The sequence below is a fragment of the Bicyclus anynana genome, chromosome 5 (assembly GCF_947172395.1).
Source record: "Bicyclus anynana chromosome 5, ilBicAnyn1.1, whole genome shotgun sequence".
Lineage (NCBI taxonomy): Eukaryota > Metazoa > Arthropoda > Insecta > Lepidoptera > Nymphalidae > Bicyclus > Bicyclus anynana.
The window spans coordinates 10,572,949-10,861,306 of record NC_069087.1 but is presented as its reverse complement, the minus strand read 5'-3'; the positions used below and the strand labels follow the sequence as shown (position 1 = coordinate 10,861,306).

General features: G+C 35.3%; 16 protein-coding genes and 1 long non-coding RNA gene across 26 annotated transcripts in view; 9 read left to right on the top strand and 8 right to left on the bottom strand.

The window, feature by feature from the left end:
* Window positions 1–70,494: 70,494 nt before the first annotated feature.
* Window positions 70,495–126,975, bottom strand: LOC112053055 (G-protein coupled receptor dmsr-1). Its single transcript, XM_024092326.2, has 4 exons — window positions 126,746–126,975; window positions 103,509–104,384; window positions 92,292–92,475; window positions 70,495–78,511 (listed from the first exon to the last, which is right to left on the bottom strand). Exons 2-4 carry the CDS (start codon window positions 104,307–104,309, stop codon window positions 78,333–78,335), a joined length of 1,164 nt encoding a protein of 387 aa, XP_023948094.1. The 5' UTR covers window positions 104,310–104,384; window positions 126,746–126,975; the 3' UTR covers window positions 70,495–78,332.
* Window positions 126,976–141,171: 14,196 nt separating this feature from the next.
* Window positions 141,172–143,659, top strand: LOC112053044 (malectin-A). The gene has a single exon (XM_024092316.2). It carries the CDS (start codon window positions 141,390–141,392, stop codon window positions 142,197–142,199), a length of 810 nt encoding a protein of 269 aa, XP_023948084.1. The 5' UTR covers window positions 141,172–141,389; the 3' UTR covers window positions 142,200–143,659.
* Window positions 143,660–144,487: 828 nt separating this feature from the next.
* LOC112053392 (uncharacterized) lies at window positions 144,488–153,154 on the bottom strand. The gene is made up of 3 exons (XM_024092796.2): window positions 152,876–153,154; window positions 151,042–151,430; window positions 144,488–144,640 (listed from the first exon to the last, which is right to left on the bottom strand). The coding sequence occupies exons 1-3, from the start codon at window positions 153,026–153,028 to the stop codon at window positions 144,571–144,573; spliced, it is 612 nt and encodes a 203-aa protein (XP_023948564.2). The 5' UTR covers window positions 153,029–153,154; the 3' UTR covers window positions 144,488–144,570.
* Window positions 153,155–155,374: 2,220 nt separating this feature from the next.
* LOC112053375 (A-kinase anchor protein 10, mitochondrial) lies at window positions 155,375–157,434 on the top strand. 2 transcript variants are annotated; one of them, XM_024092780.2, is made up of 3 exons: window positions 155,375–155,578; window positions 155,679–155,774; window positions 155,835–157,434. In XM_024092780.2, the coding sequence occupies exons 1-3, from the start codon at window positions 155,554–155,556 to the stop codon at window positions 157,313–157,315; spliced, it is 1,602 nt and encodes a 533-aa protein (XP_023948548.2). In that variant the 5' UTR covers window positions 155,375–155,553; the 3' UTR covers window positions 157,316–157,434. The 2 variants fall into 2 exon arrangements, with proteins under 2 accessions (XP_023948548.2, XP_023948554.2); XM_024092786.2 differs by having other exon boundaries at window positions 155,376–155,578; window positions 155,847–157,434.
* A 359-nt stretch (window positions 157,435–157,793) lies between these two features.
* Window positions 157,794–161,715, bottom strand: LOC112053365 (G-protein coupled receptor 143). Its single transcript, XM_024092769.2, has 7 exons — window positions 161,202–161,715; window positions 160,423–160,534; window positions 159,691–159,785; window positions 159,421–159,599; window positions 159,153–159,312; window positions 158,678–158,845; window positions 157,794–158,107 (listed from the first exon to the last, which is right to left on the bottom strand). The coding sequence occupies exons 1-7, from the start codon at window positions 161,352–161,354 to the stop codon at window positions 157,901–157,903; spliced, it is 1,074 nt and encodes a 357-aa protein (XP_023948537.1). The 5' UTR covers window positions 161,355–161,715; the 3' UTR covers window positions 157,794–157,900.
* Window positions 161,716–164,115: 2,400 nt separating this feature from the next.
* On the bottom strand, window positions 164,116–166,306 carry LOC112053357 (uncharacterized). Its single transcript, XM_024092757.2, has one exon. It carries the CDS (start codon window positions 166,179–166,181, stop codon window positions 164,538–164,540), a length of 1,644 nt encoding a protein of 547 aa, XP_023948525.2. The 5' UTR covers window positions 166,182–166,306; the 3' UTR covers window positions 164,116–164,537.
* An 8,256-nt stretch (window positions 166,307–174,562) lies between these two features.
* Window positions 174,563–178,858, top strand: LOC112053350 (histidine-rich glycoprotein-like). Its single transcript, XM_052881629.1, has 4 exons — window positions 174,563–174,805; window positions 176,655–176,756; window positions 176,903–177,058; window positions 178,437–178,858. The coding sequence occupies exons 1-4, from the start codon at window positions 174,675–174,677 to the stop codon at window positions 178,720–178,722; spliced, it is 675 nt and encodes a 224-aa protein (XP_052737589.1). The 5' UTR covers window positions 174,563–174,674; the 3' UTR covers window positions 178,723–178,858.
* A 7,829-nt stretch (window positions 178,859–186,687) lies between these two features.
* On the top strand, window positions 186,688–193,233 carry LOC112053031 (uncharacterized). 2 transcript variants are annotated; one of them, XM_052881547.1, is made up of 5 exons: window positions 186,688–186,927; window positions 189,920–190,027; window positions 191,131–191,238; window positions 192,109–192,389; window positions 192,980–193,117. In XM_052881547.1, the coding sequence occupies exons 1-4, from the start codon at window positions 186,761–186,763 to the stop codon at window positions 192,317–192,319; spliced, it is 594 nt and encodes a 197-aa protein (XP_052737507.1). In that variant the 5' UTR covers window positions 186,688–186,760; the 3' UTR covers window positions 192,320–192,389; window positions 192,980–193,117. The 2 variants fall into 2 exon arrangements, with proteins under 2 accessions (XP_052737507.1, XP_023948072.2); XM_024092304.2 differs by lacking the exon at window positions 192,109–192,389 and having other exon boundaries at window positions 192,980–193,233.
* Window positions 193,234–196,646: 3,413 nt separating this feature from the next.
* On the top strand, window positions 196,647–211,795 carry LOC112053016 (MICAL-like protein 1). Of its 4 annotated transcripts, none has more exons than XM_052881544.1 (14): window positions 196,647–197,105; window positions 197,193–197,377; window positions 197,961–198,022; window positions 198,156–198,498; window positions 198,795–199,528; window positions 199,719–199,849; window positions 199,932–200,012; window positions 201,215–201,407; window positions 202,792–202,933; window positions 203,835–204,005; window positions 205,852–205,966; window positions 207,312–207,411; window positions 208,122–208,260; window positions 209,251–211,795. In XM_052881544.1, exons 1-14 carry the CDS (start codon window positions 196,954–196,956, stop codon window positions 209,466–209,468), a joined length of 2,766 nt encoding a protein of 921 aa, XP_052737504.1. In that variant the 5' UTR covers window positions 196,647–196,953; the 3' UTR covers window positions 209,469–211,795. The 4 variants fall into 4 exon arrangements, with proteins under 4 accessions (XP_052737504.1, XP_023948055.2, XP_052737505.1 ...); XM_024092287.2 differs by having other exon boundaries at window positions 203,835–204,011; XM_052881545.1 differs by lacking the exons at window positions 197,961–198,022; window positions 198,156–198,498 and having other exon boundaries at window positions 203,835–204,011.
* Window positions 211,796–212,733: 938 nt separating this feature from the next.
* On the bottom strand, window positions 212,734–215,223 carry LOC112053342 (nuclear cap-binding protein subunit 3). The gene is made up of 3 exons (XM_024092737.2): window positions 214,975–215,223; window positions 214,595–214,889; window positions 212,734–213,752 (listed from the first exon to the last, which is right to left on the bottom strand). The coding sequence occupies exons 1-3, from the start codon at window positions 215,074–215,076 to the stop codon at window positions 212,752–212,754; spliced, it is 1,398 nt and encodes a 465-aa protein (XP_023948505.2). The 5' UTR covers window positions 215,077–215,223; the 3' UTR covers window positions 212,734–212,751.
* Window positions 215,224–216,357: 1,134 nt separating this feature from the next.
* On the top strand, window positions 216,358–225,583 carry LOC112053002 (polymerase delta-interacting protein 3). 2 transcript variants are annotated; one of them, XM_024092266.2, is made up of 8 exons: window positions 216,358–216,668; window positions 217,073–217,256; window positions 219,840–219,930; window positions 220,659–220,778; window positions 221,111–221,267; window positions 221,808–221,982; window positions 224,227–224,411; window positions 224,920–225,583. In XM_024092266.2, exons 1-8 carry the CDS (start codon window positions 216,604–216,606, stop codon window positions 225,014–225,016), a joined length of 1,074 nt encoding a protein of 357 aa, XP_023948034.1. In that variant the 5' UTR covers window positions 216,358–216,603; the 3' UTR covers window positions 225,017–225,583. The 2 variants fall into 2 exon arrangements, with proteins under 2 accessions (XP_023948034.1, XP_023948028.1); XM_024092260.2 differs by having other exon boundaries at window positions 216,359–216,668; window positions 219,837–219,930.
* On the bottom strand, window positions 225,043–227,453 carry LOC128198087 (uncharacterized). Its single transcript, XR_008250828.1, has 2 exons — window positions 227,316–227,453; window positions 225,043–226,191 (listed from the first exon to the last, which is right to left on the bottom strand). It is a non-coding gene; the product is annotated as an uncharacterized LOC128198087 (long non-coding RNA).
* Window positions 227,082–236,016, top strand: LOC112052988 (RNA-binding protein cabeza). 2 transcript variants are annotated; one of them, XM_024092242.2, is made up of 7 exons: window positions 227,082–227,254; window positions 227,341–227,520; window positions 227,866–228,247; window positions 229,966–229,997; window positions 233,117–233,256; window positions 233,748–234,409; window positions 235,367–236,016. In XM_024092242.2, exons 1-7 carry the CDS (start codon window positions 227,245–227,247, stop codon window positions 235,392–235,394), a joined length of 1,434 nt encoding a protein of 477 aa, XP_023948010.1. In that variant the 5' UTR covers window positions 227,082–227,244; the 3' UTR covers window positions 235,395–236,016. The 2 variants fall into 2 exon arrangements, with proteins under 2 accessions (XP_023948010.1, XP_023948018.2); XM_024092250.2 differs by lacking the exons at window positions 227,082–227,254; window positions 229,966–229,997 and having other exon boundaries at window positions 227,377–227,520.
* A 660-nt stretch (window positions 236,017–236,676) lies between these two features.
* LOC112052970 (mitochondrial Rho GTPase) lies at window positions 236,677–253,472 on the bottom strand. 2 transcript variants are annotated; one of them, XM_024092232.2, is made up of 12 exons: window positions 253,272–253,472; window positions 252,626–252,834; window positions 252,104–252,256; window positions 251,882–252,013; window positions 250,989–251,185; window positions 250,358–250,547; window positions 249,783–249,918; window positions 248,246–248,376; window positions 244,823–245,053; window positions 244,075–244,268; window positions 240,196–240,234; window positions 236,677–238,678 (listed from the first exon to the last, which is right to left on the bottom strand). In XM_024092232.2, the coding sequence occupies exons 1-12, from the start codon at window positions 253,462–253,464 to the stop codon at window positions 238,552–238,554; spliced, it is 1,932 nt and encodes a 643-aa protein (XP_023948000.2). In that variant the 5' UTR covers window positions 253,465–253,472; the 3' UTR covers window positions 236,677–238,551. The 2 variants fall into 2 exon arrangements, with proteins under 2 accessions (XP_023948000.2, XP_023947993.2); XM_024092225.2 differs by lacking the exon at window positions 240,196–240,234.
* Window positions 253,473–259,349: 5,877 nt separating this feature from the next.
* Window positions 259,350–270,930, top strand: LOC112052960 (DNA-directed RNA polymerase III subunit RPC2). Its single transcript, XM_024092214.2, has 11 exons — window positions 259,350–259,624; window positions 260,232–260,563; window positions 261,202–261,314; window positions 261,667–261,842; window positions 262,683–262,870; window positions 263,428–263,812; window positions 264,462–264,825; window positions 265,586–266,044; window positions 266,268–267,062; window positions 269,096–269,396; window positions 270,110–270,930. The coding sequence occupies exons 1-11, from the start codon at window positions 259,559–259,561 to the stop codon at window positions 270,330–270,332; spliced, it is 3,402 nt and encodes a 1,133-aa protein (XP_023947982.1). The 5' UTR covers window positions 259,350–259,558; the 3' UTR covers window positions 270,333–270,930.
* Window positions 270,931–271,620: 690 nt separating this feature from the next.
* Window positions 271,621–283,024, bottom strand: LOC112052949 (sphingomyelin phosphodiesterase 4). Its single transcript, XM_024092203.2, has 13 exons — window positions 282,515–283,024; window positions 282,123–282,425; window positions 281,202–281,304; window positions 280,282–280,495; window positions 278,666–278,834; window positions 277,143–277,432; window positions 276,429–276,612; window positions 275,544–275,656; window positions 274,370–274,587; window positions 273,742–273,872; window positions 273,381–273,488; window positions 273,081–273,203; window positions 271,621–271,995 (listed from the first exon to the last, which is right to left on the bottom strand). The coding sequence occupies exons 1-13, from the start codon at window positions 282,530–282,532 to the stop codon at window positions 271,669–271,671; spliced, it is 2,301 nt and encodes a 766-aa protein (XP_023947971.2). The 5' UTR covers window positions 282,533–283,024; the 3' UTR covers window positions 271,621–271,668.
* A 1,058-nt stretch (window positions 283,025–284,082) lies between these two features.
* The window catches only part of LOC112052932 (tRNA-dihydrouridine(16/17) synthase [NAD(P)(+)]-like), a 5,229-nt gene continuing 953 nt past the window's right edge, over window positions 284,083–288,358 (top strand). Inside the window, exons 1-6 of one of the 2 annotated variants that reach the window (XM_052881489.1) lie at window positions 284,083–284,448; window positions 284,528–284,687; window positions 285,114–285,309; window positions 285,950–286,198; window positions 287,114–287,369; window positions 287,845–288,012. In XM_052881489.1, coding sequence (XP_052737449.1) covers window positions 284,233–284,448; window positions 284,528–284,687; window positions 285,114–285,309; window positions 285,950–286,198; window positions 287,114–287,369; window positions 287,845–288,012 — 1,245 coding nt within the window. In that variant the 5' untranslated portion in view covers window positions 284,083–284,232. The remainder of the gene's footprint in view (window positions 284,449–284,527; window positions 284,688–285,113; window positions 285,310–285,949; window positions 286,199–287,113; window positions 287,370–287,844; window positions 288,013–288,358) is intronic. The other variant, XM_024092183.2, reaches the window with a different exon arrangement.

Sequence of the window (288,358 nt, the reverse complement as noted above, 5' to 3'; positions counted from 1 at the left end):
CCACCCTACCGACAAAGACGTACCGCCAAGCGATTTAGCGTTCCGGTACGATGTCGTGTAGAAACCGAAAGGGGTGTGGATTTTCATCCTCCTCCTAACAAGTTAGCCCGCTTCCATCTTAGACTCCATCATCACTTACCATCAGGTGTGATTGTAGTCAAGGGCTAACTTGTAAAGAATAAAAAACAAAAAAAAAAACAAACTACGGATACTTAAATGTACTCGTGTAATCTAAGTAAACGCAAAATTGTCCATTTGTGCGCTCCGCTCAATTCGGATTCACTTTATGGGGTAATTTTATAAACACGTAACATGTCTATAGTATAAAATGTCGTTGGTTTTCTTTATTAATTTGAAACACCGATGGTTTTTAGATAAATAATTATTTATATTTACTGCTATGTTTATACACACAAGTAGCAAGTACTCGTACATACGATACGAACTCTACCTACGATATCCCATATTTAATTTGTAAATCAAAAGAAAATTCGGATTCACATTTTGGGGTAATTTTGTAGGCACGTAACATGTATATAGTATAAAATGTCGTTGGTTTTCTTTAATAATTTGAAACAATTTGGTTTTTAGATAAATAATTATTTATATTTTATGTTTTTACACACAAGTAGCAAGTACCTACTCGTACATACGATACGAACTCTACCTACGATATATAATTTGTAAATTTATATATTAAATTTGTAAATTAAAAGAAAACATTTTGCAGAGCTCAAAAGCAATTTTTCACGTTACCAATAAAAAAAAATCCCGTATAAAAAAAGTTCATCCGCTCCACTCAATTTATTCGCGTGAAAATAAATTCCCGTTTACATTCAATCATCTGAAAGGGAAATTTTCTTCCTTTTCTCCTATGGAACGATGACACAGTTAAACCGCCGCAATCAAAGTTCTTTACTATCAGACGCCCCGCGGATTCACCCGCGTAAGTTCTCGTTCTCGTAAGAATCTATACTAACATTATAAGGCTGAAGAGTTTGTTGGCTTGAACGCACTAATCTCAGGTCAAAACTACTGGTCCGATTTTAAAAATTCTTGCAGTGTTAGATAGCCCATTTATCGAGCTAAATATTATCCCTATCCTAGAGGAATGGAACCACGCGGGTGAAACCGCGCTGCGTCAGCTAGTACGAGGATAAATTGTAACAGAATGTAGTAATGTATGACTGATTCTGTGATGTCTTTGTGATTATAAATAACGTGGCTTTAAAATATTAGCTTATACAACTTTTTAAATTTTACCTCTTTATAATATTATCAACCCATATTAGGCTCATTGCTGAGCTCAAGTCTCCTCTCAGGATGAGAGGGGTCAGGTCAATAGTCCACCACGCTGGCCCAATACGGATTAGCAGACTTCACACACGCAGAGAATTAAGAAAATTCTCTGATATACAGGTTGCCTCACGATGTTTTCCTTCACCGTCTGAGATACGTCATATTAATTTCTTAAAATGCACACAACTGAAAAGTTGGAGGTGCATTCCCCCAGACCGGATTCGAACCCACACCCTGATCAATGACCTATAAGTTCAACCATCCATTCATAGCTTTATATAGATACCAACTTTCAGCCAAACTTAATTATACTACACTAACACTAATATAAATTCTTAATCATAGAACGAATGGATTAGAGTAGGACTGCAATTGATGCAAAAGTTATCTTTTAACCATTTGTACAATTCCTATCGCATTATCGGATACTGGTAATAACAGCATACTATTGTAATAATCTAGGCGCAGAATTAGAAACTATATATAGCCTATCGCCTTCCTCGATAAATGGGCTATCTAAATTTTTGAGATCGGACCAATAATTCCTGAGATTAGCGCGTTTAATAAAACAAACAAACAAACTCTGCAGTTTTATAATATTAGTATAGATTAATATTTTAACCTACATTTTGAATATATAAAACCTCTTTTTATTGCTATATAAAGGCAGCACAGCGGTCATTAAAGCTAAGAAATAAGAAAGTAAGAAATTTTAAACATTAAAAATAAACTAGCAGGTAGTAAAATATTATGCAACCGCTTATACGTGCTGGTTCATAATGTATGTATTACGTCCGGCCTTTCTTTCATGATATTCATGCATTAACTTTTAAATTAGAATTTTACCAACAAGAGTAAGTAAAGCTTTCATAAAAATATACCCGCCTTTCAAAGTAATACCACCTAGAGTAGGTACCTAGGTACCTGTCAGAAATGCATATAAGCTCTTGACTTCGAGCGACAGTTCATATTGAAATACTAGTTGTTACACGCGATGTTACGCGATATGTGACACCTTGACTGACCAGCTTGACTGCGACCCCACCTGATGTTAAAAAATTATGCATTAACCAATGATGTTAGAAGAACAAAGAGGTTAATAGGTTACATAAACCACATTCGATGTTTACAAATAACACACAAAATACACTACAATTATGACAACAGTGCGGCGACTGAGCTCAGGTTTGCTAATTAGCATAGTTTTAACGTGCCACTTGCGGTCCGCGTACTACCTATTAACTCATACGTCTTTTTTCTTTAACATCATTGATATTAACTCGCAAAAAGTTATAATATGTTTTAGTTAGATCTACAGTTTTATGCCCTAGACAGGTACAGGTTGGTGTATAAAATTTATACGACGTGACGTGTGTTATGTCTGCAGTGATAAGGCTCCCTCAGTTTATGTTGTTTGTGAAAATTGAAGCACTGTGCTTGGTCTGTCATCTTACCACTAAGTACCAAATGGACCTCCCGGAATAGATTGATAATAATCACAGAATAATAACTTATAACCTATAGACACGCAACACCCAAAAATTTTTCAATCCAAACATAGTAGGTAAGTCATTTCTGTGTCTGTGTTATCGTAAGAGCTAATATAATTTCACTCGCTGACACGCACACAAGCGTCCTTAACGTAGCATAGCGATGCGTCAAGGGCTCCCATTTCGGGGCACATAAAATGGCTAACGAATTCTTTGCGACACTTTCCATGTGTTATAAATCTATGCACACAACAAAAAACACCAAAGCTGCGCTTTTGATAAATCATACATCTTTGCCAATAGGGTAAGTACCAGACCATTGAACCAATAGTTTACTAAATAACCATTCTAGTCATCTTCAAAACATTTTTATTTAAATTAAGTATTAATATTTATTGCGTCCGCCATGTTGAATTTGTCATGAGGTTATTTTGCTAGGACACGCGAAACGTAATAGCGTACAGACAGGGAGACTGAATGGTGAAACCTTTCCCGGGTAACAAGCTTAGCTCTAAGTTTTCAAAGGTTCGTACGTAAGTATCGGGATACCTTGTAGGAACCCATTTGCTATGTGACTTAGGTACATCGAACGGCTTCATTATATCAGCTTTAGGTAGTCTATTGTACATTTTCTTGAATTCAATGAAGTCGATTTCGCTGTTCGTTTTCCTAGATCTTTTAAACTACTTATAGGATTTTAATACAGTTTTCAGCAATAGATAGAGCAGAGGCGTAGCTACCGCCGTATCAGCCGTATCAATGATACGGGGGCCCTGAACTAACAGCCCCTTACGTTTAAATGCAACATTAACACAATGCAATCCACAATCTCAATGAACCTTCCCAGAAAACAAAAACATGTAAAAATACTGCTTATAGAGGCATTTTGGTATAATTTTCTTTACCAGTTCCAAAACTGCCAAAGCAAAATTGGCCAGTTTTCTACATAATTGTGCGTCCTTTTATTATAAGAGGTTAATGAAAAAATAATTTTTATTTCTTTTGTTTGAAATGTTTACCCTTTATTTAGGCCCTCCAAGTGAATTTGATACAGGGCCCCTTCAAGGCACGCTACGCCACTGAGATAGAGTTAATACAAGACGAAGGTTATTTAGACATATATTATAGTAAAGAAGCCGTTAAATTCAGAGATTTTAAAGCAGAGCGACTGGCGGACCGTACATTTCGCCCCATAGGGCGGCAATTGGTAAGATTGTTCCTTGCATGCCCTGCAAATAGTTAATTTGTTTATAAGCGATGGTTTTCAACTTAACCTCAGTAGGGCCATCTGCTTAGTCCATTAAAAAAATAAAAAAATAATCTATTAACTAATATACCTACTATTGTAGGAAATAGTAGTCGGGGGACGGATATGACATCGCTCGATCGCGTGTCGGCTCGTGCCGACGCTAGGTGGCGCGACTTGTTTCGTAAAGTGTAGGGATTTAGAGAGGGGTAACGATAAATTGGCGGGAACGACTTGCGATATAAGATGCTCGTCGTCCGGTCGGCTTTAGTATTTTCGTGGCGTTCGAGCCGTCCACATTTCTTGTTGTGTAATTCTTTATGGGTTACTTGGGATAGACGGGGAGAGTGACTTGAGTGGAAAAGGGGAGTGTTAGATAACCGTCAATGGCCCCTTTAACCCTACACACAACGTTCGCGTAATCGTGCTATGAACTTACTAAGCCTGTCTTTCTTTTAATCTAGACCATCAATTAGTATTTATCATGTTCAACCAGAAAAAGTTATTAGAACTTTCTTCCTTAGAAATTTATTTTATACTCATAAAAGTAGATTAGAGTTGAGAAATGGGTGATGTTGTTACAGCCCGGCCTACCAGAGCACGTAAAGCTAACGGTCGAAAGCTTGGTCTCTCCCAGTTCTTGTCGATGGCTTGTCCCAACGGACAGAGAGTTAAAGTATTATAGAGATTGCACAAATTTTATTATAACATAACAGAGCACAGAACAATAATTTATTTGTATTTTGCTCTTTCCCGTAAATTGTCGACATACTTGTAAACGCTGTATGTTGTGTGCCTAATAGAAGGTACCTACGTACCTATCCAATATTGGATAGGTACAAGCTGGTCACCCGATTCGACTAATAGCTTCAACTGCACAGTGTGAGTCTCGAATTCATCTTGGTATGTCTCTTTTTAATACGATCGAGAGAGATAAACACAAATTCGAAACTAACACTGTCGATTTATCGTTACCGAATAGCGCTACAGATTCTAAAATATTGGTTATGAGATAATAAGTATCAAAATAAGCCGCTGTAATCTGAATTCAGTCAAAAGGAAATCATCATGATGGAGTAAGCGAGTTTCTGAGATCGTTTCAATAATAAATCAATTAGGGATATACCTAAGTTCAATAAACCATACCACCTCCAGAATATCACTCCATCTAAAATTGTATCATCTTATTAAAGTTACCGAAGATCGCATTCAAGCGTTAAATTGTCGTGAACACTTTGCGTCTAAGATAATAATTATGTTTTTAAAATACGTATATTTAAGATCGTGTGCTTTCACCATAAGCCACATATTGTATCTGTCCACAGCTAGACATAATATTTGGCCTGAGCGCACCACCACACTCCTCTATCCTGATCATCCAGACACTTCCCGATACCTTCTTTAGTACCATCGAACTGGGCGTGATTCTTATACACAGTTTTCTAGTACGGTTTCTATTACAGGACACGTCTGCCCCAGTGGCTATCTGTTTTGCGAAAAATACACTTACTGCCGTTAAAGTGAATTCAATTTAAATGTTTCTCAGTGTTTGAGTAAAGGTCATCAATTCAAATATTTGTTGAGAGAGGGTAGTAGGAGAAAATGTGTTCGGCTGGGCGGGAAGAATGAAGTGGAGTTACTAGTTTTAAAAAATACCTATCCTTAACCCTACATCCATCGGTTACAAGTCCGGGATTTCACTTTTTGTTATTCTCTGCCACTTTAGATTGGTGGAAATTGTCAGACCTGATAGGCTTTCATTCAATAATTGTGTTCTGCCCTTTAAATTCGCTTCCGTTTGTACATATTAACTTTATTTTTTTTCACATAATATAGAGCTATAGCAATATTTTGTTCGCTTATTGTAGTGTATTGCAATTAACACTTCATTCTTAAAACAGTTTGAGCAAAACAAATTGGCTTAACTAGCTACAAACGAGAGCATTTGTTTTTGAGAACGCGCTGGAATGCATCTTACGTCTACTCCATTTTCTGAACATAAACATTTATGTTTATAACCGTTTCGTGTATTTTTCTCGGTGTAAATCAGAGTGCTCCTATTCTTAGAGAGCATATTAGTTACTTCTAAATAATAGTTATTGTTTTGTTGAAACAGTTTGTGTAGTAATAAGGTTAGATTTACTCTAACGTGGAACTAAAATTGTTAGCGTGCTACTTCATTGCTGTTATTTGAATTAACTAAAATAATTATTAAGAAAGTATGATATCACCTGCAGGCTAATTCACTATCTTTGGCATAAGCTAATTGACATAATACGAAATTGAGATTTTAAGTAACAAATGTGGTTGTGGATGTCTTATGTAGGTAGATGACATTTTGTCAATTGATTTGATGTTTATTTTAATAGGTTGAATCCAGGTGATGTGAAGTAAAGATAGAAGATTCTAAGATGGTAATGCGCTAGAATCATATGTATTTATCTTTAATTTTATTTTTATATCCGACTCTGTCCGTTATTTCAGTTAAATAAGTAAATAAACATATATATTTTTTTTTTTTGAAATTCTAAAGATTTTACGCTTTTTTGACGACCGTTAAAAAAAATCTCGTGCGAATGAGGGCTTAGAATTTCTGTCCTTGAATATATTATGTATATTCATAGCAGAGATTATGTCTGTCTACTCCAGTAATATAATGTGATTGCAATATTAATTCCCGCGTGATTGGGAGACTCAGCTTGATTTACATTAATAATTGGCAACTGTAGAATTATGCGACATGATATAATTACTTAATAAAAATTAAATCATTCGTTGGCAATTTTAATAATCATCAAATTTTGCAATCACTGACTACACACGTATGAATAATTTAACTAATTTGAACGAGTTCATGTTTAATTTTATTTATTTCGAGTTATGGAAGCAATAAAGATAAAATAACGCCATCCGGTTATTAAACATTTTTAAGCCCACTTTGGTTTTCTAAACTAATTCATTATCATCATCAGAATAATATAGCATACAGGTTTGCTATAAATAGAGGGGGATTTTGATCCTAAACCCATCAATCATGCTTCTCTTCTTTGCGGATGCATTCTTTCAAAGCGGATTGTCAGGCTTATAGTGACAATGTCAGAGGTTTGTGACATTTTTAGGAATAGTGAAGTTTTTGAAGTCTCCGAGGTTCAAGCGTTTAACACTATCAACGACCCAAGGGTGCTACAAAAATTCCATATTATGTAAAGAAGAAAAACCCAATAACATTTTTATAGCCCGATCTAGAACTCAAAATCTACCCTTGTTTCTGTATCTAGATCAGTGCGCCTAACATGGGACCAAACGAAGTATCTCTTGAAGAGAAATAGACAAATGTCAACCAATAGCAGCGCAACCAGAAAAATCCCTATCTACTAGTATTTCTTTGCGTTGAGACTATTAAACCGATTTGAAAAATTACTACAGTAGTAGCTACAATATCCCTGGGTGCTATAGTCTATATCTTATCCAAGTATTCCTACAGGAACGAGAACTATGCGTTTAAAACCGCGTGTCGTCTGCTAGTATAATATAAACGGATTAAAGGTACCTATAGGTACACAGTGTATACAACTATATCTAACTATATACAACTATATCTAACCACAGCATTGAAAAATATATGAATATATTCATAACCAGTAATGAATATATTTATAACTTTACTCGAATTACCGCCCAAATGTGCTGAGGACACGGAAAATTAGTGTCATCTACAAGCCAGCCAATAAAACAATGCTTATAATTTCAGCGCCATCTCTCGTAAATGTCGTAAACTAGAAGTTCATCGCTGAAACACGAGCTAAGATTCTACACTTATGGGTCATAAATTTTCTCATTTCCTGAAAGTGTGAACAAATGGCGCTAGTTTGCGCCATAATATTATATTTCTACACAATGGAAAATATTTTGTAAGTTCTTACTGTTATAATGTGATTTAGTACTTTATCAAATGAATAAAACTCACTAATAATACAATAATAATAATAATAAGAGGTAAAGTTTGTGGTGTTGTAGGGGGTTATCTCTCAATCTACTGAAATGATTTAAAAATTATTTTATCACTGGAAAGTTACGTTATTTGTGGGTGTATATTTTATCCCCGTATTCTTACGGGAACGGGAACTACGACGGTAAAACCGACGTCTGCTAGTGTATCACGTATCAACATCTACACAAAATTATGCCAAGTTAAGTAGATTGGGTGAAAATGTGAAATGTCGTTAGAAATCCAATATGGCTGATGCTTCAACATCACACTTCACTTCGAGCAAAAAAGTTATTCACTTAGTAGCAGCGCCCCGCAGTTTCAGTTGTACGCAGGGTTGGTGATAGGAGTGAGAGCGCGGTTGCCTGGAGTTTGTTCGCGTGGAATTTAGTTTTCACAAATACCGCGGGAACCATGGGGTTTTCCAGGATGAAAAGTAGCCTATGTGTTAATCCAGAGTAAAATATATTACCATTCCAAATTGCTTCAGCAGCGCGAAGGAGAAATAATTATACACACACACGCACACACATACGCAAAAGATTAACTTACGACTTTTTATTAATAGTGTGATTTATTTATAATTCATTCTAATTTATGATATCAGTTATGTTTAGAGGTAATTTATGTCTTTAGATAGGCCTATGTTCAGCAGTGCACGTCCATCAGCTGATAATGAAAATTATGTCAAGGTCTAAGATTTTATACTGTTAGATATGTCACGAGGGAGGTAATTGTCTTAATTTCATTTAGTTAAATCATGTAAACATCAATAATTATGTTACAAATAATACCTAAATACTGTCTACAATGTTGAGTTGTGTATTCAGGAAGTGTAAAAAATATATAAACGAGTACCTAAATAAACATAAAATATTATACAAGTAGCTAAATGCGGATCACTTTTAGACACGTAACATATTTAAGAGTAGAAAATCTTTGGTCTAGTTACTATAAATTATTATTAAGGACTATACTTAATATTTATTTATTTAAATATTTTGTAGGTACATCGTTAAAATTTAATATATTTTTAATAGTTGTATGGATGTTCAATAATTGATAAAGGAAAATGGAAAACCAATTCGTATTTCGGGGTAGCCAATACGAGTATTAAACATATAGAATTCATAGGCGCTTCCTATTATTTAAATCGGATTAAAAAAAATGTTTTTAGCACAGAGTTAGTAATATTTTAAATGGATAGACGAAGTGAAAAGCTTCAGTATTTCCACTGTTCAAAAAATTGTCATAATTTTTTTACTTTTTTGTTGTAAGCAATTCAATCTTTTCTTAATGAAGTATCCTTAAAACAAATTAAATTAAAAGGAAATATGATCCGGTATTTAATTACGTTTTCTTTTACGCCACCTAATCCTCGGCCCACTCTTCAGATTTGTCTTTTTAATGACTTGTTGTAATTAATCACTCAACGTTGTTTCTCAAGGTTTTAAATAAAAAAATATCTACTACTGAATATTTTGTTTATAAAATGATCTATCTATATCTATTATCTTTACTGTTTGGGGTATGGATTAGGTAATGGGTTATTTTCCCGTCCGTTAGACTATTGTCGTACTCATTTCTATCACAGTCTTTACGAATAGTAGGAGGGGAAGTCCTTCAATTGACGATCTCCGTGGCGCAGTGGTATGCGCGGTGGATTTACAAAACGGAGGTCTTGGGTTCGATCCCCGGTTGAGTCGATTGAGGTTTTCTTAATTGGTCCAGGTCTGGCTGGTGGGAGGCTTCAGTCGTGGTTAGTTACCACCCTACCGACAAAGACGTATCGCCAAGCGATTTAGCGTTCCGGTAGAAACCGAAAGGGGTGTGGATTTTCATCCTCCTCCTAACACGTTAGCCCGCTGCCATCTTAGATTGCATCATCACTTACCATCAGGTGAGATTGTAGTTAAGGGCTAACTTGTAAAGAATGAAAAAAAAATTAGTCGCTTAAAATATATGGTTAATTTTGGTATGGTAACTCTCTAACAACAACAACAACAACTCTCTAACAACTCTACCACCAGTTGGGGAAGCCGATTTCTGAGCACCAAACCCAGCAGAGCTTGGTGCTCAGAAACCAAACGAGCAAGCAAATCATTTTCAACTGCGCTTGTTTTAAAAAAATCGCGAGGTATAATGGTATATGCAGCGGTGTTAAAACAACTCTACTCTACTCCACCTAGTTTACACTTTAGTCTTCAGTGGATCCTCGAGTACTTCGGTCACATTGCCAGGAGAGAAGGAGATAGCTTAGAAAAACTTGTTAACACTGGCAATGTGGAAAAAAGAGACCTCGAGGACGTAGCCCGATGGTCAGATCAAATCCGCACTACAAAAGTACACGAAGCTCTACAAGTCGCGAAAAGCCGAACCGCATGACGCAACATCGTGCCATAGGGGTCACGACCCTCAGTAATAAGGAAAAAGACGCGAAGAGAGAGGTTTAAAATAAAATTGTGATCAAAGCTTTTTAAGCTTAATCATGAAGTCGCGAGCAAAAGCTATTGTACAATTTAAGACATTGTCTGTTAAACAATTTAAAACCGAAGTAACCAAAGCTTGAAAGCTTAATACTTTAAAACTTTGGAATATTTATGGACCTTTTGGAATATTTTCAGATTTTACAGTTTAAAAATAACGGTGGAGGACGTGTTTTTCCCTCGTATTGGCTTTTCACAAATTGATTAATAGATACTACTAATATTATATTATATTATATTAATAACCAATGATAGCCCAGTAGATATGACCTCTGCCTCCGATTCCGGAGGATGTGGGTTCGAATCCGGTCCGAGGCATGCACCTCCAACTTTCCAGTTGTATGCATTCTAAGAAATTAAATATCACGTGTCTTAAACTATGAAGGAAAACATCATGACGAAACCTGCATAACAGAAAATTTTGTTAATTCTCTGAGTGTGTGAAGTCTGCCAATCCGTATTGGGCCAACGGCCTAATAGTGCCCTAACCCCTCTCGTTCTGAGAGGAGACTCGAGCTCAACAGTGAGCCGAATAGGTATGGGTTGATAACGAACGAACTAATATAATAAATTTATAGTAGTTAAAATAGAATTCAAGCTATCGCGGGTGTAATCATATAATTTTAGCTGTTTTTCTATATCAAATATTACTGCTGCTAATGTTAGTTTGTTTAATAAACTTTCACGCTTTCACGCAAAATTCTGTTTAGTTTCAGGAAAGTAAACAGAATTTTAAATTATTTGTATGCAAATCAACATTACTAGATAATGTTGCTGCAAATCAACAATACCAGATAATGTAGCTTCCCCATCTGTAGCTTATCACGTAAACGCGTACTATACGCGTGAAATCGAGGGGCGTCCACTAGTATTTAATATTGAAATGTCATACGAAATTCAAAAGACTTTTAATTTATTTTGAATACGCCCTTGTATTCATAATCTTAATTCAATATCAGAACTTCAGCGAGTTTGTACAGGCGCCACGCCGGATTAATTTTAGAAACACTTCATTTAAATCACGGCGTAGGCACGCACTTGTGCATTGTTAAAAATGAACAGTAAATCATGGAAAACGACTTTTTTTTATGAAAGATAGGCTTAGGCTTGACTAAAATCACGCCTGATATATAGATTATGCGGTTTAAGTCGGAGCGCGTTTGCCTAGAAGATGCCTATTTATTCTTGCCTTGAAAGTGTTCAATCATACCTGTTGGAAAGCATATATGCGGTCTTAGTCGAAGCGCACTTCCCTAGAAGATGCCTATTTATTCTTGCCTTGAAAGTATTCAATCACGCCTGATGGAAAGAATTTATGCGATCTTAGTCGGAGCGCGCTTGCCTAAGAGATGCCTATTCCATCTTGCCTTATAGGTTTGCGATCACGCCTGAAATAAAGCATTTATGCGGTCTTACTCGAGGCGTACTTCCCTAGAAGATGCCTATTTATTCTTGACTTATAGGTGTGCGATCACGCTAGAAGGAAAGCATTTATGCGGTCTTCGTCGGAGCACGCTTGCCTAGAAGATGCCTATTCATTCTTGCCTTGAAAGTGTCCAATCACGCCTGATGGAAAGAATTTATGCGATCTTAGTGGAAGCGTGCTCGCAGAGAAGATGCCTATTTATTCTTGCCTTGTAGGTGATAAGAAACATACCCGCCGGAACAGCATACCACACTGTTTTACCATACGAATTAGAAACGTCGGATGAAAAACTATTAAGTAGTATAAGTTGCCTGCATTTTCACCAAACTTGTCGTTTGGTGAAAGTTGTCTTTCTGTTTTGTGATAGAAAGGGGAAGGAGGAACAAGACGGCGACGAAACTGCAATGTTTGCATTTTTGTCTGCGTCACCGGTTAATTACAAATATTTTATTCGTTGACAAGTTAGCTCTTGACTGCGATCTCACCTAATGTTAAGTGACGTTGCAGTATTAAATGGAAGCGGAGTTTACTTGGAAAAGGAACACTTTATTCTACCCGGAGAACATAAAGCATTTTTCAACGCGGCATCGTACCGGAATGCTTAATCGATGGCGGTACGTCTTTGACGTTACAGTGGTAACTCGCTTCGGTCGATTACTGATACCAGACTAAATCTGAGCCAATGGGTATGATTACTGGGTTTGAATATATTAATTTTTATGAAACATTCGGGTAAATAAGGTCAATTTTAACTAATTTATACAGTTTTACAACATAAACACACATATAACAAAAATATTACTAATTTTCTTTGATCTAACGATTATGTACCTGCGACGTCATTAATTCGTACCATTTTCTACGGGGTGTTTTTCAGGGACCTGCGGCAGCGCGGCAAATCTGACCCTTTAAATCCTTGTAGCTCCGAAAGTAATGATCGCAGATACTCTATTACTTTTACAAAATTGCTTTACTATTAGCATATTCTTAATTTATATTCAACTTAAAAAGCTGTCATCATCCCTACTCAGAAATTATAAAATCTTAAGCTGACCCATACTAAAAATTGTACCCAAAGACTCTCTTTTGAGAACCAACATGGGCTGTAGCCACGTGGCACGTCGATTCTCTTTTTACAAACGGTAATGCTTCGAAAATTAAAAAAATGTGTGGAAATGACACTTGCTATCTAAAAAAATTATATGGCTATAAACAACAAGTTATTCGCCTCACCTTGGAGCCGTTAACAACAATGAGGGTAGTGTGAAAACGTCCCCTCATATCCACCCGGGTCCGATGGGCATTCAACATCGTTATTACAGTAACACCTGACGATATTTCAACTGAATTACTTCACTTAAACCTCTATATTCGAATATATACGATATGTAAAAATCTCATGTCACTGTGTTTGTGGTCTCCTACGATCTACCAATTTTAATGAATTGTTTGTAGCTATCTACCAAATATGTCCTATCTATGAGACTACGTCATAAAGTATTTTTCACACTCAACTTAACACCGAGAGGTAATGGGTTTGATATAGAACATTAGCTTTAGCGTTCTATTTCCGTGGATTTTAAACCCGCCCGCTGGACGTTTCATTCTTTCTTCTCTCCTTTTTTTATTGTTTACAAGTTAGCCCTTGACTACAATCACACCTGACTAGAAACCGAACCGAAAGGGGTGTCCTTTCGGTTTCTACACGACATCGTACCGGAACGCTAAATAGCTTGGCGATACGGCTTTGCCGGTAGTATCGTACCTAACTAGCCACGGCCAAAGCCACCCAACAAGACCTGGACCTTCTTTCTTTCAGTATTTTCGATTCGTTGCAACTGAGCGGAAATATTGGTCATATTGAAAAAAAAAATAAAATAAAATAGTCATACATAAATTAGATAAATTTCATTGAGATTGGATGGATAAAAACTCTAAATTTAGAGTCATAAAACTGAAAAATCTGAATTTGACGTGGACGAAGTTTAGTAACTCGGCCAGTATATTTATGATTAGCATTACACTTCACGACGATTGTTTTTGTGAAATTCATAAACAACTTTCGTTCGTCGGCTCCGATATTTCTTTTTGTTTGTTTATGGCTTCAGGATTGATGAAGGTCAAGCATTACAGTTCAGTACCACAGATACCATATAATTTCTATAATTTTAATTCTCTAGAATCCAACAACAGCAACTAGGTTGCTAAAAATTATTACATACTAGCGGAAGTCTGCGACATCGTCTGCGAGAAAACGATGTACCTACCTACCTAAACTTTAATTGACAATAGCAAGAAGTTAGTTACTTAAAATAGATACTTGATATTGCGGACTTTTTTGTAGAAAAGAGATTCATGCATGTTACATTATTGCTCCGAAAGATAAGCAGAATTTTCGATGAATAATAATTCGATGAATAAGCGGCTTTAATTTTTTTCAACAATTATTATTATATATCGTCAAATTTTAGCCAATTTTCGCTAAATTTTGGCAAATTACATTCTGTAACCTTCTCCAAACAACTCTATCTATGCACCAAACCTGTAACCCGATTTATTTAAGGGAACAATTGGAAATACAATAAAAGAACTTGTTCTCTTTATTTGTTTTTGTATATTACTGCGATTGTCTTACATTTTCCTCTTTTGTTTTTCTCATGGTTTATTATTCGCCTTGATTCCAATTACCGTGTGCACAAAAATATTTGCACCTTGTTTTTTATCCGACTGCAAGAAGGGTTATGTTTTTAGCGCGTATCTTCTATGTAAAGTATGTATGTATGTAATATTCTTTACCACCTCATATCTTCCAAACCGCTGAACGGATTTACGTAATTAAGATATCGTTATATTTGTCTTAATAACCCAAGTGTTCTTAGATAGGTGAAATTAAAACACGACGACTGTAAGACGCTATAGACTCGAGGTGAATTTTTTTTTAGAATATTGCGATATGGCTACCAAAACCGCATTTACACAATTTTATCATACAATTTATTTATATATTAGATAGTTGGATACTTACATATAATGTTTAAACATAATATATTATAAGTAATATGTTTATACAATATATTATTTAGTATGAAATGTTTCGTTAAGAGCTTTTAAGTTTTCCTGAAAAAAAAACGGATTCATTGATTGATAGAAAAACATTAATTATAAAGATGATTGGACCGAGTAACTTATTCACTTATCTGCAGAATTCGTAAGAATTTATAATAATATTATATAATAAATGAAAATTAATTTAAATAAAACACGACAAAAACTCATGTGGTTATTGTCGGACTGGTTTACAAACATACAAAAATACAAATTAAATTAAATTAGTCTAAGAACAAATAACATTTACATTAGTATAAAAAAAAAGTTTCGAATCTATAGTCATTAGTCATGAGCCTGTTCATACATAGCGGCGTCCCACATTCATTATAATTTAAATTCAACATAATAATTTATTCATATACTTGGCAATTTCATCTATGTTTTACTTTGTTTCGTCAACAGAAATACAGAGTAAGCAAAATTAGACTTGGAAGACGAGTTTTGAATTGAATTACTTATTCAGTTTCTTTCGAAGACAAGCAATAAGAAAGCGAATTAGAAAAACATTTTCCAATTAAAAACACAATACGTTATACCATCTCCAGTTGATAAAAGTTTTGGAGTCAAACGAAATTGAACACTAAAAATTTGAACTCTCTTCGAAACTTTCAGACATCCTTTAAACGTCTTTTAAGTATTTCCATATTGTGCCACTGTTAGAAAACTTATTTAATTGCTTTTGGAAAACAAAACTTTGTTATGAAATCACAAGTAAAGTATTCTTTAATTTCTTAAGCAATTTTTCATCTCACACATCACATGATGTTATTGTTTTTCCTGCTAAGTTCTTCTTCGTTTTCACCCATATTCGGCTCACTGCTAAACTCGAGTCTCCTCTCAGAATGAGAGGGGTTAGGCCAATAGTCCACCACGCTGGCCCAATGCGAACTTCAGACTTCACACACGCAGAGAATTAAGAAAATTCTCTGATATGCAGGTTTCTTCACGACGTTTTCCTTCACCGTTTGAGACACGTGATATCTAATTTCTTAAAATGCACACAACTGAAAATTGAAGGTGCATGCCTCGGACCGGATTCGAACCCACTCCCTCCGGAATCAGAAGCAGGGGTCATATCCACTGAACTATCACAGCTCTAAGTTCTTCTTAAGTTTCTGAAAATGTATGAATGTTATTGTATAGGTCTTTTACTACTTTTTCAGTTAAAAAATTAATATTTTTTTATTGTTTGGCCGCAATACAACAACCTATGTGCAATGAGTCAATTGTGAATAATATCCATGAAGAAGTCGGAAGTAAAAACAAATAATCACTAAGTAATCCACTCTGAACTAAAATCGACACTGGAACGTGAACATACAAAAACATTAATTAAGATGGATGTTTCCAATTAACGATTCCGAGTAACGGCTAAAAGAGAAATGGTGTTCCTCAAACTTTCATTTGCTGAACTATATCAACATTACTACTGGGTGCCAAGTCTTTCAGTGAAGTTAGAACTATATATAAAAATGTATGCCTTGTTTTATTTTATGAGAAATAAATACTTTACTTCCATTTTACTGACTTTTAATTTTATTTAGCTATTTTTTTGATGTATACATAATACTACGAGTTGCAAAGCTAAAGTGGCAATGGGCGGGGCACATAGTTCGAAGAGCCGATGGACGTTGGGGTTCTAAAGTGCTGGAATGGCGACCCCGCATTAGTACTAGTGGACTGACGACATCAAGCGAGTCGCAGGGATTCGCTGGATGCAGGCGGCTCAGTATCGTGATGTTTGGAAGTCCCTACAAAATGCCTATGTCCTGCAGTGGACGTCCATCGGCTGATATGATGATGATGATGATGACACATAATACAATACATACCTATATGAAAATAGTCATAGCTTGTGATTTTTTTTTAATATACTATTTATTTATTTACACTTTATTTGTACACCAAAATTAAACAAACAAAAGAAATAGAGACATTTAATATGAAGAAAGTAGATGCGAAAGGCGGATTATCGCTAAGTAGCGATTTTTCTAGATTTTAAGTCCGTCGATTTGTTGATGAATTCTGATCGGCGGCTTCATTATCAAAGATTTCACATCTCTATTAATATGTTTTTTTTTCATTCTTTGGAAAAACCAGTCGAGCTAAAAACTATTTTTATTTGACTTATCCCAAGCTATACAAGAGACATTTTCTGTAAAGGCGTGTATCTGATAATGTCACTATGGCGATAAGGTTTTCGCTAAAGAAAATGTCGCTCACATTTGCTTAACATTCTTTGCTCAAGTTAGATTATACTCGTATGTTATTCATTTATTTATAATTAAACGGTAATTATAAAAAAATTTAGTTAATTTTTGTTTGTAACCACACGAATAAAGTGTAGAATAGAATAAATGATAGAAATTATACAAAAAAAAGACATCATTGGAGATTTTTTTTCATACAGTTTCTAATTCAATTAGGAAGTAATCATTTGTAAATTTTCCAATTCCAATCAGTAGTTAGAGTACAAAGTTAGAGATAAATGCCCGCTCCGAATCAAAGGCAGAGGTCATGTCCACTGAGCTATCACGGCTATCCAATACACTGGTAGGTACTCGTATACCTAATAATCGTATGTAGCACGCCTATGATTGATAAGATCATTAGGGCTCAACAGACCATCATCACATGTCGCACGCACCGGGTCACAGCTGTTCTGGAACAATAACATAATTAAAGCAATTATAAAACGGCTACGGAGGCAATAATAATAATTCGATACTGGTATAAACACTTTGATAAGTATAAAGTGTATTTTGTAACGAATGCCCGACCTCCAACTCCTATGCAAATTTTATGTAAATTTTTGTAGTGTGTTATGAAATTTTAATAAAAAAAATTCAACCGACTTCAAAAACATAAATTGTACCGACTAAACTAAAAAGCGAAAAATAAGATTGTATTATGTTCTACCTACTAATCAGTTTGAAGGTGATGATACTAAGCCGGTGATATATTAATTCAAGCCATGACATAATATAAAAAAAAAATAATAAAGATAAAGGTTTTTCAGCTTGTGTTCTTTCATGTAGCTCTTGAAACGACTTATAAAATATTTTGTTATATTAAAAAAAGTATAAATATATAGACAATAAATATACAAAAATTGTATACATAAAATTTAAAGATCGCTTTTTAAGAATTAAACTTCAAATATAATTTGAAACATGAGTCTCAGAATAGCATAATATATAACATAACTTCTAACACGTGTCAGGATATCTAGTAGGTTATACGTCAGTTGTACAAGTAAATCTTTATATAAATAATATGCTCAATGGTAACGCTTATACGAATTTAAGCTTTGATAAAATATTTATATCGGGCGCCATACATGAAAGCACCGTGTATTTTAATGTATTTAAAATATATTCACAGCAATGTTCAGAGCGGTTATAACCGTGGTCATAATAATGCCACTTTACCTAAAGCTCAGGGATCCGTTGCGTAGGTGTCATACGACCACGTCCTCTGAAGATCACTATGAATATGTAAACTGGATAGTGTTCTCTACTTCATTTATTTAAGTGGAATATTCTGACCCTAAGTACTATAATAACGAGTAGTACGTACTTACTGGTGATAGACTAGTGGATATGACCTCTGCCTCTGATTCCGGAGGGTGCGGGTTCAATTTCGGGCCGGGGCAACCTCCAACTTTCAGCTGTGTGCATTTTAAGAAATTAAATATCACGTGTCTCAAACGGTGAAGGAAAACATCGTGAGGAAACCTGCAACCAGAGAATTTTCTTAATTCTGTGTGTGTGATGTCTGCCAATCCGCATTGGGCCAGCGTGGTGGACAATTGGCCTAACCCCTGTCATTCTGAGGGGAGACTCGAGCTCAGCGGTGACCCGAATATGGGTTGCTAATACATACTTACCCTAAAGTACTATTAAAATGAGTAGGTAGTACCTACTCAATGTCTTTTCTCTGCCTCATGTTAGCCTATATGGTTACGGAACAAGGTATTGCATTCTTATACTTGGTCGGGCTATATGAGATAAAGAGTTTTGCTTTCTTCTAAGTAAATAAATTCCGTTAAAATTCTCAGCCTGGAGTTGGCAAAGTAGTAGACGTCAAACGCTCGGTCATTATCATAGATATCTGATGGTGGCAGCGTGGAGGGTCTGAGCCCCATATTCTCTCTCTCAGACTTCATTTACACGAGCAGCACGCTGCCAACGGTAGAGACAACTGCTACCGCCGACTGCCAATCGAACCCTTATAAGGAGGTTATGACCTTGTAAAATGGCTAAAATTGATTGATAAAGATGGTAGCTATTAATATTGTAAACATAAATATATCTACAGGATAGAGACGATTTTGACCGAAGCCTATTAGGTACTTATATTAATTGAATTAATTAACTCTGAACCAATATAACGCTAGTACACGTTGGGCTTCGTTCCCATTATATCTGAGCGACAGTTTACCGTCCACACCCATATAGGTCGGCACGGCCAACTGTCGTTCACGACACCATTTTTACTGTGACGACAGATTATCCTGGTAACGTGAACGGCTAGCACGGCAGTCGTGAAACGCTAAAAGATCGTCACTATAAATAGAGATGGTAATCCGACACAGTAAAATATCGCCACGGTAAACCGACTTATTAAAAACCAAAACAACGCAGAACCGTGAATACAATCATGAGAATACAGCCTGATCCAATCATGAGGCTCAGAAAAATCCATGTTGGTTAAACCACTTGTTTATTAAATTAAGTAAATTGTTAAAAGTGCATTTGCGCAACTTGATCGGATCTTGATCTTTCTAGGTATTCGACATTAAATTGACACATTTTGTCAAAACATCTATGAGAATCTCTCTATCTCTATCTCCGACAGTTTGAGAAAGATAATAAATATTTGACAGTAAATGAATTTACTGTCAGACGTCTCCGATGACATTCAAGTTTTGGTACACTTTTCATTTCTGTATCGTTCTGAAGAGTGTGCCTAATTTCCTTCTCCCTTACTGCTCCGTTATAATGGGAACGCACCCTTAGGAAACGGAACATCCAAGCAATGTTTACGGAATATTAATCTTGAAAGCTTACACCGAACTTCCAACGAACGGAATTTCATAACAGTTGCATAATGCGCCAGGCAATCAGTATTATTTGGTGCGGCTTTGCATACGATAGCCAAACATGATTTTACTCGTAAATATAATAGACTAGCGAAAGCTCGTGACTCCGTTCGCGTCTGTTTCAGTTTTAATAATACCGATTTTCCAGAATAAATAGCCTGTGTTCTAATTTTGTGTCGAACATAATCTACTTTATAAAAAGTAACTCTCTACAGCCTACGACACCTGTATAATCAAAATATCACTGTACCAAAATTCATTCAAATCGGTTCAGTAATTTAACCATGCAAAGGTTACAGACATGACAGACAAACTTACTTTCGCATTTATAAAAAATATTAGTATGGAAGTATGATGGCAGTTGAGCACAAACGTCCAACATTAATCAATTCAGCCGATGGACGTCCACTGCAAGACATAGGCCTTTTGTAGGGACTTCAAAACATCACCATACTGAGCCACCTGCGTCCAGCGAATCCCTGCGACTCGCTTGATGTCGTCAGTCCTCCTGGTGGACCAACACTGCGCTTACTAGTGCGAACCCCGAGACCCCAACGTCCTCGGCTCTTCGAACTATGTAGCCTGCTCTTTGCCACTTTACCTTCCCGACTTGCTGAGCTATGTTAGTGACTTTGGTACGTCTGCGGATCTCCTAATTTCTGATTCGATCACGAAGGGAAATTCAAAGCATAGCTCACTCCATCGCCCGTGACTTTGAGCCTTCTGATAAGGCCCATAGTTAGCAAGTTAGTTACTTTTTTATATATCGAGTATCGACTATATCGAGTAGTTTTTTATAACGACTATATCGAGCTATTATTATAAATAAAATTTAAAGTTTTAGTGAGTAGGTATAATGCCGAATAAATGCTTTAACCACTTGGCTAAATAATTTACGATATATACTTATTAAGCCCTGTTACAATTCTGGATCTCAAAGAAAAGCTGTGAAGTCAACTGAAGCAGAGACTTGCGAAGAATTAAACAAAACAAGTAGGCAAATTCTCAAACCCGCACTCAACATGCAAAACTTTTTGTTATCTCACAGGAAGCTTCGTTTCCGAAGATACGAAACTTCTCCCTAAACTTTTATCAGATAATTAAAATTCTTCTTCAAAACATTATATCTTTGTACATGTCGGAATATTTATTTATTTACTAGTGAACGCCCGAGACTTCGTCCGCCTGAATTCGGTTTTCCGGAACGATGGATTTTCCGCGATAAAAAGTGGCCTATATTTTGTTCATCAACTTCCTGTACCCTTCAGTGGAAGTTCCAATGAAATCGGTTCCGCCGTAGCAGAGATTAGTTTGGACAAACAGACAGAAAGACAGACAGACAAAGCTTTATAAAAGGTCGTTTGTTTTTTGTATCGTGTAAATAACTATAAGCACTTGATAAAACAGTTATTTTTATTTACCACTTGACTAAAATCTCACCTGATGGTAAGTGATGATACAATCTAAGATGGAAGCCGGCTTACTTGTTAGGAAGAGGGTGAAAATCCACGCCCTTTTCGGCTTCTACACGACATTGTACCGGAACGCTAAATTGCTTGGCGGTACGTCTTTGTCGGTAGGGTGGTAGTAGCCACGACCGGAAGCATCCCACCAGCCAGAGCTGGACCAATTAAGAAAAAAAAACACATCTGGTGAGTAACAACATTTGATAAACTACCCTCCTCCCAACGTGTATCAATAACGAGGTTATTAAAAGCTGTTATTTTTACTGTTGCTAACTAATAGTTATACAACTTAACAGCCACAATGTCCTACGAATTTCGTGGTACATTATCTCGTCCCGGCGCTCAGAATTTTTATTTCCTGGTAACTCAGCTACCAGAATTTTTGTAAATAAAAAAGTTGATCGTCTCAACGAGATGAAGCTATTCACAAAAAAATACTTGATAGTAATCTACGGATCCCGGACTATGTCATTTAACTTCATTTATACGTACTATCCGACGTCCCGCGTTTACGTCGGCGTACTTCTTGTTTTCATATGAATAGGAATACGGAGATAAAATAGCATACGTCACTCGCAAATAACCTGGCTTTCTATTGGTAAAAAAATTTCAAAATTGTTTCAGTAGATCCAGAGATTACCCCTTTACTTAACTTTACCTCTTTATAATATAGTATAGATATTACGGTAATTGTCATACATACCTACACAATAACAATTCCTGTCCATCATTGATTTGACGATATGGAGTGGATATGACCTCTGCCTCCGATAAAAAGGCGTGATAGCCCAGTGGATATGACCTCTGCCTCCGATTTCGGAGGGTGTGGGTTTGAATTCTCTGCGTGTGTGAAGTCTGCCAATCCGCATTGGGCCACCGTTGTGGACTATTGGTCTAACCCCTCTCATTCTGAGAGGAGACTCGAGCTTAGCAGTGAGCCGAATATGGGTAGATAATGTATTAATTTGACGACTGTACGTCCGTTCTCATTTCCTGCTATGAAGCAAACAGTGAGCGCTTTAATAAGCCTTGTATCCGTTTTAGCCAATTGTTCATTATTTAGAGTGCTTCGAAGAATCTCCATGCGTGTGGACAGTGGGAAATTGCAAAATGATACATTCATTAATCTCTATTAGCTTGTAGCAAAATAATTAAGTTACTTACAAGTATGCTGTGAATTACTGTTATATTTCAGTATTTTTAGTGTGAGAAGAACAAAAGAACAAAATATAGTGTCATTATACATTTTTAAACTTTACTTTACTTTGAATTTTTTTGAAACAAAACTGACATGAGTTTCAGGACGCCAATAATGTATCGTAAAAATATTTTAATACAAAAAAAATAAATAAAGTTTATGAAAGGTATATAAAAATGAATAAATGAAAATAGAATATCATTGAATTTAATATTTTAGAATTCAATTTAAAAAATATCAAAATATGCTAATACTTGTTTTATAACTACAAAAATATAGTTATTATATCATAATTGAAAGTCTAGGTAAACTTGGGTAGGTAGGTACTTGCTTTACTTTTTTTTTAATTTAAATACTACCAATATGCAATTTGACCCTTTTGAAATACCTTCTTTATAAATATGTATTATTTTATTCAAGTTAAATACTTTTTACAGATCAATCAACATTTTGATAAATAATTCCAAATACTTATATCTTTGCTAAAAATATTTGAGCACGTGGCAATATTAATACACGGGGCTCTAAGAAAATATTCCACATTCTTAGCCTCTGAGGTCCTTAATAAATATAAATTAGATTGATCAAAGACAGAATCTCAAAGCGTGGGACGTGAGCACACAAAAACCTAATTAAAAAGGCTTTATCAATTAATTACCCAGAACAACGAGCAAAGGAAGTTGGAGCCTCAAAAACTCGAACTTTTTACGTGACATTATTGACTTTAATGTGAATATTATAATTGTGTACTTATGGCTGTTTATAAATCCAACGACCTTAAACAATAATTTGGCTACAATTTGTCAGGAATCGTCGATCGCGAGTTTCTTCTTGTAGGGCATTATGTATTCAACAATTTAAATTTAACTTTGTTGTAAAACTTTTGAGCGTAGGAGAAATTAATTGCAATTAAGAAAATGATGTTTATACAGAGATTGTCTGTGTTCAATTAATAATAAAGCATACATTACATACATGTTTTGATATATTAAAACAGTTACATTAATATAGTTTACAAATATAATATGCTTGCAATTACTATTATTACTCAAAATGTTTCTGCCAATTTTAAACAAAATTTTGGTTGAATTTCGTAGCTATTACATATTATAGACAAAATAATAGCATATAGCAATTCTGTAATATGTCCTACACGATGTCTTATTAAGATTGGCCGCCACTAACCGTATTAAGTGCGCCATGAACTGGTGTGGGGTGCGCCGCTATTTGCTGTCCCAATTTCATTTCGATTCATTAGACTCTACGCCCTTGACGACTTCACTATTTACTTATTACTCACCACACAAAAAGGCGTACGTTGCCTGACTAAAATCTAACTAATAGAACAAATAGGAAAGTGGGTTTGTTTGTAATTGTTTTCAGCTTTGCTAACTTAGATTAGATAAATACGAATAGAAAATAGCAATATTTTTTTTATTGTTTACTAGTTAGCCCTTGACTACAATCTCACCTGATTGTAAGTGATGATGCAATCTACGATGGAAGCGGTCGAACTTGGTAGAAGGAGGATATCACACATCTTTCAGTTTCTACACGACATTGTACCAGAACGCTAAATCGCTTGGCAGTACGTCTTTGCCGGTAGGGTGGTAACTAACCAAGGCTGAAGCCTCCCACCAGTTTGGATACAGGTTTGTATCGAAAGAAAGTTATGGTTAAAGAATATTCCTTCTGTTTTACACACCAATACGCTATATCGAAAGCCAAACAAACATCCAAATTAGACTTTACTACACTATTGAACATTCACAAGAAGGATATCGGCTATCCCGGGGCACTTGTTTGAGTAATTCTCTTAGTGCCGCGACAGGATATTGTAGAATTCTAATTACATTTTACGTATTCTGTCTGTGGGGTTACTTTACATAACTCCGCAAGCGATGTGTAGCAAACTTTCACATTATAATGGTCTGCTACACATGCATACATATTACCTATTTATAAACAACTATTGGGTACCTACAGTACCTTTTGCTGGAGCTTCAATTATTTCTAACCTACAAGTCTTTTCTTTAACCTGATTTTAATTTTGTTTTTTTTTATTTTGTTTTATTACTTAGCTACTACATACCTACATTAAAGAATTCACCACCATTTTAATCTGGTTTACACACAATTTGAAACGTCAAGTTTAGACTACCACCGGTTTGAAATGCAGGTCTTGAGAGTATTTATAGACAACAAGAAATTCAACAGTTGCTCATAAATCTTTTATTTCAATGTTTATTTTTATTTCTGTTATAATATTATTAATTCTACTTCTTGTGCAAAGTCGAAAACCGATCCAATTGCCTACAAGAATCTCGATTATTCATAAGTTCACCAATTTTATAGCTTGGTGTCATCATCATTATCAACTGATGAACGTCCGTTGCTAGACATAGGCCTCTTGCATGGGCTTCCAAACACAACGATCTAGCTTCCAGCGGCTCTCTGCAACCCGCTTGATGTCTCCGGTTCAGCTAATGGGGAGTATTGTATATGTATTGTCAGATATGAGATGAGACTTGTACTCAGTAGTAAGCCGAATAAGGGTGTATAACGATGATGATGCATTGGCAGATCCAAAGCTATCTATGATGAGAGCAACGCATTTATACTAGCCATTTAGAAAACATGAAATAGACCCCAACGATCGAATCCAATACCTCCTTGCTATAAAGCGAGATAATTCCATGCACTACACATACTTTGCTATTCACTTTGCACTCAAACATTAACAAGTGTCTCCAGAGGATGCTTAGATTTCGAAGTAAAATGTTGAGTGCTGTTGGATTATTCGGGTTTTACACCCGACAGAAAAAGAAATGTCTTATGTTAATTGACGTTTCACGCCTGTGTGTCCATGATAGGCTTAATGCCCATAGAATGACCACAGCGTGGCTTGCGGGTTGGTCATTCGCAGGGCTGGATTTTTCCGCACCGGTGTCGCTGCTGCCCACAGACTTGTGCCAGTTATAAAAATCCAGCCAGCTGAGAATGGTTATACCGCCATTAGTCGGTCGCCAGCGTCTTGTCGGTCAGTCTGCAGGGTGCACCAAAAGCAGGTGAGGTTGGCAGTTGGGGAGGCTGACTGCTACTAGCCTCCCCCTTACACTCCATGATGGATGGAAGCCCCAGATACTGGCGGCTCGAGACCGTTGTGCTTGGAGGTGCATGCAAGAGCCTATGTCCAGCAGTGGACGTCTGATAAGGTAAGGTAAGGTAAGGCCTGTGTGACTGTCTGCGGCATCATAAGACCGCTTAGATGTATTTTTTTGTTTAAAAGCTGGCAAGATCAAAATGGTTTGAGCTTTATATTGAAGTCCGATAAACCAATACAAAGATTTTGGTGTATTTCTATTATAGCCAAATTTCAGACAAAGCCAAAATTCATTCATTTCAATTAAGCTTACTGTACAAACACTTTTGAAACGTCATTATTGTTATTAGTTAATTGGTGATAATTAGTCGAAAACTTAAAATTAAAGTACCAAACGCGCCTTGGTCGACTGTTTATCTAACTTTCGAGACAATTTCAAAATTATTAATTACTGCTTACCCTTAAGTCGGGCATAGACCATCATTATGGTTCACAAGCATTGAAATTGAAATGAATTTATTTATTCAATAGGTTGCGTTAAAAATCCATTTTTATAAATCCCACGGGTACCAGACTCCCAGATTTTTTTTGGCAAGAAGTTAACCCAAGGATTAATCTATCTACATTCTATATTTCTACCAAATCGCTTCAGTAAGTATTTGCTGCGAGAAGAAATAACAAACATTTACACGAGTAGAGGTGGTAGAATCATTACAAATAGTCAACTGACGTATCAAAAGTGCTTATAAACTGAGCCTACTTGAAATAGATGAATTTTGAATTTTGACATAAACTTACACCTTTGAAATTTTAGTGTTAGAACTGCGTCAGGAAAACGAATGAAAGACGAAGAACTGAAATTTTGTGCTTACTATTTACAATAAATCCCTTTCTCCCATAATCATAAACATGAATAAGGATTTAGACTTCAGTTTTCTTCAAAATAAAGTGACCCTAATTACTACGGTTTAAAGTTCATTATACTTTGAAGAAAGACGTTCAAATGCTAATCCATGTTTATAAGTAAGGTTACGTTTAAATTTAGTGTCGGTATAACACCTGTGCGTGAACACTGAACACGTCCAGATGATTAATATCCTCGTTAGTGTATGACAGGCCGTCGTTACAGGCCCACGCGTAGCTTACTCATCACAAAGGGTTAAATGAATACAAATAAAAGTAATGGCTCAATTTACAAAGCGCTCGCTAATCTGCATTTCAGTAGCGTGGTCTAATTAACCTTTGACACGTATGACGGTGACATACGGTGTTCAGACAGAAAGGAAAACTCCCTATTCGAAAATAATAGGTAAATTACACTCCTACTTACAAGTTTGAAACGTCTTGATGAGTCTCATAGTTTTGTTGACTACAATCTCACCTGATGGTAAATGATGATGCAGTCTAAGATGGAAGCGGGCTAACTCGTTAGAAGGAGGTTGAAAATCTACACCCCTTTTCAGTTTCTTCACGACATCGTACCGGAAGGCTAAATCGCTTGGCGGTAAGTCTTTGCCGGTAGGGTGCTAACTAGTCATGGCTGAAGCCTTACCTGGACCGATTAAGAAAATCTCAATCGGCCCAGCCGAGGATCGAACCCAGGACCTCCCTCTTGTAAATCCACCGCGCATACCGTACACGGAGGCAATTACAGTTTTAGGTAGTTAATTTAGTTAAATATTATTGTTAGTGTAAATAATTATAAATACATTTGCTGACCTATTTCCTATTTTGGTTTTTATTATCGACCCATGAAAATAAAAAACAAATCAATTGACAAAATGTCATTCACATACTATGATAAAAATTACAAATGTCATCCGATACTTGGCGGTGTATATCATTAGTATGTAGATGACACTTTGTTGTCCACTTCAATAAGTTTATATTAAAGACCGAAATAGTGAATTAGGCCACTGCTCTCTTCTGTCTGTTGGTTGTAATCTTTACTATTATAAACTAAAAGTCAAATTATTAAAACATAGGAATTTTACTTTCACATTCGGTATAAAATATTAGCTGTGACAGAGACAAAGCCACCTGCGAAAGCTATTTATACAATAATTTTAAAAGGTTTCCTTTGTAATGTTCGTAATCGTACATGCCTACGGCGTTCACTAACGTTTTCATGGGAAATCGCCTGTTGCTTAAAAAGCTTTTTAGCATTGAAAGGCTTGGTTTTCTTTTTCATTCATTGTATTAAAATAAACGAAGAAAACGAAATTTCCTTTTTAATACCAAAAAGGGTTTTGTACATCTGTCTGTATCGATGGCACCTTTATTCTCTAAATGAAAACAAGAACACTCACACGTATCTATATTAATTAATATTATCATAAGTATTTAATATGTGGACATCACAAATTATCAATTCTTTTCGATATCTACTCGAAGGTACTCAATTATTTAATTTAAAAAAATCTCGTATTGCGTTTGTAACCAAACTCCGCCGAATTGACGGGACTGGTTTTCATGAAATTTCGTGTCCATATCGGGTAGATCTGAGAATCAAAAACATAAAAGATATTGTCCGATTCTCAGATCTGCCATCATCGTTATCGTCTCCTCTCAAAATGAGAGGGGTTAGGCCAATAGTCCACCACGCTGGCCCAATGCGGATTGGCAGACTTCACACACGCAGAGAATTAAGAAAATTCTCTGGTGTGCAGGTTTCCTCACGATATTTATCCTTCACCGTTTGAGACACGTGATATTTAATTTCTTAAAATGCACACAACTGAAAAGATATAGGTGCATGCCCCGGACCGGATTCGAACCTACACCCTCCGCAATCGAAGGCAGATATCATATCCACTGGGCTATCACGGCTCTTTATGAACTATAATCATTGTAAATTACAAATAATTCTCGGCTTTTCTCGATACTCAAACGTACTATTTTAAACAAGCACACTTGAAATAATAATTATGTGATATGGTAACATCTGTGGTATGTGATAAGTTCTGTTTTTTTACCATTAATCAAATACAAGATATAAAACATGAGACCCTCTTGTTTGCATTATTCACAGAGATAGGTACTAAGAACAAAGTGATACCAAAGAGGAATAAAGTGATAAAAAACAGTGGAGTAATTACTGTCCATTAAAATCAACAATTATATGAGATATCTAACGCAGAACCGACCACTTTGTTTAAGATAATTTTATAAACTGTAAACAACGCGTACATTTTCATAATAACCTTTGATCGTAAATCTTTTTTAAAACTTAATAATATACCTATAAATATAAAAAACAGCGATGTAAAAATTTATGATTAAATCAAAGATACAAGCTAATTCACAAACGTTTTATTCTATTTTAGGATTTCATTTATTATATAAAAATATCCTCAGTGCTTAAAGACGAAAGTCTTCGATCAGTGCGTGTTGCCAGTGAAGACATACGGATCCAAGAATTGGTCGCTGACTATAAGCCTTATTAGAAGGCTCAAAGTCACTCAGCGGGCGATGGAGAGAGCTATGCTTGGAGTTTCTCTGCGTGATCGAATCAGGAATGAGGAAATCCGCAGACGAACCAAAGTCACTGACATAGCTCAGCGAGTCGCGAAGCTGAAGTGGCAATGGGCGGGCCACATAGTTCGAAGAGCCGATGGACGTTGGGGTCCCAAGGTGCTGGAATGGCGACCGGCACCGGAAAGCGCAGTGTTGGGCAACCCCCCACTAGGTGGACCGATGATATCAAGCGGGTTGCAGGGAGCCGCTGGATGCTGGCGGCTCGAGATCGTTGTGCTTGGAGGTCCATGCAAGAGGCCTATGTCCAGCAGTGGACGTCTATCGGCTGATAAGGTAAGGTAAGGTATATAAAAATTTCAACCTATTTAGTGATGACATAACCTGAAGACGACATATTGTATTAATAATTCAAAACACGAGAGTTGCACTTATTTAAATTGCCTAAATGTAACCAGTTGAACTGGATTGAAAATTTATTTGGAAAACGACCGTATCATTTTTGTAATTTCAAAGTCATCGAAATCAAGTGAAAGTCTGTCTGTCTGTTACCTTCTCATGGCTAAATCGCTGAACTAAATTCAGTTAATTTTAGATAGAGAAGTTAGATAAACGGGTTTTACGAAAATAGATTTTCAAGGGAATAGATCTTGTCTGTCAAATACAGGGATTTTCCATTTAAATAAAATATGTATTCAGATTTAATAAAGTATTATCGCATACTAATTTCTACCGATACCCACATCAAATTTTCGACGGAGCGTCAAATTGTTCTATGATTAATTATTGCTTTTATGAATCGCTTATCATATTAAACACTAGTAAACGCCCGCGACTTTGTCCACGAGAAATTCAGTTTTGTACAAATACCACAGGAAACATGGATTTTTCCCGGATATAAAGTATATGTTGCTCCATAATCTCCTCTATCTTCCCGGACAAACAGAAATACAGTCAGACAAAAATTTTAAAAAAGGTTGTCTATGGTTTGGTATCGTTTAAATAAATATATGCGGTGCTATATCTGCTAAAATATAGAAGATAGATATATGGTGTTGCGGACTTTTTTGTAGAACTTTTAAAGGTACATAACGCCCCCATACATTGATTTCAGTTTTACACAATGGATAAGGCAGCGCATGCGAATAAGTCTGTTTACGATGAATTTCGGTCCGACCTGTATTACAAAACTATGATAACTCTGCTAATATATACCTTTATTCCTCGATAACGTAGCATTCTACTGGTGAAAGATTTTTTTAAATCGGATCAGTAGTTCCGAAGATTACCCCATTTAAAGAATGTTACAAACTTACAAACTTTAGTATAGAAGTATAGATGATATCGTCCTGATAATATGATATCATCTGATAGTGATCGTTAACCAGTTAACTTTATCACTCAACTCGCATTGGAGCGTGGTGGGTCATAACTCCATACTTCTATATACAAAATACCTGACCCCGCAATTGGGAAAAATAGACGGAATAGTCGGAAAATAATTTGGATTTTCCAGATAACGAAGAATATCACCATAAAACTTGAATACATTTTAATTTTTTACTCGAAAAATACAACCTATGTAGGAGTATAAATTAATCTCAAATTAAAGCTTGACCCAAATTACTTTTCAGCGAAGTCGAGGAAAAACCCAAGGAATGACATCAAAGTGAAGAAAAAACCGGTCAAGTACGACCCACTCTCACGCAACCGCCACGGCTTTTCTTTTCACGATCGGAAAACTGGTAGCTACCTACTTCTTTTACATGTTTCAGAAACAAGGACAAAGAGACGAATAAAAAACGATACTCATAGTAATTATATCAATTAATAATAATAATAAAAATGATCAAAATACTCGCACCCTGCCCACGAGATTAGCGCCATGTGGAATGTTGAGTCAACTATTATAGTTCCGATAGTCGTTTCAATGGTCTTATAGCAAAAATCTTCGACCAACGCCTTAAGAAATTTTCGCTAACTGCTGGATCAAGAAACGGATACAGAAGGCAGTTATTCTTGAGACGGCGCGTATTGTGAGGAGGTTCCTCACTCTGGAACCCTGACCACCGGTTGCTTCCCGCAGCGGGAGGGTTGAGGGTTTTTGTATAATCTCAGGAACTTTACAAATCGGACCAGTAGGTCCGATTTGTAAAATTCTTTTAGTGTTAGATAGCCCATTTATCGAGAAAGGCTACCCCCGTATTCCTACGGGAACGTGAACCACGCGGCTAAAACCGCGCGGCGTCAGCTAGTAGGTAACTAATATATTTAAAAAATGTGGGAAAATTTTTTATACTGAAAAATGTTTCCGTAAAAGTTTTATCTCGGTAACATTTTACAATGCTGAATTGCACAATCTCAGAATATCTTCTCTTTGAAAATGGACTAGACAGAAATAGTGGCACGAAGTAGATAGATAGGGATGGTACGAGTAAATACACCGTCCAACAACTAATTGAAATGTTGAAGAACGAAGACGGGAGGGTTTTCTGCGTATTTTTAAAACTGATTAAAGTGATATAAGATCTGCGTCATCCCAGTAAAGTTAATAGCACCACTTTGCTACAATAGACGCCTCGTTGGTACAGTGGTTAACTTATACGACATCAGATCATGATTCGAATCCTAGGTTGGTTGGGGTTATGAAATAGAAATTCTCGGTAAATATTCTTAGCCAAAATTTGGGAAGTTAATGGTGTTACACCGCCGTGCCTCTTTAAGCCGTCGATCCTGGTCATCATCATTACTAAAAACCTGACAGTGAGCGTTAAAAACATAATCGCCCTTAACTAAGCCCGCCAATCCGTATAGGAACAGGGGACTAAGTTCCATACTTATAATACGTTCTACAAGCTATATCGAACCCAGGACCTCCGTCTTGTAAATCCACCGCGCACACCACTGCGCCACGGAGGCCTTCAAAAAATGTCCTTAAGGGGAAAAAGTGTTCTATGACAAAACATAACCTAGCAGGAATACTGCTATGATAGGCTAGATTTTTCAGAAACCAGTAATTACATCAGGCGAGTCGATCTTTGACCGGAAGCCTGTAACTCAATTTCAACATGAATTTCAGCTTTTGTACAATGTTTTCATTAAGCTGTAATGATCGTAGCAGTATTTTGTTATCTTACATTAGCAGATTCTGAGTGCGTATTAAGAGTTTGAGAACTTTGCCAAAGGAGCATTAGAGTTGCGTAATCGAATTGAAGGACAATGTAGGCCGGAGGCCGGAGCTTTTGAGCCGCGATCTGGGGACACATGGGCGGAGGCTGGAGCAGATGCTTTGAGATCAGTTATAAATAAACAACGTTTGGGAGGTAATATCAGTCACTCACGTAAAGTATATATTCATAAAAAATATCAAAGGAGAGGAAAATATTTGCTCTGGTCATGTTTTATGTATTGATTTAATCCTCAGGTGTATCCCACTTTTGATGTTCAGGTTTTGGAGTTACATAAAAGGTTTTTATATTTGGTCGAAGAGATGTTTGAATGAAAACATTTCCAAGAAATAATTTCATTAGACACATGATAAGGGAGTGCCCAAAGAGTATATAATCACTACGTTTTAAGAGGTTGAACACAGAACATTGAGATTAAATGATTTTCTTTCCATAAACAGCCAACCTTGAAAGAAAAAGCAGTGTTACCAATATGACCACAGATATAAAATGTCAAACATAGGGCTGTACATATCGATATTTATTAGATACAGAATATCGTTATATTAAAAAGCTCAACACTATGGTTTAATATGCTTCCTAATTGAAATTTAGAGATTAATATCAATGGGGAGGTATCTTTTTATTATTGACAAATAATCAACGGAAATAACACAATTCACTAAAGCTGGGGTCAATATCTCACTTTTCAACAACATAACCTAATTTATTTATAATCATTATCACGTATTACTTGGAACGAGCGAACGTAGCCCAATTTGACGTAACACTATCACATAAAGGGTCAATATCACGTATATATAATAATATGAGACGAGGAACAGTATTTTAACAAGAAACATTAATAAAATAACACAAAGTTACTAAAGGAAATAGCAGACATGTTTGTTTTTCTTTTGAGTTTGACATTGACATGAATTTATGTTGGTAAACGACAATGTCAGTTTCAGTATACTTTTTGAATGTTAGCTATATATGAAAACGAAATCCATACAAACGAATTTTGTTCGGAATTTTTACAAGACTGGGAGTGCCTGACTTTCGACAGTTTATGAAAATTTAAAGCTACGGTATAAGTGCGATGAGTTTGGGCCATAGAGGATTTGAGAATCAATCAAGTAGTCATAATAAATATCGAATAAATGAGGATGATAAAAGATTAATTTGTGTAAGATGAGTTAAAAATTCCCATTTTACATCATTTTCGTAGATACCTGATGGACCCACAATCCACCATCTACAAAATATTCATTTAATTATAGATCCATTTTATTTGTTGGACTACGTATCTCCTCGTATACAATATTCACTAATAAAATGGTATGCAGCAACATGTGCTTTTGTAAACATGTTATATATACATTTAATAATTTCTGCAAACCACGTAAAATGCCCCAGATGCCTGAGTATCATACGTTGATTTTGCAGAGCATAATTCTAAATCATAATAATTATTAATGTTATTTTGTATCTCTTCTTGTATTTTTAAACTATCCCGCATTTTTCCCCGCCTGTGCACATGCATTTATACTATGGTTTCTATTATTTTCTTTGTAATTGTTTTTATGAAAAAAAAAAATTAAGAATGGATATACCGCCATTTGTCGGTCGCCAGAGCCTCGTCGGTCCATCTGCAGGGTGCGCCACGAGCAGGTGAGGTTGGCAGTTGGGAAGACTGACTGGTACTAGCCTCCGCCGATACACCCCATATAAAAAATATCATACATATAACTTTGCAAAGAATTATGACGTATAACTAGGCAGTCTGCGCTCGTTGTATAACGATTTGTCTTACTGCTTTCGGATGTAGGATTTTGGAATTATTTATCAGATTGTAGATTTATGTGCTACCGGCGATAAATCTTTCGCCGGCCGGTTAGACAGACAACAAATGAACTCTGAAGAAATATTGACAGCATGGCTTTAACTATAATGGTACTTCAAATGAATCTAAAGATATAATAAATATTACTCTCTTTTAAGTACACTCTCTACAATGTAATATAAATCATGTGGTAATGTTGTATCATGTGAAATTCGCCGTCTATCTTTTTGCGTGATCGAATCAGAAATGAGAAGATCCGCAGACGAAGCAAAGTCACTGACATAGCTCAGTGAGTCACAAAGCCGAAATGGCAATGGGCAGGCCACATAGTTCGAAAAACCGATGGACGTTGGGGTTGCAAGGTGCTGGAATGGTGACCCCGTACCGGAAAGCGCAGTGTTAGCTGACTCCCCACTATGTGAACCGAGGATATCAAGCGGGTAGCAGGGAGCCGCTGTATGCTGGCGGTTCGAGACCGTTGTGCCTTGAAGTCCATGCAAGAGGCCTTTGTCCAACAGTGGACGTTTATCGGCTATAATGATGATGATCTTCAAAGAGGCTTCAATGATGTAGTATGAGATTGGACACCTAGAAATGTACTTGATATTAAACTAGAAGGACTCATGAAAAGAAAAAGTGCCGGCTTGCAGTCAATCTGAACTCCATCATAAATATTTTCAGTCAGCGGCGTTGGTAGTCAGCGGACAATAGTGTATAGTATGCACATTATCATCTGAGTCGTCCGGTCATAAAAGTCAAAAAAGATAGGAATGTGCAGCGCGCCTACCTGCGCACCCTAATTATCGATAAACGGCTACCTGCGCACGTGCTAATGATGAGTCAATAATGATTTGGACGATTCTGATTGGTCGGTTTCTAATGTAATTGCATTGCGTATTTTTTTTGCTATAAATGTGTTTACTGCAATTAAATAAATACATTCATGTGTTACTCGTTGCGCACTATGGATACTAATATATAATAAATTTGGCAGAAGACGAAGATTCTGATGATGAAGACTCAGATGAAGATTAATTTTATTTAGTTAATAATTATATAATATGAAATATGTATTATATTAAATCAAATATTGTTAATTTTTTTAATTTTGTGAACAAGATACGATAATAAACTTTACTTATCGATAATATGTCTTTCATTGTTACACCCTTCACTAGACGGCTCCATAAGACCCATAAGTGCAAGCGAGATAGATATAGAGAAATGATTTATGGCCCTAAGACTCAGTTGTTAATGCTATTAGTATAGTCATTGATTATTTTATACTTTAGATATTTTACGTGCCTACAAAATTACCGCAAAAAGTGAACCGAATTAAGCGACTCCACTGTGCGCACACATGTACAATTATGTATTCACTTACATTTTAAATTTATGTATATATATAGTTTTTACACCTCCTCGACATTGTTTCGTTGTTAAATAAGCGACTAAATTAAATTAAAACAATTATGCACATTTGTCCGCCTCAGTTTTGATGCATTAGTGCCCTATCTCTAGTGTATTGATAAAAACCGGTGATTTCTTTAATCAGGAACGTATGGGACATACAATTAATAATTTACGGGTATATAATTTGAAAAAGAGCAGACGAACGATGACGAACGAATGACGAACTGCTTACCATTTAATCAATGTAGGTACTTGACCAAAATTACCCGCAATATCAGGAGTACAAATTAAGAAAGTTTATTTTTTACCGACAAGTTAGCTTACTGCTATCTCACTAGAGTAATGGTCCCCAAGCCAGGGACAAATTCGGTAAGTCATTCCTTTTTGAACGAAACTTGTATAAACCTTGATTTCTTTGCGCTATGTCACATGGTGAATGTCACCTGCGATTCTGTACCTGGTCACAGATTATTAATTATATAGTCGTAGTATCCACGATACACTAATCTGTAAAGTACGGCCCTCCCAAACGCGTCAAAAAATGATATTTCATTTCAGTCGAGAGCCGTGGTAGTCAGCGAACAACGATCAGTGTAGTGACAAATAATCGGTGATTTATTCTCGATTTCTTAACTCAAAAAGGTACCGGCCATGAAAATGTTCAGGAAACACAAGGGCGATCCATCGACGATCCCATCATTAGTTATAGGCATGACAAGGTCATTATTGGGTAAAAACTAGTTTAAATAGTGCTCAGTGAATCCTCCGAGTAAGTATTATTTATAACCCCATATTATAGATTTTGATCTATATTATTTATAAAAGATCCATAAGATAAAGATTCATAGATACTCGTAAACTGTATATTATACGTATTTAAGTAAAGACTACTGAATATTAATTGATAATAATATAATTAATCTGTGATAAGAACCTGAACCCATAAAATCAAAACCATTAAAAAAAGTTTGAAGTTTGATATTTTCAATTTGATTATTAGTTCTTTAAAATTTTAATAAAATATTCCATGTCTGGTTATCTTTGGGGTATAGCGCAGCTTGTGAACGATCCATCAAATGACTTACTAAATGCAATACGTAGCCGGGTCTTAGGACGAGCACAGACGTCACAAAATGATAATACTCGTGAAGCTGCAAGAAGTGAAGATACGAAAGCAAAAAACAATCAGGAAAACAAATCTCCTCCTGTTTTACTAGATACCTCAGGTATAAAAATCCAAGAAACATCAAAGAAGTTCAAATCAAAAGGTGTTCAAGTAGAACCACATCCAAGTAAATATCGCCAAATAGCGATACAAAGTCATAACTTTAGTTGCCCTTGTGTAAATAAAACTACAAGTGTCCAACTTAGTATGCAACCACCTCTTCTACATCGAGGAGTAAGTACACTTCAAACAACGACCGTAGATGATTACACTGAACCCATGGAAAAAGAACTATGTGAAGATCATAAAAACGTGATAGCCATGCTTGAAAATTGGTCAAACGATCCAAATCTTTGTAGCACTGATTCTTTTGTTAAGCGAATAAAAAACAAGATCGTTGACATAATAAATTTATTGAAAATAGAAAAAATTCAAAACATTCCCGAGTATCGCGGGCCTGAGAAACAAATTATGAAATTATATCGAAGAGCAAGCTGTTATAAATTAGATAAACAGAAGATATGAGACATTTTTGCCCCGAATATGTTTTTATTAAAGTCTCCTCATGCGTTAGTCTTGATTCAAAGCAGCTCCTTAATTAACGTACACATACCTAATATAAACTCTACTCACAACATCGTGCTTAGAATATAACATAATATAGTGCTCTGGTGATTTTAGAAGTGACATAAAATGGTATTTATAGCTTTCAAATTACTCGTAAATGATGTTTTTATGGTTTCTCTCATTTATTTATTAGTCGTATTTTAAAATTTATAACAATGTTAATAAAAAATGTAAAATACAAAACACTATTAAAATTTATATAATCAACCCTCTCGCTGCCAGACATTTGAGTGCCCAAGCAACCGGTGGTCAGGGCTCCAGAGTGAGGAACCTCCTCACAATAGACACTGTCTCAAGATTCACTGCCTTATGTATCCGACTCTTGATCCAACAGTTAAGTGAAAGCTTCTTAATTTATTTTCGCTATATTGACTGAAACAACTATCGGAACAATAATTGGCAACAATATACCTGTCAGTGATAATCGTTCGGTCCCAGTAGAGCAATGCACTGCTATTTTTAAGAAGTAAGGCCGAGTCGTAGCATCTCAGAATCGATAAGGCGATACTGAGGAGAATGCTGTTGGTGGATTATCTTGGCTACATGATTATATTTATGCAAGTATTCGCCGTTAACAAGGTGAGAACACCTGGACACAATATGCCGGAGGGATTCCCCAGGACGTTGACATGCTCGACAGATGTCTAGTGTGCCATCTTTCATAACATGCTTTTCGTCTTTATAACTTCAACCATAATTGCACAGACAAAACCTTCGGTTTCCCCAAAAAGGTCACCGAATTGCAACCAAGACACAGATGTTATTTAATTGTTATAAAACAAGTAGCTTGTTATATACTCATAAGTCTTAACAAAATGTAAGTATATGTGTATGCTATGTACAACGTATATTTTAATATAATATTATGTAAGTACGAGTATAAGGAAATCTTTCCTTTCGGGTTATTTGGCAGTAAATGTGTTGTCAAAAGCGTTACGCTTTTACGGATTATTAGATTACAATATGATATATCACAGTCGTTTAACAAGTGCTTTTTCCTCGAATATTTAAAGATATACAAGTGAAATCAGGCCCTCGTACACTTAGTTATCCCATTTGGTATAATATCCTTTTATGTAACTCAGAAAGCTTACCTAAAATGTATTTTTATTTATCGTCAAGTTGGTGCTTAATTGCAATCTCCACTGACAGTAAGTAAGTGACGATACAATCTAAAATTACAGCACATTTTTAAACGAGGTGAATTATAATGTTTAATCAAACTATACTTGGCCTAGTCACTTAGTCAAGTTTTAACAAGGTAATAAATAGTACTGCGACCAAAGTAAAATGGAGTTATCATTCATTTTACTTTGGTCGAAGCTGGTAGGTGATGTACCTACCAGCTTCACTTACCTCCAACTTTTCAGTTATGAGCATTTTAAGAAATTAAATATCACGTGTCTCAATATAAATTCATACTAACCAGTAGGTCGCACGACCCGGTCGCAGTCGCGAAAATAAGATTTAACATAACAGGCTAATCTAACAACAAAGAAGGCACTCAAAAATTAGTTTTACTGCAAATCCTTTTATCAAACTTAATTACTCATTGATTTTCTCGTTGATTCATTCAAACCCTTGTTGTTTATATAAATATATTTATATAAACAACTTCAGTGGTCCCGTGATTAGCTAGTTTAGCTAGTTTAGCTTTATAAGGTAAAGGGTTTGAGTTCCAGATCAGGCTTACAATGTCATCTGTTCCGTGCCTGATCGAGCTCCTGTCGACTATAAGAGTGCGAGTAAGTAATAGTTTGCAAGGCATATTGTAACTTCAGCCTTCACTAGTAAATTATTATTTATTTAAAATTCACTTCACTAAATTATTATAGCACCTAACTATTAGTTAAGCGAAGCGAATATTTTAATTGATCACTTAAAGTATGTCAATTGTCAACCTTAACGTTTCGCAAATAAGTTGTATAAACGAATCGCTGTCTCGATTGGCTGAGGCGTTTGCGTGCCATTTTGACCTCGTTATTTCTGAAAAATAATTTTCTTAATAATACATTTCTTACTATAATTGTTTTTTTATACTTAATTGTACACACTATTAAATAAACAAAAGGTAAGAACAAAAGAGACTAATTACAGGACCGGTACTGAAAGTTAATTTAGCAGTCACTTTCAAAGAACGTAACTTCCTTTGTTAAATGTTTCATAATATTGCTAAGGAAAAACTATCTACCTTCTTTCCACTTAATAAGTAAAACGAAAAGAAACCTAGTCCAAAGAACTACTTATTAGTGCATGAAAATGTTCTGACAGTCAAACATTGGTGATGGCGACTAATCTCACCGAAGCCATACAATATTTTTAATACTTGACAGAACGTTCAGATAGTCCAAATATATTTAAGTGAAAAACTATCGCAGACGACAAAGCTACACTTGTCAGGAAAATGCAACACGCAGGGCATATTGTGCGATAAGCTGCTGATATTTCGCGTCAAAATTCAAAATTCATTTACGAGTATTTCGATTAGGCTTAATTTACAAGCACTTTTTAAATATCAAGTTATGTCGTAATTTAATTTAATGGTGGTAATCATAGTATATTGTATTGTTTATGTTTATTTGTGGTGTACAATAAAGTGTATTTTCATTTCATTTATTTCATTTCATCAGGTGAAATTGTAGTCAAGGGCTGACTTGTGAAGAAACAAAAAAAAATGAAAAAATATGCGTGTTTCAGACTGCACACACGCTCTATAGTTCTACAGCTATCCAACTATTTGTAAATCAGACGGAGTTACCGTTACATTTTAATGTTTGTTCCGTTATGCCTCCACTAATTCAAATTTCGCGCCATCGATAACAAACGTTGCACAGGATTTAAGGCAACGCAGCTTACGTACACTGCTGTCATGCACATCGTATTTATAACCTATTGGAGCTACTGTTCATAAGTGGTTCGTTTCGAAATGACAGCTGTTGTCACCAAACCGGCAGTTCGTTGAAATCGTTAAAAATCCAACGCGTCGCGCGAAGCTAAACAAGAAACAAATCTTCAACAAAGAAAAATTCCCTGTACGTGGAGTCAACGAGAGCAGTAGCAGTCCAAGGTACGTCGTGCATTGTTTTGTTATTGTCTGATCTTGTGTAACACGTTATCGTCAAACACCCAACGCGGAGTTTGAAATCCCAGTGTAGCCGGGCCACCAAAGTGCGGGTTGCTACAATGTTCTTACAGTATATTGTTATTTTTGTTGTCTACAAAAACAAAGCAAATATTAGTCACTTGATGTAATCTAAGTCTCGATGGAATACCTTAATGTTTGCACAGAAAATAAGAGCGTATTATTTTAACATCGTTTCTATGTAATCCCCGATATTGGAAATAGGATATTATTCTAAAGGAAAATTATGAAGATCACATTACATCAAACAATTTTCTTTTCTGTTATTTATTACAGCTCTCTCGTATATAATAAATATATACGGACAATACATATATATATATAAAGCCACCAAGAAGTCATAGCCTGTCTTAAATTATGGGTACTAAGATAGCTGATTACATCATATACATTTATATACTACATGAAACAGCTCTCTCATATTAATACTCAACAGACACTAGAAAACATTTGTGTTAATTACACAAATATTCTCAAGTTGTGGGAATCAAACCAACTGCCGTGGATGCAGTATTCAGGTTCACTACACGCTGCGCCATGCGGCCTTCAAATTTTGTGTACAAACATACTTTAAGTGAATGGAAATTGTTTGGCGAAGAATTTCTCCACTCATCCGTCGTACACCCTCGCTATACCTAAAGTAATTGTTTAATACGACGCTCTGCTAGCCTAATCACTATTTTGTTCTTTATTATCAACCTATACATCAAATCAAGTAAGTAGTATTATCTATACTTATATACGACCTTATATTTTTGACGGCCTCCGTGGCGCAGTGGTATGCGCGGTGGATTTACGAGACGGAGGTCCTGGGTTTGTAATTGGTCCAGGTCTGCTGGTGGGAGGCTTTGGCCGTGGCTAGTTACCACCCTATCGACATAGACGTACCGCTAAGCGATTTGGCGTTCCGGTACTATGTCGTGTAGAAACCGAAAGGGGTGTGGATTTTATCCTACTCCTAACGAGGTAACACACTTCCATCTTAGATTGCATCATCACTTACCAGCAGGTGAGATTGTAGTCAAGAGCTAACTTGTAAAGTTAAAAAAAAAAGTCTGTACGTTATCAGTTAAACCCATAGATTTATGATTCGGTACAAGTTACGCTGGATGACATTTGTTACATAGAATCTCGATTTCGTATATGTCAACTAGCTGACGTCAAAGATACTGAATTAGCCGGCTGGAGCCATTACATTGAGGCATAGGTGAATTTTGTGGCAGTAATTTCACTGGTAACCAGACCAAAACATCTCAAATCTACTTAGCAGCAGAAATAAGCATGGCGACGACTTCTAGGACGAGCTCTGTCACAAAGTCCTTACTAAAATGCCCCGTTGGTTCTGTGGTTAGCCTATCTCTCTTCAGATCACAATGTTCTGGGTCGAGTTGTTAAAGTAGATCTTAGCTAGACTTAGTAGTTCTAACCTCCATATCTCCGCTCCTATCCTTATAGGACCCTGTAGCGAGTCGATAAAATAGGTTGATAATGTTAAAGGCTCGATTACTCGATATTGAACGATGGTTCGAGGCCGTGTTCCAACCCTTCCTGTCGTGAATATTTAGTAGTGACCAAAATGTTTCCATTGTGATATCTTGTTAGTTAAAGGGCTAGGTACTTCTTACGATTGTAAATACACGGGGCTAAAATGACCCGTTATATTATATACGAGCTATACTTACTCCAAAGCTTTACCAAAGGGAGTAAATTAGTAACCAATTAGCGAGTTATAACGAGTATTGCGCCGTGTGTTATGCCTTACTTTTCATTAGTAAGTACAGTATTAAATACTTTTTTTATTTTCGATTTAATGTAAAGTACTTATAAGTATTTGTTACATTTAACTTCGTCCATGTGGATTTTAAATAAAGTTCACATGGACTTTTAGTTTAGTTCAGTAAAATTTGCCCAAATTATTCCTTATAACATCAACTATCGATTCATAGGTCAACATAGGTCCGGCCGTTTTAAAGATAAGCATGAACAAACAAACAGACACACAATAAATTTAAAAATAGATTTTCATAAATAAATACCCTACCGAACATACTTTCATACGCATTTGGTAAAAAATGGCTATATGCAGAACTATCTACTTACGAATACTTACAGATTTTTTCGACTTCGTATGTTCGTTGATAACAGACGAAAATATACATTTTACACAAGGAAAGTAAAAATACAACTAATTTATTTTCGTAATTTAAAAGTTCACTTATATTTTATTAGTAAAGAGATATCGATCATTGTAATTCATAGTCCTTTGAGGATGAAAACATAATTAAGTCAGCGGCACACCCAATGACGCTAATTTGCTTGTACACAATCCTAAATTTTAATTCAATAAACCTACTGCCATCTTTTTCTATCCAATTTAATAGTTATTTATGCTACTATCAACGTAATGAGTGCTACACACATTAGCCATTGTAACACTCATGCTGTCTAAACAACGTGAGTATTACAATGGTTAATTATATGCCGTTATATACAATATTGTGACGTATAATATGCTACTATCAACGTAATGAGTGCTTAACATATTAGCCATTGTAACGCTCATGCTGTCTAAACAACGTGAGTGTTACAATGGCTAATTATATACCTGGACATACAATATTGTGGCGTATAATATACCACTACCAACGTAATGAGTGCTAAACACATTTGCCATTTTAACACTCATGCTGTCTAAACAACGTGAGTGTTACAATGGCTAATTATATACCTGGACATACAATATTGTGGCGTATAATATACCACTACCAACGTAATGAGTGCTAAACACATTAGCCATTTTAACACTCATGCTGTCTAAACAACGTGAGTGTTACAATGGCTAATTATATACCTGGACATACAATATTGTGGCGTATAATATACCACTACCAACGTAATGAGTGCTAAACACATTAGCCATTTTAACACTCATGCTGTCTAAACAACGTGAGTGTTACAATGGCTAATTATATACCTGGACATACAATATTGTGGCGTATAATATACCACTACCAACGTAATGAGTGCTAAACACATTAGCCATTTTAACACTCATGCTGTCTAAACAACGTGAGTGTTACAATGGCTAATTATATGCCGTTATATACAATATTGTGGCGTATAATATGCTACTATCAACGTAATGAGTACTAAACACATTAGCCATTTTAACACTCATGCTGTCTAAACAACGTGAGTGTTACAATGGCTAATTATATGCCGTTATATACAATATTGTGGCGTATAATATGCTACTATCAACGTAATGAGTGCTTAACATATTAGCCATTGTAACGCTCATGCTGTCTAAACAACGTGAGTGTTACAATGGCTAATTATATACCTGGACATACAATATTGTGGCGTATAATATACCACTACCAACGTAATGAGTGCTAAACACATTAGCCATTTTAACACTCATGCTGTCTAAACAACGTGAGTGTTACAATGGTTAATTATATTTTTTTCTACAACCTTAAAATAAATAAAAGAAAGGCCGTTTGTTTGTTTGTTTGTTTGTTATAAGTTTAGGATTGCATATACACAGATTCTGTAGTAATAAGTTTTTAAAAAAGGCTGCTATTTGGAATGTCGTATTGCACTGCTTAGGTACGTTCAAATTCGAGCATTGCATCCATAAAAACAGATTTTGTTATAAAAAATCGTTACAGACTCAAACACCGTGACTACCCACAATAGAACAGCATACATAATCAATCAGTCTGAGTTACATTCTCCTACAAGGAAAGGTTAATTAAAATAAATAAATGAAAATCGGCTTAGGAATAATATGCTGATGATGGTGACGAGGATAGTTTGATATCTGCCTTATTCATGAAGAAATAAATGAATATAATCGAAATCATCTATCTATAGAAACGTTGGAGAATCTTTATGACCACAGAAATTAAAGTGCTTATAAGCATCGCTTTATGGAGATGTTTTCTGATAAAGTTCCTTCAGAAATATGAACTTATGAAAAAAAACACAAAAGCTCGGAAATCTCGCCGGAAATTAAAATATGAGGATAGGAAAAGCTTAGTCGCTCCTTCTCTTTCTGATATTTGAGATATTGTTGTGTACGAATATGTTATAAAAAGTGAAAACAGTCCACATACATCTTCGTCGTTTATAAAAAAAAATCTAAACCAAGGAACTTGGAGTGCTAAATGCTGATATTTATGTCCCAATTTTTATTTTAACGTTTAACTTTGACGCCGAATCCAACTCGGCTGGGCCGTATTAGGGAAACTTCGCGATATCTTTTCGTCCGAAATTCCTCAGTGTCCAAAGACAAAAGTCTTTGAACAGTGCGTGTTGCCAGTGATGACCTATGATTCCGAGACTTGATCGCTAACTATGGCCCTCATAAGAAGGCTCAGAGTCACACAGTGGGCGATGGAACGAGCTATGCTTGGAGTGTCATTGCGTGATCGAATCAGAAATGAGGAGATCCGCAGAAGAACCAAAGTTACCGACATAGACATAGACATTCAACGTGTCGCGAAGCTGAAGCCGATGGACGTTGGAGTCATAAGGTGCTGGAATGGCGACCCCGCACTAGAAAGCGTAGTGTTGGTCGACCCCCAACCAGGTGGACTGACGAGTCGCAGGGATTCGCTGGATGCAGACGGCTCATGTTTGGAAGTCCCTACAAAAGCCTATGGTCTGCAGTGGACGTCCATCGGCTGATATAATGATGATGATGATGATGTTTAACTTTGTGAGAATGACAGGAAGGTACCACTGGATGATTCTTATTCGTACTATTTCTTTTACGTAAAACCATCTGAAACCATCTAAATTTGTAAAAAAATCGTTTTTAATTGTTGCAATCGTGATGTCATAATTTATACAAATAAATAAGATTTCTATTATGATCATCATCTCCTTGTCCTCTAACCAAGATAAGATCGTTTACAATCTGGCAATAATAATATATACCTCGTCGTCATCAACCCATATTCGGCTCACTGCTGAGCTCGAGTCTCCTCTCAGAATGAGAGGGGTTAGGCCAATAGTCCACCACGCTGGCCCAATGCGGATTGGCAGACTTCACACACGCAGAGAATGAAGATAATTCTCTGGTATGCAGGTTTCCTCACGATGTTTTCCAGATTATGACATTGATAGGTAATATATACCTATCAATGTCATAATCTTATTATGTCAAGTGGGAAAATCTATTATCTATGTATCTAAGGGGAAAATGTTTGAACTCGGAGCTCTACTCGTACCACAGTATGCGTTGCCTACCGTCCCGTCGCATCTTGTTCTTAACCATTTAAAATACTATTTACGTAGTCTTCTTTTAAACATTTTCTTTAAAAAATATTTTTGATAAGATAATTATAGCCATCGTGAGTGTTATTCATATTATTTATTATAAAGACTTATAATATTTTTTTTATAAAGCTCATGACTAAGGGCCCCGTATGGGTTCGAAACAAGTCAGGCATACTCCGACGTTGTATCACGTGAGTTTAAGCCGTGTTTCATATTAAATAAATAATATTATAGCCATTATTTTTTCGTTTTCATCCTCGGTACTATTTCTCTCTGCCATTATATTTCCGATAAATTGGTTAGTGTGTGTGACCAATTAATTGGTAAAATCCGTCATAATTGTGTTACCGTATCCTACTCAATTTTGTCCTTTGTCGGATCCAGTTTCTGCCTTTGATAAGCAATGAAATTGGTATTTTACGTAACAGCAATACAAATTTATTATAGAGAAACTAGAACATATTGTTCTAGTTTATAATAAACCACCGTTTTGGTGGTTTATTAGCATAGAATATGATCTCTGTATTAAAGATTTTTGAGCTGTGATTACCAAGTGGATATGATCTCTGCCTCCGATTGCGAAGGGTGTGGGTTCGAATCTGGTCCAGGGCATGCACCTCCAACTTTTCAATTGTGTGCATTTTAAGAAATTAAATATCACGTGTCTCAAACGGTGAAGGAAAAACATCGTGAGGGAACCTGCATACCAGAGAATTTTCTTAATTATCTACGTGTGTGAAGTCTGCGTATCCGCATTAGGCCAGCGTGGTGGACTATTGACCTAACCCCTCGATTATGAGAGGAGACTCAAGCTCAGCAGTGAGCCGAATAATGTCTTGATAATGATGATATAATACTGTTGTTATTGGTAGAAAAAAGTATCAAGAAATTTACAGACCAAAAAATAGTTTAAGTTTACAGCCAAATTAACACAAATATTTTATTTATCTATCGATCTTTATTCTGGTACCAACTGTGAGTGCTATCAAATAGTATCCCCTGAAACAAGCTTTTGTAAAAAAGCCTCGTCTTACAACTTGCTGACTCAGCGCATAAACAAACTTTCACAATTTTCTTCTTGAATATTCGAGTCGTCGGACTTTTAAGATAGATTTCTTCTGTCATTAAAAATTCATCTCGAGAATTTACTGTTCAAAATATTCAACTTACATTTTAATTTCACCAGTGTGTTTAAAAGTAACTTAATTTTCTGTAGTTACTGGTGCAAATTTTCACGACGATAACACATAACTTGCAGATGGTAATCATCATTATCGCCCAATATTCACTGCTGAGCTCGAGTCTCCTCTCAGAACAAGAGGATTTAGGCCAATAGTCCACCACGCTGGCCCAATGCGGATTGGCAGACTTCACAAGTACTAAGTCTGCGTCTTAGGAAAATTCTCTGGTATGCAGGTTTCCGCACTATGTTATTCCTTCACCGTTTGAGAAACGTGATAAATTATTAAATGCACACAACTAAAAAGTTGGCGGTGCATGCCCTGGACCGGATTCAAACCCACACCCTCCGGAATCGGAGGCAAAGTTCATATCCACTGGGCTATCACGGCAGAAGGTAATATAAAGCTTCTAATATTGGATCTATTGAATCGATTTTAAAAATTATTGTGAGTAGCGAGGCTATGCTTTTCCCCGTATTCTCACGGGAACTGGAACTATGCGAGAGCAACCGCGGAGCTAGTTTACAAATGATTACTTTCCTAGGTACAGTTCAAACCAATGTCTACACTCTACAATAACGTGAAACTTTTTACTTAAACTTAGCTCTATAAAATCAAATATCTGAATGAATTAATTGAAAGTAAAGTAAATGTACAAAGAATAACTTTGAATACCAAAGTTGAAAGAAAGCTGAAGTGAGTAGAGTTATAAAGATTGAAAAAAATTTGAATGGGGAGCTATTTATTATGTACCTTCAATAATTTTGCGTCCCTAATCTTCTCGATGAATGGTCGTCGTCTTAAGGGATCTGAAAAACTTCATAAATGATAAGGGATTTCACGCAAAGGCTTTAAGGATTACGAACAATCTTTATTAAGTGAAAATATTGGAAGGTACGACTGGGAAATGCTCTTATTTTATGGGAAGGAAAGTTATGATTCCAATAGGGTAGTTGACTTATCTCAATTTCATAGGTATAGTACATGGACTAAGGGTCCGAAATATATAGATATTAATTAATAAAAGTTAAGGATTTCTTTTAAAACTTAATTTAAAAAATATTTTATATCAACTTTTCCAAACGTCAAAATCGCTTTCGTCCATTTTGTGACGTCACAATGTTACTTGATGTACGAGTACTAAAGGAATAAACGTCAAACTAATAATTTTGACAATCACTAAACCGTTTGGATAAGGTTTAGTGTTAACGTGATGTCATGAAAATGATAAAATAAAAACCATCATGGCCGACAGCATTTTGGCTCGTATTGTCAAAAAAATGTTTATAAATTAAAATTATTAAGTATTCACGTTTAAAAAAAAATATATTTTTTTCAATCTAGTAGAGCGATAATGAACATTTCAAGACCATTAAAAAAAGTGTCAACTAGCTTATTGGCACGGTTAGCAGCAGTAGAAATTATTTATTATTTACTTGCTTGCCGTTTTCAAAATACGGTTTGGCTGTGGTTGTACTGGTGAGATCTGTACAGACGCGTTTGAAGGTTCAGCAAAAACATGGCCATAAATTATTATCATACTTCTGTGAGTGCTAATAAACGGTTTTTTGATAAACTGATTTCGATGTCACACGCCTTTCTGTGTGTCACGAAAATGGATTGTTTACAACACAAAACCGGCTTACGAAAATGGAATATGGTGGTCCTGGGTTTGATTCCTAGGATGATCAAAAGGTGTTTAATCTATTAATGCGCATTAATCTTAGCATAGTAATTTACCTTTAGAATGAGATCAGTGTTACTGAAAAATAAATTATCCTCAATGTTATAATAATCTCGAAAGACACCTGGCCTTTGATGCTGTGACAAATTACTCCTTGCTTCATTATATTATCGCTTACGCTTTCGTTTTGCTTAAATATAATTATGTTTAGATTCTTGATAGCTATTAGCGTGTGCCTATCTACTTATGAGAGCTTAATGAACTTTGTAGTTACTCTGTTATTCACGCTTCTACTTTAATTTCTACATAAAATATAATAACACATAAAGTATCATGTAATGGTGTTTGTTGTTGCACTCATTCAAAACCGATTTTAAAGAAACGTCATGTATTTTTCACCATCTTTAACAACTCCCATTTTCAAAAGCGGTTCTAATGTGTTTTTATGAAATAAATGAGAATGTCCACCGGCCAATACAACGTCGGCCCCGTGAACCCAGGTGTACCCCCGTATAAAAGTATATGCAGATGGTAATATGATGTATTAACAAGGGTCTGGTTAAATAATTGGCTTAATGAAAGTATGATTCTTGAAGAAAAAGCTTGACAAACAAACAAAAAGTCATATAATGATTTATTTATTTTGCTATCATCCGCGAAAAGTCGACGAACCCATGCGACAACGTCACCCAGGTCCGACAAAATACTCTCTACGTACGTTTCACCCCGAAACCGGAGCATCCTCAGGAGATGTTGACTCTACAACTTCCGCAAAGTAACGCCTGCTTCTATCCAATAAACAAAAAGTCTTCAAAATTGATGTAATACTACGGCTGTATAATCAACGATCGTTTTTTGTCCCCTGAGCAACGATCTTTGACCATACAGTTTGGGACAAACTATATATAGTTGAATTAGAAATGTCTTATGTAAATTGCCGGGTGGTTAGGGTAGGCCTGGGCCGGGGATGGGCATTCCATTTTAAATAGTGAAACGACGTTGCGGAGTCAGCTAGTCCTTTAGGGTTTTAACAAGAATGGTAGCGCATCACAAAATGTCGTTTTCAAAGGCAAAACGAACCGAGCACAAACCTCACTAACGAGTCGATTGATCAAACATCTCGATACCTACAAGAAAATATGCAAAACCACATTGTTTTCTAACAAAAGCCACTCAGTATTGAAAACTTCAAACAACTGTAGAGCGTACCTAATTAATTAAGAGACTTTTTCTCTCTACCTCTATTTTTAGGAGAATTCTCGTAAACCATGTTGCATAGAACCGGATAAAATTTTAGTAATGAATGACAATTTAGCCCTTGACTGCAATCTTTCTTGATGGTAAGTAACGACTTCTTAAGCCGGATTTATATTCATCTGACGTGTCGTGTGTCGAGAAGTCATCACGATATGTCATAACACATAAGTGCAAAAAGATTGCCACATAAAATTAAGAAGTAAGCGGACTTACTTTTAAGAGATAAAAGTTTATTCTTTCCTTCCTCTGCTGACGGTTTCTATGTGTCATCGTATCGGAACGCTAAATCGCTTGGCGGTACGTCTTTGCCAGTAGGGTGTTAACTAACCACGGCCTAAGCATCCCACCTGCCAAAACTTTACAGTTATAGAGGCTTGATTAAATATGACTCGAAATCGCACAGATATTTTCCAGAGAAGTAATTGTTTCACTACGAAGTTATTTAATGCAGGAGAGGATCGTAATATAATGTTGTACAAAAGACCAAGTTTATGTAATCCGAAAACTATTATAGTTTGAAACAATCGGCCAAAACCAATATAAACAGGAAAAGGTCACACAGATTGGCAATTAATGTGGCAATCAAACTGACACGACTACGGTAGGCCTAGAAACTTTACTTGAATACGCATTAAAATATGGAAATAGTTCACTAGTTCGTTAGCTATATTGATGTCCAAGGTTCATGTTCGATCAGGAAAAACTATTTAAAATTAGTTAGTAGGTTGCCTTTTTAAAAAATATTTAATAGCAATGTAGAGGAATCCAGAAGTGTGGATACTCCATCCTGAGTCATGAGGGAGTATCCACACTTCAGAGATAATTAGTCCCATCCAAATAGGATCTCCAAAAGTAAACATAACTTTACACACTAAAGCGAAAAACAATTAACAACCAAAGTAAATGTTACACACATAATATGTACGAATACGACTGTTATATGAAAAATATGTTTGTTTTATATTTTTAACCGACTTCCAAAAAGGAGGAGGTTCTACATTCGGCTGTATGTATGTTTTTTTTTATGTATGTCCAGCGATAATTCCGTTATTTATGGACCGATTTTGAATTATTTTTTTTTGTCATTTGATTTTAAGGTTGGCATTCATCTCTATAAACATATATCATCTATTAAATTGTTCAGCAGTAATAATGAGAATTTAAATTAAAATTGGACAACTATATTCCTTAGAAAACATACATTATTTTATCTTTGATACTATTAAACTAAAAGTACTTCTCATTAAATAAAAACCTAACAAAATAAAATCTCAAAATTAAAACAACAACAAAAATATCCTCATACGTAAAATTCAGTACTTATTGCTAAAATTTTAAATTCGAAGGGTTATTCAAGGTCTGTCTTCTGACGCCACAGCACACTTTTAAGAAAGTAAATATCAGGTGTCTCAAAACGGTGAAGGAAACACATCATGAGGAAACCTGCATACCAGAGAATCTCTCTCTCTCTAAGAGGAGACTAGTGCTTAATAGTGAACCGAATAAGGGTTGATAATGACGTAGGTATTTAGTGAATACCTCCTTGGAAATGTGAGTTCAACAACAGTACCAGAGGTCGAGGCATTGTAAACGCTGTCTATATTATTATCTCGCTCTTGATCCCTAACATAATTCATTCCTATCTGAGGCAGCTGGCACAAGAATCATGAGATCCTAGTGGTTAGAACGCGTAGACCGATTTAAGATTTATGTGGGTTTTTCAGAAAATATAGGTATATTACATCAAAAAGACTAAAAATATGACAAAATTGCGGAGCTTACATTATAACTAAGTCGGGGAAAATTTTAAATTTAATATTGGCCGGCTTCTAAATTTTATAAGGAATTATTTCAAAACCTTCTTTACCTTAAAAGCCAGAAAACTGAAATATTATTAAAATTCCTCAACTACATGACAACGTTTTATATAACATAGACTCGACGAAATTTTTGGTTTTTTTTTAAAATATTAGGTAGATATTCACATTTTTTACAAAAAAAATATTGTTTTTGATAAAAAGGGGGTCTTTCGAGGTTGTGTACTAGGACCATTTCTTTTTCTCATTTCTATTTTTAGTTCTCACGCTCATGCACAGAATAAGTGGACGGTAGGTCTATTATATTATTATCAACGCCCATAGACAAAGCAATTATTTATTTACATTGCTGGAATAGTCAGATAATTTACCTACCCGTTATAGAATCATCTTAAAACTCGTTGAAGGTCGCTGGGTAACTTGAAATGTTTTTACCAAGACACTTGTGCGATAAAAGATCCGACCCTCGAGCTCTAGTAGAACCAGAGATGAATATTAATGAGTCTTCATTCTTCATCTATAATATCTTTATTTTAGTGCAAACCAAAAGTATTTTAAGTTTCTAATTGGTGGAACAGCATACATCAATTATGATGATACCTCTTCAGCTTTATAATAATTAAATAATATTAATATTGATTAATCCAAAGCTTGCCAACCGGTATCGAAATAGCATGGTGGAGAGGAAGGTCTGACCCTGTAATGAGCCGTTAAAAGTCTATTAATGATGAAAGAATAAAACAAATATGTAGGTAGTTATATGTTAGATCCGATCGATCGGAAACGGACATGATGTGGCTTCCGGCATCCGGTCCCTCGGGCACTCGAGATCTAAATCAGCCATTGTTGAAAGTTAGTCTTGCTGATAATCTGCAATCAAAACTTATCCGTTATATCATCAGCATTGTTAGTATTTTCCGCTACAGGCTTGTCCGAAGTTCGAAATGTTTTTTGTTCTTGAAGGATTAAAAGTCTGCGTTAAGTTTAGGTTCTATATTCTAAAGTACTACTTTATATTTTTACGGAGACTAACAAATTTATAAGTGCCGTAGGGATATTATGTGTACGTCAATCAGTTTTAGGAAGAAGTGTGTAGTGGATGCTATTTCTTAAAGATTAAAATGAAATTAAATTAACTTTCGTAATACAAACAAGTTATAACACGCGCTGGCTCATTTTTCGCGCAATGGATCAGCCTGGCTGTCCAGCGCGGATATGCAGCCAGTATTCTTGCCATTATTCCACCTAAGCATGACTAGTATAGTTATTAGGATAAGTTAGCTTAAGTTCCTTATTGTATTCTTTCTCAATAAAAAAACAAGGTGAAATGAAAAAAAATATTCAGTTAATAAATTAGCTAGAAAACGTTTGTCTTAGAAAATCTTTACAGCAAAATTTAAGATTTGCGTCAAACGAATGCCACCGTTTAAATTCTGTCTGAATTCCAAATTCCACTAAAACGAACAGCTTATAAGAAATATTCTGTTAAATTTTGTTACAAATAAAACAAGTTTTATTTTTTAGTATTTCGTGTAAAGACACAGAAAGAATCAAATTCATAGTTACGTCAGGTCACCCCATTTTTGTGAATAACGTTTATGAAACAATGCTAAGTGTTTCAAGTTAATGTTGCGTGAAAAACGATGTCGCAATAATAAAGACGTTTCATTAATTTTTTTCGCTGAACTTCATAAAATATATAACTCCGAATTGCTAATGTAAAAGTGAATGAATCTGGGAATACCTTGTACCACTGTGTAATCACCATATACCGAAAAAAATCAATATGTGCTCAAATTATGAAGGTTATGTATTATTTTGCTAAGAATTTACATTCAATTTGGATAGAAATGTTAGTGTAGGTAAATAATAATATACTTATTAGAGCACCAGTGTGCAAACACTGTTCGAAACTCTATTACGAAAAAATTAAAAAACATATAAGAACGGTGATATATGTATTACCTACTGAAAACTATGTTACAGCTAAAAAAAAAGTATTTTTTTATTTAACTTTGCATTAAAGACCTTGTTTATTAGCGGTGGTAGTTTTGGTTTAAACTTGTACTGATATGTGAAGATTTTATCAAATTTTTTTATTTGAATCAAAATATATACCTAATATACTTACAATACACATTTAATAAATTTAAAAAAGTCGGAAGAAATAAATAATAATTAAATAAACGCCTTTGATAATAAAGTTAAATTTCACAGGTTTAATATTTAATCTGAAAGCAAAATAAATAGTACATTTTTGTATTGTATATAACTTGTTGTAAGTCAAAAAAAAGGTTCTACTAACATTTTATAAAACATATCGTTGTTTTGAGAATGCTATTCCGTCCCAAAGGGTTGTTTCGTATAAGTCAATAATACATGTGTTTACATTTTGTTGAGATTCATATACCGCAAAAATCAATATTTGCTTAAGTTTTAACTGGTTTATGTATTCTTTCGTTCCGTTCTGTATAGAATAGAAATATTGTCAATCAATCAATCAAAATATATTTATTGCGAATTCAGGTTACAATCAAATCTTATTGAAATAAACACCAAATTCCGCCTTACAGGTTGCAATATCAAGAACACCTAACCACAGAAAACATAACCTAACATTATAATTTACAATAATCCATTCACACATAATATTATTAGTACAGTAAATAATCAATCATTACATTGAATATTTTAGAGATTATATTTTATTTAATCTTGTAATGCATTTAATAAATAGTGCGCCTTCCAAATAACCAGTTCCTAGCAAATCTCAAGTAAAAGTAGACTGGTGTTTGAACTTCGCATCTTCCTACTGAAGTTTAAATAAACGAAATAGTACGGATTTCCATGACACAGGTGGGTAAATCTCATTTTAAATCATATTTACTCGAGCTGTGCTTCCACAATATTCCAAGACAGTTTTCCAAGTAACAGATGAAATACTGGCAGATCAGAAACTTTTTATCGGATATACTTGAGAGACTTGTGAGAGACTAGGTGTTGAGAAATTTCACAATCTCATATTTTCACAATCACATATTTGGCATCCACGCGATCTGCATAAAACGTTTTCTCTGCGTTTCTTATCAGGACATCTAAAACGTAGCATGCCCGTGCCCTTCCTTCCATTCCCCGATCTTTAATTCAATCACCTTTAAGTTAAATGAGTGAATTTACTAGCCAAGTGCGCCCAACTTTTCGTCGAATTCATCATTGCTATAACTCTGGCATGAATAAAATCAAGCGCACACTATGAAATAGACATAAATCTATAAATGGTTGATATAAGGTAAAATCTGTAGGTGTTTATTACTTCTCATTTATGCTTGAAAGCAATTGGTCAAGGACTGGTTTATCACTCCCTGTCCACCTAACTTTTTAATAATTGGTAAAGTGTGCGCGCCAGCAGATTATCCCAACCGTTTGGTTAGAAAGTCTGAAGGGCACAGTTAGATAACAAACATTTTTTATCGTAATATATTCATCTACTCCTACGTTAAAGTGATTTGCTCTCCTAATTTAAGAGATTTAAATAATAAAGCTGTAAGTATTTCACGCAATGTTACCATTACAATACCTTTCATGAAATATTCATACAATCAGGGGTACTATTAGCTGTTAGGCGAAATCTACAGCTTCATGTATTCAAATGACGTCATTTGGTTTATTATTATATTACAAGCCACAAATAGATTTGAGGGGTAGTCGAAAGTGGTTCCAAGAATCATTATTGTAATAGGATTATGACGGACTCTTTTACCTTACAATAATACAATTAGTACAATTTTCGTATTTTTAGGTACCTAAAAGTCTACCTTTAAACCTGTCCCTTCTATTTTCTCATTTAATTTTTACCTTTGTCTTGTCTAATGCGGAAAAAATCATTTTATTAATTTCCTGATTGTTAAAATCAGCCCAAAAGTATCACAAAAGATTATTTTATTTTATTTCCAAACTTTTCAAGAGGATTTTCAGAACACATTCTCCTTTGTGTTAGGTAGACCAAGAGAACTATTGAATACAACTTATTTCTTTAATCTCTCTAGAGCATTATATTGGAGGGTTCAATACAAAGGGTATCCAAAATGAAAGATATCTGCGAAAAATAATGCGATATGGTGACACAGTACAAATCTTCTCAATAAGACCCGTCATAAATTATTAAACACACCCTCTTCAATCTGCTCAATACGTCATATGTGTACAGTATATTGTACGAAAATAAACTTACCTCGCAAGCCATTTTCATCTTATCGGAAAAATAAAATAACAGGCTTTTCTGGGCCTTAGCCATATGGCACGTCGATTCTCTTTCTACAAACGCTAACGCTTCGAAAACTAACAAAATGTTTGGGAATGACAGATCCGATCGATAACTTGATCACGTGACCTGTCAACAGTGAATGTCATTCCCATACACTTATTAATTTTTGAAGCGTTAGCGTTTGTAGAAAGAGAATCGACGTGTCTCTTGGCTACAGCCCTGTTCCGTCACACGCCACTATAATCTGTTCCACATGAACTGCTAAATATTGTTAGGTAATTTTGGTGAGGCCCGTCGGTCATTATGATTTTTGTGATGGAGATTTTTTTGTTAAGTCAAGTCAAAGTTTGTCAAGTCGATGCTCGTAGATTATTATTATTAGATTATTTATTTATCATTCTTTTTAAAACTTTAACCATGTTAATAAAATACAAAACTTGTACAGAACACTATTAAAATATTATAAAAAAAATTCAACCCCTCCGCTGCGGGACTTTTGAGCGAGTGTTGGTCAGGGCTCAAGAGTGAGAAACCTCCTCACAATCCACGCCGTGTCAATAATTACTACCTTCTGTATCCAACAGCCCCTGATCCAGCAGTTAAACGAAAGCTACTTATGGTATAGGTCGAAGTTTTTCGCTACAAGACTATTGACTGAAATGACTATCGGAACAATAATAATTGACTCAACATTCCACATGGCGGTAATCTCGTGAGCAAGGTCCAAGTATTTTGATATTTTTTCCTTTTCAGCTTTAATCAGATTATTGTCATGTGGAACAGTAATATCGACAATTATTGCACGGCGCACTGACGATCGACTAGCACTATATCAGGTCTATTGGCAACAATATACCTGTCAGTGATAAATATAATAACAATAATTTTTGTATGTGTACTTTTTTTACTCTCATTTATTTATTTCTAATTTTTATTAATTTTTAACAATGTCAATATAAATATAAAATACAAAACACTAATAAAAATTTTAAAAAAATCAACCCTTCTGCTGCGGGACATTTGAGTGCCCAAGCAACCGGTGGTCAGGGCTCCAGAGTGAGGAACCTCCTCACAATACGCGCCGTCTCAAGAATCACTCATGCTCTCATCTTTTGATAACACGAACATCCATGCCATTCTGATATCAGAATCATGGCTTAAACCGTGTTTGTCTTCAACGTCCTATGCTCTTCCTGGCTTTCGATGAATACGAAATGACCGTATTCATCGGACCGGTGGTGGTGTAGCCATTTATCTACGTTCCCATATCCCTTTCACCATCATAAACTTGTCAAATCCCCTGACGGCACCGGGAGCGGAACATTTATTTATTGAGGTACTTTTTTCAAACACTAAAATGTTACTGGGTGTGTATTATAATCCTAGTCTCACAATAGATTACTATTCTGCTTTTGAAAACCTTTTAGATAAATTTATTCCTTTATATAAACATACTATAATTATGGGGGATTTTAATACGTGTTTACTGAAATCGGACTCGCGGTCTGTGCGTTTAAAAACTCTTGTGAGGGCAGCTAATTTACATATACTCCCTCTGTTAGCTACACACTCATTTCCTAATTCTTGCCCAACTCTTCTAGACATCATATTAGTCTCTTCCCTTGATCATGTTGCCAAACATGGCCAGTGTTCCGCTGATGCTTTTTCATACCATGATTTGATCTATGTGTCCTATAAAATGCGTCCCCCAAAAGCTAAACCGAGAATTCTTCTGCAACGTAATTTTAGTAATATGGACATCGATAGCTTAAAGGATGATGCAGCAGGGATAAATTGGACAAGTGTTCTTACCGGAGCCTGTATTGATGATAGAGTTAATAGTTTCAACACTCTCCTAACGCAACTATACGATGTGCATGCTCCGATTCGCCCAGTTCGGCTTAAGCACCTTCCTGCTCCCTGGCTTACTCAGGAGCTTAAAGCTTTGCAAAATAAAAAGAATTCTGCAAAAGCTAAATATAAAAGTCACAACTGTGATGTTAATAAGAACAAGTATCACACTATTAGGAATCGATGCAACAGGTTATGTAGAGATATGCAACGACGCCATATCCATAAGTCCATACTTGAAGAAGAAGATTCCGGTAGAGTGTGGAAATTTCTCAAGTCACTTGGAGTTGGGAAAGCACGTCAGAATAATGATTCCTGTAAACTTGATTTAGATCAGCTTAATAATCATTTTTCTTCTTCTTGCGCTATTGATGACGTCACAAAACTAAACACTATAAATAATTTAATAGCTTTACCCACTTCTGACGATCCTTCTTTCATTTTCTGTCATATCACTGATAGTGATGTTGTGAGAAGTATTAGCGAGGTCAATTCCAATGCCGTTGGTACTGACTGCATTAGTCGTAAGATGATCGTTCCTATCATTAACATCTTAGCCCCGATAATCAAATCCTTATTTAATTTCTCTATTCTTTCCGGGAGCTTTCCTTCGTCTTGGAAAAATGCTCAAGTTACTCCTATTCCTAAGAAAATAAATCCTTCCAGTTTCTCTGAATATAGACCCATTTCCATCCTCCCGTTTCTTTCAAAAGTGTTTGAGCGAATAGTTCACCGTCAATTAAGCCTTTTCCTAACTAGACAAAATCTTTCGAACCCATTTCAATCGGGTTTCCGGACTGGTCATAGTACGACTACTGCATTAATCAAAATTACTGAAGATATTCGCCTTGGTATGGATAATCAATGTGTTACGGTGTTGGCCTTACTTGATTTTAGTAATGCATTTAATAATGTTGATTTTGATCTTCTATTGGCTAAACTAGGTTCTCTCAACATATCTCCTGAAGTGATTGACTGGTTTCGTAGTTACTTGTTTGGTCGCCGGCAGTGTGTGCGAGTCAATGACTCTGTATCTAACTGGTGCACGATTTCTGCCGGTGTTCCACAAGGTGGCGTGTTGTCTCCTCTCCTTTTTTCAATTTTCATTAGTTCTATCACTCTTCAGCTTTCTTCTCTCTACCACCTGTATGCGGATGATCTCCAAATATACGTTCAGGCCAAACTGTCTGATTTGCCTAATGCAATAAATGTTATAAATAAGGATTTAGATTCGATAGTACAATGGAGCAATTCATACGGTCTGAAAGTGAATCCTTCCAAATCTCAAGTTATAGTTATAGGTAGTCATAATTTGGTAGCACGCATTGATTGGGCTTCTATTCCTAGTGTAGTTTTTGATGGAACGCATGTGCCATTTAGTGACACGGTTAAAAACCTCGGTGTTACTTTCGATAAGTATTTTACTTGGGCACCCCAGGTAAGTGAGGTCAGTAAGAAGGTGTTTGCATCTATAGGGTCACTTCGAAGATTAAGAAATTTCCTTCCAGTATCTACTAAAATTGCGCTTGCACAATCACTCCTACTACCAATTCTCGATTATGCTGACACGTGTTATCTTAATTTGAGTGAGGAACTGCTTGATAAGCTTGAGCGCATTCAGAACATTTGTATAAGATTCATATTTGGACTTCGCAAATATGATCATATTTCCGAATTTCGCGATAAACTCAAGTGGCCTTCAATTCGCCTTCGCAGGAATACTCACATTCTTTTTATTTTATATAACGTCCTTTTTAACCCTGCTACTCCCCCATATCTAAAGGAGCGATTTAACTTTCTCAGTGATTCTCATTGTCGCTCACTTCGATCTGAGGATAATTTCATTCTAAAAATTCCTTCCCATAATACTTCCTATTATTCTAAATCATTCTCTGTAAAAGCTGCTCGCCTCTGGAATTCCTTACCTCTCGAGGCTCGGCGTGCGCAATCTCTAGCTTCTTTCAAACAACTGGTAAATATGCACTTCTTTCCTCCTTGACCTTTTTATCATTCCGTATTTATTTTCGTTTAAATGATTTTATTTATTTGTTCATGTTTAAATAATTGTTGATGTTGTCTTGTTTCTTACTTTTTACATCTAAATTATTTAAATAAAATTTTCGTATGTATGGTTATGTTATATATATATATATATATTTATTTGTAAGTATCCTTATTTATGTAGGAATATATGTAATTGTTGGTAGGTATGTATGTATATTTGTATGTGTTCATATATATATATAAATATATTGATTTTGATTTTATATATTATTATCTAAGTGTAATATATCTTCTACTTCTCTTTTTATGTGTACACCCGTCATTATGCATTATTCCTTGTATTTATTTTCTCTTTTTTCGATTGGTTGTCTGGAAGAGATCGCTCATTAGCGATAAGGCCGCCAATTGTACATTAGTTTTTAAGTAAATTTCTTGCCTGTTATTATTATTTTTGGTGTACAATAAAGTATATTTCATTCATTCATTCATTCATTCATTCATTTCATTCATTCATTCAATCACTTATGCCTTATGTATCCGACTCTTGATCCAACAGTTAAGCGAAAGCTTCTTTAGGTGCTGGTCGAAGCTTTTCGCTATAAGACCATTGACTGAAATAACTATCAGAACAATAATAGTTGACCCAATATTTTTATTGTACTTTTTTATTTTTATCAATGTTAAAAATACAAAATACTAAACAAAACAAAATAATAAAATACAATTAAAATTTATTAAAAAAAATATTATTATTTTCTCTAGATCAATGCTATTACAATATATTCGAAACTCGTTCAGACGTGACAAAACGGTGAAAAATAGTTTCAGCATCTGTTCGAAAATAACATCGAGCATAATGTTCCATTTTTAGTTCAAAAGTTTGTTATACATCTGCGTATTTGCCTTTTCTGGCTAGTTGCTAATAGTTTTCCCCACGTCATTCCTATAGAATATATTTGGAAGTATATTAGTTACAATTAAATTAAATATGTTGTTTTAGCAGACTCAGAGGTAATTACAAAAATAAGAAAACTAATGTCGAACAAATGTTATGAATCACAACATTTGTCAGGACAACTTAATTAACAAATCAAACTGTAACTAAAATAAGACCCTAGAATGGCAGAGAATGACCTCGAGTGAAGTCACGCACTTGTGAACGTTGTGTGTAGGGTTAAAGGATCCTTTGACTGAATCAAACACTCCCTTTTTCCACTCAAGTCACTCTCTCCGCCTATCCCAAGTAACCCATAAAGCTCTCAGATCTGGACGGCTCGAACGCCACGAGCACACTGAAGCCGTCCGTACTGCAAGTCCCGAAATAAATGGACTGACAGACAGACGGACCATATAACGACAATAACTACTTTATTATAAGCAAACTTAAGCAAACGAAGTATGAGTACATTTAATGTGAAAATAATAATAAAATAATTAATCCCAAATTAGATGATTCAACCCTCGTTTACGAATGTGGGTCAAATTTGTTTACAATTATTTAGTGATTCAATCCTTAGTGTCTTGTTTAGATTTAACTTTACTACTTACCACAAGCGCTTAGCAAAGTTTCAATTTATTGCTGTTATAACTACGTTATTGTTGAGTAGTTTGTTTAGGAGAGTAGTTGCTATGTTTATAAGAGATGTTGCCCGGTCAAATTATACCACGACTACAGCTACACGTAGCTAGCTTGTTTTTGCCGCCAAGACGTTTTTAGGGTTTCGAAAGGATAAACGGTAACCTTGTAAGATGATTTTACGTAAAAAGCTACAGTTGTTTATTTGGCAAAAACGCATATTTCGACACTTTCAGTGGAATCTAAACTCCTGAGGTATAAAATTTTGCAGGAAGATAACATCGTTATAGAACACAAGTACAATAAAAAGTCTCAAACCTTTAAATTTGTAATTAAATCTTAAAAAACAGGGGTTCCTGAACTATTTAAAATGACGAATACGTAGGACGTACGAATACATTCATTTTTTTTTCAAGTAATAAAAGTAATAGATGAACGACGTGCAAAAAAGCGTTGCCCTATGTCCATCCTTCATACAACTCAAGTCTTTCAATCGTGGAAAGTTGCGTAAAAATACCATCTTGCCTAAAATATACGTTTTTCCTCCTTTAAATACATTCGTGTAGTATTTTGTAGCATAAGCCTTTTATATAAAACGTTGAAATTTGAAGGATACAGTTACGAGTTCAATGTCGCAAAGAATGAGGCCTGTAAAGGTGAAATATAAGTAAATGTATATAAAGGTAAGAATTTTTATATTAACTTCGTACCTTTGCCCCTCACCATTCTGTCCCGGTTTCATGGATCACGATTTCTGCATTTCTCAGATTTTTTCATATACTACCAATAAAGAGTTGGATGTACGAATATGTTCTATCTATTTATTGTATTTGTATAGTACCTGTATTATACTTTGTCTTTTTTAAACGATTTTGTACGTATTTTTTTTTATTTAAACATGATTTTCTTTAATAAGTCACAGCGAACAGTTCCTAACAGTTCCTAACAGTTTCCTGCGGTGTCCGCAAGAAATTCTGTTTCATATTTTACAACCATCTTTGGATTCATCATCATCATCATCATCATTAACAGCCGATAGACGTTCACTCCAGACATGCCTCTTGCATGGATTTCCAAACAAAAAGATCTCAAGCTGCGAGCATCCAGCGGCTCCCTGCAACCCGCTTGATGTCTTTGATCCACCTTGTGGGAGGTCGACCAAAACTTCGTTTTCCAGTGCGTATTCTCAAGGTGCTGGAATGACGACCCTGCACCGGAATCTTTACATTATTGTCTTAATAATGAATAGTTTCTGGCACATGTCGAATGGTTTCAAAGCTTATACCGGATGAAGGTAGGAATTATTTTTGTGTTTTGGTTAATTATGATGAACAGTATATCGTGCACAATATGTGTACCTAATTGGTCCAGGTGATTAACTGGAACAGACGGACATTTGGATGTGCGGAAGTAATCTTAAAAGGGTTCCGTTTTTTAACAGACTTCAAAAAAAAGGAGGATGTTCTGAATTCGACGCGTATGATTTTTTTTAATGTTTGTTACCTGATAACTTCGTCATTTCTTGCGCGTACTGTGGCGCTTTCGTTCACTATGCTAGGACACTAAAACAGAAAAATAAAATCTGTTTTAACAAAATCACAAAAGAAAAGTGAAAAATAACATCATAACACTGGCTTGACACTGCCTTGTTTGTGTTCAGAAACTAGCATATACGATGTTATTTTATGCTTTTTAGTTTATTTTTATGATGAAGTCGGTACGGTACAATTTTTTTTAAAAAGATTTTATGTACGTACCTACTCCTAGGTACGTATGTTCGGAATCCTATAAAAAAAATAGTTTATACTTTCCCGTATTAGACTAGCGCTATTTTAAAACACACTTAAGTCTAAAGTGCTTTCCGCAGTGATCTACGTTCGGTTTAATAAAATTGAAACTATAAATTGTACAGCGTACTGCTAGCTTAATGCAAACTGTCTCACCGTCGCAACTTGTACCGGCATCTGCCGATACAAAATATATAAGGAAAATAATAAGTAAACTGTCAGCCAATATGAATGGTTTCATATTTCATCTATTATAATTTTATACTAATAATGTGCCAAAGTAACTCTGTGAAATATAATAGGCGATGCAACTATGGTTCCTTGAAGAATCCACCATTTCACGAGAATGGAGAATGTTCACTATTTTTAAATGTTAGTTTTCCGTATTCTCCGTTGATTATAAAAAATACTCGTCAAAGAGATATTTCGATACGTTAATTAGTTCGAGATATAGTTCAGGCGTTATTTCAGACTTCGGAGTTAGATTTTATTCGAAAACATAACAAAAAAACGCTACGGGCTAAAGGTGTTAAACTCTGAGCAACTCGAACTCGGTAACCTTACACCTTACCTATTTGTATTTATTTGTACGTAAAAAATAAAAAAGTACTCATATATAACCGTACGCAAACACCAGGCGAATTCAATTTAAATGTCAGAAGTCAGAATAAACTTTGTGAGTACCGAGTATACCCCATTTCTTGGTGAAAAGATGTTTGTTCCGTCTCACTATTTACACTTCTACGACATCTTTACAAACCAAGTTGGATTTTAGGTCCCACAAGCGCAGATCTTGTTTATATATTGAGATAACTTATCAATTAGGTAAAAGGTGAAAGAGGTAAAGCTAAGCACTGTTATAATTCACTATGACGAACATTTTTGATTTATTTGTATACTTTTAGAGTAGGTACCTCTAAATTAGGTAAAATATTGGTTACTAGCCGACGTCCCGTGGTTTGACCTGCGTAGTTCCCGTTCCCATACGAGTACTGGGATATGATACTCCCAAATGACGTGGCCTTCTAGTGGTAAAAGTACTTTCAATATCGGTTCAGTAGATCCAGGGATTACCCCCCAAGAACACCACAAAATTTACCTGTTTTTTGTAATATTATTAGCGGACTGATGAAGCGATTTCAAATTAGTTTTTTTGTTACAAAGGTGACTTAGGGGCGAGTGTTCTTAGACATATTTGATGAAAATCGGTTGAGCCGTTTAAAAGTTGTGGGGGGTCAAAGTGGGGAAAAACAACCGAATGTCTGCAAATATACTCGAGTGGGGTCTCAAATGAAAGCGCTTAGAAAGACGACTTGATCGAGAGTGTAATTAACATTCAGGGAATTTTCAAAATTTTAAATTTTATTACAGAAGTTGTACATCATTATTAGTAATAGTAAATAGTAGTAAGTAATAATTATGATGATTATTAAAACGTATGCAATCAGGTTCCCTTAAAATGATTATTCATTTTATTAGTGATTATTTTATTCATTTCAGAAGTCAAAGTCAACAGAACTTTACTATGAAAATATAGATCAAATAGAACAGGACCTTTCAGGCGAGCACAAAGCACGTAGAACCATAACGAGATACATTCTAAAACAACAAAAGGAACCCAGAGCAAGGCCCAGTTAACAAGTCAATTCAGTTTGGCTGTTTCAATACGGGACATGCCGACTTGTAAAGGAAAAAAAATCAATAGGCAAGTACGATCTATAGTAAAATTGTTGATCCTTGGTACTATTTGAAGGAAAAAAAGATGTGTTAGGGGTGTAACTGCCCCTAACAATTTGGCGGTGCTACGCCAAATTGGCTCGTAAAGTTTAGTGTTTTTTTGGCACCGTCTTCAAACCAATCAATATGAATCACAAAGGTACGATGTAATTATTCGTTTTTAGAATAATGCGTCTATGAAGTCGGTTAAATTTTTTTATTGTTTTCTGTTTTTAGTGTGTCCTAGAATAGTGACCGTATATGCCATAGTATGGGCAATTATTTCACTTTCACTTATATTGATTTTACTGTGGGACCTCTGACTCCGATTCCGGAGGGTGTGGGTTCGAAACCGTTCCGGGGCATGCACCTCCAACTTTTCATTTATGTGCATTTTAAGAAATCACGTGTCACAAACGGTGAAGGAAACCATCGTGAGGAAACCTGCATACCAGAGAATTTTCCTAACTACCTGCGTGTGTGAAGTTTGCCAAGTCCGCATTGGGCCAGCGTGGACTATTGCCCCCCCCCCCCCTGACTTGAACTCAGCAGTGAGCCGAATATGGGTTGATAACGAAGACGACGACCTCCTCTTTGAAGTCTGCTAAAACTTAATATCTAGTAGTTAAGATCGTTAATTATCCATAAAAGATATTAATGTACACGAGCACCGTTTCAGTGTTCTCTGTACATAAATATTCTCAAAGTTACTTAAATTCTTTAACAAGCACGGTAATAGAAGGAAAGCGCTTAGTATGCAAAATATGCTTTGTAGTGTAGTAAGAATAAAGCTATGTGAAGTATTATGTGAAAATAATTTGAGCTTTTATCTTGAGCAGAGGAATCAATGTGCCTTCTAATAATCCACACTGAAGAAGTGTATGAGATTGTGTACAGCTTTCTACTGTTTTTTTGAAATCTATTAGATTGATAGCTAAATTATCATTATTATTTCCGACTAGCGGATCCGGTCAAGCTTTGACTTCCCTACCCCTGACCTACCCCTACCCTTACCGTACCGCTACCGACACCCTGGGTTTTTACGCGCGTAGTTTCCGTTTCCGTAAGAATATGGGGATAAAATATAGCACCCGAAGTTATTATAGCTTCCCAGCAGTGAAAGATTTTTTTTTTTCAAATCGGTTCAGTAACTGAACCGGTTTGAAAATTTCTTTTCTGAACCGATTTGAAAAATTGATGACTATATTATGGACCCTGACGGCCTGACAGCCTCCGTGGCGCAGTGGTATGCGCGGTGGAATTACAAGACGGATGTCCTGGGTTCGATCCCCGGCCGGGCCGATTGAGGTTTTACTTAATTAGACCAGGTCTGGCTGGTGGGAGGCTTCGACCGTCGCTACGTACCACCCTACCGGCAAAGACGTACCGTCAAGCGATTTAGAGTTCCGGTACGATGTCGTGTAGAAACCGAAATTGGTATGGATTTTCATCCTACGCTTAATAAGTTAGCCCGCTTTCATCTTAGATTGCATCATCACTTACCATCAGATGAGATTGCAATCAAGGGCTTACTTGTAAAGTAACTAGACCCCTCACTAGGTGAATATCTAACGGGTTGCTGGGAGCCGCTGGATGCTGTCGGCTCGAGACCGTTGTTCATGGGAGTGCATGGAAGAGGCCTATGTTCAGCAGTAGACGTCTATCGGCTGATAATGATGGTGATGATGATGCTTAGACATCACACTACTCCAATGTGGGATGGTGGGCTTCGGGTATGTTTGACTTTTAAAAATCACTATCAGATGATGATGACGTCCTCCTTAATCCTAGAGTGCACCCGGATGTGACTGGCAAAACCAAACTTAGTTTTAAAAGTCCGGTTCCACGACTCGCAGAATAACTGACCACTACTATTGTAGTTATAACAACTGCTATAGTAGTTGTAGTTATGAGTATAACTCAGAATACAGAAAACCACCAGAAGGAGTGATAGCGCAAAGAAGTGAAGCCATTTCAACTACACATTTTACGATTTGTTCACTCTGTTTGTCGTGTTGTTTGACGTGCTATACAGGTGACAAATTTAATTAAATTAAGCCGTCTTGTGCTATTCCTTCGTGTAAAAATGCCGTTGGTAAAAAAAAGAAACTGAATAGGATCACATTTCACGTGTAAGTAGCACAAATAAATATTCTTATGTTAAAATAATGAATAATTTTTACGTGAATTTAGTTGTCATAGAAACCGATGACTTCATTTTGTAAGTGTTGCCAATGTAATTGTTTTGATTTTCCCTACTTTTAATTTCAATTCAAGGATTTATTATTTATGTAAAATATTTATCAACTAAATAGGTAGGCATAGGTTCCGGCAATTAAGTTGAAATAAAATTGTGGTAATCAGCGCAGATAAAGAAAGTGTAAAATAATCTTAAAGCTTTAAAATTTTACAAATAACAATGGCGTGCTATATTATAATAAGTTCGTTCGTTCTTGTCTGTTTGTGTGTTTGTTTGCACATTTGTTTGTTTTCGTGTGCTTGTTTGGTCTTTTGTTTGTTTGTGTACCTACTTGTTTGCTTGTTTGTTTGAGCAAGAGGATTAAATAAAATATTTTTATCTTCAAAACACATTCTTAAAAGATATTAAACCAATTCAATGGCCTTATTTATACTTGAATTTTAAGAGACATAAAAATTAGAGAAATAAGACGAGATAATAATAACTGTGCACACGATTGAAATACATATTTATAATAATAATATAATATAATTATATGGAATATATAAAATTATTATTGTAAATATGTATTTCTTTAGTTTGTTAGTTGATAAGTTTTATAATAACCGTCTTATTATATCTATTATTTATTTGTCCTTGTCTTAAATTTTTTAGAGTTCATTTTCACTGTTTTTATTATTTACCATACAAGTTAACATTTAATGTGATGAACTGTACACTTATTGTTTTCCTTTTAACATTATAAATTTTTACCACAAAATAGGGAAAAATTTAACAGCCTCATGTACTAGCAACATTACGCGGGTGAGAATTGCGACTAGTGCAGGCTGTTGTGTACAATATTTGGACACACTGCGCACTATAGAATGACATCTAAACGTGGCTTCTGGTGGTTTTCTGTATTCTGAGGAGTATAAGTAGGCTAATGTCTTGTCTTTCGGAGGTGTCTTTTTGCGTCAATATTTTCTAAACGTTTCGTTTCAAAGTATTTGCAGTTATCTCTAGACTTACTACTGCACTATCAGATATTATAATAATTGGTTGAGATTTTGCTCTGGATATTTGTAGAAGAAAGACATGCTCAGACCAACCCTGGGTCGAGCCCAGGACTTCGTGATACGAAGTCACATAGTCAAATTGTCAAGGTACTTAAATTAATATAAACAAACCAATCGTTGTTTATATAACTTTGTCAACAAAACATATTCGACAATATTTAGTCTCAATACACATACTTAACTTTTTCCTTTCAGTATAAAAGAGCTCCTTGTTTTTCTACAAAATAAAAATAACAATAACAGTAAAACTACTCAGTAACAAAACCATTGTATATCCATAATGTTTTTTACATTAAGAAAAAAGAAAAACTTTCGCAAACAAGCAAAGTTAAAGATATAATCTAATGACTATAAAACAAAACGAGAAAAAATCAGATAAAAGCCTAACCTAATGGAATATAAATAGAATACCTAATAGAACTTTATTTATGACTTGTTGACTTTAAGGCAAATATTTTAAACAATTTACATGTGTAGGTAATTATGTAGTTCACCAGACTGATATATTATTACTATTGAATCTACACCTGCACGCAACACCCATCTTTATATTTTTTTCAAAATTTTAAGTTCCTAATAACCTTGATATTATATATTATATAGTCCGGGGTCGAGCATTGACTGCTGAGCTTTTATTCATCATCATCATCATCATTAACAGCCAACGGACGTCCACTGCTGGACTTTCAAACACCACTTTCTCCAGCCGCCACCAATTTCCAATTCGGGGTCGCACCTTGAGAACCCAACCATCGGCTCTTCGATTTTACGATCAGTGAAACTTACGGATCAGAGACAGGGCTTATAAGGAGGCTAAACGGGCGATGGAGCGAGCTATGCTTGGAGTTTATCTGCGTGATCGAAACAGAAATGAGGATACCTGTGGAAGAACCAAATTAACTGTCAGTCAGCGAGTCGCGAAACTGAAGTGGCAATGGACAGGGCATATAGTTAAAAGAGCTTTTCGTACTTTCAGAAAATTAAATATAAATTTCTAACTTACCTAATTAAGGAGAGTGATAAGGAATTTGTTGTTCTGTTGTACTGTTTGCTTGAAAAATAATGGTACTTTATGGCAAAAACTTTTCTTTTCTGTTTAAAATGTTAAATGATGTTTTGTTGTGCGAATTATTAACATACCTGCCGAATGTAACAGGCCGAATGTAACAATGCATTTGGATGTTTGTTACTCTATAACGCCGCTACTACTGAAGCAATTTAGCTGAAATTTGGAATGAAAACAGATTTTACTATGGATTAACACACACATCCATGGTTTCCCGAGATTTGCAAAAACTGATGATTTTGATGATATGAATATTTGTTACTCTTTCACGCCTCAACTACTGAACCGAATAGCTGAAATTTGGTATAAAGATATATTATAGCCTGGATTAACACATAGAATACTTTTTATCCCGGAAAAATCCATGGTTCCCGAGGGATTTGTGAAAAACTAAATTCCACGCAGACGAAGTTGCGGGCGTCCGCTAGTTTCTTTATACATCATACAAACATTTATTACCAAGTAAATAACTCAGAATAGAGTGAGCTGACTAATTTATAATTACTTTTGATCGAATTAATTGCAAGAGGACTATACATTTTATCCGCAGTGACATTTAGATCATTGAGCCGTGATAGCCCAGTGGATATGCCTCTGCCTCCGATTCCGAAGGGTGTGGGTTCATATCCGGTCCGGGGCATGCGCCGAAATTAAATAACACGTGTCTCAAACGGTGAAGGAAAAACATCGTGAGGAAACCTGCATACTAGAGAATTTTCATAAATTCTGTGAGTGTGTGAAGTCTGCCAATCCGCATTGGGTTAGCATGGTGGACTATAGGCCTAACCTCTCTCATTCTGAGAGGAGACTCGAGTTCAGCAGTGAGCCGAATATGGGTCAATAATGATTGGGTAAAAATTAGTATTGGGTTGACGAATCTCGCTCGATTTAGGGCCGAGATAGAGTTTCCTAACTAAGACAAAAAATGGACTAAGATGAAACTGTAAGATCTAATGGATATTTAAGTGTAGATTATTTACTAATAAAAAACATATGTTACTTTAAAATTCGTTTATTACATATCCATAATCTATACAAAATTTAAACGTTCTACTATGACATTTACAAACTACAACATTTCACTATTAAGTCTCATTCAAGTGGTTAATATATACAATCATTTGAAATAATTCCTACTAACTTCTGAACTATTACATATATACCTACCTACATTTTATGTGGTTTTTCATTTACCTATTGTATTTTAAATGTAAAACTTTATTATAAACAAACACCAAGTTACAAATGTCATCTTACTATTAAGTTGTTTTATTTTTAGTAAATTATATTTACTTTTATTTATCACCAATATAAATTTTAAATAAAAAATAAAGCATTAAATACATCCATGTGCGTGTAGAAACTTCAAAAAAATCCCAAGGGATTCAATATCATGTAGTACGTTACATAATTACTATATCTACATATTTACCTATAATAATGTCTGTCTGACAACAATACGCATTACAAAGCATAAAATAAACTAATTAACTCAACATCAACAATGCTTACTAAACAAATCTACATCAATTAATAACATTTTATGAATAGGTTTATGTACTTCTAGCAGACGCTATGCGGTTTCGCCCGTATAGTCCCGTTTCCGATGGCAATATAATATAACCTATGACTTTAGCTTTTAAATATAATAAAAAAGTGTGTGTCATCTCCGACGCACGAATGGAGTTATTCTTTCAAATCAACTGTCTAAATAGATGTATATTGCTCCACAGCATATACTATGTACGTATCAATACAACGCCTGACACGTGAAAGGTGCGCAGAATAGGTTGCGCACAAAAAACGTAACGCTGTCATTCGTTCATTGAATTTTACTGCTCATATTTTTTCATACCGGGGGCTATATATGAAAAATCAATTCTTAAGGAGTAAACCCAAAAAATCCATATTATACACTTATATACATGTATAAGTAGTATGTACATCAATATAAAATACTGAACGATGAGACAATGAATGATCTGTTAGTTGAACTCGTACGGTAATTAACATATTCATTTCAATGCAATGAAAATGTACTGTATGCTCTTCATAGCAGTCGTGCAATACATAATTCAAAACCATTCAATACATTTTATGAGCAAGCGCTCGAACAAATTGCATACATAGGTAATATTTTAAAATACTCGTAAGTATATTTTATTGAATACTGCACTAACTGCGTAATATATCATAGTTTACTGTATATTTTTATAACAGAAAGCTTTGAATCCATTTGTGAGTATAAAGCACAAACACATGAATAAATAAACACACAAACGGCAGTCAAAGTTATAACACAATATATTTTTATGTGGGGGGTTTTAATAATATCAATGTTTTAAAATTTTGAACCAAAAAAAGAACTTATAATAATTGTATGGGAAACTAAAAACTTTATGAAAGTACCTTATCCAAAAGGCGAAAATTGTTCATTTCTATTTTTTTGTTCATAAACATTATTCATCAAGAAATACTGTATGACATTGCTGAAAAATTTAATATCTTATTCTCATAGTATCAAATTTAATATATACTCCTATATAAAAATAAAATTCGAGTGTATTCACATCCCAAAAATACATGGTCATACAGATACAATTCAAAACAATTAAGCCCGGTCACATAATGGTATTTGCTAATTAAAAGTACTACGAACTAATCATTGTTACCGCAATATGGGCAATAAAACTTTATTAATAGCAACATAATATTCAATTAATCTAATCGAATTGATCGATCAAAATGAATTGCTGAAATTGAGCTGCCGAAAGCTACTTATTTTATAACATATTTAAAAAAAAAAACAATAAAATATGTTTATAGAGTTTGGCTACTCAAAGTAGATACTGAAATCAGTCTAGCAAATTAAAAAAAAAAAATCTACTCATGTTTGTTAAAAAAAACTAATAGGTAAGTGTGAATCATATTCATTATTCACACATACGTGTTTTTATATGCTTTTTATATATCTTAGTAACTTTGATACTTTTATAACCTATATAGTAAGTATTGGGTGTAAGGGGGAGGCTAGTACCAGTCAGTCTCCCCAACTGCCAACCTCACCTGCTCGTGGTGCACCCTGCAGATGGACCGACGAGGCTCTGGCGACCGACGAATGGCGGTATATCCATTCCCACAGGCTAGATTACGAAATGCCTCAGGCCGGTGTCGGGCAGCAGCGACACCGGCGCGAGTGATCTAGCACTGCGCTGACCAACCCGCATGCCCAGCGTGGTCAGTACTGGGCAAAACTTTGTATGGACGGCAAAAACAAAACACAGCCCCTAGTCCCCGGCAGCCCCGCTATTCCTGGCTCTGGCAGCGGTTATGGTAACGGCGGGGCAAGGGGTGTTAAGAATCTCCGGCAGAGATTCCGCTGCCAACCCCGACGACTAGACCTGGCAACATACAACGCACGCACTTTGAGGTCCGACGAAAAGGTCATCGAGCTGGAAGAAGTTATGAGCAAGTTGCACTGGGATATCATAGGATTGTCTGAAGTCCGAAGAGAGGGGGAGGGCTCGATAATCCTTGAATCCGGCAACATGCTCTACTACCGGGAGGGCGACCAACAGTCCCAGGGTGGTGTCGGATTTATCGTTCACAAGTCCCTCGTGAACAATGTTGTAAAAGTCGAGAGTGTGTCGAGCAGGGTAGCGTTCCTGGTCCTCCGAATTACCAAACGGTATTCGTTGAAGGTTATACAGGTTTACGCACCGACCTCGACACATCCTGACGAGGAGGTAGAGGTATTGTATGAGGATATTTCTAAAGCCATACATGCCTCAAACTCTTATTACAATGTTGTGATGGGGGATTTTAACGCAAAGCTGGGCGAACGTAGCGGTTCAGAGTTGAAAGTGGGACGATTTGGATATGGGCAACGGAACGATAGGGGCCAAATGTTGGCTGACTTCATGGAGAAGGAGGGCCTCTTTATGATGAACTCCTTCTTCAAGAAGCCACCACACAGGAAATGGACCTGGATGAGCCCCGATGGTTCCACGAAAAACGAGATCGACTTCATCTTGTCTACCAGACGGCAAATATTCAACGATGTTTCTGTGATCCATAGGGTGAAAACCGGTAGCGATCACCGAATGGTTAGAGGCACGTTGAATATCAACATTCAGCTGGAACGGTATCGACTGGTGAAGTCTACGCTCCGACCTACTCGTGCCCATATTCAAAACCCCGAGTCCTTTCAACTAGAACTGCAGAACCGCTTTGATTGCCTAGCAAATTGCGAAACTGTGGACGATCTGAACAACAGGTTCGTGGAAACTGTCCATTCCGTTGGGTCTAAGTTCTATAAGACCCACCGTGCGAAAGGAACCAAAAAGTTCTCGGACCAAACACTTAAACTCATGGAAGAGAGGCAAGAAATGAGATTACAGACTTCAGCAGATGCGTCAAAATACCGACAAATCAGTAGACAGATCTCTAAGTCGCAAACCAGCGACTTGCGAAATTTCAATACCGAGCGTATTAAAAATGCGATTGAAAATAATCGAGGCTCGAAAGTTTTCGCCAGAGATCTGTCTATTGGACAGAGGCAGCTGACGCGTTTGAAGACCGAACACGGTAATCTAATTTCTTCCAAGCCCGAGTTATTAAGTGAGGTCGAGAAGTTCTATGGACAGCTATACACGACTACTCAGCAGCCTGTTGCCAATTTGGCTAAAGACCCCAGAGCCAAGTTGACCCGACACTATACCGAAGATATCCCGGACGTCAGCCTATACGAGATTAGTGTGGCTCTCAAACACCTGAAGAACAATAAGGCGCCAGGTGAGGACGGAATCACAGCAGAACTCCTGAAAGCGGGTGGAAAACCGATACTTAAAGTCCTTCAGCGATTGTTCAATTCCGTCATTCACGATGGCACGACGCCTGAGGCGTGGCATAGGAGCGTGGTGGTTCTGTTCTTCAAAAAAGGTGACAACACCTTGCTGAAGAATTACAGACCCATCTCGCTGCTAAGCCATGTTTACAAATTGTTCTCGAGAGTCATCACGAATCGTCTCGCTAATAGGTTTGACGACTTCCAGCCTCCCGAACAAGCCGGTTTCCGAAAAGGCTTTAGTACCATAGACCACATCCATACGCTGCGGCAGGTTATACAGAAGACTCACGAGTATAACCAGCCACTTTGCTTAGCGTTTGTGGACTATGAGAAAGCCTTCGATTCGGTGGAAACTTGGGCTGTGCTAAGGTCATTGCAGAGATGCCGAATTGATTACAGGTATATCCAAGCGTTGAAGTGCTTGTACGAAAACGCCACTATGTCAGTCCGTATTCAGGATCAGACTACGAGGCCAATACAGTTGCAGCGAGGAGTGCGTCAGGGAGATGTGATCTCTCCGAAGCTATTTACCGCCGCACTGGAAGACGTCTTTAAGCTTCTGGACTGAAGCGGACTTGGCATCAACATCAATGGCGAGTACATCACTCAACTGCGGTTCGCGGATGATGTAGTCATCATGGCACAGACTCTGGATGACCTTAGTACCATGCTCAATGACCTCAGCAGCGTTTCTCAACAGGTGGGCCTGAAAATGAACATGGGCAAAACAAAAATAATGTGTAATGCTCATGTATCGCTCCACCCAGTTATAGTTGAGAACGCTGCACTCGAAATTGTAGACGAATACATATACCTAGGACATATGATCCAGTTAGGTAGGTCCAATTTCGAGAAAGAGGTGAACCGTCGAATCCAACTCGGCTGGGCTGCATTCGGGAAGCTTCGCGACATCTTTTCGTCCGAAATTCCTCAGTGCCTGAAGACAAAAGTCTTCGAACAGTGCGTGTTGCCAGTGATGACCTATGGTTCCGAGACTTGGTCGCTAACTATGGGCCTCATAAGAAGGCTTAGAGTCACACAGCGGGCGATGGAACGAGCTATGTTAGGAGTATCTCTGCGTGATCGAATCAGAAATGAGGAGATCCGCAGAAGAACCAAAGTCACCGACATAGCTCAACGAGTTGCGAAGCTGAAGTGGCAATGGGCGGGGCACATAGTTCGAAGAGCCGATGGACGTTGGGGTCCCAAAGTGCTGGAATGGCGACCCCGCACTAGTAAGCGCAGTGTTGGCCGACCCCCCACCAGGTGGACTGACGACATCAAGCGAGTCGCAGGGATTCGCTGGATGCAGGCGGCTCAGTATCGTGATGTTTGGAAGTCCCTACAAAAGGCCTATGTCCTGCAGTGGACGTCCATCGGCTGATATGATGATGATGATGATATAAAGTATCAATGTTAGTTATTCCAATATTCGCACTATAATTTTGAGAATGCCCTCCGAAATATTTTTAATGTTACCTGGCGATTTTACATATAGGTACCTACTTTCGTAGCCAAACTAATCGTTTTGCAATATTAATTACAGCACGATTGCTGTTAAATTGTACTAACTACGAGTATCAGCGTCGTGTATTAATTAATTACAGTAGGATAATCCTTAAAAATAAGCACCATTTAATCCTTGTTGTTGTAGATATTCAAAACCACCATCGCCGTAAAGTTTATCTAAATGTGAATTGCGCGCAGTCACACATTCTATATGCTAATTTTATATCTACTTTCAACTAACATTAAGCTTCAGATTAATGTTCATTCGTCTGCTTCTCAGTACCATGGATGCTTTAAAACCTTAGTTATACTGTGAATGAAAATTCAGAGATTTAATTATATTGCCAAAGACACTCGATAGAAGTGAATTGACATTCTGAATTAGTACACTACAGACATTGAAAAAAACTTATATACATTTACTTTAACTATAAAATTTCACGTATATGTATAACGTATATTTCATTTAATATTACCTACTTACACACAGAGATATATATTATATATACACAGTATTCATATTTCTAAGAATTAATTTAATAACTAATATTCTCTGTTTCAATATCATAGTCGCAAAAAGGTAAAAGTTTCCTAGACTCTCCATTGTTTATAGGAAAATTTCTTGCAGAAATTAAGCAGTTTATTTTATGCTTTTGATTTTGTTGAAACTAAACTCGTGCTTTTATTATTATCAAAATTATTATTCCTCCCGAAACTTTACGGGCTAACGAAATTTCCAATAAGTTACCGATTTTCACAGGTTAAGCAAACAACCCTGCTTAGAGATCCATCAAATTGATACATTAATGTTTACGCAATTTTTGTGATAAATGTATTAAGCTAGGCAGGGAGAACAACGAGCGGAGAAGAAGAGTGTTTAGCTCGAGATTTCGACGAGATTCGTACATTCGTACGAGAGTTTCTTAACGGACGTTAATAAGCGTTCAAATATAGTATGAAGTTAAATGGTCTATTTCCAACGCCAAAAATAAAAAATGCAACACTGCTCGAAAATACGTGTTTTAAAAACGCTGTCTTGTGAATATATACTTCGGAATGCATTTGTTGTATTTGAACGTTCATTAAAAAAGCTCTCGTGTGAATGAGGGCTTAGTTAACTGTCAAGAATATCCACAACCTTACACCCGTTGGTGTAAGGATGATCCAGGGATCTACTCAGAGTTTTTCTCTCTGCCACACGGATAGACCCGGCACCCGAACGGTAAATCCAAGCTATGATAAAATATTAGTCTTTTCCTTTTTACAACAAATATAACTACTGTGTGATACTGGGAAAGTTGTGGATTTACCTATCTATTGAAAATGCTTTTGCATGAGCAATTTCCTTCGAACAATAGGTACCTATCGAGAAAACTCCTAGCGAATATAACTTTAACCGCCATAACTTTCCTACTCATAGATGATATTGGAACGAAAAGTTTTAGTTCGGAATCAACTTTTGCAATATGTAGAACGATGTGTATTTCTTTTTCATCTAAAGTTTTATATTTTAAAATAGAGTTGTAACCCTAAATTTGTCTTATTATTACTTTCTAACTTATAATCACATTTGTTTACACAAATATACTTTATTTTCACATTGAAAAATTCTATGCAAGATTATTACACCTACTATTATTATTTCGTAATTATATTTGTAACAATTAATTCATGTTCTACCAGACAAAGGCGGCTGTTCGCGCATATTAAAAATTTGTCTAGTAGCTTAATAGGTTAAAAGTACCTTACTAACTAAAGTGACATTTCGTATACATTCAACAGTTTATCAGCAATTTACTTATAGTCAAATACTTTAGTTTAGTTAACTGGGACCTTACCACAAGCTCTTAAATCCGTAGCGATTCCATTAACGTTTCGACTTTTCGTCGCAGGATTTTCGTACACCGATTTTTAACGTCATCAACCATTGTATTTAATCAATTCGTACCACTTACTGATGTAACATTATTTACGTCCTTAAATAAGTTGAGTGATACTGATACGATGGTTTTGCAAAAGGTTGTGGTAAGCCCCTGACCGTGCGCATGTGACCGCCATGCTTTAATAGTAGTGGTCGCGACAAATCATCAACACAGGTAGTACCTATAGCTTGGCAAATTCGTTCGTAACACTCCCAATGGTCCGCGCGGGCCGGGATGCCCCGCTTATAGCGATAATAGATGCCCCGCGCGCTCGACATTACACGCGCGCAGTTCATTCCCCCCGTCGCACGCATTACATGGTAGTGTCATAAACGCACTTGCCAAGCTATAGCCAGACAGTAGTGTAGACCTACACTAAACAGTTTATCAGCAATTTGCTTATAGCAAAACTAGCGGGCACTGTCAAGCTGATATTTACCCAACCAACCACTCGCAAGAGAACCATCGGCGACAAACACAGTGTTTTTACTCGTTTATTTATGATACGTTATTTTTTATAACTGCGCAGCCGACCGGGCCGTGCGCTGTGACCGCTACGCTTTGACAGTGGTGGTGGTGGTAGTCGCCAGCTCACTGTCGCGACGAGTCATGGGCACCGGCAGCACCTTTCCCGCCAGACGGGTGAACGTGGAGCGGAACTGTCGACTCATACTGCAATACAACACGAAGTTCACCGCCGACCCGACCAACGCCATGAGATCCATCACCTCACCTGTCAATTGAAAGAAAATTTAAAACCTCAATAGCTCTAAGTTAAATGGGCTAGTCTAAAAAAAGGCCGAGAAGTCTATAGCTACTTTGTCGCACCTAGAAAGAGTAACTTATGTGGAATGGAAAAAGAAATATTAGCTACTGTAGCAGACACTCCGCGGATTTATTCGCGTAGTTCCTGTCACGGTAGGAATAAGAGAATAAAATATAGCTTATCACGCTCACAAATAACGTGGCTCTCTGTTGGTTAAAGAATTTATAATTGGTTCAGTAGATCCTGAGATATACCCATAAAACCTCACAAACTGCTCTTTACTACAGATGTTTAAAAGGTATGGTTAATATCCTATTAAATAGAAGTAAAAAATCTCCGTCATTATTCAATTCAATCAATCAACTAGCGAACGCCCGACTTCGTCCGTGTGGAATCCCGCGGGAACCATGGAATGAATAAAAAGGTTATATGAGCTAACCTTAAAGATAGACTATATAAGATACCGTCGCTGACTTCTTTTTGGGAAGGGAGGAAGAGGAACAATTTTTAACCGACTTCCAAAAAGGAGGAGGTTCTACGTTCGGCTGTATGTATGTTTTTCTTTTTTTTTTTATGTATGTCCAGCGATAATTCCGTCATTTGTGGACCGATTTTAAAAATTCTTTTTTTGTTTTGAAGGGTTTTATTTCAGGGTGGTCCCATTTTTTTCATGTCAGGATCTGATGATGGCATCTTGGAGAAATTGAGGGGAACTTTCAAAAATTGTAGGGACGGCTAGTGCGTTTGTTAGTGTTTCCATAAGGTATTTTAAACCACTACACTTTTATGAAGGTCTGGAGTTGGTCTGATGATGGAGCCGAAACACAGACGATGGAACTCGTCAACGATTTACAGCAGGTACCTTTTGTTTGGGCTTGATTTATTTGTATTGATGAGAACTTTCCACCTAGATGGGTTGTGACTGTATTAAGGGTCTGATGATGAAGACGAATTACAGTTAAGAGAACTCCTCAACGGTTCACAGTAGCTACCTTGTGTTTGGACTTGATAAATTTGTATTGATGAGAACTTTCCACCTAGATGGGTTGTGACTGTATTAGGGGTCTGGTGATGAAGACGAAGGATAGTTAAGGGAACTCCTCAACGGTTCACAGTAGCTATCTTGTGTTTTGACTTGATAATTTTGTATTGATGAGAACTTTCCACCTAGATGTGTTGTGACTGTATTAGGGGTCTAGTGACGAAGATGAAGGAGAGTTAAGGGAACTCCTCGACGGTTCACAGTAGTTACCTTGTGTATGGACTAAATAAATTTTATATTGATGAGAATGTGACTGCATAGGGAGTCTGGTGATAAAGACGGAGGACAGTAACCTTTCACGATTTTCTGAATATTCATATTACGTGTGGATAAAGGGGGAGTGAAATTTTGTATATGAGTTAAGGTAGTATTTTTAAAATTGGGATTGTAGGACTTAGATACTTATCATAAGAAAATAACGTTTCAACTAATTGCTTATTAATTTTTGTTCACACTCAGTAGGTGTGCTAACACTAAAAATTAAAAAATAAAAATTTTAATAAAAAAAATTCAACCGACTTCCAACTAAAAAATTAAGCTAAACTAAAAAGCAAAAAATAACATCTTACCTATGTGCTACCTTCTGATCAGTTTGAAGGCGGTGCCAATCCAGTGTCATGTTTTAATTAAAGCCGTTTCTGAAAGAACCACAGAAATTTTGTAATTTAAACGGCTTAAATTAAAACATCACTGGATTGGCACCGCCTTCAAACTGATCAGAAGGTAGCACGTAGGTAAGATGTTATTTTTTGCTTTTTAGTTTAGGTTAATTTTTTAGTTGGAAGTCGGTTGAATTTTTTTTATTAAAATTTTTATGTCATATATGATTTTTGCGAAACTTTAACCATTTACGCAGCGCACGCAGTGTAAGCTCTAAATAGGAAAAAAATCCTCCGATTTTGAAACATTCTTCATTGGTGCTCCGCTTCTATTGCATCATCATTATAATATAGCCTTCCTCGATAAATAGGCTATCTAACATTGAAAGAATTATTTAAATCGGACGAGTTGTTCCTGAGACTAGCGCGTTCAAGCAAACAAACTCTTCAGCTTTATAATATTAATTATAGATGACAAAGAGTATGTTACAATTACATCATGCTTTGAAAGCACCAAGTAATTAATAATTAAAAGTTTGGTGCACCACGCAACGCGCTACGTGACAAAGAACCAATTATCACGCTTGCTGGAATTTAACACAATACGTGACCAGTAATAACCCTTTTTATTTTTGTTTCGTTTACCTTGCTATACATATAGGTATATCGGTATATACTGGGTGTCCCGTAATTAATAAATAAAAAGCAATTGGTAAAAAACAAACACCTCCAAAATATCTAAAACTAATTTGAATAGTTTTCCAAAAATCCCTAGGGTGACCAAGTTATATTTAAAAAAAAAACTAAATTAAGATAGAAAAATTCAAAAAATCCGAAAAATAAATATAGTTTGGTCACCCTAGGGATTTTTGGAAAACTATTCAAATTAGTTCTAGTTAATTAGGTGGTATATCTACCAATTGCGTTTTATCCATTAATTACGGGACAACCTGTATGTATAGTGAAACGAGCTTAGCTAGTACCTACCCTAACGAAGATTCAAACCACAAGGTTTGACAAGGGGCTTCAGAATTCACATAGTCATCCAAATGTTCGCTTTTGGTTGGCTGAATGCTTTGGCTTTTAGTTGTTCTGATTGGAGAGAAGGATCCCGAATTCATCTCTTCAACAAGAACAAGTTGTTATTTTGTGTTTACTTACAACTGTTAACGTTCAGAATAACTTTCAAGTAAGTATTTCGGTTTATAATCTTTTTAACATAAAAATGGAACCGACTTCAAGGACGTATTTCAGTTATTTTGATTTTAACATAAAATCCCTAAACCGATTTTCATGAAATGGAACTAAATTAATCTGTAACTACTTACTCTTTCAAACCAAAAAGAATTTTCAAAATCTATATATATAAAAATTAATCCATATATTCCTTGGTCACGCCATCACGCGGGAACGGCAGGACCGATTTCACTATTTTTTTTTATGTGTTTGTTATTGTCAGGAGAAGGTTCTTATGACAGAAAAAATTTAAAAATTGAAGGGGTAGGGTAGGGGTAAGGTAGGGTAGAGGTAGGGGTAAGGTAGGGATACAATAGGGGTAGGGTAGGGTAAGGTAGGGGTAGGGTAGGGTAGGGGTAGGGTAGGGGTAGAGTAAGGGTACGGGTATAGGTTGGGTAGGGGTAGGGTAAGGGTAGTTGAAAGTTTACATCGAGTTTTACGCGGACGTAGTCGCGGGCGTCCGCTAGTTGGTTAATAAAAGACGAAGTTATATGGTAACAAACATTAAAAAAACAGACGTTTTGAATTGAGAACCTCCTCCTTTTTTGAAGTTGGTTAAAAACTTAGACGAGAGATTGTAATGAATATTTGTGTTAACATTTTAAACAAGAAAAAAGGTTCTAGCGCATTGAATTCGCATTTTTCCCTTGTCTCTTTACACACCTAATGAGACCCTCAGGAACAACGCCTCCTGACCCAAAAAGCTTTAGATGACTTAGAGCGACTGAAATTGGAAGGTTTATATTCTTAAGCATGAACCTATCGAGATCGTCCCAAAAATCAAAAAAAGGTCGTTGGTATTTATTTCGACACTTAGATATTAACCTACTACAATGCTTGTTATATTTTGTGAGTAAAATTTTATCAGGCCACATTTTTCAAGTTATTATAAAGGATTATTTAATTTAATTCGTACACATAAAAAAAAACGTCAAAATGCCAATTTACCATTAAAGAGTTATGACCCAAAACCAAAACTATATGTCATTTTGTATGTACTTCCCCTACAATTGCCCATTTTTTTCAAACATGGTCATCATACACATTACCCATACCACATTTATACATATCGTAGATTTATAACACATAGATAGTGTTTAGTGGATTCGTAAGCTGTTTTATGTGCCCCGAATTGGGAGCCCTTGACGCATTGCTACGCCACGATAAGTACGCTTGTATGCGTGACGGCGAGAAGAATTAGCTTAGCTCTAACGCTCACATAGTAACAGAAGTGGCTTACGTTTGGAGTGAAAAAACGTTGTTGCGGATCTAAAGGATAATAGTCTAAGATAAATTACTAAACTAGCTGACGTTCCCGTTCCCGTAGGGATATTGGGATAATATATAACCTACAGCCTTCTTCGATAAATGGAATATCTAACATTGAAAGAATTTTTCACTTCGGACTAGTAGTTCCTGAGATTAGCGCGTTCAATCAAAGAAACAAACTCTTCAGCTTTATAATATTAGTATAGATATAGATTCAGGACATAAAAAATATGGACTAATATGCAGGGTATCCAGGTAGATCAAGCTAAGCTTGTTGCGTGTTGGCTTCAGGCGGAACAAAGCAGTTTCATATACCACATCAATAGCAACAAACTGGATTATCTGTATGTATCTAGAAGTTTAACCATGTTGATTGGTTTATCATTTATGCAACTGGGACCAGCTTAACTTGGACCAGCTCTACGGGTTTTTGAAGATGACGTCGTGGAAATATGACTATTTTATTGGTATTAATTAATATATAAACTTTTTTGCTTCATGTACATTAACTTCTGATTGTTATTAATGTAATAGGTCAGAGAAAGAATCCTAAAAAGTGCCCTTTGTTAAAAGCTACAAGGTTTCTTAGGCTCCTGTGGGCCCTTTTCTTAGCTTCTAACTTTCTAATTTAGCTCAGGTCGTTGTTTTCACTAACGTCCTATAATTTATAAATTCTACTCAAGTTAATATAACCTTACTTGGTATTAGGCATGGTATAGAAACAAGATATCAACATAGTATAGTAAACTCTAAGCTCTGTAGTACAATTTTTTTTCCATCTGATTTAAAAATGGTTGAGGTGTCATTCGATTCGGAATTGAATGTATAGCTTTTGAAAAAATTAAAGGCTCGCTTGCAAAAATTGCAAAAGTTAAAAACAATTAACTTAAAATTAAAAAATTTGTTCGGTTTTTCGTGTTTATGGCTATACAGTGATCATTTAAATTACAACGTTCTGTAATGATGTGGTTTTATAACTCGACACAATGAGTTTAAAATTTGCCTCTATTTTTCTTTGTCTAACTCGATACTATAGATAGACAAAGGTAGAGACGAATTCGAAATATACATATTATGTCGAGTTATAAAAAGTCTTAGAATATTAGATTAGATAATTGGTTAAGAAGTTATAAAGACCATTTAGAAAGCTGATTAATTATTAATAGTATTATTATTTATGTACCCTGTTGCGATACGCCCAGTCTAAGAATTATTTGATCTAGATACTCGTAAATATGCTATACATTATGGTTTAAATCTAAGCATAAACTAGTTTTTTCTACAGACACCGAGTTAAATTTACGACTGTTCGTTTCTTATTTAGATCATTCGGATAAGCAAGAAAGCTTAGAGCTGAAAAATTCGAGGGAGGTTGAAATATTTCGTCCATTAGCTACGTACATAAATCGGCGCAGTCACCGCGGCCGAGATGTTTCACTGGCCCGCCATTGAAACGGAAAATACAAAATAATATTTATGTTAACACAGCTCGTGTCGTATCTCATGCATGCCACAAGCGCTATTCAAAACGTCGACTACTGCTCAAAATAAAAACATTATAAAATATATTATTTCCCGTTTTCAACTCTCTCTTCAGTGAGTCGGTTCCTCGTGAAAAAGGATCTAGAAATCGCTACAGCTGACGCTTTAACAATATATAGAGTTCCTTAATCGTTTACGTTCCCTGACCATTTTAAATACATATCCTACAAAAGTTATATAATATGTATAAAAAAAATTGTGATCAACAACTAAAAAATAATAACAAAAACATAATAATAGGGTAAGTAAACAAGTGAGCCGTGATAGCCCAGTGGATATGACCTCCGCCTCCGATTCCGGAGGGTGTGGGTTCGAATCCGGTCCGGGGCATGCACCTCCAACTTTTCAGTTGTGTGCATTTTAAGAAATTAAATATCACGTGTCTCAATCGGTGAAGGAAAACATCATGACGAAACCTGCATACCAGAGAATTATCTTAATTCTCTGCGTGTGTGAAGTCTGCCAATCCGCATTGGGCCAGCGTGGTGGACTAATGGCCTTGCCCCTCTCATTCTGAGAGGAGACTCGAGCTCAGCAGTGAGCCGAATATAGGTTGATGACGCAAGTAAACAAGTAAACTTCTGATGACGTAAGTAAACAAGTAAACTTCTACCAGTAAACTAACAACTATATATTTATAAATGTAACAATTTTTATTCCATAAATCCTAAAGTTGTAGACATGTTGTAAAAATGTAGAACGTGATTTATTATAAAATGTTTATTTTACACGAATTTGGCATAATTATGTCATTTTACTTATTACATTCAGAAATCGATGTAAACGAATACCTACTAATATTAAGAAAAAGTCTAAAACGAAGGAAACGTTCTGACTGTTTAAATAAATTCCATTTTTATTAATTCTAATACCACAGACATAAACAAATAAAATTCTTCTTGTAAGTAAAATCAAGTTACGAGTACAAATTGGAAAACTAAATAAGAAACCTCATAATAATCTCAAGCCTGTTAACTCCTAAAGCAATAAACGCTCCAAAATAAAAACATCACTATCTATTATTTCTTTTATGTCCCGAGATCAAAGCCATGTTCATTATACAAAGCAATGGCTCTGCACACATAAAAAGAATATAAAAAATAAACAAAATTCCGACCTAATTTCCTGATACCGTCAGTAGGTAAAACTATTACGCTACACACAAATCTAGCGGAAATTTCGCTTCAGTTCCACGAAATATCAATCAATCCTATACCTACTCGATTGTTTGTATAATTGTATAATAATGTTAGGTAATCCTTACACTAAGCCCTCATTCACACAAGAGTTTTTTTAACGGACGTTAAAAAAGCGGTCAAATATAGTTTTAAGTTCAACACTGCTTGAAAAAAACGTCGTGTTTTAAAAACGATACTTGGGAATGCATTTGTTGTATTTGAACGCTTTTTAAAAAAAACACTCTTGCGAAAGAGGGCTTAGTTTTGACTGATGCAAGTTACCTACTGTGAAGCCTAATCAAGTCAATATTTTTAGAGTGTAAACTATACAGAAAGCATTTTTACAATAGATTACTATCAAGATAATTTTCCGCGAGTTAACATATTATCCGTGATAGGTATATAGATAGTATCATTATGATTTTACAAGTAAGATATCTGCTTTGTATAATATTTTCCTACAAGAAATCAAGGATTAAAAAGCCATAAGGAAAAACGCACAGATTCCGCTGCCATTTTCTCCTCGGATTTGTCCCCCGCCTGGGCAAGCCTTGCTAATAGTCCTTTTTACTGCGCAATAAAGTGAAACTCTTGCTCTAAGCTAAATTAATTATGAGGTATTATTAATGGCCGGCTTCTTGGAACAATAAACAGGAACTTCGTAAGTACCTACGATGAATTTTACCTACTTTATTGAAAATGTGTCTAAAAAGATTTCTTTGTGTTTCAAAACCTTAGTTGCAATTACGCCTGACGATACAGGATGCGGTACAACGTCCTTGCCTAGAAGATGCCCATTCAGTCTTGATTTGAAGATAAGCATAATGGGGATGATGACTAGGTTTGAATATATTGATTTTTACTAGACATTCGGGTAAATAAGGTCAATATTAACTAATTAATATGTAAAAAACAAAGATTGGCTTAATGGTTGCTAAATAAATAAGCTTATAAAATTTCAAAATCTACTAAAATTCTTTTATCGTAATTAGATTTTTTTTTTACATTTTTAGCTTCCTTACATTAAACGTAACATGTGAACTATTAACATAAACGCACAAATAACAAAGATATTTGTAATTTTGTTTGAACGCACATACAAATCTAACGATCAGCGAGCCAACGACGTCACTAATTCGTGCCATTTTGTATGGAGCGTTTTTCAGGAATCCGTGGCAGTGCCGCAAATCTGACCCTTTAAATCCCTGTAGGTCCGAAAGTAATGATCGCAGATATCCTGTAACTTTTAGAAAATTGCATTACTATTAGCAAACTCTCAAATTATATATAATTTAAAAAACTGTCATCATCCCTATTATTTATACTTAATTATTGAAATAAAAATAAAAAATAATATTAAGATATAAAAAATAGTGTAGATATTTAGGTGTTTGGAGCCTAAACTTCCTGCTCAATAAACCGTCGACGAGGTAAGGTAAAGAAATTATGAAATGTCAACGTTTATCAACAAAACGTTCATAATTTCCGGCGGGCTTTGCGTTTTAGGCAAAAAAGACTGAGATCTAAATAAAGATTAAATATAAAATGTTGTAATTTTTTTAATATTTAAAATACTTCAAAATACATAAGTAGGTACTATTTCTTTTGTTTTTACATACTTTCATTACAATTCAAAATGGCCTAACCAGCACGTCCAATGGGTTCGTAATTTTTATATATCTTCCTGTGCTAGCATAGGTATCTTAATAAATTATAAAATTTAAAAAAAACATGCAAGTTTCTGTCATATACTATATCACCACAGCCATAGTAAAGATGTGCCACAACGTTTATCAACCCTTAATAGAGCAACGTGGTGAGTCTAAGCTCTTTTTTATACCCTAACCTGTACGTAGGGATGCCTGGCATTAGATCTTAGATGCTAACAAACATGAGCCGTGATAGCCCAGTGGATATGACCTCTGCTTTCTATTACGGAGGGTATGGGTTCGAATCCGATCCGGGGCATGCACCTCCATCTTTTCAGTTGTGTGTATTTTAATAAATTAAATATCACTTGTCTCAAACGGTGAAGGAAAAACATCGTGAGGAAACCTGCATACCAGAGAATTTTCTTAATTCTCTGCGTGTGTGAAGTCTGCCAATTCGCATTGAGCCAGCATGGTGGACTATTGGCCTAACCCCGCTCATACTGACAGGAGACTCGAGCTCAGCAGTGAGCCGAATATGGGTTGATAAGGAACAAACATAAGTCCAAGTGAACGTCAATAAATAGTTCGAATTTGACTTCCAAGATCACTCGAACTGAAAGGGTTATTAAAGCTTGTAAAATGATACAAGAATTTCTATAAATACACAGGACTCAGCACATTACACATCGATATTTAAATTGGCCGATGAAAACTATGACTTGCACCCACATGAAATTCCGAACGCTGTGCTTCCAACCACAAGTGCGCTTAAAACAAATGGCTTGCTATATCAACCTATACTTTGTACTATTCCTGGATATTAGTAGAACTGATTTAAGGCTAATAGACTACTGAAAGTACTTTGCTTTTTTGCAGCCAGTATTTTGCCACCATTCCTCGTTGGCATGATTTAAAAGCTATTAGCATAAGTTAAGTTTCTTGTTGTATATTCCTTTTCAAGAAAAAACTAATACTTTTTTGTATCTTTCTTGAACTCTTACTATTAATCACACTGATATTATAAAGGCAAAAGTTTGTATGCAAGTGTCTCTGTGTGTGTGTGTATGTATAATGTATATGTTTGTGCTGCGGCTACTGAAACGATTTCGCTGAAATTTGGAATGGAAATAGATTTTACTCTGGATTAACACATAGGTTACATTTCATCCCGGAATAATCCATGTTTCCAGCGGGATTTATGAAAAACTGAATTCCACGCGGACGAAGTCGCGGGCGTCCGCTAGTATAATATAATCCTTATTGTATAAGTACATCACCAATTTATATAATACCTACATAAATGTTATGTTTAGCTTGGGCAGTGCTTTTATCCATTTTAATCAAGCTACCTGTAATTAATTAATTAAATATACCTTCGCCTCTAATGGATTTGAAATAATACGTAACATTTATCTTTATTTTTCCAACACCAAATCCCACTTGGTTAGAAAACGTGGCGAAGTATCTTGTTCGCGTAATACATTTGCCGCTGGTAATATTATTTAAGTGGCCCCTACGACGTGTATACTGCCAAGAGATCGTAAAATTTATCGAATTCAATCATGACCTCAGGGAGCTGTACCACTCAAATTACAATAATAATAAAACTTGAAACGTCTCGTTAGCTTAGTGTTTCTTTGTTGGCGTTTTAGTATAAAAAAAATTAGGTCAATAAGTGACTGTTAATTTACGAATACAAAGTAATAACCGTAATAGAATTCTTTGTTTGAAAGCTCGTCAGGGGAAATACTCCCGCCAGGCATATTTGCCGCCAAGCAAAAACTGCTGTTTCAGTCAAAAGTTATTGTTTCCGGTAAAAATACATAAGTAATGTAAGTATATGCCCTGCCTAAGTATATTATGACCCTGCTTAATATGTACTGAATTCGTAGTAGTTTGTAGAGTATCTTATATTCCAGGACCTGTAGCCATGTGGCACGTCGTTTCTCTTTCTACAATCGCAAACGCTTCTTGAGAAGTGTCAGTTTTATTAGCAACTAGCGGACGTCCGCGACTTCGTCCGTATGGAATTCAGTTTTTCACCAATCCCACGGGAATCATGGATTTTTCCAGGATGAAAAATAATGTTAAAGTAGTGTTAATCCAGAAAAAAAACCATTCCAAATTTCAGCCAAATCGCTTCAGTAGCCTCAACGCACAGGAAGAACGAATATACATACTTACACACACGCACACACACGTATGGGTGGTGGTTTCTAGAGCGAGCTCTAGTTGGAGAAACTCCAGCGAAGGCCAGAACCAATGGATCTCCACATGTACCAATAGCGCAATAGCCAACCAAGTGTGGAAAAGGCCCAGGAATGAAGAAGAAGAAGAAGAAGACCCAGGAATTAATAAAAAGAAGTAATTGTGCTCGTAGTATACAAAGCAAAGAATTGTTAGCAGGATATATTCGTTGTATTAAGTACTTTACTAATAACTTTTCTGTGAGACGAATACGAAAGGGTTACAATAACAGAGAACGCAAAGAAAATAATAAATTGAGACAAATGTGTCGAGTTTGTTATCACATCTTCTGTTTCGCGGCAACTCGTTCTCAGTTTAATTTAGTATGGATTTAAAGGAGTAAGCTGTTATTTAATAAATGCAAATGGTTGTGAAAGAAATCAGCTTTCACTTTATAACTGTTTTTTTATATATCTATCTTTAAACTTATCAGGAGGGACCTGATAATCATTATCAGCCTATATTCGGCTTACCGCTGAGCTCGAGTCTCCTCTCAAAATGAGACAACATTAGTTTGTAATCCACTTCTGAGTCTGCTAAAACTATACTAATACTAGAGAATGCCCACGACTTTTTCCGCCATTACCTCCTTAATTTGGCCCTCTCGCAAAATCCGTTCTTAGTAAACCTCTACTAACTATAAACTACCTCTCTGCTACATTTCATGTACCTTCCGCTTTTATTTATAAAGATGATAAAGAAGTAAAATTTATGTGTTTGTGAGTTTATAGGGTGTAATCTCTGGATCTACTAAAACCATTAAAATTCTTTTACCAATAGAAAGCATCGTCACTAAGTACCTAACATTATCTATATTTTATCCCCGTATTGCTACGGGAACGGGAACTACGCGGGTGAATTCGTGGGGCTTCTGCTAGTGGTTTAATTTTCATTACTTCGTGTGATATACGAGCTGACCGTACCACAAACCCCACCCGTATACTCATAGCTTACTTAGCACTATTACTAATACAACACTCAACGGATTTAATTGGAAAGTGAGCCTTGGGTAAATACGTCACGTTCCACTCTGAGAACCCCTATTATTACAGCGGTGTGTTAATGGTTTATGGATTAAGTCATTTACTAAAATAGAACGGTGTTTATTCTGTGAGTTACCGTTGATTATTCGTATACAAGGGTTGTACAGTATTACCATCACTTAACGACATAGGTATATTTGTTACGAGTCTTACAAAACAAATAAAAATAACACGGTATTTGCCGTCTATTTTTGTCGTGTAATCTATATACTCGTTCGTTGGTCCAATATTTAGCCTGTAAGGTCGCGGACTATAAAATGCTACGATGTTTTTTTCCAAAAAATTGTAAGTATAAGAGTGTGACCTACCTAGAGTGAAGTGGAGTTGAAAACTCCTATAGTTAAGAGAACACTTACAATAGCAATAAATAGAGAATTTACTAAATATAGTACTATTACTAAATTAATATTAAATTCATAGTAAAACAAACTTCTAAACAAGCTCGCTTCTATCTTAGACTACATCGTCGCTAAACGTTAGCAGACAAGGGCTAAGTACCGCAGAGCCATCTACCATTTTCAAAGCATACACTATACAAAAACACACCCATTATACAATACCCATACACACCAAATTTCATCTAAATTGGTTCAGCCGTTTAAAAGTTACGCTACATTTTCACGGCAATTTCCTTCATGTAATTTTAACTGTTAAATGTTAAAAGACGAAAATGATATATGACAAAAGACTTATATATGTGTGTGTAAACAGGATGCTCGGGAGTATTTTCCATAACTCTAGGGTTATAATATTTAAGGATATTTTTTTTTAATTATATGATTTTATTTGAATAGGGATGATGACTAGGTTTGAATATATTGAATATTATTATACATTCGGGTAAATAAGGTCAATGTTAACTTATTTATACATAAAAAGCAAAGATTGTATTTGCAAAATAAATGAGATTATAAAATTTCAAAATCTATTAATATTTATCGTAATTAGATGAAAATTCATACAGTTTTAGCTTCCTTACATTAAATGTGACATTTGTTAATATGTGAACTATAAACATAAACGCACAAATAACAAAGATATTAGTAATTTTGTTTGTACGCACATACAAATCTAACGATCATTACATTACCTACGACGTCATTAGTTCGTACCATTTTATATGGGGCGTTTTTCAGGGATCCGCGGCAGCTCCGAAATCCCTGTAGCTCCGAAAGTAATGATCGCAGATACCCTGTTACTTTTACAAAATTGCTTTACTATTAGCATACTCTTAATTTATATACAATTTAATAAACTGTCTTCATCCCTATTGCCTTGTCAACACCTTGAAATTATGGGATATATTCCGCAACACTCTGTGTATAACATACTTTTATTTGTAGTAGTAACGTACTGTGGTTGGTTGGTGGTTAATAGTTCTATAGACATGTACGTTAAAAAACATACAGGACAATGCTCATAGGTGACAAAAACACGTGCATAAGAAATATATTAAGAGTGTGCAATATGTAATTTGGTGGTTACAAATGGTTCTGGATCTCAGATTCTGGAAAAGTTAGGAGCCTGATATTTGGGTAAATGATATTTCAAAGTGTTAGCTTCGTTATGACTATACAAAATACATAATTTGTAAAACTTTTCTCGATAGTTTATTTTTTTGAAAAATACATGTTTTGCTCACATTTTGCTTTCAATCTCAGGAAAACAAACTTATTTTCTTAAATTTTTGTTTTGTATAGAAAATTAGGTATATATCATGAACATGGCCATTTTGTTTTTCGTTATGTTGTTTAATTTACCTACTTGCAATTAGGTATAAATGGTTTTGGCGCTCACGTCATAAAATTTGCGGCGCGCGTCAATCGCTCCGTCCTTTTCACTCACGTGAAAGTCATAATTCGGCGTCTCGTTTGCGCTTCGAATTTTATCCATATCGTACCGACGCGCTGCGCGCTCTTAAGATACTACAGCGACTTACCAAAAGCATAATAACATATCTGAAATAGATGCGGCGCGATGGCCGTAAGCAAGCCGAACAAGGCTTGCGGCAACTCCGTAGCAAGGAACAGTCCCAGCAGTGCTACGAGCATGCGCGTAGTGCGGTCCGTGCGACCGCCGCCGCCTTTCTTACCGCCTTCTTCATTGAGACGAGTCTTTTCACCCTGTGTACAAAAATATCCCATAAAACGCTTTTCTTTTTAAAGAAAGCTTGTGTTATTTGTCCTTTAAAAAAAAATTACAATGTTAATAAAATATAATCATCATCATCATTGTCAGCCGATGGACGTCCACTGCTGGACATAGGCCTCTTGCATGGACTTCCAAACAAAACGGTCTCGAGCCGCCAGCATCCAGCGGCTCCCTACAACCCGCTTGATGTCTTCGGTCCACCTAGTGGGGGGTCGACCAACACTGCGCTTTCCGGTGCGGGGTCGCCATTCCAGCACCTTGGGACCCCAACGTCCATCGGCTCTTCGAACTATGTGGCCTGCCCACTGCCACTTCAGCTTCGCGACTCGATGAGCTATATCAGTGACTTTAGTTCGTTTGCGGATCTCCTCATTTCTGATTCGATCACGCAGAGAAACCCCAAGCATAGCTCGCTCCATCGCCCGCTGAGTGACTTTGAGCCTTCTTATTAGGCCCATAGTTAGCGACCAAGTCTCGGATCCGTAAGTCATCACTGGCAACACGCACTGTTCGAAAATATAATACAAAACACTATTAAAATTTTATTAAATGAAATTCAACCCTCCCGCTACGGGACATTATAGTGCCCAAGCATTCGGTGATCAGGACTCCAGAGTGAAAAACCTCCTCACAATACGCGGCATCTCAAGAATAGCTAGTATTTTAACTAAATAATTCTGTATCCAACCATTGATCCAGCAGTTAAGCGAAAGCTTCTTAAGGTGATGGTCGAAGCTTTTCGTTATATGACTGAAACGACTGTGAAACAATAATAGTTGACTCAACATGGCAGTATTATGATACTTTTCCTTTTCAGCTTTAACCAGATTATCGTCATGTGGAATAGTAATATCGACAATAATTATTGCACGGCGCACTGACCGATCGACTTGCACTATATCAGGTCTATGTGCAACCTTTTTACCTGTCGGTGATAATATTCCTATATTACTGCATTATCACTTATTTATCTATTTCTTCCTTTTTTATTTTTTACAATCTTAATAAAATACAAATTAATACTGAACACTATTAATCCTCCTCCGTCAAGTTAAAGAACAAGGCACAGCCGTTACATCTTTTTATAGAAGCCATTCAGGGCATTGTTGACCGTTTGTAACGTCTATTATAACCCTTTTTTGTAACAATTAATAAGCTCAACTTTGTAATGTATGTTCACAATTTCAATCAATATAAAAAATTGCCTACCAGAAATAAAAATTGATTGAGAACATATTTTAAAACGTACTACTTTCAAGTTGAAGTAGAATGTGAGTAAGAATCGCTTTCAAATAATTTATTAGGCAAGTGCAATGTCCACACTCGTAAATACGTATTATATAGGTCATAAAGTTTTGAATGCTTTTATAGCTTTAGTAATAAAAATCTTATACTAGTGCTACGAATTCAAAATATACGCTGGCCTCAAATAACTTTTGTCAGTGAAAAGTAAAATTATCTAATTCCAAAGTAACTCATATTACCTTCCAGCATGTATAACAATTTACGAAAAGCCCTTACACAATTACTTATACACCTATCTACTACATAATATAAGAAGTGTTCAGCCTACATCATAATATGAAACCATTTATATTAATTTTTTTGAGTGTCGTTACGTTATCTCGGTAAATTATATGTATATAAGAACGAGTATGTGGCATTATTGAAATGAAAAAAGAATTACGGATACAGACAATCTGACTAGTGTTGTAAAGCGTGTGAGTTTGTGGCGATGCGTTAATATTTTAATTTAAATAATAATAATTATAAAATTGCATTGCATTGATCTACTGGGACCGAATGATTATTATCACTACCAGGTATGTTGTTGCCAATAGGAACTTATGAGTTTATATAAGATCAAACGAACTTAGTGAAGTTCGATCATTATTATATGAGTCGCTTTATTCGAAGATACAATATTAACTAGGTAGTTACTTTTATCCGATAGGCATAATTCGCACTTTAGAGAATCGATTTTCAATCGATACAACTCCTTTTTTTTTTTTTTTTACACTGGCCACTCTAGCGAGCCGCCACTTGCCAACTCATTCTTTTTAGAGTTATTCGTAAATAAATAAATGAAAATTTTTCATTTTGGTTGTGGGTGGGTGGGTACTTTGTATCTTCGAATAAAGCGACTCATATAATAATGATCGAACTTCACTAAGTTCGTTTGATCTTATATTATATGTTCGTCGCTTTATTCTTCAGATACAATATTAACTAGGTAGATGTTCAGAGAAGAAGATGTTTTCAGATAAAACATTCAGTTATTGAAATGAAAAATCTTCTATTTATTTACCACTAGGACGAAAAACATTCGCGATTACTAAGCGAATATTACATAAATAATGAAACCGAATGGGAGTACATTAATCAGAAAACTTACAAAGTTAAGATGAAATTAACATTAATCAACTATTTGTTTACAAACTGATCGAGCAAATGTTTCTTCATCGACCAATGGGCGGTTACATGAACCGGGCAAAAGTCGAGGAAGAGCTCGTCCAGTCAACAGACTTCCGTATGGTGTCTTATGCACACCCCTGCTAAGGCTGCCACCGAAGTGGAAGTGTGACGAGTGCTGTGTACGCCCAATATCAAGATAACGATGCCGTTCTCATCAACTTTCTGCTTTAATTATAGCATGCGACGTTACTTTTTAAAAATCAAATAACTGGTTATAGTTGACTAAATATTTCCGCATTATTTGCGTAGTAAGAAGGTAATTTTCTACGCCCATAAGGTTTAAGCAGGTCATAATTATGTTAGACTTTTCAATGAAATACGGAAAGAAACGTATTGGCTGCTTTAAGCTCTTTAAATTATTATTAAGTCCGATATAAAGATTTTTATACACGGCTTTTACTAAATTTACTGGTTTACTATTCAGTGCAAACTACACGCAACAATAAATTATTATTATTTGGATAGTTAGCTAATTCCAAAAACCAGCATTATTTTGCATTCATTGAATTTTATGAGCAATGTTACCACTACTTTGTGTGGTCGAGTACTGCTTTATCGTATTGGCTGAAATCGATGGTAACATTCATTCAAGTATTATTTCAGGGGTTCAAAGTGTAACGAATGCAGCGCCCAGTGAAAGACTACAGCGAAGCCAATGACATGTTCTTTAGTTTAAACGTAAACGATCCCGTTTACGTTTAAACTAAAGAACATGTCGTGTCGAACGTTCAAGAATTATATATTTTTTGTAATGAGCACTCTTTTTAAAGTACCAGGCTAGTAAGGAAAGAATAAAGTTCCCGTAGCTTTTCATTGCATTACAGATTAAATCATATTATGGAAATGCATTAAACAAATTAGAATGCTAGCTTTTTATGGCGTCTGTAGACTTTGCTTAAGGTTAGGCTTCAATGAAAAATATTGACAGCACTTTACATTGGTTCAGCATGCAAATAAGTCGCGTTTGGTGTGTCTAAAAACAATAAACTATCTCTCATTAACAGTGGGGACTGCCCACTCAGATATAAATCCATTCCATTAAATTAATTTTTGTTGTGATTCCTGATCGGCTTCTGTACTTTTAAATTTATTGGTATAGAATGCAAATAAACATTTATTTCGCATCTCGCAAATTATTAAGTATCTATACTTTAAACTGACTAAAACTTTACGTCCTTATATCTAGACCGGCATAACTAACTGCGACATAAGTTCTTAACTATACAGGCTACAGTGTTGCTCCCAAATGAGGAAAGTGAATCCACCCCCCATGCGAGTAATTTTATATGTAAGCGGGTAAAAAACCTTTTTTGTCGCCAATGGCTTGCTTGCGTAATCAACGCATAAAGAAATCGAGCATTTAGATGTCGTTCTTGCGAAAGTTTTTATCCTACAAATGAAAGAACAATAATTTTAAATGTATTTAAGTTGAAAGTTAATTCATTAAGAGTTTTTGAAGCATTAGTGAAAATTTCACATTTAGAATCTTTCAGATTTCTAAAATATTAGTCTAATTCATCAAGTCGTTCTGTTTCTACCAAAAAGACGTCTGGTAGATAATTTTTCTTCAAAATTAATGGATTGCTCATGAGCTCAATACTTTTGGCATTCGGGGCTCAAGTATATAACCAATCATACTTTACATATATGCAAACAGCTGCAATTACATAAAAATTTATTAATTAACTGCATAATATCCTAACGTTTTTATTAAAATCATATTAACGGCATTATAAAGAAAACCTCAAAGACCCTTTTGAGATTCTAGATTACTTTTAATATAAATAATAACAAAATGAACCCAGGCATTAAAGCAAACGTAGAGTTTTTTCTGATATTGCCTTGTACTTCTGCGTAAGTATTTTCTATACAAAGCTGGAAAACTTTCAATAAGTCTGACTTTAACCTGAATTCGCAATAAATCAAGCAATCTATTGATTGATTGATTTGATAGATTTCAACACACCGAAGTTAGAACACCGAGTTCTAGAAAATCATTAATCGAGTCAAACATATTCTCTATGTGATCAGTTTTTGCAAGTGTGTTAAAAGGAGTTAAAACTTGTTTTAACTATTTTGCAAAATGGTATAAAATAACCATCACACACTTCAGTATTTCATGATTTTAAGTAATGGAATATCTGGCGAGTTTGGGTCGCTGATTAAGGCCGTTGACCTAAGGTACTGTTGCCCCTCTGCTCCCCCCCCCCCCCGTCGCTTTCTCGAGGAGAAGCGAGGATGGCCTGTTCAGTTTCCTTGCTGATGGAAACGATTTCTCAATTGATACTATGCAGATGTGGACTTGGGTGGTGTTTATTAACTGAAGGAGCCTTTCTATTTGCAACACTAGTTTTTCTTTAACAACTGTGATTAGCTATTATTTCATTATTTTTTGAAAAGTTAATTTCCTTTCCAGCTCCACATCTTGTCGAATATTAAGGAAAGATTAATTATTCCTACTGTGATTAACTTCTTTCAAACATCTGTTTCTGTATGATGCAGATTGCATAATATGAATGACAGCTGCCATTCAGACTTTAATGGCTAGAAGCTAAACTATCTTTTCCATAGTTCAATGTTAATTGTAAGCTATACCTTGCCCTAGTTGCTATTTAATTGTTTCAATTACACAATTGCTTTACAGAGGGCATTTTCAGCTTTTTTAATAGATATTCTATACTCTAATTGCTAAGTCATGTTATAATAGTGATCATCATATACGATCCACTTCCCGGTATAGCACTAATAATAGTAAACTCTCTGTGGCGGTGGTTATGGGAATCCCAAGTGTTTAACACACGGTTAACCTCATGAGAATATGACCCATCCCCAACCTCAAAGATATTTGAAACGAGCCTTTATTGAAATCAATAACAAGTTTTGAATGTGATAAGTAAAATCCGTAGATACTAGCATTGCTTATACATACATACATGCATACAAAATGGCGATTCCTTCATTATGCAATATACTCATATTATTTTAGTGTTACATGATTGCTTTCGTGAGGGTACACGACCCACCTCTAAGCCACGTGTATTAGATATTATGAACTCTAAAGCTATGCTATATGAATTTACCATCGTGATCGTGGATACACGATCCACCTCCCGGAATATAATACAGTAATCGTAAGTATGATGGAAAGGCCTATGTTCAGCCGTGGACGAATAAGGCTGTTGATTGAAGTATGATGGTACGATGGTTATATCTAAGGTAGATATGCTATAAGAACTGACTTCGCATAGCATACGGTAATCATACGATAGTTAATATACAATCTAAGGTATGCTATAAAAAAAATGCCTTCGTAAGTATACACGATACACCTCCTGGCATAGTATACAAAAATCTCACTGTTACGATGGTTAACCCTAAGTTTTTAACACCCGATTAACCTTAGAGGTTAGTAATGATACGTGGTCAACCTCTAATATTTTTAAAACGAGTTCACTGGATTTAATAAATACTTTTGAATAAAAGAGGGTAGGAACTAACCTGATTCGCAAAGATCTTCTTTTCGTTCTCGAAAAAACAAACACATGCCATGGCTAAGAACCATGGTAAGTACGTTGTTACACTTAGACACTGCTACGCTTAGACACTGTTACATTATTACACTTAATTTTTTAGAATTTAAAAATGAGTACGTGCGAACGATGCCACGCTCGGAAAAAGAATGAGTTGGCAAGTGGCGGCTCGCTAGAGTGGCCAGTGTAAAAAAAAAAAAAAAAGGAGTTGTATCGATTGAAAATCGATTCTCTAAAGTGCGAATTATGCCTATCGGATAAAAGTAACTACCTAGTTAATATTGTATCTGAAGAATAAAGCGACGAACATATAATTGCTAGTCGATCGGTCAGTGCGTCGTGCAAAAAATGTTGGTATTACTGTTTCACATGACGATAATCTGGTTAATGCTGAAAAGGAAAAAGTATCAAAATACTTGTAACTTGCTCACGAGATTTCCGCCATGTGGAGTGTTGAGTCAACTATCATTGTTCCGATGGTCGTTTCAGTCAATGGTCTTATTGCGAAAAGCTTCGATCGACACCTTATGAAGCTTTCGCTTAACTGCTGGATCAAAATTCGGATAAAGAAGGCACTTATTCTTGTAACGGCGCGTATTGTGAGGAGGTTTCTCACTCTGGAACCCTGACCACCGGTTGGTTGTGTGTGCACTCAAATGTCCCGCAGCGGGAGGGTTGAAATTTTTTTATAAATATTTAATAGTGTTTTGTATGATATTTTGTATTTTATAAACATTGTCAAAAAATTAAAAAAGGACAAAAAAAAATGATAGACATTGTAATTCTATAAGCTACCTTGTACAAAAACCACGCATGTTTCCTTTGTGCTCAAGTTACGTAATGTGAATGGAATGTGAACCCTTACTGAAGTGCTAAACCAATCAACTTTAGATTTAAATTGACTATTTTTTAGACCACAAGTTTCAGTTTAGATTTTTTTAAAGACTGAATAAATTTGGTGGGGTTACGACTTTATTATTATCTCTTTTGTCCAATGGTTAGTCGATGTTGTAGACCGTGGTCGGATCATGAAATGCTATTTGGTCTTTTAAAAAAAAAACGGTAAAATTAGTCAGCTGGAGTAGGAAAATTGGTGGTGTTACATCCCCGTGTCTCGGAGAGAACTATCAATTATACTTTATAATGGTTGTAAAGGAATTGAACTTTATCACAATAGTTATAATGACTCAATGCGTTAGTCCTTTAATTAACTCGAGTCTAAAATCTCAAAAAACCAAAGGACGCCCAAGATATTTTTTTGTGAGCTTTTAAAAATGAGCTACAGTCTAGAAATTAAAAGTAAAAGACTAAACTCTTTCACAACACTAGGCTTATCGCTCAAGTACCGCGAAGCGTGGATAAATGTACATAATATTTATATTAGAATATTTAATACATTTTTCTACGAAATGTTGTGGAAAATAATGAGCCAAGTCGTTAAAGCATATTGCGACAGACTTCGATAGCTTAATATATTGAGATAATTTGTAGTGAAGTTCCTAAGTCGTTGGTTTGAGGGTCAATAGATCGTATTTCCTGGCAACGAAAGAATAAAAGCCCCAATTTATCAATGGTTTGGGCTAAAACCAAAGGTACCGCTTGATTTATTGGGGTACTGACCTCTATAATAATAATAAAGGTAAGTCATGGGTGTAGTATTTTTTACTTGTAACAGTAGCGCTTTTCTGTAACTATGAACTTATTGGTCAGTGACGATGTATTTCTAGCAGTATAGTGTGTTTTGTTTTCGTCTCTATCTCTATCTGTCTAACAAGACGAATTAAAAAGTCACACACAATCGAGTCAATACAAACAATTAAAAAAATAAGATAAAAGCTTTTCCTTTGTATTTGAATTTCAAATAAATTTAAAATTTTATTGTTGGTACCTACAACGACTTCATTAAATCATCTTGTGACAATGAGATAAATGAAATGCCGTGCTAGCTCAGTGGATATAACATCTGCCGTCGATTCTGAGGACGTAGGTTCGAATCCGGTCCGGTGAATTCTCCTCTAACTTTTAATGTACGTGCATTTTATATTCTCATTCTGATAGGAGACTCGTGCTCAACAGTGAGCTGAATATGGGTTTGTAGCGGTGATAAATGATGAATGTGATAGATAATTCAGTGTGCGATTATCAACACAAGTGTGATGACGTCGTATAAACTGCCTCATTCAAAGAAAAGACATTTGCTTTCAACACTTTTATGTGAAGCGATGTAAAGAAGAAAAAGTCGTGAACCATGGCAAAGTTTTATTACTTGAAAATAAGTTGTGGTATTCTTATATTATAGGCTTTTAAAACTTTATAAGTAGATACGAAATCAACATATAAACTTTGAAAGAAGGAAGTTACCCCGTCCTAAACATCGATACCATATGTTTTCTATGTCGATACTCTAAACATCCTTACACTTTATTGTGTTTATGCGACGAATTCAGTAATTAATTCAACGGACTCATTAACCGACTTCCAAAAAGGAGGAGGTTCTACGTTCGGCTGTATGTATGCTTTTTTTTTTTTTTTTTATGTATGTCCAGCGATAATTCCGTCAATTATGGACCGATTTTGAAAATTCTTTTTTGTTTTGAAGGGTTTACTTCCAGGGTGGTCCCATTTTTTTCATGTCAGGATCTGATGATGGCATCCTGGAGAAATCGAGAGGAACTTTCGAAAATCGTAGAGACGGCTAGTGCGTTTGTTAGTGTTTCCATAAGGTATTTTAAACCACTACAATTTTATGAAGGTCTGGAGTTGGTCTGATGATGGAGCCAATACACAGACGATGGAACTCGTCAACGATTTACAGCAGGTACCTTTTGTTTGGGCTTGATTAATTTGTATTGATGAGTACTTTCCACCTATATGGGTTGTGACTGTATTAAGGGTCTGGTGATGAAGACGAGGGACAGTGAAGAGAACTCCTCGACGGTTCACAGTAGCTACCTTGTGTTTGGACTTGATAAATTAGTATTGATGAGAACTTTCCACCTAGATGGATTGTCACTGTATTAGGGGCTGATGATGAAGACGAGGGACAGTGAAGAGAACTCCTCGACGGTTCACAGTAGCTACCTTGTGTTTGGACTTGATAAATTTGTATTGATGAGAACTTTCCACCTAGATGGATTGTCACTGTATTAAGGGTCTGATGATGAAGACGAGGGACAGTGAAGAGAACTCCTCGACGGTTTACAGTAGCTACCTTGTGTTTGGACTTGATAAATTTGTATTGATGAGAACTTTCCACCTAGATGGATTGTGACTGTATTAAGGGTCTGGTGATGAAGACGTAGCACAGTGAAGAGAACTCCTCGACGGCTCACAGTAGCTACCTTGTGTTTGGACTTGATAATTTTGTATTGATAAGAACTTTCCACTTAGATAGGTTGTGACTGTGTACACGCAGTAGGTATGCTAACACTAAAAATAAAAAAATAAAAATTTTAATAAAAAAAATTCAACCGACTTCCAACTCAAAAAATAACTTTAACTAAAAAGCAAAAAATAACATCCTACCTATGTGCTACCTTCTGATCACTTTGAAGGCGGTGCCAAGCCAGTGTCGTGTTTTAATTAAAGCTGTTTCTGAAAGAACCACAGAAATTTTGTAGTTTAAACGTGTTTAATTAAAACATCACTGGCTTGACACCGCCTTCAAACTGATCAGAAGGTAGCACATAGGTAGGATGTTATTTTTTGCTTTTTAGTTAAAGTTATTTTTTGAGTTGGAAGTCGGTTGAATTTTTTTTATTAAAATTTTTTTTTCGAAATTGTATATCGTGTGTGTTTTATTCTTACAGTCGCAGGTCATTTAATAAAAGTTGTCATCGACAGTGATTGCCAATGACTGATGCACCTAACTTCCGTCCCCTGCCACGATATTCTACCCGCGCAGCCCTTCGTCCCCCGTCGCCCGCATACCATGGAGTGTGATCAACAAACTTGGCAAGCTATAGTCCTTTAATTAACTCGTGTCTAAAGTCTATACGGAACAAAAGGACACGCAAGCTGTAAGGATATTTTGTTGCGAAAAATAAAGTATAGGAATTACTTATATTATAGGCCTTTCAAACTTTATAAGTAGTTACGAAATCAACTTATAAACTTTGAAAGAAGGAAGCCCTAACGGTACCGGGTCCTAGAGATACTCGTATCTAAACATCCTTACACTTTATTGTGTTTATGACGACTCTGGAAGCAGAAACTCCTGTGGGTGTTAGCCCAAGGCACGATTTAGTATAATGTAAGAAAATTATGATCGTTCAGACGTTCTCTGCAAAATTTCTAGCGCTTCATGCAAAGTAATTTTCTATGAAATTCTATTTCATATTTCACATTTCACGGTTTATTCTTGAATCTATGTTTCGTGCCTTGATTTTTTACATTTTTCAAATTATATATTATTAATATTTTAAAATAAATTTTAGCCGTGATAGCCCAGTGGATATGACCTCTGCCTCCGATTTCGGAGGGTGTGGGTTCGAATCCGGTCCGGGGCATGCACCTCCAACTTTTCAGTTGAGTGCATTTTTAAGAAATTAAATATCACGTGTCTCAATCGGTGAAGGAAAAACATCGTGAGGAAACCTGCATACCAGAGAATTTCTTAATTCTCTGCGTGTGTGAAGTCTGCCAATCCGCATTGGGCCAGCGTGGTGGACTATTGGCCTAACCCCTCTCATTCTGAGAGGAGACTCGAGCTCAGCAGTGAGCCGTATATGGGTTGATAACGACGAAAATAAATTTCTGTGAATTTTTTCGTGGTAAACGTCCGCATTTCAAGCTCATATTTATTGTTGTTGCCAGTTGAGTAATTAATACGTGATATGATAATCAACTGTTATTTTATTTTAAATTGGACTTTGATAACTTAGTTTGTATGATTAATTCATAGTATATAAATATTCAAATAATGAACTCAACTACCGTTTACCGTTAATTGTACTTAGTTAATAATGTCTAAATCTAAAGCAATTTTATAATTCACTTACCTCCTTTACTGCAATAGCTGATTTTTTTAACAATTTCTGTCTTCTCCTATCACTTGATTTCATTTTTAAAATTAAACACACACTCAAAATTGATAAAACTACACAAGGTATTAGTTTTAGAAACACACTGTATATCCAAAATATGGCAGTCAGTAGGCTTTCGTTGTGGGTCATAGATATAGCATACATTGGCTCTCTTACGACAGATATATTCATAAATTCAGTGCCATTCACAGTACTATTGTCAGCATCGTTGCGTTTTTTGGGTAGCTCCTGTATATCCATGGCGAAGTATATCGGGAAACACAAAATCGGACATACAAAGTACGCAATTCCGATAGCGATATTTGTGTTCGTTTTGTTGCACAGCGTCTTATTTTTCTGTGGAAACTTTATCGCCACAAACCTCCACACCGCGAGTGTTATCGTTAGCCAGATTGATATCGTATGGAAAGTTTGGCTGAATATGGAATGGAAGTAGACAAAAACTGCCCAAGCGTACGAGTTCTGGTTAAGTGCCTCTGCGATGTTCGTGTAAATGTGCAGCGCGAGAGGTATGTAATCAATCATCACAAGAAGATCAGCGACTGCTAGTGCTGTGAGTATGGAGTTGGTGGATGACGTCATCTCTTTGCGGCTAAGTACTGCGATGTTGACGGAGTTGGCGACAGAGCCGAGTAGACAGATGATCAGTGCAATATATCCGTGCACTTTGACGTACATCCGTTGGAAGTTTGGGCCGGCGGGCATGCAGTATGCCACCGCCGCCGTGGAGTTCCCGCTCGTCTCGGTTCCTGACATCTTTCTCCTTTAATGCTTTAGCAATATTTTTTTAAAACTACGATGTCTTCGTCGAGGCGCATGGAAAGGCATTTTCTGAAAAGAAAGAAAGTAATATTGAATTTAACAGTTATGAGGTATGAAAAACTAATTGTAATCCTTATTCCTGAGATCTATGTATCATTTTTAGCAATTCAATTACTGTTCAGATAAAATTACAGCTCTAAAGGTAGGCATTGTTTTACACCTTTCCAATTCAAATCATTCATTTTTAGCAATTCAATTACTGTTCAGGTAAAATTACAGCTCTAAAGGTAGGTATAGTTTTACACCTATCCCCTGCCACAACTTTTTGACGATTTGACCGAAAGTACTGCCATGTACCAAACATGTTTTTTTTTGTTTCATTTCATAACCCACTCGGATATAAGTGATATTTGTAAATATTTAGTTATCTTTCCCTACTTTCATCATATTCTCATCATTCTATCTTTTAAACAACTGAACAAATTTTAATAAAACTAAGCTAACAGTGATCGCTGGAACACCAGCTTACAAATAAAACAAACCGCATCCAACAGATGAACTGACCACAAATACATCGCTGTCAAACATGTAGCTCCCCTCTTTTTGCACCAAGGGTGGAAAATACGAGTAGAGTGTAAAATAATATAGATCAATAAACACGCATTAAAATCGTTTGAAAAATTCAAAATTACGCAAGCATTTTAAAAATAGTTAGTAGATTAAAAAGAGCTGTTGAGTTGCACAAAAATGCCAGTTACGTCATGGCACTTCAAACAAATTTCAGTATCGCGTGAAAGCGGCGTAACATTTCCCTCCAAAAGTTTAATAGCTTTTTATTATTAAATCAATTTATTTTGCATTTACAACCATTTATTTCTCTTATCAACATCCATAATCAATTATAATTGTACTTCTAATTCCTTTTTGTACTTACCTGTACCTAATACGTAACAAAGATTCAGATAATTTATCTTTCCTTAATTACTTGTACGTACCTACTACAAAAAAGTTACAGAGATCTTGTAATGGACAGTGAGATGTTACGTATAATGTATAGAATTATAGATGTTCTATTTTTAAATGACTTCAAAAAAAGGAGGAGGTTATCAATTCTTCGAAATATAGTAGCTTTAATTTTTAAGTTTTCGACTACTATGATCACTATTATCTTATAATATTATTAACTGACGTTTCAAAATTACTTATCAACTATGCCTAATTGAATTACTTAAATGAATTTTGACTTTGATTTTATGATAACGGTAAATTTAGCTTTTGTACTTACTATTTTACTATTTAATTACTATACTAGCCGATTCCCGCGACTTGCGCCCGCGTGGAAATCTCTGACTCTCCTAAATTCAACGAACAAACAGACTCTCATACAAAGTTTCCTTCTTAAACAACCTTTCTCAGTGAGTCGTATGTCCTAAAGAAACTTCAATGCATTCAAAATGTGCCACCGCAGATTTTTTGTTGATGTTTTAATATTTCAATGGAATATAAATACCTAATAATAAATATTAAAAACAAATCTTTCATAATAATATTATACTCTCTTGTTTTCAATGGCCTAGAACTTATAATTAATTCATACCGAGCTACGTGGGTATCGATAATTCTAATAAACTTTTAATATTGTTCGGAGAATTACTGAGCGATATTTCTATGAAGTTCTACAAAAAGATTATTTATACAGAAAATATGAATTTTCGACTATTTTCCGAATACTATCAGAATATATTACTACCTACCGTTCCAGAGATAACGCATTATGTAAAGGTGTAATAAGTATATGGTCGTAATGTAGTGTGTTTTATCTATCACGTCTATGTTATTTATGATCGTGTCGAATGTGGAACTGTAACGCAAAATAACAAATTTCGACTCAATACGCAAATATTTTACCAGACATAATGTAGTGACAGTTTTGCTGACGACACGAACTCGCTTATATATTGTCGTTCTAGAACTTATAGTATTGGATACTCTAGTGAATAAAAGTTCTTAACCTCCTCGTTCATAATAGTACAAGATCCGGCATAAGAAATAAATACCTTCATCAGTTATTTCATTAAAGTTGATAGGAGATATTCGCTTTGACACCAAATTTACCAAATTGCACACTATGATAATAATTATGATATTTAGATTGCCTAGTTAAATTGCGGCCAGATAGTATTAAATGCATAATTTTGTTGTTAATTTATTTAATCTCCTTCCCTCTCTGGTTAATTAAAAAAAAATCTTACACTAGTTAATAAAAATACCCAAATAATTGAAAAAGTAAAAGTTGCTTGTCTTCACACTGATATAAACAGTTAAGTAATGTTACTAATAGTATCAGCTATTTAGTCGTCTAATATGTCAAATGAAAGTTTCTTTTATGTTTAATATAAGTGTACGTTGCCTTTGATCATGCTTTTCTAGATTTTGTATGAAAAATGTGTTTAGCCGCAATTTAACTAGGCAATCTTTGCAATGTGTCACTATAAACATTATCATGTATTTATATTTATATTGTTGTTTGTTTGTTTAGGTAGTTAATTTAGTAACATATTTAGTTAATTTAAGATTACTTTAGTTTTAGATAATGTAAATGATCATAAATGATAAATATCTAAATAAGAAATTGTGTAATATGAATATTTCTTATCACTAATGATGAGGGTATATATTTCTAATGCCGGATCTTAGACCATAAGTACAAATTACGCTTTCAAATTCCTAAGCTAGCAGCGTAGCCATGGTAAAGCACTAGAACCTATTATTACGCTGATTTTCTTTGCAAAGTGTAGGTTGTCCAAAAACTTCGTCTACGAGTACCTACTACAATGTTCACTAACTAAATTACGTAGTGCCATATATTAGCGATATTTTATTTCATTAACTCATATTTTTATTGTATAGTTGTTTTACTATGTTATGTTAGTAGTTAGTATATATGAATAAAATAAACTGTATTTTCGTGTCATTTCATTGATATTTTTTTACAACTTAATAATATTAAATGAATAGGCTATAGCTTGACAACTTCGTTGATGACACTCCCATGATATGCGGGCGACGGGGGAAGGACTTCGCGGGTGTGAAGTCGTACCTACACGCGGGGCAGAGGAAAGGACTACGCGGGTATGAAGTCGTGCGCGCGGGCATCACTACCTACCTCCCGATCCGCGCGGACCATCGGGAGTGCTACGAACGAATTTTCCAAGCTATAACTTCAGATAGCTGTTATTTATCAGATATGTCAGATGATCAGAGTGACGATGTAGATGTTATCTAAACTAATATTATAAAGAGGTAAGATTTTATATTTTGTTTGTTCCGAACAAACAAAATATAAAATCTTAACTCTGTTCGTTATAGACTCAAAAACTACTTAACCGATTTTTAAATTGTTTTACCAAAAGGTACATCATCTCCGAGTAATATAGGCGATATTTTACCCCGTATTGCCATGTGACACAGGAACTATGCGGGAGAAACCGCGGGACGTCTGCTAGTTAAGTATAATAATAATCAATCCTCACTAGGTCCACGATAAAAAAGCCTGACTTAAAATTCGGAGGTGTTGAGTCCGACTGCTTGGAACCATGGGTTCGATTCCCGCCCTTCCCGCTGTACTATCTGTACGTACAAGTTGATGAGGAATGGTAGTATTGGTCATAAAAGATTTAACACATGTATCTTTAAGATTTGTAAGATTTATCTTTCTTATGTCATGTAATCTCGATAACTCTAATTGTTTGAGGCACATAGATAATTAATCATAAAACAACAAACTGTAACTTAAAATTAAATAGAAACTTTCTTTAACATTCACATAAACCTACGCAGGTGTACAGGTGAAGCTAATAAAAGCGTCTTAATTAAATACGAATACCCCAACAGAACGAGCCCGCCTAATGTAAGTTATGTAGAGCAAATTGTGATTGGATCAACGAAATTATACGTTACTAATTTGTTCTAAACTTAATTCATTCGGAGTTAGAAGGATTAATCTATCAACGACATTAAGTAACAGCATTTAACATTAATGTATTGTCGAGTTGGGTAACGAAGGTTGAAGACCCTAAGTGCTTAGCGGACGAAGTTTATTGTTTAAACATTTGCTTTGGCTATAAGCACAACAACGGTGAAGGATTGTTCCATACTGTTGAAGGCTTTTGTTAATCACAACAATCGATAGATAGCCCAAAGCTTGTTAAGCCTCCTTTTTGCTAACATTGAATTATTAACTATCCTTTATCAAGCGTATCAAAGTATAACGTTTGGTAAATATTGTTCGGGCTCACGCGTATAATGACTGTTACGAAACTAATTCAATACCTCAACCCTTGATAGACTTAGAGCCTGCAGGGTCAGACCTTCGTCATTTTATACCACCAGAAAATTTGGCAGTTAATATATAAATAAATGCTCCCTATCAATTTTTTTTTATTGTTTACAAGTTAGCCCTTGACTGCAATCTCACCTGATGGTAAGTGATGATGCAATCTAAGATCGAAGCGGGCTAAATTGTTAGCGAGTGAGGAGGATGAAAATCCACACCCCAAAGACGTATCGCTTGGCGATACGTCTTTGTCGGTACGGTGGTATAGTTACCTACCGACCCTAAAGACCAAAGCTTCCCACCAACCAGACCTGGACCAATTAAGAAAACCTCAACCGGCGCAGCCGGGGATCGAACCCAGAACCTCCGTCTTGTAAATCCACCGCGCATACCACTGCGCCACGGAGGTCATATTAACCATACACACACACACACACTTGTGCATTATATCTTCTACGTATATACGCAAGCACAGATGCACTCTCAATTTATTCACTCTCATATTCCGATGGAACGGCAGACCGAGACGATCGGTAAGAGATCAGACGCAGGGCCGACAGTTTGTCGTGCTCTCCGAGATACTTAAACTCCATTACCTTCCGTACCGTTTTATACGATGTGAGCAAAAGCTGACGAGCTTTCAACTTTTATAAAATCACGAATGTCTGGCTATGACAGTCTCTTAGTTTATAAACTTTGTACGACCTAACTCACTGCATAGGCTCCGGCATCACCAACCTAATTAACGCCTCACAGGCCGCCTCTCTCAAAGCAGAAAAGCGTTCTTCCAGTGCAAGTATGTGAAGTAAATCCTAGTGTCAAACATCACCCATGCACATTTTTTGGTTTATTTTTGCAAATGGCATCAAATTGTACCAAATCAAATACAAATCATCATATCAACGTCCATATAATGGGCGTCCACTGCAGGACATAGGCTTTTTGTAGGGACTTCCAAACATCCTGATCCTGAGCCGCCTGCATCCAGCGAAGATATTCCAAACATGAATCAGCCTCCATTCGTAAGTAGGTACCTAATTTGAACTACATTATTATGCAGGTATGCCAAAGAATAACAACACCACAGAATACAGATGAATATTCAGTGAGTGAGCAATCGATCATTCCCTATCTTTCTATTTTTTTCCAATTCGTTTGAATTGGAAAAAACGGAACCCAAGGTTCGGAAAATTCGTTGAAAAAATAAGCGTTTACTTAAAATAATACGTATTTTTGTCAAGTAAAATGTCTATTGAGAATATTTGACAATACATAAAGGGTTAGTCCCTTGTGTGTTTTTGCATAAAAGTAAACAAGGTTTTAAGTTAAATTTTTTTCGTATGTTTAAAAGAAGATTTTTTCAGTTTAACTTTAATGCAATTAATACACGATCGCTCAGTGACTCACATCTAGGCCAAGGTTTTAAGCAAACTGCCCAGCATCGCACCAGTGTCGCCATTGTAAGCCCGGATTTACTTTTACGACCCAAACATCACTGCTGTAATGAATGGGAGTTTTGTCCTTCACTAACATCTGCCCTTCAGTTATATTATGCTCAAATCCATCTGTCCTCGTGCTTGCATTAGGGTAGTTGACTTATATCAAATTTAATATAAACAATATAAATTTCGTGCACATGGAATAAGAGTCCGCAATTTATTAAAAGTTAAAAGGATTTCATAAAAAACTGAATTTAAAAATCATGCATTTCATTAAAAATTTCCATACGTCAAAAACGCTGTCGTCTTTTTTGTGACGTCACAATGTTACTTGATGTACTAAACGTCAAACTAAATATTTTTGTAAAACGCTCCGTTTGTAAGGGATTAGTTAAAGCAACGTCATGAAACAGTTGACCGACAGGGGTTCGGGCTCATTTTGTCAAAAAAAATATTTAAAAATTGAAATTTTCATATAGACACGTCTCAAAAATAATGATAATTTTTTTTCAATCTAGTAGAATAATGAATACTGAACAATTTAAGACCATTTAAAAAAAGTATCCACTAGCCTATTTTCCCGGCACTTCACTGGGCTCTACTTATCTCATCCCGGATTGACAGTTTTTACCCAAGCGATTAGCCTCTAAACTTCCGCAATCTCCAGTGAATACTGAATAATCCAGATGGTAAGAAGTAATGAAATCTCAAAGACTGGTTCGAAAGCCAATAGCAATTAGGTAGATGAACACCAATGATAAACTAAATTATAGCCAGGTCCATATTTTATAGCCGTTATTATGAATTCATAATGAAAATCTCAAATGAATTCATGATAACGGCTATGAAATTTATATTATTACGTGTTATTTAACAGTCAGTGTACAATTTACAATACACTGTCCGGTTATAATAACACATGTTAATACGTGGGACTCGTTATTATAAAGATTACTCATTCTATCGATCTATTGAATGAGAGTATTCAGATATTCAGACGTATTCATTCAAGTTACAAGCTTTTCGGATGCTTGTAAATATAATATTCTTATTCTTATTAAAATAAATGTGACATACCTACCTATTAGTCGAATCAATAGAGCATTTCCCCTCGACCTCCTCAGCTCAGCTCCGATTTTGATGTTTTTTTTTGTTCAGTTTGTTTTCTTTGTTATTTAAAATCAGAAACCTTTTGGCGGGGATGAAATGATTTATATTTTTTTAACAATATCTATGCTATTTATATAACAAATATAACTATATTAAATATAGTTAGAAAACTAATAAGCAAAAGAAAATATTACAATAATTTTTATTTACTGATCACTTTGAAGGCGGTGCCAATGGTCCAATTAATATATATGAAAATATTTAAAAATTGGAATTTTCATGTAATCACGTCTCAAAAAATATAAAAAAAAAACTTCAATCTAGCAGAACGATAATGAACTATTTACGATCTTTAAAAAAAGTGTCAACTAGCCTGTTCTCCAATAATAAGAACCAAGAATAGTCGATCGATTGATCAGCTAGTCGAGCCAGAAATACAGCTATTTGCATCCGAGTAATATTCGCTTTCCGAAGTCATGACAAGAAGGCAGTCGAGCAACTTTGGAGTAAACGAAACTCGTATAATTACTGTTTCAGCCGAAACTTAATACATACTCGTACCTATCAAGTACATAATATATTCTCTGCCACCTCTAATACGATAACGATTATACACAAGAACTACTAGTATACATACTCGTATACTAGGAAAGTTAACTATTAAAGTATAAAATGTCAAACCTCATTAAAAAGGAACAAAAAAATTACATAATTCTACTAGCTGACGCCACGCAGTTTCACCCACGTGGTTCCCGTTCCCGAATGGATACGGGGATAATATATAGCCTATAGTCTTCCTCAATAAATAGGCTATCTAACACTGAAAGAATTTTTCAAATCGGACCTGAGAATTTCTAGTTCCTGAGATTAGCGCGTTCAAGCAAACAAAAAAAACCCTTCAGCTTTATAATATTATTATTGATTTAATGTCGTTTGTCATTGTTTACTTTTTAAAATGTCGTTAAAGTAATCGTTGGCACCTACGTTATACAGGGTGATTCGGTCTTTAGTGCGGATATTTTTTTTCGTGGTTCTGTATCATTAATAGAATATAAATCTACAAACAGTTCGATACATTTTATGTAATTTTTTTTTTTAATTTATGTCTCTAAAATAACAAAATAATGTACATATTATTACTAAACAAGATATATTCAGCTTAAAAGTGATCTGGTGACGTTCTTTAGGTATCAAACGAAAATAAAATAAACGCACAATAGGGTGACCCTAAAATTCTGTTCAAAAGTAAATAACTTTAGCTAACGATAATTTTGTTATTTTTGAGTTAAAAAAAAAAAGAAAAAATACGTGATCATTAAATTTTGTTTATGTACAAAATATAAAAATATCCGCACTAAAAAAATTTTCTTCCTGTATATCTTAGTGATCATTTAAAAAACCATTGCTTTTAAGTAAACTATGCAATCAAAAATAATATAACCGCATTGGAAAATAGACGTAATTTTATATTTTTTATTACCTACCTATTTTTTACGAGAAAATGGAAAGGAAAAATGTTACCTTGAAATATGGAAGCATGATTTTGTGATATCCAATATATTATAAGAACACGTTTAATAACCCTTTTTATAAATCCTCCTTTGTGTAGTTTCGGGTTTCTACCTAACTGAATAGCTACCCATTCTATGAAACCTGATACTTTACGTGTTTTGACAGTCCATAGCACGAGCGAGGTGGGTAATAGGGTGGTAACAAATCTGATAGTCATGTGATATTATAAGTATCACGCATATATAATCCTCATATACGATTTACTGATTAAAATATATTACAGGTACTAAAATATGGACGTATGAGTGGTAGTAGATCTTATCTATATATGTGGACTTATAATAAAACTTGTCAAATTCTATACATTTATTCTCAATTTGAGATTTTACTTATACCATTTGTAACAACAAACGTTAGCGTGGCATAACGGACGACAGCGCCATCTAGAATATATACTTATAATACGAATTCTGTACATTTTGTACATTCTGTACATTGAAGATATTTTGAAAATCTTTGTTGGGGGAGGTATTATATAATCGATACTGAACCTAAAAATATTTATTTTAATTTTTTTGTCTGTCTGTCTGTCTGTCTGCCTGTGTTTTTTTTTTGCTATTCGGGCATCACGTTGAAACTACTGAATGTATTCAAATGAAACTTGGCACGCTTAAGACCATAGTATGGAGAAGATTATAGGATACTTTTATTGCGAAAATATAATAAGAAGGGGGTAAAATAGGGGTTGAAAGTTTGTATGGAGAGTCCTTTATTTTTAGAGTTACGATTTTAAATTTTTTTTCATAAATCATAAAAAAATACGAAATATAATGTCATTCAAAAATTTTTAACAATCAATCCCAAAAATGGTGAAATAGGGCTTGAAAGTTTACATTGATTTCCACACGGACGAAGTCGCGGGCTAGTTAATATTATAATAGAGGAAACGTTTGTGGTATTGGAGGAGGCAGGTAATCTCTCGATCTACTGAACCGATTATGAAAATTCTTTTACCACTAGAAATCTACGTGGGTGTATAAGATAAGCTATATTATATCATCGTATTCCCATGGGCTCGGAACTACGAACTAAAACAGCATATGTAGTCGTATGCTGTTTTAGTTATACTTCAGGTATCATCAAGACTTCAATTAAATTATTATTTTTAATAAGTACGACATTATTGAATCTTCTACTCGTACGGCAACAATAATAACTAATAATAGGGTACGTGACTCATATCATATTTAATACATATACGATTACTTTTTTTTATTTTGTTTTACGACTTTGTTCAAATTTTTAATGTACATGCTAAATGACAGCGGACAGACGGACATGGCGAAACTATGGGTTCCTTGTGGACTACGGAACCCTAAAAAAGGAACGCGTTGTAGGTATAACGATGTCACAGATAAACCGCTGAACCGATTTTTACGAATTGTACAGAAGGCGTAAATTTGTCGATGCAAAAATAAAACTCGACGATAAAACAATGAATGAAAGTTTTTTGTACTGAATATTGTACGATTTATTTTATTATTTATATCTGAAAAAAATAAACCCCGCGTGAATATAGTCGTTATTAATAAGTATTACCTTCTCTGCTAGGATAAGCTTTATTTTTTAGAGTAGCCATTTGAAATCAACAAAGAGAGGCTGTACAAAAATATATGATAGATAGATGATGATGTTAAAGTACGCATGTAAAGCGTAGGTACCCACGCTTTAGTACTTACCTCTCTTACTCCTAAATTTAAATTCCGCGCTGAGGTTTGCAGGGATAGACAGAAATAAAGCACTCTCACGAAAGAATGTTGAAAATTAATTGCAAAGACCTTTTCGTTTAATTTGCGTACAAAAAAAAGAGTAAGAATCTTAATCAGTATCGTAGGTAGGGTGTGGTGTGCGCAAGGTTTTTAACTAGGGTATGCACTAAAAGTAGAAATTTTCAAAATTCCTTGTCCAACACACTGTGGTCCAACGTAGGTTTGTATATATTGATGTTGTAGCCCGTGTAGGGAAGGCAGTGCTTTTTTGCATCTATGAAGTGCACGCCACTAGGAAATACAGTATTGTATGTCGGAGAACATAGAGCAAAAAACCGGTGTAGGTACATTGACTGATATATTAGAATAACGATAGACCCTATAAAGGTAAAGTACTCGTAGGTTACTTATCAGTTAAAAAGTGCGCATTTCGATAATAATTTAAGGACTTGAGCGTAACTAGAGAATAATTATTTTTGTTATTTTAAGAAAAATAATTTCTCATTTTAATATTACAAAGAGGTAAAGTTAATGTAAGGGGTAATCGCTGGAACTATTAAACCGATTTTGAAAATTATTTTACCATTAGAAAGCCACGCTATTTGTGAGTGTCCTAGGCTATTTTATCCCCGTATTCTCACGGGAACGGAAACTACGCGGGTGAAACCGGGGACGTCGGCTAGTCTGAAATAAATTGTACATGTAGATTTTTTCTCTTATATTTTGTATTTAACCACTTATTTTATAAGTTTCTATTAACTAATGTACCAAATTTAATAGATCGCCATGACGCTCGAGTAAGTACACTTTTAGCATCATGGGGTCCCCTCCTTTGACAACAAAGAAGTAGCGCAGGGTTATTGGTTGCGTAGAACCCTTGTTTGGAAGTCTCAACAAAAGCCATTTCGATCGGCTGAAGTAATAAAGGTAGTATCACTCTCATTTGAATTGTACTAGTATTCGAAGAAATAATCAAGTTAATGGTCGGAAAGTTTTAAAGCATTTTTTATGTAAGTAAACTCTTTTATTAGATTTAACTGTTTTACGAATTAATATTTATTACCACGCTTTGACAACAACACAAGGATCAGTAATAAACGGACTAATTCAATGCCTTTATCTACTCGTATCGAGTAATACAAACTTCAGAATCGTAAAATAACCGTAAAATTAACACGTTCGTTATCCCACTCGCTAGAAGTACTCATTATTCGTATTTACTCTACCCGTGTATCCAAATTTGTATTATAATCGGATCAGAATATTATATATATATTATATATTGATATGATAAGAATGAAAACACATTGTTCCAAGCAAATAAGTTTGTCTGTTTATTAAAAAAAAAAATTGACATATTAGTACTATAATTATGTGAACTGTTTATAAGGAGCACCATATTTCATATCATGCTGTATACACCAGTAAATGGCTGGACTTATTGTCCAAGATAATTGTTTACTTTTTTTATAACATGTACTGTATAGCTGTAAGTGTATCAAATAAAATAAAAATAAAATAAATCACACTACACAATTCTTCAATACTTCAATATTCCCTATATAGGCGAAAGATAGTGTGAAAATGTGTGTGTAAGTGTGTATGTTTGTTACTCCTTTGCGATGCGGCTACTGAAGTATTTGACTGAAATTTGGATGGAAATTTTAATGGAAATAGATTTTACTCCGAATTAACATATAGGCTACTTTTCATCCCGGAAAAATCCATGATTCCCGCGGGATTGCTGAAAAACTAAATTCCACGCGAATGAAGTCGCGGGCGTTCGCTAGTAAAATATAATTTATAAAGCATGGTATGCCGTATGATAAACATAAAATATTAAGTGTTTTTTTGTTTGATTGCGTAAAACATCATTCAAAAAAACGAGAAACTCAGATATCTTGATCTTTCGTATAAAATTAGGACCAAAGGCGGTGGTTTTCAGTGGAGACCTATATGATATTCAGCGCACGTGCCAAACACTTCGCTAGTATCCTAAACCAGTGCTCTCCAAGGTATTAACTTAATGTGATTAGGTACAAACACTTCTATTTTTAGTGTCCGAAAGCTTCTCTCTTTTTTATTTTAGAACACTACGAGTATAATTATCACGCTTTTATACGTTTCATTTTTATTTATGTTACTTAACTATGTCATAGTCACAAGATCACCGCCATGTGGAATGTTGAATCAACCATTATTATTCCGATATTTGTTTCAGTCAACGGTCTTATATCGAAAAGCTTCGACCAACACCTTATGAAGCCTTCGCTGAACAAGGGTCGGAAACAGAAGGCAGTGATTCCTGAGACAGCGTGTATTGTGAGGAGGTTCCTCACTCTGGAACCCTGATCGCCGGTTGCTTTTGCACTCAAATGTCCCGCAGCGGAGGGAGGTTGTTTTTTTATGAATTTTTATAGTGTTTTGTATTATATTTCGTATTGACATTGTTAAATTTAAAGGACATACAAAAAGTGATAGAGAAATATAAATTATATGCAGTATAAATTAGATAATATACAAAATTTCCTATTTCAATTCTTTTTCTATTCTCTTTCGTTCGTACTATGTATAGTGAGCACAGGACAAAGCGCTTAAGGGATTTCCTGTTAACCAACAAAAGTTCAATGTTTTTATTTTAGATGAAATGTTTCTGTTTGTTTTGACAGCAAACATTAGAAACAAACAAAACTATTACCTTAACAATCACTTTATATGCCGCCCTTTTCAAGTTTTAGTTGCAAGTCATGTTATGACCAAACCCTCTCATTTAACTTGCCGAAAGCAGCCGTAACTCTCGCTAACAACTTTGAAAGTACTTAAAATATCAATGTCATTTCTATATATTTAACCACACACTCGCAGATATACGATATATCCCTGGCTGGGACGATTGAGGTTTTCTTAATTGATGCAGGTCTGGCTGGTGGGAGGCTTCGGCCGTGACTAGTTATCACCCTACCGGCAAAGACGTACCGCCAAGCGATCTAGTGTTCCGGTATAAATCGAAAGGGATGTAGATTTTCATCCAACTCAACTTATTTACACTTTTTTATAAGATGAACTTATTTATTAAAGGAGCATTTAACTAAATGCATTATTCACTCAGTCAGTGATAACGGTAATGTACACTTTATCCGTATATCCAAAGCCAATATGACTTCCGTTCGAAGTTAGATTATACTGTGACGAAGACTAATTAACTTGATATTCGAAGGCAACAAGAACACATGCAAAAAGGCCAATTAACTACGATCAAGTACAGAGATTGTTTTTTGTGATGCATAAGGGGGTCGTTCGAACTGCGAGTAATTACCATGTCGATTACTTTTATTGCGTACGCCGTACCATTGAATACTGTCTAATTAATCCTATCGAGATTCATTTTAATTACCTCGTTCGTATTAGTCATTGTACAAAACAAGATTAAAAGCATCTAATAGCTTTTTATTTGCCCCAGGGTATCCTGCAACTTATTTGCAGTTTAAGTTTGACGAACTAGTTAAGTTTGTCCCTCAAACCAGTTAATCTTTTTGTTAGAGCTACTTAACCTTACTTATAGCCCTACTATTTTACATTTGCATGGTTTTTAACGAAAAATTTAACAAAACGATTCAACAGACTCCAAAATCACGCAAATAAACTAAAAAGCGAAAAATAACATAGTATGGTACGTAACTACCTTTTGATCACTTTCTGGTTTTAGTCCTAAATAGTGAATGCAGGCGCCACAGTACGGGTAATTTCGTTATTTTCATTTTAACACAAAATTACTGAACCGATTTTTTATGATTTTACCGAAAATTAAATGGCACCAACCTGGAAGTTGTCAACTCTTTCAATAAAAAAAATCAAAATTGATTAAAAAATGACGAAGGTATGAGGTAAACATTAAAAACATATGCATCGAATTGAGAACCTTCTCTTTTTTTGAAGTCGGTTAAAAACAAATAAAACATTAAAAAATTCAATATTGGTATTTTAATAAAGGATCGTTTTATTATATTACGAAGTTTATTGAACCGGCTCAGCAGAAATAAAATTAATTAACCATCGAATAGTTATTGAATGGTTTCCACCTCGCTTAATTAAATGTTATAGGTACGTGGATGTTTAATTGCTCCTAATTGAGCTTTGAATACATATTGAAATATTTTGATAAAATATTGGCCTACGGATACAACAGCTATTTCGAGAATTACTTGTATAAATAACTTTAAAAATTGGTAGTACGGCTAGATAAACAGAATGCATAAATAACTTTATCGCTAGTTTGTATTAAAGTGGCTACGTAAGAGATCCGCATAAACAATTTATCTGTTTATATTAGCTTCGCCTACAGCTTCATTCATTTTATGTTATGTAGGATGAAAAAATGAATGTAACAACAAAGCGAGTAGAACAAATAAAAGCTACCGTCTGTACATTACTTAGTCTATGTGGTTTTGTTTTTACTATGCTCATAAAATCTTTTGACGATTTTGTTATTATTTGCTCTTCTCTTCTCTAAAAAACATTTTGATATTGAGCGCCGCCGTATCGTTCACTCATCATCATCCATCTTCGTTGGGAATAACCGCACCACGCTTTGCTGGTTGACAACCTCTAAAGATATATCTTTAGAGGTTGTCAACCAGCAAAGCGTATTCAATGATGTAACGTATAAGGAGATAATGACAGGAGCCGTGCTAGCCCAGAGGATATGACCTCTGCCTCCGATTCCGGAGGGTGTGGGTTCCAATCCGATCCGGGGAATCCACCTCCAACTTGTGTGCATTTTAAGAAATTAAATATCACGTGTCTCAAACGGTAAAGGAAAACATCGTGAGTAAAACCTGCATACCAGAGAATTTTCTTAAGTCGAAGTCTGCCAATCCGCGTTGGGCCAACGTGGTGGACTATTGACCTAACCCCTTTCATTCTGAGAGGAGACTCGAGCTGAGCTGTGAGCCCAATATAGGTTGATAACGACGGGAACCGATTGCTTAACATGCTTAGGGGGGCCAGCCTTACCCACTTGCTACCTGAAACTTATGAGAAGAAAGAAAATCCAATTTTTTCATTGCCCAACCCAGGACCTCATGCTTTGAAGCCAAATAGGTCAACTGCGAACAGCGTAAAAACAAATCAAATATATCGGAACGTTAATTAATTATACAGCCGAACACAAGTAGGTACCTTTATAGCATAAGCCTCCAAGACCCAAAAGAACTACAAGTGTATTGAAACTAGACCACGTTTCGTTTCGTTATTCCTATATCTACATCTACGAGTACATAACATCACTGCTACTCGCGGAAATGTACTACGACGAAGTGCAGACTAATTCCGACAAATAAATAAATACCTACTCGATTTTTTCAAATCCTACAAGTAGTTACAAGAATTTAGCGCACTTAAACAAAACAAACGAACGAACTTTTCAGGTTTATTATATTAACGTCAAACGTTTAGTATATTAAAATTGATACTTTAGTAAGAATAATGCACTTCTTTCTTTCTCTCAACGGGAAAAAGAACGAGCCATTAGGAATATTCCAGTCGGAATGGATATGGACGGGTATCATGGTTCGAAGATCCGTTGGATATACAAAACGTTGTCGTAGTTCCAAGATGCTGGTATGTCCCTTAAGTTGACTTATAAATTATTCGACGGCTAACAAATCCTAGACTAAATCCATAGCTAAAATTGAAAGGTTTGTGTCTTTATAAATAAAATTCTTTATGGTAATTTCTTAAGACGGCTCTATAGGGTTTCGCCGCCTGTTTCAAATCTGTGATTGGTAGGTCGATTACTGATACAGCCGCAAACACTTATGTCAGCCACTGACGATCAAGTAATCTCTCCTGCCTACAGCGCTAACGGCTTGACAGCCGATAAAACGGATCGTGTGTTTGTCACGCTGTACATGATGACATCATGGCGATCGCCGCCGTGAAGCCGCTATCGCTGCAGGCATGTTAGCTTAATTGATCGTCAGTGGCTGACATTACGTGTTTCTTTTTTTTTTTATATTCTTTACAAGTTAGCCCTTGACTACAATCTCACCTGATGGTAAGTGATGGTTTCTTGTGCTTTACCGCTAGCAGTTTAGTTCAGAATTTATAATATGTCCTATCGAATTACAGAATGAATAACCTACCAATCCAACTTTACCTACGCTGAGCACAAACAAAAGCAAAGAAGGAAGTTCATACAAAATAAAGGCAGTTTCTATCGGTAACTTACTCTCGTCTTGAAGCTTCCCTTCGTGAATATTTATAAGGTAAATATTTCTTTCGCAAAGAATTTTCCATCCGCAATATAGTCGAAACACTCTCAGTGGAAAGGTTTAATTTGAAAACTTATACTAAACAATGGGACTGAAGTGCCTGTCTCCGATTTCAAAATGTTCTTAAGTGAAAACTCGAGTTAAAATTCGCGTTTTTTTCTTTTGGACATTATTATTAAAGGTTAAAGCAATATAAAAAAATCAGTTAAGAGATGGTAAGCAAAACGTAAAATGTACTACAATCCATGAAGAATAAAAATCAATTTAAACCAAAAGTCGCCGGGCCAAAAGTTTTTCGAATTAGTTCACCGCCTCTTGCCTCGACTAGTAAAAGAAGGGATGGTTCATTTTTTGAGCAAAGGCGAAAATGCAGCCAGTATTCTTTCCACCATTCCACGTGGGCATGATTTGTGTAGTTTGTAGTTATTAAAATAAATTAGCTTAAGTTCCTTATTGTATTATTTCTCCGTAAGGTCAAAAATTGAGATTTAAATTCTGATAATTTGGCACTAGTACGACGAATGTTTGAACAAAGAGGGCGAAGCTAAGCCGTTAAAAGTTTTATTGTTCTAAAGTTGTTTTAAACTTCGAATGAAACTTGAAAAAGGTTTATTGTTTTATTTGAAAATTACGATCTGTATAACTTTATGTGAGTGGGATTTTCGGCGCAAAATAATTAGGTACTCTAAGAACTTTCAGAACATAAAATTGGCACTTGTTTGTGTAACAGTAAAAAATCGTAGCTTTCCAACTTTGCGCGAACTTTTCACAGTGAAGTGTGAAGTTGGGTGAAACAAGAACCATAACTTTAATGTATTTCTCAACTAAATGTGACACTTGCTGGCCATAACGAGAAGTACAACGCAGAAAGGGTACGTTACGTCATTTTGTGATAATATAACGCGCTTGTCATAGCCAGACATGCAACATTTTATAGACCAGCGGCTTAGTTCGAGAATGTATTGTTTTTTGAATTTGTATTTGTATTGCATCACTGTCATGTTTTGAGTGCTCTATCTGCATATCATTCTTTAATCTACGATAGTAATAACAAACGGGCCAAACAGATGGCCCATCAGATGGTAAATGGAAGATCATCGCCTATATAAACAGAACACATCTTACAAAGTCGCCCAGTGTCGATCTAACTGAGGCGTAGGTGTAAGCCTCATGTGCCTGTAATTACATCTGCAACCACGCTCTTTAGGTCAGAACACAACAATACTGATTGGTGGCAGAAACATCCATTTCGGTAGAACTTTCCCGGAAAAGCTATATGACAAATAGCTCTACTAGATCTATAACGGAGTCCGACAAGACGATGCCGCTTGCAACTTGAAAGCGCAGTGTTAGTCGACCCCCCATTAGTTGGATCGATGACATCAAGAGGGTCTCCGAACCGATGGATGGTTCGGCCCAAGACCTTGGTGTTTAGAACTTCTTACAAGAAACCTATGTCTGGATTATTTTTTTATAGTAGTGGACGTTTATGGACTAATAATGATAATGATGAAGACACACAATTGTAAGATTTCTCATTATATAATAATTAAAAATACATTACCTAACGTAGAACATCTGACCTGTTTTTGTCTGGGGTCATTGAGGGTTCAAGAGAAAAACGCTAAAATAGCTAATCTTTAAGTTTTAAGTAGAAATATGTTTGAAAGAGTTGCTAAACAAGTTCTATCGATAAGTGGAATACAAATGAATATATTCGAGCCGTGGTTTTGGAATACAAATAAATATATTCGAGCCGTGATTTTATTTCACACGGCTCATACAATGAACTTCTATGGTCATTTCTACAGTTATTCAAATAGTGTTGTACAAATGTAGATTTCCATGTACCCTGTGTATATTTCGATATCCACGGACGATCGCGACTTCGTCCTCATGAAATTCAGTTTTTATAATTCCCATCGGAACTATTTCCGATCCCGGAGAAAATCTGGGATAAAAAAGTAGCCTACATGTTGCTCAATAACCTCCTTTATGATCTCCTCTTCTAAATTAAAAAAGTTGATTTGTGTTTTAGTATGTGTAACTATTGACTAAATTTGAGAAAACAGTTATTTTGGGTCAGGGTATAACAGGATCTGTCTATAGCTCTACGTAAAAAAATGTAACAGATTCAAGATTCAATATCAAGATGACCTTAACATAATACTAAGCAGGATTGAATCGAACAAAGTAAAAGGAATTTTATGTGAAGATGGGTGGATTTTTCTGGGTTCAAATGGATACTTGATGGTGACACTTTAGCTGTCGTTGAAAATACTCGAAATCAAAGAGGTGCGCCTCTCTCGTTCGAGATTTACTTAATTGCAAACGTCGTACCTAATATGCAAATTTTACATGTCAAAGGCTTTTATAATCATCCTACGCTCCTCGACTAAAACTTAAAATATTGATTGGGTACGTACCTATCTATTTCAGTGATTAATATTCACCTTACCGAATTGTCTGGCTGTAGAAGTATTCAGACTGTAGAAGGCAGTCTCACTGAATAATAGACTAATGTATAAACAAAGAGTCTATGAATGAATATAATTCAAATATAGCCACCGGATTGACAAATACTGCCCCCCTAGCCAAGTGGCACGTCGATTCTCTGTCTACGATCACTAACGCTTCAAAAACTAGAAAGATGTATGGGAATGACAGATCTTGATCACGTGACCTGTCGATAGCAAATGTCATTCCCATACATCTTTCAAGTTTTTGAAGCGCTAGCGATCGTAGAAAGAAAATCGACTTGCCACTTGGCTAGGGGGGCTGTTTGTATAAGCGTATAAAAGACAGACACCGAGCCAGGCAAGGGTTAGTCATAGTGAACCAGCGGGCAAAACATTACACTGGATGTAACAAAAATATAGATCGAAAAAATATTTTTTTGTTAAAAGTTCTTGTACCTAATCAATTACACAATGGACCTCTATGGTCATGGGTATCTTTTCCAGTTATTCAAGAGTAACGGTCGCTCGTAGCTTCGTCCTCGTTAAATTCAGTTTTACAAAATCTCACCGGAACCATACCCGATTACGGAGAAATGTTTGGATAAAAAGTACCTATGTATTGCCTAATAACTTCTATGTTCTCTTCTAATTAAAAAAAAGTTGGTTTGTCTTTTAATACCGTGTATTGTAAACTCTTCGTAACCCTCACATACTCGAGATCAGAATATAATATAGAGATACACTCTTTAATAAGCTATGTATTCAAAACCTGTCCAGGGAACAATAATTAATCATAATATTTAATTGGTTCTAATAGATATAATTATACAGATCTTTATAAAGTAAAAACTGTCTATCTAAATATATAAAAGCGAAAACTAGCTCAGGAACTACTGGTCCGATTTGAAAAATTCTTTTAGTGTTCGATAGTCCATTTATCGAGGCTATATATTATCCCCGTTTTCCTACGGGAACGGGAACCACGCGTGTAAAACCGCGCGGCGTCAGCTAGTAAAAAATAAAACCGTTTAGTAACCAGTCACAGACTTCATCATCATTATCATTATCAGCTAAGGGACGTCCACTACAGGACATAGTCCTCTTGCATGGACTTCCACAAGCACAACGACTCGAGCTGCCAGCATCCAGCGGCTCCCTACAACCCGCTTGATATCCTCGGTCGTCTGCACCTAGTGGGGGTCGATCAACACTGCGCTTTCCGGTGCGGGGTCGCCATTCCAGGACCTTGGGACCCCAACGTCCATCGGCTCTTCGAACTAAATATATGACCTGCCATTTGCCACTTCAGCTTCGCGACTCGCTGAGCAATGTCAGCTTGGTTCGTCTACGGATCTCCTCATTTCTGATTCGATCACGCAGAGAAAATCCAAATATAACTCGCTCCATCGCCCGAGTGACTCTGAGCCTTCTACTGACCACTCACTGACTTATGACAATTTAAATACATGATTCTGACTTGCTAAACTCCTTCAGTTTCACACACAAACACACCTTTCTGTACACTTTACTACTAGAGTACAAAACTACAGTAGGTAATTAAATTTAAATTTATTGCTTGAATATTAATTACATTTAAAAAAAATACATGTATAAGTGTATTATGTCATACAATGTAAGACGTGGATGTCCAGTTTTGGCGTGCCCTTAGAGTTAAATATAGTGTCAGGGGAACAATTTAGTTTTAATTTTCTTTGTTATTCATGAAGTCACTATGACGTAATAGCATATTTTCTCGCAAGCACTCTTTTAGTTTTTTAATCAATTATTTAACTGAATAATTGAGAATGTGTAATAATAATAATAATAATAAATATACTTATACAATACACATCACTATCTAGCCCCAAAGTAAGCATACAGAGTAGCCTGTGTAATGGGTACTAAGATAGTTGATATATTAATATTAATATACATTTATATACTACATATAAATACTTATATAATGTAAAAATACACACAGACACTGGAAAACACCCATGCTCATCACACAAATATTTTCCAGTTGTGGGAATCGAACCCACGCCCGTGGATGCAGAAAGCAGGGTCACTACCCACTGCGCCACGCGGCCGTCAAACTTACTACTATGAGTGTACTTTTACACTCATATTTAGCTTTGTTTAAAACTAAAGTTAAAGAGTAAATAATAAACATAATCGTACCAATGACGAGCATGAAAATACATGACAATCTTGTAAAAAAAATACTCCCTAAGATGGACATACTGACTGGTTAATGGTTATTTTATAGCAGTCGGGTCGTTTTTATTGCCAATATTTAGTGGTAATAGCCTAATGGGTAGGTACTACTGCAAGTATTAATTAAAAGTACTAACGAATTAACGCGACTTCGTCCACAAAAAAATCGGTCTAAACTTTCATTGTATTTTTTGGGTCGAAAATAATGGGTAAGGTCCTAAAAGCACTCTATAAACGATATATACGAGTGTATGCTATTTGAGAATGTTTTGAAGGTCTATAAAAATAATTATCCCACCATACATTGTTTTGTTTTAACCGATATAAATCTTATCCTGATATAACTTGATAGGTAAATTCTTTTAATTACTTAATTTTCTTTTTGTTTTTACAAGTAGTAGTACAATCTCACCTGATGGTAAGTGATGATGCAAACTAAGATGGAAACAAAGTAATTAGTTAGGAGGATGAAAACCCACACCCATTTCGGTTTCTACATGGCACCGTACCGAATCGCTAAATCTCTTGGCGGTGCGCCTTTGCCGGTAACTAGCCAGGGCCGATACCTCCCACCAGGAGAACCAAACCTGGACCAATTAAAAAAACCTCAATCGGCCCAGCCGGGATCGAACCCATGACCTCAGTCTTGTAAATCCACCGGGCATGTGACTGTACCACGGAGGTCATGGTATGATGGTCCCCACGGAACCATAAATTGTCCCGAAATAAATATTCTAGGATAACTTAAGTGAGCTAATTGGAAATAATTTATAATCAATTCCAAATATCAGTTAAATTCATTTCAAGTTCAGCACCTAATTGCGGCTTGAAAGAGTAAGCAAACAGACACTTATGACTTACACACAAACTTTCGCTCTTAGAATATTAGTGTGACACACAACATAAAGCACCTAAGCTTTATCTATCAATATTTGCTTGTTTTGCTTTTTGTACATACACAGGTACAACTTATGGTACTAATTTAAGTACAACTTAAATACGAACCCTGGAACGCATTGTATTCGAACTCATTTCATTTATTTACTAGCAGACGCCGCGCAGTTTCACCCGCGTGGTTCCCGTTCCCGTAGGAATACAGGGTTAATATATAACATTTCTCGATAAATGGGCTATCTAACATTGAAAGAATTTTTCAAAACGGACCAGTAGTTCTTGAGATTTGAGCGTTCAACCAAACAAACATACTTACACTTTATTTGTCTACTTAACTTCGTCACAATAATTTTATTTATTTCTACAAATAGTTCATTTGTCTAGTTAACTTATAACTTTAAAAACTTTACAATAAAACTTACCAAGCAAACAAGTAAACATCGTAGTTCCAAAGAGCCACACACATTGAAAGAAACAAAACTAAATCTATCAAACGTTTAGATTCCACGATATCGATGAAATATTCTGTTTTAGTAATTTTATAACGGTCAGGGTATTCGTGTCCAGATAAATTTCCGCGCCCGGAGACGGAGCGGCGTGGGGCGTGCTACGGCAGCGCCACTCTCATTGTGACTGTGAGTGAGTACTGGCTGAGGCGAGTCGCCTGAAATGTACCAACTTCCGCGACAAATCGCTGACTGATCCATACGAATTGGTAGACATTTGATAGAGTGCATACATAACTTGGTATTCAAACTGGTGTCTTTATTACAATCAGCATACAGCGGTTATTATTTTCTTTTTTTTTTTAAAGAATATTTGTCAAATCTTTTTAAATACGACAAATATTCCCATGCCCCTCCTAACTACTAGTCGGGAAAGATTGTATGCTATATATTGGGGGGAATCGAATCTCGGTGATGAGGCTAGGGGTAGGGCAGGGGTCGGGTAGAGTTAGGGGTAGAGGTAGGGTAATGTAGGGTACTTATAGGTAACAAGTGCACATAAGTAATATCGAAGCATGACCGGGTCCGCTAGACTCATATATAAAAGTTAATGCGTCTCGGTATTTGTTACCAAACTCGGCTGGACTGATTTTTATAACGTGTAGGTCTGAGAATCGGCTAACATCTATTTTTCATACCCCTAAATGTTATGTGTGACCTGTGTCCTAAATATTTTCTCAACGTTTTTTTTTTATTTTTCTACCATCAACCCTTATTTTTATTTTGCAGTGGTGACCTCTGCCATGAATTCCGAAGGGCGTAGGTTCAAATCTGGTCCGCGGCATGAATCTCCAACTTTTGAGTTATGTGCATGTGTTATGTTTAAGAAATTTAATACCACGTGTCTCAAACGTTAAAAGAAAAACATCGTGATGAAACTTGCATGCCTGAGAATTTTCCTAATTCTCTACGTGTGTGAGTCTCGTCTCATACTGAGAGGAGACTCGTGCTCAGCAGTGAGCCGAATATGGGTTGATAATGATGATTAAATTCCAAATGGAAAATTGACACTTAGTATAGAAATAAACTATAATTTATCAAAACTACATTTTTTAACGTGTCTATACAGTAAATTATTCAATTGTGGATATCACCATGTGGATAGCGTGCGACGACTGTTTTTGACTGACATAATTTACGGATTGCGCTAGCCAGATTTACCTCATTTTTGAAAGCCTGAAAGTTTGGAACCGAAGTCAATTATTGACTTTGGACCCTGGTAGCTTTTCAAGGTAGCAAGTTTCCAGGTTCAATAATTGTCTAAGTATAAAACGTTATACTTTGATATTTTGTCCAGAATATCATGAGAAATCATTCCTCTACTCGCCAGTCATTTAACGTAAAGTCTTTTGTTTCTCAAAGAGTTGCCGAAGCTAAGCTGATTATGGAAATATAAAAACACGTTTCTCACTACTTAGTCACTAGCTTAGTATCCACACCACCGCCACAGTTCAAACTCCTTAATTGATTACCGTACTTACCTACACTTACCACTAGTTACCACTGACCTACTAGAGTTTGACTAATGAACGTAAACTGAAATCGTCCGGCAAATTAAAAAAAAATATCTACTAATCTTTATTAAAAAACGTATATGTGTGAAAACATTACTACATCTTGAAAGAAAATTAAATTGCAATTATCAATTTTGTGTCCTTACACTATACATACACAATACTATAATTCGCAATACACTGTAATTTTTACACAGATTAACAACCACATCGCTTCCACTCAATACAAAGAATACTCGATTACTTGATCCATGTTTTGCTGTTCCAGCTGAAAAATCGATTCTTTATAATTTTTTTATTACAAATCTGATAAAATCAACTTTGAAATACTTACAAATTAACCGTAACTTCATATTTTATTAAACTAGAAGTTATTGCCCGTTTTTATGCCATTTAATTACACAAACCTGCATTCTTATGGAACTCTTAACACGCCGAAAACGATTACAACAATGAAATATCGATTTTAAAGAAAAAAAAAATTATATTTTATTTTATTTTATATTTATACTTTTTATTTTTATATACACGTTAGATCATTGATTATTTGATCTTTGACAGAAGGGTAACGTCTAGCGAGGCAGGTCTCTTTATAATTACCTGACGAACTTTCAGTCTTCCTAAAATGAAGTATGTCTGGCTGTTACGTCTCAGTCTATTCGAGTCTAGGAATAATTTCAGAACCACAATTTCTTTTGACAATATGATTAATAGATATCACTTCAATATAACCATTACGTTCGAATGTCAGTTACGCCTTTGACGAGTATGTTTGTTTGAAATAGAGCTAATATTAAAACGAACCAAATGGATTTCATTGAAGTTTTGGTGAACCATTAGGTCGGATGAATCTCGCAATAGCTTTACGTAAGTTCCAGTTGGTTTTGTTGGATTTATTAGTTAAAAAAACAACACGATTCGGCTTTTTGTGTTGCTCGTACTAAGAGTATATACATACTAAGAGTATATTACTAATCTGTAATATACATTTACTCGTAGTAGAGTGTGTTTACAACTGTAAAACACGACAACTGAAATATCTGAACGTCACATTTTATATTACTTTAATACGAGTAGATAAGTGGACAGCGAAAAATGGCTTTAGTTTATGAGATAATCTCTAGAGTTCAATTTGGATTTCAGTTGTTAGTTACCCGCCTATAATGTACATTGTACATATCTACATTGTTTTTAGGTTTGTCTGTCTGTCACAGTCTGAATATTATTGCGACAGTAAAACATCTGTGAACTGAAGCTCACTCGTACGGAACGCAGTGGTATGCCTTTACCTAGCGGAATGTCACACTTCACACTAAGTGTGTAAGTGTGTAAGTATGTTTGTTCCTCTTTTACGCTGCGGCTACTGAAGCGATTTGGCTAAAATTTGGAATGGATATAGATTTTACTCTGGATTAACACATAGAATATTTTTCCAGGATGAAAAGTATTTCATCCTGGAAAAATGCATGGTTCCCGCGGGATTTGTGAAAAACTGAATTCCACGCGGACGAATTCACGGGCGTCCGCTATTTTCTAATAAAATGCAAAGTCTAAAGGAATCTATAGCGTGGAAATGTTTTAGAAGTAGTAGAGATCTTTATGATAATAAGTACTCATCCGAGGAAGTAGTGAAATAAGTACCTATAATTTACAGGCACTTTTCAAGTTTATACGTTTGTTGCGACTATACTACCGGTTTGTATGTTAGAATATAATATTTTGTTGCACCTATATTTTCGCCGCTCAAATTGATGTTTCTGAGAGGGGATGGTTACAGGCAAATGAGGCTTAACACATATATTTGTTAGGATAACGAGCGCAAGGCAACGCATTGTTGAGAGTTGTTAATTCGATTTTTGAATTGCACAGAATAAGGATGACACAGAATGAGTATTTACCATCAGCGTGGTGAAGCCGGTGAAACCCATAAAAACCAAACGTCATCCGCAAATTTTTTATTGGTAATTATTGATATAATGATCAATAATTATCAATAAAAAATACTCCATCCTATTTATTTAGTTTTTGTGAACAGTTTTTAAAATATTTAAAAATATATGACGCCATTTTTCTTGAATAATATTGAAAATTACTGATGCGATTGCTTCGTGTCGTACTGACTCGAAAATGTATTCGTTTTTGAATTTTGTACTTTGAGCGGCTACGACACCGTCGTGTTCCATGCGCTCTATCTGCCTATTATTCTTTAATCTGTGCTCCCAATGTAAAGACGTCGTTTTCCACCTAATATTACCGGCCTACAGAGTCAGGCCTCCCTCCCTATAGTAGAGGCTAGAGAGGATATGGAGCTAAGACAGACCACGTTGCTCCAATGCCGGTTGGCAGGCTGAAAGTACCTCGGTATATATTTACGGCAAAAAGTAACAATCACATGGAAAAACACGTGACGCAATAAATCGGCTCACTACATGTGATTCTGAGGTAAGAAAACGTGACATTCCAAAAACAAAACACTGTTATGCTAACGTTGACCGAATCTCAAATGCAAATCTGCAAATCTCATTTGTAATTCGCAAGGCGTAGCGTGCCGTATATTTTTTATTTGACGTTATAAACTCTGTAATATGTCCCACGCAGTGAATTATGTTTATCTTTTCGTATATAACCGAGATTTAAAACACATTCCGTAACGCCGTGTTTGTATCTACTAATTAAACATTAAAACCAAATTAAAACGTCGAGTGGAGCCATTTCAGAAAGCTTTGAGTTAAATATTGCAACTGAAAATCTGTATATTATAATTGAACGAGCATATCTGGTATATTTCCGCACCTATATCTAATAATTAATAATATTTCGTTAACAGTATAATTAATTTAGATCAAAATTTATATTTAAACTAGCGCACGCCCGCGACTTCATTCGTGTGGAATTTAGTTTTTCACAAATCCCTCGGGAACCATGGATAAAAATTAGCTTATGTGTTAATCCGTGCTATAATATATCTCAATACAAAATTTCAGCTAATTCGGTTCAATAGTCGAGGCGTAAAAGTCATCAAAATCATCAGTTTTCGCAACGGGAAACCATGATTTTTTTCGGGATAAAAAGTAGCCTATGTGTTAATCCAGAGTAAAATCTATTTCCAATCTAAACTTCAGCCAAGTCGCTTCAGTAGTAGCGGCGTTAAAGAGTAACAAACATCCATACAAACTTTTGCGTTAATAATATTAAAGTGGGATAAGTTTTATTTTTTTTAATGTTTTTAAAATGGCATTACTTATCTGTAATGCGACAAAATGCAAAAGGTTTTTTTTGAGAATTCAAGGTACATATGCTTGAAGTTAGGTCAGAAGAAATACCTACGTAATGCCACATTGCTAGCCAGCTTACCCGCAGACTATAGTGCTATAGGTATGTACGAGATAAAAAGCTGAGTTAGTTAAACCATGTACAACTGAGGAATGGCTGATTTTTATGATCTTTTATCTATTTTAATATTATAAAGAGTTAAAGTTTGCCACTGAACCGATTTTGAAAATACTTTTACCACTAGAAAGTCACGTTATTTGTGAGTGTCATAGGCTATATATTTATCTCCGTGTTCTCACGGGATCGGGAACTACGCGGTGGAGCCGCCGCAAGTCGGTTCGTTTTTTTTATATTTGGTAACATTCTCATTAAATAATCAAATTAAATATCAGGAAAATTCAAGAGACAAAAACAAAACAAAAAATGATAAGAATTGTTTTTTTTCATTTTGTATGGAACGGCGCTTTTAAATTATATGCTCTCCAGAACATTGTTATTTCACACCAACAAGAAAATCAAGTCAGACTCGTCTATTAAAATTCAATATTATTATTATATATATTTTAATTCAAATAAAATATATATTTGATAGAAAGCAGATTGCAGTTTGAACGCATTCCACTTTAAACAATGAACTATTAATATTGTTTTACAATATTGTAAATATGTGGGTAGACCACATATTTACAATATTGTAAAACAATATCCAATAACTACAATTTGATTTCCACCACAATAATTATTAATTGAACATACCCCAAACTTAATTTAACCTATTTGCTACAGAATGGGCACCCAATTAACTGATAATCCCTACCAAAGTATGTATTAATTAATTTACTATATTATTAATTTAAGTATAACTAGCTGACGCTACGCGGTTTTACCCGCATGGTTCCCGTTCTCGTAGGATTACGGGGATAATATATAGCCTATAGCATTCCTCGATAAATGGGCTATCTAACACTGAAAGAATTTTTCAAATCAGACCAGTAGTTCCTGAGATTAGCGCGTTCAATCAAACAAGCAAACAAACAAACCCCCATTTTTTGTCGTTTTTGTACATTTTTCTAGACGACTCAAATGAACTATCAGACGTAATTCGCGGTATCTATTTAACACTGTTTGAAACATGTTGACTGGCCTATATATATCGTCAATGTTTCCACATACACAATGTGTTACCCATTTTAAGGGCCAGAAGAAAAAGCGGCGCGCCACGGATCACTTAACAGGTTGACCCGAACACCATTTCTCTGATTATATTTTTTTTCAACTGACCTAGTTTTTTCACAATCACTTAAACGATACTAGGTAAACTTACGGAAACAAATACGGAAAGGATTATAATTTTCTTTTTTTTATCATGCATACTTTTTTTTTATTGAGAAAGAATACTGGAATAAGGACCTAACCTAACCTAATAACTATACAAATCATGCCCTTCTTGCCACCATTACCCGTAATGGTGGCAAGAATACTGGCTACACGGCACAGTAAGCTTTACAGGTACTATTCGCTTAGTTTGTGTGGACAAAAGGAAAATGTCTGGTCTAGAACTCGAAATAACGACATCCGCTGGGATTTTATAATGCTTCTCATACGTATCCATTAATAAAGTCCAATCAGGTGCAGAACCTAGGATTGAGTAAGGCTTACTAGATGATTTTATTATTGAACCTGCTTTGTCGAAGTTAATTTGTCTTTTATTTGTAGTCAATCCTTTTTCAGTTCTAGCTACTGAAAGACTTATAGCTTCACGTATAATTTGGAGTACTCTATCATGACGATGTGAGTATAGACTCCTATCCAGCAGCACCTTGCATCCAACCAACAAGTGCCCTGCAGTTCCTATTGCCTCACCACACGTATAGCAAGATTTTTCAGTGGCTTTCCCCCATCGTACTAAGTTGCTCTGATCTGGGAGAGTCATTTGAAAGGCATTAAGATAGAATTTTAGTAAGGCAAGAGCTGTGATAGCCCAGTGGATATGACCTCTGCCTCCGATTCCGGAGGGTGTTGGTTCGAATCCGGTCCGGGGCATGCACCTCCAACTTTTCAGTTGTGTGCATTTTAAGAAATTAAATATCACGTGTCTCAATCGGTGAAGGAAAACATCGTGAGGAAACCTGTATACCAGAGAATTATCTTAATTCTCTGCGTGTGTGAAGTCTGCCAATCCGCATTGGGCCAGCGTGGTGGACTATTGGCCTAACCCCTCTCATTCTGAGAGGAGACTCGAGCTCAGCAGTGAGCCGAATATGGGTTGATGAGGAAAGAGACCAGTCCAGCAAGGCGCGCCACTTTAGTGCAATCGGGATGCAGAACTCACCTAAGGAAAACCACTCATTTTGTATTTCTAAATTCACTGCGTGCACTTTGTGGCTGTCGTTTTCATCTTGTTTGAAAATTTTGAAAATCCCCCGAATGTCATGAAATTATTCAATGCGCAAAAAAAGAATAAAAAAAAAAAAAAATATCAATGCGCTTTTATTTGAGACCCCACTTGAGTATATTCGCAAACATTCGGTTATTAATCCCCACTTCCACCCCCCACAACTTTTAAACGGCTCAACCGATTTTCATCAAACATTTTTTAAAACACTCGCACATAAATCACCTTTAATGAAAAAAAAAACAAAATTAATTTAATGAAAAAAAAAACAAAATCAGTTCAGGCGCTATGGTGCCAAAGACAGACTGACATACAGAAGGACACGTCAAACTTATAACACCCCTCTTTTTGCGTCGGGAGTAAATAATAGGTATAGGCCCTGTTTTCCCTTTGGGAACTCTAGGCAAGTGCCCCACGATAATGGGCACCTAGTTCCTACTAGTAACCACTCGATAAGCAATACTCTACATCATCTTCACGTGTCCCTGGTCTTCGTTCTTTTAGGAGTGGGATGAACGACTTTGGATTGCTAATTTGGCTGGGTTTGCTACATTACTTTACAGTATGAAACTGTGCATAACTTTGTATTAAACGTTTTATTTTGAAACTCAGCTCGTGCCTTTATTTTATTTTATCACTTCGTCATTTACTATATGCACTCTAATTTTAATAACCCATACTAAGCAAACTATCCTGGTCCAGTGGTTAAACTATGTGGCTTCGGATCACGAGGATCGAAAACTGTTTCAGGCGACGAGATACAGATTTTTTTTCTTCTAAGAAATTCTGAGTGCAAATTCTAAAGTTGAAGTTGGGAAGGTGGTAGAGTTACACCTATGCTTCAGAGCAGGTGGTCATTAAAAAAATAATATTATCACATATGGGCACTAAAATAGGCTAATAATGATGAATATGGAAGTCTTTTATTTACAATATTAAAAATACTCAATCTAATTCACAATCCTACAAGATAATCAATAAAGAATTTAACCGTTTTTCCTGTTTCCATACTACGTGTGCGCTGCATTATATTCAGCTTGACCCAAATACAATATATTATACTAAATCGTACGCTTACCTTTACCCGAGGTAAAGGAAAGTAACTTTAGGACGATATATAATACTCATAAAGATTTTAGTCGAATGAAATGTAAACTTTTCAGAAACTAGTTCATACCGGCCGGGAGTATTGGAGATTCATTATTTACACTTGTAAGCTTGCAAATCTGCCTGCTCATTCGTCTACGGATTAAACCTATTCAATAATGTATTAGAGAACAACAATCCATACTAATAATATAAAGCTGAAGAGTTTGTTTGTTTGTTTGTTCTGAGGAACTCCTGGTCCGATTTGAAAAAATCTTTCAGTTTTAGATAGCCCATTTATCGAGAAAGGCTATATAGGCTATATTGTATGAAATGATAAATCTATAGTAAAACTGTTACTGATGCAAAAAATACTCCAGAATAATACGAATAATAACGTTATTCGAAGTCACGCGGACGAAGTCGCCTGCGTCCATTCTTCATTGCACACAAAACATCCGACCAGCAACAAAGAATACAAAATATTAAAAAAAAACATACATACAGCCAATCGTAAAACCTCTTCCTTTTTGAAAGTCCGTTAAAAATTATATAATATGCACTAAACAAAGGCGGTCGTGTCACTATAAGTGAAATGATGAAGACAGAAAAGACGTGGCCTGTCCTGCTGTGCAATGTAACATTATAAAAAAAAATATGATAATGATTACTCAAAGATTTTTTTAGCTTGACTTTCGAATATTATGTTGTTGTTTGCAACGATCTTGTAAACGAGTATAGGTAATATTATTTATTACTAGCAGACCCGGTCAAGCTTCGCTTTGACTTAAGTGCCCTGCTCTACCCCTACGCTACCCTTACGCTACCTCTACCCTACTCCTACTCTACCCTACCGCTTGTAAGTTATAAATAATATAAGCTCATTTTGGGACATGTCCTTTAAAGATTGCTTCTGTGTATTCCCAGATAGTATTCGAAACAGATACAAAATTTCGCATTTATAAATCGCAGCTTACTTCTTTCGCACAAAGGGATCTATACAAAATGATGTAGCCGTTGCCACTGAGGCTACTCCCACGTGTGCGATCCGTCTTCTCGCTCCCGGCTACCCGTGATGGAGTATTTTAATAAACAGTTTTTTATACCAAAAATATCTGGAGTGAATAATAGCTTGATGATATATTCAGTTGTATCTACATTATTAAAAACCAAAATGTAATAAATTTGAACGAGCGTTTCTTGTGTATTTTTATATTATATCACGGACTCCTGTGACTTCTTCCGGGTATACCTAACAATAATACGGATGACATTTTTTTATAAATATTTAATAGTGTTTTGTATTTTTTTTAAGTGTTACTTAATTAATGAGAGATCAACAAATTCAGATTATTACTTTTATATACAAATTATAATAATATCTACTAGTTACTAGATTAACTGTTACTTTTTCAATCGATCAATACCACTCGGTAAAATTTCTGCGGCAACTCTCAAAGGAATAAGTTACAAGTTGCGGAATTCCGATTGGACTTGCATTATTAAAAATATCCTGACTTGTACCTAGTTTGATTTTTAATTCAAAGACTGAAATTGCAAAATATTGTCCAAAATGTTTTAAAATAAGCTTTTTAACCCTATGGCATTTCGTTCAGTATTAATTACTCTATAAGATTGATTATTATTCTTCAAAATTCTTCTTTATTTAATCTCATGCAATAAGCCGCCTACTCACTAAACACCACCTGGGCCAGCATCGCTCAGTCAAAATGTCTCTATGAATTCCGAGTCATAGAGGAGACGACCTCTGGCCATGCATACTGCTTCTGCCTTTGATGCTTCTGCGCTCGCCTTAAACCCTCCCTGACGAAGCTGAGCTGAGCCACTTACATAATAATCAAAATGGAAACAAAAATAGGTTGGCCTCGCTCAGCCGAAACATTTCTCTGAATTCATAATCTCAACTTCTTATTAAAATAAACCTGTTGAGTATTGAAGGCTTTACCCCGTGATAGTTCATTATGCACAATCAATAATGGATTTATTTTGATTTTCTTCGTGAAAAACCCCTGATTCCAAGCGGCAACTGCAGCCCGACCCGCCCCGTAAAATAAATATACCCTCCCCCAACCCTCTGCGTTGGGTTTTATCAGAAACCAAGTATTCTCGGGAGATGTTGAATATACATATATATCGTAGAGTAATAATTTCCTGAGCCTCATATACTAGGTACACTAGCTGATGCCCGCGACATTATAATTATTATTTTTTCACCCTTTAAAATAAACTGGTAATGATGTAATCCAGAATAAAATCTATTGCTCTACCATATTTCATCATAACCCATTTATTATTTTCTTTGTGAAAGAGTAACAAACTGGATACGTCCACAAACTTACAAAATTTTCACGTAAATTAATAATTGATGTTTCAGCTCAATCGTGTTTCATTAGATTTTAAACGAACTTACCTGAAGAGAAGTTCTATTGTAATTATACGAATCATTTAGGCTGACGATTAAGTACTATTTATCTACAGTGTACAGTATCGAAGGGTTTCGCCCTTCGATATACGAAGTGTTATGAAAAAAACGATTGCATTTTTATTTAAAGAACATTGGCCATATTTTTTTATTTATTTTTTTAATAGGACCAATATTCCCGTTCCTCTCCAGTTAGTCTGACAAGACTGTGTTAGGAGTAGGTAGGTACGACAATAGCCCAGCGGGCGGGGATCGAACCACCACATCTTGGTAATGAGTACGACCCCTTTACCACTGAGCTATTGAGGCTTCTAAAACTGAACATAATCAGAGAATAATTTTGATCTAAAAGCACTGTCACTTACACATCAAATAAAAGAGCTTGATAAGAGGATCTCAAATATATATATTTTTTGTAATTCTAAAATTACAAAATATCAATGATGTTAAATACTGTTAGATGTGTTACAAGGTCATGAAAAATGAGGCGCTGAAAAGAGGAAATTTCCACATCTCAAAGTTAGTTTGACGGACGTGATTTAAACAAATAATACCTAAATATCGTCTACAATGTCCATTTGTGTGTTCAGGAAGTGTAGAAACTATATATACATAAATAAATAATGGAATTAAAGACAAAATTGTGCATGAATGCGCTCAGTTTTGTATCCTATTATTCGAATTACTTTTTGCGGTAATTTTGAAGGGACATAACCGATCTATAGTATAAAATTATCATTGCAAAATATTTATGTATATTAAACGACCAATTTCTTAAGAAATTATTTGGCTGTCTATAAAAGTCAACATAAATCAGCTTTCGCCTCGTCAAATAGCCCACCTCTAAAACACCTGGGCCAAAGGTTCCTATTAAAAAGTAAGCTCAAAAGCAAGATGAAATCAAAGGCTTATAGATGTGAGAAGGTGAATTATGATTAGGTCATTTATATAACGAAGCCTACGTCTACGATATCTGAGCTACGAGTGTAATTCAAAGCTCTCGTTTTCTACACAGCGCGTTTGGTTGATGTGCGTAACGTCAACTTACATCAAGTGTGAAATTGATGTCATTATGTGAAACCTTCACGATGTTCGCTAAGAATAAATAGCTTCTAAGTTTTATGGTCGCAATCATTTCACTGAATTATTTCAGCGGTTTCGTTTACGATTTCGATCTATCAACATAAATGTATGTAGTCTACTGTTTATACTTTAAACTGTATAAAAACTTCTTCTACTTTAAACTGTATAAAAACTTCTTTATAAAAAAATTACTTCCTGTACTTCTATACTTAACAATATTTTAAAGAGGTAAATAAAGATTGTGGTATTGTAAGGGGTAATCTCTGGATTTACTAAACTGATTTTGAAAATTCTTTAGCCACTAGAAAGGCACATTAAGTTGAATGTCATAAGCATTCTATACCTTTATCTCTACCTCTACCTATTCTCACGGAAATGGGAACTAGTCGGCTGATCCGCGGGGGGTTGTCTTAATATCTAATAATAATCAACATATGCAATTAAAAACAATTTAAATGCATCTTATGCAGAATAAGACCAAAGCTTTAAAAAAGTTGATAACACATTTGCTCATAAAAGGTCTCTTATTTTACTTATTACAATAGGTATAGTAATGTGTGTTATAGATTACAGTAATGTGTGTTATAGTAATGTAAAACGCACGAGTTTTTTTTTAATAATAAAATGAAATTACTATTCGACTGTATAAGTCGTTATTTCGTTCAAACCACGAAGCGTCCGTGACCTGACGCATGATCGTTTCTGAAGGTCCTGGAGAGGTTTCAGAGTCGCCTTTGGGCAACAATTCACTACCTTGGAGCGGAGGAGTAATTTGCTTTTCGCGTAAATCCTAAGGTAAAGACAACCCATCACTTACTCGTAATTCGAAATAATGCCGCGCAAGTTTCCTTGTTACGAGTACTTCTACTGTTTCATACTTATAATTACATTTCAATCGTTAGCTCGTTTTAAAACCTATCTATTGTAAACAAAACATTAGTGTAAAATAGATACAGTGAGAAAATTTTGCGTAAATGTAAAAAATATTATCAAAAACATCCAAGGTCAGCCTAAATGGGTTAAAATGCCACGTCCAAATGTATAGGCTTTTTTTAAAAAAAAAAAAAAAATCGTTATATACGTTTTAGAAGGGCAAGGGTTATCGAATGATACCAACAAATAAACTATTTGGACAAACCAGACAGTTGTAGGAGCATCTTTAGGTACTTTGTTAGAACTGCCGCAGCCACAAATTCGTGGTCAAATGCCGGGGTACAAAAAGCAACGGCCGAAGAGCAGTTACACGCGCGGCTTAGATCATGCACATTTACATTTACTTGGGCGTGCATAGCTACGCTAAGTCACAGACGGAGGTTGCGCTTTGGTGCTTAGGTAAAATATCCGGCCGAAGCCCATGCAGAAGCAGTCACAGCCGGAGGACAGTCACGCGCGCGGCCGGAGGCCGTGCCTGTTTTGTCCTTTGAGGCAAATAGAGCGCACGGAACACGATGGTATCGTAGCCGTTCCAAATACAAAATCCTATTAACGAATACATTCTCAAGTCACTACGACACGAAACGTCGCATCAGAATTTTCAATATTATTTAAGAAACATGGCGTCTTATGTTTTTCAATATTTTAAAAACTGTTTACGAAAACTAAAGAAACAAGATGGAGTATTTTTTATTGGTAATTATTTAGTAATACCAATAAACAATACTGTTAAATGTTATTAGTGTTAAATTTTGAAATACAAATTATGAAAACAGTTTGTATATGCGGATGTTAAGCTATTATGCGTGACATTTATTTTTTATGGGTTTTACAGGCTTCACCACGCTGCTTGTAAAGACTCATTCTGGATCATTTTTATTCTGCGTTAATACCTATCTACCAGCAGATATATTTAAGTTTGCACTTTCTAAAAGCTGAATCACAAGAAATACTATAAATAGAAATACGATCTGATTTCAAGAACAATATCAAATAAAAGAGTACATCAAAAACAATCGGATGGACTAGAGAAGTTTCACATGACGTAAATTAAACAGAGCCTACGTGCTTCAAGGCGAAGCTTTGTAATATTAACAATGATTTTGAAAAGATACATAGAACTGTTTGACATTATGTTATCATTTATAACATTTTAAAAACAACTTAGGTGAGAATGAGACAAACATATTTTTACTCTTAAGATCATATTTTCATCGCACTTGTGTAGCTAAAAATTATATAGACAACTTAGGGCCGTTCCTCCGTTAATCTTTTTTCATTGCTCCAGCCTCCATCTTCAGTTGACGTTTGTAGCCTACTCTATGTTTGTAGCAATCATCACAGACCATAACTATCTGTGTCACTCTGTGTCACAGACGTGGAACCCTTCATTTGTCTATTACTCCATGTCTCTGAGGTCTATTATGCTGATTGATTCGTTTTATATTGAAATATATCAGTTTTAATTTTATAACAAAACTATAAGATTACTTTAGAAACTCAAGTTAGTGCGTATTTTATCTTTTTTTCGATGATGATGCTCACTGGCTGCAATGAAAAAGACTTGACAGTTGACCTTTGGCAAATGACAAGACAATTCGACGATTTGACGTTGAACACACGTTGACAGTTAACACTGACAGTTAAGAGCATGTCTTCTGTTGAGATGGCATTATTTTAATTTTAGTGAATTATTGATAGAAATTGTAAAAGCTTGCCGGCTATTTAAATAAACAAATGTTTCGTTTATAACATAAACTGTGTAATAAAATGTGTTAAACATTTTATGTGACCAATCAGACTGTTCATTGTGATTATTTATGTAATAATTTTATGACTGTAAAAGAAATGTCTCTGAAAATAGCAGTTTCATTTTTATGCTTGTGCTTATTGGAAAGCGCTACCGGCTTGGGAGAAGTAATATACGCTATAAACGCTGGTGGGCCAGCTCATACCGATATATACGGTATCCATTATGAGAAGGATCCCTTGCAAGGAAGAGTGGGCACTGCTTCAGATTACGGGAAGCAGCTTGTTATGATTGGAAGAGTAAATTCTAAGGACGAAATACTATACCAGACAGAAAGATACCACCACAGTACCTTCGGCTACGACATCCCAGCTAACAGAGATGGCGATTACGTGTTGGTTCTAAAGTTTAGTGAGGTGTACTTTAATGCACCCAACATGAAAGTGTTCGACGTTGTTCTTAACGGTGACCATACTATTGTAGCTGATTTAGACATTTTTGACAAAGTAGGCCGCGGCATAGCTCATGATGAGTATGTACCTTACTCTATTAGGAACGGTAAACTTTATTATAATGACGAAGAGTCTGACATAAGAGGCGGGAAAATAAAGGTTGAATTCATTAAAGGGTATAGAGATAATCCAAAGATTAATGCCCTGTATGTTATAAGAGGAACAATAGACGAAGTTCCTAAGTTACCACCGATAGTATGGCCGGAAGCAGACCCTGAGGAGCCTAGAGAAGAAGTGGAAGAAAAAAGCACAAAGTCTCGACGAGCCAGTGGACCCAAACAACCTGACCCTTATTCTCTGGACGACAGCTCTGTGCTAATCCCAGTGTTTATAACGATGGGTGCCTTTATACCGCTGTTGTTTTGCCTCTGCAGATTATAAGTTTTATTTATTAATCTTGGTAAAAATGCTAACAATGTATAATCATAGAAATTCAGTAACATTTCAGTTATTTTTATTTTTTTACTATATTTATAATTTTCTATGTAAGAGTGTTACCTTGTGACATCAATAAATTAATTGCTTATTGTATGTAGTGTATAATCTCATAGTAATAATTTTTGTTAAAAACTTATGAATGATTTATAATTATTGTTAGCATATTCACCAGCAATTATTGTTGTTGATCTTATTTTACATATGCTAAATATGTTTGAACTCTTTTGTATTTCTTAGCTTTGTTTTTTTAATTTTATAGTTATATTATAAATTCACTAAATTATATAAAACATGTTTCCCTATGTTGTCTAAGCTCAAGCCAAATAGTACAAATTGTGAAAAATTACTAGTACCCGTCCCATATAGGATATACTTCTAGGAAACATGGGGTAAGGGCATGCCAAAGATCCCTTAGATTTTAGCATGGGTGTCTAGCAGTAAACTTTAACAGTAACAAAAAACTAATTGCGATAATTCCTAATATTTTATCAGCACTGTTCTCCTGTTGTAAAAATTCATAGTTTTTATAGCAACACTTACAATTATTGAATATCTAAAATTAAACAATAATAAAAAAATTTACAATCTCATTTTTCTTTTGTCAGGGGCTTTTACAACACTACCAGGTTGTTGGGCATTGACAATTTGGCATTAACAAGTTTAGTGCTAGATGCCCAAGCTCTTAACTTGATCTTTACACTTGCTACATTATATTTGTAAAAAAACAAAAAAATAATACACTTGCTTCTTTTACACAGTAGAATATAAAATTAATCTCTTTTATTGTCACAATATGAAATATTCATTAAAAGGTTGAGATTTCCCTATCATTTAACTTAACAACATAAAAATGTATGCTTCATGTTCAACTTTAAGATACATGAATAATACATGGCAGACTATTGAAAAAACTAAGATCATAGGGTAACCTACTACCTGAAATCAATTATTTTGAAAACAATATGGCATTAAACAAAAAGACATTTAATGCATACCTATGGATTTTTTATAATAAACAAATTATGAATTACAGCATTATGACTTAATAGTTAAATACATTCACTATATCTAAGTTGCCTAAGTAGTCTGAGAATTATTATCTGGGCTTACTTAAGACATTAAAAATATTGGTTAATCTTTTGGTTAATTATTAACGCTTTAAGTAATTAAGATAATTTCTGTGGTTGTAATTTATTTAAAATCTATTCATTTTATTGTAATTTAGTATTTCAGTGGATACAGGAATCCAGGTGGTCAAATGTAGGATCTCAAATAATATTTCAAAATGGGCATTTTTATCATGTCTCTACCCATATTACGAGCATGTATGTATAATTAATTGTATAAGCACTCTTAACTCCAGATGCACAAATAATATAACTTAAATAAATTATTTGAAATAATACTTGCTTTTACTTTCTGTGTTAAGATCAAAAATATATATTTAAATAGGTCCTGCTTACTCAATTCTAAAGGTAATCAAAACTGTTACACATGTTCTAAAATAGTTGGTATGCTAAAAACGTGCTATATAAAAACTATTGAGCTACTGTTAATCTATTGTTATACATGCTCATTGGAAGCACGAAAGCATGCTACTATTGAGCAGTTGCTACTTGCTATTAGCATGTGTATCGCAACATTTTACATTGCTAATAATGAGCATGCTAAGCATATTGTTACATTTTTGGAATCATTATTAAATAAACATGTTTTTAAGCGAGGTGTACTACTTTGCCTAATACATTTTTTTTAATATGACCGTTATTGTAAGTACATACAAAAAAAATCTAACATGAAAAAAAAATTATTAGTCCCGTTTTTTGGAAAAAAACTTTGTAGTAGTAAAAATTATAATTCCATTACTTCAAACAACTATTCTAAAATAATTACCAAGTATAAAATCAACTATATGTAATTTTTCAGTAAATGATGTGAGTAAACTGCACTAAAGGTAGGGATTTTCGTATTTTGTACAAAAATCAACATGACGTAAAAACCGTGAAATTTCGGTTAACATATATTGAGTTATTTTAGTAGGCATTGATGTCAGCTATCACCCTTCAGAGTATGACGTAATACTTACGGAACATCCTGTATATGTATAAAATCAATTTTCATGTATCTACTCATACCTTCAAAAAACAGACTTCCACTCAAAAATGCTTAGAATAGTAGTTGGTACACCTACAGTAAGTTATAAGTAGGTACAATAAGGAAATGAAACACGATTATATTCTTAATTATTATTATTATATTTATACAGTGGCATTAGTTTTATAGGCACGATTAAAAACTGTTTCAATTCTTATTATCAGTTATCACTATTCTTGTTTTCTCTTTTTAACTTCAGTTTCTGAGATAATTTCACCAGTCTTAATAACCTGTAATAAATAAACTTTTATGGGCTTAGATTATCTAAGAAGCTAATAAAAAAAAGTGCGTGTCGGGCCACGCGCAGTGTAGGGTTCCGTAGATCAAATGAGCATTTTAAACCCTTTTATTGCAAAGATACCGATAGCGATACAGTTACACACTATCACTATCACACATTATAGATATACGACATAGACAAAAATCATCCTCACTTTCCATGTATGGATTCCCTATCCCTACATATTATTCCCAAAAATAGTTTGATTTCAAATTTTCTTTTTACCGTTTCATAGACGTGGTTACTTTATATACCCACCATTTCAGGTAACTAGTTTTAACAGACTCTGATTTATCTCTAATAACTTTATTTATGTATAATAGCGGACCCGGTAGTTTTTTTTGACTCATTCTCTATCCCTATCCTATTCTACATCCACCCTACCGTACCCGTACCCTACACCTATTCTTCCCCTATCCTACCCCTTTCCTAACTTTAAAAAACTGTCATCATCCCTATTGAGAAGAGCTGTAGTATAGTGTCAGATCAGCTCATAGTAGACAGTACGTTGTATTTTTTTATAAAAAATTTTGGTTGGACAACTCTTATCACTTGGGGGTATGAAAGTAGTCGTAGTACTCCTACCCGATATGTATTAAATTATCTATACCCCAACACAATAATGTGCTGTAGTCATGATATTGTTATTTATTATCTATGAAGTTGTAACTCATAGATAATGTCTATCTCTATGAATTGTCTGTGACAAAATGTCTTCTTGTCAAATTCAATTTCTTGTGTGCAGATGCCTCCATATAAATATTGTAATGTAATCCATTTTAATCCACATATAAATTTTATTGTACTATTTTTTGGTGAAACATTTTTGAATAAATGTTGTTCACTAATTTCTTGTTTTCGTCAATTACTTCTTTCACCACGATCATCGATCGCTCGTGCGCATCTTCAAGCTCTGCCCAACAAAGGTTATGATACCCAGATAACGTGGTGAGTAGAAAATTTTTAATAACGATTAGAGGACAAGAAAAATGGCTGATGAAAATGTACAGAATGTACACACTACGCAAACATTTGCTGGAGGTGTGTCGATTGACAAACTGGATGGCGTCGCGACCTATAATTGCTGGAAATTTCAAATGCGCATGGCCTTGACCTTAGAGGGCCTATGGGGCTGTGTTTTGGGCACGGATGAAGATCCTACGCGTGGACAGCGAGCCCTCGCTAGAATTTGTCTTGCCGTTAAATCATGTTGCGTACAATATATTCGCAACGTTACAACAGCTAAAGAAGCCTGGATCAATCTAGAGAAAACCTTCGAGGATAAAGGTCTATTTCGCCGAGTAGTGTTACTAAGAAAATTGCATCATATGTCTTACACAGAGTTCAAATCCATGGCTGAGTACATTGACGCAGTCATGACAACAGTACAACAATTATCAGACATAGGAAGGATTGTTGATGACAGAGAGGTTGCAGAACTACTACTAAGTGGACTTCCTCAGGAGTATGATACGTTGGTGTCAGGACTTGAGGCGTTGAATTTTCAAGACAACTTAACTAGTGAAACCGTTAGAGCCCGTCTTCTACAGGAAGACTTCAGGAGGAATAATAACCTATTACAAAAGAACGGAAACGGGAACGGAGAAACAGCTTTTGCTACTAATAAGAAAATGATAATCTGCAATTTCTGTAAACGAGCTGGACACACTAAGTCAAAATGCTTTAAGCTGATAAGAGAAAGAAAGAAGCAGAAAGAGCACACATCTGCTGCATCTGTATTAGCTGCATTTTCCTCTGATGACTGGATAGTTGATTCAGGGTGTACAACTCATATGTGCAAGAATAAACAATGGTTTGTAGATTTAGATATCAATAAGAAATGTATGGTAACGGTTGCAAATAATGAAAGATTAAGTTGTAATGGTATTGGCAATGTTTATGTAATGTTTCCTAATAATGTTAAGAAAATGATAAGTAATGTAATGTATGTTCCATATTTATCAACAAATTTACTGTCCGTTAATAGGTTAACTGAAAATGGTTATTTAGTGAAATTTGATAACAATGCTTGTCAAATTTCTGATGATAAGGGTCAAGTCATAGCCAGCGCTAATAACTGTAATGGCATTTACAAATTGAATGTCATGCCAGCGATAGGTTTAACAGAACATTGTTCACAGAATACACAAGTTAATCGTCAGTGTTCCGGAATGGTAGGTGGCAATACAACGGAGGCTGCATATGCTGTGTCATCTGAGTTATGGCACAAACAGCTTGGACATTTGAGCTATAAAGGTATGTGTGCACTTCGTGATAAGCTTGCTGATGGTGTACATTTTTCCAATGTTGGCAACCTGAAAGACTGTGAGTCTTGCATTAAGGGGAAGCAAGCAATGCTTTCTTTTCCCAAGGGTAAGGCCAAGAGAGCTCATAGATGTCTCGAGTTAATACACTCCGATGTCTGTGGTCCTATGTCGGAAAGCAGCTGGGGAGGTCATAAATATCTTCTTACATTCACTGATGATTATTCTAGAAAGACATGTGGATACTTAATGAAAAATAAAAATGAAGTTATGTTTCATTTTATAAAATTTAAAAATTTAGTTGAAAAACAATTAGATTGTTCTATTAAATGTTTGAGGACAGATGGCGGTGGTGAATTTTGTAACAAAAATTTTGAAATTTATTTAGCTAACAATGGTATTGTTCACCAAACCACCATACCATATAGCCCACAACAAAATGGAGTTGCAGAGAGGGTTAATAGGACTCTTATGGAGAAAACGAGATGTATGCTTTTGGAGGCAAACTTAGGTAAACGCTATTGGGGCGAAGCCGTCATGACGGCTATTTATCTTAAAAATAGATCCCCCACTGCAGCTGTGCCCGGTGCTACTCCTGAACAGATTTGGACTGGTTCCAAAGTGAACTTAGACCATCTGAGAGTTTTTGGAAGCAAAGTTTTTTCTCTAGTGCCTAGTTGTGCCCGTGACAAGTTAGATAGCAAATCCAAAGAATACATTTTTGTTGGTTATTGCAGTGACTCTAAAGGCTACAGATTAATAGATCCTCAGTGTCCTAATAAGGTTATTAAATCGAGAAATGTTCATTTTATTGAATCTTTAAAGTTCAATTTATTATCGAATGATAATAATAAGGTAACTTTTAATAATACAATTTTATATAACTGTTATAAAAGTGCAGGGAATAATAATTCAAATAATGAAAATAATTTATTAATTAATAATTTTGATAATAATCAAAATATTTCTGTGACTTCAGATGGTGTTGAAGAGGCGCCCTGTATTGCAGAGTCCAATACTAGTCGCTCCTCTTCTGGTTCCTTCTCTGATGATGTTGTAAATGAAAGTAGTATTTTAAATTCTGATCCAGTGACATCTGCCGATGAACAATTTTTATCATTTGACTCTGGGAGTACCATATTATCTCCTAATCAGTTGACTGATGGTGTATCGAGTCCTGAGCAATGTCTTGAAGAACCGAATAGACCAGTAAGGAGTACACGTGGTAACATTCCCAAAAGGTATGATGATTATGAACTAGATCTTTCTCTCTTTGCTCATAATTATGTTTTGGACGAACCTCAATCATATGAAGATGCTATGGCAAGTCAGAACAAGGCTGACTGGCAACAGGCTATGAAAAATGAATATGATTCATTGATCAAAAACGGGGTTTGGGAGCTGGTTGATAGACCTCATAATCATAATGTGATCAAATGCAGGTGGGTGTTCAAGGTCAAACAGGATACAAAAGGGAACTTTGATAAATTCAAGGCACGTTTAGTTGCTCGAGGGTTTGATCAAAAGCCTGGTGTTGACTATGACCAAACTTTTTCGCCTGTAGTGAGGCACTCAACTATGCGTATACTTTTTAGTTTAGCAAATGAGATGAATATGGACATAGATCATATTGATGTCACAACTGCTTTCTTACATAGTAATTTACAAGAGAAAATATATATGGAACAACCTTATGGTTTTGAATGTGATAATAAAAATAAAGTATGTTTATTAAGAAAGAGTTTATATGGTCTTAAACAGGCCAGTAGAGCTTGGAACCAAACAGTTCATGATTTGTTGACTAAACATGGTTATTCTCAAACTAAAAATGAACCATGCGTATATTATGTAAGACATGATAATAATTTGACTATAATTGCTGTTTACGTTGATGATTTCTTTATATTTAGTAATTGTGACATACAGAAAAATTATTTAATTGATATTTTAAGTAATAATTTTTGTATCAAGAATCTAGGACCTGTCAAAAACTGTTTGGGTATGAATATTTATAGAGACAGAAGTAAAGGCATATTAATATTGAAACAGTCAGAATATATTAAAAAGTTGTTGATACGTTTTAATATGCAGGATTGTAAAAATGTTGCCACACCTATGCAAGTTAATGAAACATTCACTAATAATGGCAGTAATTGTAATTTACAGTGTGAATTTAATTATAGAGAACTAATAGGCTGCCTTATGTATTTGAGCGTGTGTACACGACCTGATATTTCATTTTGTTGTAGTAAAATGAGTCAGTTTAATAATTGTTACACTCCTGCTCATTGGACAGCTGCTAAAAGGATCTTACGCTATTTGCATAGCACAATTGATCATGGTTTAGTTTTTACTTGTAGTAAAAATATGAATCTTGTATCCTATGCTGATGCTGATTGGGCAAATGATCCAAGTGATAGAAAATCTTACACTGGATATGCAATTAAAATAGGAAATAACTGTATAAATTGGGAAAGTCGAAAGCAGCAAATTGTGGCATTGTCGAGCACAGAAGCTGAGTATATAGCAATGAGTGATGCTTGTAGAGATATTATGTTCATTAGACAGTTTGTGTTTGAAGTTATTGGTAAATACTTAGAATGTAAACTTTATAATGATAATCAAAGTGCTTTAAAATTGTTGAATTCTAAGGAATGTCATAGAAGAACCAAACATATAGATGTTCGGTATCATTTCATGAAAGACTTAAGATATAAAAATGTTATTTGTTTTGACTATTTACAGACAAATGAAATGATAGCGGATATTTTAACAAAAGCTTTGTCAAAAGTTAAACATTGTAATTTTATGAAAAGTTTAAATGTTAAAATATTGTAAAAATGTCAATGTCTTCAAAATTGTTTAACAAATTTTGATGTAATTAAGTATATATTATGACAAAATTATTATTGTATTGGTTTAAGGGGAAGTATTAAATTATCTATACCCCAACACAATAATGTGCTGTAGTCATGATATTGTTATTTATTATCTATGAAGTTGTAACTCATAGATAATGTCTATCTCTATGAATTGTCTGTGACAAAATGTCTTCTTGTCAAATTCAATTTCTTGTGTGCAGATGCCTCCATATAAATATTGTAATGTAATCCATTTTAATCCACATATAAATTTTATTGTACTATTTTTTGGTGAAACATTTTTGAATAAATGTTGTTCACTAATTTCTTGTTTTCGTCAATTACTTCTTTCACCACGATCATCGATCGCTCGTGCGCATCTTCAAGCTCTGCCCAACAATATGCACACAAAACTTCATAAAAATCGGTCCAGCCATTTCGGAAGAGATAAGGGTAGGGTAGGATAAGGGTTGAGTAGGGGTAGGGTAAGGGTAGGAAAGGCGTTGAGTAGCACCGCCTTCATACTGATCAGCAGGTAGAACATATTATGATGTTATTTTTCACTTTTTAGTTTAGTGGGTACGTTTTTAGGTTTGAAGTCGGTTGTATTTTTTTTATTAAAATTTTATCTGTATCAGAAACATAAAAATATTAATTTACTTTATTAGTAAGTAGCTAATACTGGCTGTATTTGGTACATTTGTCTAAAAAAACAAACGCTGGTGTGCGCACTTCGTTATCTGTGCAAAAATGACAAACATATCAAAATGTTATCACTAAGGAAAACTAGCAAAAGCAAATTTATTTTTAAAAAGTGTGTTTTCTCGCAAATGTATAAAACGTCGTATGACATACGTGTGCTTTGATAATTACAGCCTCTGCTTCCTTACTATAGCTCACGCCTTTGGCTCAAGCTGCAATATCGCCTTGGCTGTAATTATCAACTTTTTTTTTATTTTATTTTATTCTTTACAAGTTAGCCCTTGACTACAATCTCACCTGATGGTAAGTGATGATGCAGTCTAAGATGGAAGCGAGCTAACTTGTTAGGAGGAGGATCAAAATCCACACCCCTTTCGGTTTCTACACGGCATCGTACCGGACCGCTAAATCGCTTGGCGGTACGTCTTTGCCGGTAGGGTGGTAACTAGCCACGGCCGAAGCCTTCCACCAGCCAACTTACCGCACCTATATCATAATGTACTAATTACTATCACAATACTTACGCGTTCTCAGTATTGTTCATTTTCAGTTGACATTGTCCTTTTTGATTCAAAACGTATCCTTTCCTACAGTGTTTACGGGTGGCGCCGTGAGTAGTCGCAGCAGTTGCAGCTTTGGTCGTCCCAACATTACCGTCAGTGGTGACCTCCGGGTGACTTCTCTCAGTCGTGATGTCTTTGTCTGTAACTATTGTTGCAGACGAAGTCGACAAATCATTCGTTACGGGGGCAATTGTGTGTTCTAGAGGCGTAGTTGTAGCAACTGTTGTGCTTGAGTTATCTCTCGTAACAATTTGTTCAGTAGAAGTGCTTGTGGCGTTAAGTGGTCGTGGTGTGGTACGGTTTTGAGGTTTTATAGTTAATTCCGAATAATCATAGGCGTAATCGTAATCCTGAAAAGGAAAATTCGTTATATATGATTATAAACTGCGATTGTAACTCTTATTGAAGACAAAACTCTTTATGGATCCATTTATTTTTGTACCGTAAGAAAGTACAAAAATAAAAGGACTCTCAATAAGAACTTGTCTTTCTTTCTGTTCATACTAATCTTTACGTATTTGCATGAGGTTTTCAGAGAAACCTTAGGTAAGCGTAGCTTCAGTAGCAGAATTTTCCACTCACTGTTGAACACTAGTCTCCGAGCCTAACCCCTCTCTCAGAATGAGAGGGTTTAGGCCAATAGTTATAGTTCTTCGCGCTGGTCCATTGCGGATTGACAGACTTCACACAAGTAGAGAATTGAGAAAATTCTCAAGTAAGTATGGAAGTTTCCTTGCAAGTTTGAGACTTGTAAGACTTAAAATGCACATAACTGAAAAGTTGAAAGTGCATGCCCCGGACCGGATTCGAACCTACACCCCTTGAATCCAAGGCAGAGGTTTTATCCACTACGCTTACACGGCAAGCTTAGCTTAGGACAATGTAATACTTAGAATTTGTTTTGAAATTCAGGCATCAGGCCACAAAAAGTAGGTACCTACCTACGTAGCTCAATCATCCCCTGTTTTCCTTTCCTTACGGATTATTTTTTTTAATTCACATTGGACCTAATTCGAAATATAGGTGTCTTTCCACGTTAAAAAAAGTATCAAAATCGAACTACTCAGTAAAAAGTTACACGTGTTAATACATAAAAAACTTCACGTCGAATTGCTGTTATAACTTGGCAAATTCGTTCGTAACACTCCCGATAGTCTGCGCGGGCCGGAACGCGGTATCAATGCTCCCTTCCCTCTGCCCCCGACGCCCGCATATCATGGGAGTGTCATCAACGAACTTGCCAAGATAGGCTTATCTCTGTTTTACGTCGGTTGAAAATAACATTCAACAGATACCTACTACATCAACAGTAGGTATCGTATGACGTAGAAACCGGTTAGGTTTTTATACGTAAGGTAGGTCTAGGTCCCTACTTCTTCTTTCTTCTTACCTAATACATAAGTTATAGTACCTAAGGCTTCACTTAGGCACTGAGAAAATGCAACCTATTTTTTGTTTTTCTATACTATACCTACTGTCTATACAAGACGTGTTCGCTTAGACAGGTATCTAGTTTCGTCATTGGTTACGTTAAACACCTATTTGTATTCAATTAATATAAACTAATTTACATTAGTAGGTACCTATGTTGTAAGTTAAAATATTCTATAGTTCAAGTTTATCAGCGAGGTCACCCTAATTTTTAGGTAATACTTATCTACCTAATTCAAACTAGTTCTTCAAGTTCTGAAAATTATTATAATTAAATTATAAAAAATTATAATTGTTTTATCTAAGAGCCAAACATAGATAAGTAGCTAAGTATTCGTACAAAAAAAAAGAAAAACAATCTTACCACATACTCCTCTTTGTCGCCTTTTAAAATGGCAAATAGCTGCACATCCTTGAGGTCAACTTGGATATTGACGTCTCCTGTTTGCCGCTGGTCATATTCCGAATCTGCGTAGCTCGTGAGAAGAGAACAAAGAAAGTATATAATAATAAACATATTGAAAACCTGTCGATAGTAATACTCAGCCGATAGGAACAACTCCGTTCCGATCGAGTCCCGTTTGCGCAACTGGCCGAGCTGTATAGCGCCGCCCTGCGTGCTTTGAGCTCCAAGTTATTTCCATCAACATAACAGTTAATTCAAGTAACCGTGAGAAGGTCGATAGCCTCCGCTTATGCACTGAGAGATTGCGTAAAGTCAAGCGAGCTTTTATGTTACAATGCTATAAACTCCGATAAATTGGGTACATGTTATGTTACTCTCGTACATAATATGGTCATAAGTAGGTTACCAGATCAAAACATTAAGCAATTGAAGTAATCTTTAATGTTTTTAGTTAGTTCATAAAATAAGCACGTGTCATCATATCCCTATTTTGAATAATTTGACGTAAAACCATTTACCATTGTTACTTACACTACGTTAAAACTGTGTAAGCGTACCTAAAACATTGTAAATTAGTGAGAGACGACGCTAAGTCGGTTAATTTAAACTAATAGTCATTTATAAGAGAAATAGGCAAAGTTTGTGGTATTATAGGAGGTAATCTCTGGATTTACTTAACCGATTTTGAGAATTCTTTTACCACTAGAAAGCCACGTTATTTGTGAGTGTCGCTATATTTTATTCCCGTACTCTCACGGGAACTACACGGGTGAAACCGCGGGGCGTCAGCTAGTTAATTCTAAAGTCGTTAGGTAGCACTGCCAAAAAGGCATGGCTGTTGACACTTTTTTTAAAAGGATCTTTTGTCCAATAGCGAGACATGAATAAGTACCTACATAAATATTTTTAGACCATATGAGCCAAAACGCTGCTATGATAGGCGGATATGATTGTCTTTAAATTATTCATAATTAATTTCATAATTATGAATAATGTTTATTCCTTAGTGAGTGATATCAAGTGACATCGTGACGTCCCAAAGTGGACGACAGAGTTTTTGTTTTTAAAAATTTATTAAATACATAAGAAGGTTAACTTAACTTTTATTAATTGATAACGTTATATTTCAGACCCTTATTCCATGTACCTCTTCCCTGCCTACCAGCCAGGCCTTCCTGAATGAAGCTAAAGCTAATGATATGAAGCTTAGACCCACCACGCCTCGCAGATCCAATACGGGTGGACAGACTTGAGTTGGATGATAATGTTTTGAGTCTAACTCTAAGATAATGATTAATAACAAAACCGGCAGTTCAATGTGCTCTTCGAGTAGGTACCTATTACCTGTACCTACTCCACCAGTTTCCCATTTCCAGGCTGCTATCTACTTCACTATTTCATAGCCCGGGGCTCTCTTAGTTAGAGCCACATCGTTCGAAGCCTTACGCTAACACCTGGAACCACGAGGTAGACCGAGTAGATATAAGGCGGAAGGCACACAATGCGTTGCGGCGCCGCATCGCAAAGATTTCACCGTATCAGCGGGTCACATGCGGTGCGCCGCCGCAACGTTGTTATGTCGCAGCGGCGTTGGACAGTGTCTAAGTTTTTGTGACGCATAAACAACTGTGCGGTGCCGCAACACATCGTGTGCCCCGCTCTTAGATACCTACTCTATAGCTAAAGCTAATCTTTCATGTAGCAGTTTAGCTCCTATATTAACATATTTTATGCACCTAATCCAATAGATTACTAAAAGGATGATCATGAATCATGATGCCTAGATAGGAAAATAAGCAGATAAGCCTCATAATTTGGTAAACGTGTAGTTATCAAACATGTATCGATATGAAATTGAAGTAAGTTACAGGGGCGTAGCTACTGGCGTATCAGTCGTATCAATGATCCGGGGGCCCCATATCATTGATACAGTTTTGTTTAATAGTTTCGCCCTAAATTAGAATTAGGGGAGTCGGCGCAGTATCAGCGTATCAATGATACGGGGCTCCCGGACTACAGGGGCCCCATACGTGTGAAAGCAAAAAATACTTGTAAAATCCACAATCTCAATTAGTCTGGTACTTCCCAGAAATAAAAATCATGAAATTTCAAAGAAAGTAAATTTTATCTAAATAAATTATAATATTTACTAAGAGTCCGTACAGACTACTTTAGTATTTTAGTCGAGCAGGTACGAATAATTCAGCCCAAAAATCGTTCGTACTCGACTAAAATACTAAAGTAGTTTGAACTAGGCCTATATTGCCTAATTTTCGCCCCTTTTGTAGATAAATAACTACAGGAGTTGAAATCTCGAGTTCCTTTGACACCTATCGAGTTCTAAGAAAATCTGATAATTTCAAGATAAATAATTTCACTGTAAATTGTTGAGACTTCAATATCGTTAAATTATGTTTTAGTCTGTGTGTCATAGACTGACATTTCATTTGTCAAGTCAAATGTCAATACAAATGTCATTCGTTTTAACGTGAACGAAAGATTGTTTTTGCAATTTATTTACAAAATAATTAATGATATCAGTTTTTTACACTTCTCCTTTAATGACAAGAATTACAGTTAACCGAATTTTTTATAAATCTTTTCCAGGATATTCCTCAACGATTGTTGTCTAAGAAATGATAAAATTCTGGAAAAGCGCAGGTTTGTTATTGCATTACTTTTTTATTAGTTTGTTTTCTCGTTTTTACCTAATGTAGATGTGTCACTAGTTATTTTTTCATGTTTCTGAAATCTGTTTTAGCTAAAGGTAAAACTGGCTGCCCAGTACGCCCTCCTGAAAATGTGGAAAACAAACAAATTAAACTATTGGATATTGGAGGAAGCTGTGACGTCGACGGTAAATATATTTGCATCGGTAAATCTTATCCCCGATCAATACTTATGTTCTAAATATTAGTATTATTTTCAGACAAAGCGGACATTTTCGACAAAACATCTAATCTATCAATAGATTTACATGACATACTTATAGGGAAAACAGCAGTCAAATATTTTACTATGTACATGGAAAATATTGGTAAACAGTATCTTGTCAAATGTTGGATGGAATTGGAAAATTTCAGATTTCAAATTGTAAATTCTAATATAAATGACAAAGAACCTCAGCGCTCAAAAATAAGTCACACTAAAAGTTTGGATGGTGACTCAAACAATGTAGAAGTTGATAAGAACTGTGAAAAATTTATGGTAAAAAAATTTGGTTGGAGGGCAAGTACCAGTAGTTTAAGAAAAGCTAATAGTGAATGTTCATCAAATTCTTGTGGGAATTTGATTCAACATTTAGATAATTGTCATGATTGTAAAGATAATAAAATTACAAATTTTACAGAAAAAGCGATAGATTTATTTAAGAAGTATGTGGCTTTAGAAGCACCATATCAAATAGATTTATCAGATGATATCAGAAAAACAGTTATATCAAATATATGTCAACCTGAAGGCCAAATATCTGAGGAATGTTTTAAGCCAGTTCAAGATGCTTTGTTTGGCTTAATAGACAAAAACTACTTCAAAGGATTTCAAAACAGCCCTCTCTATATTAAATCACAAATAGATATATTGACTAGTGGATGTATAAGCCTAAAAGATATACTTTATAATGATACCATATTATTTTATTTTACTGAATATTTAGAACAGGAGTCTTGCAGTAACTTACTTGAATTCCTAATAGCCATAATGCATTTCAGAGACAATCTTATTAGGGGTAATACACCTCAACTTGAACAAGCTCAAGGTGATGCTATTGTCCTCTATGAAAAGTATTTTTCCCTTCAAGCTACAAACCCTATTGGTTTCCCCACCGAAGTACGATTAAAGGTTGAAAGTGATATTTGTAGTGAACCAATAGCCACATGTTTTGACATGCCTTACATCATTGTATATAAAACACTTAGCCAGTATGTCAAAACTTTTTTAGGGTCCGAATTGTATTATACTTACCTGTCGGAAATGATTAAATCTGTGGATCAGACATGGTCTTCTACCTGCAAATCTCACTCGGATTGCAGTAGTGAATTTAGCATAAGCACACAAAATACTCTTTTGGCAACAAGTGATCCACACTTCCGAAAAAAGCGTAACCACTCTGTACCTGATATGACTATTGATTCTAACCAACTGTACAATGCAGATGCACTATGGCAAAGAAAAAAGCATGATGGTCTTATTCTCGGCAGGATCAACAGTTTAGGAAGGTTTGAATCAAAATTTGAACCAGACCCAGACAAAAAAGAGAAATCAGTCTTAAAGAAAATGGTGAGTAAATTTGTTACAACAAACACATCAAAGGTTGAAGAGGAAATGGCATGGCAAATTGCTCACATGATTGTCAAAGATGTTACTGATTTAACTATGTCTCCACCTGAAAACGACTGAGTGATTTATATTTAAAACATATGTGATAGAACTGTTTAAACTGTTTAAAAGTATATATTTTGTAAATAATGTTAAACATAAATACTACTCTAAGAGATATATTAAAACTTTAACTTAAGTACTTGTGATTTTATTTACTCAAGAAATGTAACAGAGCTGTGATCAGATGTAATATTATAACTTTAAAGATGTATTGTATATATTCTAACAATTTAAAAAAAATATATACTATACTCCTCATAGACATAGCCATGGTGCATAGCACTGACAGGTTTAAATTAGTGATTATCACAAGAAAGCAATTATGTTCTAAAATCTTTTACTTGGTTCATATTAAATTCAAGTAATCAAATAAAAAAACTTTCATGTGAGGGCAGAGAACATCTTACATTCATATTTTAATAAGTCCTTTATATACATGTAGGTAGTCTTAAAATTTATTTTAAAACATCTTTAAAAGCTAGGAGAAAAATGAAAATTTTTATTATCAAAAAATGCAAAATGTATTCAAGTATATATCACAAAGTGTAAGTATATCATTTTACTTAATTGTATGGTATAAAAGTATAAAACTTAAATGCTAAATTACATAGTAGCATAATTGTTAATGGCAGGAGGTATTGGTGACATTGGCAAGCGTGGTGGTTCTGAACCAAGTAGCGGTGATTGTTCATCATGAAAGGAAAAACTTTTTTGTAAGTTTGGTAGTGTTGTTCTTTGACGCCTTTCACCAGGATTCCATTTTCTATAAACTAGAGCATTTAGCAACGCCTGCATTGGATTTAATAAAGCCTGAAACCACAAAATATTCTTATTATACATTATTTTTATTAACTTGACTATATACTTTGGATTTTAAAACTATGTAACTGTAAAAATAAACACTGCAACTGCACAGGTCCAAATCTATGTTTAACATATTCATCAAATTTGAAAAAAAAAATGTTAATCAATATTTTTTTTGTATTAGTATTTATTTGCACTAATTACTTCTGTCATAAATTCATTCGCAGGGCATTAAACATATTATAAATAATTTAATAGTTTATGGAAATTTTTCTAGTTTATTTCACAAAAAACAAATTACTTCTAGTAAAACTTAAAATAAAAAAAATGTCTAATTTTTTTTTATATTCTTTTAGAAAATATTGTCAAATATCTTATCAGCGTCTTTAAAACTACACTTAGAATACACAACATTTTACAGCAGTAACTAATGATGTTGCCCTTTAGGTAGGTGACAAACTTTAGTCCTGAGGCATTTCTAGCTTTTAATTATTTAGAACACAACCCCATAACAAATAGTAATTCAATGTTTAAACTTAAAGGATAAAATAAAACAGTATAATACAAATTACTTACCATTATATACCATATTGAGATTATAATTTTAACAGGCATATTAAACCACATTGTCCATACCAAGAATCCATTAATAAGATTTGGTATCCAACATACATAAAAAACAGCATTTATAAGAAAGAACTTCAACCTTAATGTGTCCACAACTCTTCTTTCTTTGCTTGTAAACTGAAATATTAACATAAAACTAATTTCATCATACATGTTATGTTGTTTGCAACTGAAATTTTAAAAGTAACTAGGATATTACCAGTTAATAAAAATTAAATTGACTGTCAAATTATTGAAACTCATTACCAACAAAGTGATTATATCATGTAATTATTATTGTACTTGTTTACAATTTTCATGACCACTAATTATTTTCATTAGTAATTTATGTTGCACAAATTATTATTGTTAAGTCATTATTGTAGGCATACCAAAAACATGCATTACTAGAAATACAAGAAGTAAATTCTAATGAGCAGAGTACCTGAGCCAATGGGAGTGCTACAGCCATTTCAATCTTCTTACTTGCCAATACATAAATAACAGGATTGACTATCATCACCATAGCTATGGGCAGGTATGTCACACAGTAGTTGGGAAGAATTCTTAAGAAAGCTGATGAAATAGATGATATATTATGACATCTGAAAAAGAAAAGAATATTAAACAATTTCATATTGATTTTTAGCTTTAAGAAGGATAATTGCAAGCACATAACATTCTTTATAAAAGCATATCCTGTAGTTACTTACGTAGCATTTGGTATATAAAGTATAGATAATCCAATGCTAGTGGTAGCTGCTGGTAATCCCCAAGCCAAAGAATGGTAAAGAACAGGGCGGGAATCAATACCTTTTATTGAATGCCAGGTATCAATAGCGTAAAATAATGTCCAAAACCATGTTGCTGTATAGAAATACTGAGTCCATGCCTTGAAAATTAATATTAATATATATAATATTATTTACATGTCACTTGCATAGCACATTAAATCTAAAAATAATAATTAATATATGACTTACCGATATTATACTACAAAACAGTACACTAACATCATCATTTGGCATTGGCATGATACTTTTGTACTGCAACCATAAGGACGATCTGATTAAAACACCTGAAATATTAAATAAAAATATACCTTTAATTACAAGATACAGAATATTATATTTGATGGCCTCCGTGGTGCAGTGGAATGTGTAATGATTTTACAAGACAGAGGTCCTGGGTTTAACCCTGGCTGGGCCAATTGAGGTTGTCTTAGTCTAGGTCTGGTTGGTGGGAGGCTTCAGCCATGGCTAGTTACCATGCCAGCGGTAAAGACGCACCAAGTGATTTAGTGTTTGGCACTAATCTCAATGCTTGCTGCAATACTTTTACTTGTGAATAAGACGCTGGTAGGTTATAACATTATATATATTCCACTAATTAATAGTACATGAGTAATGGAAGCGGCGAAATTATAATTCAGGCTCTTGTTTGAATATCAGTCCGGTACAATGTTGTGTAGAAACCGAAGGACGAGTGGATTTTCATCCTCCTCCTAACAAGTTAGTCCCCTTCCATTTTAGATTGTATCATCACTTACCATCAGGTGAGATTGTAGTTAACTTGTAAAGAATTAAAAAAAATGTTTTACTGGTTTGGTTTGCCCTTCCAGTGCAAACCCATGCTCTAAGTAAAAACAATAATTTTAATCTAGGTGAACTTTTGTATAATTTTAATCTAGGTGAATAGTCTGAGCATGTGTTTACCAAGAGAAGCTAATAAATCTGCAATAGCCAACCAGATGATGATGTGTCGCCCTCTGGTAGGAGATAAACTATGAAGTCTTGAGGCATTTCTAGTTATACTCCGAGGGAAGATCTGAAAAGATTAAAATAACTTTACTCATCATCAACGCCTATACCTTATCCAACTTAAGTGGAATAAGGTATCGGTATATCCACTTAAGTGGGATAAAGTGGGCTTCTACTTTTAACATTATTCTGGTAATATAACAACATTAGTATCATAGCAAAAAACTATCACTATGAGAATTCCCACAGGTTTTGTTAAAAACTGTTTGAAATTCAGTTTTTAACAAATCCTGCAGGAACACAAGTGACCTATGTGGTAATCTAGGGTATAATCTATCCCCATTCTAAATTTCAGCCACATCAGTTCAGTTGTTTTGGTGTGCAAGAGTAAGTAACAAACATTTATACAGTTGAAAGAAATATTTACCTAAAAATGTAACCCTAAATTGAGATGCTTTATCAGACTAAGATGCCAAAGAGCTTCCCTTAAACCCTTCTAATGTTTCCTCAGTAACAGAAGAATTAAACTATAGAATAAATTGCCTGAATATGTGGTAACAGCAAAGTTACTAAATGTATTCAAGAACTATTTGGACAAATATACAACAAATATATGAGAATGATATAGGCGCTTCAGCGAAAGCTGCTAAGTCTTTAATATAATAATAATAATACATCCATCCATACAAACTTCCATGTGTATAATATTTGTGAAACTAGTAGGATGTACTCACCTGGTATAATGAACCAAGAATTCCAATTGTTGAAGACACTAAGCACACAGTGTTATAGGATTCAGTATTAAATTCATCCATAATTTTAATCGCCAAATCTTCATTATTTCCAGTGTGGTGGCAACAAAATGTTTGTATGGTAGGATCAGACATTTTGGAAATTTAAATATTTTGGAAGGGCACAAAAACATATAAAGTAAAAGGTCACGGACACGATTTGAAAAATCACATCTATAAAACACGTTTCGTTACACAATTAATATTATGAATTCTAGACATAAATTAACCATTTTCATAGCCAACAATTCTCGAGATCTAGCTTAGAAAATAATTTACTCTCATATAACTTTATGTTCAATGTATTATTTATAATTCAAGTACTCAAGTAGTGAAAAATGAAGTCTTAGAAATTAAACCGAACCATTTACATAGGTATTTACTACTTAGTTAACATTTAAAAATTAAAATCGAATTGATCGAAATAAAAAATCTCAAAACAAAATCAATAAAAAATTAAAAACAATAGCCAAAGAGTATGTAATCCTACGGTACAATCACAGATTACTAATAAACGTAATAGTAGAATACGTCATAGATACAATATGATACCTACGTAGTTTATAATAATCTGTGATAGTAGGTAAATTTTCAAACTTGCTTGAACCTTCAAATTCTGAAAAACTATTAAATACAATGATACAGTCTATACTTTAAACTAAAAATCATTCTATCATAAAAATTGATTTTACCTAAATTTATAACAGAAATAAAGGTGCTGTGCACTTGTGCACTTTGTTATTTAACATAGACTATCTACATTTTTAAAGGTTAAAGAGCTGTGATAGCCCAGTGGATATGACCTCTGCCTCCGATTCCGGAGGGTGTGGGTTCGAATCCGGTCCGGGGCATGCACCTCCAACTTTTCAGTTTTGTGCATTTTAAGAAATTAAATATCACGTGTCTCAATCGGTGAAGGAAAACATCGTGACGAAACCTGCATACCAGAGAATTATCTTAACTCTCTGCGTGTGTGAAGTCTGCCAATCCGCATTGGGCCAGCGTGGTGGACTATTGGCCTAACCCCTCTCATTCTGAGAGGAGACTCGAGCTCAGCAGTGAGCCGAATATGGGTTGATGACGACCGATCTAGATTAATTTTGGCTATAAGTATTATGTATACTGTCTACACTGTAGAAATAATGTACCTATTTAGTTAATAGTTAGTCTAAAATTGTTAATAGCATTACGGAGCGACACTCTGTGATAAAGCTTTTCAGTAAAGATTAAAAAATAATCATTCTCAAAAAAGTCAACAACTTCATCATCATCATCATAACTAACGTAATCGATATTTTTTACACAGAGTAACCAGAGTGAGTCTTTACAGCTGTGGGTGAAGCCGGCGAGAACCCCAAAAAAACAAACGACACGCGTGCGGCTCCTTGACATCCACATAACGTTGCTATCTACAAACTTTTTTCATAATTTACCTGAATTTATCCTAAAAATTTATAAATAATATTTTTCTTTTATATTGGACAACAAGGACAACAACTTCTTAGCATTAAAGTACTGCATACCTTAAAAGTTGTCTTCTTAATGCTTAATAAATAAAGATTTTTCCAGCTTGCTTAATTGTCTTACTAGTGCATACCCGGATCAACAACCTTATGCACGCCATTGGGTAGTGGTATGGTAAGGGTAGAGTAGGAGTAGGGTAGAAGTATCGTAAGGGTAGGGTAGTGGTATGGTCGGGGTACGGTAATGGTAGAGTAAGAGTAGAGATGCCCTGGAAATGTGGTGTTGGAGACTTTTTTTTCTGATTGTGTAAGTGCCGTAGGCTCCATATGGGACCTCAGCGGCGTCATCAGGGGGTGTTGAGGATTCCTTGGACGACACTAACCTTGAACCAATTTTTCAATTCTCAACGAACTAAAGATTAAAGAAAGTTTTCGTCGACTGTGCTTTTACGGATTTTAAAGCTCTTTGGTCACATCTCCAGAAATCAGGATACAATTGAGCGGATAATAGTGCAGGCAAGATCCAGAAACACATCTCTAACCTGCTGGACAGATTTAGTCAAGGATATAACATAATTATCTATGGTGGAGTGTTCCCATAATGTAGCCAATCGCCGAAAGTGGAGGAGCACAGAATAAGTAGTAAGAGTAAGAGTAGATAAGATCTATGGTAGTGGTGGAGTAGGGGTAGGGTCAAAGTATCGTAGGGGTAGGTTGGTGGTATGGTAGGGGTATGGTAGGGTTGGGGTAGAAGTATCTATAGTATAGAGTAAGGCTTGGATGGTATGATAGTGGTAGAGAAGGGGTAGGTTAGTGGTATAGTATGGGTAGGGTAATAGTAGAGTAGGGATAAGGTAGAAGTATCGTAGAGGTAGTGTAGGGGTTGGATAGCGTAAGGGTAGAGTAGGGGTAGGTTAGGTGTATGGGTAGGGGAAGGTTAATAGTGACCCTATATTTTGATCCTTCAAATTTCAACCCTTATTTATAGGACAGCTAGTCAGCTAGTCTTATTATATTTATAGAGAGATGTGATAGCCTTGTGGAGATGACCTCTGCCTTCGATTCGGAGGGCGTAGGTCGAATCTGGTCCGGGGCATGCACCTCCAACTTTTTATTTATGTGCATTTTAAGAAATTAAATATCACATGTCTCGAACGGTGAAGGAAAAACTTCGTGAGGAAACCTCCATAATTGAGAATTTTCTCAATTCTCTACGTGTGTAGTCTACCAATTTCCATTTAGCCAGCGTGGCTAAGGCTTAACCCCTCTCATTCTGAGAGGAGACTCGTGCTCAACAGTGAGACGAATATGGGTTGTCAATGATGAATGATGATGATAGTATTATTATAGATTTAAAGGTAAGTAAGTACCTAGTTAGAAATAAAAATCAAAAATATTTTTATAAATTTAATATCTCGGTTTTATTATATCTATCTACTTAAATGCCTTCTTAGATACCTACTAGCTACATATTGTGTAAAAACATAATAAAAAGAAACCTAGATTCTAAAAATGAAACATTAACTCCTACCGGTTAACATGAAAACATTTATAATGAAGTAGGTAGTTCCAAGGTAGTTCCTTATAATAAATAAGCAATCAATGACGATATATTTTGATTGATGTAATAAAGGAAACATTGTGTTTGAAACGATATTTTTATTTAACGATATTTTTATATCAATCCGAATACATTCGATTTTCAAAAGTCAAAAATATAATTATAATAATTAACACAATTAACAGATTAGTATTTAAGTTGCTAGGTAATCGTTATGTAATGCACTTGGAAACTATTCGTAGTACACTGTAATTATTAATTTATAGTTTGCTGATGTTCTGTTGTATTCAATGGAATAACAGTTAAATCGTGCTTCACACTAAAACAAGGATTTATTGGATCACGAATATCTCCGTTTTCCACATTGCAATTCAAATCCGTTCCTTGAGTTTTTAGATTCTCTTCAGCAGTAGAAAGTGGTAAAGCACTAGGTTGATCAGAGTAGTTCATTGTAATATTACCAGACGAAGTACCATTCTCAAAAATCATAGGATTATCAAGTATCGGTGGTTCTGTAACGTTGTTTTCAGCAGCTGTATTTAATAATACTGAACATGGAATCGTGGTCATGAATTCTTTTCCAGCTTTTGTAACAACTGTAATCGTACATTTTGTTTTATCTTCTGTTTGATTATTCATACTAACATCTTTTACGTCAGCTTCTGGGGTAAATGATGTTGCAATTGAACAAGGTATGGCAAGGATTTCTGTGTTATTCCCATTGTCTATCGTGAGTGTACAATTAACCAAATCACCTAAAATGGGATCAACAGCGGGAGCGGTATTGTTATCTGGAGCAACTGCAATTGGTTGTCCTCGGTTATCATAAATAACCGTATGATGATGATGACCAGTCGACCTAGCTAAATTCCATAAAGCTAAACCAGTTAAAACGGTTCCAATACCCGCACCTGCAATACCCACTCCAGTCAAAGCGCTTCCCGTGCGACTTACACCTCCGAAACCTCTTCCACTATTGACATAGCTTCCAAAATATCCTGGAGCTTGAGGACTATATTGACCTGGTCCGCCATGTCCGCCATATCCACCATATCCACCATATCCGCCATAACTATGTCCACTTGTATATGGGGGTGGTGGGCCTTGAGGATGATGATTATAGTAGCCGTTTCCTCCACTTGAATAAGGAGGTGGTGCCCCTTGTAGATTGTTGTAATTGTTACCAGCGTTCGAATTCGGATAACTACTTCCACTTTGCGGTTTGTTATAATTAGGAGCCGAGTTTATACCTTGATATGATGTTTGACCAGCGTTGTGACCGGATAATCCTTGCCCTTGTGGGTAGCCAGATCCCGAACTAGAACCTCCGGACAGTCCGTTAGACACTGGATATGAATGACTATTCTGTTGCGAATGCGGAGCGGATTGTTGTACCGGTACATTACTTCTTTGGATGCTGTCCTGATAACTAGGGGGTTGTTTGGGTTGTGGGTATCCTCCTCCAGAGCTTCCTGATAATCCGTTTGATGCTGGATATGAATTACTTATGTGACTGCTTTGTGGCGATTGAGGAGCAGAATGTTGCACCGGTACATTGCTTCTTTGTATGCTCTCTTGATAAGTTGATGGTTGTTTTGGTTGGTTATTACCAGAGAGTCCAGTATGACTCGACGGATAAGAATGACCTTGGTTACTCGATTGAGATTGTCTTGAAGATGTTTGGGTTTTTTGAGCTGGCTTTTCCTGCCATCCAAAGAGAGATGGTTTGGGTGCTGACTGTTGAGGGTAACTGAAGGATGTGGGTGCGGGTTGCGGGTTTGATTTTTTGCCGGAACTACGTCCCGAGCCTGAACTTCGACTGCGAGACAATTTCTTCGTTTCACTATCACTCACTACAGCCAGTACCACAAATAAAGTTAAAAGAATTGTCGTTTTCATTTTGAATGTCAAATATTTCAATGATCGTCGCAAAACTTCATCTCAGAAGGTAACGTGTGCTTGTAGCGATCGTACAGCGTAGTATGTTTCTAGAACGTGACCGTTGGTCGATCACTCTACGAGTATTATTATAGGGGAGGTCTACCTTTGCATGACGCGCGCAAACAATTTACTTTCGTAAAATCAATAGAGTTACCACGGTGCTAGTTCTACTAACATTAAAAATAGAATAGAATAACACTGTTAACACGTTATAAGGTTTTAGAAATAAAAGAGCTTTTTTACTAAAAACGCAATAAAATATTTAGGTACCTGCCTACTTATTTTGTTTATTTAGAGGTATGTAAATACTGAGGTAGGTACCTACTTACCTTGTATTTATACTCGGTATTTATGTAGCTACTTCCCGAACTACCTTCTGCCATAAAAAACATATTGCCGAACTTACTCGTAGTTAAGATAGATAAATAGGAGATAGGAGTATACTGGTGTTTGGTAATTTATATTTTTAACTCAGAATAGAGAAAGCTTTGAGTTTTAATAAAATTGTAAATGTTTAGTTCTATAATACATGAAACCGAGGCTGTTTTAACGTAGGTATGGAGCATACCTATACCAACAGGAATCCGCAATTTCCAGAAAGATGTGGTTTCCATCCCAGTATTTTTAGTTATAATGGTGCAAGCCGAATCTGCCACTCTATTATGTAAGTAGGTACCAGCGGCGAAGAGTCCATACAGGCCGATTCCCGCCGGGTTACATTTTAAAAATCCATACATTTGTATGAGAAACCAGAGTTTGTATCAAGCTGTATGAATTTACTTTTCTTTGGGGCGCCTTGCCTTTGTCAAAAGTTCATCCTTCGCTATGTACCTAGCTCTGTAACGCGCATACGGAAAGCGTGATCCGCTCTTATACATCTTCTTGTCCAATGAAGCAATAAAATCAAACCACAAGAAGCAAACAGTTTAAAACCCCGCTGTAAATCGGAAAATATCAAGATTCAACCTAGTCAAATCAACTTTTTCAAAGGGATGTAGAACCGTTCTTATATACAAATTATATATTATGTATAACACGTACATATTTTGTCTAATACACAACTCTCCTTTTGTTTTTTTGATAAACAAAAAATCTTGGCTGAGTTAGTTATAGGTACCTACTTCTCGGACTTAGACGTTTGGAACCTTCGTAAGTTTAATTTGAAGTTTCGACGTAGTAATTAATAATTATTATTTTTACCACTATCTTATAACATTACCTGACTTTCAAGTGCTTGTAAACTAAGCTTGAAGTAAATGTATTTTAACTTTGACTTTGATGGTTAAAATACAGACTTGGCCAGTGGTAGCACTGCAGCGGAGGAACGGAAGTTATACTTGTCCTTGTTACCGCTGTAAACATTGGGGATAAAGAGCAGCATCCTTATGTCTTCGGCATAAAGCTGTATTTGTAGACTGTTTACAGTATTCCATCAGCAGTTTATCCAATTTAAAGTCTCTCGAAGATTCAATTGGTAAATTGAGCGAGAATCTAGACTTCGGTGGATTGACTGACCCAAGATAAGCTGTTTGGTATATTTACCATTTGTTTGAATACGCATTACACAAAGTTAAGTGATTGAGACGAAAATTTCGCAGTTTTACCTCTAAGTTTAATAAATAAGAAAACCAATGTCGAACACAATGTCGATTCACAGTATTTGTCAGGCAGTTAATGGCAGAGCAGGAGACCTTGAGTGGAGTCACGCACTTGTGAACGTTGTATGTAAGGTTATAGGCGCCTTTAACAGTTAACCAACACTCCCCCTGATAGACTCCTCATAACAATAACCCACACGGTGAGAGACAGACAGACGAAACTATAACGCTTCCTCGTGGACTACGGAACCCTAAAAATGAGGAATAAAGAAGTAAAACAGATGTAAATCTTGAGATTTATTAGGTAATACGAAATTACGAAGTTCGTAATAAACTGATTTGGTTTTCAGCTAAATAGCTATTATAATGAAAAAAAATACAGAACAAATGAATTGTTTTTGCATTGTTATATTGAAGCGCGAAATTATTTTGAAATAAGAACATGATTGTACAGTGTTGAATATGGCAAGGTACATTATACACCAGGCGCTGTGAGAAATTTTGTGTGCACATTAGGATGATCGCGATAAACTAAACAGAAATTTAGTTTTGAACTGGATTTTGCCAGGAGGTTTGTCGATCCAACATTTTTATACCCTCTTCAATATCGAGTCTCAACATATACTTTGCAACAATTTCATTGTTTCTACGTTTTATTAAGAATGTCCAACCATCTATTTTTATTTTCGCAACAAAAAGTATCTTATCCTACGAAGTATCGTAGACCTCTAATCGTACTAAGTTTTATTTATGTGATTTTTTAATGGATTCGCTATAAGTATTTTATTGAATGCGTCAACACATCAGTAGGTACATAGTTACATATAAATTCAAGATAAATCGTTTTGCTCAAGAGTACACGACGAAAAACTACAAGCAAGCTTTTTTCGTGTCTATCGATCTCCCTGTTTGTTCGGGCTAATATGTAACGGCTAAACCGATTTTGACGGGGCTATCACTGGAAGTTAGCGGAAGTAATGGAGCAACATTGATAGATTGTATAGTTTTAGCAGACTCAGAAGTTGATTACAAAAATAAGAAAACCAATGTCGAACAAAGGTCGACAATGACAACTTAAACACAATATTTATCAGGACAACTTAATTAACAAATCAAAATGTAACCAAAATAAGACCCTAGAATGGCTGAGACTGACCTTGAGTGGAGTCACGAACTTGTGATCGTTGTATGTAGGGTTAAGGGATCCCTTGACAGTTAACCAACACTCCCCTTTTCCACTCAAGTCACTCACCCTGCCTATTCCAAGTAACTCATAAAGAATTACACAAAAAGAAATGTAGACGGCTCGAACGCCACGAGCATTCTGAAGCCGACCTTACGACGATTACAATAGTTACTTTTTATTCCAAAAAAAATCCGTGGTTCCCGCGGTATTTGAAAAAACTGAAGTTTACGTGGACGTCTCGGGCGTCTGCTAGTTCTACTAATATTATAAACGCGAAAGTTTGTATGAACGCTTGGATGTATGTTTGGATGTTTGGATGTTTGTTACTCTATAACGCCGCTGCTACTGAAGCGATTTAGCTGAATATTGGAATGGAAATAGATTTTACTCTGGATTAACATATCCCGAAAAAATCCATGGTTTCCCGAGATTTGCGAAAACTGATGATTTTGATGATATGAATGTTTGTTACTCTTTCACGCCTCAACTACTGAACTGAATTAGCTGAAATGGGGTATTAAAATATATTATAGACTACTTTTTATCCCGAAAAAATCCATGGTTCCCGAGGGATTTGTGAAAAACTATATTCCACGCGGACGAAGTCGTGGGCGTCTGCTAGTTCTTAATAAAACATGCAGTAAAATTGGTTCAAAGCATAATATTGAAGGTGGATGGTAGGGTATAAAAAAATTGGACCAACAAACCTGACAACATCCAAAAACATCATCTGTATGCTTTTATAAGTTCATTTCTTTAATGAGTTCAAAACGTGAACTGAATGCGTTCCTCATATTACGCACACTGGACTTCTCAAAGTGCCTGGTGTAATGTTAACGATCTACATCTAATATTATAAAGCTGAAGAGTATGTTTGTTTGATTGAACGCGCTAATCTCAGGAACTACTGGTCCGATTTCAAAAATACTTTCAGTGATAGATGCCCATTTATCGAGGAAGGCTTTAGGCTATATTTTATTTTCAAAAAATTAGGGATCCTTCCTGAAACTCCAATAATGTAACCCAAGGTGTACAAAAGCTTTGTTTACATGGCGTGCGCTGCAAAAACTATTGATGTTAGAATAAAATAATGTACTACAAATTTGCAGAACACATCATTTTCTACAAAAAATGCAACTTTTATTTGAAACCCAACTCGAGTATATTTGCAGACATTCGGTTGTTCTTCCCCACTTTCAACCCTCACAACTTTTAAACGGCTCAACCGATTTTCATGAAATATGTTTAAGAACACTCGCCCGTAAGTCAACTTTGATACAAAAAAAAACTAAATTGCAATCGCTTCATCTATTCGGGAACTATGGTGCCACAGACAGACAGATAGACACGTCAAACGTATAACACCCCTCTTTTTGTGTTAGGGTTTTTTATATTTGTTTTAGGTACATATTAAACACTTATAATATATATTTTTTTGTCAGGCATCATATAGGACACAATGACCACTCACCGAAAATATTGTGGGGCACAATTTTGTATACTAGGAACTGCTTAAAATGTAACTGTAAGATGCTCTAGCCGCAAATATAAACGATGTGGAAGAATGAGAGACCTAACTTCAGTTCAGCTGCCTTATCATTGATTTTCCTGCAAATAAATGACTTGTAACTAATCGCTTAATGTACATAATTAAATAATTATAATTTATAGGCACATAAATAATAATAACAATTGAAACTGATATTCATTGCAAAGAGAGAGGTATTGTAAGTTTGACCGCTATGTGGGTCTATCAGTTGGGACTTGGGTGTAACTTGCACCGCAGCTCTGAATTTTGATAATTTTACAGAAAAGCGATTTAAATTTTTTTTAATGAAAAAATGGTGGGAGGTTTAGGTCGTGGTTTGCTACCACCCTACTGACAAAGACGTACCGTCAAGCGTTTTAGCGTTCCGTTACGATGTCGTGTAAAAACCAAAAGGGGTGTGAATTTTCATTCTACTACTAACAACTTAACAAGTTAGCCCCCTTAGAAGAATAAAAAAAATCTATATATTAAAATTAACTATATTAATATGATAAAGAGGAGAGATATGTATTTTTGTATATAACAAATAAAGTTAATAAATAAATAAATCTATAATTTCATAAAATCAGGTTTATTAATAGGTAGGTACACGTAACACAGCCTATACGATTACTTGGGGCTAAGAAGAGATGTGTGTATTGTTTAAGTATTTTTTAAATTAAAGTCAAAACTACTGGACCGATTTGAAAAATTCTTTAACCAATAGAAAGCTACATTATCAGGGAGTAACAAGGGCTATATTTTTATCTCCGTAATACCACGGGAATGGCAATTGCGCGGGTGAAACCACAAGGAACGAAGGAAGGAATATATAAGATAGCAATTACATTGTGGTGAAATTCTGCGGCACTTTTTATGTAAGCGCAGTAATATGGCATAAATTCACAATTTAACGAGTAAACTATAAAACTACTGGACCGATTTCAAATGTACTATAATGCGATAGGTTTCCTTTTAATTTAATTATATATCCCACTTCTGCGAATTTTTTGATATATTATCCATAAACAGTTCAGCTGGTTGAGGACGGTATCACTTGAATCTAAAAAAATCTAAATCTAGCTCTTAACACCTTAATATTTCACAATCAGATAAATCAGATTACTGATTATGCATTACTAATACCTGCATCGCATTACTGATACCTACTGATACCTGCATCGCAAAAATTCAGCCCTGCGAATGACCAACCCGCATGCCCTGCGTGGTCATTTATGGGCATTTTCCTTATAATGAACTACAACAAAACTCAACAGCCCCTAGTCCCCGGTGGCCCCGCTATTCCCGGCTCTGGCAGCGGTGGGGCATGGGGTGTCAAGAATCTCCGGGGAGATTCCGCTGCCAACCCCGACGAAACCTGGTCGCTAACTGTGTCTCTAATAAAAAGGCTCAAAGTCACTGAGCGGGTGATGGAGCGAGCCATGCTTGGTGTTTCTCTGCGTGATCGAATCAGAAGTGAGCAGATCCGCAGAAGAACTAAAGTCACTGATATAGCTCAGCGAGTCGCGAAGCTGAAATGGCAATGGGCAGGCCACATAGCTCGAAGAGCCGATGGACGTTGGGATGCCAAAGTGCTGGAATAGCGACCCCGCACTGGAAAGCGCATTGTTGGTCGACCCCTCACTAGGTGGACTGAGGACATCGAGCGGGTTGCGGGGAGCCGCTGGATGCTCGCGGCTTGGGTTGCAGCCAGCAGTGGACGTCCATTGGCTGTTAATGATGATGATGATAATGATTGTCCTAGTAAAATGGTTGACCGTTACCGCGGTCTTAGACTCCGCCAAAATTCTTAATTTTGGTAGCTGCTAGCTACCAAAATGATGAAATTTTTGTTAATAAAAAAGTTAAACTTCTCAATAAGGTGAAACTACTCACGGAAAATTAGCTTCATAGTAACGTTCCCCGGATTCTGAACAAAATCGTTAGATTTATTACATTATATTTTTTTGAATTATTTTGAATTATCATATTAAAGCGCGAAATTATTTTAAAATAGAAACATGATGTTACAATGTTGAATAAGAAAAGGTACATTCGTCATGTAAATGATTTACATAAACATGAAAATGTATTTTTTAGTTATTATAAAATAGGGTACTCAAATTAGCAGCAATTTACAACAAATGAAGGAATCCAGTTATTGTAAATGTGTTTTAACGATTTTTTTATTTGATTCCCTAAGCTGTATCTATACTATACTAAAAAGTTATTTTTTATATTATTTTTTGCTTTTTAGTTTTTTTTTGTGATTTGAAGTCGGTTGAATTTTTTTTATTAAAAGTATTTTTCTGTTTTTAGTGTGTCCTAGCCCCGTTTTTAGTGAACGAAAGCGCCACAGTACGGGCAATTTCGTTATTTTAATTTTACCAAAAAATTACTAAACCTATTTTCATGAAAATTAAATGGGACCAATCTGGAACTATACTCTTTCAAACAAAAAAGAATTTTCTAAATTGGCAAAGAAATTATGGTAACAAACATTTGAAAAAAGAAACATACGCGTCGAATTGAGAACCTGCTCCTTTTTTAAATCGGTTAAAAAGCTACCGCTAATGAAATAAGTAACTTTTTTACATTACAAACAATAGCCTTGGCCACACTATACCTTGGTCATATAAAGGTAGGTACTTTACATACCTAAGTAAAGTGTATTTGGTGGGATTCAATATTATTATTCATAGTTTAGATTTAATTATTCAGCCATGCCATCTTAAACAGTGGGCAAAGTGGTACTAACCAAGCCTGCTCTATGAAAGAATCTCTGAATAAAGTATGAAAATCTTAGCGATTGGCTTAGAGGTTTTGTACACAACATTACTTGCTTCTGTATCAACAGTAATTCTTACTTCGACATGATTGATACATTCCATTGTCTACACACATATATATAAATGCAAAATATAATTGACTTTCTTATATCAAGAAGTCTTAAACACTGGACAGGTCTACATCTGGAAGGTAGGTTTTTGCTACGGATTTAACGTATCAGTTAAACGGAAATTACTAAAATCTATATTAACTCCTCTAATTCTGAGAGGAGACTCGAGCTCTGCAGTGAGCCGAATATGGGTTGATAATGATGAATGATGATATTAACTGATATATGGATTCATTTTTATATTTATGGAATATAGATATAAATTGTGTGTGTGTTGTATGTGTTTTCAGTAAATAAAGAATTCAATTAAATTGAATTGCGTGAGACCGGGTTTTCCAAACTTTTTATTTTATTTTTAAGTAAATTCTATAAAAGTATATTTCTTTCAGAGCGTAAGCATCAGCTATACAATTACAAAATTTCGTAACTGATAGCTTTGCCAGGTCACAGAATACAAATGAAACAGGTGCCAAAGTGCAATGTGTGTGTATGGAAAAGTTGATGGAGTTTAGGGTAGTATTCGCCGCTAGCTGATTGCTCTACCAGGGTGTAGTGCGTATGAAAAACTAAATGGGAGTGAGAGCAGAACTCGCGAATCTTTATATTTCTACATTACCTTAAGCTTGTAGCAATTTAGGTACTTACCTACTAACTCAGCAAAATTAACTTTTTATTAAGTAAACTAGCGGACGCCCGCGACTTTGTCCGCGTGAAACCCTACTACTACCCCTACCCAGACCCTACCCTACCCTAACCATATCCTACCCCTACCCTACCTCTAACCTACCCCTACCCTACCCTATCCTTACCCTACCCTACCCTACCACTACCCTATCCTAACCCTAACCAAACCCTACCCTAACCCTACCCTACCCCTACCCTACCACGCGACGGCGACGGAAGCTTAAAAAATGGAGTAACTTCTCCCGTTTTCTCAACATTTCCCTTCACTGCTCTGCTCCTATTGATTGTCCAGAAGTATGTAGAATAATTGTACCAAGTTTTGTTCAAATCCGTCGAGTAGTTTTTGTTTCTACAAAGAACTGTCTGTCTGTCTGTATAGACAGACAGACAGACAGACAGACAGACAAAAATTTTACTGATTGCATTTATGGCATCAGTATCGACCACTAATCACCCCCTGTTAGTTATTTTGGAAATATATTTCATGTATTGACCTCTCTACAGATTTATTATAAGTATAGATAAAATATTCTTCTTCAACAGGCTGCATGTCAAGATGCTTACACCATTGGCATTGCTAATATTGGGCATTTGCTCAGTAAGTTGTGACTGGATTGTTGTTCCACCTAATGAGCCTCCATGTCCTACCGGGTGGGATCGTGACATATATGGTATATGTCGTGATACGTAAGTACACATCTTGCAAATAAATATAAGTACGAACTAGGATTCGAGGAATTGGAATGAAACACCCGGTGACTCGTATGAGACTTTATTCCACTTCTTAATCCGAGTACCAATACACACTTCTAAACGTAAGCAAGTCGTTGTCCAAAATCGTAGCTGAGTTTACTATTGTCACCTTGTATCGCTGGTATCACTTCGATGTCACTTCACTTCGTTCCGAAGTTACACTATCACTATCATCCTATGCAGCTCGTATTTATACTTACCAGTGAAAATGATTCTAGATTATTCTGGGAATGAGTACAAAATTTTGAAAGACACGCGTACCTATTGTTTATTCCACGAAATTCGACACAAACAAGAACAATAGTTATCGCAGATTGTAAACAACTCGATATTGCAGAGTGATTGTGAACCTTATGTTAGTAGTTATACGGTCCCGTCACGAGTTGCTCGTCCCGAGCATCACTGTTACTGCCTTGGTATTTTGCTGGCCGGTCTATGTGCACCACTTTTAAGGATCCCCGTGATTGTCGTTGGATCCTGTATGTCACATTATTTATCCGGGTGTCCACCTTGTGTGGACCCTCCCATCAGGTTCACAATTTTGGAGATTTCCCTTTTCGGCGAATCGGATTGTGCAGCCAGACCAGTGTTCCTTCGTCGCATCTGTATTCGATTTTCGGTCGTATCTGATCATATTATTTTCGCTTGACTGCAACCCGTTTCCCGGACTAAAGCATGTATCTCGCGCATTTTCTCTCGTAAATTAAACACGTAGTCTAGCACGGTATGGGGTTCGTCTAGTGACACTCCAGTCAAAAGATCTGCTGTATGGGATATATTACAGTAATTGAGGTATAAAATGCTTTTGAAACCATCGTAACTTTAATTTTTATTTTCGACAATAATTATTACTTATCACCAATAACTAATAATAATATTATGACCTGAAGTTATGAAAGTGCTTGTAAACTGAGCCCAATAGAAATAAATGAATTCCGACTTTGACTTTGAATTAATGATGTAAATCAATAGTGTATGCCAGTACTCAGAAGGCTTTATCATACTCCACAAACGCTAAGCAAAGTGGCTGGTTATACTCTTGGGAGTTTTGTAAGACCTGCCGCAATGTTGGGTGTGGTCTATGGCAGTAAAGCATTTTGGGAAATCGCCTTGTTCGGGAGGCTGAAAGTCATCAAACCTCCGAGCGAAATTATTCGTTTTTTTTTTCTTTACAAGTTAGCCCTTGACTTCAATCTCACCTGATGGTAAGTGATGATGCAATTTAAGATGGTAGCGGGCTAACTTGTTAGGAGGAGGATGAAATTCCACTCCCCTTTCGGTTCCTACACAACATCGTACCGGAACGCTAAATCGTTTGGCGGTACGCCTTAGCTGGTAACTAGCCACGGCCGAAGCCTCCCTCCAGCCAGACCTGGAACATTTCAGAAAACCTCAATCGGCCCAGCCGGGGATCGAACCCAAGAAATCCGTCTTGTAAATTCACCGCGCATACCACTGCGGCACGGAGGCCGTCAAGATTCCTGGTGATTCTCAAGAACATCTTGTAGGCATGAAACAACAACGAGATGGGTTCGCAAATTTTCAGAAAGGTATTGTCACCAAATTGTAACCGTATTTGAAGAACAGGACCAGTACACGCCAGATACCATAATATAGATATACTTGTATACTAAACTTTTAATTTAAAAAATGTACTTTTTAATTCCTTTAAATATATTTAATGTGACCCTTGTCCTGAGACATCCCGTCGCCATAGGATTAATTTTTCACCACCGACATTTATTTTTATATTAAGATTATAATATATATTTCGTTTTATTAGATGGAAAGAGGAGCCCAAATCTCGAAGATTCAACAGCCCTCGACACTGTCGCCCTGGCCAGCACTGGGTCCATGGGCATTGCCATAACTTGTTGATGTTACTGTGAGTATGCTTCTATTACATTGTATTAAGTCCAATATTAGCGAATTTTGTTTCGGAACTAGCTTTGGAAACTAGTCTGGCATACTCCGATGTTGTATCTAATTAGAATAAGTACAAACTTTAATAATATTACTTTGATTTTTTAGAATGCCAAGTTTTGGACCGAACCAAATATTGGGCCCACATCACATAACATCGGACCTAAATTTGGCACCACATCACCTAGCATTGGATCCACATGGCTGTCCCCCCGGTCAAGAACGGAAACACGGAAAATGCTGGACGGAACCTTTAGATTTAAAGTGAGTAGGAATTTATATAGTAATATGCCTTTCACAGTACTAAAGGACGGCTCAGCGGGAATAAAAACACAACGGCCTTTTGCACCAGAAATATGGAATTTATTCTATTGTATTTATAATAAATAATAAAATCAATGATAATATAGGTATTTTTGCAGTTTTACATCTAAAAATGACATTTTCCTCATGCCGATCTCTCTTTCTCCTTCCTTCCACCATTTCCTTCTATCTCATCGACCGTCTACATCACCACCACTCAGCTCTGATTGGTCAACGTTTCTCATTGGTTGATTATAGTAACTTAGTCAATATTACAACTATTAATCTAACAAATCATTAATCGAATTTAAATAATGGAAAAAGAATAGCTTATAGTACATTATGGTATAAATACAGTAAGTTGAATATTACAGCCGAGGCGAAAATGCAAGGTCGAGCCATAGGCGAGAGCTTTACTATATATAGCTCTCGCCTATTCAAGCCTGAGCCTGAGCTCGAGATCTTTACCTGTTTTCCATATGGTGTCATTTTGATAAGCTTGTATTTTTTTTTATTTTTCAAGTGCGAGCGTTTTTTTAGGCAAATGCACCAACAACGTATCAGTAATACTGGCTGTATTACTGATAAAGTAAATTAATATTTTTGTGTTCCTGTTACAGATAAATGGTTGTCATTTTATGTCAAAATTATTAAAATATTTCATTTCAATTAAGTAAATGTCTTTTGATTATATTTTATCTCACAAAGTTCATTTTATTCATAAAATGTTAAGCATTTTTCTCCAAGAACTCTTTGCTAAGATATAAAAAAGTACCGTTCGTTGTTAGACGGATGAGAGGTTTTATATTACATTACGGCACATGTGCATTTTACATTAAATTACGGCACATGTGCGTAATGGGATACATTACGATATTGGAATTGGTGTAATAAGAGATACTTTACGGGCAAATAAATTGATCTATTGATTGACGAATTGATCAAGTAGATCAATTCGTCAATCAATAGATCAATTCGTTTATAAAAATGCAATTCGTAAAATTTTTGTCTGTCCTGCCAGATGTTTTGATTACGGCCTGCTAGAAACGCAATCACTGAGCGGCCGGACTTTAATTTCTAGTCTAATGTGTTCCTTGCATGAACTGCGAGGCTATGTTACAGCTAGATATGGTTTTCCTGTTAACAATAGATGAAAGTATCAAATATCCCTAATACTTTTACGAGTACGTTCTGCTATTGCTTAATAATGCAAATTAAAAAAAATATTAACTCTAACAAATATCACAATCGATCGATAAGATTACATAATTCATTGATATATATTTTTATGTTCTGTATTATAGATAACTACCTTCTTGCATAAATTGCTTTTTTTTAGACATCACAAAGGACACCATGAAGGACACATTAACGTACACGATGAAAAACACCATGAAGGACTCGTTGAAGGACACTATGAAGGTCACCATAAAGAACATCATGGAAGACACGATGAAAGACACCATGATCGGCACATTAAAGGACACCATGAAGGACTCTTTGAAGGACTCCATGATGAATACCAAGAAGAATATCCACACTTCCCGAAAACGTTTTGGGGCAAAATTTCGTATGCCCGAAGAAGGGCAGAGGAAGGAGATGAAGCACCTGAAATGGAAATGTGAGATGCTCGGGCCGCCAGTATGAACAATGTGGAAGAATCGGAGACCTAATGCTAGCGGCAGTTAGCCAAAAGACAGTTGAATATTCTTATCGTTGATTTTCTTGTAAATAAATGACTTCTAACTAATCACTTATCAACTTGATTAAATAATTAATCTACACATACTTGTACATAATAATAATTGAAACTGATCTTTTTTAGAAAGAATTTTTTTTATCAAAGAAAGGGGTGTTATCACAGATTAAGAATAATAGGCAGATGTAGCGCACGGAACACGGCGGTGTCGCAGCCGCTCCAAATACAAAATTCAAAAACGTATACATTCTCGAGTCAGTACAACACGAAGCGTTGCATCAGTAACTTTCAATATTATTCAAGAAAAATGGCGTCTTATGTTTGTAAATATTTTAAAAACTGTTCACAAACAAGTTTGTATATGCGGATGTCAAAGAGACGCGTGACGTTTGATTTTTTTTTAATAGGTTTCACCGGCTTCACCGCGCTGCTTGTAAAGATACTCTCTCTGTATGATCTTTACTCTGTAGGTAAACACAAAGCGGGCAAAACATATACTCGTATATGTTTTGCCCGCTATGTGTGTATGTCTGTTGCACGGTAGCACCTACCTAAGCCAGCGAACCAATAGGCTAGATGACACTTTTTTTTAAATGGCCTTAAATAGTTCATTACCGTACTAGATTTAAAAAAAAAATTTTTTTAGACGTGTTTACATGAAAACTTTAGTTTTTAAATAAGTTTTTAACCAATTTATTTTTATAACCACCGACTTCGATATCAAGACATGGACTAAACATTTTTTTTTATTCTTCACTACAATCTCACCTGATGATAAGTAATAATGAAAACCCACACCCCTCTGGGTTTCTACACGACATCGTACCGGAACGCTAAATTACGTGGCGGTACGCCTTTGCCGGTAGGGTGGTAACTAACCACGCCCGAAGCCTAAAACCTGGACAAATTAAAAAAACCTCAATCAGCTCAGCCGGAGATCGAACCCGGATGTGTATGCGTGAACGCCGCACGAAGGAGGCGTGAACCCTTTGTGGCGTGACAAAATACCGACTCTGATAGGGGAACAGGCGTGAAGCCCGCGGAAACCGTCCACATTCACGTTCGCGCCTGTTTATGGAGCTTCACGGCATTAATGTGGAGCCGGCCTTAGTTGACTGTTGATTTCTTCAAATAATCCAATCAATATTCTTATTGGCATGCATTTTATTTAGCTGTCAAATAAGATAAGGTGGTCGACAAAGCATAGACTCTTTATCAATCAAGGATTACCTACCTACTTGTATTTTTAACGATGTTCTCACATTTATCTATTACTTACGAGTACTAGCAGACGCCTGCAACTTTGCCTACGAGACTATACACCGTGCTACCGGCCGCGTCTATAATCCGCCGCGACATGTATGTATCCATTACGAGAAACTCTATAGTAGTATTAAAAATAAGCTGAAGCACATTCACACGCTATCGAAAAAAAAAATTAAAATTGATGAAAAAACTTCAGAACATCCTGTTTCTTTCTGTTTGGAAAGAAGAAGTCAATGAACTTTAACCTAGTTTCAGAAATTTTGTTGTTTAATACCTACATACCTACTATTTTTGATACACCTAGTCGGCGGCAGTGTCTTTACTAGGGCTGTTAATAAAATATCGATATATCAAAATATCGACATTATCACTTAATAGCGATAAGTATTCATTACTAATATTTTTATGGACGATATATCGATAGTTCGATATTGAAACGTAGATATCGATACTAGATATTTTTAACAAGTTTTAATTTTTTATATCCCTCGCAAATTATTTAAACTAAAACATTATCAAACATAATCAACTTTACTTTATTTATACTTTATTACGTTTTTCATATTTTAGTTTATTTAATTGCATTTTATCGAAAATGTCACTGAAATAAGTAAAACGTAATTGTATTCAGATAGTATACACTACTTTACCCTCAGACAAAACTTTAAACATGTTTAATCGTATTAATTTACTTGTCAATTTAGTTACATAAAAAAATAGTGAAGTTTAATAAATACTTAATTGTTAAAAGTTTTCATTTAGCCGAAAAATTTATTTTGAAATTATCGATATATCGAGAATCCGATATTTTAAAAAATAGCAAGCCCTAGTCTTTTGCGGTTTCCTTTTTGATAACGCCACTCGCCGCCTAACCCGTAACTATTGTCGGCAATGTCCAAAAATAGGTACAGGTAAGAAATGTATCTTTCGATCGTTTCTTATAACGCAAGGTGATTGGTTGGGTCTTAATAATTCGATCATTCGGGTCACGGGTCTTTCGTGTTTTGTGTATCGTTACGACTCGACTTAAAGTATGTAGTTACTTGAGTCTTAAACTGAACATCCGTAGGACATGAATCGGAACCCTTTTTTTATTCGTTACAAGTTAGCCATCGACTACAATTTCACCTGACGGTAGTGTAGTAAGTGATTATGCAATCTGAAATGGAAACGGACAAACTTATTAGGGGGAGTATTTGAATCCACGGCTTGGCGGTACGTCTTTGTCGGTAGGGTGGTAACGAGCCACGATCGAAGTCTCCCACCAGCCAGGCCTGGACCAAAACACCAATCGGCCCAGCCGAGGTTTGAACCCAGGACCTCCGTCTTGTAAATCCACCTCGCACACCACTGCGCCACGAAGGCCGTTAAAATTCCGAACTGATCGGATTTTAGGTTGCTATTCTGTAGAGTGATGTTGTACGACTGACCGACGAGTATTCGATCCAGATAATTGTTACAAGTCCAATTCGGTGTGGTGAACAAAAATCGTTCGCAGATTATTTGAGGCGCTGACGGCCGCGTCACTCGCTCACGCACAAGTACTGATCGGGTATCAGAGATTCGATCAATCGCGATCGACACAGGTCTAGTACGGGTTAACACCCGTAAATAAAATGAAATTTAATTTAAAGAAATAGGTTAAAGTGAATGACCTCAAAGCTCAAAGGGACCGACGGGCTGCCGACGTGACTGCGGCGAGGAGGTAGGTAGATGTTTGAAAATACAGGATGTGTTAAAATAATCGATTTTTGAAAGTTTATTACAATTGTAACTCCTTGAATTGTACTTTGTTTTTTTTTTTAATAACACTGATGGATAATAGACATTGGGTACATTATGTGGGATTTTGGTTTAAGACGAATAACGTAGCGCGGTGTATAGTTTACTCTTCTAACTTTAACTTTCAGCTTCCCAATTAGGTACTTAACGTAGGTTATAAGTATCTTCCTACGTCACTTACGTAAGTAAGTACTTACTACGTGACCATTATTTAAGAAGACAATATGCGCTAAAATGATGATGATGTCTGCCAAGACGTGGCCGTTTGGCTTCATCGCCTGAAGTGTGCTCGGGTGGCTTAACCGAAGTTTGTTAGTAAAGTCTGATCGCACGACTCGCAGTGTGTATAGCTGTCCACTGCTATTGTTGTGGTAGACATAACAAGGCTTGTCTGGGCTTCATCAAAAGGCGTTCTGCGTAGAGGTTATGGGAGCGCGCGTGTGGTGTAAGAATTAAACTCCCATAATTAAAATAAAAGGGTATATTTAATATTTGTACACTGAATATAACAAATAGTAGAATGTAAATAACAAAGAATAAATCGAATGCGTATGCGGCGCATTTATATCTAACGTTGAAATAAGAGTCGCGATTTAGCGAAGCGTTATTGCCGTAGGTATTAAGCCGTTTAACGTAGTCTACTCTAGTGGGGCCAAGATTAAGTATATATAATACTTTAAAAACAAAGGATTATTGTATCCCGAAATATAACGGCTCTCATTGGAGAGTTGAACTGGCGCCTGGTCGTCAAAACTCTTGTCGTGTCTTCATTGGCTGGCATTGAAGTGCTAGCTTCAATAAGGGTTGACATTCCATCTGCGTTACGTAGTTCTAACACAAAGGAATGTTGAGTGGTTTTTGTACAATGCAGCTTAAAGAGTTATAAATAACTTACAATCGCCACGCCAAAAAATATTATAACTTATAAACGCCTTTGCTCGAAAGTCTTAGATTTACTTATTCGATTTACGCCAAACTGGTCTTTGCAACGCAAGCTGTTTATTCAAACCGCAAGACGTTAGGTTACATTTTAGGACATATTTGTGCAAGTATGCCATGTCCATGATGTGTGATCTCTCAAATTATCTCGCAACTCTGCTCTGATACTTATCCGTAAAATTGCTCTAAGACATTTCAGATGGAATGCGTCAACTTTTTAATGTCAGTTTTATACAACACCACACTTAAAACCCTAAAACATATACATCATAACTATATGTACGTATCCTATCGAGGATTTTTTAAACTCCGACGCAAAAAGAGGGGTGTTATAAGTTTGACGTGTCTGTATGTCTATCAGTCTGTCTGTAGCACCACAGCTCCGAACGGATGAAGCGATATAATTTTTTTTTTTTGTATTAAAGGTAACTTATGGGCGAGTGTTTTTAGATATGTTTGATGAAAACCCTACTCGAGTGGGTCTCAAATTAAATTCTAAGCAGTCTTTATTCTAGTTAATTTCATGACCTACGGGGGTTATTGAAAATTTTTAATTTTTTGTTATTATCTATGTATTCTAATTTAAATTTTATACAGGAAAAAATATTGTTTGTTTGCTTGCATTGAAAAGGCTCTGAAACTACTGAACTGATTTGAAAAATTCTTTTATCACTCTTGGTAAGCTACACCTTAGCTACACTATATCCGAGTGCTATAGGCTATATTTTATCTCCGTATTCCTACAGGAACGGGAACCACGCGGGTGAAACCGCGCGGCGTCTGCTAGTAGATATACTTACAGATAAAAGAAGAATATGACCACCTACGTTATTTCTATATCGCCATGCATTGTTGAATTTACAAAAATTTTGACAAATTATGTAGCAAAAACTGTGGTTATCTTAGTGTCTAATATTCATATCTTTTAGTGCTGTTTTCACAGCACGAAAATTCGAAGTTATTTAACAGACAGACAGACAGACGCGACAGAGGACTATGCTTTTTAATATTATTAGTGTGATGTACTTATAGAATGTACGTGATAAATATCAATGAATCACAGTCTAATCTCTAATTTAAATCAATTATAATTAGTTTCTGCTAAATCCACATACCTCTACTTTTCATTTATTAACATATTTTGACTTTTAAAGTCAGATAGTACTTATCTCTTATAAATACCTACCTATAGGTACGTGCGTGATAGGACTTGACTACAAAATACTTACAGGTATGCAAGAGAGCTTGCTAAAGTATAAAAGGATTGGTAGGTACGTTTACTCAAGGGACTTTCCAGACTTATTGTGGTGAAAATAATACTTAAATAGGCTAAACTTATTATAAAAATAAAATATAAGGAAATATTATTATAACTACAACTACAAAATTAAAATAAATTAAAATTAAAACTAATAATTAAAAATACTTATCAAAATTCGCAGCCCGTGGTAGGGTGCCCATCACGCAGGCAGCATTCCCGCGTTGAATTGCGATTGAAATTGATGAAAACTAAAATTTACAAAAGTGTAATAGGTATAGAATAAATTAAGAGGAAAACTATTACACTTATGTAGGAATAAAAACTGAAGGAGACCAATTAAAAGTCGTCAAGAAATGGAAATTTCTAAGTCTGCAATGATGCCATCCAACTGCGGAAAACACTGAAGACGGCCCGACATACTTTTCGTTTATAAAATGTTTTTTTTTTTAAACAAAAACAATTTAATTTATTTTACCCATTTCTAATTGGTTCTTAAAAAATAATTTAATTTTTGTTTTGTTTTTACAAGCCATCTGCTTTGTCCTTAATCCTAACAGAGTAGGTATTATTAGTAGGTATACGTAGTAGCAACATACTAGAGCTCATCGTGCGAGTAAATAATATCACCATGCATATTTCTGAAGCCAAGTTGCATTGATGTTTCGGTTGGAATGGTATGGTTGCTTCTGATTTCAGGCTTCAATGGAAGCAGTAACCCTATACCTAACCTTTGGATACAGAATCCTTTATCCTGCTATATATAAATTAAGAGAATGCTAATAATAAATCAATGTTGTAAAAGTAACTGGGTATCTGCGATCATTCCTTTCGGAGTTGCAGAGATTTAAAGGGTCAGATTTGCGGCGCTTCCAGGGATCCCTGAAAAACGCCCCATACAAAATGGTACAAACTAATGACGCCGTAGGTAACCATTAGGTTACCTATCGTTAGAATAAAATTGCTAATATCTTTGTTATTTGTGCGTTCATATTTAGTTTAGTTCCTGTATTAAAAATGTCACATTTAATGTAAGAAAGCTAAAACTGTATGAACTTTCATCTAATTACTATAAAAGATTTTTAATAGATTTTCAAATTTTATAATCTTATTTATTTTCCAAATATTCAGACAATCTTTGCTTTTTATGTATAAATTAGTTAATATTGATCTTATTTACCCGAATGTATCATAAAATCAATATATTCAAACCTAGTCATCATTCCCATTAATTATCTTTCGTAGTTGAGTTAGAACTGTACTTACTAAAAAGCTGTGATTCAAAAATAAATAGTTTGGTATACCTACTCGTAACAACTGTGTCCATACAAGAGTTACCTACGAACTGAAAAAGCTTCGCTGGTAATGGTGACAAGGCCGTCGGGCAGTTGCTTGTCGTGTAGGAATTTATGAGAACGATTTTGACGCAGATGGAAGAAAGAAGTTAATAACAACCCTCGAAGTATTTCAACCTTTTGAAATTTTCTCGAGCTTATTAACACTAAGTAGGATAAATAATTTTTTTTTTCAGAACAACACTAGATTATTTGTGTTCGAATTGTAAGAGTTGGGCTCCTGAGAATTGCGTAGCTGCCAGCTGGCTTGTCTTTTATACAGGACATTTGTAATGATTTGGGACTTCTTTCGTACATACCCTATGCTATCCGTAATTAACCCAACACTGGTCCGTACTTACCCCAACTACCAACTGCTACGGGTAATTACGGATAGACAAGGTTTTGTTTCTGATAAATATACTATACCTACGAGTAAAATTAGTAGTTGACCAGCGGACGCGCGACTGGTCAGTTTTTCACAAATCCCGCAGGAACCATTGATTTTTCCGGAATGAAAAGTAGCCTATGTGTTAATCTTTTCTTTTTCTATTCCAAACAGCAAAATCACTTCAGTAGCCGCAGCACAAAGTAGATCCTCCATCATCCCTTATTTTATCCCCATGGGGGTAATATTATCTAAATCCTATTTAAGCGAACGTCTTCATAATAGTAGCTCCAATCAATAACTTCAAGTCGAACATCTAAGAAGATTTATACAAACTTTCATCCCCTATTTTATCCCCTTAGGGGTGGAATTTATTAAAATCCTTTCTTAGGGGATGCCTACGTCATAGTAGCTTTATGCATGCAAAGTTCATCTCGACTACCTTCGGGTTATTATACTACTTATATACGATTGATCTCTTATTTTAATTCATGTTGATTTTGTAAGTGAATAACTAATGTTGGTGTAATTAATAAAGTGAGACTGATGATTCTTATTGTTCAGATTTTGTATGTTATTTCACTTCAGAGTCTGTATTTCATCATTATCCCCTACTTCAGTCACTTGAAGGTACATAATGTATTATGTGCTTCAGTCTTGAACTGACATAGTCTTATCTATTATCATACGGTGATCCTAGGACCTATAGCCATACCTATTCACACGTTGATCTATTTAATTTGTGAAATTTCCATATTCTGTACCTACGTCCTACCTACTCAATATTACTTTTTCTTTATGTTCAGGTACTGAAACATCAACGACACAATTATATACGACAAAATAGATAACATATTGCGATACGTTAACAGTCCTTTTGATTTATCTTTCTCCTGTACTTATATTTTTAGATTAGTCGTATTTCTGTTCTTGTGCAATAAGTATATAACTTCTCCTATAAACAAAATAGTTCTTTCGCAACAGGCTACGTTGCAAGATGCTTCGACCACTGCTTGTGTTGAGCATTTTGAGCATTTGCTCAGCCCGCCCTAATGATTTTTTGCTGCAAAACATATTAAGAGCGCTTTGTGAAGAAGGGCAAGTAAGAGTTGACGATGTTTGTCGTGATATTTCGGACAATATAGCTGATGCACCATTAAATGCGTAAGTAAATTATTTTATTTTAAATTTATTACATTGAAATGGAAAAATTGTATGCTAATTATTTACGTAAATGATTGATTTTATTATTATTTAAAATGTCCAAAATTTGGCGCCAAAATCCGCCATTATTAATATTTTTGTAAATTTTGATACATTATGTCACTCTCACAACCAAGACAAATCGAATGACACCTCTCCAGCTAAAATCTGTTTAGGTTCTAGAGCGTGCTGAAACTTAAATATACATACGAAAAACGTAGCTCAGATAGTTTGTATCTCAGAATACAGAAAACCACCAGAAGCCACGTTTAGATGTCATTCTATAGTGCGCAGTGTGTCCAAAAATTGTACACAACAGCCTGCACTCGTCGCAATTCTCACCCGCGAAATATTGCTAGTACATGAGGCTGTTAAATTTTTCCCTATTTTGTGGTAAAAATTTATAATGTTAAAAGGAAAACAATAAGTGTACAGTTCATCACATTAAATGTTAACTTGTATGGTAAATAATAAAAACAGTGGGACCAGTTTTCTAGTGATTGCTAAGAGTCAGCAAGAAAATGAACTCTAAAAAATTTAAGACAAGGACAAATAAATAATAGATATAATAAGACGGTTATTATAAAACTTATCAACTAACAAACTAAAGAAATACATATTTACAATAATAATTTTATATTTTCCATATAATTATATTATATTATTATTATAAATATGTTTTTCAATCGTGTGCACAGTTATTATTATCTCGTCTTATTTCTCTAATTTTTATGTCTCTTAAAATTCAAGTATAAATAAGGCCATTGAATTGGTTTAATATCTTTTAAGAATGTGTTTTGAAGATAAAAATATTTTATTTAATCCTCTTGCTCAAACAAACAAGCAAAAAAGTAGGTACACAAACAAACAAAAGACCAAACAAGCACACGAAAACAAACAAATGTGCAAACAAACACACAAACAGACAAGAACGAACGAACTTATTATAATATAGCACGCCATTGTTATTTGTAAAATTTTAAAGCTTTAAGATTATTTTACACTTTCTTTATCTGCGCTGATTACCACAATTTTATTTCAACTTAATTGCCGGAACCTATGCCTACCTATTTAGTTGATTAATATTTTACATAAATAATAAATCCTTGAATTGAAATTAAAAGTAGGGAAAATCAAAACAATTACATTGGCAACACTTGAAATGAAGTCATCGGTTTCTATGACAACTAAATTCACGTAAAAATTATTCATTATTTTAACATAAGAATATTTATTTGTGTTACTTACACGTGAAATGTGATCCTATTCAGTTTCTTTTTTTTACCAACGGCATTTTTACACGAAGGAATAGCACAAGACGGCTTAATTTAATTAAATTTGTCACCTGTATAGCACGTCAAACAACACGACAAACACAGAGTGAGTAATCGTAAAATGTGTAGTTTAAATGGCTTCACTTCTTTGTGCTATCATTCCTTCTGGTGGTTTTCTGTATTCTGAGGTTTGTATGCATTTTTCAGTTCCTGAAATAGTAGACGCAATGAAATGATATATGTACAAAACATTTTTGACAATTTCAAGATACTTTACAATATCCATTAGGCTTACCAATTTCATCATCAAGATATTTATCAATAAGGTTACCTTATCAAGGTACTTCTACTGTTTTTAAAGGGGATCACCTAAATCTATTGCTCCTCTATCTTTGCCACTTGTCGGCCTTTCGGTTAGCCACTCTACTCTAAATCATCTGCGGACCTCCTACATTGTTTGTTGCGTACACATTTGTAACAAACTGCATTGATATTGATTGGCAGATATATAATAAATTATAAAAGCCATTTATTCACAGTATTACAGTTACATTAGTTATTCATTACTGACATTTTTTACCTAAATTTTATATTTATTTTCTTACACTCTATCACTTAATTATTTATTATGCATCATCCCTGTCTGTATGCCACTAATGGCAAAGACCTCTTCAAACTTTCTCCATTTCTCTCTAAACATGTGCCACCTACGACCGCTTTAATGTCATCGACCCATCTTCTGAATGGTCTACCTCGATTCCTTTTCTTGTGACTTCACAAGTCACAAGTCACACACCAGTTCATTATGGATTTTGACCATTTTTTCTTCCCTCTGATTTTTATTGTGTTGTTTCCTCGGATTATATCTGTAATTAAAATTGGCAGATTGGTATCTATTATAGATAGAGATCAAAACAGTCCATTTTAAATTAATCAAGAGAATAAATTAATTGAATACGAGTGGATATCTATCTAAGCATTTGTAGGTAGTACCTACTTAACGACACAATTTTGATACGAAACGATTAATTTCTTGCTAATCGTTAAGAATGACAAATTGATAAGCTGAATAGAGCCTCTTAAAACACATGTTACTTCATAACTCATGTTAGGTATGTATGTTTAGTTCTGTTACACAAAACAGGATCGTTGCAATTAAGGAAATTAAGGAAATTCTTAGGTATGCACGTTTCCTCACGATGTTTTTCCTTCACCGTTTGAGACACTTGATATTTAATTTCTTAAAAGTTGAAGGTGCATGCCGCGGGCCGGATTCGAACGTACACCCTCCGAAATTGGAAGCAGAGGTCATAATTATCCACTGGGCTATCACGAGTCTTACTTATGGACTATCGAATAAAAATTATAAAATTCTAGGTAGGTAGGTATACCTATAATACATGAACATAATGGGCATATATGTATTGATGTTACTATCCATAATTCGCAGTGGCGTAGTAAGGCGTGGGCGAAGTGGGCGGCCGCCTACGGCCTCGCACCCAAAGGGCATTTTTATATTTCTTTTCTAATATATCAACAACCAAAAATGAATCATCAAATTTAGACAAATGAGAACCTCTACTTATTCGTCGGTTAAAAAAGGGGCCCTGCCCTCAGATAATTCGAAACTTACCAACCTATTAAAAGTCATAATAAAGTAAAAAAAATGTTACTTTCAGACCTAATTTGGGACCACAGAACATGATAACCGTCCCACCAAACTGTCCTCCAGGTCAAGAGTGGATAAATGGACAGTGCCGTGACGTGTGGAGAGCAGCAGCTTCAGCGTGAGTCTTTTATACTCCGCGCCACGAAAGGAGTCCCGCTGCTTAAACCTAAACTAAAATTGACAGCGCCTTACATAAATGACAATAAAACTGCCATTACCAAATGACAATGAGCACCGGCCATTATGAAATTAGCACCGCGTCTACGGGACTTGTTTCGGGGCGCGTAGTATATTTTAAGAAGAAGAAGAAAGAAGAAATACTTTATTGCGCACAAAAATACAATTATAAATTAAAACAATAAAAAGATAAATTAAATTTAGCATGCAAAGGCGGCCTTATTACTAAAAGTAATCTCTACCAGGCAACCCCTGACGAGAGAACTTGCGAAGAAAGAGCGGGAAGGTGCAATACATAAAATAAATACCTTGAAAAATAAAATTTTAATTCAACGACAAATAATGTCGTTTCAAACGAAACTTAAAAATGTCAAGTGAATTACTGGCACGGACAAAAAATATACTATTTATATAATAATATTGCTATTTTTAATAGTTATTGTAATATGTGCAGTCAAAAAATATTTAAATATGGTTATTTGTGTGGTTTCATAACGTTTCATATTCTCGAGGCATTACAATGTAACACCACCAACTTCCCAACACTGGACTGAGAATTTTGACTGAAAATTTCTTAGAAGAAAGAAAAGCTCGATATCTCATAACTCGAACCCACATCACAATCTGAAATTCCGAAGCTAATTACTAACTAACCACTGAGCCAACGTGGCACTTACCAAGTCATATTATAAAGTAAATTAAATTATTTAAATGATCAGAGTATACATAAACGAAAGCTGAAAGGATACTTTTTGGGACAACCGTAATGAAGCCTCAATAGCTCAACGGTAAGAGAGGTCGGACTCATCACCGAGGGATGATGGTTCGATACCCGCCCCGTTGGTACATTGTCGTACTAACTCCTAATACAGTCTTTCCCGAGTAGTTGGAGTGAAATGGGAATATTTAAAAATATTTAAAAAAAATGTTTTACTATCTGCTAATGATTTTTTTTTATATTTTTGATTGTTTTAAGTTCATATTACTGTATAATTAATTATAATAACCAGTACACAGTAAAACCAAATGTGGTTTTATTTTCAGACCTGATTTGGAAACACAGAACATGATAACAGTCCCAAATAACTGTCCTCCAGGTCAACAGTGGATAAATGGACAATGTCGTGACGTGTGGAGAGGAGGAGATTTAGCGTGAGTGTTGTTCTTATTTTAAACTAGCGGACGCCCGCGACTTCGACCGCGTGACGTTCGACGTAAACTATCAACCCCTACTCGCTTATCACCCCCTTCTATTTATATTAAATATTTGCATGATTTATAACTAATATCTGACCTCGCGCGGTTTCACCCGCGTGGTTCCATAGGAATAATCCTTTAGCCTTCCTCGGTAGATGGGCTATCTAACACTGAAAGAATTTTTCAAATCTGACTAGTAGTTCCTGAGATTAGCGCGTTCAAACAAACAAACAAGCAATCTCTTCAGCTTTATAATATTAGTATAGATATTCGTAGTACCAATAATTTTACAAACCTATAACTCAAAACATGAAGGATTTATATTAAAAAAAACTTCAACCCCTTTGTAACCGTTTAGAGGTAGAATTTTGAAAAATCTTGAATGACCTTAAATTACATTATTTTTAATATTTTGCTGCTGTGTAGTTCTACAAATGTAACTTCAAAAATGAACGAATTTCCATACAACACCCCCTTCTGATTTAATTTTCGCGACAAGAAGTATCCTAATAATATGGTCTCAAATCGTGCCAAGTTTCATTTAAATTAATTTCGTAGTTTCACCGTGATGTCCGGTCAACAAAAATACGGACAGACAGTCAAAAAATTAAATAAAAAATGCTGTCTTCAGTATCGTTATCTTGTGATTGATGAGATAGATTGCTTAATGATTCCTTTGTGTACAAAAATTGTTAACACAACAATTAATATTTGATATAATCGCGTGATAAGATTACAGAAATATTAATTAACGCATATTTAATTCGAATTTATTCTTGTTTTGTAAGTCTTAATATATAAAAGCATATAGATATCCTTTTTCAGGGATTCGGAGGAATTCCGAAAATTACTGGAAAGTATGTGGCCTAAAAGTGCCTATGTACGAAATTCTAGGCAAGTTGAAGACTATGAAGATAATATATTAGCAGATTTCAATATTGAAGATGATCCGACCAGAAACATTATCAGCGTACCGAACCATTGTCCTGAGGGCTACAAACCTGATGCCTACGGGATTTGCCGAAGACAACTTTAATATCCTTAATATTTCACTTAATAAAATTTTAAACTAAAGTACCTGTATTACTACCATACTATTTACTTAGGTATCTTTATTTAATTTTAAAATATTTTACGTACTTACGATAGAGTTTAGTTACATCTATTTAATATATAATATATATTATTAGAACGGGTATCCAAAGCATATAGGATAGGCAGGGAGAAAAACACGAGCGGAGAAGGGGAGTGTTGTTGATTGTCAAGGAATTCCTTAACTCTAGATCCATTCCATTGGTCACAAGTCTTGGATTTTTCTCGATGAATCAATGGATTGCTAAGATATTCGTCACAATAGACAATATGTGTAAATAAAATAGAATTAATCCATTTTGCACAATATTTATTTTCCTCTTTGTAATTGCGAGTAACAGTAAACCACTTGGGTTCCAACTCCCAGGCGGACGATGGCTTAATATTATAAACGATATTTTTTTGGCGTACTGAATAACAGCATAGATAGGTACTAAAACAGCAGATTATGATTATTTGATAAAGGTTGTGGACTGTGGTGAATTAATGGTGTAATTATTTTTGTAAAATTAAAAACAAAAACAAAACAAAAAAATGGTCAAATTGTAATCTATGCGACTGCAACTGCAACCACATCTTAGAAGATATTATGTATTTGTTTTAGGTATCTGAAAATGGATGAAACATTAAATGATGATGAAACTTTGCAAGTTAACCCCGTTGATTTGGAAGCCGATAAAAGTGAGCTTGCGTCTGGAAAAGTCCCATTTAGAATAACAAATGTACCCAATCATTGCCCTCGAGGATATAGACCTGACGCACATGGAGTTTGTCGGAGAGAATTGTAAAAACTGATAACTACATACATATCCATACATATCGGCTATCGTTCAATTACATATTATAAATTTTATTTTATTGTGTTGTTCTTTTATTGAAACCTATCCAGTATTTGTTTTTCATTATTGTAATATCTCGTAGATAAACACCATATCAAACGTGTTCATTCATATTTTTAGCATGTTCTCTTTTGCAATATATGTTGTGATAAATATTTCCGAGATAGCCTAATAGAGTGGAATGACATCTTGTCTCCAGAAAGAACTCTGTCTATAACCTGTATTTTACCGAGTTAGTTATGAAAGGCAAGATGGAAGAATAATTTGTTTAGTTGCGAATAACAAAACAAGCGCAGGAATCTTCATTTATTTAAAAGAATATTGGTCATATTTCGTCAATGTTACAAGTTAAGAGTGTACGACAATAGTCCAGCGGGCGGAGATCGAACCACGAGCCCTCGGTGATGAGTTCGGTCCCTTATTCATTGAGATATTGAGGCTTTATGGTTCATCGACGAGCAGAACACGAGTGGAGGTACAAAACGTACGAGTGGGCGTACGAGTACAATGAGTTTCCAACAATTCCTGTCCTTTCATTGCTACAGTGTGCTCATGACTCGTAACATAGGCGAATTAGCTAGTGTGGCCTTCTCTAACAAATATTTTTTAGGTAGTTGAAATTAACTATTGAGTTTCGTGGCAATTTCTTCTCAGCAAAACCTGCCTTCCGAACCGGTGGTAGAATCTTTACAAATAGTCAACTGACTTATCAAAAGTGCTTGTAAACTGAGACTGCTTGAAATAAATGAATTTGGAACTTTTCACTATAAACATTAAACTTATTTATCTATAGAATCAGTCAACAAAACATAGATTTCAATTTCATATCAGTAGGTACAACGAGAATACTGCTGGAAATATTCTCAGTTCGGCATTATCTCGCAATAAACGCATCTAAAATGTTTACCACGAATAACTATATCCTGTGTCATTACACCACTTATTATAAAAAATTTAAATCACAATACAATACACACACGTGTAAAGGACATGTCCCAAAATGCATCAATTAAGCAGGTCGATAGTATTTTTTACGGATAGAAGATACACATTGCTGTTGAGAAAATATTTTTCAGAATTTTTGGAACTCGCATTAATTAGATAAATATTTTTTTTTTGTTTCGCCCCCTTGTCTACAAATTAAACATAGACAATACAGTAAAAGTGTCCAAAACAGCCAATAAAAACAACTGGAATTAGAATTCATATCCGGTGTAAGCTGTCAATGTCATGTTATATTGTCAAATGTCATTATGACACAAGTTAATAAGAAACATTAAATCGTAGACAGAAAAGCATTCTTTGACACCTATATCTATGTATCTAAGAAAGCATTAAACAAAAAAAGTCCCTAAATTGCTTTAAAAACGCCATAAAAATACGCCAATACGCGAAGATCACTACTATCTGTCAGGGTGTCCGGTGTAAGCTTAGACCATTAATAACGGTCTAAGGGTGTAAGTTACAAGCATGTTGCCATGATAAAAATTCTTAATTAATGTTGTCAGCTAATGAAAAAAATACATTTTATTTAATTAATTAAAAAAATGCGGGTTCCAAATTTTTTTTTATTTTGGGTTTTAAGCCCTATATTTTATGTTCTTTTAAGATGTAAATAATTTGTTATGCTTAGTTGACTCGGAATAAAGGCCCAGCCTCCATACAAAATTGGGACATGTCCTTTAACACAATGAAAATGTTAGTTCTATATATGCAGTTTGTATCACAAACGGCTAAAAAGATATTTGTATGAATACGTTTGATCATGATCATATATTTTTAACAGAGGGGTAACCTCTAGCGAGGCAGGTTCTATAGATGGTAATTGGTCTGAGGTCAAACCAAATGTCTTTTTAATCTGCATTGCATTTGCCAAAAAATAAATTGCTGCGTTACCAATGCGTGGAGAATACCACAAATTGCGGGTAATTCTGAAAGTATGAAATTATAGACAGTCATTTTATCAGTTTGATTCACGATTATTTTTAATAACAAGAAATTCCTGTGTATGTTATTTTATTAAATTTCTTCAATGTTAATTATTTTTCGCGGTACAACAAGAATGATAGCTTTTATATGAGTTAATCAAATTGCAGATTGCTCCTACAACCTTCATCATCATCATCATTATCAACCTATAAACGGCTCACTGCTGCTGATTGCTGAATGAGAGGTTTTAGGCTAATGCGGATTGGCAGACTTCACACACGCAAATAATTAAGAAATTCTCTGGTATGCAGGTTTCCTCACGATGTTTTTCCTTCACCGTTTGAGATACGTGATTTTGATTTCTTAAAATACGCATAACTGAAAAGTTGGAGGTGCATGCCCCGGACCGGATTCAAACCCACACCCTCCGGAATCGGAGGCAGAGGTCATGTCCATTGGGCTATCACGGCTCTCATACAATCACCTTGCCTTCTCCTATATACGAAGAAGTTATTCTGCCATCTTTGGATTAAAAAACTTAAAACATTTTCAGCTAAAATAGACAAATTGGGCTGTTTTAATTATTATCTTATAGCTTTGGAACTCTAAGAAATTGGTTTTTTTATATCTAAATTACTGTACCTATATTCTTCTTGTTAGTGCGTGTTATTTCGTCAAGTTTTGATGTTGTCCGAGATTTTATGTCGTTTGTTATTATTATTATAATTAGTAGGAAGTTAGGAAACCTCTTTAAATTAGTAAAATATTCGTTGATCGAAGGACTAGGAGTGTCCGCGGCCCTAAGCTCTTTGAACTTGTATTATAATTATTAGAATAAGTAAGCATAATAAGTTTCTTATTTTACTTATTATATATATTTAAAAAAAATACGTGAATTGGACTTTTTTCGTTTATTTAAACATGTGGGGATTTTTTTTTCTGTAATTCGGGAAAATTCTCATTGATTTTCGGGGAATTTGGAAAATAGGCATTGGCAACGCTAAAATTGCAGCAGTTCGACTCAGGGTTCCCAACTTAGGGGTTTTCCCCCCAGATTTAGGGGGCAAATAATTGAAATGGGATTTTTTTAGGGGTCTGAAATTTTTAGGGGTATTTTCAGGGATTTTTTGACTCTTTAATATTTTTAAATTGATGATAATTTTAATATTTCTTTCTTGGCCTAGCGACTTATAACGACATATAATACGTTATTCTACAACCACTCTGAGGCAATTGGAGGCAATTTTCATCGAATAAAAAAAATTGGTAAATTTGTTCATTGTCAACATGTATGATTTCAAAAAATCTGAATCTTCAGATAAAGACGTAGTATTTTGTCTGTATTAAATATAAACTTTTAAAACATATGACAGCATATTATTTCTAAATTATTATGAATTTATATTTTTTAGGGGGACAACTCAATAATTAAGGCGATTTTAGGGGTTTTTGACACCAACTTTAGGGATAAATATTTTGAAGAGTTGGTAACACTGGTTCGACTTCGAAGTTCGAGTACTTTGCTTTGCAGTTTGACAATTAACATGACACATCATTAAAACTTTTGAATTTTTCTTTCAAAATAAAAAATCTCTGGATATTGTTCGTTGAACATTTATTTACTAAATATTTTAATGAATTATTGGAGAAAGTGTAACATTTCTCACGTAGGAAACCATGCACTAACAATATGGAATATTTAATCGCGCGGCGATGGTTTCTAAACCTGACGAACTGTAACCAAAATTATATGAATAACTCACTGATAAGTTAATAAAATAAATAGTGAACTTTCGTAAGCCAATACACGATGTCAGAAGTTAAGGGAACAAAAGCTTTGGAATTATGGTGCAAACGGTTAGTGAAGGATTGTCCAGATGTGCAAATAGATAATATGACAACATCATGGAGAAATGGAATGGCTTTCTGTGCTTTAGTTCATCATTTTAGACCAGATTTGATGTAAGTAACAAAATATTATTAAGTGTCAAAATAACAATAAGCTTATTATTTTATCAGAAACAAATTTTTACATATTAATTTTTGTAGAGATGTTTCGAAATTAAACCCAGAAAATATATACGAGAATAATAAATTAGCGTACAGTATTGCTGAGAAACACTTGGGTATTCCATCACTATTGGACCCTGAGGATATGGTAGAGAATGAGATTCCTGACCGATTATCAATTTTAACATATTTATCACAGTTCTACCAACGGCTGGGACATACTGGTATGTATTTTATTGTAATCTTACATAGTTATATTATTGCACATTAACATGAAAGAAGCTCTTCAAAAATATAAATAATACTTTAACAAAGTCGCGGGCATTTGCCCATATAAACTTCTATACTTATAATAAATACAGCGTAAACTCCATGTAATGTCACTTGATTTAACAACAAACTCGCTAAAGCATTGACATCACATGGCTTTGATTGGTATAGGTTGCCTTCCATACAATGATACACTATATACCATTACACCCACTGTCAATAATGACTACATTTATGTAATAAAAAGTACATTTGTTGCAAACATTTTTGAAATCGTGCAGCAGTGTAGACTTTTCTTGAGTAGAAGTAGAAGGACTTAATATGTTATCATATTCTTATAACATGGCTAGTAAAAGAAAATTATTGTATAATGACAAAACCACTTTTCTCACATTTTTCTACTTTACATTTTAATGACAACTTTCTATATTATATAGAGTTCACACTGTATGGAGATCTTTATATTGGAACTTGAAAATCTTTTTTCTTAAACTAATGGGCACATTTGAAATATGATAAATTGATTGTTCCTTGCAGTGAACACAAAATCATCTGAAAGTGAGCCTAAAGTATCATCATCATCAACAAATCAAGCAACAGTTAGTATTATGGTAGTTTTATTGCTTGCACACTGTCTCAGATTGTATGAGCTTCACCTAGCACTGCTCTTATTGTGATGTTATTCTATACTCCTCATATTCCAAATTCTATACTTTATTTTCACCCTTTTAGACTCCAATCAAATTTGGAAAAGTGGCTCTAGATAAATGTGCTGCATGTGGGTTGCCTGTGTACTTGGCCCAAAGACTCATGGTGTCGCAGAAGCTGTATCACAGGAGCTGTTTTAGATGTTCCAAGTGTTCTGGACATTTGAATCCAAAAAATTATCACATCATTGATAATTCTGAGTTTTCCTGTGATACATGTAAAAATGATAAAAACTCACCCAAATTATTTAACAACAATGACCAAATAGGAATGCTGGCATTCAGTGGTGATGCGAATTCAGGGCAAGGTCTCAAATATGAACAACCAGTTAGTACAAAAACTTTACCAAGACCACAGTCAATATTAGGTGAGACAATAGATTTACTTTTTTTGTCACTACTATTTTATAGTGCATGTGTCTTTAATCTTAATACTATTTATTTCATTTTTCTTCTAATTGTTGTGTGATGATTGTGATATTGTGATTCCATTAACATTAACCCTTTGTACAAAATACAATAAGTCTATAAAATAAATACTATACATACATATAAATACTTTGTAATTCAAACCCATTTTATTTTATTTATATTTCTAGTAGCCAACATTTCAAGAATTGTTACAATATTAATATTATGACTAATACATTATTTTATATTGCAGAAAAAATAAATATGTTTGAAAAAAACATAGAAAAAGATGACAGTATTCACGATAAAATAGGAAACATTAGTTTAAAAAATAATTATAATGATAAGTGTAATGATAATGAAGTGTTTATATCAAGTGATGTCCTCAAAACTGCTAACATTAATAGTTTAGACATCAAAACCATAAATCAAGAATTTGATTTAGCACCAAAGGAAGATAGTAATTTACAACTAGACAGTGGCAATATTTACAAAAATATACCCAAAAAAACTTATACAAGCAGTAAAGATAAATTTGACTTTTTACAAACTCAATTATCTGATGACACTTTAGACTCTGAAGTTACAATTAACAACCAAAAAGAAAATAGTCCTGTACATATCAAAGATGACTGTGTTACAAATGATGAATTAACTAGTCCTGAACAAAATGGCATATCAAATAATTTAGAAGCTGAAAGTAATATAACTGATGATAATAGATTAGCACAAAATAATTGTATTCCATCAAATGTAGACACTCCTTTACCATCAAATGAATTAACTAAAAATGAACAAGAAATTAGTATAAGTGTTCCACCCAGGAGAAAGAAGCAAAGTTTAATTGATAAGAAGTTAGATAGTATTCCAGGAGATGTAGGGAATTCTTCAATTAAAGAGTCAATACATTCGCCTATAAAACCTGTTGAAGAATATCCTGATAATTTAAATCCATTTTCTGATGATGATGATGATGATGAGGAAGAGGTATGTATCATGACTCCTAGTTTGCTACTCTAAAATTGGTTCAAATGAGTATTCTATAAAAAAAAAATACAAGTCAAAATATGCAGTAATGCGCATGTGTAGCATTATAGTAAACCAGACTTGACTGCAAATCTATTGCTAACTAATTTGATGACTTATAAACATGTATGCATTTTTACTTTTAATATAGCGTGATAAGACTGAAATGCCGCGAAGAGTTAGCACAAATCCATTTGGAAGCAGTGAAGAGGAGGAAGATGATGAAGTTCCACCTATTCAACCACCGCCAAAAATACCTGATCTTCAGTCATCAACTCCAATGTATGTTTTGTACTGTGTACATTACCTTAAGATCCAAATATTGTTAGTAGTATTATTTCAACAAAAACTTTGTTACTTTTAGGAAAAAGCTAATCAAAGCCTATAATCCTTTCTGGTCTGATGGAGAGGAACCATCTTCAGAGGAAGAAACATGTGATGAAAGGTAAGTTGTTTAGTATTTTTATTATTAATCAAAATACATACTTATATTATATATTTTTTCACTACTTGTTATCTATTGTTAGACAGATTTTGCTGATATTGATACACAGACTACCTTGCAGTACCCATTGTAAATGTTAGGACAATTTGAATACAGATGGGGTATATCTGTATTCAAATTATCTTACAATGGGCTTACTTTGTAGATTTTTTTGGTGAAGAATGAAATTGTAAGTTAAATTTGTAAGACACGCTACTTGGTGGCACCTTGGGTTCCAGCCTCCGAATTCTAAGGTTATAAGCAATAAGGTCACTTTTTGTATTTAACTTCTGCTTTATTGTTTATTGTTTCTTTCCTTATTTTGTGACATACAAATAAAAATACTTAAATATAAAAACAAATATCAGCCAACAATTTGCTGGTAAGAAATATACTTTATTGAATATATACACCACTAAGCCGTGATAGCCCAGTGGATACCACCTCTGCCTCCGATTCCGGAGGGTGTGGGTTTGAAACCAGTCCGGGGCATGCACCTCCAACTTTTCAGTTGTGTGCATTTTAAGAAATTAAATATCACGTGTTTCTAACGGTGAAGGAAAAACATCGTGAGGAAACCTGCATACCAAAGAATTTTCGTAATTCTCTGTGTATGTGAAGTCTGCCAATTGGGCCAGCGTGGTGGACTATTGGCCTAACCCCTCTCACTCTGAGAGAAGACTCGAGCTCAGCAGTGAGCCGATTATGGGTTGATCAAATCAAAAAATACACCACTAGGAACACAGAAAATATAAAAAATGTACAATAGGTGGCCTCGCACAATAGCCGGTGTGCTTTGTGTCATACATAGCATGAATCACATAGTGTATGTGGTTGGTATTCCACTAGAAGAATCATCATCATTTATGACCCATATTTGGCTCACTGTTGAGCACGCGTCTCCTCTCAGGATGAGAGGGGTTAGGCCAATAGTCCACCACGCTGGCCCAATGCGGATCGTATTGGCGTACTTCACACACATAGAGAATTAAGAAAATTCTCAGGTATGCAGGTTTCACTATATTTTTCCTTCACCGTTTGAAATACGTGTATTTAATTTTTTAAAATGCACATGAAAAGTCGGAATCAAACGCAAAGGTCATACCCACTGGCCTATCACTATCTCACTAGAAGAATACCTGCAGGTACATTGGTTGTTTCAGTTCAAGTATGCACAAATCATCTGTAACAACCAGCACACCAAACCTCCCAGCAAGCACCCCACGTAGGAAACCGAAGGCTCCTCCCCCACCGGCTGTCATCGCTGAGTACTTGGACGTGCCATCCACCTCGATGGACGATGTTGCCAGCATATCGTCATTTAGCTCCCACACCTCTACCATACACTCTGATCAGGCAAGTTACCTTGATTTACCTTTTTGATTTACAGCAGGCCTAGGAAGATACGCGCCACAAGATACGTTTTTTTTTTAATTCTTTAGAAGTTAGCCTTTGACTGCAATCTCACCTGATGGTAAGTGATGATCTAATCCACAAATATATAAATCTCTTGGCCATACGTCTTTGCTGATAGGGTGGCGACTAGCCACGACTTTAAGCCGACCACCTGGACCGATTAAGAAAACTTCAATCTGCCCAGCCCGGGGGTTGAACCCAGGGCCTCCGTCTTGTAAATCCACTGCGCTTTCATTTAAGTAGAATTATCAGGTTTTTTTTATGTAAATAAATTGCTGGGTGGTCAGGGTAGTCCAGGGCCAGTGATGGGCATTCCCTTTACTTGGCTTCGAGATATAAAGCCACTCTTACCACTGGGCCAACGAGGCAATTTAAGATAACTATAATATTTTAATGTTGAATAATAATTTTTAATCATCTACCGATTTACCAGAAGGTGATTCAAGATGTAACAAAATATGGTTGTACACATATGGAATTGACAATTCTATGAAATTAATAATAATTATACAGGATATAGCCACGTATTTACTATATGTTAATAAAACCTGAATTGTGAATCAATGGTACAGGTATTTTATAATTATGTAAACAAATTACTTCATTATTATCGACGCAGAATGTAAAGAACCTAATAATAAATATTTAAAAAATATATAAAAAAATTATCAATCTTACCTAGTAACGTAATTTCCATTCTATAAAAATAATATCTATATACAAAATAAGAATATTTTATTAGAACAAAAGTGAAAGGTATCCAGTGTTATTGTTATATCGACGACGCATTGGTATTTTGTAGCAGTAGGTAACGAATTCATAAATAGAAAGTATTATGAACCATTAATGAAAAACGAAAACGGAATTTGTTCACGTGAAATTTAGTTTTTTACAAATCCCGTGAGAACCATGATTTTGTTTCGGTAAAAAAAGTAGCCTAGATATGTTGCTCAATAACCTCCTCTATCTTTCATTAAAATCGGTTAAGCTTGTATTTTTTGTATGCACTTGAGAAAACACAGAAATCACAAATATACGCTTAAATTTTATTTATACATATACCTATGTAATTTAAAAAAAAATTGGATAGCATTATTTTTAGTGGTTTCTGGTAGTACACATACCAAGAAGGACTTTCCATACAAACTTTCAGCCCTTGTAATTGTAACTTCTACGTACTATGGTTTCAAATCGTGCCAAGTCTCATTTGAATTCATTTAATAATATCCGGTCCCGGTCAACAATGTATAATGTAGTTATAAATTATTATCTACTTATTAGAAAGTACCTACTTAACTTGGGTGTTAATTAATTTGTTACTTAGAAATCCTTCGGGAAGTCCACTCCTAAACTAAAGAAGAAGCGACCTGCGCCTACTCCTCCAGACAGTCTTTCGACGCTGTCAGGATGTGGAGAATCTATGGAAAAAGGTGTCGATTTGTCGGACGTACGCAACACATCGGATGGTAAGTGTTTAATAAAACAGTACAGTACCTACATTCCAGAAAAACGGCCGAGAAATCGAAACGGCAGTCAGTAATCTTGGTTTTATAAAAAAGTTTAATCCTTATCTACACAAAGGCGTTTAGAAACTTTGGATTTTAAAGTGGAATTTATTTATATTATTTTTTTATTTTGCTGGACTATAACTTCGAGTAGCTAACTTGTAAGAATAGGAAATATTTATGAATAGATACGAATAGCTGCAATACTGATCTAGGAATATCCTCCGAGACGAATATCTTAGCAAGAATTTATATTGCAAGAATAAGCTTATTGTTATTATTTTCTGAATTGCCTCTTATTATTATCAATCAAAAAAAATGTAATTCGTTTTCACGTTTTAACAAGAATTGAAAAATCTGAGACCTAATCTCTCCTGGTTGGCTCCTAGGATCTGTAGTGGACCATTAAAATATATTAAAGACATATTCACGTCAAATTAGACTGAGACTTGATCGCTAACTATGGACCTTATTGAAACGCTCAAAGTTACCCATCGGGCGATGGAGCGAGCTATGCTTGGAGTTTCTCTACGTGAACGAATCAGAATTGAGGAGATCTGCAGACGAACCAAAGTCACTGGCATAGCTCAGCGAATCGCGAAGCTGAAGTGGCAATGGCAGGTCACATAGTTCGAAGAGCCGATGGACGTTGGGGTCTCAAAATACTGGAATGGCGATCCTGCACTGAAAAGCGCAGTGTTGGTCGATTCCCCACTAGTTGAACCGGGGACTACAAGCGGGTTGCAGGGAGCCACTGGATGTTTGTTGTTGTTTGAAAGTCCATGCAACAGGCCTATGTCCAACAGTGTACGTCCATCTGCTGATAATGATAATGATGATAATTGAGTTATAACGGGTTTAGGAGGTCGGCGCGTGAAAGGCCCGGCGCCAGGGCTGCCGCTGCCCGAGCGGCGCGAGGTGAAGATGCAGATGTCGCCGGAACAGCTGCAGGTGCAGCTCGACATGCTGGAGACGCAGCAGCTGGGCCTGGAGCGGCAGGGCGTGCTCATCGAGCGGATGATCCGCGACAAGTGTGAGGGTAAATCCGAACACTGCACTTTGTTTGCTGTTACACGCTTTACTGCCCCTTAGAATGAAGACTGTTTATTTGTTAACACTTTTTTATTGTAAATTGGATAGTCATTGAACTAATACTAATTAATTATAAATTAAGATGATCAGCAATGGGCGACCTTTTTCCTACATTTTTCGCTTTGTCGCGTCGCGTCGTCCAATCGGCGAAGACGGGTCGCCTTCGTCTTTTTTTAACCGACTTCAAAAAAAGGAGGAGGTTTCTCAATTCGACCGTATATATTTTATCCACCTGAAGAAACATATAAATAATGAGTAATGGTTCTGTTGTTTGTTGTTGTAACTGTTCTTTAAATTTGGTGAAAACATATGAAAAATATACCTTCTTAAAATATAGAGTGAAATTTGCCAGTCATCCCGAAAACCATGTAACTCTGATGATGAAAGCCCAAAATCTCTTTCTTCAGAGATCCTGTCCTGAAACAAGACAAACTGTTAAATCGTGACTTGTACAAATTGTAGGGTACAAGGCCTCACTGCACGTCGTTTTCTTTACATGTCCTGCGACGTGCGAAGTATTTCATATGGTGATTTATTTTTTTAGTCTAATATACTTGCTAATTCAACAGTCTTTATTCGTCTATTAATTATTATTATTAAATTTAAAAGCACTGCTGTAGCGAAGCACTATTTACATAGTATTTATATTTAATTTTATTTATTATTTTATAAAAAAAGTTAAACTTGAAAACAATTCTTATAGAAAAATTTACGAGTTTATCGAGATATTTATTGTATTTGCCCTAGAATTTCTTCTTTTTATATGCTAAAGAATTGCAGATTAGTTAAGTCGTATAGCGTGCAGTTAGTCACGCTAACCGGCATAGATTTACTTTTTTTTGCTCTAATACAAGGGAATTAAAGAACAATAAACAAAAGCCAAAGAAACAACGAATAACTCGAAATAATTGATATTGGGAATTAAACATGAGAATGTTTGTTTTATGTGACAGTAAGAAGTCCACCAGCTTCTAGTCTTGTACCTATATAAAAAATAATTATTGTCTTTCGTTAGTGTTACCCGCGCTACAGACATTCAGTTTTAACTGCGCAGTTTCAACTACGTGTATATATTTTATCTAATTGTATTATAAAATTTCAATCATTTCGATTTAGAAAAAAAACTGTACAGTTAAAACTGACGATTTAACTGAATATTTCGACTGTCCAGTTAAAACTTAACGTCTGTAGCGCGTGCATTTTTCAGACCTTCAGTTTTAACTGTACTGTTTTGTCTTATCGATATTTCGATCAATATTAAAACTGTACAGTTCTCAATTTTGCCTACATACGGAGTCACGGACTATTTAACTGAACAGTTCGACTGTACAGTTAAAACTGAAGGTCTATAGCCCGCATTACTAACTGGACTGGAGAACGGCTACACCACTCTGAGTTTTTGTTTTGTTTTGCTAACGTTGGGACATCCCAAATATACAAAAAAAAAACTAAAAAATAATTGTATAAATGCTAAATGCCACTTCAGCAATTTGATAGATCCAAATCTGACATACTCTTAGCTCAACGAGTCGTAATGGGGCACATAGTTCGAAGAGCCGATGAACGTTGGGGTCCCAAGGTGCTGGAATGACGAACCCGCTCTAGAAAGCGTAGTGTTGGTCAACCCTCACCAGGTGGACTGACGACATTAAGCGAGTCGCAGGGATTCGCTGGATGCAGGCGGCTCAGTATCGTGATGTTAGGAAGACTCTACAAAAGACCTATGTCCTGCAGTGCACGTCCATCAGCTGAATGATTATGATGATGATGATGAATATTTTGTACAGGCGACGATGGACCGACCGCGCCGCAAGAGGAAATAGAAGACCTAGTTATACAACTGTGTGAACTAGTCAACGAGAAAAATGACCTGTTTAGGAAACAGACCGAGCTAATGTACATGTGAGTAGTTCACATTGACCATTCAATTACATAGTTTACCTTATACGTACGTTATTAACTATACGTAATACGTTAGTCATTGCAGGGATACCATAGATTTAATATGAAAATCGGTCTTAGGAATATTTATTTTTAACCGACTTCAAAAAAGGAGGAGTTTTTTTTAAATGTTTGTTACCTCATGGTTTTGTCATTTTGAAAATTGAAAATTATTTTTTTGCTTGTAAGTTATACTTCAAGATTGGTTCTATTTCATTTTCATGAAAATCGGTTTAGTAATTTTGTGTTGAAATCAAAATAACTGAATTATGTCCTTGAAGTCGGTTCCATTTATATCTTAAAAAGATTGTATTTAAATTTTGGGCGTGCTACTGTACTGATAAGATTAAAGACGATAATTTTACTTCAAAACAATGCTCATGTGATTTACATATGTACCTGTAATCTTACGAAATATATAATAGTCGTATTTACCTACGTAACAACTAAATCTTCATGATATTTGGTACACACGGTAGATAAATATAAAATATGAAAATAATAATTATTCTAAAATTCTGTTTTCATTTTGATATTTTAACCCTTTTACGATTGAGCTTATTTAGGTACTTTTTTCAGATTATTATTAGTTACTAGCGGGTGCCCGCGACTTCGTACACGCGAAAATCGATGTAAACTTTCAATTCTCATTTAACCCTGTTGTATTTAAATTTTCGCATGTTTTATTTAGCTATCGTAAAACATTTTTAGAAAAATATACCTCAATACATGAACTATTATTGAAAATTGGCTACATATTGCCAATATTATTGACAATAAGTAGCTTAAAGTTGTATCTGGCTGGACGAAGATAGAACACGATAGCGTGACACAATAAACTGAAAATCAAGATGGGGGTTGGTCATGACCCTCATATGTGAGGAACACGAATGAGGTGGAGAGTCTATTTGTTTTATTTTCGTATTCTCACGGGAACGGGAACTACAGCTGAAACCTCGGGGCCGAGTTGTCAAAAATATTGTTATTCTTTCTTAAAAAAGATAATTGAAGAATATAGGGGATCGAACCTTGACCTCTCGGTGATCGTATCGATCCCTTTACTGTTAAACTATTGAGACATCTACTAATATTATTATTAAATGTGTGTGATTAGCTTTAAAAAATATCGTCGCTACTAGCCAATAGCCACAACATAAACTTCATCGAACAGGTTTATATATAGAAGGTGTATTTGCATGTAACGCGATACGTTAGTCGTTACATACAAATAAGTAACATAGACGTTGTTCTGTGACCTTCGATGGAGCGATGAATAACATTTATTGTACATTTTCCTTTTCTATAGCCGAAGGCAACAAAGACTTGAACAAGAGCAGGCCGATATAGAGCATGAAATCAGGGTTTTACAGTCGCGACCCGCCGTCAACAGAATTGATGCGGACAAGGTAAAATGCTCATACATAAATAGATTATAGTTTTAACGAATATTACTCATGTTTCAATTAATACAACTAATATTATATTAGTTGTGAGTCAAAATTACTCATAATAATATTGGTAAATCGAGTTCTTTAAGATCTTTGAGTGTATAATACGTTTAAACAGTTATATATACCTAGCAAACTAAAGAAATAAGATGGGAGTATTTTTTTATAGGTAATTATTGATTATTATATTAATTTACGTAATTGTTGTTAGTGTTAATTTTTGAAATACAAATTATGAAAAAAAAATTGTATACGATTATATTAAGGAGACTGGTGACGTTTGGTTTTTTTATGGGTTTCACCGACTTCACCACGCTGCTTGTAAACACTCATTCTGGGTTTATTCATTATTCTGTGCTAATAACCTACCAGTGGCATGCACCTCATAAATGCATAAAACTACTGCATACCCTAAGAGCTGTTTCTTAATACTTACTAAATGCAGATTTTCCCAGTTTGGTTTATTTTTCTTAGTAGTGCATACCAGTCTGTCTGCTGAAATGCTGAATAGGCATCTTCTAGGCAAGCGCGTTTAATCTTAGACCTCATCATTGATTACCATCAGGCATGATTGTAGTCAAGCGCAAGCCTATTCATGATAAAAAAAAACATACCCTGATGGAGAACCTTATGCACGCCAGAGTAACCTATAGCACGCCGCTGTGCAGGTGCGCGAGGAGCAGCTGGTGTCGCGGCTGGTGCAGATCGTGCGGCTGCGCGACGAGCTGGTGCAGCAGCTGGACGCCGAGCGGCGCCGCGAGCGACAGGAGGACCGCGCCATCGCCGCCTCCATCGCCTCCAAGAGAGGTATATCTACCTTATTTTATATTACACATTATTATATTAGCGGACGCCCGCGATTTCGTCCGCGTGAAACTCGATGTAAACTTTCAACTAGCTCTACCCTATCCCTACCCTACGTTGAAATGTTTCCTGAATTTTCTTTGCTATAAACCTCACGGAGCCCGAGACCTTTCCAACGAATGCAAAACCGTGGAAATCGGTTCGTGCGTTCTGGAGTTATAGCGTCAGGAAGGAAAACCCGACTTATTTTTATATCTATACAATTTTGCCCTTGACTACAACCTCACCTGATGGTAAGTGATGATGCAATCTAAGAAGCGGGCTAACTTTTTAGGAGGATGAAAATCCACACCCCTTTCGGTTTCTACACGACACCGTACCGGAACGCTAAATCGCCTGGCGGTACGTCTTTGTCGGTAGGGTGGTAACTAGCCACGACCGAAAGCCAGACCAGCCAGACCTGGACCAATTAAGAAAATCTATCGGTCCAGCCAGGGATCGAACCCAGGACCTCCGTCTTGTAAATCCACCGAGCATACTACTCCGCCACGGAGGCTGTCAAACCATCATTCTTTGTTTTTTTTTTTAATGTTTGCCATATCTTTTAAATATGAAGTCGGACGATACTGTCTTAGGAATGGGTACGACAATAGACCAACGGGGCGGGGATCGAACCACCACCCCTCTATTCGCCGCCATGCCGCTATACGGCTCGTCGGTCCCTTTGAGGTCATTCACTTTAGCCTAAACTAGGACAAAGTTCAATGACTTGATACTTACGAAACAGTAAAACCAGATGTTTAAATTTTTTTATAAATTAAAAATAAAAATTGTTTTTTCTTGCTTAGAGTGTGAATTAGATTGAGGTCATTTTTAATATTTTTAGGGGGTTTCTATTGGACTAATAAATGTCGGGGCACCTTACAAACGATGAAACTATGTATTGACCTGTTTAAATAGATTATTATTTATACGATAATCTCTTCGTTTCAGCTCAAAGAAACAGCGAGTCAAATAGTTCATCAATGAAGTCAGCTGACGCGGTGGCACCGGTAAAGAAAAATAAAGTAAAGGATAAAGTCAAAAAACAATTGAAAAAGGCTAAACACACGTTGATATCGAAGAAAAAAGACGACGAGAAAACTGAAAAAGACAAAGAGAAAACAGAAAAAGGCAAAGAGAAAGCTGAAAAAGACAAGAAACCGAAATGAATTTAAATAATAATGATTTTATTTACTTCACTAACATAGATCTTTTAAATTAATTATTGATATTTATGTATATACAATGAGATATTAAGGGGTGCATTAAAATTAACCTTTTACTTTTATGCAAACAGAAACTAAACAGAATCTTGGCTTGGCTGAAATTCACGCTATTTGTATTATAAACGCCAAGTGGTTATTTTAAACCTTTGTTTAATGTGGCTCGATAGAAGCTTGGTTTAAGTTCAATGCATTTGTATAGCAAGTTGTCAACTTAAACGTTTACTTACTGTGTGTACTTAACCGTTTAGTTGAAATTAACTTTAGACAAAAGATTGGCAGCTTATTTGTGTTGTACACTCCAAGTATTTAATTTAAATCTTTAATTACTGATTGAAGCTTAGTTTACTTCAGTGCATTTATATAGCTAAGTTGTCAACTTAAACATTTACTTACTGTGTATACTTAACAGTTTCGTTGAAGTTAACTCTATACAAAAGCTTGGCAGAAGTTTACACCTAACAAGATTAGCATATTTGTGTTGTGTATGCCAAGTATTTAATTTAAATATTTAATTACTGTTGTTCAACCGAAGCTTAGCTTACTGCAGTGCGTTTATATAGCCAAGTTGTCAACTTAATCCTATACTTACTGTGTGTAAACTGTCGACATACCCTTAAATTAGTTTAAGGGCTGCCTGCAATTTATATTTTATATCCTAGATTGTTAATTGAAATGCACCCTTAAAAATAACCCTTAAATGTCCTGTCAATAGCAGGCCGCGTGAAGTACTTAAGAAGACTGAAACATTCCACTAAAAATTGTATGAATATAAAAAGGATGGTAAGGTAAGGTAAAATCAGTCAGTGTAGTACTACATTTACTTGTATTCATGTACATAATACAATGTATGTAATGTTGAAAGAAAAGTAAATACAGCTATTTACTTTTCTTTCAACATCTAAATACATCATATTAAATAATCAAAAATTGTTGTCAATTTAATTTTTTTTATCGTAGCAATATTCAAAAAAATATTCTTTTTGTTATCTAAATTTTTTTTGCATTATTTAAAAAAAGACATATTTTATATACCACATTACTAAGCACAAAAAATATTTAAGTTTTGTAAAAATATGTACTTATGAGATTTAATAAGCTCAAAAATTAAATGTTTAATATTATTTTAGCATTTTGGTGCAATTATTTATTACTTTAAATTAAAAGCCATTTTTATATACTTTTTATAAATAAGTGAACAGTATTATTTTCTTTTTATATGGCAGTACATTTTTTGTTTAATATATTAGAATCTCTATTCACATTGAGCTATTTATTAATAATTTTGAAAAAAAATTGTACATTTTCTTCTAAGGTATTGATAAAACCTATTCAATAACTTTAGATTTAACAGCATATCTCTAAATTTCTCGTTCTTATCTCAATAATAACTCGATTACAAAGATTTATTAGATTATAATAATTTTAAATTCCTTCCGTGGAACTTCTAACCTAGATTATATATAAGATAATATTAAATAATCTAATTTAAAGAAACTGCATCTTTTGCACTTCGTATAATCTACTTAACCACCAAAATTGCACTTAAGGATTAATAACTGTAATCCATAGGTTTAAGTATGTAAGTACTAACATACTTGAATTCTGAATTTTGATTAAATTTATTTATAGGCCACAGACTGCTACTGTGTATTCTCTGTTCGCAGAAGTGATAAGATATTATATTATTTATTGATATTAAAAAAATGTGACTACTGCAATGGCATATTATTATATTAAGTAAGATTATCATATTATATTTTTGAACTGCCATAACTTTTGACTTGAATATTATTATTAGTATCACATATTTTGTTAATTTAATAGATAAATTAAAAAAAAACAAGATATGAATTATAAGTGCCTAACCTAAACTATCATTTGTTTAATATTTTATTATAAAAATCGAATTACTAATATAAAGCTACAGTTACTATGATTCTAAAAATCTATTATGTATTGTATATGTAGCTACACTCAGCATAAGTTCTAAGATATAATAAAAATAGTCTTTATTTACAATTGTTGAAATAAAGCAATAGTATCAATATAATACTCTCTATCTTTTTTTACATTTTGTTTACTTCTTATTTAGTATTTACATTTGTTGTGAATTCACAATATTATTTAAATTTTGTTAAGCCTAAAACTACACCTGAAATAAATGTTTATCTTTAACACATGTTTAAATTTGTTAGTGCACTTTTGAATCAAACCTGTAAATGCACAAAATTACTTTTTTTAATTATACATCATTTATGATTTATTGAAAATTTGTTTTATTTAACCAAATTGATAATTTACGGAAGGTTACAAAAACCTAGCTTTGGTCACATAAAAAAAGTTAAATTGTAATCCAAATCATGAATTGTTCAATCAGCATGATGCTCTACAATAAAAAGACCATAGTACCATTATTGTATAGCTTATACTTTTTGTGACAATATTAAACTAAATTTTAAATAGAAATGTATATACATACTGATTACTGACATGGTGAAAGTATAAGGGTTCCTTGTTGAACACCGGAACCCTATAAAGATGTCTACATTATCTTAACCCCTACCTACATTATGATGTAAGGGCCATCATTACTATCAGCTTATCTAAATAACCCATTTACAAAGCCTAACATGTGATTCTGTGAAGTTGTTAATCATAACCTGTCTTCTGTGGAGCCTAATTTCGCGCCTGTCGTTAGCAGAGGTCAGGATAACGTGAGCGTGCCTAACAGTAGGATTAAACGACGATGTCTTTCCAATTTGGCCGGCTGCTGCTACCAGAGAGAACTTCTTTGGAAGAAAAGATAATTATTTCCAAATCCCAAGTACAGGTCTATTGCAAGCGGATTTACATTGGTCTGACGTGACGTGACGTGACTCATCACAACATATTCGGTATCATACATTTTGTATGTGACGCATCAGAAGCAATCGCATGTCACAACAGTAACTGTAAACATTGCCATACAAAATGTATGACACCGATTCAGTTCTGGGTGTATGACGTGGCGTGACGCACGCCACGTCATACAAATGTAAATCCGCCCTTAGACTCCATCATTCCAATTATTATCAACAATTCAAAATTCATTTATTTCAAATGGACTTAGTTTACTTATAGGCTTTTGAAATGTCAAGTTATGGTGATAAGTTAGAAGGGTTCTGTGAGTATAATTTTATAGATAATTTATGTGAAATAAAAGTAAAAGTCGAATTGTAAAATTGATTTATTCATCATTATAATTATTGTCTATTTCAATACGTAAATTACATTGCTTTGATTTACCAATTTTTCCTCTTAAGTCATCAGGCTTCTGTTTGCGGGTTTTCAAAACTTGTCTAAGATCTTTCTGTGTTATATTCTGTGGCACACGTTCTAATCTAGACCACACATCAGATGAATTTTTCGAGTTGCTGGTAACTTTTTGTACCCTGCTCACCACATTATGATCAGAATCATCAGATGAGGATTCATCACTTGAACTTGTCTGTTTGTCTGGTGTTACTTTAACACCCAATCTTGATTGTATGTTTTTGTGCAAATTACTGGTTTGTGTCTCCCTATATTTAAATTTCTCTGATATCTTTTTTGTTTCTCTTGGTGTGAATGTTGTTCTTGAGTTAATAACTTCTATAGACAATGGAGCATAACTGTCCTCCTCTTCAGTTTTGATTAGTTTAGTAATATTTAGTTTTCTTTGTTTTGATTCTTCATCATCTGCATGCATTCTCATTCTTGGTGTTTTTGATTTTGTTTTCCACTCTGAATCTGAACTGCTCTCATCATCATCAGTTTCAGTTTTAATACTTCTTTTTCCAAGTCTCATTGCTAATCTTTTATTTTTTATTTGCACAGGTTGATGAACTTCAGATTGTCTTTCAGAATATTCATCTACTTGGTCTATTTTGGGCAATTTCCTTTGAAACACCTCTTGATGATCATATACACCCCAGGACCTACATAAATCTCCCCACGGGTTTTTGCCCACATTATTATAATTGTCATCATCTTTAACTTTTGGTTCTGGCATTTTTACACACATTTTTTTATCACCATTTGTAGCAAAACGCATCAATATTATGTCTTTTTTTGGATGTGGCATTCCTTCTCTCCAATGGTAAGTAGACTTTGCATGTAGCTCATTTATAATATCCTTATTTTTAATTTCTCTAGAATGCACAAGCAATGCTAATGCTACTGATATATCATCTTGACAGACAACATTACCTGTAACAATTATTTTATAGTAATTAATAATACTGTTCACCTAGTCACCTAAGGACTATACTAATATTACAAAACAGAAGGGTTTTTTTGTTTGAATAACACTCAAATCTCTCTAAACACCAGTTAGGTTGTAAAACTTCTTTTTGTATATTTGAGATTTAGGTAAAATGGACTTTGTTGTAAATCTTTATTTTGTGAATGTGTTGGACTTCAGATTTGTTTTAAATTTATGTGTAGTCACATGTGTTATTGTATATTTTTGCACTGTTACTTGATGTCCACTTAAAGATTGATGCATGATAACATAATAAGGGTTGTTAGCTCCAGATATACCCATATACACCAGATGGATGGACATAATTAGTGAAAATAGACACTAGCAGAGTCATCTGAGATATAAGAAATCATAAGAATTATCAGGAAGACTATCTTCTTTATGTTCAAGTACATGTTATTGGATCTTTGAGTCCATTTGAGGATTTCAGTCCATCCAAACACAATGTGTGAGATGCTAACATAACCTCCTTGATGAAGGTCAACTTGTTCTATACACAAGGGCCAAAGCCAAAAGGGTATCAACAGAATGTATAATATCAATTTGCAAAAAAGCATACTCCAATGTTTATTTTCCACTAAGTTGTTTTATTTTGTGTTGTTATGGAACAGCTCCCTGTGAGCCAAACACAGTACACAGGATTGTTTAAGTGTTAAAACATTTATGAGACCCTACTCCTTTACGGAAGTCTGTTAAAAATATGACTAGATTAAAATGATTTTTCTTACCACTTGAAAATTTAATTTTTTACACAAAATTGAACATAGTATGATTGATAACTACTTACAAGAATTGTCATCGATCCATTCTAAAGAGACAGGCTTATAATCTTCTAAATACTCAAAGATATCCTTTGTTGATAGACCATGGACACCATTCAAATGCAGGGTGTCAAATCTAAAATGTCGTTCATTTCCACTTTCAATTCCAAAATTATTATATAGTTCATCAATTTGTGTTTGCGTAACCACTCTGTTCCCGCTTAGATCTAAGCCAAATCGTCTTGCTCTTTCCTCAAGCTTTGAAGCATCTACTTTGTTCAACTTTTTTACAAGTGGGCCATTTTTGTCTGCTGTATAAAGCTGGAATACATAAAAATGTGTTTGAAATTATTACAATTGAAATTAATTCAATATTTGTATTTAGTATAATGTATTCAGTACATACCACGGTACATTGTTTGGTATCGTAATCAATGACTTCTCGTTGGTCGTCTACAACCATTTCTGTATCGTCACTCATTTCACCTTCTTCCTTATCGTGATCCATATTCAATATAAATTATTGGTAAAAATAAAATAATAATGATTTCATTAATTATTACTACTAATAGTTAGGTGTAAGTCATTGATTTTAATCGAAAATAAATACATAATTTCTTTACGTCTGACAACCAAACCAAACCAAAAAATACAAAGAAAAATAACTACAGTCTAAAAATGTTAAAGTAGTACTATAGAGTATAGGTATGTATGGTATAAATAATACTCTCAGACCAATTACAAGGGACCTGTCTTACTAGAAATCTCTGTCAAAGATCAAGAATCAACACGCGTTTCTTTATACTGTTTCTAAAAAATCGATATTTCATTGTAATCCATTTCGTCGTATAAAGAGCTCCCTAAAACGCCGGTTTCTGTAGTTAAAGAGAAAGTAGAAGTATTAAAGCGGTCAGCATCTTTTAGTTTACGAAAAGATGAAAGTAATGAAAACAATATCGTAACGAGTCGAAGCAAAATTACACGTGCGTGTAATGTTAAAAAGTGTGTCGTCTAAGGACCACGTAGGGACACAATATAGTTATAATAGTTATTGGTGTTAAATATTTTCTATGTGTAAGTTTACCGCGTTATATTCAAAAAATTACAGACAATTTTGTTCATGAATTGGGTGACATATTGGTCCTTCTTTAATAATTGGTCTGAGCTGTAAACAGATTATCCAGGTTTCTAATTGCATAACATAGACAATACAATAAAAATCGAAACATGCAAAACTCAGACCAATGATTGTATAGGACCTGCCTCGCTAGTCGTTACTTTTCTGTCAAAGTATATGATCAACGATCTAATGCGATTATAAAAATTGTCTCTATAGTATCGATGTTAAATAGTTGTAATTGTGTTTGTCGGTTAAAGAGCTCCGTAAAAATACCTTTTTGTGTAATTGAATTGAATTGTGTAAAAAACGGGTAAAAACTTCTAGTTTAGTGATATATACAAAATCTAAGCTCGTTTTTCTCAGAAAATGACAGACAATTTTGTTCTGGACTATGAGTGCGATACAGGTCCTTCTATAATTGGTCTGAGATGCAAAATGATCACAGAGGCTTCGACCATATTCTAAATAGTCAAAGCTCTGAGGGCGTACCGACTACTTTAGTTGAGTACGAACAAACTCGACTAAAATACTAAAGTAGTCCAAACTAGGCCTAAAAGGATACTCTTTACTCTTTAGTATTATATAGTTAATGCATATATATGATCTGTGATGTGAATTGTGATTGGTGAAATCAGGATAAATAGTGATGTGCTTCATTTGACGGTGATTTGACGTTTATTTTGTGTTTGTGGTGATGTGGTCTGTGTGCTAACTGAACAATTATCACAATTATTCTACTACTGATTTGGCTGTTCGTCTTTTTTCTTCTTCATACATTGAATTAAAATCAAAACAAATTATGTGAAGCTGGATGTTGTAATTGTTACATTTAGACAAGTTTATTATATACTTGATATTCTCAAATAGTGAAACTGTTTACTCGTTTACCGCAATACTCTGTTTTATCAAACAAACATGGCTTCGTATGTTGACATGAGTTTGGATGATATAATTCAAAAAAAAAAGAGGGAAACTCCAAGGTACCTTAATCTCCTATTTTCTCATAATAAGATTAGCTTTTTGACACAATTCGCACTTACTTAATTGAATCAATTCAGATTTTTTCAATCTAGCATAGGTTATAAATTTATTACTGAACTCAGCCTTTTGTATTTTTGTGAATTTATATGCTCTTGAAATGAATTCTCATAGTATAATCATGCATTATTTATGCTAATACAAAAATAAACTTAGCATTTACAGAAATGAAAGAATCTAAACTCTTAAAAATTTGTTATTAATCTACTAAATAAGTACTTATCTAGTACTAAAATGAAATACATAGTTTTCGTCTGAACGTTATATTGTTTACAAAAACCATGCAGATTATTATTTAATTTATCTTATTATATGAACTATTGTTAAACCATTTGTTGTATTACAGGCCAAAGTCAAAAATGAAAACTCAAGTACCTGCTCAATTTCCCAAAAAACAAACTATTGAAGATGCAAGGAATAAGATAATATCAAAAAAACGTACCCATATTGTGGATGCAAGAGAAAAATTAGCAGATCTTGCTAAGCACAAAGATGCTCGGTTAAGATTAGAAGAGTTAAGAGCAAAAAAGGTATTTTTATGTATAAAAATTCACTTATCACTCAATACTTGTATGTAGCTTAATGTAGAAAATTGACAGGGAGGTACTTTATACTTAGTAGATGTCTGGTAAGAATAGAGTTTGCCACAGGACTGGGTTAGGAGGTCGAAGGATGGACCAAGTCACAGGAGTCCGCTAGTACTCTTTATTTGCACACTACAAAACAAAGAACCTAATAAGAAAGGACAAAGAAGAAACCAGAAGTAGGTTACCTCTTTATACCAATGAATTCCAGGTTTTTTAAGTTTAGGATAACAAGAGACTGTGAGTGGTGTACGTCTTAGCATTCAATATTACAAGATTCTCCTAGAGAACCTTTGAATACTCACACTAAATATTGAAGTTGTTGCAGTTCTAGTGAGGCCAAGGTCTATATACAGGTTAAAGAGATATTTTGCTGGTATTCCTCACTTCTATAAATATAGTGTGGTTTTTACTAATGTTTGTCTCTCACACAGTTAGCATTAAAATAAATTAAATTATTTAATTTGTTTGGAATATAGGAATATAATATTTTTTTATATTAAACGAGCTAGAACAACTATAATCTCACCTGATAAATAATAAAAAACATTCAACCTACTTCAAAATCACAACAATGTTTCCTCTAAACTAAAAAGTGAAAAATAACTTTGTATGTGCTACCTTGTAATCAGTTTGAAGGTGGTGCTAGTGGCATATTGATTAAAGCTGTTTCTGAAAGAACCACAGCAAAGAACTGTTTGAAAATCTTAAATCTTTATGATTTAAATGGTTAGCATCACTTAACTGCACTTCACCAGTGTCTTGGCACCACCTTCAAAATGATCAGAAGATCCTTGTATTAAATATGGCTTGCATAAGAAATTTAATATTGAGCCTGCTTCAACAAACTTAATTTGTCTTTTAATTTGTAGTCAATCCTGTGCTGTAAGGTTTATAGCTTCACATATAAAATGAATATAGTTATTCAAGAAGATATTTTATACTTACCTATAGTTTAACACACAGACAAAGTCATCCATTAGTATTACTAAATTAGTTCAAATCTGCTCTGGTAGCAGTATTTCATAAAAACAAGTCACTATTGCAGTGACAACATACTATTACATCCATAAACCATTCCATATCTTACTTGGAGTCTATCACATCAAGCTACATTGTCACTAAACTTTTCAATGAAGAACAAACTTGTCTTTTTTAAAAATAGATAAAATAGGGTAGTTGACTCATCATCTATACTTATAATAAATCTGTAGAGAGGTCAATTCTGTACATGAAATATATTTCCAAAATAACTATCAGGGGGTGATTAGTGATAGATACTGATGCCAAAAATGCAATCAGTAAAATTTTTGTCTGTCTGTCTGTATGTTCTTTATAGAAACAAAAACTACTGGACGGATTTTAACGAAACTTGGTACAATTATTCAACATACTCCTGGGCAGGTTAAAGTATACTTTTCATTACGCTACCATTAATAGGAGCAGAGCAGTGAAGAGAAATGTTGAGAAAACGGGAGAAGTTACTCAATTTTTCAAGATTCCGTCGCGTGTACAGCCTTAATGGTTAAAGCTACATAGATATGATGTATGACGGAAATGTTCTCCTTAAAATTATCTATAAAAACACAACTGCATATATATGTCTATCTTTTATGGTTGACTCACAATAACACGTGTAACTCCTGATAGCTTAGCAGTTCGGAGATTTCTAATTATATTTGTCTACTCCTATGTTTATAACACTCATCAGTCATCCCTAATAAGAAAGTTAACATTATTACCTATTAAATAAAAAAAGAATCATAAAAATCGGTAAAGAAACACCAAAGTTATACATGAAATACGCTAAGCCATCGCGCGTGAATAATTCATGCTGTAAGGATTATTTTTGTGTAACGGTTGCCGCGCTCGACGCGACTCGCGGTGGGAGGAATAAATAAAGAAGTGCAGCCTTAATGAGTAGGGTAGGGGTAGGGTAGGGTAGGGTAGGGGTAGGGGTAGGGGCAGGGGCAAGGGTAGGGTAGGGGTAGGGTAGTGGTAGAGTAGGGGTAGGGTTGGGATAGGGTAGGGTAGGGGTAGGGTAGAGGTAGGTTAGGGTAGTTGTAGTTTACAACGACTTTCACGCGGACGGAGTCGCGGGCGTCCGCTAGTATTTAATATAAATATTATTAATTTCGTATAGTACATTGGCCTAAAATGTATTGATAAAGGATATGGTTAATAAAAGTTAAGGATTTCATAAACCTAATTTAAAAATTATGTATTTTATAAATTTGTCCAAATATCAAAAACGCTATCGTTCATTTTGTGCCGTTACAATGTTACTTATTGTACTGAAGATATAAACGTTAAATTAATAAATAACTAATAATTTTGGCAACCATTAAACCGTCTGGTTAAGGTATTAGTGTTTATGTGACATATAACATTGAAATATAGACCGTCATGGCCATTTTGGCTCATATTGTCAAACATTCAAAAAATATGATAATTTTTTGTATCCTATTTTCTACTACTACTGTTATACTGTTCATTATTTATTCATAAATAAACTTTATTTTAAAGCAGGGGATTGCAAGATTACCAGGTGTAAATTCTCAATATCATCGGAAATATACCCATTACAGTCACCCATATTTACCACCTAGAAAAGAACCAGGTTAGTAAGAATCCCTTAATTATGTGATTTTTAATGCTATTTAAATTTAAAATATGTATTTGATATTATTGTGTTACTTCAGAAGTATAAAAACATTTATGTAAAATGTAAATCAATATGCTATATACATATTATGCTTGGGTTTAAGCTAACCATTATCATAAAAATCAAAAATACATATTAATATGGTTTTACTAATATTAGTCCAGAATCTGTGGAGCATTTTTACAATTGATTACTATCAAGTAAATTTTCCGTGATTAGCATCATCTTGATGAGTCTCTCAACTTATACATTTACGAAAATTCTTGATTCTGGTAGCTAACAGGGTTACTAGAAAATAAAAATTTCTGAGCATAGGAATGAGATAACGTACCACGCAATTTGTGGAACAATGTGGCTGTTAAATTGTAGAACTATTATTAAGCAACAGTAAAAAAAAACTGCTGGTTAGTAACAATTTTTGATGAACTCCCCTCCTCCCAACCTGGATCAGTAACGAGGTTATTACCCAGTAACCCTGTTAGCTACCAGAATCAAGAATTTTCGTAAATATAAAAGTGGAGCGTCTCATCAAGATAAAGCTACTCACGGAAAATTAACTTGCTAGCAATCAATTATAAAAATGCTCCACGGATCCTGGACTATATGTTCTTAAATTATATTTTGATATTTATTATCTGTTTACCTTGAAGAAATTGTAGATACAAATCCAATTGTCTTTTTAGTGTTTACAGATCCGTCAAGACATGTTGTATCACAACCACTAGGCTTGAAACCAGTAAGAAGACAAAACTTCAACAACAAAAAGTTTTTGGTGGACAGATCTATAGAATCTAGAAATTTAGGTGATTTTAATGATTTTTATAATTGAGATTGTGTTAAAAAAGCCCATGAACCGTCCGTGTTGAATCTAACTATTTAACTGTTGAGCTATTGAGGATTGTTTTTCGTTTGGTATACCTTGCCTTTAAGGCCTAGTTTGGACTACTTTAGTATTTTATTCGAGTCTTACGATTTTTTGGCGGTAAATCCAAAAATGGTGCGTATTCGACTAAAATACTAAAGTACTCTGTACGGCCTATAAGTGCTGCGAATGTGATTGCTATCAACTATGACAAAAAATCCAAAAGATGCTTATTTTTTTTATTTAACTTAATGAGAAAATAATCATTTTAAGGTAAACCTGTGATAAAACCAATAACTAGAACTGTGGAAAATGACATTGTAGTAATTGATGACCCAATGGAAGAGAGATTTGATATTTCAAGAACAATTTCTAACCGTAATTCAAGCTTGCAACTCAAAATAGTTACACACAATAATAATGCATTCAGGTAAGTCTCTACACCAAAATATATTAGCAACATTATCTCATCACCAGCCATTAAGCATCCACTGCTAGACATAGGACTCTTTTAAGCGGTTTTTTGAATCCAATCGATGCCAGCCACCTTCTGTGGTCGTCGGTCCATCTAGTGGGAGGGCGCCCCACACTCCGCTTAGGGTTCATTTACACGAACAGCAACTGCTACCGACAACTGCAGTCGACGGTAGTCACCGACTGCAGTCAACGGCATCGACTGCATTTGCCGACGTCTCTGCGGCACTCAACGGCAGTCAACGACAGCCAATGGTAGTCAACGGCAGCCAACGGTAGTCGCCGACGTCTCGGCGGCAGTCGACGGCGGTCGCCGACTGCAGTCGTCCGTCGGTAGCAGTTGCTAGCTGCCGTTGGCAACGTGCTGCTGGTGTAAATGAACCTTACTGAGACGTGGTCTCCACTCAAAAATCTCACGACTCCAACGACCATCGGTCGTCCATACTGATCTGTATTGCAAATTATAATTATTGTATGAATATGTTAATTATTACAGAAGTGCTACTATAGAAAAAGAAAAGAGCCCACCAAGACCGCCGTCAATTTTGAAGAAAAGACCAATGGCCGCTCTGCGCAGTGAAAACAAAATAGAAAAAATGGAAAAGCCTCCTACTGAATTTAGGATTATCGTCAGTAATTTACGTAGCTCAGTCACAGCGGGAGACATTGAGGTATAGATATATCTTCAATACTTATCTTATGCAATTAGTAATATATACAACTGTTACTTTATCCTTGTGGAATTAAGTTTTTCACAAATCCGATGGATTTTTCCTGGGTGAAAAATCTATTTCTATTCCAAATTTCAGCGAAATCGCTTTAGTAGCCGCAGCGCAAAAGAGGAACTAACACACACGCACGCACGCTCGCACGCGCACACACACACACACACACACACACACACACACACACACACACACAAACTTACACATAAAATTTCGCCTTTATAATATAATATTAGTGTGATTATAATTTTTGTGTCTATCGTCACAAGTATGTAAAACCAGTCTAAATTTTGATAAATTTAAATCACAAATTTTTGCCAATACATTTAAAAATTTTGAAATACCCCCCATAGTTATGAATATAGATAGAACAGATGACTTGTATGTTTGAAATGCTTTCCATCATAATAGGAAACCGCCATGGGGTAATTTTTCGGGTGATAATTTCGGGAGGGTAAACCTCTTGGTAATGTAATGCTTTTTTATCTATACTTCTATACTAATATTGTAAAGAGGTAAAGTTTGTAAGTTTGTCACATTTTTTAAATGGGGTAATCTTCGGAACTACTGGTCCGATTTCAAAAATTCTTTCACCAGTAGAATGCTACATTATCGGGGAGTGCTATAGGCTATATTTTATATAGGTATCATATATATTAGCCGAGTTAACACAGTTTTTGTCATACAGGTCGGACCGAAAATCCTCTTAAGCAGACTTATTCGCATGCGTTGCCTTAACCATTCAGTAAAATTGAAATTAATGTATGGAGGCTTCATGTATCTTTAGAAGTTCTACAAAAAAGTCCGCGACACCATATATCTATCTTCTATATATTAGCAGATATAGTACCTTTTGTGTTTTAAAAATTATTAATTTTATATACTTAGGTTTGCGTCATTATTTATGCTACTTAACTTAAATCCTTATCAAAATAAATTATTTAATAATCACAAGGATATTATGGAGATAAGATTTGCCCTTTATAGTATGTTAATTAGTTAAATAGTTTCGGAGATAATACAAAATTTCTAAAAGACGCAGAAATTCCGCTACATGACGCCCCGCGGTTTCAATTACGTAGTTCCCGTTCCTGTGTGAATATGGGATCAAACACAGCCTATGACACTCGCAAATAACGTAGCTTTCTATTGGTAAAACAATCTTTCAAATCGGTCCAGTAGATCCAAAGATTATAATTTTAGCATAGAAGTCCCTATTTTCCTTTGTCATCGCATCACGCTCATAGGGCTGGACCGATTTTGCCAAGGGTAGGGGTAAGGTAGGGAAGGGGTAGGGTGGGGTATGGCAGGGTAGGGGAGTGTTTGCCTAGGTTAGGGGTAGGGTCGGGGTAGGGCCTACCCCTATCCTAGGGGTAGGGAAAGGGAAGATTACGGATAGGGTAGAGTACGGGTAGGGTAGGGGTAGGATACAGTTAGGGTACGGGTAGGGTAGGAGTAGGGTAGAGGTAGGAGATCGATACTGAAGCCTATTTTCTATTTTTTGTCTGTCTGTTTGCCTTTTTTTTTGACCGGGCATCACGCTGAAACTACAGAATGAATTCAAATGATACTTAAAACGATTTGAGACCCTAATACGTAGAAGGATAATAGGATACTTTTTGTCGCGAAAACAAAATCAGAAATGGGTGAAGTAGTGGTAGAAAGTTTGTACGGAAAGTCCTTAATTTTTCTAGGTACATTTGTAAATGTAAAATGATAAGTGGACTATTTATTAGGTATAAGTTATAAAACTTGCAAAATAGAATGTGAAATAGGGGTTGAAAGTTGACATCGATTTTTACGCGGACGAAGTCGCGGGCGTCCGCTAGTTTAATATATAGTGAAGAACCATCTTGATACATGTCACAGACAGACAGTCAATTATATAAATCAAATTGATAGGTGTCTGTTATTCAATCACGCCGGAATGGGTGAAATGGATCTGGATGAAATGTGACACAGTTCGTATAGTTTGGAATAGTATATACGGTAATATATCGTGATATTCCCACAGGGAAAGGATCTATGCAGATAAAGCCAACCAGATTCCTCGATAAATGGGCTATCTAACACTAAAAGAATTTTTCAAATCGGACCAGTAGTTTCTGAAATTAGCGCATACAACCAAATGAACAAACAAACTTTTCAGCTTAATAATATTAGTATAGATAATTATGTTTTAATTATTAGGAACTGTTTGGTGATGTTGGTGGTATGGTAGAATCTCGTCTGGTGAGACCGGGGACAGCAGAAGTCATTTACAAGAGTCTTGAGGATGCCCAGAAGGCTGTTGAGCTATACCACAACAGGCAGTTAGACAAGCAGCCTATGAATTGCTTACTTGTCACTCCTCGCACTACATCTGCTCCTTCAAGGTATGTAACCTAACCTAGTAACATTACAAGTGATGTAATTTTTTAAACTATTTCAAGGTTAAGAAATTGTATAGGTTATTTGTACATTTAATATTAAGATTTCTATATTACAAAATACTGCTTTTTATTTATTTTCCCTATAAATAATATAGCAATGTCAGTCAGGGATCCCTTGAACATTTTGTACACCTAATTACAAACAAGCTAATTTTTCGTGAGCAGCTTCATCTCGATGAGATGATCAACTTTTTTATTTACGAAGATTCTTGATTCTGGTAGCTAACTGAGTTACCGAGATAATGTACCACGCAATTTGTAGGACATTGTATACGAAAAATTAGCTTGTTAGTAATCAGGTGTACAAAATGTTCTAGGGATCCCTGACTACTATAGATAGATATGTTCTTTCTGCATCAGACAAAGATTAATAAAAACCCTGCACTGTACAGATAGTTATTGATATACTTAAATGATTAATTAATTATGTTAATGAACATTTTCATTTCAGTACCAGCAGTAGCACCAAGCCAGCCCTGTATAGCACTAATTCAAATGTTGAACCGGACATATCAACTTTCCATAAAGTGTTATTCAGCAATTTCTAAATTCAATAGTATTAAGCACTCTGATAAGGCTGCTCTTTTTATTATGTATTAGGTTTTACAGTGTGTTTTATTTTAAATAAAGTCTACTGATTAGTAAATATTTGGCCTGCATTGTTAATGTTTTTTTTTTATTTTATATATTATGTACTTTATAAAAGGATACAATCTGAATGTCTGTACCTACTTTGAATAAAACTTTACTCTGTGTGTCTGTTCGCTTTTATCTATGGAACTACAAAACAGATTTTCGTACAATTTTCACAGTTAGATTATGGGATATGTGATATTTCATCAACATGGTTTAATGAATTGTATCCAGAAAAACAAAACATAAAATAATTTTATTGAAAAGCTCTCGGCTAATATTTTTATGAATGATTGTATTTGAAATTCGATTACTTAAGATTTGTCTTTTTTGAACTACAACAAAGTAGAGTGAGTAGGTATATCGCGCATTATCATTAATACAATGGTCAATTCTTTCATTTAGACCTTTAAAATTATTATGTTAAGCATAAAAATCTGGTCACTTGTATCATGTTTAAAATAAATAAGTTCTTAAATTAACATTGGTATTGATTTCTTAACATCTATATCCTAATCATAGATAGGTACCTACTTTGAAAATACATCATAATTTGAAACTCCTAAAAATGCTTTTTCTAAGCGTAATATTACTATCATTTGAAAAAGTCTTTCATCATCGTCATCATTAGAATCCTACATTGACTCAGATGAACATGGGCGTTTTTGGCCAGTTTAACTGTAACAACTATGAACAAAAAAAAAGTGGCATAATTTTGTACTTCAGCACTAACTGAAGAAACCTAAAAATTCCGCTAGCCACGTTCCATAACTTTCAAAATAGTACATGAAGGGAATTCAAAACCAGATCCAGTGGTTAATTTCACTGAGGAGGACAACACTGACGACGGAAACGATCTAGTTTGTACCAAGGATTTTTTATACAAGCCTAGATAGCGTACTGGAAAAATGTGTGGATAGAAATTAAACTTTATTAATAAGTCTATTAAATCTATTTTCCATTGGACTTTAAAGAGAGGTAAATCCAATCTGATAAGGAAGCTCGAGGGGATGCGGTATATCTCGTTCTTCTCTACGTCAGCTGTCAGCCTAAAAAAATGTTCGAGGGCTTAGGGTGACAATGTTTGGCTCTGTAACAAAAAATATTAACAGCTATTAATGACGGCATAACGTGCTCTTCGGGGCTCGGGGGAATAATACCTTCCCATTTCCAGGGTGATAATTTTTTCTCAAACTTTCTTATAAGAAAGAAAAACTCAGTACTGTGATACTGTAAGTTTAAACAGACCTAGCTTTAGTTAATTCAATAAATATATTGATATTAAATTTATTTTTCCCGTGATAGCCCAGTGGATATGAACTCTGCTTCCGATTCCGGAGGGTGTGGATTCGAATCCGGTCCGGGGATGCACTTCCAAATTTTCCAGTTGTGTGCATTTTAAGAAATTAAATATCACGTGAAATCGGTGAAAGAAAACATCACGAGGAAACCTGCATACCAGAGAATTTTCTTAATTCTCTGCGTGTGTGAAATCTGCCAATCCGCATTGGGCCAGCGTGGTGGACTATTGGGCTGACCCCACTGATTCTGAGAGGAGACTCGAGCTCAGCGGTGAGCCGAATATGGGTTGATAATGATGATGATAAAATTTATTTTCAAGGTATTTTGGGAAAATTGTGATTAAAACAACAACTTTATGTGATTTTACAATAATGATGATATAATTTTTTAATTAAAAATTAGATGTTGTGTGTATTACCTATATTATTTAGGTACTCAATTTTTATAATCTAATTATTTATAATTTTTTTCACGTTCCTAATATTTCACACCGCCTTCTGTTCCCAATAAAATTATAGGTATTCTTCTCCACAAAATCGTGAATCCGCTCGAGTTTGTTTTGGCGAATTTCTAGCGACTTTTGATTAAGATTCTAGGGACTTAGAATTTTTGGAGTTGGCAATACTGCTGCTCTTTAGTCTACTCTATACTTTTTCATTCACTCGTTCTTCCGGGACGCCATTATCTGCTGTCAACATGGCGTGTTTCCTTTCTTCTGAAATCTGATGTGTCGATGTCGGGCTGTCGGCCATTCCGTTTGATTTCGCGGCACAGTTTTATTACATTAAATAATAATCAATCCTAATTAGTACACGATACTGTAATCTTCAGATTAGTCAAAATGAGTGACCGTAAGTATTGTGTTAGTTATTTATTTTGTTAAGTATGTGGTTAAAGAAAATAAGAACTTACCTGCTTCGTTTATGTGAAATTGTAGCTTACGCGTCTGGAGATTACACCGGCGGTGGAGGATATCCTAGCCAATATTCTATGCCCCCGCCTTCATTAAGTGCTAGTGATAGCAGTTACAGCTCTACACAACAACAAGGAGGTTATAATCAGAGTGGCTATACAGGGCAAAGTACCGGAGCTACTTGGAACCCACCAAGTTCGGGAAGTAAGTAAAATCTAACTCTTGAACACAGTTATCACTAGGCCAAATATAAAAATTAATAAAATATAATAAGACTTTAGTTTTGGTAACTGGATCTCAAGACTGGTAGATCTCTGAAACATTTAGGTAAATGTACCAAATTACGGTATTTTAATTTCCTGTTTAGCATATAATTTATATTTAACTAAAGGAAAATCGTGTAGAAAACTAAGGCAGACTACCTCTCAGTGATGCTTGATGATTAAATAATCTTTTTTTACCAATGAGCCTTCTAGACAGGTCTGAGCATAACTGATATTTGAAACAAATACAAACTGACCAATACTTTATTTTATGTTAAATAACAAGATGCTGGTGGAGGAAGCTATGGCGGATCTCAACAAGACAGCAGTTATGGACAAAGTTATGGCTCTAACTATGGCAGTACGGGAAGTTATGATCGTAACAATGGAAGCAATTATAATGCGAGCAGCAATGATCGTGGGAGTAGCAATTATGGAAGCAGTGACCGCGGAAGCAGCTATGGCAATAATGACAGAGGTGGTGGAGGCGGCGGCGGTGGCGGTGGTGGCTATGGAAGTGATCGTAGCGGAGGTTCCAGTTTTGGTGGAGACCGTGGCGGTGGCGGCGGCTACGGTGGATCAGGAGGGGGTCGCGACGGAGGATATAGAGGAGGTGACCGATCAGGTGGCTACAATAGAGATGGGGGGAATAGAGATGGAGGATATGGGTAAGCATCTTTTAAACTTATTCTTGTTTCCTTGAAAATGTGTGCCTTGTCTAGGTATTTCTTATGAATTGTTTGTACACAATAGTGTGTTTTTAAGGATAAATAGTGTTTCAACTGGTTGAATTAATGATTCATTCTAGTTTGAAAATCTGAATCTTAAGAAGGAACAGACTTACTGTTTATGAGGAGTACAAATTAACACAACTCTTCTGAACTAAAGTATATGTGTTTATGGTCACAAATTTCAATAACAGATTTAGCATTTTGAACATTATTTAATTCTATAGATATTTATGATTACAATTATTGTTCATGGTTTATTTACATTATTTGTATGTATTTACAGGACTAAATCAAATTAGTCACAATATACATAAATAATATAATTATACTTTACCATGCTTCAGAGTATTGTTTCTGTTACAATATGATAAAGTACAATACATATATTTTTATAACCCCATAATGAAATAAAGAAACAATATAATATTTTTTCATTATATAAACTCATATTGAAGACTTATGAATGGTTTCTAATTGTGAATTATATGAGTTATTTTTTTGTATGTTTTAACTTTGATATTGTTTCTTTATTATATGAGTTTGACATAAATCTTCTTCAGGTATAACCATTTAAAAATGATTTAAACATCACACACCTTGAAAATACTGTACACTTTGACTAACTAAAGTCAAGAATACTATTAATAAACAGTATAATTTCTTAGGCTGTCAGTTTTATATTTTAATAGGGATCTTCCTAAATATTAATGTTACCATAGCCTTGGTTTAGTCTCTATTAAATCATTTATCAGATTGAGTGATACTCAACTAAATTTGGAAGGGATAGTTGAGTTGATTGAAAAAGTTGTGATTAAGGTAAAGAAATTGCAGTTATGATAAAGAATAAAAGATTGGGTTTTCATATACAGTTGTGCCCTATCCTACTATATAAGTGGTAAATAGGTATAAGTTAAAAAAAAAACAACTGAAAACCATAAAGATTGACAACCCACACTAATCATTTCTTCTTAGTGCATTGCTCATCATATTGTAGTGTTGTTCCCTGTTATGAGGAAAACCAAAACCACTATTTGTCAACTAAATAATATGGAACATTGCAAACACTTCAACTATTAGGGGTTCATGCTAATCCAGTAGCCGCCTAAAGATGATTTTAGAAGGAATAGTAAACCATGAGTAGTTGAGACATTTTGTGTGGATATAACAAAATTTCATTAAAATCGGATATATTTAGAGTTCCTGTTCTATTACAAATTATTTAATGTATAACATAAATATGTCATCAAAAAAAATTTTATTAAATTGCATTCAATTGTGTAACTTTCCTGAAAAAGTGGTAAAACGCCAAAAGTAAACAATCATAATATGTTCTTGTATACAAACTTATAGTAAACCATTTTCCTGTTTGATGAGTTTGCCGATTCATTGTCATGTTAATTGTTTGAGAGTTGTATAAACTAAAACACTTTTTCAGGAATATTTGTGTGCATGTAAACAATAAGTTGTGTATAAAAGTGTACTTGACGCCAAATGTTGTTCTAAGATTTTCAAGGTATCAAGGTAAATAACACAAAAGAAAAGGATTCGTCACGGAAAATGGTGTTATGTGATGTTAGTTACGATCTGCGTGCTATCACCATACAATGTCCCCCGGCCTGCCGAGTGTGAACTAAACGGTGTTCTTATTGTTTTAGTGGCGGCGGCAGGGGGGGTGGTTTTAATAAAGGTAAAGCTCCTCGTTACGAGCGAGTGATGCTGTTGTCATATTTTTAATTTGTAATTATTTAAGGGCTGCCAAACAACTTGCTGAATGTGTTCATAAAGGTATTAGTGGCATCACTTCATGGCTGTTGACAAAATTTAATTCTTTTATGTGTTCATACTGGAGTGAAAGTTCCTAGTAAGATATACATAAGAAGCTACATAAGTTATATGTTTTATAAAACACAGTGTAAAAGGGAGTTTGTATCTCAAAGAGTTATGAGTCAGGATGATCAGTGATGTAACAAAAATGTATTTTTGGGTTACTATATTTGTGTTCAATTTACAATAGCTTTTATAGCTAATTAGGAAAAACGTTGAAATGATAAATTTTCACTCTTGAATTATTTTCCAACATTGAGAGAAACATAATGTGAAGATTAGTACCAGTGCTTTAAGTTTCCGAGTATCAAGCCAGTCTATGCAGGGAACTATGATAATTATACTGACTACCGTATATGGACTTCATCTACCACAAGATGTTCACATCAGTTTGAAACTTCAGTATGCTGTGCTCAAAAGGAACCTTAATGTTGATTATTGAAGAGTCAGAAGTATTTCTACTACAAGTATTTGTAAGGGGATTCAATTCGAATTTTCGATTCAAAACTTAACATTGAATTAGGTTCATCAGGTGTGTCTATTGGAAATTGCTATCGCATACAGGTTCCTCATTTAACATTGCGAAGAAAACACGTAATGATTAGTCATTGATAGTTGGAAAACAGACTTTCAGGATCATTTAAACACAATGCAAAAGCATCTAATTCGCGACTTTAAATTGATTTAAAGTTGTTGTGTATCGAACGGACGTTGTTAGAGTTATTGGATCATTTTAATTATTTTAATGATGAACTTTTATTGCAATGCGAATAAAACACTCAATTTAAATGTGTTGTGGCTTGCCACAGAGCTGACTTCGAAAACATTTTTCTACACATAATTTGCAAGGAGGTTTCATTATTAACTTAACATCTAAGGTTTTAATATTATTTTAATGTTATTGCATCCCACGGGACCCCAAACTTGCATCTTCCCAATCTAGTTTTTTTTTTATTCTTATAGTTAGCCCTTGACTACAATCTCACCTGACGGTAAGTGATGATTCAAGATGGAAGCGGGCTAACTTGTGAGGATGTAAGTCCACACCCCTTTCGGTTTCTACACGACATCGTACCGGAACGGTATATCGCTTGGCGGTACGTCTTTGTTGGTAGGGTGGCAACATGCCACGGCCGAAAGCCTCCCACCAGCCATACCTGGACCAATTATGAAAACCTCAATCGGCCCAGCCGGGGATCGAACCCAGGACCTCCGTCTTGTAAATCCACCGCGCGTATCACTGCGCCACGAAGGCCGTCAAGATTAAACTATAAAATCATTTTTATACAGTTAGAGAACAGATGGAAACAAGAACAAATTGTGGAAATCACATTATTGGTAGTGCTATACTATTTTGAATAGTTATGTGAAGGTTCAAATTGTACAAGCCTTTGACTAACAAAATGACTATCCTTCGTTGGGTTTTTATAACTTTTATTACTGTCGAGGTATAAACAACGCCCTAGGGTTCCTGCTGGCAATATTCAAGGATAGCTTTCTTTAATAATAAATAAATATAAATATATTTGGACAATACACACATCTAGCCCCAAAGTAAAGCAGAGCCTGTGCTATGGGTACAAGATAGCTAATTTGTATACTACACATAAATACTTTCTAGTGTATAAACACACCCAGACACTGGAAAACGCTTGTGCTCATAATACAAATATTTTTTTTTATATATGGGAATAACCCACTGCCCTAGATACAAAAAGCAGGAGTACACTCACTGCGTCACGCGACCGGTATAAAATGGTATTAAGACTTGTAAACAGATCCGTATGTTTCACCTATGGCTAGCGTTTTATTTGGCCTACGGAATAATCAATCAATCAATCAATCAATTTATTTCTTTGCAGATACATGCATTATTTATACAGGTGGTCGGTAGATGTAGATGGTAAATGTATCTTGCCAATCACATTATCGAGTTGGCTAATAAAGTCAGAGTATTTGACATCATGCCTATGAATGAAGAAATTAACACGTAATAAAATTCTCATGAAAAAAATAGAAGCAGTCACCAAGTTTTTTGCCCATTTTTTTGGTGAGAAGTATATATTACGTGTTAATTTCTTCGTTCATAGGTAAGCTGTATATGTAATGTAATGTATAAAATATATTATTAAATTGCATTTTTCATAATTAATATGAAAAATGTACTTCAAGTCAAAATAAAGGACAATTATTACCAATAAATAGTTTATTATACGTCGTAACGTCGTCGTCATATGTGACAATAAGAATATGAAAATTAAATGGTATTAAAATATGGTTGTTATTTTACGTACTAACATATTATATTTTATAATTAACAATATAAAATTCGTCAGAGAACATGATGCAGGAGAGGTGACTTGGATAATGCTGCGGCCGAAATAATATGTAGGGAATTCGACAAGTTAACGTTGTAATTGGTCATTTTGTAGTGGTAATGATTGTCAGCAGTCCGGCCAAGTGTATATTTTAATTATTACGATTTGCCAACGGTGTGTTAATAATACGGAGTATACGTCATTGAGTGTCCAGATTTTTCCACTACATTTTGGCAGCCCTGTGCTTTAACGAATTTTTACGTGTTTTTACTGAACTGTTATATAATTGTTAATCTTTTTTTTTGGGTAAATTTGTATACAAATGAAAAGTGATGTTGTTTGTGAGCTTCCTGTAATGTGTAAGATAAAAAACATACATACAGCCGAAAAAAGAAACTTCTTTATGGAAGTAGGTTAAAAATGTGTGATCACTGTCACTCTTGATGATGGAAAAAGAGTTATTGGTTAGTTTTAACATCAAATGAAATAAGAAATTATGTTTCAATAAGAAGAGTAAAGCAAAAAAGGGTTTTAATAATGGTTATAATAATTATAAAAAAATATTTACTAAATATTGCAAAATCGTGGGTAATCTCTAAATGGTTAATTGTTAATGAAAAATGTAGTACGGCTGAGCGACATTATTAATTGTTGCTATTTATAGGCGGCGGTGGATTCGGTGGCGGGGACCGGGATGGAGGTGACATGGTCACCCAGGAAGATACAGTTTTTGTGCAAGGCATGAACCCATCGACCACTGAAGATGAATTATGCCAACATTTCGGTGCCATAGGCATTATTAAGGTAATTTGTAATGCTATCCTACTAATATACAAAATACTAAAAGCTAGAAGTAATACTAATATACTAAAAGCCTCAATAGCTAATAAGAGCGGTTGGACTTATCACCGAGGGGTGGTTGTTCGATCTCCACCATGTTGGTCTATTGTCGTACCCACTCCTAGCACAGTCTTTCCCGACTAGTTGGAGAATGGGAATATTGGTTATATTATAAAAAAATATGCCAAAAAACAAAATATAAACGTGAAACTTTATATGGATGTTTGTTATTCTTTAACGCCGCAACTACTGAACCGATTTGGCTTAAATTTGGAATGAAAATAAATTTTATTCTGGATTATCACATAAGCATCTTTCAACACTTTTCATCCCGGAAAAATCTAAAATAGTTCCCTAGAGATTTGTGAAAAACTTCACGCGGACGAAGTCGCGGGCGTCTGCTAGTATTTTACATTTTTAAACTTGCAATTTCTTTTATTTCCTTTTTTTTTCAGATTGATAAAAAAACACAAAGACCTAAAGTGTGGATGTACAAAGATAAAGCTACCGGCCAACCGAAAGGAGAAGCGACCGTCACATACGAAGACTCGAACGCCGCTTCGTCCGCTATACAGTGGTTCGACGGCAAAGATTTCAACGGAGCTACAATAAAAGTCTCGCTCGCCCAGAGACAGAACACATGGGCAGGTGGTAAAGGTGGCGGCGGCGGCGGTGGCGGTTTCCGTGGCGGTCGCGGGGGCGGTGGTCGCGGCGGCGGTGGCGGAGGCGGTGGCGGTGGTGGCGGCGGCGGCGGTGGAGGCGGCAACGGACCGACATTCAACCGCGCCGGGGATTGGATTTGCAGCAATCCTACGTGTGGAAATACTAACTTCTCGTGGCGAAAAGCCTGTAATAGATGTAATGAAGAAAAGCCAGGTGGCGGTGGAGATGACGGTGGTCCACCTCATGGAGGTCGCGGCGGTGGCGGCGGCAGGGGTGGTGGCCGCGGAGGTGGTCGTGGTGGCGGCCGTGGAGGCAGTGGTGGCGGTGACCGCGGCGGCGGCGGCTGGGGCGGCGGCGGGCGCCAAGATCGGGGCGGAGACCGCGGCGGCGACCGGCGGGGCTCGGGCGGCGGCGGCGGTGACCGCAGCGGTGGCGCCATGAGAGGAGATGGAGGGTGAGCTTTGATTGTTAAAGTTCTTTTTGTATTATGTATATGAAATGATTTTTCATGTTTAAGTTCCTTATCGCACGTTGCGAAAGGGGGCTAGACGGAAAAATTTACCCGACTGTGTAAGAAGGAGGGTAATGGTTTTGCTATAGTTGCAAGTCGTAACCTGAAGACAAGCTCCAGGGTAGTAATGCGATAGCGATAACAATTGTGATAGCAAACTTCGTTCCATCCGGGTGTCCCTTGACACTTCTCAAGTTATTATCTATTGTTGATTAAACTTAGAAGTAATAACAATAAAGCATATCAATAATATACCTAAGACATGGAGCCCATTTTGTTATAATATTTCGAACTAGCGGACTCCCGCGACTTGGTACTTGATACACGTGACTTGGTCTTGGAAATTCTGTTTTCCACATTTAACCATGTATTAACCATGTAGTTTTTGGGATACAAACTAGCCTATATTTGCTGCATAACCTCTGTCTTCCAGTTAAAGTCCCATTAAAATTTGTTCAGCCATTCCAGAGATTAGCATGGACAAACAGAAAGACAGACAAAAATTTTAAAATAGCTTGATTATGATTTAGTATCATGTAAATATCTTTAATTACAGACCCGTACAGATGACTGAATAAGCACTTGAAAAATCGTTATTCTTGAAATCACAGTCAGACACTTTATATGTATTGGTATTGGTATAATATTTCATCACTATCATCAGCCATTTTAGTGGCCACAACGCGGCCGGAGTGCTAACATGCGATCAAGAGAAGAGAAATAGACAAAATGTCGTCCAATGGCGGCGTAGTTGTCCAATTTGTCTGTTTCTCTTCACGAGATTGTCTATGGTAGCATGTTAGCGACCAGCGTAGACTCTGTTGTGTGCTGTGCTCTAATGCATTGTTTCCAAAGATTTTCACAGCTTGTTTTTGACAATATTTTTTTATTTGTTTTCAGGGGCAGGGACAGACAGAGACCTTACTAAGCATTTACATTAATGTAAAATTAAGTCCTAGTTTAGTCAATAGTTCTGACTGGAATGTATTGTTTTGTTTATTTTACAATACACAGTGAATATTTCTCTTGCAATGTATTTTCAATGCGTATTTTCAATGCGCATGTACGACGATTTAAATGTGGAGGCTCGCGTAATAGTCATTTGCCTACAAACTCAGTCTACTGTGTATATTAAAATATACCCATTCAATACAGCTCATAAGTAATTGCGCGATCGTATAATATAATTATTTGTTTTCTGGTGGCTAACTACCTGCAAGCTCTCCCGTCACTCTAGTGAATAGTGATGTATTTCCAGTCATACAATATTATGTACCTATTATGACTGGTACGAAAGGCATTTGGATATTGCAAGTGTGAATTAAACAATAGATTGTATCATTTCATGTAAAATAAACCAATAATTTGTAAAATTAATTTATAATCAGAATTAATTTCATAAGTGTCACTTCATAAGTACAGAAGTCTATATACTGTTTGTCGAAAGTAGAATTTATCTTTTTGAAATATTATGATGTAAGTAGGTATGTATAGCTGTAAGGCGTCTCCGAAACGTTTTGTGTTGACGAAATAAATTGGTATGACTAAAATTTAGTGTTTTCTTTTTTTTTACATAGTAATACAATGTCACTAGTAAAATGGTTATATATATCATATTTTTGAATACGATTTGGCTTTAACTTGTAGGGCTATAGTCTAGAAAAACGTGTATACCTACTGCGACAAAACAAACCAAGGCTGAAACTGGAACTAACTTGACGGCGGTCGACATTTTGCTAAAAGAGCGACCCCTCACCGGGCCAGATAATTTTCGGGCACTATTTAAGTCTAAAGGAGTCTTGGCAAAGCAAAACATCTTAATCAATTATCATTTTGACGGCCTCCGTGGCGCAATGGTATGCGCGGTGGATTTACAAAACGGAGGTTCTGAGTTCGATCCCCGGCTGGGTCGATTGAGATTTTCTTAATTTGTCCAGGTTTGGCTGGTGGGAGGCTTCGGCCGTGGCTGGTTACCACCCTGCCGACAAAAACTTAATAGAAGATAAATTATTGAGACTAAATAATAATAGAGGGCTCATAGGTGGTATACTTAGCTAGGATTACATCTTGGGAGTAGAAATAAACTTTTGCATATTCTGAAAGTTGAAATTATTAGGTATATTCATAGGTATTACTGTAATAAGGACATAGAATTTTGAAAGCAAAAATTAGGGTTTTTATGCAGAATGGGAGGGAACATAAAAAGAAGCTTTTGTTAGATCTAAAATTTTATTTACAACTGAAATAATACTCTATAATTATATTTTATTTATTATATTCTTAAATAACCACAACTTTTAGAAACTCTTTGGTTTGGGAAGCATGTTCAAATAAATAGAAAGAAAAAGACAATATTTTTATCTGTCTAATACTGATATATCAGAAACGAGCTAAAATACGTAAAAATGTGTGTTTTTGTACTGAAAACCTAAAACGAAGAAACTATTGATTTCAACGTCGGTGATGTTCAGCTTAAAGACTAATATCTCAAAAATCATCTCTACGAACATGTATACAGCAGATTAGTTAAAATTTAGGTACTTATAATTAACTAATCTGTGCTAACAATAAAATTTCATGAACATGAACTAGTTTTCGATGGAATGCGCGTGCAAGCGGGACGACTAAGTGTGTTGACCAATCGGAGGCCGCCATGAACACCACAATTACACGCTGAAAACGCTGCTAATTATACGCCATGAGAGACCTCTATCGTCGCGCGCACTTTCAATACAACGTCCACTGGACGCGCCGCTGTTCTATATTTGCGGTCTGAGGGTTAAAGCCGTCTGTGATTGTTTATTAGATACAAATATGCCATAGATCAGGGTTTCTCAAAGTGGGGTACGCGAACTCCTAGGGGTTCGCCATTCGACGGCAAGGGTTCGCGACAAGATTTACATACTGATACTGAGTCAGAATAAAGGTTGTCCATTTGAATCCATTTGCGACAAGAAATAAGCACACCCAACACATTAATATTACAAAGACATTTATTTTTTTACTTAGTGAGTTATTCAAATAAAAACCTTATTTTTTTCAATACTAAATTTTTGTGTGTGGGGGGGGGGGGGGGGTTTCCCCCCGCTGTCACTTGGAAATTTTAACAGCGGTTCGTGGAGCTGAAAGTTTGAGAAACCCTGCCATAGATGATCCTCGGTTATCTAAGTTATTAAGAAATTGGCCTAATCCACTGGTCACACATCAGACGATGTAAAAAAAAAATTGTAACTGAAGTTTTCTTCAGGATAACATCCCATAATAGATGTTATTGAGAAACTATCTTTATTACCTAAATAAATAATAAAATGCAGATACAATATGTAATACTTTTGTATAGTATTATGGTATTTTATATATTAAGTATGTACTCTTGTTAACAGATATAAATTTAGAACAACACCCCGCTTGTTACAAATTCCAAATCAAACATCCACGTGTTACTACAGCACTAGAGAAATTCGGGCATAAATGTCACATTTACCCTGACTCCTTGGAAAATGAAATCGCGAACGCAATCTAGTACTCTAATCATGCTCCACTCAATTTCCCCAACTATTAACACAGACAGATACAATATTTTATAACATGCATTGACCTCTTATAATTAGGACGCACAATCATGTATAAAATTTGGCCAATTTTGCTTTGACAGTTTTATACCTAAAGGCCTATAAATATAGTCCCATCCAATATTCAATAAAATCCCAAATTCAGAGCAAATTCAACCTTAAGGATCGAGTTTAAGGTTGAATTTGCAAATGCGACTACTTGAATTGAGTGCCAAGAACTCATTACGTTTTTTGGTCGATGACTGTGCATCCACTTTTAAATAGGAGATCGATGCATGTAAGACATGCTCCACACAAATTTCTACGCGTTTCCACACAAACTGATCTCAATTTTTCCAAGCTTTATTTAGAGTATCTAGCCCTTTAGGGCTTTGTGGAAAATACTTTTAAAACACACCAAAATATCGATAGCATTAAGTACAGACGTTCCTTTACTTTGCGACACAGATGGCTCCAGCTACGCGGCACTTATTGTCCATATTATGTAGAATGTAGATAATGAATGCGTGCGGTCTATCGTGATTTGAAGTTCAACAGCTTGATGAGCATGAGGCCTGCAATGGTGGCGGCCGCGACACCGATGCCGGCCTTCCACCACGAGGAGTTGTCGCCGGCGAAGCTCGCGAAGTGCTTCAGATGTCTGTGGAATGGAAGTTCGTTATACCTCATTTCAGAAATTAAGTCAGTCTCAAACGGTGAAGGAAAAAACATCGTAAGGAAACCTGCACGCCAGAGAATTTCTCAATTCTCTGCGTATGTGAAGTCTGCCAATCCGCATTGGGCCAGCGTGGTGGACTATTAGCCTAACCCCTCTCATTCTGAGAGGAGACTCGAGCTCAGCAGTGAGCCGTATATGGGTTGATAACGACTATACCTCATTTACACTCCCGCGCGAGCGGCCTAACGAGCCGCTAGGCGAAGTACGGGGCGAGTATGTAAAAAGCCTCAATAGCTCATTGATAAGAGCGGTTGGACTCATTACAGAGGGCCGGTGGTTCAATCCTCACCCCGTTGGTCTATTGACGTACCCACTCCTAGCAGTCTTTCTCGACTAGTTGGAGGGGAATGGGAATATTGGTCATATTATAAACAAAAAGGCAAATTATAAACATTAAAAAAAAAAAAAAAATGCGCTCGTAGTTCGCCACTCGCGGCGCTCGCGTTTAGTGCGGTTGCTATTAGGCACGCGATGCGAGGACGCGTCGAGGTACGAGACGATGTACGAGGCGCGAGTGTAATTGAGCTATTACAGAAGGTATAACCAGTGGCATTAATAGCAATAGAGTGACGTGCTTAGTGGATCAGACCTTCGATTCGGAGGGCGTAGGTTCGAATCCGGTCCGGGGCATACACCTCTAACTTTTCAAGTAAGCACATTATAAGAAATTAAATATCACGTGTCTCAAACGGTGAAGGCAAAAACATCGTGAGGAAACCTGCATACCTGATAAATTTCTTAATTCTCTACGTGTGTAAAAAGTGACAATCTCCATTGACCCAGCGTGGTTGACTATTAGCCTAACCCCTCATTCTGAGAGGAGACTCGTGCTCAACAGTGAGCCGAATATGGGTTGTTAATGATTGTGATGGTGATGTATGTGAACAGAGTATCTTGCTGTATGTGTGTACAATTGTACATATAGTATGCAGGGGCGTGCACTTCATAGAGGCATAAATGCACTGTATACCCTAGAAATGTTGTCTAAGATAGTACAAATACTAAGTAAAGAATTTAATAAAAAAAAAAAATTTTATTCTTTACAAATTAGTCCTTGACTACAATCTTATCTCATACTCTAGATGTGCATACCTTAGGCCAAAAGCCTGTGCACGCCACTGATAGTATGTACACATATACGCGTAGAAACCGTCTAAGGTATGGGTAGAATAAACATCTTCAAAGTTAGCCTGCTTCCAGCTTAGACTACATCACGTGAGATCGCAGTTAAGACTAACTTATCTTCGAAAAAAGTACATAATGACACTTCTTCCCCGTGTTTACGTCTCTACGAGAAGATTAGTCTTGTTCGATGTTCTTGGCCTGCTGCTTGGCATCAACGCCATGTTTGGGGTGCTATTAATCCATTCACATTCACACTAATCACCATTAAAGACGTATGTTTGTGTTTCAGCAAAATTATAGTGAAAATTACTGACCTGTGTTTGCTGAACAAAATCCATGCTGCTTGAAATTGACTGACCAAGACATAATTAAAATAACAGTTTACAACAATTCTATTTCCTTTGGAATTAAATTTCTTAGTGACTATGGCATAATTATAAAAAACAAATTATTCAAATTAAACATTTCTCGAGTACGATTTATTTTAGTAGGGGTCTTCTGGGGAGATCCTACCGCCTTACTTATTTTTATCGCTCAGCAATAATATTAGCAATACTAACATGGACATGACATTCGGTGGACATGTTTGGCGGTGAAACTACTGGCATATGAGCAGTGGCGTAGCTAGGCAACCAAGGGCCCTGGTGTAATTAAAAAAAAATGGGCCCCACTACCGTCATACATATTCATCAGCTCGTTTTCGTTTTCGAAATTTTCTAAGTTCGATTGTGATTTTCTGGTAAGGATGCAGCGGGCCCCCTGAGCCTATGACGGTAGCTACGCCATTCGGACATGCGGTTTAACATTGATGCCTCAGGTTGAAGGGCGAAGCTTGCTACGTCCTACGAAGTGTTGCTGTATTGTAAGAATGGCTTTCCACCTAATATCAGGTGGGTTTTCCATCAGCTTTTAATATATATTCAATATTCATTTATTTAAATTAGGCTTAGTTTACAAGTCCTTTTGAAAGGTCAGGTATATGTCTAAATTTAATTTAGTCTAATGGTGGTAATAATAGTCGAAAACTTAGCCAAGCCGAGCCGTGATAGCCCAGTGGATATGACCTCTGCCTCCGATTTAAATCCTAAACTAAATATTATTCCTCCTCTACAAATTACCGAAAATTCTCTCACATCATCCACAGAAGAGCAGTGTGAGGTCTTAGCAGAGGCTTTCCTAGCTAACATGAATATAACAAGTAGTTGGTTCAGCGAATCTGAGGCAGAAGTTGCTGAAGCAGTTACCAAACTAAATGTTGTAAATTCCATAACTATTAAAGACCTCGTTAGACCATCTCAAATTCGTAAATTATTAAATAAACTTAAGTCTCGTAAAGCTCCTGGTATCGATGGTTTAAGTAACATCTTACTCAAAAATTTGCCACAGAAATGTTTGGTCCTCCTTACTAAAATTTTCAACGGATGCCTATTATTGAACTACTATCCATCCCAGTGGAAGGTTGCAAAAATGATAGCAATAAAAAAACCAGGAAAGGACGCATCATTAGCCTCAAGTTATAGGCCCATTAGCTTGCTACCCAGTCTGGGAAAATTATTCGAATCTATCATTTTAACGCGTCTTCAGAAAGTTACAAATAATTTGATCATAAACGAGCAATTTGGGTTCCGTCGTTATCACTCAACTACGCACCAACTAGCACGTGTGGCTGAGCATGTGGTACATGGCTTGAATCAGGGCAAATGCACTGGTATGATCCTGCTGGATATCGAAAAAGCCTTTGATTCGGTTTGGCATGAGGGTCTTCTACATAAACTAATAATAAACGACGTTCCCACCGGCCTCGTCAAACTAGTTCAATCGTACTTGACAAACCGATCTTTCGCAGTCATTATAGACGATCACAAATCGTCCTTGAAATCTATACCAGCCGGCGTGCCCCAGGGTTCTATATTGGGCCCCTTTCTCTTTTCCCTTTACCTAAATGACATACCAAAACAACCACATACGCATCTCGCTATTTATGCAGACGATACAGCCTCCTACACGACTTCTGAGGACTGTGACCTCATAGTAGGACGCCTGCAGCTTTCCTTGGAGTTGCTAAGCAGTTATTTTAACAAATGGAAATTAAAACTAAACTCTGATAAAACAGAGAGCATAATGTTTACCAGAAAACGTACTCTTCCCACCAAGACAATAAAAATAGGGAACCTTGTTATCCCCTGGAAGCGCCATATTAAGTATCTTGGTGTTTTAATTGACAATAAGGTTAATTGGTGTAAAAATATTGACAGTCTAATCTCCAAAGGGACTAAAGCTATCAACGCACTGCACCCAATCTTAAGTCGCAAATCTAAGCTGAGTGCAAAAACAAAATTAAAAGCTTATTCCACTTTAGTGAGACCATGTATAACATATGCAGCCCCTGTTTGGTGTAGCATCTCTGAAACAAGATACTGCAAATTACAAGTTATTCAAAACAAGGCATTAAAAATTTCATACAATACGCCATTTAGAACTAATTTAAAAAAACTACATGATCAGTTAAAATATCCGTTGCTAAAAGATTACATCCTTAAATTGTCTCGTAATTTTTATGTACATAATAACCCCATTCATCCTAACATTTTGGTTTCGTCAATAGGTCGTAGTAGACTCAAAACTTTATCGTACGCATCGACATACAATAAATATAGACTGCCCCATCACTATTTTCTCGGTGATTCATAGCAATAAGTAATAACAAGCGACCGGTGGCGCGCTCGTCACTGATCCGTTCGCTCAATATATTTGTGCATTACCCGCAAAAAAAAAAAAAAAAAAATTAAGTTCATTTCAATAATATACAATAAATACCATAGTAGAATAAGTTACCATCTGTAAAATTACTTCTGTGTAATAATATAATTAATAGAAATGTACATGTATTATAAGTGCTTGCAACAAACGGGCGCTTAGCAGTGGTAGGTTGGTACCTGCATGTCTCAAGTTAATATTAGTTTATTACTTTGTAAATTATGTCCCAATTGTTTTTCCTGCCATTATTCTAAATGTTTATAAAGGTGTGTAAGCCTGTACAAACAAATGACCATAGCATGTTAGCAATAAGAAATATTTATAAGTCTATTGTTCTAACAACACTGTTACAATATATTATATAATAAAGACATTTAAAAATCAAATCAATCAATCTGCCTCCGATTCCGGAGGGTGTGGGCTCGAATCCGGTCCGGGGCACGCACCTCCAACTCTTCAGTTGTGTGCATTTTAAGAAATTAAAATATCACGTGTCTCAATCGGTGAAGGAAAACATCGTGAGGAAACCTGCACACCAGAGAATTATCTTAATTCTCTGTGTGTGTGAAGTCTGCCAATCCGCATTGGGCCAGCGTGGTGGACTAATGGCCTTACCCCTCTAATTCTGAGAGGAGACTCGAACTCTGCAGTGAGCCGCATATGGGTAGATGACGTAGGTACTACTATAAAAAGAGGATGTTGATAATGTAGAGTCATAGAGTGTATCAGATTTGAGTGCCATTCTGAATTCGTTAACATTACAATTCATGAATTTGTTATTTGTTATAGCAAAATTTTACCGAGCTAGTAAGATGAAAAATAAAAATTTCTTTATTAATTAACACTAGCGGACGCCTAAAACTGTTCGTGTGAGTTTTTTTCTTTTTTTAACCCTTACTGCATTATTGCTTTTTTACCGACTTTAAAAAAGGAGGAGGTTCTCAATTCGACGTGATGTTTTTTTTTTGTTACCTCATTCTTTTGTCAATTACTAACCAATCTAGAAAAATTCTTTTTTGTTTGAAAGTTCCAGATTGATCCCATTTAATTTTCATGAAAATAGATTCAGTAACTTTGTGTTAAAATCAAATTAAATGAAATACTTCTTTGAAGAATGTGTTAAAAATATTTTAGGTATATAAAGTTTATGTTTATACAAGCGGACGCCCGCGACTTCGTCCGCGTGGAATTCAGTTTTTCACGAATTCCGCGGGAATCATGGATTTTTCTGAGATGAAAATTAACCTAGGTGTTATCTACTTCTAGAGTAAAATCTATTTCAAATTTTAGTCATCTCCCTTCAGTAGCCGCAACGTAAAGGAGAAACACACACACACAAACTTTCGCCTTTATAATATTAGTGTGATGTATTGATAGATGAAAATGTTTTTACAACTTTCACAACAATAAATGTATCCTGTCAAGCCAATACTTACGGAAATGCAGCCATAGTCGCGAGCTTGACGAACACGTCGTGTTTGTTCTCTTTGATATTGAAACTCTGCGGCGCCAACAGCTGATACTTATTGCAGAACACTTCGGGCTGCAATATGTACTCTTGTCTGGTGATCATGTGGTCACCCTTTGTGCCCACGATTAATACGGGAATGTGACTTTCGGCGAAATATTTCTGCAAAAAAAATATTGTATATGAAAATAAATATTAAATCCTAATATATAAATGCGAAAGGTCATTCATCACGAAATTTTGAAACCGCTTGATGTACAAAGATGAAATTTGGCAGGGAGGTAGTTTATGGTTAGTAAGCATGCACGGATTTTGCAATATGGCCGGATTGAGAAGGTCTAAGAGCGGACGAAGTCGCGGGCGGTCCTCTAGTAAATAAGTAAAGGAGAAGGATGTGTTTTGTATGGAAGGTCGGCATTACATTTTTTGACATTTGGCTAAATATAAGCTAATATTTTTAAATTATATCAAATAATATAGTTTATTTGGCTTGTAAAACAATTGAATAGTTTGTATGGAAAGTCCATCATTTTTAAAAAAAAAATTTAAAAATTGGTACGTGAAGGGAACCTAACTGCCCTACAGGGGTTAAAAAGGATTAAAAAAATCGTTTTGTTTTTTTTATAAAACATGCTAAAATATTAATAGAGGGTTAAGTTATCGATGTCCACGCGGGCATCAGCTAGTCAAAAATAATCAAACGGAGTCACACTCACGATGTATATCCTGGCGATGTACTCGAAGGAGCGGCTGGCGGTGACGTCGTACACGAGGCACGCCACGTCGCAGTTGACCTCGTGCGGCTGCAGCGGGTCGGACACGCGCGCGATGGGGACCTCCCGCAGCACCAGGTACTTCTCCTGCCCGTACACCAGCACCGTGTTGATGCAGCTGCCGCTCTCGGGGCTGCCGCCGTCGCCGCGCTCCTGCGAGTGCGGCTTTATTTTCTGAAATTTATATTTTTTTTTTTTGGTAGACAATGTATGTGTGGTGGTCACACACACATAGATTGTAAATGAAAATGCTACTTAAGCATTTTCGTAATTATGACGAAGTCAATACGGGCGGTTTGTCGCCAGTCGTTACCTAACCGTTGTAACTGATAGTCAATATAAGTGTTTTATCAGTGGAGCCTACTATTATTTATCATCCCATAACCGCTACCCGGGACACGACATACCTTACTCAAACCCAAATATATAAGTATCCAAATAGTACTAAAGTGGTACAAAAGTGGTGACCCCGACTCGGTTTTATTAGCGGTTATTTTTGCACGGGTAGCAACACGTAACGACTCACACATTGGAATCCAGAATGGCAGACAAGGTGACAGAAAATGCAATGCCTATGGTGGCCGCAGTACGGAGTGCAAGGAGTGATTCTCCAGATGTAATAGCGGAGATCCACAAGCTGGGCGAACGACTAAGAAAAATTGAAAATTCCCAGCGTAGCGGTGGGAGAAGCCGATCACGGTCACACGGCGCGCCACGTACGCGCAACACTAGCGGTAGCAGGAAGAGGACACCGGCAGATCCAGACTGGCTTTGCTACTACCACTATAAGTTTAGAGCCCGAGCACACAAATGTGTTCAACCGTGTACGTGGAAGACATCGAACCAGCCTACTAGCAGTGCGGAAAACTAGCTTCGGTCCTGTCTGCGGCGGGAGGCTGTGACCCGTTGATAAATTACCGCTTGTGTATAACTGACGAAAACAGTAAATTACGGTTTTTAATAGATAGTGGTGCTAATGTGTCAGTGTTACCCCGGTGGGCAGTGCGCGAGAAAAATAGAGCGTGCGAGGACTATAGACTGTATGCCGCGAACGGTACACCTATTAAGACATTTGGGTTGCATAGTTTAGTATTAAATTTAAAGTTAAGGAGAGCATTTCGGTGGACATTTATAGTTGCTGACGTTAGACAGCCTATAATAGGAGCCGATTTTTTAACTAAGTATAAGTTAGTGGTAGATTTTTTCCATTCACCAGGATTTACACACTTGTGACAAAGTATTTATCAGGAACGACGCGGTGCGTAAGCCTCTCCAAGCGCCTTACGACGGTCCGTACCGAGTAATTAGCAGGACAGAGAAAGTTTTTAAGGTCCAATTACCCACACGTCAGGTTATAGTTTCTATAGATCGGTTGAAACCAGCTTATATTTTGGAGGAAAACGATAATCCCCAAAATACTATTTCGTCAAAAACTACGGAACCGATTTTAAAAAAGAAAGTCACAGTGTGTACGGTCCCTTATAATACCAACGGTGTAAAATGCAAAACAACGAGCAGTGGTCGCGTCAGCCGCGTACCTGCACGTTATGCTTAGTTGCATTATTGTTAATTGTTTCGTCATGTTTATAATTTTAAGAAATTAGTTGTGCAATGTTAAAGTAAAAACCATATTCTGCTTAAAGTAATTGTATTTGAAGGTGTTCTACAAAATTGTTTACATAATATTACACTTATACAAAATTTACATTGTCATTTATATGTTTAAATTTTTTTTGTTGTTAGCTTTACAGAGTTCATTAGTTTAAGTGTAACAAGTGTATGCTCCTCGTGAAACGTTTTGTCAGCATTGTGCTTATAGTGTTAAGAATGAAACACCCCTATACTTCCTATACATTGTTTTCTGTAAAAAAAAAAAAAAAAAGGGGGTGGAATGATGTGGTGGTCACACACACATAGATTGTAAATGAAAATGCTACTTAAGCATTTTCGTAATTATGACGAAGTCAATACGGGCGGTTTGTCGCCAGTCGTTACCTAACCGTTGTAACTGATAGTCAATATAAGTGTTTTATCAGTGGAGCCTACTATTATTTATCATCCCATAACCGCTACCCGGGACACGACATACCTTACTCAAACCCAAATATATAAGTATCCAAATAGTACTAAAGTGGTACAAAATATGTATAATGTGTGCACCTCCTACGCTCCCGTCTGTCGTTGTTACCCGCACCTCCCTCGCCCCTCTATTGTTATACCCTCCTGTTGGTGATGGAGCAAGACTAGGGGTGCCTTAGCGTGTGATTTGAAGGTTTGGTAAAAGGAAAATACTTGTTTGAACTTTGGAATTACACATTAAAGACAACAGCCGGCGTTACGTTAAGAGACGAACTGGGCGATACAAAAAAGTCGCTGCACGGCGCTGGCGTCGCCTTAAAATGTGTTCCGTTTAATGCATAAAAACATATACATATGAGTACAACAGGTTTATACATAGTGGTAAGTACATTATTATTTTATTTATATTAACTATTTTTATACTTATTTATTTCTATCCTAAGCTAATTTATTACATAATATAATTTATTATGTTACAGGTGCTGTGTCGGCAACACCTCCCTTCTATCGTCGTACCCCTGTACTATAGTTGAGAGCTCATAGTCCAGGATCCGGTGAGCATTTTTACAATAGGAATGATGACTATGTTTGAATATATTGATTTTTATTATACATTCGGGTAAATAATCAATATTAACTAATATGTAAAAAACAAAGATTGACTGGATGTTTGCAAAATAAATAAGGTTATAAAATTTCAAAATGTTTTAAAAATATTTTATTGAAATTTCATACTTTTAGCTTTCTATTATATTAATTATATAATAATTTTCGTAAATATAAAAGATGAGCGTCTCATCAAGATGAAGATACTCATTGAAAATTAACTTGATAGTAATCAATTGTAAAAATGCTCCCCAGATCCTGGACTATGAGTCCTCAACTATAGTACAGGGGTACGACGAGAGAGGGGAGATGTGCGGGGTATCACGATAGAGGGGCGAGGTAGGTGCGGGTTAGGACGACAGAGAGGAGCGTGGGAGGTGAGTACACGTGCACTTGCTAAAGAATGAGTGCAGCAGAAGTATTTTTGGAGTTCGATTTTTCATATATGTATCGCCGGTATGAAATATAGGTAGTAAAATTAGATGAACGAATGACAGCTTTTTTGTGCACAACCTATACTGCGCACCTTTCACCGCGCCCGCAGCCTGCTGCTCCTCGGTTGCGCCTTTAATTTTTCAGGTGTAAGAGAACAAAAGCGAACAGTTTGGGTTTGTCAGATGGTGAACATCATTTCTTATGGGGTTTTAACATTTGCTTAATAAGTTTTTTATTTAGCCATACCTTGTGAGCGATGCCTAAAAAACTGCGGCATATGGAGGTCTTGCCGCACGACCTCGGCCCAATAATGTGACACTGGTACACATTCCTGCTCGACTGCTTCTTAGCTATGTCTACCTTTTTGTCCCTGGTTACTGCAAAAATACGTAAATGTTTTAGAATTTAAACTATCGTGAGTGTTATTCATATTAATTGATTATGAAACACGGCTAAAACTCACGTGATATTAGGTCGGAGTATGTCCTCTACTAGTTCGTTAGTAGAGGGCAAAGTTAGTTCGTTCGAAACGAAAGTCGTCGAAAGTTAGTTCGTTCGAAACTAGTACTCACTAGTTTCGAACCCATACAAACCCATGTTTAGATCGTGGGGCGATGCAAGAACCAGCTCATGACTAAGGGCCCCGTATGGGTTCGAAACTAGTCGGGCATACTCCGACCTAATATCACGTGAGTTTTAGCCGTGTTTCATAATCAATTAATACGTAAATGATGTTTATTAGTGACAAAGAGGCAGACAGCCTTGATGTGATATTAAACAATTAATGTACATTATTATTTTATATATTATAATTTTTAATAGCAACTGATTAGTTTCTTGCAGACTAAGCTTTTTAAATTTTGGTAGAGATTGCTTTCCAAACTGGTAGTAGAGCCACTTTTCACAACCCATATTCAGTTCACTGTTGAGCATGAGTCTCCTCTCATAATGGGATGAGTTAGGCTAATAGTCCACCAAAAACATAGAGAATTAAGAAAATTCTTGGGTATGCATGTTTCCTCATGATGTTTTTCCTTTACAGTTCGAGACACAAATGATATTTAATTTCTTAAAATGCACAAAGCTGATTAGTTTGCGGTGCATGCCCCTGACCGGGATTCAAACCTACACCCAGCGAATAGGGATGATGACAGTTTTTTAAATTGTATATAAATTAAGAGTACGCTAATAGTAAAGCAATTTTGTAAAAGGAACAGGATATCTGCGATAATTAATTTCGGAGCTACAAGGATTTAAAGGGCCAGATTTGCGGCGCTGCCGAGGATCCCTGAAAAACGCCGCATACAAAATGGTACGCACTTATGACATCGTAGGCAATTAATGATCGTTAGATTTGTATGGGCGTTTTAACAAAATTACTAATATCTTTGTTATTTCTGCGTTTATGTTTATAGTTCATATATTAAAAAATGCCACATTTAATGTAAGGAAGCTAAAACTGTATGAATTTTCATCTAATTACGATAAAATATTTTTAGTAGATTTTGAAATTTTATAATCTTATTTATTTTGCAAATATCCAGTCAATCGTTGCTTTTTCTGTATAAATTAGTTAACATTGACCTTATTTACCCGAATGTATCATAAAAATCAATATATTCAAACCTAGTCATCATCCCCATTGAAGGCAGAGGTCTACTATACTATCACAGCTTCAGAATTTTCAAAAATTGCTCTCTGCTTACTAAAAATTGTATTATAATGGCAATGGCTCAACTTAATTATAACTGTTACAGAGTTGTATACTAGAAACTATACTCACTGTGTATTGCTGATTTTTGTGTGTCATTTTCAATAAAGTTGTACCCTAAATATGCTAAATAAGCGCTTGTGCTCTGCAAGTCTAGTAATGTCATGAGGGTCCAGCGGCACATCCACCCTTGCAGAGTTACATAGCCCTGTTGATAACAATATTGTTACTTATAACATACTCCGGCCGCTCAAAGATTGCGTTTCTGACAGGTCATGATCGAATGGGACAAACATATTCAATTACAATTGCCTCGTTATTTTGTCTCATCTCTACAAAGGCAAACTTATTTTATATATATGTATTGAGTCATCATCATCATCATGTCAGCCGATGGACGTCCACTGCCGGACATGGGCTTTTTGTAGGGACTGCCAAACATCACGATCCTGAGCTGCCTGCATCCAGCGAATCCCTGCAACTCGCTTAATGTCGTCAGTCCACCTGGTGGGGGGTCGATCAACACTGCGCTTTCTAGTGTGGAGTCACCATTCCAGCATCTTGGGACCCTAACATCCATCGGCTCTTCAAACGCCCATAGCCACTTCAGCTTCGCGACTCATTGAGTATTGATAAACAAATCTTACCTTATCATTAGTTGGGACAGTATAACGTAAATTGTGCCAAGGAATACGAGGGCAATAGGAGAATACATTTTTCAATTCAGTTGGATTCAACATTCCATCTCTATCTTTGTCATATTTTTCAAATATTTGTGTCAAAAATTGTTGCCCTTTGTAAGAGAGTTCTGAAGTACACCCAATAGGTACTTTAATACTGAAATAAATGAATAATAGATTTAGTAATACTGTGGTTATAATCTGGACTACAGTCAGTCAAGTGACTTGCCAGCTATGAAGTTATATGTACTTTAAAACAAATAGAGACTGTGATGAATTTTGTCTACTACTATACTAATATGGAAAGATTTGATTTTGTTTGCATTGTTTTGGCTCTAAAACTAGGAGGCTGATTTTAAATATCTTTCAACATAGGAAAAATTTTATCCCTGTATTTCCACAGGAATTGGAACTATGCAGGTGAAACCATATGGCAACTGCTGATTGTTTTATATAAGCTGAAAGTTTGTCAGCAAGTTGTCCTATTATATGTTAGTAAATCTGGTATGCTCATTGATTTAAATATAAAAGTAATAGGCAGCTACCAGCGACCATATATTAAATTTTCAAAGAAATCTCAATAATGTAAACAACATACTTAGCATATAAATAACTGTGTGACAACTCCAGACTCTCATCATATCCAAACTTGCGCAGTACTGTCCATGTTGTTTCATTCCGTCCTCTTTGTATAAAAAGACAATGCAAGAAAATGAAGCCCTTCATTGTTATACATTCATTCTCTATGCCTCCAGCAATGTTTTGTGCAATCACAGATTTTACTTCATCTAAAACCTGATAAAATTCTTTTATTTAATATCAAAAATCAAGGTATAGACACCACACTTTGGGTACGAGCAAGTCTCGAGTTTAAATTGTGATAAGGTGGCATTATTTTCATCTAAATGAAAAAGCTATTTTGAGGCTGGTCAAAATTAATTTTATTAATGAATATAGTTATTATCTTGAGACAAACTTCATATCTGAGCCTTTTTGCTTGTGCAGTACAGGTGCGCCGGAATATGACAAATCAATAATTAATTTTTGACGGACTCAGTGGTGCAGTAGTATGTGTGGTGGATTTACAGTAGGAACTAGGTTAGATCCCTGGGCTGATTGAGGTTTTTATAATTGGTGCAGGCCTGGCTGGTGTGACGCTTCAGCCGTCGCTACTTAACACCCTACCGGCAAAGACTTACCGCCAAGAGACTTAACGTTCCAATATGATGTTGTGTAGAAACCGAAAGGGGTGTGAGTTTTCATTCTACTCCTAACAAGTTAGCCTGTTTCTATCTTAGATTGCATGATCACTTACCACCGGGTGAGATTGCGGTCAAGGGCTAACTTGTAAAGAATTAAAAAGAAAAATTATTGTTTCAATGACATACAATTGAGAGACATTGTTGACCAAATTTAATCATGTGTTACTTTTTGCACTATATTATTCTATATTTTAACAAATATAAATTAAATACAACTAATTTAACATACCTGCAATTGTAATGGAGTATCAAAACATTTCTTTTGGAACACAGTAATTTCATAATCATCTAGTAAGCCATCACCATCAATGTCACAAATTTTAAATATTCTTGTGAGAGCTTTTTTACATCTTTCAGTAAGCTACAAAATGTAAAAGATGTTAATATATAATTTATTACACAAATTAATAAATTAAAGTTTTTTCATTAATAAGCTCTCAGTTCTCAATACCTCTTGTTCCTCAATAGAGTAAATGGGGTGTATAGGGTGTAATACAGCTTTTTGTGCATTGTAAAACATTTCTGACACTTTTGTAAGTGTTTTTGCAGAACATGCTATACATGTGTCTACCTCTGGATACTCCTCAGCAATATCCCAAATATTCTAAAACAACATTACTCACTTTAAAAAAAATTAACATTGACAATAAAATAAAGTAGCAATTGTCAAAAAATGTGGTCACTGATGCAATAAAAAAATGAATATGCTCTTTTAAATACATGCTTAAACTAATTTGTTGTCCAACAAATTTCTATACCTATGATTGGTATTTTTAAAGATAAGCACTTTCACACCGTAACTCCCTCTGCAACTCTACAGGTTTTTTTTTTCCATTAGATGAAAATATACACTGTACTTATATGATTGTTCCATCCATTAAGTTGCAAGTAGACTTCCACATTTAGAATATTTATATTACTATTTATACAAGTAAATACAACATAGAATTACTTGTTATAGTTATAAACTTACATCAATAATGGAGTAGTCAATTAAATCTATTTTATTGCCAACAAGTATTACAGGCTTTCTATAATCTTCTGGACAATTGTCCCTGACAAATGGAAGCCAGTATGAAGCAATTTTGTTCAAAGTTTCCTGTCTGTCTACAGAGAAAACTAAACATATTACATGAGCTTTTTCAACTTCTTCAGCAACTTGTTCCAATGTTTGTTCCGCTACTGAAAAGAAAATTAAGTGAAGCTAATGACTCTGCTAGAATGGTGTAGTTATCCCGCTTTTTTAAAATTAAATAACAATTTTTTTTAAATATGAATTATTGACTTTTATTCTATTTTCAGAAAATCAATACTAATTGTGGAAATGAGTCTGTCTGTCTGTATATTACCTTTTCACAACTAAACGGCTGATGAATTCAACTGAAAAGGTGATTTTTTGTGTAAAGTTAAATGGGACTTGGGAGCAGAACATAGGCTACTTTTGACCATAAAATAAAAATAGTAAGGGGCGAAATAGGGGTTGAAAGTTTGAATGGAAAGTCCTTCATTTTTGGTTACATATTCGCTATTCGCAGACGAAGTCGCGGGCGTCCGCAAGTATAAATATAAAACAACTAATATTGCCTACAGCTTCTGTTGTGCAATATTCTTAAACTTACGGCAGACATCGATTATATTGGTCGGTACTTGCTCCGGTGTGACATCTGCAGGGATTGTGATTTCTTCTGCTTTTGGAGGCACATTTTCAGCAAACTCTTCGGTTACTAGTGAAAGTATTAAAGAAGTTTTACCAACACCAGGTTCTCCTAATAAAATTATCCGAACTGTACGGGGAATAGATTCAAACACCATTTTTATAATTTTAAATGCTATATCAGGACATTATGTAAGTGTTTCAAAACACGTTGTTCTGAGAAAATCATAAATAATAAAATTTAGGTTTTAATTATTTATATTCATATTATATAAGTACTCATTTGTTTTTAAAATTATTTTAAATACTAAAAAATCTGCAATCTCAATGCCGAATTTACTTTTTTTTTTTTTTTTTAATTTATTTTACGGCCTTGGATACAAGTCCTTATAGGCCCTGCTTTAAATATTACAATTTTTCTTAAAAATAATACACAGCACTTAAAATTATCGTCATAGTCGTCGTCTAAATATAAATTTACTACTGTATTTTACAATTTTTCTATTGTGTTACTAATGAAATCTAAAACAGGCTTATAAAATAAATGGTTCCTCAACAATTCCTTAATGTGGCGGGGATCACACTTAATTTCGTTTTCTTCCTTTACTAACTCTATCGAACTTGCTAATATTATTCTCTGTATACCAAAAGCTGAACACTTGAAAATTATGTGATTGATATCTGCGTCGTCTTTTTTACAGTACATGCATTTGTTGTCTTTATAAATTTTTAATTTGAATAAATGGCTTGGCACTAAACAGTGACCAAACCTTAGTCGGTTTATTATTGATATGAATTTTCTTGAATCCCAACTCATTTTGTAATACCATGGCTGCACCGGTATTTCATTTTGTATCTCTGCGTACCAACATCCTTTACTTTTACTAGTTTCTTTCCAAAGTTCATGCCAAAGCAACTTCTGTCTCTTCTTTACTTCATGATAAAAGTCTGTAAATGGAGTTTTGATATTGTCTGAACAATCTTCATTAAACAATCCTTGTCTTGCTACAGAATCAACCAGTTCATTGCCCGCTATACCTCTGTGGGAGGGTACCCAGACAAATTCTACGTTCATTCCAGTTTTTCTTATGTCTAGTAATACATTTTTAATTTGAAAAATAATGTATGAAGACTTATAACTAAAATTGAAATTGTTAATAGCTAAAAGAACACTTTTTGAATCTGTTACTATAATACAATTATTTACACTATGTAAAATTTCCTCTTTTATATAAGAAATTGCTTTTAAAATTGCAAAAGATTCCGCAGTAAAAATACTACATCGAGAATTTAACTTAAACGCTTTACTACATTTTTTTTGTGGATCATAGAAAGCAGCACTTACTAAGTGCTGATTTTTAGATCCATCTGTATATAACTTATAATAATATTTACAATTTTTATCAATAAACATAAGCAAGTCTATGTTTGACGTAATATTCAACAAATGAATTTTATTTGTCATAATCAAGCTCTCAAAGGAGCAAGAGTACATGGGCCAGGCGTTACTAACATTTATGTTAGTGGCAATATTATGCATATATGTCATAATAATAGATATGGTAGGTTGTTTACCTGCCAAAAGTGAATTTGCGGTCGCTTGTAAAGATTCAGTTGTAGATTTAGTTACAGTTAGTAGACTATTTGGAAGCAAAAGTTTGTTCACTATTGAAGAGCTCGATGATAGAGCTTTCAAACAAAATCTTTCAGCTAAATATATACGTCTTACAATTAAAGGAGGAATACAAGTCTCTACTTCCATTGAATTAACAGGTGTAGAGCGCATAGCCCCACTTATTATGCGCAAGCCAATGTTTTGAATAACATCAAGTTTTTTTAATAATGTGGAATTGGCTTGCATATATGCAAGAAAACTATAATCAAAGTGACTTCTGACCATGCTTTTATATAATAGAGATAGGACTTTAGGATCAGAGCCCCAAAACGTTCCAGTCAAACATCTCAATAAATTAATGCCTTTTAACGCATTTTTGCTAATATAATTAATATGTCTGTCAAATTTTAATTTATTATCGATAATTACACCCAAAAATTTCTTTTGATTTACAAATGGAATATCTGTACCATTATATTTGATGTTATTCCCCACTGGGCTGCCAAAAATCATACATGAACTTTTGGAAGTATTGATATTTAATTTTAACAAATTTTTATAATAAAACTGCAACTGGAACAGTGCAGAATTAATAGTATTTTTAGCTATTTCTATATTTCTATTTACACTATACATTAACAAGTCATCCGCAAATTGTAAAATTTTAACATCTCCTAATAAAAAATTTTCAATTTGTGAGGTGTATAAATTATACAAAATTGGTGACAATGCTGAACCTTGCATAAGACCTTTACTAGTTTGGTTTATCCCATGGAGTATATTATTGTACTTAACATAAAACTGTCTATTATTAAAAAAATTTGAAAGCCATTTTAACATTTTTCCAGGGATACCAATTTCATAAAGACAATTGATGAGCTGGTTTAAGTCCACATTATCATAAGCCCCCTCTATATCCAAAAATATACATACTGCTGTGGATCTAGACAATTGACAATTCTTCATATCATACATAAATGAAGTTATACTCTCTGCTGCGCTTTTACCTCTACGGAAACCATATTGAAAACCTGGTAATAAATTATTAGTTTCTACAAAATAGTCCAATCTTAGTTTAAGCATTACTTCAAACAATTTCCCTATGCAAGAAGTCAGTGATATAGGTCTGTAAGAATTGCAATCGTCTTCAGGTTTATCTTGTTTCAAAATTGGTATTATACATTGAATCTTCCAACTCTCTGGAATACATTGAGAAAGCCATAACTTGTTAAAAATATTAAGTAAAGCTATTTGACCTGATTTATGTAACTTTTTAAACATTATATAAGGAATGTCATCTAATCCTGGTGCAGATTCCTTTCTTGATTGAAGTGCTATATTGAATTCTGCATAGGTGAATGGATTTAGTAGCCACATGGAATTCTCATTGTCATTGTTGTATTCAAAAACAGAGTTGATTAAGTTTGTGTTATTATTATTCTGTTTAAGTTTTGAGATGAAATTTGGAATCCATACATCATTTTTAAGTTTTGGTTGGGTATTTATTCGTTTAAATCTTTTCATATAATTCCATATATAAGTTATAGGAGTGTATCTATTAAATGATGAACAAAGTTTATTCCAACTATCTTTCTTTGCTTTTTTAATGATTATTTTTTTAAGTGCATCTATTTTTTTATAATTTATATAATTTACCATTAACCCTACTCGCCTATATAATTGTAAAGCCTCTTTGGAATTTTTAACTGCTTCAGCACAATTTTCATCCCACCAAGGAGCGGGAGCTTTAATAGTTCTTGGACCCTCAAATTTAACCAGCGGAATACATTCTTTTTTTAAAATGTTCAAAATTTCACAAAATTTGTCATATGACTGTAAAGGATCTAGTTCATTAAATGTGATATACTCAAAATACTCCTTGGATTTCTTAAAATATTTATCCCAATCTGCTTTATTATATAAAAATTTCTCTACTTTATCATTGACAGAATATTTAGATGGAATTAAGTTAATTTTTGTGAATGTGGGATAGTGGTAACTACCCAAAGTGTCTACACCTACTGTCCATTCACATAACGGAGCGAGCACTGGGCTCACTCCAGTTATGTCAATAGCAGAACTATTTGCATATGGTCTCTGAAGTGTAGTAGACCTACCAGAATTTAATATGCACAGATCCTGTTCATCAAAAATATCAAATAGGCTTCTACCCCTTGAATTTGTACTATGGCAACCAAAAGAAATATGATGTGCATTAAAGTCTCCTGCTACTAAACAGGGCTTTGGTATATCACTGATGATACTTTTAAGTCTATTGATTTTACATTTATTTTTATTTTTAGGTGGACAATAAACACAAAGTATTGATAAGTCACCAACATTGGTTTCTAAAGAAATTGCTATGGATTGAACATCTTCATAAAATTTTGTTTTCAAAAGTTTATATTTAAATGTATTTCTTAATAAAATACCTACGCCACCATGTTCATTCTTTGCATTTTTTCCAACAAAGTTATAGCCTGGGATTTTTACAAGATTACTAGAGTTTTTAAGCCAGGTTTCATTTAATAATAAAATATCAATATTTTCCTGTGTTAAAAATGTTTTTACTAAGGGTTTTTTATTATTAATACTCTGAATGTTATGTTGAACAATAATGAGCTTTGAAGCCATTAAACTTTATTCAAATGTTTCAAAAATGCTTCTTTAATTTTACTTGTGCTTTTAATGTCATTTGAGTTTCCTATAGTAACTAATGTATTAATTATTGCTGATAATATTTTTTTATTATTAATGATATTTGAATAAGAAATATCTAAATTTTCTTGTGTGTCTAGTTTAGATTGGTGGAATTTTTGCTGTATTTGTTGAGGCTTCGGGAGAGTAGGAAAATTAACACTATTAATTTCAATTACCTTAGCATAAGATTGTTTATTTTTTTCTAATCTCGCTGCCTTTATAGGGCAAGTTTTGGATATGGCTAAGTGAGCTCCACCACAATTACTGCACTTCAATGTATCAGCCGTGCATGCTTTGTAGTGGTGTTCACCAGCACAGCGTGAACAGACCTGTATATTTTTGCATATTTTCCCATAGTGATTAAATCTCATACACTTGAAACATTGCATTAGCGGAGGAATATATGTATAGACCTTATAACGCCAATTGTCTAAATATATATATTGTGGTAAAGTTGTTCCTGCAAAAATTACACTAATAGTTGACAAAGGAACAACATCGTCTACAACCTTTTTCATGAATCGTCTTACACCAATAATCTCACACTCTGAAGAAAGTTTATTAAATAGTTCATGGTTACTGGACTCTTTAGGAATAAACCTGACAACCCCCACCCTCTCCACAGAAGATGCCGGGATGAAGGCACGAAGATTGTAAACTGTTAGGCATTCATGTTTGAGAAAATCATTGGCTGCTATCGCTTGTTTGAATACTAACATTATTTTGTTAGCATTAATGCGCCTGCTCTCATAGATACCTTTTACTTGTTTAAAGTATTTGGACACAACTAATGGGTTTTTGTTCCCCAATTTAATTTCCGCCTCACTGCTTTCCACAAACACTGGGAATTCCGCGTTAGTGCTATTATCCGTGTAGGCTCTGCTATAACCTGCCTTTATATAGGGTTTGTATTTTACACTATCGTCCTCAGCAGACTTTTGAACTTTACGTTTTTTTCTGTCCAGCCTTTCGTGGGCATCGCCATCACTGTCTGACGGCATTTTGCTGGATTTAATTTACATATGAACACTTTATTTCACACGTATATTACTAAAAAACTTTTAAATTAAAATTTTCAATTTTAAAAGCGCGCTTCTCGATTCCCGCCAAAAATCCTGCCGAATTTACAAATTATTGCAACCATAAACAAATAACCAAAGACTCCAAACCACAGAACACTAATACTCCTAACCTAAGACTATGAGTATATTATCCTTAGATACATACATATTATCACTACGTTCTAAAGAGGTGGAACCATAGAGTACAAGGTGGAATTTACCCTTTGGTAGAACTCAGGAACAAAACCGTAAGGCCTAGTTCGGACTGCTTTAGCATTTCAGTCGAGTTCGAACAATTTTTGGGTTTACCGCCCAAAAATAGCAGTACAGACTACTCTATTATTTTAGTCGAATACGAACAATGACGTCAGTTTCAGTCTTTGACTATTTCCTAATTCAGTCTACTTTTCGAATGTTGGCTATAGACGGATCATTAGACCATGCAAAATTCCTCTATCTACGATGCAAAAGCATTATTGTTTAAGATTCACATGTCTGCAAACACTACAGATCATCAGTCAGCAACCAACAGAGGCAGCACATACCCAGTAAATTAATTTACTATTTGCAGCACATATACACATGATTACACAGGGTACATTTTGAGTTTATTGATGGTGACGGCAGGACTTTCTTTGTACTCTGTGCTGTCAACGTCAAGTGTCAAAGTCAATGTGTTTAAAGTCAAAGCATGATCAAATTCAAAATTTCAAAATCAAAATTCAAAAATTTCAAGATGTTGTGATTGCTGTACAATGAAGTATGAATAAAGATGTGAATTGATATTCTTAAATAAATGCTATCAGGTTGAAAAGTTTATAGTACAAAGTAATATATTAATAAATTATTGCGCGCCGTATTATGTTTGAGTGAAATATGGAGGAAAGACATTGCGAATGGGAATCTGCAAAAGGTGCAAGAGAACCTATAAAATCCTTAGAGGTTGGTTATTTGTATTCATGTATTTAAATTAAGTACTGCTAAGTTTCACATTAACCCACCATTTATCCAGTTTGTCTAATGAATAATCCTTAATTCTCCTAAGACATGTTTATTTGCTAGTGTAAGCTGAATCTTTGGATGTGGGCATGTTTTACGGGACATCAAGTGATGAACACTGATTTAAGTTTTCTGTATGATGAATTGTTCCTTTCAAATACTACAGTCTATCTGCCAGTTTCTTCATCGTAAGGAGCAGTCAAAGTAACGTCATAAAGCAAAAGTGACGGTCTTAAACACGGAAAAATAAAGTCTTCTTTACTACTTACTACTTTTACTGTTACTTTAGCTTTACCTGAAGAAACTGGCTGTGAATCTGCCGTAAACATATTTTTATGCTAAAATTATACTGTTTGAAAAATGAACTCTGTATTGTGTTAGTGCATACAAGGCACAATTTTATAATTAAACTGCCTTCAAAGAGAAAAATTTAAGCTTCATGCAACACATGGCTGTATCATGTTACACTTAATTCACTGACACAAATGCAATAACATTACAATCTGACTCTATTGTATTATAAAATAATTATTACAATCAATTTTCACAGGACAAATGGAAACTTGTTCCATCATTTCTTCAGATAAAAGGATTGGTGAAGCAACACATTGATTCCTTCAACTACTTTATTAATGTTGAAATCAAGAAGATTGTTCAGGCAAATGAGAAAGTGTTCTGTGACTCAGATCCTCTGTTTTACATCAAATATTTAAATGCATATGTGGGCACACCAGATTTGGAAGAAGGTTTCAATCTTACTAAACCAACCACTCCTCATGAGTGCAGACTCCGGGACATGACATACTCTGCACCAATCACAGTGGACATTGAATATATCAGAGGCAATCAAAGGGTTATTAAAAATAAACAGTTAATTGGAAGGTAGCCAAATCTTTTAATCTGTTTTGAAAATAATCTCTACTATAACTAAAATACTAATTTATCAGTCATGAATCAGATTTAGTGTTGTATTTAGTTTTCTGTAACGACGTACCCCTAGACTGACTGCTATGGTAGACTGCTAATTTGGAAGGGCTACAAGTTACCCATACCTGTGATAGTTAGTACATAGCATTATACAATAAATTTAAATTGCTTACTGGTACATTGTTGATGGTAGGATGGTAACTAGCTACAATCAAAGCCTTCCATAGCAGTCTTGAGCCAATTTTGAAATTAATATATCCTAAATGCTTTTGTAATAAAAAGTAATACAAAACAAGATATATACTCAGAATACAGGAAACTCCAAAATATGTGATCACACATATAAATTTAGCAGTTGAAATTGACTATTTTTTGGTGTAATTTCACAAAAAAAAGATTAATTTATGGAATTTTTGGACAATGCATGCTTTATAATGATGGCTGAACATGGGTTCTGGTGTTTTCTACTTTCTGGGGATATATATACTCAGAGGCACAATTATCCGCCTGTTTTAATAATTTCGTGTCATATTAAAGTGGGCGGATAATTGTGCTTCTGAGTATAATATCTTAAAATGTATAAAATTTTGTAGGATGCCTCTTATGCTCCGATCTTCAAATTGTGTTTTGACAAACAAGTCAGATTTTGAACTAGCCCAATTAAATGAATGCCCTCACGATCCTGGTGGTTATTTTATTATTAGAGGTAATTAATTATACATTTTTACAGTTAATTTATTTCAAATATATAAACTTGTCAATTTATTTGACAAACAGTTACATTAATTTGTTTAGTTTGAAGTAAACATAGAAAGAAAATCAGGTATTTTACCTAGAAAATTAAATTAATTTTTATATTAAAAATATTGATTTATTAAAATTATTAGTTAAAGAAATGACAACAAAATAGCAACTAGCCTAAAAAAATAAATTTAATCAAAGTTGTGAATGACCATTACAAAAATTTCTTGAATTCATTTTATTTTTATTGTTAAAATAAGAGTTGTGTAGAAATAAATTGAAACAATATTTTAGATAAAATTTAATAACTTTTGTAGGTCAGGAAAAAGTAATTTTAATTCAGGAGCAACTGTCAAGAAACCGAATGATTGTGGATGAATTCAAAGGAGCCATACAGTGCCAAGTTACAAGTTCCACACATGAAAAGAAGACCAGAACAAATGTCATTGTGAAAAATGGAAAATATGTTCTTAGGCACAATGCATTATCAGATGTATGTATATTATTTGTGATTATTAATTCTGAATTAGTAAATCTGTGGTAGCCCGAAGGTAGAATAGATAGGCGGAACAACTCTCTAAGGGCGTCTCCTCTGAGACTCAATCCTTGGCTTAAAGGGCTGTTCTGGAAAGGTGGCCTGAGTGTATGAATCCGGGCGCCCCAGAGATCGTGAGGTAGTCGTCATCCAGGTGATGTCAGATACCGTGGCCATCACCACTGTTTAGGTTGTGTTTGTGTTTTCTAGGTTTTTCCTGACTTGGAATCATTGTCGGTTGTTATGTCATCGTCAGGATCGTATAGGACGTTTTTTGGGTGTCTAGATCTACAATCGGCGTTAGAATCGGAGTGTAATTGCAAGCCTCTACCATTAGCTGGTTTGTGTGGGTGGCAGCTCTCTCAAAATAAGTTTTCGAGAGCAGAATATATGAAATATTGGGCTACTATTAAAAGGCGAAAGTGTTTATGTTAGTGTGCTCCTTTGCGCTGCGGCTAATGAACCGATTTCGCTGAAATTTGGAATGGAAATAGATTACACTCTGGATTAACACATAGGCTACTTTTCATCCCGAAAAATCCATGATTCCCGCGAGATTTGTGAAAACTGAATTCCACGCGGACGACGACGGGCATGCGCTAGTAGTGTATATTTTGGAAACTCTTAATAATGGATTTCACAAAAAGTCATTAATCCTATTATCTTATGAATGAATATTCTATTATATTTACAACAATTTTCCCTTACATATCAATATTTGAAGAAGCTTATGTTAGTTTAAACTTGGGTAATGAGTTCTTACCTTTTAAGTATTTCAATATTTATAAATCATTCCAGGATATACCAATAGCAGTTGCGTTTAAGGCAATGGGTATTTGCAGTGACCAAGAAATAATGTTGCTTGTTGGCACTGAGGACGCAGTTGTAAAGAATATGGCCCCTTGCCTAATGGATTGTCATAATTTGAAGATTTTCACCCAAAACCAAGCACTCACTTACATTGGGGCTAAGCTGAAAGTTAAACGGTAAGTGATTACTGAAACCCATCTGTTTTTTGGATAAAAACTATGTTAAAAATGAATTGCAAATAGATTGCCTAAAAAATCCTGGCTAAACTATTATTTAATGATAGTTTGGCTAGGAATTTTTACAAAGACTGACTGAGCTTAAAGTGCATTTATATAATAATACTTATAACGATACGAACGATAATTCCGTGCATCAAATTACTATTGTTGCAAATGACTGACATAGTGATCTATTAACGCACAGCCCAAACCACAAAACGGACCGGGCTGAAATTTGGCATGCAGGTAGATGTTATGACGTAGGCATCCGCTAAGAAAGGATTTTGATCAATTCTACCCCCAAGGGGATAAAATAGAGGATGAAAGTTTGTATGAAACTTTATTAATTTTTTGATTCTGCAATTTGGCTGAAATTTGGAAGGAAAAAAATAGATTTTACCCTAACACATAGGTTACTTTCCATCCTGGAAAAATCTATGGTTCCTGCGGGATTTGTGAAAAATTGAGAAAAGTCGCAGGCGTCCGCTAGTTAGTAAATAAATAAATATTTAAAGGTTTCAGACGTCTAACGCTAAGTTCCGAACCCCTGTTGACGAGGCGCGGGATCTTTTAGCGACCACTATCCTCGCTCACGTACCTGTGGAAAATTACAACTTTTACGTCAAGGCCATCTACTTGGCCATTATGGTGAAGAGAGTAATAGAAGCCCAAAACAATAAAGCTAATATAGACGATCCTGATTACTACGGTAACAAGAGATTGGAGTTGGCTGGCTCCCTGTTGGCTCTGATGTTTGAAGATTTATTCAAAAGATTCAATTGGGAATTGAAGTCGATAGCTGATAAAATAATACCAAAAGTGAAAGCGGCACCGTTTGACGTTGTGAAGCATATGAGACCGGACTTGATCGCCAATGGACTATTTACCGCCATCTCCAGCGTAAGCAATTACATCATTATTATTAACTAACGGACGCTAACGACTTCGTCCGCGTGAAAGTCCCTACCCTACTCCTACCCCACCCCTACCCCTACGCTACTCCTAACCCTACCCTACCCATTAAGGCTGCACACGCGACGGAAGCTTAAAAATGGAGTAACTTTTACCCTTTTCCCAACATTTCTCTTCACTGCTCTGCTCCTATTGATCGTATCGTGATGAAAAGTATACTATAACCTGGCCAGGAGTATGAAGAATAATTGTACCAAGTTTCATTAAATTCCGGCGAGTAGTTTTTGTTTCTATAGCGAACATACAGCCAGACACAAAAATTTTACTGATTGCATTTTTGGCATCAGTATCGATCACTAATCACCTCCTGATAGTTATTTTGGAAATAAATATATTTCAGTACAGAATTGATCTCTTTACAGATTTATTATAAGTATAGATATAGATAAAAAACTGGTCAGAAATTATTGTCATATAATAACAATCCCATCTTTTAGAATATTGAATCTGTTAGGTACCTATATTTTATCTCAACACATCATTTAGAAACGGCTACTAAAGCTGTTTCATAAGGTGCGAACTCCAATAAAGCTATACTGTTTATGGGACATATTATTATCATTCCTTGTATTTTTAGGGAAACTGGACAATCAAAAGATTCAAAATGGAAAGGCATGGCGTCACACAAGTTCTGAGTCGTCTAAGTTACATATCCGCTCTGGGTATGATGACTAGAGTAAATTCGCAGTTCGAAAAGACTAGAAAAGTGTCTGGGCCTCGCTCCTTGCAGCCGTCGCAGTGGGGAATGCTCTGTCCCTCCGATACTCCTGAAGGAGAAGCCTGCGGTCTCGTTAAGAACTTGGCACTCATGACACACATAACCACGGAAAGTTCTGAAAAGCCAATTGCAAGGTTGGCTTGTAATGCCGGGGTGGAGGATGTCAGAATATTGGGCGGCGAAGAAATAAACCATCCTGCTGTTTATATGGTGTTCCTTAATGGTGAGTTTTAACTACAGAATTGAGGAATTAATTTTCGATTAATATTTACTCGTCAGCACAGTCATTCATAAAATTGTAGGTACATTCACATTCCACGTCATTTGCCCCATTATAATAGTAGTCAAAGCAAACAAATAACTTTTTCACTATTCTTGCTCAAAAACACTGTGGAGTGGTAATATACCACTCCACACAGGGGATAAACAAGCATTTCAGCCTCTAGGGAATAAAGTAATATTGTTTTTTTTTAAATTTTTGTCTGTTACGATTACTAGCCTACTATAAAACGATAAAGGTTTAATTCGTAAATAGTTTTATCATACTAAAATAATGACCTCTATAAAACGAAGGAGGTTTTATTAGTAAATAGGATCATAAGTGGGTACGATAGAGCCCTGTAAACTCGGTTTCTATTTAGCGGCTCTCGCCTTACGGTTCGTGTCCTAAAAATACCTCGTATATAATGGGTCTTTTTAGCCCCTTGTATACCAATGTACTATTACTTGACCTGGGACCTTTGGGACATTACAAATTACAATAAATGAAACTTTTGTCTTACCTGCTACTGCGAACGTATCACCATCCTCTGTACAGATTAGAGTGAATTTAAATGGACGTGGACATAGACGGACTGTCAATATACCAATGTATTCGTACATGTGCTTAATGACATCTAATTTTCTAATCCTTTACTCCTGATTATTGTAAAATTCGTGTATATTTAGTATTGGCTTTTATAAATTTAGTTCACCATTTTCAGGTAACATACTAGGTGTAACCAAGCATTACAAGAAATTAATTAAAATATTCAGAATGTTTCGCCGTCGGGGATTCATATCAGCCTTTGTGTCCATCTATCCGAACCACAACCAGAGGACTGTATACATCTGCAGCGACGGCGGCAGGCTTTGCCGCCCGTACATTATCGTGGAGAAGGGATCGCCACTGGTGCAGCAATCTCACATCAACGAGCTGAATAGAGGCATCAGGAAGTTCCAAGATTTTCTAGCAGATGGTCTGATTGAATATTTAGACGTGAACGAGGAAAACGACAGCCATATAGCGACACTTGAGGCTGAGATAGACCCTTATGTGACGACGCATCTCGAAATAGCGCCCTTCACAATTTTGGGTGTTTGTGCAGGATTGGTGCCATATCCCCACCATAACCAGAGTCCGAGAAATACGTATCAGTGTGCTATGGGCAAACAGGCTATGGGTATGTATTTTACGGTTTGTTTTTGAGCGTTTTTTTTAGGTTTTCATTTTTTTTTCCTTTATGCGTACCTCATTGCTAAGTCTTTTATAGTGTAGTTGTGTCAGTCGATGTCTTTGGTAGGTTGTATTGCGAACCCAGGACCTCCGTCTTGTAAATCCACCTTTCATACTACTTCAAAAATATTAGTATAGATTACGACAATTTTTTATATTTTTAATTCCAGGCACTATTGGTTACAACCAAAAGAATAGAATAGACACATTGATGTATAACTTGGTTTACCCTCAGTGTCCAATGGTTAAAACCAAAACCATAGAGCTAACAAATTTCGACAAGTTGCCAGCGGGTCAGAACGCAACGGTCGCTGTGATGAGCTATAGCGGATATGACATCGAGGACGCTTTGATTTTAAACAGAGCATCCATTGATCGGGGTTACGGAAGATGTTTAGTATACAAAAGTGCTAAAACTACTATGAAACGGTACAGCAATCAGACCACGGACAGGATCCTGGGTCCTTCTAGAGATGGCAACACAGGAAAGGTGATCAAAGCGCACGAAGTGTTAGATACAGACGGTATAGCCGCCCCCGGGGAAATGGTAGAGAATCGACAAGTGCTGGTAAACAAGCAGATGCCGCCAGCGACGTTAAACCCAATCGGTCAAGGGCAACCGCAACATATAGATTATAAAGATGTACCAATAACGTACAAAGGTCCAGTTGAATCTTACATCGAGAAAGTGATGGTCTCATCGAATTCGGAAGACGCGTTTCTGATCAAAATTCTGTTACGTCAGACCAGAGTTCCCGAGATCGGCGACAAATTCAGTTCCCGGCACGGTCAGAAAGGCGTGACCGGTCTAATCGTCCAGCAGGAAGACATGCCGTTCAACGACCGCGGTATTTGTCCGGATATGATCATGAACCCGCACGGGTTTCCGTCGAGAATGACGGTTGGGAAAACTATCGAGCTACTGGCGGGCAAAGCAGGACTGATGGAAGGCAAATTTCATTATGGTAAATCCTAAAAAAAAAATTTACTAGCGGACGCCCGCGACTTCGTCCGCGTAAAAATTGATGTAAACTTCTCTACCTCTACCTTACCCTGCTCGTAAACCTACCCAACCCTATCCTACCCTACCCTACCCCTACCTTACTCCTACCCTACCGCTAATGCTTACCCTTCCTTCCCCCCACCTTACCCTACCCTAACCCTACCCGTAACCTATCCAAACCCTATCCTACCCTACCCCTAATCTACCCCTACCCTACCCCTACCTTACTCCGACCCTACCGCTAACCCTAACCCTTCCCTACCCCTACCTTATCCCTACCCTAACCCTATCCTACCCGTACCCTACCCCTACCCTACCCCTATCCTACTCTTCCCCTACCCTATACGTTCCATATCCTTCCCCTACCTCTACCTTGCCCCTACCCTACACTACCCCTACCTTATCCGTACCCTACCCTACCCCACCCTACACTTTCCCTAAATTACCCCTACCCTACCTCTATCCTACCCCTTCCCTACCTCTATCCTATCCCTACCCTCAGCAAAATTGGTCCAGCCTTTTGTGCGTGGTGCAATGACCAAAAGACTATAATTTCCCAAGCGACTTCTATGCTAATACTATAAAGAAGTAAAGTTTGTGTGGTTGTCGGGGGTAATCTCTGGATCTACTGGACCGATTTGGAAAATTCTTTTACCAATAGAAAGCTACATTATTTGCGAGTGTCATAGGCTATGTTTGGTCCTCATATTCATACGGGAACGGGAACCACGTAATTGAAACCGCGGGGCGTCATTTAGCGGCATTTCTGCGACTTTCAGAAATTTTGTATTATCTCCGAAACTATATAACTAATTAACATACTGTAAAGGGCAAATCTTATCTCTATAATATCCTTGTGATTATAAAATAATTTATTTTGATAAGGATTTAAGTTTAGTTGTGTAAATAATGACGTAAACCTTAGTTTAAAATTTAAATAATTTATTAAAGTACTAAAGGTACTATATCTGCTAAAATATAAAAGATAGATATATGGTGTCGCGGACTTTTTTGTAGAACTTTTAAAGGTTCAAAAAGCCTCCATACATTTATTTCAGTTATGCGCAATGGTTGAGGCAGCGCATGCGATTAAGTAAGTTTTTCGGTCTGACCTGTAAGAGAAAACCCGCGATATCTCAGTAGTTATATATGATAGAAATATAAAATATAGCCTATAGCACTCCCCGATAACGTAGCATTCTACTGGTGAAAGAATTTTTAAAATCGGTTCAGTAGTTCCGAAGATTACCCCATTTCAAAAAATTGTTACAAACTTACAAACTTACAAACTTACAAACTTTACCTCTTTATAATATTAGTATAGATTAAAATTCATATCATGACCGGTTTTAATAAAGCGAACGCTCGCGATTAGATATCCAAGAATTAGTTTATTTGAAAGTATTTCTCGTATTCGTACATTAAAGTCTGTCTTATTTACTTTTCCTTAGATATTAACAAAAAAAAGATTTAAAAAATCATCCACAAAAACTGTTGCAAGATGCAAGCTATAAATCATTAATCAAATCAAAAATTTAATGATTGATTGAATGATTGTTTTACTATTACTATAGGTCCAGGCCTCCTTTTAATTAAATGAATTTTATTTATTTACTAGCGAAAGCCCGTGACTTCGTCCGCCCTTAGACCTCTTTAATCCAACCCTTACCTATAAAAATGCAGTAACTTCTCCCGTTTTCCCAACATTTCCCTTCACTGCTCTGCTCCTATTGATCGTATCGCGATGAAAAATTTACTATAACCTGCCCAGGAGTATGAAAAATAATAGTACCAAGTTTCGTTAAAATCCGTCGAGTAGTTTTTGTTTCTACAACGAACATACAGACAGATAGACAAAAGTTTTACTGATTACATTTTTGGCATCAGTATCGATCACTAATCACCCCCTGATAGTTATTTTGGAAATATATTTCATGTCCAGAATTGACCTCTCTACAGATTTATTATAAGTAGGTTTATATAAATCCTTGACAGGCACGGCATTCGGCGGTTCCAAAGTTCGGGACGTGTGTAGAGAGTTGGAGAAGCACGGCTACAACTACCACGGGAAGGACATATTCTACTCGGGGCTGACGGGCGAGCCGCTGGAGGCGTACATCTACTCGGGGCCCGTGTACTACCAGAAGCTGAAGCACATGGTGCAGGACAAGATGCACGCGCGCGCGCGCGGCCCGCGGGCCGTGCTCACGCGGCAGCCCACGGAGGGCCGCTCGCGCGACGGCGGCCTGCGCCTCGGGGAGATGGAACGGGATTGTCTCATCGGTTATGGGGCCAGGTACATTTTGGTCATTACCTAACCTCTTTTGTCATCCTAGCTTATCGATGCTATCCTAGCCTAGAAAAGTGTAATCAGGCGAGACGAACGGACGTTGAGAGGAACTAAAGCAGTTTAACTTCAGTAGTGTAGTCTAAAACACACTCGTTTTTTAGGGTCCCGAACGTACGTAGTACACAAACAGAACTTTTATAATTTGTAATGAGATGCCGTTTAGCAATATAGAGGGCTTGCGTCTCGTTTGCGGTGACTTTTTCTGCACTTAGACCTGCTTAATCCGGCCCTATAGCAAAATCCGTTTTAAGCGGACTAAATACTACAAGCGGATTTCGATATTTCGTGATTTTGAGCGAAAGGTCACTCACCTTCCGCTTTTATAGAACCCATAACAACCCATATTCGGCTCACTGTTGAACACGAGTCTCCTTTCAGGATGAGATGGTTTAGATCCAGGTCTACCACGCAGACCCAATGCGGATTGGCAGACTTCACACACTCAAAGAATTAAGAAAATTCTCAGGCATGCAAGGTTTCCGCACGATGTTTTCCATCATCTCTTTTCTTTCCATCAACTGAAAAGTTGGAGGTGCATGCCCCGGGCCGGATAAACCTACGCCCTCCGAATCGAAGCCAGAGGTCATATCCACTGGGCTATCACGTCTCTAATGATGAGATGTCCTGCAATACTTAGTGTATATGTATAAATTCGTCAGCATGCTGCTGATGGAGCGGCTGATGCTGGCGTCGGACGTGTTCAGCGCGGACATCTGCGGCGCGTGCGGGCGGCTGGCGAGCCGCGCGTGGTGCCACGCGTGCCGCTCGTCCGCCGCCGTCTCCGCCGTGGAGATGCCCTACGCCTGCAAGCTGCTGTTCCAGGAGCTCGCCGCCATGAACATCGTGCCCCGGCTTACACTTAAGAAATGTTGTGACACTTAACCCTTTATGTACTAATTAATACTTTTCATAAGCATAGATTTCAATAAAAAAACAACCAAAAAAGCATATTATTTTTTTTCGTATACCATACAAATCATAATAACGAGAGATCAACCATAGAAATGGCGTGGACTGACATGAAACAACCAGTGGGCACTGCATACCCTCATTCATCATCATTAACAACCCATATTCGACTCACTGTTAAGCGAGTCTTCTCTCAGATTGAGAGGGGTTAGGCTAATAGTCCACCACATTCACCAAATGCAGGTTGGCAAACTTTACACACATACAAAATTAAGAAAATTCTCAGGACCCCTCACGATGTATTTCCGTCACGTAACTGAAAAGTTGGGAGGTCCATGCCCCGGACCGGATTCGAACATACGCCCTCCGATTTTAAATCAGAGGTAATATCCACTGGACTATCACTGTTGTTAGCAAGGCTCTAGGGACCCATTATGAAACTGTATTGGAAGAGGAATTTTCCTTGATCTACAATTTGTACATATAGTGCTTACTTACCCTGGTTAAAAACCTTGTGAACACCACTGGTAACAACTATGATGTATACCCAGCAAATGTAAAAAAAAGTGTTAAGTCTATCAGTATACAATATAAAACGCTTTGCATTAAGACACTTGTTTTTTTTTTATATAAGTACCTATTTTTTTTACTTACCTATGAAATGGACATGCATGAACCAAAAACCTTTCAGCTTTTATAAATAGGTCTAACCATGACTGACTCTCGTTGTATAATATGCTTCATATTTCAAAAGTAGGTACTACAGTTTATATACCGGATCAATTTCTTAGTTTGACCGAGTACCATTCAAATAATGAGTCACACATCGTTTTTCATCATATTTTCGTTAGTATCTTCATTTTACGTAAAGTGGCAGTAGCAATTAGAAGATTATTTCAAGGAAAAACCGTTATTTACGTGTTTTCGTTGAAATAATCATGTTAGATGATCGTAAAACAAAAACATCGCTGCCATTCGATGAAAATCACGTAGTCAAGATAAATTAGTTGAAATAACTATGTTAGGTAATCACAATTAATAAAATACGAAGAAAAATGATGTAGTGACTTATCATTGGAATGGTACACCGAGGTACGCATGGAAAAAGACATGCTGTTCTATAAATTTCATGATAACTCGAGACAGGATTGAACTGTTCGTTAGCCTTTGAATGAGCTTTTGAGAAGTTAAACACCTACATTATATTTACATGAAAAAACAGTTATACCTACATCAAAAAGAAAGAAAGAAAAAAACTAAATCACAATTGAAATTGGTTACATTTATTGTTACACTTAACATTATAATATCAGTCATGAATAATTCTAAATTTTTTCAAACACGCTTTCGAAAAAATAATTGAAACCCACAAAATTAAAATGAAAAAGAGGTAGAATATTCCACTATACGATAACATCCAAAAGAAAATATAGCCGATACTGATCCACACAAGATAGAAATGAGATCCGAGGCTGCGAAGGGACAACCGCGCGGGTAGCTCTTGGCTGATTAAGCTGTTCTGGTATCTGGTGCCCTTTACATATAGATGAATGGTTTGCGGTTTCTGTAATACTTCCCGAGCTACGTATCCCCAAAAATCATTTCTGGCCCACAGTCTTGAAAACTCTTCTCCATACTGAAATCGAATATTAGAATAAGGCTCACTATTATTATAATCTAGCGGACTCGAAAATGGCTGTAAAATTTCAACCCCCATTTCACCCTACCTTCAGTTTATATTTGCGTGTTTTATTTACATTTAATAAATAATCCACTAATAATTTTACAAAACTTTAACTCTAAACGTGAACGATTTATATTGTAAAAAATCTTCAAATTCTGTTTAATCCTATTTATGCCTTTTAGAATTTTGAAAAATCTTGATACATTATTTTTAATATTTAGTTTTCTGGCAGTACACATAGCAATTTTTACAAATGTTACTTGAAGAATGGATATAAAGTATCCTGTATCCCCCTCCGTATTATGGTTTCAAAATGTGTTGCGTTTCATTTTAATTCATTTAGTAGTTTCAGGTCAACAAAAACACTTATTCGATTAAATAAGGCCCTCCATCAAAAATTTTCAAAATATCGTCAATGTACAGAATTTAACCTGCTACAGTTTTATTATAAGTATAGACATAGATTCAAAAGTGAGTGTTTTTTTGTTACACTTCCAGACTTTTATCTGTTTAATCGCTATTGACCGACGCGACGGTTGTTTTGTTGACACGCTTTTATTAGCTTCACTTGTAACTAACTATGAATGTAAGAAAATCTTGGAATCCTAATAGGATGAAATTTTGCACACGCTCTGAGTTCTGATGACAATATAATGACTAGCTAAGAAACGTCATTACAAATCCAATATGGCGACCTCCCCAAAATAGCAGACCGGCTGTTTGAAATCCACCCCCATGTTAAGGATATCAAATGAAAGGGTTTGCTGTCAGGAATACGAAAAAAAATAGTCACGTGACTTAAATCCAATATGGCGGACGTCCAATTTTTAGTTTAAAAGCGTGTTTTTTAGTTTTTTATTTTCATGAGATATCTCCTGACGCACTTCTTAGGGCTAACTATTTCAAAGTCTCTAGAAGCTTTGTGAGGCGGCGAAGGTACAACAGACCTATATAATGCGTTGTGCACCTTTGTCGTCCCTGCTATTAGTATTAAGTATATAATTTATTATTTATGTTCATGTTCATTAAATACTCACCAACTCATTTAGTCTGGTAGATATTTGATACAGCATTCTCACCAAAATTGTATTCTCAAATGACGTAATTGGCATAATATCTGGGTCACCCATATACTGTATGTCACTTGGTTTTCTACGCAGCTGAAAAATGTATATACATATATTAACGAATAAATAATTAAAATAACCTGTCAATAACAAAAAAAAAGATTCTCTCTTGACAACAACAACCGAGCTAAACTTCTCAATATGTTGGTTGATTTTTTTTGCTATTATTATTATATAAGTTTATAACTTATACAAATGATGGTATTATACCTTTTCTCTTAAAGAAAGTGTGAAGTTATTTGAATTAGCAAAGGATGAATGTTCAACAGAGTCGTCCAGCAACTCAGCTTCATACGGCAGCAGCATGGTTTCATTCAACTGAAACAAACATTTTATTGGATACGTTAAGAGGTGATTAATAAAAGTTAAATTACACTATTTGGGCACTTTGTTAAATATGTAAAAGTCAAAGTCAAAATTTGTGTCCAAGAAAAGTCTGCCAAAGCCAGGGTATTAATATTGTTCAAAACTAAAAGTACCCAATCATTATAGCGCAAGATATAACTAAGTTTAGACCATTATATTTTTTGGGATACCTGTATCACTGTAATGTAAACTTGTGATGACTTACCCCAAAAATAGATATGAAATAATTAACACAATTTGTCAAATAGTTAGGAACTTTTTTACATTCTTCTAACATCATTGTGTCTTCCACATTGTAGCCCATCATGAACCACTGTTTAATTCCATTCCAAAATCCTGTACATGAAAAAATAAACAAATTGGTTATCAGAAAAACAACGAAATTTATTTTTTTCACAGGAAAAATAAACTGCTTTACCTACATGAAAAATATGCATTTAAGTAACGAAAATTTCATCAATATCTGATCAGTATTTTATAAAAATAGCGAATGTATCTTGTATAATAATATAAACATAGAAGATTTTTTTCGTCGGTCGGTCGCAAGTTGATAAAGAATAAATGAATACTTTAAAAAACAAGCTTGATACCCATATCATGGGGGTGCATTTCAAATAGCCTGTCCGCCATATTGGATTTGTAATAACGTTTCTTAGCTATATAGTCATGTATTGTCATCAGAACTTAGAGCGTGTGCAAAGTTTCATCCTAATCGAAGTGAGACAAATTAAGATTTCAATATTTTCTTACATACGTAGTTACAAGTGAAGCTAATATAAGCGAAGAATAAAAAAAAATAAAAAATTGACCTTTATATTTTTCAAGTTACTCACCTTGAGATTGTTGATTTAGTTTGGCAGTGAGGTTCTCTATGTTTTTATCAGCTGTGTGTTTGGAGGCATAAATCTGCTTTACAAATTCCAGCATAAACTCTCTTTTGTTTTCACTCCAGACAGGATCATAGTCGCACGTGGCAGTCATGTTCAACTCTGAGAAGGCTTGTTTAGCTATTGAAACCCATTTGTTGAGAGCGATACCGTTATATGTGTAACTGAAAACAGCGCACATTAGCAGTCAACTTGTGGCGTAAATAAAGGAGGCTTTTACAATTGTCTGACGTGACGTGAAGTGACGCATCAGAACACAATCGGTATTATACATTTTGCATGGCAACGTTTACACTTATGTGTTGTGACATGTCGTGATGGCTTCTGATGCGTCACATACAAAATGTATGAAACCGATTCTGTTCTGATGCGTCACCGGCATAAAACGCTTACAACCAAACAACTTAGAAAGAGAAAACTAGCGGGTCAAGTCAAGGGGCGCTGAGACTTGTAGACATCTCGAGACAGGTGAAAAATTTGACCAGTGAAGACAAATATAGACAACATTTCGTCCTTAGAGTTGTCCCAATCCCATCTCTTTCATTGCGTTGACTCCGCAATGAAAGAGATTATTTCCGATAATTATTATTTATTATTATACAAATTATTTAGTTACTAGCGGACTCCCGCGACTTCGTCCGCGTGGAATTTAGTTTTTCACAAAACCCTCCGGAACCATGGATTTTCCGGGATAAAAAGTAGCCTATGTGTTAATCCATGCTATAATATATCTCAATATATCATCGATCTCCTATTAAATAGTGGATGCACAATCAGCGACCAAAAAAGTCACCACTCAATGAGTGCCAAACACAATTTCTTGGCACTCAATTCAAGTAGTCGCACTTGCAAATTCAAGCTTAAACTCAATCCTTAAGGTAATTTGCTCTGAATTTGTGATTTTAATGAATATTGAATTGGACTATATAACTATATAGAGGTCTTCAGATATATGTATTTTTCTTTACTAATAATTCTAAAACTGTCAAAGCAAAATGTGCAAGTTTTAGTTTGGCAAATTTCCTTTTATTATAAATGGCCAATGAAATATGCTGTAACTGGTATCACATGTACATGAATCAAAGTTTCAGTTTATTTATTTTTTAATTAATTCCTTTACCTTTGGTCTAAATTAGACGTGTTGTGGCTGGTGTTAGGACTTCCAGAAACATTGTCAATGATTGCTCTCTCAAGGTTCATCAACATTGGCACTAAATGCGGTTGAGAAAACACCTGAAATTTAGTGTTCATATCCATACATAACAAATATCAATTATTTTCAATCAATACACAAAATAATACATTGACTGACATGCCAATGCACAGCCCCAAGTACTGTGGATACTACATCATCATTATCAACCCATTAGCAGACGCCTGCGAAATTTAGTTCGGGTAAAATTTAGTTTTTCACAAATTTCTCGGGAACCATGGGACCATGGGATTCCGGGATTAAAAGTTAGTTAATCCAGAGTAAAATCTATTTCCCTTCCAAATTTCAGCCAAATCGGTTTAGTAGTTGCGGTGTTAAAGAGTAACAAACATCCATACTAACTTTCGCGTTTATAATGTTAGTAGGATATTTAGTTCACTGCTGAACTCGAGTTAGGAGCCAATAGTCTACCACGCTTGCCTAATGCGGATTGGCAGACTTCACACACTTTTGACGGCCTCTGTGGCGCAGTGGTATGCGCGGTGGATTTACAACACGGAAGTCTTGGGTTAAATCCCCGGCTGGACCGATTGAGGTTTTCTTAATTGGTCCAGGTCTGGCTAGTGGGAGGCATCGGCCGTGGCTAGTTACCACCCAACCGACTACCCTACCAAGCGATTTAGCGTTCCGGTACGATATCGAGTAGAAACCGAAGAAAAGGGGTGTGGATTTTCATCCTCCGCCTAACAAGTTAGTCCGCTTGCATCTTAGATTGCATCATCACTTACCATCCGGTGAGATTGTAGTCAAGGGCTAACTTGTAAAGAATAAAAAAAATAAAAAAGAACTTACTTTTCCCAGTCTAAATAGCATAACAGCGTTTTTATATGTTGAGATATCTAGCCTCATAAATCGAGGTATAACCAGTTGAAATATACAGGTGTATGAAGGGAAGTTCTCAGCAATAAATTGTGTAAAACTTTCATCTAGAGTGTTGGCATTCGCTTCTTCCCGGTTTCTTTGAGCGTCTGGAACTCTGTGACAGATTAGTTAATTATCTCATAGTTATTTTCAATGTAAAAGAATCCAAAAATTCTGAAGTACACATACATTGCACACAAAAAGGGAGGTGTTATAAGTTTATAGTGTAAAATATCTTATGTGGCAATATATAGCTGTAGGACCAGAATTGAATGTGTTTTTTTTAATACGAATTGTTTTAGAGGGAAGGTTTTTACTACACATATATAAACAGAAAACTAACTAACTAAGAATCAGCGCAGACAGGGAAGAATAATCCTCGCGGGGTCTCGGGCATTTTCTTTACGGATCGCGTATACTCGCATTTTTTCTAAGTTTCAAGCATTTATGCACTTTTGTTTAATAATTTTAAAGTTTATTTTCAAGCGTTAATAAAATCCACTCCGCTGCGCTCCGTTTTGTCTGCGCTGAGCCTAACTAACAGAAAATAATACAGATTAAAAACAAATCTAATATAGCAATATTTGGGAAATCATTTGTGACACTTACTGTAAATCCTTATTTTATATGAAACAAAAAATTTACCTATACTGATTTGTAGTGCTGTCTGTGTATCTCCAGGGTTGTATGAGACTCAGCCACAGTTCCATCACAAGCCTGAACGAAGAATCCAATGGCCACGTCGAAACTAACTGTTTTACATAATGATAGGCTCGCGGGCACATGATTTGTCTTGCATATTTCCTCAGAGCAGAAGATGCGGTTGGGTCGCTGTTATACTTCGCAGAGAATGAATGGATATGTTTGACCAAAACCCTTACTATTCTTACCCGTTCAGGACTAGAAGTTATTGTTGAATAATTCATTTGATACATCTGAAGAAAAATAAATTAATTTATCGGCGGGTAGAAGGGATAGTTGTTCTCACGCACTGATCACTTACATACTACTACAGTTCTAATATCTAACTACGATATTGATCAAGGATAGCGCTTATACTATCAGATGGAAACCAGGATTAACTATCGTATGGCAAGGTCAACCACGAGCAGAATCTCGGACTGGCGCCCGATAGTAGTAGGGTTCAGGACGTCCTTGACAGTTAACTAACAGTCCCCTACTCGGCTCGTTTTGCATCCCAGCCAAGTACCTAACAATGCAATACTAACCGGACGATAACTCACTCACTACCGAACCGGCTTGACCCAAATTAAGTGCTCAACTGAATTAACCTGAGAGCTACTACGTCTCGTTTTCTCAGAGAGCGTCAGTGACCGGTCTCTCACTACTCCCCACGGAACATGTCGTACTCACTCGCACCGACAAATTATAATTTTCCACTAGCAGATGCCCCACTGTTTCACCCGTGTAATTCCCGTTCCCGTGGGAATATGGGGATACAAGATAGCCTATGACACACATAAGAAACATGGCTTTCCATTGGCAAAAGAGATTTAAAAATCAGTTCAGTAAATTCAGAGATAACTCCCTACAATCTCACAAACTTTCATTATCATCCTTCACTCTTTATAATATTAAAGTATAGAGTATAGATTGTATGGATTCACTATAGAGTGGTACAAAGAAAAACACTAAGCGGGAAGAAACGTCGAACACTCACCTTAAACTCAAGTCAAATTTTACAAATCATTTGTAAAATTTGACTTGAGTTTAAGGTGAGTGTTCGGCTTAAATGTTTTTGACTACTAATAGTAAATAATAAACCAGCATGGAGCCAATCACTGGTGCCACTCCACCATTTTTCAATGTAACACGTCATAATAGAATTTGAGCTTTATGTTTATTTTATATAATTCCAAATTTAAAATGTCACTACCAACTAATTAGCTAAGGAAATGGGCGATGTCACAGCGCTGTAACTTTACCGAAGACTGGACCAGATTAGAACAGGTTTTGTGCTAATCCTAGAGTAGGTATTTTTTTAGCTAACACTGACACACAGACCCTTAGTCCCTATTGTACATTAAAATGTTTTTCAGATAGCATGGGTACAGTGACAGTACGACGTTCATAATATGTACTACTAACGTGAATCGCGGCAAACTTTCAAGAGTGAAACGAACTGTAATTTAATTAATTAGTCTTACTCCAAGATTAGTATTGTTGAAGGGTTCTACACTCATCCAGATGTCGATAAATATTTGTAAAACTGTCTCTGATCTCCAGATCTCCTTCCTGGATTGTGTTTGAGAGGAGGCACGTTGGTTGCTTATGCCACATATGTCTGATTTTAGTAATGAAGGTGAGTATAAACGTCTAAAACAAAAATAGTAGATTGTTATACAAGAGGCTAAAAGACCCATTATATACAAGGTATTTTTGAAGCACGAGCCTTAAGGCGAGGACCGCTAAATAGAAACCGAGTTTATAATGGGTTTAGCCCCGCGTGTTAAACTATAGTTTTACTACGATTGCGAGAAAATAAAATAATTCAATACAGTATTTAATGTACTTTTTGCAGACGCAGTTCGCAACTCGATAAAAATCACATAAAAAAAAAATTACGCATTCCATAGCCAAAAAAGCTACATTTTGTTCAAATTCCAAATTTTTATCAAACAATCAGGGAAATATATAAAGAAAATGATGATTATATTTACGAATAAAACCTCCTTCGTTTTATAGTTTGATTAACTAATTTACGAATTAAACCTTTTTAGTTTTAAAGTAGGCTAGTACTCGTAATAGAAAAATTAAAAAAACAAAATTACTTTAGCCCAGGCTGAACCTTTGTCTAGCCCCGCTGTTTAGTGGTAATATGACAGTGTTTTTGAGCAAGAGTAGTGAAAAAAACGTTAATATTACTGTGGTGACAATATTATATACAAAAATAGGTGCAGCTTGAGTAGCAGCAGGATATTAACATAACTGATGAATCTATACAATTATAATGAGATTGTAACAGGACTTTCTTACTGTTTCACCTCCTTTTATTTATATATTTCTGTGACAAAATGCAGTCTGTGTTCTGCTCCTAGTTCTTTGATATATTTAAGTATTTTAGATTTCACACTATCGTGAGTGTTATTCATGCGGCACGATCCAAGCTAAACAGTTTGGATCGTGCCGCGTTGCAAGCACCTGTTCATGACTAAGGGCCCCGTATGGGTTCGAAACTAGTCGGGCTAACTCTGACCTTATATTACGTGAGTTTTAGCCATGTTTCAAAATCAATTAATATAAAAATATATATTCATATCAGTTCAGAATTTTAGTTATGAAAAGGTAAAAGACAATAATAATACTAGCTGAAGCTTCGCGGTTTAACCTTTTCCCATGAGAATACAGAGATAAAATAAGCCTATGAAACACACTAATAATGTGGCTATCCAGTTGTAAAAGAATTTTCAAAATCGGTTCAGTAAATTCAGTGATAACGAATGATGTTAAATACTGCTGGATGTGTTACTAGGTCATGAAAAATGAGGCGCTCAAAACAGGATATTTCCACATCTCAATGTTAGTTGTAGTCAACAACGATAACTTAGATATCATCTACAACGTCGAGTTATGTGTTCAGGAAGTGTAAAAACTATATATACATAAAAAATAATGGAATTAAAGACAAAGTTGTGCATGTGTGCGCTCAGTTTTGTAGCATATTATTATCATTGGAGATAACCCATATAACACCAAAAACTTTACCTCTATAAAATATCAGTATAGAAGTACAGATTAGTATAGATACTTGTCAAATACAGACCTGTGTGCAGTTTGGAGTGGTGCTACCATTGGAACCTTTCCTGTGTAATAAGATATGTTTGGTGAAACCTGCACATTGGGGTCACAAGGAAGGAAATGCACAAGATAGTCACAAGCCAGGGCAAAGTACACACTATTCCAATTTTCCCAATAATTATTCTGGCTATTATTTATCAAATATAACGCAAAGTTGAATATATAATAGTCAAATGGATCTGTACTTAATTATTAAGGATTATTACTATGTACATATCTATATATTTTCTTTATCTTCTAGGTAAACATATATAAGCAAAAGTTTACTCATCAAGAAATACCAAAAAACACAACCAGAATTAAATTTGGTAGGGAGGTAGTTTATAGTTAATAGACATCCGCTAAGAACAGATTTCGTAACAGGGCTGGATAAAGAAGGTGTAAGGGCATCCGCTAATAATGTATAAATACCAGACTTTTTTTTCAACTTGAATTAGTAATGTAAATAAAAGAATTATTTAAACAACACATGAAATACATACAATATAACAAAACTAATGAAGTATTTATAAATAGAAGACAAAATGTTATAGAAATATTATAGCTGCCTATACTAAAGCCAAAATCTATGTATTCCACATATTTATCAACAAATAAATTAAAATGAGAGTATAAATCAATCGTTATTTTACACCTAATAATTTTAATTAACTTGTTCCTTAATGACAGTAAGATTAGAACAATGTTAGATATTTATAGTTAATATCTTTTGAATAACATTTTATAAGAAAAATACATTTTCTTAATAAATTAGTTAAAAAGTGACATGCGTTTTCTACTTTCATTTTTAAATTTGTTTGTTAAAGCACTCCATGTTGAGTTTGGCTTTTATTATATTGTAGTTGTTAAAATAAATAATTATTTGTTGTTGTTATGAAAGGATACTCAATGCTAATGCTACAACATTCACTCCTTGGGAATCCATTGTTAACAGATCTGCATAGAACTGTGGACATCTACCTCTCTCAAGAGTCATCTGCAGTTGTAACTGAAAATATAAGAAAAAATAATATACTAAAAGCAGATTACAAAAATATTTTTTAACTAGTTATAACTTGAAGCTTCCTTTAATATTATAAATGTGGAAGTTTGCATGTTAGTTACTCTTTTACTTTTACTACTGAAGCAATTTGGCTAAAATTTGGAATGAAAATAGATTTTACTCTGGATTAACACATGGTTACTTTCACCCCGGAAAAATGCATGGTTTCTGCAGGATTTGTGAAAAACTGAATTTCGTGCAGATGAAGTTGTGGGCGTCCGCTAGTCTAATCTAATAGTCTTTTCTATCACTTGGGAACAGTATTTTTCTAAAGGAAAGTTATCCTTTATAATTTTCAGCTCCCCTGACAATTTGTGTGCAAAATTTCATTATTATCAATTCAGTAGTTGAAGCAATAAAGTGAAACAACTAATAAATAATCAGTCTCAGTTTTATTTTTATATTTGTATACATTTAAATGATATTATATCCTAGTGAAACTGGTTGCACTGAAATAATTGTCCAGAATGATGTTTAATTAGGAATGTACTTATTGATTTACAAATGTAGAATAATTGATTTTATTTTTTAAAAAATACTGCCAAATTGAGGAGAATACATATCAACAACATATCAACATATCAATCAAATCAATTATCCTTAATCACAATGAACTTACACAAAGTAACACTTGCTTCTATTCTACATCTTCATTATTTTACTGTTTAGTCTTTAACTTGTGACAATGACAATAGTAACTTCCACATTCATATAATTTTATTAAAATAAACAGGTAATAGTTGAAATATCTGAGAATTACTTACTGGTAAAATGTTTAGTGGCAAATTATATTTCAGCTGAGGATCTGACAGCAGTTTATAACACAATCGAAACATTGGACCATGGGGTTCTAAGAAATCCATCAACATATCATATTCATATCTATTTCCTTCATATGTAACTTGTCGTAATCCCCATCCATTTTGATTAGAAGGTGCGAAGATATTATTTATTAGCTGCGGAAATAGTGCTTGTAATTCCTTGTGAGATCCTGATTGGTCTATAATTATTTTCAAGTGTACAATTCTTTCGCTTAACGAGGAATTCAGGCATGCGTAGAACTGGCTCTGAAATGAAATCATGAATTTTAGTAAAATAAGCAGTAAATGTTGAGGTTGAAATGTTTTAGAGTAAAACCAAACTGAGGTAAACTTACCATTATATCATGCACCATGTTTGTTTATTCAATAATTATTTTGTATTTATAAATGTTCTCATACGTGGAACTTTGAAAATTAATACAAAATATAAATTGCTCTTTGATTTAACATTAAATTAGTTTTGATTTGTGTATGTATACCGTGAATTCAGTAAAATAAAGTTTACTTAATTTATTCTACAGTAACTATCATAATGCTGAGAATTTTCATATAATTTTAGAATCGTTGAATTAAACGATTATACATTATATTATTCTGTATTTACGTTTTCCCTCGAATTTTTCCACCATTCCACTACTACCATTCAATCCACCCAACTCACTTAATTCACATAAAACTTGAAATTCAAATCAAAAGCAGGCAAAGAACTATAGTTTAATGAACTAAACTTCAAAGCAATTAATTACTTTTTGCTTCAAATTCAAAGAGAAATCAGTAGGTATTCAGTAAATTATCAAGAAATCATAATCAATAAGCCGGCCGCGGCGCCGTTTAAAATGACTTTGACAAATTGACATTGACACTTAACAGTGACACAAGTGATGTCTGTTACCCGAGTACTTTTTTAATTTCTAACTTTAAGGCTCCTTCCTTGTAGCGCTGTAAAGTTTGACCAAAGACTAATTAAAAGGACATGTTCCAAAATGGGCCTTTATTATTTATAATTTACAAGCAGGTAGTGCAGGTATTTACAGTGATAGTATTTTCTACAGTTAGAAGACGCAAATTGTTGCTTATAAATCGAATTTCCAAATTTGGAACCAGCATTAATTAATTAAATAAATATTTTTTTGTCTAAGAGTATAGAAAACTTCAAGATTATGAACCATGGGCATCTGTAAAGTTAAGTTTTTAGTTATGTATGAACCTGTTATGTACCAATTATGTATATTAATTTTATTAATCTAAACTTAGCGCATATTTTTAATCATGACAAAAATGACCTACCATTTTAAAATGTCAAAGAAAATGACTTTTCTTAAATATCTCTGTCTACGCAAAATAAACACGTGTCCTAATCAGAGTCAGTCAAAGAGTATAATAAGTATATGGGTATAATAAGTCAGTTTAAAAAACATTAACAGCAGGGTTCCCAACTTAGGGGTTTTCCCCCCAGATTTAGGGGGCAAATAAGTGAAATGGGATTTTTTTAGGGGCCTGAAATTTTTAGGGGTATTTTCAGGGATTTTTAATATTTTTAAATTGATGATAATTTTAATATTTCTTTCTTGGCCTAGCGACTTATAACGACATATATTACGTTATTCTACAACCACTCTGAGGCAATTGGAGGCAATTTTCATCGAATAAAAAAAATTGGTAAATTTATTCATTGTCAACATGTATGATTTCAAAAAATCTGAATGTTCAGATAAAGACGTAGTATTTTGTCTGTATTAAATATAGACTTTTGAAACATATGACAGCATATTATTTCTAAATTATTTTGAATTTATATTTTTTAGGGGGACAACTCAATAATTAAGGCGATTTTAGGGGTTTTTGACACCAACTTTAGGGATAAATATTTTGGAGAGTTGGTAACACTGATTAACAGGTTGGTAATCTGTCACTGTCAGGTTGTCAATTTAAAATGTATTTTGATTTTGTGAATTTCAGTGAATTTGTAAATAACATTTTTGTAAAGCACAGAGTTAGTTACACGTGTTTTTTAAGTTGAAAAGTGTTATAATAAGGTTTATGCTGTTTCAAAATGAATTATGAGTGGTTTGAGTTGCTTGGGCGGCCTAAATACGTAGTTGCGCCGATGGTCGACGCTAGTGAACTAGCCTGGAGGTTATTATGTAGGAGACATGGGGCCTCTTTGTGTTACACTCCAATGTTACACAGTACTGTTTTTACAAAAGATCCGAAATATAGAAAGGAAAACTTTACTACTTGTAATGAAGATCGTCCATTGATTGTTCAGGTTTGTTTCTTGAATACTCTTTATGTAATGCTAGACCATAGGATTGCAACTGTTTATAATTATTTTTTTACATTTTAAGTTCTGTGGTAATAATCCTGAAACAATGGCAGCTGCTGCAAAATATGTAGAAAAAGATTGTGATGCTATTGATATAAACCTTGGATGTCCTCAATCAATAGCCAAGCGTGGCCGATATGGATCATTTCTTCAAGATGATTGGGAACTTTTGAGAAAAATGAGTAAGTTTTTACCTGTGAAGTTCAGTTTAAATTGCAGTAATTAACAGTTTTTAAGTATTAACTTGTAGCCAAACAAACTAAAAAAGTTTTATTCTTTAACAAATGTATTTTTTAGTTGAACTAAGCAATACTTGTAATTGTTAGTGAAGAAATTCAGTGTTTGCAGTATTATGTAAGCGATGACAGTGCAGCAACTGAGCTCAGGTTTGCTAATTGGCATAGTTTTAATGTCCCACTTGAGGTCAGCGTACAACCTCTCTACATCTTTTTTCTTCTTCTTTCACAGATATATATAGAAAAGACCAAAGGGTTTTATTATTTCATCTAGAAAAAAAGCAAAATACTTTACCTTGCAAAGTGAGCAGTGATAAGCAATCTCTGTTTCATACAAAATTTAATTAATTTTTTATTAAATACTTATTTCAGTTACTGAAATGTCTCAGGCAGTGTCAGTGCCTATAACATGCAAGGTTAGAATTTTTGAATGCATAGAAAAATCTGTGAAGTATGCATTAATGTTACAAGAATCGGGTTGCAAGTTATTGACAGTTCATGGAAGAACAAGAGAACAGAAAGGACCATTGACAGGTATAGCACGTTGGCAGCACATTAAAGCTATTAGGTTTGTTTCCAGTAATTATAAATTAAAAAACAAACATTCCAGAGCTCAGCATATTTCATACAGCTTCATTTTGTTAACACATCATGTACTTTTTTATAATCTGCAATCAGATATAGCATTCCTAATAGGAGAGCTGCCATGCTGATCTAATGCAGGTTAGTGAGGCTGTTTTTAGTAAAAATAGTAAAAAAGATGTAAACAGAGACTGAAGAATTTTAGGCAGATAGAGTGCACGGAACACGGCAGGGATGCAGCCATTCCAAAAACAAATACATTCACAAGTCAGTACAACATAAAGCGTCTCATCAGTAATTTTCAATACTATTCAAGAAAAGTGGGGTCTTATGCTTTTAAAACTGTTCACAAATACTAAAAAAATAAGATGGAGCACTTTTTTATAGGTTATTATTCTGAAATATTATTGATTAATTATTAGTTTATTATGATATCAATTTATATAATTGTTGTTAGTGATAAATCTTGATATACAAATTATAAAAAAAGTTTGTATATGCAGATGTCAAGGAGATGGGTGACATTTGTTTTTTTTATGGGTTTCACCGGCCTCACTGAGCAGCTTGTATAGACTCCTCCTGTATCATTATTTATTCTGTGTTGTATAGTAACATTATTTTTTTAGGGAAGCTGTATCTATACCAATGTTTGCAAATGGCAATATCCAATGCTTGGAAGATGTCCACAGGTGTTTAGATTATACTAAAGTTGATGGTGTAATGAGTGCAGAGGGTAATCTTACAAACCCAGCCATTTTTGAAGGAATTAATGCTGTCACATGGGAGGTAGCTTTGGAATATCTTGGTCTTGTGAAGAAATATCCTTGTCCATCATCCTATACACGAGGTCATCTGTTTAAGATATTCCACAAAATGTGAGTCTTGTAACTATAATAATAATCAAAGCATATATTCATAGTAAATTTTTGCAAATGAAGAGAAAATCTCACATGTTCTCAAGCATCTCAAGACATCAAAAATTCTAATATTATGTATAGTGTAATAGATACATGACTGTTAACAAAGATTGACCAATATCTTAACAATCATCCCATGGATTCACTGTGTGGGTGCCGGGTCCATTGTGTGGCAGAGAGAAAAACTCTGAGCAGAGTCCTGGCAGCAGACTTGTGACCAATAGACGCAGGGTTTAGAAATTCCTTGACAGTCAATTAACACTCCCCTTCTCCATACAGGTTAACCACATAGGCGTTTTAAGTTAGTTCATTTGTTAGGCCATATTTATTCACTTTTATATTATGGTCCATTGGAATGTTAGTCTCCCACGAAGTCATGAATTGATGAAGTCTACACGATATAGTATGTTGTTCATTTCTCAATCAAAGTCAATCTGGAATATGTATGTACATTCAGGTGGCATTGTAGACATTCAAAGACATACAGGTTGTGTTACAGCTTATGAAAAAACCTGTAGAAGATTGAGTAATTAATCTTAATAAAGTTGAAACTTAGGACCTGTACACACCACGTTTTTTAAACGCGCCGTCGACGCCCGTTTAGCAATTCTGTCGCGATACGCACGCGAATCAGACGTAGCCTGTATACCTTTGCACACCTGTATAAATTCAAACACGCATTTCTACGTCAATACAAACGACAAAATACTGCTCCGTAGGATAAAAGCGCGCCGTCGGTCAACGTACGTTTCCAAAACGCGCGTCAACGCGCGTTTAAAAACGTGGTGTGCACAGACCTTTAATCTAATGAATTTCAGTTACATTTTTGTAACTTAGCTAACTTCATTAATATAATGATTAAACTGGTTTCAGATTTACATTTGAATGTAATAATGATGTAAGGCAGTTGTTAGCCACAGCCCAATGTTTGGATGACTTTCAACAAGTCTGCATTAAAATAAGGTTAAAATATTTACCTTACCACCAGGGAGAGATGACATTTGACAATAACGAAGGGATAACAAGAATTGGATGTAATTTAATATTACCACCATGGTTGTGTCAACCATATGTTCGGATATCACCAGAAGAACACACACAGAAAATGGAAAATTTATGTAAAATTCAAGTAGGTAAATACATTATGAAATAAAATATACCAAATAAGATTATATATTAATATATTTAATAAATATGTATGAATATTTTTTATTATAAATTCAAGATTTTTCTAGACATATAATTATATATATAAATAATTATTTTCAGTTTTAAAATAAAGTTAAAGTATAAAGCTAAGACCAATCCTTAGCTTCAGAATTATAAGCTATCTCTTTTGTGCTGGCTACAGACCTTTAGTTTTTAACTGTACAGTTTTATCTAATCAACATTTCAATTAATAATGAATTAATCAAGTACAGTTTTCAGCTTTGCCTACACACAGACATTTTAACTGAAAAGTTTGTTTGTACAGTTAAAACTGTAGGTCTGTAGTTCATACTAGATCTTCTCAATGAGATGGAATAGTCAGATCGTTTGGTTTTGAGGATCCCGAATTTACGTCTGTAAAAAAAACGGAACTTTAATTTATTATCATGTTTAAGGACAATCATGACACTAAAAGAAGTCTTGAAGATTTGGATGGAAATGTAATATCGAGGAAAAAAATGAAGAAAATGCGGAGGAAAGAGAGAAGGCCGCTGAAACCAGAGGCTGAGCAAGCTAGCAGGACTGGCGAAATATGCTTCAGTGAAACTTGCCCTAACCCTTTGGTAAACAATTTATTATCTGCTAATCTTCTTTATCCTTATTATAATATTATTTCACTATACGATTGTTGTGATAGCCCAGTGGATATGACCTGCCTCCAATTCCGGAGGGTGTGGGTTCGAATCCAGTCCAGGGCATGCACCTCCAACTTTTCAGTTGTGTGCATTTTAAGAAATTAAATATCACGTGTCTCAAACGGTGAAGGAAAACATCGTGAGGAAACCTGCACGCCAGAGAATTTCTTAAATCTCTGCGTGTGTGAAGTCTGCAGCGTGGTGGACTATTGGCCTAACTCCTCTCATTCTGAGAGAAGACTCGAGCTCAGCAGTGAGCCGTATGTGGGTTGAT

Coding starts and splice junctions, on each gene's coding strand:
- LOC112053357 (XM_024092757.2), bottom strand. CDS start 166,181: ATGAAAACGACAATTCTTTTAACTTTATTTGTGGTACTGGCTGTAGTG.
- LOC112052949 (XM_024092203.2), bottom strand. Junction 273,489..273,741: donor ATTTCATATCTATTTTTGGG/GTAAGTCATCAC, acceptor TGTTTGTTTCAG/TTGAATGAAACCATGCTGCT. Junction 273,204..273,380: donor CACTTTCTTTAAGAGAAAAG/GTATAATACCAT, acceptor TACATTTTTCAG/CTGCGTAGAAAACCAAGTGA.
- LOC112053342 (XM_024092737.2), bottom strand. CDS start 215,076: ATGGATCACGATAAGGAAGAAGGTGAAATGAGTGACGATACAGAAATG. Junction 214,890..214,974: donor ATACCAAACAATGTACCGTG/GTATGTACTGAA, acceptor TATGTATTCCAG/CTTTATACAGCAGACAAAAA. Junction 213,753..214,594: donor ATGGATCGATGACAATTCTT/GTAAGTAGTTAT, acceptor TAATTGTTACAG/GTAATGTTGTCTGTCAAGAT.
- LOC112053044 (XM_024092316.2), top strand. CDS start 141,390: ATGACTGTAAAAGAAATGTCTCTGAAAATAGCAGTTTCATTTTTATGC.
- LOC112053350 (XM_052881629.1), top strand. CDS start 174,675: ATGCTTACACCATTGGCATTGCTAATATTGGGCATTTGCTCAGTAAGT. Junction 176,757..176,902: donor CATAACTTGTTGATGTTACT/GTGAGTATGCTT, acceptor TTGATTTTTTAG/AATGCCAAGTTTTGGACCGA. Junction 177,059..178,436: donor ACGGAACCTTTAGATTTAAA/GTGAGTAGGAAT, acceptor GCTTTTTTTTAG/ACATCACAAAGGACACCATG.
- LOC112052988 (XM_024092242.2), top strand. Junction 227,521..227,865: donor GAACCCACCAAGTTCGGGAA/GTAAGTAAAATC, acceptor TTAAATAACAAG/ATGCTGGTGGAGGAAGCTAT. Junction 233,257..233,747: donor GTGCCATAGGCATTATTAAG/GTAATTTGTAAT, acceptor TTTTTTTTTCAG/ATTGATAAAAAAACACAAAG.
- LOC112052970 (XM_024092232.2), bottom strand. CDS start 253,464: ATGGTGTTTGAATCTATTCCCCGTACAGTTCGGATAATTTTATTAGGA. Junction 249,919..250,357: donor CTGTCCCAACTAATGATAAG/GTAAGATTTGTT, acceptor TGTTATCAACAG/GGCTATGTAACTCTGCAAGG. Junction 248,377..249,782: donor ACAAAAATCAGCAATACACA/GTGAGTATAGTT, acceptor GTATTTTTGCAG/TAACCAGGGACAAAAAGGTA.
- LOC112052960 (XM_024092214.2), top strand. CDS start 259,559: ATGGAGGAAAGACATTGCGAATGGGAATCTGCAAAAGGTGCAAGAGAA. Junction 264,826..265,585: donor TTATATGGTGTTCCTTAATG/GTGAGTTTTAAC, acceptor CACCATTTTCAG/GTAACATACTAGGTGTAACC. Junction 267,063..269,095: donor GGAAGGCAAATTTCATTATG/GTAAATCCTAAA, acceptor AATCCTTGACAG/GCACGGCATTCGGCGGTTCC.
- LOC112053375 (XM_024092780.2), top strand. CDS start 155,554: ATGATAAAATTCTGGAAAAGCGCAG. Junction 155,579..155,678: donor AAAATTCTGGAAAAGCGCAG/GTTTGTTATTGC, acceptor AATCTGTTTTAG/CTAAAGGTAAAACTGGCTGC. Junction 155,775..155,834: donor AGGAAGCTGTGACGTCGACG/GTAAATATATTT, acceptor TCTAAATATTAG/TATTATTTTCAGACAAAGCG.
- LOC112053002 (XM_024092260.2), top strand. CDS start 216,604: ATGGCTTCGTATGTTGACATGAGTTTGGATGATATAATTCAAAAAAAA. Junction 216,669..217,072: donor AAAAAGAGGGAAACTCCAAG/GTACCTTAATCT, acceptor GTTGTATTACAG/GCCAAAGTCAAAAATGAAAA. Junction 221,268..221,807: donor CACAATAATAATGCATTCAG/GTAAGTCTCTAC, acceptor TAATTATTACAG/AAGTGCTACTATAGAAAAAG.
- LOC112053031 (XM_052881547.1), top strand. CDS start 186,761: ATGCTTCGACCACTGCTTGTGTTGAGCATTTTGAGCATTTGCTCAGCC. Junction 190,028..191,130: donor TGGAGAGCAGCAGCTTCAGC/GTGAGTCTTTTA, acceptor TTTTATTTTCAG/ACCTGATTTGGAAACACAGA. Junction 191,239..192,108: donor TGGAGAGGAGGAGATTTAGC/GTGAGTGTTGTT, acceptor ATCCTTTTTCAG/GGATTCGGAGGAATTCCGAA.
- LOC112053016 (XM_024092287.2), top strand. CDS start 196,954: ATGTCAGAAGTTAAGGGAACAAAAGCTTTGGAATTATGGTGCAAACGG. Junction 197,378..197,960: donor CCAACGGCTGGGACATACTG/GTATGTATTTTA, acceptor TGTTCCTTGCAG/TGAACACAAAATCATCTGAA. Junction 198,023..198,155: donor CATCAACAAATCAAGCAACA/GTTAGTATTATG, acceptor TCACCCTTTTAG/ACTCCAATCAAATTTGGAAA.
- LOC112053392 (XM_024092796.2), bottom strand. CDS start 153,028: ATGTTTATTATTATATACTTTCTTTGTTCTCTTCTCACGAGCTACGCA. Junction 151,431..152,875: donor GCGACAAAGAGGAGTATGTG/GTAAGATTGTTT, acceptor TTTCCTTTTCAG/GATTACGATTACGCCTATGA. Junction 144,641..151,041: donor ATGAACAATACTGAGAACGC/GTAAGTATTGTG, acceptor TATTTATTACAG/GTTATTAAGACTGGTGAAAT.
- LOC112053365 (XM_024092769.2), bottom strand. CDS start 161,354: ATGTCTGATCCTACCATACAAACATTTTGTTGCCACCACACTGGAAAT. Junction 159,600..159,690: donor TGTTTTGTAGTATAATATCG/GTAAGTCATATA, acceptor TTAATTTTCAAG/GCATGGACTCAGTATTTCTA. Junction 158,108..158,677: donor TCTCAATATGGTATATAATG/GTAAGTAATTTG, acceptor TTGTGGTTTCAG/GCTTTATTAAATCCAATGCA.
- LOC112053055 (XM_024092326.2), bottom strand. CDS start 104,309: ATGTCAGGAACCGAGACGAGCGGGAACTCCACGGCGGCGGTGGCATAC. Junction 92,476..103,508: donor CAGCTATTGCAGTAAAGGAG/GTAAGTGAATTA, acceptor TTTTGTACACAG/GGTGAAAAGACTCGTCTCAA. Junction 78,512..92,291: donor GATATGTTATTATGCTTTTG/GTAAGTCGCTGT, acceptor TTCAATTGACAG/GTGAGGTGATGGATCTCATG.